Consider the following 221599-nt stretch of genomic DNA (forward strand, 5'->3'; position numbering starts at 1 on the left):
TGCTGCTATCAATTCATGTAAGGACGGTCTTTTGCCCGGAGTGTAGTAAGAACTGCGGGTGATGCAGTTCCTGAGGATTTCAACATGTACTCTCATTCTCTCAGCTGGTCAGGATCTAATTTGTTTCATGCTGCCCACATAGTGTTACACAATCATGTTGAAATGTATTACTGTATTATCTGTGTTAACGCAAATATATTCTAGAACTTGAATTTCAGTGTCCCTGCCTTATCAAAATGATTACCCTTATACCATATTATTCCAGTAATAGTTTTCTGTAATCTAATGTGCTGTATCATGAACCCAAACATATCCCACAGGATGTCTCATTTAGCTAATGTCCTGATGACTATTCTGTCTTTTAGGGTAAAGTTCAACCACAGTGATTTAAGTAGGCTACAGACAGTATTTATTAACCAGTGAAGGTATACAGACCAGCAGCACTTCAATAACAAATACTGTATCTAGGATACTGTATCAAACAAATACTGTATCAATTGTCTTGGACAATTGTGGCGTGCCTGGATTTGAACCTTTTATTTTAATTTTTTTCATCAAACTGTCCCCTTTTTTATTTTTCTGTCAGATGGTCTAGGACCATCCTCAGACCATTGCTTTAATTTTTGGTGGAATTCTCATTTCTTGATCTAATACAGGATAAAATCATGCTATGTCACATAATTGCGCACTAAACAGGGCCCCATCACCACAGAGCAATCCCAGGCTCGTGCCCTGTCTGAATGTTGTCATTCATCACTGGGAGATGGCCTTGACTCACAAGCACACGGTTTGTTTTCTCGGATCCTGCATGGTTTCCATGGAGAACTGTCAATAGTCTGTGACAGCATGGCTGAGTGTGATTTCTCGCCTCACACCGTGTGGATGTGTGTTGTGTGGCATGTCTGCTCCTCAAGATAATACTGCGGGACAATCGTGCATTATATTGTGAACATGGAAGATTTGTTGTGGCTATGGCTTGCCTTTTCTCTGTGTTCATCTGTCCCAGGCAGGAATGCTGCAGTGTAATCCGTGGTGCTGATTGTACTCTGGTGCCCTTGTGTTGGCCCAGAGTGGCTCAGCTATTTTTATATGTAAAAGGCCAGTGGTTACGCCATGCCACCTCCAGAGAATGGGAAGATAAGGGTGCTGGATAAAACTGTCTCCGTCTATAACTGGGATACTGATATGAGACACACTGACATGTTATGCTATTTTAACTCCATGAAGATGGTGGTTGTTTTGCTGATTCTTAAATTTGTGAGAATAAAAAATACAAAAAAGTTAAGGGAAGCACTCGTTTGCGCTTAGTTATTTTGCATTTCCATTTGGGTTGTATTCATGTGTATGTGTGTGTGTATATATATGTGTGTGTGTGTGTATGTATGTATGTGTGTGTGTGTGTGTGTGTGTGTATATATATATATATATATATATATATATATATATATATATATATATATATATATATATATATATATATATATATATATATATATATATATATATATATATATATATATATATATATATATATTGATATTGATGTGGTGTGTGTGTGTGTAATAAAACATTTTGTAATAATTTGCGAGACTGGACTGAAGAAGAGGGAGGCTTATTTACAGTGCCTTCAGAAAGTATTCACACCCCTTTACGTTTTCCACATTTCCTTGTGTTACAGCCTGAATTTATAGGTTAAATTGAGATGTCACTGGCCCACACACAATACCCTCAATGTCAGAGGAATTATGTTTTTAGAAATCTTTACAACTTAATAAAAAATGAAAAGTGGAAATGTCTTGAGTCAATAAGTATTCAACCCCTGTTCTGGCAAGCCTACATACACTTAGGTTGGAGTCATTAAAACTTGTTTTTCAACCACTCCACAAATTTCTTGTTAACAAACTATAGTTTTGGCAAGTCGGTTAGGACATCTACTTTGTGCATGACACAAGTAATTTTTCCAACAATTGTTTAGAGAGATTATTAAATGTATAATTCACTATCACAATTCCAGTGGGTCAGAAGTTTACATACACTATATTGACTGTGCCTTTAAACAGCTTGGAATATTTCTGAAAAAGATGTCATGGCTTTAAAATTTTCCGATAGGTTAATTGACATCATTTGAGTCAATTGGAGGTGTACCTGTGGATGTATTTCAAGGCCTACCTTCAAACTCAGTGCCTCTTTGCTTGACATCATGGGAAAATCTAAACAAATCAGCAAAAACCTCAGACAATAAATTGTAGACCTCCACAAGTCTGGTTCATCCTTGGGAGCAATTTCCAAACGCCTGAAGGTACCACGTTCATCTGTACAAACAATAGTACGCAAGTATAAACACCATGGGACCGTGCAGCCGTCATACGGTTTCTCCCATTATTCTCTGCAGATCCTCTCAAGCTTTGCCAGGTTGAATGGGGAGCATCGCTGCACAGTTATTTTCAGGTCTCTCTGAGATATTCGATTGGGTTCAAGTCCGGTCTCTGGCTGGGCCACTCAAGATCATTCAGACTTGTCCCGAAGCCACTCCTGCGTTGTTTTGACTATGTGCTTTGGGTGATTGTCTTGTTGGAAAGTGAACCTTCGCCCCAGTCAGGTCCTGAGCGCTCTGGAGCAGGTTTTCATGAAGGATCTCTCTGTACTTTTCTCCATTCATCTTTGCCTCAATCCTGACTAGTCTCCCAGTCCCTGCTGCTGAAAAACATCCCCACAGAATGATGCTGCCACCACCATGCTTCACTGTAGGGATGGTGCCAGGTTCCTCCAGATGTGACGCTTGGCATTCAAGCCAAAGAGTTCAATCTTGGTTTCATCAGACCAGAGAATCTTGTTTCTCATGGTCTGAGAGTCTTTATAGGTGCCTTTTGGCAAACTCCAAGCGGGCTGTCGTGCCTTTTTACTGAGTGGCTTCTGTCTGGCCACTACCATAAAGGCCTGATTGGAGTGCTGCAGAGATGGTTGTCCTTCTGGCACTTTCTCCCATCTCCACAGAGGAACTCTGGAGCTCTGTCAGAGTTATCAGGTTCTTGGTCACCTCCTTGACCAAGGCCATTCTCCCCCGATTTCTCTGTTTGGCCAGGCGGCCAGCTCTAGGCTGAGACTTGGGTGGTTACGAACTTCTTCCATTTAAGAATGATGGAGGCCACTGTGTTCTTGGGGACCTTCAGTGCTGCAGAAATGTTTTGGTGCCCTTCCCTAGATCTATGCCTGACACAATCCTGTCTCGGAGCTCAATGGACAATTCCATTGACCTCACGGCTTGGTTTTTGCTCTGACATACACTGTCAATTGTGGGACCTTTATATAGGTGTGTGTGTGTGTGTGTGTGTGTGTGTGTGTGTGTGTGTGTCAAATTATTTCTAATCAAAATAATTGACCCCAGGTGGACTCCAAGTTGAATAAACATCTCAAGGATGATCAATGGAAACAGGATGCACCTTAGCTCAATTTTGAGTTACATAGCAAAGGGTCTGAAAACTTATGTAAATAAGGTATTTCTGTTTTAATTGTTTTATGCATTTGAAAATATTTCTAAAAACCTGTTTTCGCTTTGTCATTATGAGGTAGTGTGTGTAGATTGGAAGAAAAAAAAGATGTAATCAATTTTAGAATAAGTCTAACGTAACAAAATGTGGAAAAAGTCAAGGTGTCTGAATACTTTCCAAATGCACTGTAACCCATGGTTTAAAGGATAGGTTGAAGCAATGTTCTTCCTTTCAGACTAAAATATGATCGGATGTTGTAGCGTACCAAGCAAAAGGCGGTAGCCGTAGTACATTTTAATGTGGACACATGTCTTTATAATTACAGTACCCCACTAGGGAAACACATGTGTATGTTGTCTAGTGAACAACATATGTGTTGTCATTTGGCTTTGCTTTTGAAGTAGGGCCTTTCCTATAAGGGTCTAACAATGACAGGGTCTTATAATGCACGCATGGGCGCAGATCGCCGAGCTTCCCCCATGACATCTCGGACACAAAAGCGTGTGAAGGAATGTCGCATTTTCCCGGTGGTTTGCCTCCAACGCGTGCGTGGTGCATGCGCTGAGGGAATATCCGTCTAGAGGGTGTGTGGTCTATATCAATATCTGTCGGATTGTAGCCAAGTGTAAAAAATCTAAACACATTCGGGGCAGCGGAGAGGGAGAACACTGATCTATGCTGGGCTGATTTTAAACTGTGAGGGTGAAATACGACATTTGATGCTCACGCCTCAACTCGGACGCACTGGAGAGCTGCAGGAGGAATTTACTTGGCAACATATTGGTCGTGGATAGATCATCTGAAAGCCTAAATCCTGGAATGACTGTGTTTTGTTTTAACCAAGACATCGATGTAGTTAGTGGGTTTTCTCTTATGATTTTTTTAATGGTATAACAAAGATCCATTTACTCGGAGATGATTTGTTCAAGTGATAGCCTATATAGCTAAAGGACATGTAATGAAGGACTTCTTCACATTTACGAAATTACCTCTATATATGAGGGAAAAGAGCTGTCTTGCATTTTTGAGGTTCTCCAATTTTCAGTATTGGGGCTACCTTACATAACTGGGCATTGTGTGTGTGTGTGTGACTGAAAACGGTCTGTTGAACTGCGCTGCTACTTCACCACAGACACAAAGACGTAAGTAGTAGGCTATACTATAATAACAATCATCATCATGCTATTTAGGTCAACATTTTTTTTAAATATATATATGAGTGGAGATGTATTTCCATCTTTGATGATACCTTAATAGTAAATTTAGCCTTGAATTATTTGCTTGCCTTACAATTATATTGCGCGCAAATTTGCCAATTTATATTTCTTCACGTTATGATGAACGAATATATATGAATCAATTTCTATAAGTGATTGTACTAGAATTTGGTTTCTATTACACAATTTGACGAAATGTGCGCGTGAACGGCTTTCCTCTCCCATCATATTCAGGATTTAGCAGTCAGCAGTGGCCACTGAGCATGCGCCCTGTGTGTCCGTCTCCCACGGGGTCGCGATTAACACAGATTAGAATGATCATCCAATAGGTAGGTCATGTGTGTTTAGCAGTGTATAGCAACAATAATTCACTTGTTATTCCATTCACTATATGTCTAATATCTTAATAATAGCACTTGAATTCATCTTTTTCTGCACAACACGTGCCAAATGTGCAATTAGACCCGCATAATAATATCTGTAGAATTTAATAATGTTGTGTTTTTCAATAGAGTTTAGTCAATTTTGAGAACATCAGTTACTCTATAAAACTCTGAAGATATGCCAAAGTTGGCTCCATGTGTTGCTTGTGGAGTAAGGGCGCCCCTCAGAGTTTAAGTAGCACTGGCAACAATTTAGGTTTTAGTTATTTGAAACATGCCATAGCAGGATGGATTTTCAATGACTTTTGATATATTTCTCTTCTCCCCTAACGTGTCAAATAGGTTCAAGGGACGAGACCTGCCAAGATCTGGAGAAGTGATTCTAGAAGATTCTGTTGGATTTTCCTCGCTATGATCACTGAGGATCTGAACTACCACTAGCTCTGATCAGACAGGATGAATGACAGACAGAGACCGGGAGGAGGAGTGCACACAGTGGAGGCAGATGTCATCTTCCACCATCCCGTCTGCTCGGACCTCCTCTCCTCCCCCTCGGATGAGGATGTCTGTCCCCTCCCACGGAAGCAGGAGGGGAACACCAATGCTCCAGACCTGGGATTCATACTGGACGACCAGGGATTCTGTCGACAGAGCACGCCAGTTACAAAGGAGTACTTGTTGGATGGTGGTACGGTGATTGGGAATCATCACTTTGACCAGCCACAGGGTGGTGGATCACACATCTCAAATAAAGATCAGCTTCACATTACTGATCTTTCTCATCTAGCAAATACATCTCACATACCCAAGCTTGATTCTGGTCGAGACCAAAACTGTACTCATGGCAGAAACGGTATCCGTGAGGATATGAATGGGGCGAGGGCCAAAGTGCCCTGCAGTGTGGGTCCCTCACTATACTTCAAGGGAGAGGCCAGAGAGGAAGCGGAAGGGTCTCTGTCCCTCTACAGAGAGAGCATAGTGGGGAGTCAGTGTCACATCACAAACGTCACCGCCTCCCCGGAGCAGGGGACCTCCGCACCTGACACTCATTGTATCACCGCGGACAACCAGCCAACCATACAAGAGCTGGAGCGCTTGTTCAGCCACAGCTCTGCCACAGAATATGACACATTGTATGGACAGTCGGGGCTTGAGTCGAGCCAAGGACACAGGGGCAGTAGTGGCCATGGTGGGGTCAGTAACACAACGCCTAAAGAGGAGCCGGATTTAGTGATTGAAGTCGGTGGCCAGAAAATCAGTGTTCATAAGTCTGTTCTGGCAGAGAAGAGTGACTATTTCAAGGCTCGTCAGTCAAGAGACATCCTGAAAGTGAAAGGGCTGAACTACAAGACCCTGACCATCCTGATAGACTATATCTACACCTCTCAGATGAATGTGCACAAGGACAATGTGGTAGAGGTGATCACAGGAGCAAAGATCTTACAGATCCCATGTGCCCTCCAGGCTGCTATGGATACCATCTCAGAGCAGGTCACAGCAGAGAACTGCTACGAGATTCTAACTATCGCCAAGAAGCAACGACTCAACGAACTGAAGGAGACGGCCTATCGCTTCATGAGTGACAATTTCCTCCAGATCCTGCGGGACCAAACGGTGTATGGACATCTGACTGGGTCGGAGAGGGATCTGGTCCTGAAGAAGAGAATGGAGGGGAAAAGATCCCTGATGGTCGCTGAGATCAACGATGTGTTCGACCGCGTCGGGAGCCGACCTCAGAGTCGCTGTAACAGTCGACCGCAGAGCCCTCTGTCCGCGGCATCCTTCGAGGAGAACCACATGATTTACAACTTCAACGAGGCAGCCAATGACTGGAGACCTCTGACTCTGATGCCGGAGGACATTAACACTAAGGGCTGTGGGATCTGCACCATGTACAACTACCTGTTTGTGGCCGGTGGGATAAAGGGATATGGAGATAAGGGCAAGGTCTCAGACAAGGTGTTCTGTTACAACCCCATCACTAACCGCTGGAGCGAGGTTCGGCCGCTCAACCAGGCGCGGTCGCAGCTCAAGCTAGTGTCTATGGAAGGTAACCTGTACGCCATAGGAGGGGAGTGTTTGTTCACAGTGGAAAAGTATGATCCTCGGACTGACAGATGGACCACAGTGGCTCCCTTACCCAAAGGGGTGTTCGCAGTGGCCCATGAAGCCACCACATGTAACGGAGAGCTCTACGTCTCTGGCGGGTCTCTGTTCTACCGTCTCCTAAAATACGACCCCAAGAGGGACGAGTGGCAGGAGTGCCCCTACAACAACAGCAGGAAGAAGTCAACCGACATGGTGGCCCTGAAAAGCTTCATCTACAGGTTTGACGTGAACCGCGACCAGGGGGTCAATGTGTTCAAGTACAACACTATAGTGAAAATGTGGCACGACTGTGTATCACAGCGACAGGGCACCCCTTTGCCGTTCCGGTGCGCCGTCATTGGGAATTGCATCTATTGTGTGAACAAGACTCAGATTCTGCAGTTCGTAGTGGAGGAGGACGGCTCTTACTTTGTAGAGGAACCTCTGAGGCCACCACTGGAAGCTAAGGGCCTACTGTTCCCTTTCATCCTCAGTCTGCCTGACAAGACTCATGTGATATGACCGTGTACCAACGACGCTACATTACAGAAGCCCGTCAATAGAATATAGTGGACCTTTTAAAATATAATGAACATTTTTCAATGTCAGCTTTATCCCCCCCCCCCCCCCCCCCCTGTCCAGTTTACCTGCTCGTAATGGAATGTGTTGTCTTTGCATGGTCAGTGACAGTATCTACAGGACAAGCCTTAACACGGATGACTTTTACATGTTAAATGAGTGCAACCAGAAATGCATCTGACTGTAAATAATGAGATAATGACACGTGCAGATGTTTTTTTGTGTGTATTTCCCTGCGTTCAGTTTGTATTGTGCATTTTTGTTATAGCAGATAGTTAGAATAGATATTGTTTTTAATTCTGTTGGCTGGCTGGTCGCTTTTAGACACTAATCTCACATCAGAGGTGGAATTGTCTGAGTGCAGGGGCAGCTAAAGTATGTTCTGACTGACATAGCTGGCAAGTCCTATCTAAACGAAACAAGCAAACACATAAGCAGCTTCATCTGGTACAGTACAAGGCCTGCTACTGTGGTGATGTATGCTCTGTAACATGGCTCTATGAAGAAACGGTGGGGACGGGAAATAACATTCACAGCACCAAGGCCTGATATCAGAACTGCCTTTGACATGACTTCACAAGGCCATTGAACAGGAGGAGGAAATTAGCCACATACTGTATATATTCTACAATAATGCTATTCTACCATTATAGATAATCGAGGAATAATGTTGAAGAGCACAATGCACTTATTAGTGAATTAGGTATCAAAACCAGTACCCACCTGTTCATTCAGAACCAATAACCAGCCGTGCAAGTTTCGTCAAAGACAACACTCTACATAGAGTTGAGTTTCAATACACTACAAACATTGTTTTGTGGTGTACATGAATCCAAAGGGGAATTCTTGCAGCACCAGAAGAGTGGTGTTTTTGACTGATCTTTGGGATCGTGTTAGGTTACTGGGTTTGATTTGAAACGGGTCTTAGGTGTGCAAAGATGTTTACAGAATACAGGATTGAGTCCGTATAGATATGAGGGACAATTCTTACTGCACACTGTTCACTGTTAGGGGCCTGGTCCTTGACTATCACGTTTGCCAAAGACAAAAGAAGTCTGGTATTGTCTCAAATAGTCTGATAATAACACATCAAACCCTTTCAGACATTTCAGTAAATAAATCTATAGTAAATATATTTGGGTGATTAATATCCTAAATCCCTAAGATGTATGTGACCTCTACAACACTAAGCAATAGTATTAGCAGAAATGTATCAATGTTGCCGTGATACAAGGGCACCACACTTGCTGCTACAATATTCTTTTAACATTCTTCAGAGAAGTGAGGAGTCATTTCTCCTATGCAGGACAGGAGAATTTGTCCTTGTCCTGCCGATAATGAAAACGCTATTATGTTGTCATCTCCCACAAGTATTTGATGAGCCAGCCAGAAAGACTGTGACTAGCATACATAGTGTGCATTTTTTGGATACTGCCTCACAAGTACTGGACTATTTCAGTATAATTTATGCTAGCCATGTGGCCTGTGAGTTTTATTCCATCCATTTATAATGCATAATCATCTCACCCACACAGTGTTCAGTAGTAGGAAGCACACTCTTCATCAACTTTAGCTCAATGTTCATCTGTTCTGCTAAGGTTATGCCAAATCCTTATTTCACTTTACTACAATACTGGAGCTGGTCAAATAGCCCTCCATCTCATAGAAATTAGACCTATTTGTTTAGTTTTTGCAATAACACATCAAATGGGAGTTTTGTTCATCTGTGGGATTTTATTCAGTGGAATTTATTTGGTGAGCAAAATGCAACTATCACATTTTAACAGTATCTCCGAGAGGCAGTTGTAACTGTTGTGACAGAGTGGATGTGGTTGGATTTATTAGTTTGGTATTTTACTGGCTGGCGTCAGTGTGTAGTGAAGCTCTTATGGCCTGTTGGCTTTGGACATAATATTGCAATGATGAGTGGCTTGAAAGTACAGTGTTGGTTGAAGGCTTTCTTGCTGTTAATGGCATATAATAAAGTAACAGCTAAAAAACAAACTGTTTTAATGATGTATTTCAGTCAAAACTAAGTGCTGCAAATTAAAATATTTTGTGTCTGAGAAAAGTGACAATGTCATTCTCTGTAGAATGTGTCTTGCAGTATGGATGGAGAGGTCCTTAATTATCACTGCTGACGAGCAGTGCTCTGACAGACTTTTATTTTCACTTGGTACAGAAGCGCCACCTACTGGACAATGACTAACAAGTCCTGCGCTTGTCATTTCTCTCTTAAATGAAAACAGATGAATTCACTATAAGAATACAAGACAACACTGTATCGATACATTTATTGTATTTGCTCCCCTAAGTGAAAAGATACATTTATTCTCTCCTGATGAGGCAGAAGGGGGGGTGATGCTTGGTGTTGTTGCTATAGCCGGGTGACTTCAGCAGGTCCTGCGGTTTCGGCATCATCTCCTCTGTACACCTCAGGTCTACTCTCAGTAATCTCTGGACTACGGAACGTAGTCGTAGAGAAGTAGTTCACATATTTGGACACTGGTGACTCCTCCTATTTCACAATTGAAATGTAAGTATTTTGAGTAAACATACATTTTATAATTAGGGCTAGTAGTTTTTCCTGACCATAACTTTTTTTCGGAACAAGCCACGTGGTCAGGAAAAACTTGCACCATCAATTATAATTGACAATGAAACAAAATATTTTGTTAGATTGCCAACCCTTAGTAAAAAGAAGAACAGTGTCATCTTCTGGTGAGTAGAGAGAGGTACCAGTTTATTACCTCAGCGATGGGAGGCAGGTTGTCGGCCCACTGCGTGATTTCCTGTGTGGAGCGGTCGATGGTGACGTTCATGATACTCTTGCATGTCTGTCTGGTTGATCTCTTGGCTATGGGGATCAAGGCCAAGACAAAACAGGCTGCCACGTTCAAAGCCCCGGCAACCACAAAGCCCAAGTTGTAGCTTCCTGTCATGTCATTCACCCAACCTGACCGGGACAACAACTCATGTATGACTGAGACTTCAAACAACAAAGGTATGATGACTATGACTTTTATCATCATAATACTTGTATGATGTTCCTTCATGCAAAGACAGTGATGCAAACTCTGCACATCTGCCCCAAAAACATTTTGAGCCGATTTGTCATTGTTTGGCTGTACTGACATGGCTTACACTCCTCCAACGTAAGAATAAGTACTGTTACAACAATAAGGTCAACTGCGGTCAACCTACCAGCAAAGGGCGGCCCCAAGCAGCTGACCGCGTTGACCGTGAGCATGAACCCCCAGGCCACGGGCATCTTCTCGGCCCCCATCAGGTCAAAGGTCAGGACAGGGAGCAGGATGTAGTTGCCAGCATCAGCGATCCCCAGGAACAGGCCGAAGGCCACCAGAGAGCCGTAGGAATGGAGCACTGGGATCAACATGTACAGCAGACCTGGCAACACAGGAGGAAAGACAGTAGGGGACGGGGGTTCGGTTGTGTACGGTCTTCAGAATTCACCTTGTACATTTGACTGTAGCACAGCCGTGATAATAATGGCCATAACATTCACTCTCTCGTGTCGTATTGCTTTACTAACGGTCACAATGACCGTGAGGAAGTACAGGCATAAGGCCAACCCACCCACACCGAAGACAGAGGCCTGGTTGATGTAGAGCCTGTTGATTCTCTCTGAATCACAGATCCTGCCGAAGATGATCCGGCTGATCATGCTAGTCAAGCCTAGGAACAGCATGATGTTAGTGGCACTGTGGACGGGGATGCCCAGCTGAACCGCATGCTTCACCTAGAGCAGGGCACACACACACACTTTTTGTACCTGAACTACATTCACTCATCTTTGAGATACAGGAGGTATTCAGACCCCTTGACTTTGTTCTTTAATTGATTAAATAGTCCCCCCCCCTGATCAATCGGCACACAATACCCCATAATGACAGCAAAAACAGGTTTTTAGAAATGTTAGTAAATGTATATTTAAAAAAAACGGAAGTATCACATTTACCTAAGTATTTAGACCCTTTACTCAGTACTATGTTGAAGCATGGAAGTGTTTACACAATTACAGAATGGTTCCAAACTATAATGTTGTACCGTTTCAACTGTGCCTTCAGATGTTTACACCAATATGTAACTTACCAAGTGGACATATGGAATGAAGAATCCAAATTTACACAGTCCATTGGCTGCAACCCATATCAGAAATATTTTGTCTTTCCACAGGCCAAGGTCCACAACAAACTTCTTCAAGGGAGAGTTCTTCAAATTATCCACCACACTTCTGGTGTAACCTTTCAAATACATATAAATCACTCAAACCTCATCGGTAACACAGTTTTTGATTAATATTACATTTCCGTTTGAAAGTGTACACAAAATCAGTTGAGGTAGTTGAATAAATTGTGCACTCAGTCATGATGATGTGATAGAAGGTCTCATCCCTGTATGCTCATCATTTAACATGGTAACCTGCAATGTACTAAAGAAATAAAAACCATTGTGGATCTGAACGTTCTGCAGTACCTTTGGGGTTGAGTGGCAGGTAGGTGAAACCGGTGATGACACAAATAATCATGAGACCTGAGAAGACTCGGAGACTCTGCCTCCAACCCAGGATGTCTATGAGGAACAGATGGAGCCGAGTCTGGACCAGGGCCCCTGCTGCTCCCCCTGACATCACTATCCCCGTGGCCAGGGAACGCTTGGTGGTGAAGTACTGGCTAACCATGATCATACCTGCCCCATGGGAGGAAGAGGAGGGAGATTGGAGATGGAGGTTAGAAAATGTGTTAGCTGTCCTGGTCTTGATACCACAATATGAAGGTTTTGCTGAATTCCTGAGAGGTTTTGCTTCAATAAAATAAAGAATGTAGAACTTGCAGGTCGCCTGTTGCCGACCCCTGCAGTAGTATAACTAAACATTAGTTAATTCCATCCCTCCCTTTTTATTTAAGCTTTTTTTTTTAACAGTTTTTGAACAAATTCTTATTTACGACGACGACCTAAACAGTTACTGTTCAGTTACTGGCCCAACGCTCTAACCACTAGGCTACCTGCCCATGTACCAACCTGGGGTGAAGGCAAAGCTGGAGCCCACTCCAGTGAGGAAGCCGTGTGTGAAGAACAGTGTTCCTAGATTGGGTGCGTAGGACGAGCACACTGTGGAGATCATGATGATGAGGGATCCTAGGATGGATATCTCTCTGGCTCCGTACCTGACTGTCAGCTTCCCAGACAGGGGCCCACAGACCATGATGAAACCATAGCTGATTGAGCCAACCCATGCTATAGGACAGCAGAGAGTAGGTCATAGGTTAGGTAGCTAGCAGATTTCAGTGTATCTATTCTATAGCATCTGTAAGCAATCTTCTGATTGATGTGATACAGTAGGTACAACAGCAGGTCATTCATGCAGTCGAAGGAAACAACTTGTTTATAACATGTTTATTAACGTTTAGACATCTCATTTCATGATCACAAAATCACTTTGCAGCTAATACAAAATAGTTGTTGAAATGTCTAGTTACAACAGTAGAGTTTACAGTGTTTACAGTGTGTAGCCTAATACTACAATACATTTCCCTATGATGTTGGGTTGAAGACGAAATGCTCTGAGACCAGGTTGGATAAAATGTGATTATGTGAAGTTTAGGGTAACTTGCCTGTTTTCGAACTTGTCTCCCCAAACTCTTTGAGGAGACTGATGAGGTACACTCCGAAAGAGTTGTGGTATCCCAGTACCAGGACATTATAGAGGAACGATGATAAGACAATCACCCATCCCCATCCTCCGTCCGGGGGAGGCTTGATAGGTGGGGGTCTGCGAAGCTCCCGAGAAATAAGCTCGGGTTCCTCGGAGTAAAACCTCCTGAAGGGAATGGCAGTCCAGAAGATGTGCATCTTGTTGCACAAAAAAACACGAACCTTGGGTGTTATCCACCTAGACCGGTTAGAGACTTCTGGCGCGCAAAATAAAGGTGGATAGAATCAAAGAGGAATGTTGCCATAGCGCCGACCATGATTAACCCAGATCTGTCTGACATCATAATTGCAATAAAGGTATCTCCCACGAAACTGGCGAGCTTTGGCCACCTTCTGCAGGCCTATTCTAGACTGGGTACCAGTCTGTTAATATTCACTTATTTTAGGCTTCTTCGCGTCATATGCCCAAGGTTTAGCATGGTGGGTTGGCAAGTAGTTGAATGATACCTACATACATTAAATTTAGACTGAGTTCTAACCTACATTTTGATCGTAACACAAATTAATTGTTGAATAATGTGTCAATAATTGCAACGAAATTGAGCCAACTCAAAAGTGTGTGTGTGCCCGCGCAACGTTACGCGCTTTGGAATTATTCCAAAGATTTTGAGCAAATTTTATTTGAGCTATTCTTTAGGCATTAGGGGCCCATTTTCTTTATTGGTTTACTAGCCTATACTTTAGAGAAAGCTTTTAAGATTGTATTTTATTCTATGGCCTTGTTTTTGAGAACTGTAATTTATTGTAGGCTACCTTTCTATAAGCCTATTGCTATATATGCTACAGATGTGTGTTTGGCAATTGATTTGGTCTCCAGTCTCTGTTTTTGGATACAGTGGCAGCAGCCTGTCACAGCACATAGCCTGGATCACATGGTTGCGCATAGTGCGTGTGTGACGTAGTAGGACATTGAATAGAAGATGGAGAGAAAATGCCTACTGCCTTCTGAATATAGCAGAAAATAAAAACATCGACCCAATTCGTTCTACATTCTTTGCAATCATTTAGCGGTATAGGTAACCGCTGTATGGTAGTGTTGCATAACGTGCCCAATGGCTGTGGCAAACGCGAAACAAACGGTCCTAAATCCGGTAAGAGGCTTGTTCACTAGCCTACCTCTACTACTCACAGCGAGACTCTCCCTTTCTCAATAATAAGAATAAAACAATTCTGACACATTGAATAGCCTATCCTGCATATTAGGCTACCGCAGGTATTTTTTTGTTATCAATAGGTAGCTTATATGTGCAGCTATATCGTCCATCGTTTTGCAGTCATTTCATTGTAGCCTACAATTGTCGGGCCGAAATCCTGTTTAACGATTTTATACGATCTTGTGTATCAGCAATGGGATAGAGGTTATTGCATGTATTGTTAACTTAATGGCGTAGGACACACACTAAATATGATTTGATTATGTTTGCCTATATGTGTTGCCTTTATTACGCCTCTCTTTACCTCTCCATTCAGGTGATTCCGTTCACTGGAGCCATACCTGGGGGCCTACACCCTGGGGAGATAGTCATTATCCAGGGCACTGTTCACAATGATGCTGACAGGTATGTGATGATGTTGTTTTCCCTAAACGTAATTTCATGTCCACATCCCAGTTCAACCTAACACTGATTTTGGTTACCCAGAAGAACCATTCTCTCACTAAAGTTTGTAATTTCATGTTTGACTTGTGGGTGGATCTAGTGGAAAGGGGCTACAGAGGGTAGTGCATATTGCTCAGGACCTCTATACCAGGAGGTGTGAGAGGAAGGCCCTAAAAATGGTCAGACTCCAGCCACCCAAATCAGACTGTTCTCTCTGCTACTGCATGGCAAGTGGTACTGATGCACCAAGTCTGGAACCAGCAGGACCCTGAACAAGACTACTAAATACTTAAGTAAATAGCTACCCGGTCTAACTGCATTAAATCTTTTTGCACTCTTTTGACTCATCACATTCGCTGCTGCTACTGTTTATTATCTATCCTGTTGCCTAGACATACATATGTACATACTGTATATACTTACCTCGTACCCCTGCACATCGACTCGGTACTGGTACCCCGTGTATATAGCTAACTTATCGTTACTCATTCTGTATTTATTTCTTGTGCTATTTTTCTCTCTGCATTGTTGGGAAGGGCCTTCAGCAAGCATTTCTTCAGGCTCAACTGAAAAATAATATGCTTACCCAACTCAAAAAAATACACAAAAATAATAAATTTACCTAGCAAAAAAACATGTTTACCCAACTCCGTTCAACCAAAAAAATGATACATTTAGTGACTGGAGTCCCTACCTTTGCTTTTAGAAATGTTGAAACTCTTAATACACACCAATGTGATAACTGCAGGTTCCAGATGGACCTGTCCTGTGGCAGCAGTACTAAACCTCGTGCAGACATCGCCTTCCACTTCAACCCCCGTTTTAAGGGCTCCCCGTGTGTGGTGTGTAACTCCCTGGTGCAGGAGAGTTGGGGCAGGGAGGAGACCCTTCAGCAGCTGCCCTACAGACAGGGAGTAGCTTTCGAGACGATCATCCTGGTCCATGATGAGGTCTTTAAGGCAAGTGGACCAATGTCTGGGAGTTAACTGATTTACCATACATAGACTTGTTTAAGGTGACTTAAGCTGCAAAAACTGAGTGCAAAGTCTTCTTCAATTAGGCCACGTACAATAAAAACTCCCTACCCTACATTTGCTTGTACATTCACTTCTGTTGAGTCACAAGAAGCTAGTAGTATTATGCAGAAGTCAAGCAAATGCAGTATAATGGATTTAGTATATGATGTTGTGTGAATGCTGTTTTCCTTTGTACCTGCAGGTGGCAGTAAATGGTTCTCATTTGTTAGAATACAAGCACAGAATCCCACTGGACAGGATTGACACGCTTTCTATAAGTGGGAAAGTTAAGGTGCACGCCCTTGGTTTCATACCAAACTCAGTAAGTACCCCCCCCCCCCATTACTCTACTATATGTCCATACTAGAATAATAAAACATTTTTCAGCTCACTCTGTAATGACTGTCTTTATTATGATTTTCTCCTATAGGCAATATATTCAATATCAGGCGAATCAGGTGACCTGGTGAGTTTTATTATTTATAGTTTATGGAAAATATAAAACATCTATGTAAGGCAACATGAACAGTTGCATCAATATGTTGAACAGTTTACAGACATGGCCTAAATCTTGTGTATTTCCAGAGTCTCCCTTACAAAGGCAGTCTACTGAAAGGGGTGAGTCCAGGACAGCACATCACAATCAAGGGACAGGTCAGCATGTACCCACACAGGTAAGCAATGGGACACAACTCAGTATTTATACCATGTTTCAAGAAAATGGACCGTGTACCTTTTGAGGTGGTGTGTAAGGTCAGGACTGCCCAGTGCCCACTATCCGTAACACACTGTAGAATATCCTGCATCGTTGTTGTCTGATGAACCTCCTATCTGGCAGCTTCACCGTGAACCTCCGCAACAGCAGCAGTGAGAACATCGCTCTGCACCTGAACCCCCGGATGAAGTCGGCCATGGTCATCAGGAACTCCTACCTGAGTGAGTCCTGGGGACCAGAGGAGAGGGAGCTTCCCCTCTTCCCATTCTCACCTGGGGAGTACTTTGAGGTATGCTGCCTCTTAACATACAGTAGACATCGTTTTTTGTATTTCATTTTTCTTACTTAAAAAAAAAGCTAATTTATCAGTTCTCACATCACATGCACTATACCTGTATTATTGGAACTCTCGCTTGTCTTTTTCACTACAAGTACCCTCTCTGCCCCAGATGCTTATCCTCTGCCAGCCCCACCAGTTCAAGCTGGCGGTGAACGGCTCTCACCTGCTGGACTACAGGCATCGGGTGCAGGACCTGAGCACCATCAACCAGCTGGAGATCATGGGAGACCTGGAGCTGATGGATGTCAAGCTGTGGTGACCCAGGACATAGACGCTAAGCCCCATTCTGGACAACAGGCCAGGTTACACCCCCCACCACCAGTGAATATTAAATGTATTTATTTTAGACACTTATTGATGCCGTAAATCAATGGTGCTACCTATCAGTGATTTAAAATGGTTTGACCGTCCAGATATGTTTACACTTGATTGATTTTCAGATACAAAGGGTGTCTGACTACCTCCGGAGGTGGTCAGGAAGATCGGATCACAATGCGTCTTTTAATTGGCTACACCTGTCAAAATTTGGACAAAATCAGGACAAAGGACACGTTAGCACTAGGTATTAAGAGGGCTATAAATGAACTTACTGGTGGAAGGCCGCTAAATTTCAATTTACATCTACAGGGACCGTGATTTGGGAGGGGTTAGCTAAAGTATTTCTGGGAGCTGAAATACTAATATCACTAACATATTCCATAAACATTCCCAGTCACCCATCTCAGGTGTTGAAACAAAGGATAGGGTGGTTACAGGTGATGCTTAGCAACCCTTGGAATATGAAAACCCTGACCATATTTAACGTTCCTGTACCTGAGGGAACGAACATGTGTGGCTATTTATGACCCATAGGCTTCGTTTAGAAAGGCAGCCCAATTCTGACCTTTTTCCATGAATTGGTCTTTTGACCCAATCTGATGTGATTGTTCAAAAGACCAATTAGTGAAACAAAGATCACAATTGGGCTGCCTGTCTAAACGTAGCCTTGAGTAATATGTGCTTCAATATTCATCCAATAGATACCTTAGAAAGGCAATGTGGCCTAAAAGGCTGCATTACAAGGTCAAATACTCTATCACAGAAATGCCAAATCTAGTTGTCTCAGCTCACCCACCATATGATCTAGTCTAGTGTACTTCAGTCAAAGCACACTACAGGGTCAAACCAAATACACTGGTTGATGAGGATTCCAAGGAAAATAATGTGTGTTAATCAATCCGTGTTTTGACTGTGTGGCCATTTTCCTTTCTTGCTTGGCCACAGTCACTCAACTAACCATTTGAGCTGGTCATTTCTGCCACCTCTATACACATGATCTTTCAGTCATGCATTTCACCCACTTTGTTTTTAACAGTAATGTCTTACTGTTACCCTGCTGAGATGTCATCTCAGTCCAGTGGTGCACCAAGTGTGACTGGTTATATCTGCAAAGCAAGAGACCTTGTAGATGCCTGCTGTACATAATATAAAGAATCTACTGTATGTAATGTATTATAAATAGTTCCAAGTGCTTTTAAATAAATGTATGATGATTGGAATATTCCTCTGGGGTCTTTTTTCCATCTGTCCACCAGATCCTCAATTATCTGTGATATCTACATTTATCCTCTTCAACCACCAGATGGAGGTACAAGTTAAGAGGTGCAGTCGACTGGCCATTTTTTTTCACACTCAAACCATGCAGAGGCAAAGGCTCTTCTATAAGGTGATGTTGTCCAATGGAGTTTGCTTCGTCACATTAAAAATAGCAAATCCACGTGGCTTAGGGAAATGCAGTTCCTTCTGAAGTAAAGCCTATAGTCACTTTCGTTTGACTTTGTGTGCACACAATGAGGTGAGTATGTCTGGTGACAGAGAGCCCTTGTTTTTCCCGGTCTCTATGATCCAGAGGCATCTGACCCCAGATTAATGGACCATTACATGAGACCAGCCTACAGCAGGACTCACCCTCAACACACCATGTACAATGATTTTATACTGTTGAATCGTCACAAGGCTACCTTTTTTAAGACCTACCAAAGGATGATAACACATGACTTTCAACTGGTCACCTTGGGGCTTGGCTTCAACAGAGAGAATCAAGTACCTTAAAAATATGTGATTTTATTAATATATCCACAGGAAGTATAATGTGAGAAAAGAAAAAAAAAACCTTAGTATGGCACAACACAATACCAAATCTTTAACATGTAATTTAAAAATAAGAAATGAATTCTGATATGCAACATGATAACCTAACGCAGCAGGCATAAAAGAAAATGCCTGAGCGGAGTTTCCACATCCGGTTTTCAGCGGAAAAGGAAGCTAGGGTGAATTAGCTTTATCCCTGAACACCGGACACATCCGGACGTTGGCAACTCCCCTAAGGCTAGCAACATGATGACACTAACTCTTGTTTACTGATTGCACTGTCGACTATCAACCGGAATCTCCTCAGAAAGGCTGACACTGTCCATTAGTGATCAACAAGTAGGCCACAGTCCGTTGTACAAAAAAAGAAAATGCCAGAATCGTGATTCATGACAGAAATAAAGCAGCTTTTCTTTAACATATTTAGGAACAGCTGTCACAACACTTTTTTAAACTTTAAAATAGCTGACAGACAGCCATACACCTACCACTTCTGTTTTCCTCCTCAAATCCTATCCTTCGTCTGTCCCCCTCCCAGGAGAGTAGACTATGCTTCAGTAGAAAACAGTACGTTTGACTGTTTATAATATGGCACAGTCCCCTGGGCCCTTCACCAGCAACAACCCTCATTATGATGAAGAGGTTTGGCAAGTTGTTGGCTGAGGAGGGAAGGTCCCAGTTCAGGTCAGTTCTGCTCCCAAATAGTACCACAGTCTTTTAGAGGCTCAAGTCCTGTGATTTTAGTGGACAGAGAGGATATTGGTTACAGACATTCAGGGTTGGGGCGACCCACTGTTTGGCACGGGTGTGGATGGAAGGGAGGAGCGTTTTGGGGGACAGAGGGATGTTTGAGTGAACCCCCTGTCAGACAGAGCTGAGTTTGACCAGGCCTCTGACAGAGTCCTCGTGTAGAGAGTCCTGGCTGGCTGGATTGTAGAAGCCCTGTATGGTGTGGCTGTGTCCCAGGGGACTGCCGCAGGGGAGCATGCCCGGTGGCGAGGGAGCTTCCTCGGGCGTGAGGAAGTGGTGGTGGCCCCCGTCCGTGTGGTGGTGTCGTAGCCCGTCGCTTTGCTCGTTCCGGAGAGGCAGCATGTCGTTGTCACAGCTGAGGTTGGGGGTGGAGGTAGGGGGTGTCGGATGACCCCCCAGCGGCAGGGCTCCAGAGCAGGGACCCCCTAATGATGTTCTGCCTGGTAGAAACGCCTCGTCTGTGAGGATGACTGGCTCACTCTGCAGCAGGGGTGTGGCAGCAGCCTGCAAAACGAATTTGGTGCTCTGAATGCACTGGGCTTGATCACACTGAGATTGGTGAGTAAAGGAACGAGTGCAGGGAGAGTAATGAGACATGTTAAGGGGGAGGGATTGGAGGGGAATGTGAGGGTGATAGAAGAAGAGGAAGGTAAACAGATGACAGAGAAAGGAGCAAGAGGTTAACATGACGAGTGTAGTGAATGAATTAAGAAGAGAACATGGGGTGTTAGTAACTGTTAGAGTAAACTAACACCAGAGAGAAAAAAAACATTGTTCAAAGTGACCCAAATGCATAGTGAATTCAATACATGAAGTTGAGACAGCGGGCCATTAAGTCAGCTATTGATGTCTCTGGAACCGAAATAGTTTAAATGTAAATCAAGCATCTACATGGAATGAGCCAGCAGTGCACTGTTTGAGCACTTCTATAGCCTATCTAATAATTATCAGATGTAGTGCAAAGTGCAAAACTGAAAGGCAGGCAGAGTGCCCACACACACGAATCAAATGGGAAACCTTTTGATGATCCACTATGCCAAACCTGGCATTAGTGCTTTGAAAGGTCTTCTTAGATCTCACGTTCACAGGAGACTAAAGTAATAGAAGATAATCTGTTCCTCAAATCACCTGTCTGGCCAAGCATAACCACACCAGGTTAAGTTAGTTTATAGGACTACTTAAGTTTCTCTTATCAATTTCATATCAGTTGATGTTCTTTTATAGTCACTCAGAGACAAACTCAACCACTGGACTCAAACTTAGCTGCTAGTAGTCTCACATTCGTCTCAAGTTGTATTGTCCAGTGCGTTCTGCACCTAGATGCCTGACATGAGAGGCTATTCTCACATCGCAGGCTCCTAGTCCCTCCTTTGAGACACCACTACTGAAGGGGCCTGCTCCAGCCAGTAGGTATCATCTCTACAGGAAGCAGAGATCTGAGAGCTCACTGACAGAGAACCCCGGCCTACTGTCTCCAATACAGTCTGTCTGCTGGTACCAGCCAGGCCTGGAGACAAATAAGCTTTTCAGAGAGCGTTATACACAGGGATCAGAACAGTCACAGTACAGGGCGCCGACCAGAAATACACTCCAGCCTGAGAGGGTTGGTTCATCAGAGTCAGACCTAGGGTTGCAATGGGTCGGAAACCTTCCGGAATGTTGTTGATGTTAAGCCTGGGAATTTTGCTTAAATTCATCAAAAAGGTTAGCTTATAAACAGTGAACCTTTTCTGTGGGACACACAAGGCAATTCTAGGTCTTGTGGCATATTTTGGTTAAACTATCCCCGATTCAATGGAATTGCAACCCTCTGCATGCAAAGTCCATCCTTCCATCACATGTGCAGTGCACTCTTCCATCACATGTGCAGCCGATTCAAGATTTTGCACACTAATGAGATGCTATTGAGCCCACACTACTACACTGTCTGAGCCAAGGACTACATGCTTTCTGGTTTTGATTACAATACTGGGTGGAGTGAATATATTTTATGACATACATCATTTTTTGTTAACTAGTAAATAGTAGCCTACAGCAAAGTGTGTTTAAATAATTTATAACTTGTTAATTTCAGCTAATGCGTTTTTTGCTACCATGTGGGTTTTAGCTTGCTTGAGCCTACTAACTGAGGCGTGTTAATATATTCCATATATGTTTCATTTTAAAACGTTTATCTTACAAAAGGAGTTGTTTAGTCTAACTGTTTAACTATTTATCTGTACATGGAATTGTATTTGTTTTTTTTGTTACTCATTTTTTTAATGCCACGGGCACTATCTGATGTGTCGAGACATTTCACTGCAGCTAAAGTAGAAGGAAAAGCTGTGTACATTTTCAAATACTGTGCCAAATCATATGTGAAGAACGCAACAAAGATGAAGAATCATCTGGCCAAGTGCATAAAGTTCCCTCAGCGCTCACAACAAGCAACCTCTGACAAAAGTCCCTCTACTTCTAGAAAATGATGAACCAGACACCTTATCGATAGCAACAGCCCATGGTCCTCCTGGAATCAGAAGTTTTTTTTTGACTCAATGGAGGAACGTAGTCAGAGAAATGCTGATGAGTGTCTTGCTCTAGCTGTGTATGCAACTGGTTCACCTCTGATGCTCACAGGCAATGTGTATTGGAAGAGATTTCTGAATGTTCTTCACCCAGCATACACCCCTCCAACCAGACATGTTGTATCTACTCATTTGCTGGATGCAGAGTTCAACAGACTTCAAGTGAAGGTCAAACAAATCATAGAGAAAGCAGACTGTATTGCAATTATCTCTGATGGGTGGTTGAATGTTGTGGGCAAGGAATAATTAACTACATCATCGCCACCCTTCAACCAGTATTTTACAAGAGCACAGACACAAGGGACAACAGACACACCGGTCTCTACATTGCAGATGAGCTGAAGGCAGTCATCAATGACCTTGGACCACAGAAGGTATTTGCACTGGTGACAGACAATGCTGCGAACATGAAGGCTGCTTGGTCTAAAGTGGAGGAGTCCTACCCTCACATCACACCCATTGGCTGTGCTGCTCGTGCATTGAATCTGCTCCTCAAGGACATCATGGCACTGAAAACAATGGATACACTCTACAAACGAGCCAAGGAAATGGTTAGGTATGTGAATGATCATCAAGTTATATCAGCAATCTACATCACCAAGCAAAGTGAGAAGAGTAAGAGCACCACATTGAAGCTGCCCAGCAACACCTGTTGGGGTGGTGTTGTCATCATGTTTGACTGTCTCCTGGAGGGGAAGGAGTCTCTCCAAGAAATGTCCATATCACAGTCTGCCGATATGGACAGCCCCATCAAGAGTATCCTCCTGGATGATTTATTTTGTCAAAGAGTGGTAAGCAGCCTGAAACTACTGAAACCTATAGCAGTAGCCATTGTACGGATTGAGGGAGATAATGCCATCCTGTGATGTTCAGACTCTGCTTGCAGATGTAAAATAAGAAATCCGTACTGCCCTGCCCACTTCACTGTTGCTCCAAGCAGAGGAAACTGCAGTTCTGAAACACATACAAAAAAGCGTGAAAACTTCTGCCTGAAATCCATACAAGCCGCAGCGTACATGTTGGACCCCAAGTATGCTGGCAAGAGCATCCTGTCTGGTGCAGAGATCAACAAGGCCTATGGTGTCATCACTATCGTGTCTCGTCACGTTGGCATGGATGAGGGCAAGGTTCTTGGCAGTCTGGCGAAGTACACTTCCAAGCAAGGGCTTTGGGATGGAGATGCAATATGGCAGGGATGCCAACATATCTCATCAGACACCTGGTGGAAGGGACTTTGTGGATCTGAGGCTCTTTCCCTTGTTGCCTCCATCCTCCAAATCCCACCAACATCAGCCGCCTCAAAGTGCAACTGGTCCTTGTTTGGGAACATACACACCAAAGCACGCAACAAGCTGACCAATACAAGAGTTGACAAATCGGTGGCCAGCCGGGCAAATTTAAGGCTTTTTGAGCCTGACAACGAGCTAGGTTGGAAAGTGACAGTGAAGATGAGGCCTCAGAATCTGATGTTCAAGGGGTGGACATTGAGGAGGTCCAGGGAGAAGACATGGAAGCCTGAGAGGAAGACAATCAAAGCTTTAGTTTCTAGACTAACATTTTTAGGAGATGCAATGGATCATTCAATATTCCCTTTCTTCTGTTGTTCAGTGAAATGCCCCCATGTGAAGAGTCAACTCATTTAATTAAAGTTCAATTCATAACTAAATAGCTTTTTTAAAATGTCTATTGTAAGGATTTAATCATTTGCAATTATGTCTACTTATGATAAGGTACAATGTTTGTTTGTCTCCATATGATATGGTAAATATATCCAATGCAAAAAACATCTATGGTATTAATATTAATTTGCATATATTCCCATTAATTCCCACATTAAGTTATCACCTCTGAATATTCCCCAAAATGTGCAACCCTAGTCAGACCCTACCAGAACAGACAGAAAGACGTTGGGAGAGAAGAGAAACGCTGGTAACTACATGGAGCTATTAAGAAAGCAACACACTGTATTTACATCAACCTATAGTAATGAAACAACTGGAGCGATCCTCTAACATGGGCAAACCTGCATCGTGATTAGTTTAGCTTTAGCCTGATCCCAATGTCAGCGAGTCGAAAGCTTCTCTTTGACAAATGCACATCCAAAAGCCCCACAATCTGATCACTGCTCCCAATCTAATCATTTACATTTTAGTCATTTAGCAGACGCAAGGGCACATACACATTTTTCACAGAGTCAGCTTGGGGATTCAAACTAGCAACCTTTCCGTTTGTGGCCCAACACTGCTCCCTGCTAGGCTACCTGCCGCCCCGGGGCCTGCTTTGGCAAAGCTGCACTCCAAAAGTGACTTTCTGAAAGCATTTCATGTGTCAGCTCCATACTGCCCTTTGGAAGAAGAAGCATGGTATTATTTACTAATGAGCTTAGACTATCTCCTTGGCTGAAATTACTTTAGAGGTTGAGTTGCTGGACAAGGTTGGGTCTGGGACTGCTGCCCAGGTGTGGGTGAAGGAACAGGGGGCAGATGAGACGCCTGTCATTACCCACATTGGCAGGCTTCACTGTGCTATGAGCCTGTGAGATAGTGAAGTTCAGCTCTGATAAGTTTAGCCCTGGTCGTAAACCTTTCATCAGCTCAGCAGGCTACAGGAAGAGCAGCTCTCACCTTGCCATGGAGAGAGGAAACCAACCAACCCTGACCTAGCCTGAACAAAACCCTGCACGTCTACTCTGTATCTTCATCACAGCTGACTTAGGCACGCGCTGATTGAATTTTCAGCGTTTATCTTAAGTGTTTCAGGCAATAAAACGATGACGGCTGTGTAAACATTGATTCATGTTAGGGCTGTTTAAGCTAGATGAGTTTGACACATAGGTGAGCAGTGTTGGCCATTCCGTCTAATGAATTAGCAATCACCAGTCAAGTAGACACTGCTGAGATACTGAAGAGAAAGGGAGTCTACAATGGAGTTCTGTGTGTCGTCATCCATTACTCAAGAAGAAGCTGGCAAGTTGAAACAGTCCAAAGTCAGAATCTATATCTGTAAAGCCTCTGTTGTGTAAAAATAGCTGCCAGCCACCACAGAAAAGGCGAGAGAAAAAAAATGAGATAAAGATGTGCTGGTAAGTATTACAGAGAACACGGACAGAGCGAGAGGAAGAACAAAGCAGATGCTATTTTAACTAGAGGTCATGGCCACTTCGAGATGTCACCTCGCTCGCACATACTGTTCTCTCGGTCACTTCCTGACTGGGGCCTGTGACGGATGGTGTGATATGGCATGATGTCACCGTTGCCATGGTGTCGAGGCTTCTGTTGTTCAGCCTACCATGTCTTTAGAGAACAAACGTAAAAATGTATGGAAATGTACTGGATTCTCTGCACTTGATGATTATTCCCCAATTTGCCTACGTACACTGACAGACTGCCTTTCACTATTTACATGACGACCAGGTATGAGTCAACGGCGCAATTCGCAATGTAAACTCTCTCTCTTGTCTTGTCAAATGCACACACCACATTCTCTAAGTTGGTGAGTAAAGATAGATGATGTTAGTGGCGACATTTCAATGGTTCCCCTGTGGGAAGTCAATTACTGCAGTATATTACTAATAATAACTGTTTAACAGATGGGCTCTATTTCTACACGTGATAAAGTTATGGAATGTCAAACCTGTCTCCCAGCCAAAACAACCAGCTCAAGCATTCCAGATGGCCATGACACATCTTTAGAACAATTCAATAAGACCAGAGTTAGCGGGACAGGAACACCGCTAACAAGGGCTTATTTTATGTGGTCCGTATTATTCTAAGAGCCCATTGGATTCAAGTTCAGAGGACTGTAGCGAGTAGTGACTGTTCATTAGAATGTACGAGGAGGGAAACGATGGCTTGTTCACTAAGGGGCCACCAGACTCCCAGACAGACTCTTTCTTCCATTCTCTGCCAGATTGTGGGGTGCGGTCAATAATGTATATAAAACCCTGGATTGCTGTTGCTATGTATTGGCCAATGAGAGGCTTTGAAGCCACCGGTCGGCCATATTGGCACTCCCCAAAAGAAGCAGTTTGCTATAGGAATGAATGGAATTCTACAAGTATTCCAATTAAAATGTTTCAAGGACAAAATAACATCTATTTGAGTATTTTTGTTGTGGTAGTGTGGATCAAAAAAATATACTTTAAGGATTTTTAAACATGTTTAACTCACATAATAATTAAGGTGTTTGTAATATAATAAATGTAGCAAAAACAAATGCCGACATTAATAAATGCATATCTATAGTTTCCAGAATATTTCTTACATTAGTGGGGGACTGCCAAGATGGAGGTGCGGTGGCTTCAAAACAGTGCCCCCTGTTCGTCATCTAGTGACATTTGTAGCTTCACGCCCTTTGATCTGATACTCCGACACCAATTACACTGTCAGCTGACAGGGCCTTGTTTAAGTAACTCTCTCCATGATTTTACTGTAGGATCCTTCTCTCTAAAAGAGCATGTATTCTCCCCATCTCTGTTTCTGTCTCTCTCTCCTATCATCCATTTCTTGCTTTCTATCCATCAGTCTCTTTCTGCCATGTCAAAGCCTCCGAGAACATGAGTTAGATTGTCAGCATGTCCAGTCAGTCTGCCTGATAGCTTGTAGGAATCAGAGGGGGAAAGGGAGTGCACTGCACATGAGCACAACATACGCAAACATTCCCAAATCTCCGACATGTCATTTTATTTGCGAGAGGGGGACAGGGACTGTTGACAGTGGGGAAAGCCAAGGAGTCATACACACCACAGTCCACAATGCATTGCTTGTCACAGTGCACACACAAGTCCCTCCTCCCCCTGCTGACCTATTTCCCAGCCATAATGCCAGATCACAGAGCATCATGGGTAAAATCTGTGAGTATAATAACATAAACAACCCCCTATTTGGAATCCCAAGAGTTGATTTGCTCCAATCTGTCGACCAGAGATGGAAATGAGATAGATTTGGATTGAGCGGGATAAAGATGAGAGATAAACAGCCTTGTTTGTGGGCTTTCTAGCGTGGGATGATGAGGGGAGGAACAATGTTTGTCTATCCTAACAGATCTTGCACAGCATCTTATCAGGAACACCTCTGGAGAGAGATGTAGAGAGAGAGAGAGAATTGGTATACAGAGGCAGAAAGAGAAAAGAGAGCGACGCTCTGACCCTACCCTGCCCTTGCCTAAACCAAGTACCAATGTTGATGATTGCAATAACACACCATGATACCGCTGGTCATCATAATAGATTGATTGGGATAGTTTATCCATCTAGTTTGCAAGGCTGACAGTTGAGCCGTTGTTTACAGATGAAATACGTTGCAGGATATAAGACGACAGCTGAAACCCCATGGCTACTATGAGTGGAGAGCTAGAGAGGCTGGCACTGCCAAGCAGGAGAGGCTGGCACTGCCAAGCAGGAGAGGCTGGCACTGCCAAGCACAGCTGCAATACCGTGTCCTGGGTTTCCCAGGGTGAGTCAGCCAAAGATGGGTCACTGTTCGGCCATCCTCTGTGGAGATGGGAGAACCTTCCAGAAGGACAACCATCTCTGCAGTACTTCACCGATCAGGCCTTTATGGTAGAGGCGCCAGGCGGAAGCCACTCATCAGTAAAAGGCACATGACAGCCCGCCTGGAGTTTGCCAAAAGGCAACTAAAGGACTCTCAGACCATGAGTAACAAGATTCTCTGATCTGATGAAAAGATTGAACTCTTTGGCCTGAATGCCAAGCGCCACATCTGGAGGAAACCAGGCACTATCCCTATGATGAAGCATTGTGGTGGGAGCATCATGCGGTGGGGATGTTTTTCAGCGGAAGGGACTGGGAGAATAATCAGGATCGAGAGAAAGATGAATGGAGCAAAGTACAAAAAGATCCTTGATGAAAACCTGCTCCAGAGCGCTAAGGACCTCAGACTGGACTGGAAGGTTCACCTTCCAACAGGGCAATGACCCAAAGCACACAGCCAAGACAACGCAGGAGTGGCTTCAGGACAAGTCTCTGAACATCCTTGAGTGGCCCAGTCAGAGCCCGGACTTGAACCCGATTGAACATCTCTGGAGACCTGAAAATAGCTGTGCAGCGACACTCCCCATCCAACCTGACAGAGCTTGAGAGGATCTGCAGAGAAGAATGGGAGAAACTACCCAAATACAGGTGTGCCAAGCTTGTAGCGTCATACCTTAGAAGACTCGTGGCTGTCATCGCTGCCAAAGGTGCTTCAACAAAGTACTGAGTAAAGAGTCTGAATACTTATGTAAATGTGATATTTCTAAAAAACAGTTTTTGCTTTGTCATCATGATGAATTGTGTGTAGGTTGAATGAGGAAATAAACAATTTAATCAATTTTAGAATAAGGCTGTAATGTAACAAAATGTGGAAAAAAGTCAAGGGGTCTGAATACTTTCCGAATGCACTATATACTCAGAACAAAAATATAAATGCAACAATTTCAATGATTTTACTGAGTTACAGTTCATGTAAGGAAATCAGACAATTGAAATAAATTAGGCCCTGATCTATGGATTTCACATGACTGGGAAGGGGTGCAGTCATTGGTGGGTCTGGGAGGGCATTGGCCCACCCACTGGGGAGCCAAGCTCAGCCAATCAGAATGGATTTTCCCCACAAAATGGCTTATTACAGACAGAAACCCTCCTCAGTTTCATCAGCTGTCTGGGTGGCTGGTCTCAGACAATCACCGCAGGTGAAGAAGCCAGATGTGGAGGTCCTGGGCTGGCATGGTTACACGTGGTCTGCGGTTGTGAGGCCAGTTGGATGTACAGCCAAATTCTCAAAAAATAAGTTGGGGGTGGCTTATGGTACAAAAATTAACATTCAGTTCTCTGGCAATGGCTCTGGTGGACATTCTTGCATTCAGCATGCCAATTGCACGCTCCCTCAAAACTTGAGACATCTGTGGCATTGTGTTTTGGGAAAAAAAATCACATTTTAGAGTGGCCTTTTATTGTCCCCAGCACAAGGTGCACCTGTGTAAATGATCATCCTGTTTAATCAGCTTCTTGATATGCCACACCTGTCAGGCGGATGGATTATCTTGGCAAAGGAGAAATGCTCACTAAATGGAAGTACACAAATTTGTACACAAACTTTGGAAGAAATAAGCTTTTCTTGCATCTGGAAAATGTCTGGGATCTTTTATTTCAGCTTATGAAACCAACATTTTACATTTCTGTTCGTATATGTGGTAATGAAGGCAATACATAAGCCATATTAAGATGACCAGGGTCTGAGTTTGAGGGTTTTCAATGACATGATGGCCATAAGTAGGTTTGGAAATGATTGAGTGGAGAATGGCTTACCATGTGGCTCTGTGATTGGGTGGATCCGTACATGGTGATGCCATTGGTTGGCGGGATGGGCTGCGGCGTGTCCGATTGGACAAAGCCTCTTCTGTCGATGAGACTGAAGAGAGAGAGAAATATCTGAGGAAACCATTCAATGATATTAATAATATTGTAGATCCCTTCCTTAACGCCTTATATAATATCTGTGTTTCGGAGAACGCAGATGCAATCAAGGAATCCAGACATTAAAACAGGATATTAAAATGTTTTATTGAACTTAGTAGAATCAAGAAAAAAATTCTAACTGATTTTACAGGGTCCTATCTCCTCGAAAAATGAATCAGGCATAGGTCCAAGTCTATTTCAATACTGTACTTTGAAGCAATGCTGAAACTGTATATTTATTTTGCAGTGATCCTGCCGAAACTACATTTATTTATATTTTATTTAACTAGGCAAGTCAGTTAAGAACAAATTCTTATTTACAATAACAGCCTGCCAAAAGGCAAAAGGACTCCTGCGGGGATGAGGGCTGGGTTTAAAAATAAAAATAAATTAAATTAAAATATAGGATTAAAACACACATGACGAGACAACACTACACAAAGAGAGACCTAAAGATGACAACAACATGGTAGCAACACAACATGACAACAACATGGTAGCAACACAACATGGCAGCAGAACAAAACAGGGTAAAAACATTATTGGGCACAGACAACAGCATAAATGTCAAGAAGGTAGAGACAACAATACATCATGCAAAGCAGCCACAACTGTCAGTAAGAGTGTCCAGGATTCTTATAAACACAGATTTTGTGAATGAAATGCTTTGATTTCCTTGAATACTTTCATTTCAAATCCTTGGCAGATATCCTTACACAATGTAACTCAACTTTAAGAGGATGCAGAATACACATGAAATTACTTTCGGAGAGTCAAATATTGTGAAAGAATAAGAGGGCCTAATCTACACAGCTGCCACAGACAGACACCAGGGAACCCCCGAATGGGAGACTTGTGCCCTGCCTAATGTCTCACTCTGTATGCAGGCGCTCCTCTTGGTAGTCAATCATTGAGGTCATGCAAAGATCAGTGGAGTGAATCATTATTTCTGTTCGATCACTACCGTTGCTAGGCTGAGACATGGCTGGTTAGGCAGGAACCTGCTGAGGTTAAGCAACCGGATTGTCATAGTGTGTGTGTGTGTGTCTGAGCGTGCGTGTGTGTGTTTGTATAAGGGTGTGTGTGTGTGTGGTTATGTGTAAGCACATAGAGAAGTCATGAGCTAGCCGTGTGTGATAACATCCAGGGGCCGTGTGATGATATGAAACAGTGACACAGATCAGCTCTAACGGAATACAAACAACTCTTCCAGTGGAAACACAGCTCTGAGGGAGGCCTGTGTGTGTGTGTGTGTGTGTGTGTGTGTGTGTGTGTGTAGGGTAATCAGTAACAGAGAGCCTGTTGACTCTGAGAAATTGAGTCTCTTACAGGAATTCAATGGAGGTGAACTGAAGAAGAGAAACAGACACACACACACACACACACTCCACCCCCCTTGCCCACCACCTGCCCATAGAGGATCTCCCCCTGCCAACCAGTAGAGTCCTTACCAGTGAGCAATGCTGTGGGCAGTGGAGGCTGGGTTGGGACTCTCACACAGAGAGCAGTAAAACACACTGACAACCCCTGGGCTAAAAGCCTCCTTAACCACTCTGGCCTGTTAATTCCATTTCTCCCTAGTCTGTACATGTGTTTTACCAAGGAGAGACTTTCTCGTCTCACTGTTAATGACCTGCTACTGACGCACTGTACCATGCCTTTATGCGTGTCCAAAATGGCACCCTAATTCCCTATATAGGGCCCTATTTTTGACCGGAACCCTATGCCTAAGCTCTGGTCAAAGTAGCGCACTACATAGGAAATAAGGTGCCTTTTGAAATGGAGCCTTAGAGTTAACCACACAGTCAAGCCACAGAGGAGCTGCTGCGTGTTGTGTTGTCTCATCAGAGAGGGGAAAACTGAACTGTAAAGGGGAGATAGAGCCTCCACCACAGAGAGAGAGTGTAGAACCAGAGCCTCCACCACAGAGAGAGTGTGTAGAACCAGAGCCTCCACCACAGAGAGAGTGTGTAGAACCAGAGCCTCCACCACAGAGAGAGTGTAGAACCAGAGCCTCCACCACAGAGAGAGTGTGTAGAACCAGAGCCTCCACCACAGAGAGAGTGTGTAGAACCAGAGCCTCCACCACAGAGAGTGTGTAGAACCAGAGCCTCTACCACAGAGAGAGTGTGTAGAACCAGAGCCTCCACCACAGAGAGAGTGTGTAGAACCAGAGCCTCCACCACAGAGAGAGTGTGTAGAACCAGAGCCTCCACCACAGAGTGTGTAGAACCAAAGCCTCCACCACAGAGAGAGTGTGTAGAACCAGAGCCTCCACCACAGAGAGAGTGTTTAGAACCAGAGCCTCCACCACAGAGAGAGTGTGTAGAACCAGAGCCTCCACCACAGAGAGAGTGTGTAGAACCAGAGCCTCCACCACAGAGAGTGTGTGTAGAACCAGAGCCTCCACCACAGAGAGTGTGTGTAGAATCAGAGCCTCCACCACAGAGAGTGTAGAACCAGAGCCTCCACCACAGAGAGAGTGTGTAGAAACAGAGTCTCCACCACAGAGAGTGTGTAGAACCAGAGCCTCCACCACAGAGAGTGTGTGTAGAATCAGAGCCTCCACCACAGAGAGAGTGTGTAGAACATGAGGAGAGGCACGTTGGGAGTGGGAAGCAGAGCCTCCACCACAGGGAGAGTGTGTAGAACCAGAGCCTCCACCACAGAGATTGTGTAGAACCAGAGCTTCCACCACAGAGAGAGTGTGTAGAACCAGAGCCTCCACCACAGAGAGAGTGTAGAACCAGAGCCTCCACCACAGAGAGAGTGTAGAACCAGAGCCTCCACCACAGAGAGAGTATAGAACATGAGGAGAGGCACGTTGGGAGTGGGAAGCAGAGCCTCCACCACAGGGAGAGTGTGTAGAACCAGAGCCTCCACCACAGAGATTGTGTAGAACCAGAGCTTCCACCACAGATAGTGTGTAGAACCAGAGCCTCCACCACAGAGAGAGTGTAGAACCAGAGCCTCCACCACAGAGAGTGTGTAGAACATGAGGAGAGCCACGTTGGGAGTGGGAAGCAGAGCCTCCACCACAGGGAGAGTGTGTAGAACCAGAGCCTCCACCACAGAGATTGTGTAGAACCAGAGCCTCCACCACAGAGAGAGTGTAGAACCAGAGCCTCCACCACAGAGAGAGTGTGTAGAACATGAGGAGAGGCACGTTGGGAGTGGGAAGCAGAGCCTCCACCACAGAGAGTGTGTAGAACATGAGGAGAGGCACGTTGGGGAGAGGAGAGGCACGCTGAAATGAGGAGAGGCACGCTGAAATCCTCGGTACTATCAGAAGTCTGAATGAATGAGAGAATGAGAGACGAATGAGAGATGATTTCACAGCAGGCTCTCTAGTCCCGCAAGATCAACTCTGTGACCGGCCTATTTTAGCTTTCTGACCATGCAGGAAATGACTTTTTTTTTTTTTCTCCACCCGAGTGAGTCTGACCACAAGACAGACCACTATAATGACACGCCGCATGAGTTTGATGGATCCTTTTAGTCTCCTTCTAATGCCTCTTCAAGGGGCAGTGCAGTTAAAAACATTACATTTCAACACCATGAGGTTCAAATAACACTCAAATTATGAAAGTGCCTTTTGTGTAAGAGCTGTTTGGAAAACAAAATGCCTGGAATTTCAGCCTGCTTAGGATGGAACTTTTGGCCCCCATCATGACATCACAATGACCAGAGCATAATAGACCATTGACTGTTCATCTGGGTAAGGGGGTGGGCTCTAGACCATCCTATAAGCCAATCACGGCTGTGAATGTAAACATCTTCAGACCACACGATCAGACAGGCTAAAGGCTCAGGGAAATAAACTATTTAAATACATATATTTTGGAGCTATTTTCATTAAATAAACACAGTGATCTATTAGACATACAGTGATGTAAGAATACAATTAAAAAGACTGCAAAGGTGCTTTAAAAGGAAAGTAATCGGATTACATTACCACGTTTGTGTAATCCACTGATTACAATTTTGGACCTGTACATAGTAACTAACTGATTCCATTTAGAAAGTAACCTACCAAACCCTGGCCATATGTTACATTTTTAGAAAGTAAAAAAAGAATGAGAGTTCCATAGACAAGCACACACACACACAGGCCCGTCCTTACCTGGGTGGCAGGGGTCCACACAGCGCTGCACAGCAGTTGGTGAATATGTTTCCGTGGCTGTAAGGGTTATAATTGTCTTTCCCTCTTTTAGACGACCACGACCCTTTGATCTGAAACAGAAACACAGCAGTCATAGAGAGCAGTGACAGCAGTGAGTGATGAGGCAAACTGCTTTGAAATAAATTAGGTCAAAGCTAAGAGATCTGGCTGTCTTCCCCGCAACCATCTATCCTCTAGAGAAAAACTCAACTTGCTGCCTGGGTCTAGTAGTGACTAGGTGTAATCTGGTAGCAGACAGGAGAAGGCTGGGGGTCTAGTAGTGTCTATGTGTAATCTGGTAGCAGACGGGAGAAGGCTGGGGGTCTAGTATTGTCTATGTGTAATCTGGTAGCAAACAGGAGAAGGCTGGGGGTCTAGTAGTGTCTGTGTGTAATCTGGTAGCAGACAGGAGAAGGTTGGGGGTCTAGTAGTGTCTATGTGTAATCTGGTAGCAGACAGGAGAAGGCTGGGGGTCTAGTAGTGTCTATGTGTAATCTGGTAGCAGACAGGAGAAGGCTGGGGGTCTAGTAGTGTCTATGTGTAATCTGGTAGCAGACAGGAGAAGGCTGGGGGTCTAGTATTGTCTATGTGTAATCTGGTAGCAGACAGGAGAAGACTGGGGGTCTAGTATTGTCTATGTGTAATCTGGTAGCAAACAGGAGAAGGCTGGGGGTCTAGTAGTGTCTGTGTAATCTGGTAGCAGACAGGAGAAGGCTGGGGGTCTAGTAGTGTCTATGTGTAATCTGGTAGCAGACAGGAGAAGGCTGGGGGTCTAGTAGTGTCTATGTGTAATCTGGTAGCAGACAGGAGAAGGCTGGGGGTCTAGTAGTGTCTATGTGTAATCTGGTAGCAGACAGGAGAAGGCTGGGGGTCTAGTCGTGTCTGTGTAATCTGGTAGCACACAGGAGAAGGCTGGGGGTCTAGTAGTGTCTATGTGTAATCTGGTAGCAGACAGGAGAAGGCTGGGGGTCTAGTAGTGTCTATGTGTAATCTGGTAGCAGACAGGAGAAGGCTGGGGGTCTAGTAGTGTCTATGTGTAATCTGGTAGCAGACAGGAGAAGGCTGGGGGTCTAGTAGTGTCAATGTGTAATCTGGTAGCAAACAGGAGAAGGCTGGGGGTCTAGTAGTGTCTATGTGTAATCTGGTAGCAGACAGGAGAAGGCTGGGGGTCTAGTAGTGTCTGTGTAATCTGGTAGCAGACAGGAGAAGGCTGGGGGTCTAGTAGTGTCTATGTGTAATCTGGTAGCAGACAGGAGAAGGCTGGGGGTCTAGTAGTGTCTGTGTAATCTGGTAGCACACAGGAGAAGGCTGGGGGTCTAGTAGTGTCTATGTGTAATCTGGTAGCAGACAGGAGAAGGCTGGGGGTCTAGTAGTGTCTATGTGTAATCTGGTAGCAGAAAGGAGAAGGCTGGGGGTCTAGTAGTGTCTATGTGTAATCTGGTAGCAGACAGGAGAAGGCTGGGGGTCTAGTAGTGTCTATGTGTAATCTGGTAGCAGACAGGAGAAGGCTGGGGGTCTAGTAGTGTCTATGTGTAATCTGGTAGGAGACAGGAGAAGGCTGGGGGTCTAGTAGTATCTATGTGTAATCTGGTAGCAGACAGGAGAAGGCTGGGGGTCTAGTAGTGTCTATGTGTAATCTGGTAGCAGACAGGAGACGGCTGGGGGTCTAGTAGTGTCTATGTGTAATCTGGTAGCAGACAGGAGAAGGCTGGGGGTCTAGTAGTGTCTATGTGTAATCTGGTAGCAGACAGGAGAAGGCTGGGGGTCTAGTAGTATCTATGTGTAATCTGGTAGCAGACAGGAGAAGGCTGGGGGTCTAGTAGTGTCTATGTGTAATCTGGTAGCAGACAGGAGAAGGCTGGGGGTCTAGTAGTGTCTATGTGTAATCTGGTAGCAGACAGGAGAAGGCTGGGGGTCTAGTAGTGTCTATGTGTAATCTGGTAGCAGACAGGAGAAGGCTGGGGGTCTAGTAGTGTCTATGTGTAATCTGGTAGCAGACAGGAGAAGGCTGGGGGTCTAGTAGTGTCTATGTGTAATCTGGTAGCAGACAGGAGAAGGCTGGGGGTCTAGTAGTGTCTATGTGTAATCTGGTAGCAGACAGGAGAAGGCTGGCGGTCTAGTAGTGTCTATGTGTAATCTGGTAGCAGACAGGAGAAGGCTGGGGGTCTAGTAGTGTCTATGTGTAATCTGGTAGCAGACAGGAGAAGGCTGGGGGTCTAGTAGTGTCTATGTGTAATCTGGTAGCAGACAGGAGAAGGCTGGGGGTCTAGTAGTGTCTATGTGTAATCTGGTAGCAGACAGGAGAAGGCTGGGGGTCTAGTAGTGTCTATGTGTAATCTGGTAGCAGACAGGAGAAGGCTGGGGGTCTAGTAGTGTCTATGTGTAATCTGGTAGCAGACAGGAGAAGGCTGGGGGTCTAGTAGTGTCTATGTGTAATCTGGTAGGAGACAGGAGAAGGCTGGGGGTCTAGTAGTATCTATGTGTAATCTGGTAGCAGACAGGAGAAGGCTGGGGGTCTAGTAGTGTCTATGTGTAATCTGGTAGCAGACAGGAGACGGCTGGGGGTCTAGTAGTGTCTATGTGTAATCTGGTAGCAGACAGGAGAAGGCTGGGGGTCTAGTAGTGTCTATGTGTAATCTGGTAGCAGACAGGAGAAGGCTGGGGGTCTAGTAGTATCTATGTGTAATCTGGTAGCAGACAGGAGAAGGCTGGGGGTCTAGTAGTGTCTATGTGTAATCTGGTAGCAGACAGGAGAAGGCTGGGGGTCTAGTAGTGTCTATGTGTAATCTGGTAGCAGACAGGAGAAGGCTGGGGGTCTAGTAGTGTCTATGTGTAATCTGGTAGCAGACAGGAGAAGGCTGGGGGTCTAGTAGTGTCTATGTGTAATCTGGTAGCAGACAGGAGAAGGCTGGGGGTCTAGTAGTGTCTATGTGTAATCTGGTAACAGACAGGAGAAGGCTGGGGGTCTAGTAGTGTCTATGTGTAATCTGGTAGCAGACAGGAGAAGGCTGGCGGTCTAGTAGTGTCTATGTGTAATCTGGTAGCAGACAGGAGAAGGCTGGGGGTCTAGTAGTGTCTATGTGTAATCTGGTAGCAGACAGGAGAAGGCTGGGGGTCTAGTAGTGTCTATGTGTAATCTGGTAGCAGACAGGAGAAGGCTGGGGGTCTAGTAGTGTCTATGTGTAATCTGGTAGCAGACAGGAGAAGGCTGGGGGTCTAGTAGTGTCTATGTGTAATCTGGTAGCAGACAGGAGAAGGCTGGGGGTCTAGTAGTGTCTATGTGTAATCTGGTAGCAGACAGGAGAAGGCTGGGGGTCTAGTAGTGTCTGTGTGTAATCTGGTAGCAGACAGAAGAAGGCTGGGGGTCTAGTAGTGTCTATGTGTAATCTGGTAGCAGACAGGAGAAGGCTGGGGGTCTAGTAGTGTCTATGTGTAATCTGGTAGCAGACAGGAGAAGGCTGGGGGTCTAGTAGTGTCTATGTGTAATCTGGTAGGAGACAGGAGAAGGCTGGGGGTCTAGTAGTGTCTATGTGTAATCTGGTAGCAGACAGGAGAAGGCTGGGGGTCTAGTAGTGTCTATGTGCAATCTGGTAGCAGACAGGAGAAGGCTGGGGGTCTAGTAGTGTCTATGTGTAATCTGGTAGCAGACAGGAGAAGGCTGGGGGTCTAGTAGTGTCTATGTGTAATCTGGTAGCAGAAAGGAGAAGGCTGGGGGTCTAGTAGTGTCTATGAGTAATCTGGTAGCAGACAGGAGAAGGCTGGGGGTCTAGTAGTGTCTATGAGTAATCTGGTAGCAGACAGGAGAAGGCTGGGGGTCTAGTAGTGTCTATGTGTAATCTGGTAGCAGACAGGAGAAGGCTGGGGGTCTAGTAGTGTCTATGTGTAATCTGGTAGCAGACAGGAGAAGGCTGGGGGTCTAGTAGTGTCTATGTGTAATCTGGTAGCAGACAGGAGAAGGCTGGGGGTCTAGTAGTGTCTATGTGTAATCTGGTAGCAGACAGGAGAAGGCTGGGGGTCTAGTAGTGTCTATGTGTAATCTGGTAGCAGACAGGAGAAGGCTGGGGGTCTAGTATTGTCTATGTGTAATCTGGTAGCAGACAGGAGAAGACTGGGGGTCTAGTATTGTCTATGTGTAATCTGGTAGCAAACAGGAGAAGGCTGGGGGTCTAGTAGTGTCTGTGTAATCTGGTAGCAGACAGGAGAAGGCTGGGGGTCTAGTAGTGTCTATGTGTAATCTGGTAGCAGACAGGAGAAGGCTGGGGGTCTAGTAGTGTCTATGTGTAATCTGGTAGCAGACAGGAGAAGGCTGGGGGTCTAGTAGTGTCTATGTGTAATCTGGTAGCAGACAGGAGAAGGCTGGGGGTCTAGTCGTGTCTGTGTAATCTGGTAGCACACAGGAGAAGGCTGGGGGTCTAGTAGTGTCTATGTGTAATCTGGTAGCAGACAGGAGAAGGCTGGGGGTCTAGTAGTGTCTATGTGTAATCTGGTAGCAGACAGGAGAAGGCTGGGGGTCTAGTAGTGTCTATGTGTAATCTGGTAGCAGACAGGAGAAGGCTGGGGGTCTAGTAGTGTCAATGTGTAATCTGGTAGCAAACAGGAGAAGGCTGGGGGTCTAGTAGTGTCTATGTGTAATCTGGTAGCAGACAGGAGAAGGCTGGGGGTCTAGTAGTGTCTGTGTAATCTGGTAGCACACAGGAGAAGGCTGGGGGTCTAGTAGTGTCTATGTGTAATCTGGTAGCAGACAGGAGAAGTCTGGGGGTCTAGTAGTGTCTATGTGTAATCTGGTAGCAGACAGGAGAAGGCTGGGGGTCTAGTAGTGTCTATGTGTAATCTGGTAGCAGACAGGAGAAGGCTGGGGGTCTAGTAGTGTCTATGTGTAATCTGGTAGCAGACAGGAGAAGGCTGGGGGTCTAGTAGTGTCTATGTGTAATCTGGTAGGAGACAGGAGAAGGCTGGGGGTCTAGTAGTGTCTATGTGTAATCTGGTAGCAGACAGGAGAAGGCTGGGGGTCTAGTAGTGTCTATGTGTAATCTGGTAGCAGACAGGAGATGGCTGGGGGTCTAGTAGTGTCTATGTGTAATCTGGTAGCAGACAGGAGAAGGCTGGGGGTCTAGTAGTGTCTATGTGTAATCTGGTAGCAGACAGGAGAAGGCTGGGGGTCTAGTAGTGTCTATGTGTAATCTGGTAGCAGACAGGAGAAGGCTGGGGGTCTAGTAGTGTCTATGTGTAATCTGGTAGCAGACAGGAGAAGGCTGGGGGTCTAGTAGTGTCTATGTGTAATCTGGTAGCAGACAGGAGAAGGCTGGGGGTCTAGTAGTGTCTATGTGTAATCTGGTAGCAGACAGGAGAAGGCTGGGGGTCTAGTAGTGTCTATGTGTAATCTGGTAGCAGACAGGAGAAGGCTGGGGGTCTAGTAGTGTCTATGTGTAATCTGGTAGCAGACAGGAGAAGGCTGGGGGTCTAGTAGTGTCTATGTGTAATCTGGTAGCAGACAGGAGAAGGCTGGGGGTCTAGTAGTGTCTATGTGTAATCTGGTAGCAGACAGGAGAAGGCTGGGGGTCTAGTAGTGTCTATGTGTAATCTGGTAGCAGACAGGAGAAGGCTGGGGGTCTAGTAGTATCTATGTGTAATCTGGTAGCAGACAGGAGAAGGCTGGGGGTCTAGTAGTGTCTATGTGTAATCTGGTAGCAGACAGGAGATGGCTGGGGGTCTAGTAGTGTCTATGTGTAATCTGGTAGCAGACAGGAGAAGGCTGGGGGTCTAGTAGTGTCTATGTGTAATCTGGTAGCAGACAGGAGAAGGCTGGGGGTCTAGTAGTGTCTATGTGTAATCTGGTAGCAGACAGGAGAAGGCTGGGGGTCTAGTAGTGTCTATGTGTAATCTGGTAGCAGACAGGAGAAGGCTGGGGGTCTAGTAGTGTCTATGTGTAATCTGGTAGCAGACAGGAGAAGGCTGGGGGTCTAGTAGTGTCTATGTGTAATCTGGTAGCAGACAGGAGAAGGCTGGGGGTCTAGTAGTGTCTATGTGTAATCTGGTAGCAGACAGGAGAAGGCTGGGGGTCTAGTAGTGTCTATGTGTAATCTGGTAGCAGACAGGAGAAGGCTGGGGGTCTAGTAGTGTCTATGTGTAATCTGGTAGCAGACAGGAGAAGGCTGGGGGTCTAGTAGTGTCTATGTGTAATCTGGTAGCAGACAGGAGAAGGCTGGCGGTCTAGTAGTGTCTATGTGTAATCTGGTAGCAGACAGGAGAAGGCTGCGGGTCTAGTAGTGTCTATGTGTAATCTGGTAGCAGACAGGAGAAGGCTGGGGGTCTAGTAGTGTCTATGTGTAATCTGGTAGCAGACAGGAGAAGGCTGGGGGTCTAGTAGTGTCTATGTGTAATCTGGTAGCAGACAGGAGAAGGCTGGGGGTCTAGTAGTGTCTATGTGTAATCTGGTAGCAGACAGGAGAAGGCTGGGGGTCTAGTAGTGTCTATGTGTAATCTGGTAGCAGACAGGAGAAGGCTGGGGGTCTAGTAGTATCTATGTGTAATCTGGTAGCAGACAGGAGAAGGCTGGGGGTCTAGTAGTGTCTATGTGTAATCTGGTAGCAGACAGGAGAAGGCTGGGGGTCTAGTAGTGTCTATGTGTAATCTGGTAGCAGACAGGAGAAGGCTGGGGGTCTAGTAGTGTCTATGTGTAATCTGGTAGCAGACAGGAGAAGGCTGGGGGTCTAGTATTGTCTATGTGTAATCTGGTAGCAGACAGGAGAAGACTGGGGGTCTAGTATTGTCTATGTGTAATCTGGTAGCAAACAGGAGAAGGCTGGGGGTCTAGTAGTGTCTGTGTAATCTGGTAGCAGACAGGAGAAGGCTGGGGGTCTAGTAGTGTCTATGTGTAATCTGGTAGCAGACAGGAGAAGGCTGGGGGTCTAGTAGTGTCTATGTGTAATCTGGTAGCAGACAGGAGAAGGCTGGGGGTCTAGTAGTGTCTATGTGTAATCTGGTAGCAGACAGGAGAAGGCTGGGGGTCTAGTCGTGTCTGTGTAATCTGGTAGCACACAGGAGAAGGCTGGGGGTCTAGTAGTGTCTATGTGTAATCTGGTAGCAGACAGGAGAAGGCTGGGGGTCTAGTAGTGTCTATGTGTAATCTGGTAGCAGACAGGAGAAGGCTGGGGGTCTAGTAGTGTCTATGTGTAATCTGGTAGCAGACAGGAGAAGGCTGGGGGTCTAGTAGTGTCAATGTGTAATCTGGTAGCAAACAGGAGAAGGCTGGGGGTCTAGTAGTGTCTATGTGTAATCTGGTAGCAGACAGGAGAAGGCTGGGGGTCTAGTAGTGTCTGTGTAATCTGGTAGCACACAGGAGAAGGCTGGGGGTCTAGTAGTGTCTATGTGTAATCTGGTAGCAGACAGGAGAAGGCTGGGGGTCTAGTAGTGTCTATGTGTAATCTGGTAGCAGACAGGAGAAGGCTGGGGGTCTAGTAGTGTCTATGAGTAATCTGGTAGCAGACAGGAGAAGGCTGGGGGTCTAGTAGTGTCTATGAGTAATCTGGTAGCAGACAGGAGAAGGCTGGGGGTCTAGTAGTGTCTATGTGTAATCTGGTAGCAGACAGGAGAAGGCTGGGGGTCTAGTAGTATCTATGTGTAATCTGGTAGCAGACAGGAGAAGGCTGGGGGTCTAGTAGTGTCTATGTGTAATCTGGTAGCAGACAGGAGAAGGCTGGGGGTCTAGTAGTGTCTATGTGTAATCTGGTAGCAGACAGGAGAAGGCTGGGGGTCTAGTAGTGTCTATGTGTAATCTGGTAGCAGACAGGAGAAGGCTGGGGGTCTAGTAGTGTCTATGTGTAATCTGGTAGCAGACAGGAGAAGGCTGGGGGTCTAGTAGTGTCTATGTGTAATCTGGTAGCAGACAGGAGAAGGCTGGGGGTCTAGTAGTGTCTATGTGTAATCTGGTAGCAGACAGGAGAAGGCTGGCGGTCTAGTAGTGTCTATGTGTAATCTGGTAGCAGACAGGAGAAGGCTGGGGGTCTAGTAGTGTCTATGTGTAATCTGGTAGCAGACAGGAGAAGGCTGGGGGTCTAGTAGTGTCTATGTGTAATCTGGTAGCAGACAGGAGAAGGCTGGGGGTCTAGTAGTGTCTATGTGTAATCTGGTAGCAGACAGGAGAAGGCTGGAGGTCTAGTAGTGTCTATGTGTAATCTGGTAGCAGACAGGAGAAGGCTGGGGTTCTAGTAGTGTCTATGTGTAATCTGGTAGCAGACAGGAGAAGGCTGGGGGTCTAGTAGTGTCTGTGTGTAATCTGGTAGCAGACAGAAGAAGGCTGGGGGTCTAGTAGTGTCTATGTGTAATCTGGTAGCAGACAGGAGAAGGCTGGGGGTCTAGTAGTGTCTATGTGTAATCTGGTAGCAGACAGGAGAAGGCTGGGGGTCTAGTAGTGTCTATGTGTAATCTGGTAGCAGACAGGAGAAGGCTGGGGGTCTAGTAGTGTCTATGTGTAATCTGGTAGCAGACAGGAGAAGGCTGGGGGTCTAGTAGTGTCTATGTGTAATCTGGTAGGAGACAGGAGAAGGCTGGGGGTCTAGTAGTGTCTATGTGTAATCTGGTAGCAGACAGGAGAAGGCTGGGGGTCTAGTAGTGTCTATGTGTAATCTGGTAGCAGACAGGAGAAGGCTGGGGGTCTAGTAGTGTCTATGTGTAATCTGGTAGCAGACAGGAGAAGGCTGGGGGTCTAGTAGTGTCTATGTGTAATCTGGTAGCAGACAGGAGAAGGCTGGGGGTCTAGTAGTGTCTATGTGTAATCTGGTAGCAGACAGGAGAAGGCTGGGGGTCTAGTAGTGTCTATGTGTAATCTGGTAGCAGACAGGAGAAGGCTGGGGGTCTAGTAGTGTCTATGTGTAATCTGGTAGCAGACAGGAGAAGGCTGGGGGTCTAGTAGTATCTATGTGTAATCTGGTAGCAGACAGGAGAAGGCTGGGGGTCTAGTAGTGTCTATGTGTAATCTGGTAGCAGACAGGAGAAGGCTGGGGGTCTAGTAGTGTCTATGTGTAATCTGGTAGCAGACAGGAGAAGGCTGGGGGTCTAGTAGTGTCTATGTGTAATCTGGTAGCAGACAGGAGAAGGCTGGGGGTCTAGTATTGTCTATGTGTAATCTGGTAGCAGACAGGAGAAGACTGGGGGTCTAGTATTGTCTATGTGTAATCTGGTAGCAAACAGGAGAAGGCTGGGGGTCTAGTAGTGTCTGTGTAATCTGGTAGCAGACAGGAGAAGGATGGGGGTCTAGTAGTGTCTATGTGTAATCTGGTAGCAGACAGGAGAAGGCTGGGGGTCTAGTAGTGTCTATGTGTAATCTGGTAGCAGACAGGAGAAGGCTGGGGGTCTAGTAGTGTCTATGTGTAATCTGGTAGCAGACAGGAGAAGGCTGGGGGTCTAGTCGTGTCTGTGTAATCTGGTAGCACACAGGAGAAGGCTGGGGGTCTAGTAGTGTCTATGTGTAATCTGGTAGCAGACAGGAGAAGGCTGGGGGTCTAGTAGTGTCTATGTGTAATCTGGTAGCAGACAGGAGAAGGCTGGGGGTCTAGTAGTGTCTATGTGTAATCTGGTAGCAGACAGGAGAAGGCTGGGGGTCTAGTAGTGTCAATGTGTAATCTGGTAGCAAACAGGAGAAGGCTGGGGGTCTAGTAGTGTCTATGTGTAATCTGGTAGCAGACAGGAGAAGGCTGGGGGTCTAGTAGTGTCTGTGTAATCTGGTAGCACACAGGAGAAGGCTGGGGGTCTAGTAGTGTCTTTGTGTAATCTGGTAGCAGACAGGAGAAGTCTGGGGGTCTAGTAGTGTCTATGTGTAATCTGGTAGCAGACAGGAGAAGGCTGGGGGTCTAGTAGTGTCTATGTGTAATCTGGTAGCAGACAGGAGAAGGCTGGGGGTCTAGTAGTGTCTATGTGTAATCTGGTAGCAGACAGGAGAAGGCTGGGGGTCTAGTAGTGTCTATGTGTAATCTGGTAGGAGACAGGAGAAGGCTGGGGGTCTAGTAGTATCTATGTGTAATCTGGTAGCAGACAGGAGAAGGCTGGGGGTCTAGTAGTGTCTATGTGTAATCTGGTAGCAGACAGGAGATGGCTGGGGGTCTAGTAGTGTCTATGTGTAATCTGGTAGCAGACAGGAGAAGGCTGGGGGTCTAGTAGTGTCTATGTGTAATCTGGTAGCAGACAGGAGAAGGCTGGGGGTCTAGTAGTATCTATGTGTAATCTGGTAGCAGACAGGAGAAGGCTGGGGGTCTAGTAGTGTCTATGTGTAATCTGGTAGCAGACAGGAGAAGGCTGGGGGTCTAGTAGTGTCTATGTGTAATCTGGTAGCAGACAGGAGAAGGCTGGGGGTCTAGTAGTGTCTATGTGTAATCTGGTAGCAGACAGGAGAAGGCTGGGGGTCTAGTAGTGTCTATGTGTAATCTGGTAGCAGACAGGAGAAGGCTGGGGGTCTAGTAGTGTCTATGTGTAATCTGGTAGCAGACAGGAGAAGGCTGGGGGTCTAGTAGTGTCTATGTGTAATCTGGTAGCAGACAGGAGAAGGCTGGGGGTCTAGTAGTGTCTATGTGTAATCTGGTAGCAGACAGGAGAAGGCTGGCGGTCTAGTAGTGTCTATGTGTAATCTGGTAGCAGACAGGAGAAGGCTGGGGGTCTAGTAGTGTCTATGTGTAATCTGGTAGCAGACAGGAGAAGGCTGGGGGTCTAGTAGTGTCTATGTGTAATCTGGTAGCAGACAGGAGAAGGCTGGGGGTCTAGTAGTGTCTATGTGTAATCTGGTAGCAGACAGGAGAAGGCTGGGGGTCTAGTAGTGTCTATGTGTAATCTGGTAGGAGACAGGAGAAGGCTGGGGGTCTAGTAGTGTCTATGTGTAATCTGGTAGCAGACAGGAGAAGGCTGGGGGTCTAGTAGTGTCTATGTGTAATCTGGTAGCAGACAGGAGAAGGCTGGGGGTCTAGTAGTGTCTATGTGTAATCTGGTAGCAGACAGGAGAAGGCTGGGGGTCTAGTAGTGTCTATGTGTAATCTGGTAGCAGACAGGAGAAGGCTGGGGGTCTAGTAGTGTCTATGAGTAATCTGGTAGCAGACAGGAGAAGGCTGGGGGTCTAGTAGTGTCTATGAGTAATCTGGTAGCAGACAGGAGAAGGCTGGGGGTCTAGTAGTGTCTATGTGTAATCTGGTAGCAGACAGGAGAAGGCTGGGGGTCTAGTAGTGTCTATGTGTAATCTGGTAGCAGACAGGAGAATACTGGGGGTCTAGTAGTGTCTATGTGTAATCTGGTAGCAGACAGGAGAAGGCTGGGGGTCTAGTAGTGTCTATGTGTAATCTGGTAGCAGACAGGAGAAGGCTGGCGGTCTAGTAGTGTCTATGTGTAATCTGTAGCAGACAGGAGAAGGTTGGGGGAATGGAGGAACCTTGTACGTACTGGATGTTTTACAGACAAGAACTTCAGCAAATTTAAGAGGAATCCACTTAAACACCTACTTAATTTGTGGTGTAGCGCGAAGTGTGTGTGTTGTGTACATGTACTCACATCTTCGTTTGTGGTCTGGTTGGAACTGATCAGGTACGTGTGGAATCCAGAGAGGCCCACTATGGACCAGACAGAGAAGAAACACACCACCACCTCCAGCACAGTGACCAAAGGGTTAAGGAACCAACACACACACACACTCAGTCAATATGCTACAGCTGAGAGAGTCAAAAACACATCCGCTCTCTCTCTCCCTGACAGACACACGTCAAACGCAGAGTAGAAGAAAGGACACAAGCCTACACACAGTGCCAACAGCTATGGATAGACCTGCTGCCAACGCCTGTCCTGGCCCTATGTCCATTTGACTGGAAACAGCAGTGGTGGCACAGCGAAACAGTAGCATCCAATAGCATGATCAGAATAAGGAGCAGTGGTATCTCAGGACGAGAGGAGTTATGTAACAGAGCTTCCCCTGGGCTGCCGATGTCATTCACATACAGCCAGTGGCTTTCTGACAACGGGCAAGACAGAGTTAATCAAATGACTGTCTACTCCAGGATAACTTTCTCACGCCACCTCCTCTCTCTCTCTCTCTCTGTCTCAAGGACAAGCAGAGAGGTCACCTTTCACATACGGGAGATTGGCGAGATGCTATCAGGCCTCATCTTGAAAGCTCTGTGCAGCCGTAGGAGACGAGGCTGCTGTGTTATCAGCCAAGCCCGCCACGCGGTTCCTCCCCAGCAGGCACGACGTGCTCCGTATCTCTCTGAGAGAGAGAGAGAGAGAGAGAGAGAGAGAGTAGCAGCACGCCCGCACAGACAAATGACGCCTTGCAGAAGGAGGGACAGACGCTTGCAAATCGAGCAGCCTGGCCGGCAGCTTATTGGCAACACTGAAATTAAGAATACCGTCTACAAGCGTCTGAGAGATAAGCGGCATGGGAGGGGTGACTATGACCTTGCGTTAACAGAGGTTACAGAAGAGTTGTAAGGACGGCACAATAGCGAGGCTTTCCATAAGACAATTCGTAACTAAAAAGCATTCTAAAAATACATCTATGTGACGTGACCAAATTGGTCCCAGTACTATTGTGCAGAGGCTACGCACCCGCTAGCTTCTGCAGCCTTTCGGACAGTAATGACAACAGGGTCAACCACAGGGTCAGCTAGAGTCACCCTCCTCGTCCTCTCCACCCCAGGCAGCTGTCAACCTCTGGGGAGGACACGACACGACCAATCCGGCTGTTTGGAACGCAGCAACGCTGAGGGAGGATGGAGGGAGACAAATACTGTACAGAGAGAGATATACTGTAGATGAAGAGGGAGGGAGGGAGAGAGAGAGAAAGCCAGGGAGACAGAGGCTATGTAAGCCTATCAGAGTAGGAGTCATCGGGGACAACTGTCATGCACAGCAGGGCTGAGGAACAGAACAGGTCACAGCATGGCAGAGACAGGGAGTGGAAGTTGGCACTTGCACTTAGCAACTGTAAAACGCAATTGCCAGGGAATGGCACAGGCCTGAGATCAAGGGTAACATGACACACACACACACACACACACACACACACACACACACACACACACACACACACACACACACACACACACACACACACACACACACACACACACACACACACACACACACACACACACACACACACACACACACACACACACACACACACACACACACACACACACACACACACACACACACACTTTGCATGTAGATCACTATTGCAAGAAAGGATATCTGGCAGGACTGTCTTTGAGTGTGTTGAGGAACCCATATCGATGGGATCCTGCAGAGAGAGACAAGAGGAGAGAGTTTAATGACAGTTCATCTTTCGAAAAAAAAAGATTTAAAACTCAAAAGGAACTTTAAAATCGTCTTTAATCCGATTCCTCGCATTCAAATCACTGGCAAATTAGATGGTGAATCACGGCTGGCAATTAGGTCAGCCACAGAGCTCGACTTTGAACGGAGTGAATCAGATGTACTTTAGGCTGGTAGGGGATAGGGCCTAACACCCTCAAAACTGACTACATACAACATACCAGTATGTCAAACCAACACTATCTGAATCTCGCACAATGCTAGGGAGTGAGAGCCTCTCTCAAAAAGAGACAACACCGTTAGTCTACAGTGAAGCGCTTTGACAGATAGGGTAGGTATATGGATGTGCAGAGAGCAGCGGATAGGAGGGCACCTGCCTGTATTGGCACCGAACAGAGTGATAAACCTACAGAGTGTGCTGTGTGTCTAGGTTTCCGTTGAACAGTGCAGGGTGGATTGGATATCATGCGCCATAAACACTCGGTAGCTTTTCTCTTCAAACCAAATGGGCGACATCAGCAAGTATGACGAGGCTGAGCAAGACAGATCACACCCACTTTAATTGCCATTCCATTTTAACTGCCATCTGGGGAAAGGGAGGCTAGAGAGGGGAGGAGAGGGAGCACAATCCAATATGGCCATCTAGCCAAATTCAGTCACCAGAGACATATTGATCCCCGTGTTTCTTGTCTCATCCATAACAGTGACAGGTGTTTCTAGCTGGGTGCCCTCCACAGCTCCTCTGAGAAGACGACGGTAAGTATATGGGCTGTACAGGAGAGAGGCTTGTTAACCTGGTTGTCGAGATGGGGGCTGACAATCTAATAGAGCAGACGTCTCTGAAGAAGGGAGAGTTTTATTTCTGTTTCACCCATGCCCACAAAGTCAATATTTCACAATCTAGAGAAGGATACAAAAGAGACATGAAGTGCAGAGAATATTCTCTGTTGATTAACGGTGTCTGTCTTTTCTTCTGTTCGTTTTCCCCAGCCCAGCACACATCCACCCACCCACTCTCCCACCCACACATCATCTCACACTTGGGGGAGATGGTAAGGAGCCAGAATAGTGCTGGGCTTCACAACGCCCACTTACAGCCTGCTGGTTGGCTGCTCCAACACAACCAGGACCGGATGAAGAGGAAGAGGTGTGTGCTCTTCATTGGTCACTACTTACGCAGGATGACGTGTGTGATGACAAAGGCGAAGATAAAGATTGTGAGGAAGGAGAGGGAGAGGATGAACATGTAGAAGAAACGGTAGTTCCTCTTCCCAACACAGTTCCCCACCCACGGACAGTGGTGGTCAAAACGCTCTGCGGGGAGAGACAGAAAGACGTGCATTAAAGACACATTAAGCAAGTGCAACAACAATTGGGAAAGAAATACACACACACACACGAGTTTACTAGAGCTTTGAGTCACTGCCAACCTGCCATTGAGAGGAAGCTGGCTGCAGGTACAAAGGCAGGTAATGTCAGGCCTCTGAAAACAGCAGTCCATTTCAAAGCACCGCAGACACACAGTTTAAACCATGCCCCACACACAGTTTACTGTTGCCACCTTGATGCCAAATTAAAAGGTTGTTATTTTGAGTTACAAGTACCTGTCACACACAGACAGCACCGTGCCTTCCTGACTCAACCAAACTCCTACCTAAACCTCCCAGGCAGAATGTGAACTGTGATTATAATGGAAGTGATCCACATTACATGTACATTTCAGGAAGTAAGCATTCCCTTTGAGCCCTGGCATGATTAGCTACTCTTTCAGACTGCTTCTGCTGCCTATTTAAACACAACCTATTACACAGAGGAGAGGGAGGGAGGGAGGCAATCCAAACTCTGCTGCTGAGTTGAGTTGGTCTGTGAATGAGTGATACTGTGGGCACATGGATAATAGCATCCTATGAGACCTCCATTAGGAACTTGAGTGACTGTGTGAGGACTTGGAGCTGACAAGATGGAGAGGACCATTATAATGGAGTCCAATGTGTCAGAGCTGTTACCAGGCTGACTGCTTCAGACACCACTCAGTAGTGTTACCAGGCTGACTGCTTCAGACACCACTCAGTAGTGTTACCAGGCTGACTGCTTCAGACACCACTCAGTAGTGTTACCAGGCCGACTGCTTCAGACACCACTCAGTAGTGTTACCAGGCTGACTGCTTCAGACACCACTCCTCACTGTTACCAGGCTGACTGCTTCAGACACCACTCAGTAGTGTTACCAGGCCGACTGCTTCAGACACCACTCCTCACTGTTACCAGGCTGATTGCTTCAGACACCACTCAGCACTGTTACCAGGCTGACTGCTTCAGACACCACTCAGTACTGTTACCAGGCTGACTGCTTCAGACACCACTCCTCACTGTTACCAGGCTGACTGCTTCAGACACCACTCAGTAGTGTTACCAGGCTGACTGCTTCAGACACCACTCAGTAGTGTTACCAGGCTGACTGCTTCAGACACCACTCAGTAGTGTTACCAGGCTGACTACTTCAGACACAACTCAGTAGTGTTACCAGGCTGTCTGCTTCAGACACCACTCAGTAGTGTTACCAGGCTGACTGCTTCAGACATCACTCAGTAGTGTTACCAGGCTGACTGCTTCAGACATCACTCAGTACTGTTACCAGGCTGACTGCTTCAGACACCACTCAGTACTCTTACCAGGCTGACTGCTTCAGACACCACTCAGTACTCTTACCAGGCTGACTGCTTCAGACACCACTCAGTACTCTTACCAGGCTGACTGCTTCAGACACCACTCAGTACTCTTACCAGGCTGACTGCTTCAGACACCACTCTGTACTGTTACCAGGCTGACTGCTTCAGACACCACTCAGTAGTGTTACCAGGCTGACTGCTTCAGACATCACTCAGTAGTGTTACCAGGCTGACTGTTCAGACACCACTCGGCACTGTTACCAGGCTGACTGCTTCAGACACCACTCAGTACTGTTACCAGGCTGACTGCTTCAGACACCACTCAGTACTCTTACCAGGCCGACTGTTCAGACACCACTCAGTAGTGTTACCAGGCTGACTGTTCAGACACCACTCAGTAGTGTTACCAGGCTGACTGTTCAGACACCACTCAGTAGTGTTACCAGGCTGACTGTTCAGACACCACTCAGTAGTGTTACCAGGCTGACTGTTCAGACACCACTCAGTAGTGTTACCAGGCTGACTGTTCAGACACCACTCAGTAGTGTTACCAGGCTGACTGTTCAGACACCACTCAGTAGTGTTACCAGGCTGACTGTTCAGACACCACTCAGTAGTGTTACCAGGCTGACTGTTCAGACACCACTCAGTAGTGTTACCAGGCTGACTGTTCAGACACCACTCAGTAGTGTTACCAGGCTGACTGTTCAGACACCACTCAGTAGTGTTACCAGGCTGACTGTTCAGACACCACTCAGTAGTGTTACCAGGCTGACTGTTCAGACACCATTCAGTAGTGTTACCAGGCTGACTGTTCAGACACCACTCAGTAGTGTTACCAGGCTGACTGTTCAGACACCACTCAGTAGTGTTACCAGGCTGACTGTTCAGACACCACTCAGTAGTGTTACCAGGCTGACTGTTCAGACACCACTCAGTAGTGTTACCAGGCTGACTGTTCAGACACCACTCAGTAGTGTTACCAGGCTGACTGTTCAGACACCACTCAGTAGTGTTACCAGGCTGACTGTTCAGACACCACTCAGTAGTGTTACCAGGCTGACTGTTCAGACACCACTCAGTAGTGTTACCAGGCTGACTGTTCAGACACCACTCAGTAGTGTTACCAGGCTGACTGTTCAGACACCACTCAGTAGTGTTACCAGGCTGACTGTTCAGAGCTTTAAACTGTTGTGTAAATACTCTATATTTGGAACACGAATCAAATACACATCTCTGCGATACCTGCAGTTTAAATCTCCATGCTACAAACTATGTCAAGATGATCGAGAATTTGCATGCTGTATCTGGGAACTGGGAGAGAAGCTTATGGAAGAGAGAAAAACAGAGAATGTTATGAGGAGGTAATAGTGGATGAAGGGAGCTGGGTAGAGTAGGAGAGGAAGACAGGAGTTGGCAGGGCCTCTCCTCACAGCCATGTGTTCTGTGTCGAGGAGGTTGAGAAGACCCCTAGGCAAGTCACGGAATCTCAGGCAGGCCAGACAGAAAGAGAAGAAGCCTAGAGAGAGCAGGCTCACTGCTTGTGTGGAAGAGAGAAGCAAATCCTCCTGCTTCTTCCTCCACTGCCTCGGGGAGTGGCCTGTTTTTTTCTGCCACAGTCAGAATGACAGACAGAGGGGATAGGAGAGACTGCACTGCAGGTGGGTGGAGAAGGATGGATAGAAGGAGCTAGAGAAGGAATCCGAGAAAGTTGTTGTTCAGTGGGTACATGCAGCTCCATCCTCCCCACAACAGAACACGCCACGGTGGGTGATTCACACAGTGAGTTATGAAACGTTCTGTTCTCATGTTCTATCATCTATCTTCCTCGGCTCTGCTAGGCGTTAATGAGCCCATAAATCCCTGGTCATATGGGAACCGTCTCTGGGTACAGGACAGGAGAACACAACAGGAGGGAGACAGTGGCTCTGTGGGGGCTGAGCAGTGATTACTGAGGCTCTGGCGGGCCTGGAGCGGAGGCTGAGAGGCCCATGGTTGATCGGTCGGAACACCCTAGCAGTAGATAGCTCTATTAAACATTCCTATGGAGGGATGTCCGTGTGACATGACACAGCTTTTAGCTACGTGTACATGCAGAGCACACAAACACAAAGGGACAATATGTATCCAAGATGGCGTAGCAGTGGGATGTTTGTTTTGATTGTCCCGTCCCGTGTATATACACTGCTCAAAAAAATAAAGGGAACACTAAAATAACACATCCTAGATCTGAATGAATGAAATATTCTTATTAAATACTTTTTTCTTAACATAGTTGAATGTGCTGACAACAAAATCACACAAAAATTATCAATGGAAATCAAATTTATCAACCCATGGAGGTCTGGATTTGGAGTCACTCAATATGAAAGTGGAAAACCACACTACAGGCTGATCCAACTTTGATGTAATGTCCTTAAAACAAGTCAAAATGAGGCTCAGTAGTGTGTGTGGCCTCCACGTGCCTGTATGACCTCCCTACAACGCCTGGGCATGCTTCTGATGAGGTGGCGGATGGTCTCCTGAGGGATCTCCTCCCAGACCTGGACTAAAGCATCCGCCAACTCCTGGACAGTCTGTGGTGCAACGTGGCGTTGGTAGATGGAGTGAGATATGATGTCCCAGATGTGCTCAATTGGATTCATGTCTGGGGAACTGGCGGGCCAGTCCATAGCATCAATGCCTTCCTCTTGCAGGAACTGCTGACACACTCCAGCCACATGAGGTCTAGCATTGTCTTGCATTAGGAGGAACCCAGGGCCAACCGCACCAGCATATGGTCTCACAAGGGGTCTGAGGATCTCATCTCGGTACCTAATGGCAGTCAGGCTACCTCTGGCGAGCACATGGAGGGCTGTACGGACCCCCAAAGAAATACCACCCCACACCATGACTGACCCACCGCCAAACCGGTCATGCTGGAGGATGTTGCAGGCAGCAGAACGTTCTCCACGGCATCTCCAGACTCTGTCACGTCTGTCACATGTGCTCAGTGTGAACCTGCTTTTATCTGTGAAGAGCACAGGGCGCCAGTGGCGAATTTGCCAATCTTGGTGTTCTCTGGCAAATGCCAAACTTCCTGCACGGTGTTGGGCTGTAAGCACAACCCCCACCTGTGGACGTCGGGCCCTCATACCACCCTCATGGAGTCTGTTTCTGACCGTTTGAGCAGACACATGCACATTTGTGGCTTGCTGGAGGTCATTTTGCAGAGCTCTGGCAGTGCTCCTCCTGCTCCTCCTTGCACAAAGGCGGAGGTAGCGGTCCTGCTGCTGGGTTGTTGCCCTCCTACGGCCTCCTCCACGTCTCCTGATGTACTGGCCTGTCTCCTGGTAGCGCCTCTATGCTCTGGACACTACGCTGACAGACACAGCAAACCTTCTTGCCACAGCTCGCATTGATGTGTCATCCTGGATGAGCTGCACTACCTGAGCCACTTGTTTGGGTTGTAGACTCCGTCTCATGCTACCACTAGAGTGAAAGCACCGCCAGCTTTCAAAAGTGACCAAAACATCAGCCAGGAAGCATAGGAACTGAGAAGTGGTCTGTGGTCACCACCTGCAGAACCACTCCTTTATTGGGGGTGTCTTGCTAATTGCCTATAATTTCCACCTGTTGTCTATTCCATTTGCACAACAGCATGTGAAATTTATTGTCAATCAGTGTTGCTTCCTAAGTGGACAGTTTGATTTCACAGAAGTGTGATTGACTTGGAGTTACATTGTGTTGTTTAAGTGTTCCCTTTATTTTTTTGAGCAGTGTATATAGTTTTTCTTCATATACATTTATTTATTACAATTTCCATCTACAGACTGAACATGCTCTCCTGCAACCCGCCTCAACTAATGTGGTACGGATCTGCTATTTTTATACTTTAGAACCAGAACCTCCTACTAGCTACTAGCTAGTAGTCAGTTAGCCACTGCTAGCGGTCATTACCGTTAACTCCGACATCTGCCAGCCTCAGCCCGGTCAATTCCTGCCAGTCTGCACAGCGCGATATCAACCCAGAGCATATTGGACTGCTTTTTCTCTACCACATCTCTGGATTCCTACTGCAAGATCTGAACCTTTACTCCGGATCATCGCAGCTAGCTAGCTGCTATCCGAGTGGCTACTCCTGGCTAACGTCTCTGTCCCAAAGCAAGCACCTGGAGCTAGCCTCGAGCTAGGCCCATCTCCCGGCCTGCTAGCTGTCTGAATCGCCGTGCCTCAAGCTCGCCTAGCTACTCACTGGACCCTATGAACACTCGGCTACACGTGCCTCACCCTAATGTCAATATGCCTCGTCTATTGCTGTTTTGGTTATTGATTTATTTCTTATTTAACTGTACAGCCTCCAGCCCTGCTCAATATGCCTTAGCTAGCCCTTTTGTTCCACCCCCCACACATGCGGTGACCTCACCTGGCTTAAATTGTGCCTCCAGAGACAAAACCTCTCTCATCGTCACGCAATGCCTAGGCTTTTCGGGGCGGCAGGGTAGCCTAGTGGTTACAGCATTGGACTAGTAACCGGAAGGTTGCAAGTTTAAACCCCCGAGCTGACAAGGTACAAATCTGTCGTTCTGCCCCTGAACAGGCAGTTAACCCACTGTTCCTAGGCCGTCATTGAAAATAAGAATTTGTTCTTAACTGACTTGCCTAGTTAAATAAAGGTAAAATTACCCCCACTGTTCTCACATCCTACCATACCCTTGTACATTATGCCTTGAATCTATTCTTCCGCGCCCAGAAATCTGCTCCTTTTACTCTCTGTTCCGAACGCATTGGACGACCAGTTCTTTTAACCTTTAGCTGTACTCTTATCCTACTCCTCCTCTGTTCCTCTGGTGATGTAGAGGTTAACCCAGGCCCTGCAGCCCCCAGCATCACTCCCATTCCCCAGGAGCTCTCGTTTGTTCTGTAACTGTAAAAGCATTGGTTTCATGCATGTTAACTTTAGAAGCATCCTCGCTAAGCTTGTTTTATTCACTGCTTAAGCACACTCCGCCAACCCTGATGTCCTAGCCGTGTCTGAATCCTGGCTTAGGAAGGCCACCAAAAATCCCTAACTATAACATTTTCCGACAAGATAGAACTGCCAAAGGGGGCGGAGTTGCAATCTACTGCAGAGAGAGTTCTGTCATACTATACAGGTCGGTGCCCAAACAACTCGAGCTTCTACTTTTAAAAATAAACCTTTCCAGAAATAAAGTCTCTCACCATTGCCGCTTGTTATAGACCCCCTTCAGCCCCCAGCTGTGCCCTAGACACCGTATGTGAATTGATCAACCCCCATCTATCTTCAGAGTTCGTACTGTTAGGTGACCTAAACTGGGACATGCTTAACACCCTGGAGGTCCTACAATCTAAGCTAGATGCCCTCAATCTCCCCCAAATGATCAAGGAACCTACCAGGCACAACAATAAATCCATAACCATGGGCAACCTCTAAGATATCATCCTGACAAAATTGCCCTCCTGTCTTCAACCAGGATCTCAGCGATCACTGCCTGCATGTGTAATGGGTTCGCGGTCAAACGACCCCCCCTCATCACTGTCAAACGCTCCCTGAAACACTTCAGCGAGCAGGCCTTTCTGATCGACCTGGCCCGGGTATCCTGGAAGGATATTGACCTCATCCCGTCAGTAGAGGATGCCTGGTTGTTCTTAAGTAGTGCATTCCTCTCCATCTTAAATAAGCATGCCCCATTCAAAAAATGTTGAACTAAGAACAGATATAGCCCTTGGTTCACTCCAGACTTGAACAGCACAAATCATCCTGTGGCATTCTGCATTAGCATCAAATAGGCCCCGCGATATGCAACTTTTCAGGGAAGTCAGGAACCAATACACACATTCAGAAAAGCTAAGGCTAGCTTTTTCAAACAGAAATGTGCATCCTGTGCACTAATTCCAAAAAGTTTTGGGACACTGTAAAGTCCATGGAGAATAAAAGCACCTCCTCCCAGCTGCCCACTGCACTGAGGATAGGAAGCTCTGTCACCATTGATAAATCTACGATAAATCGATCATTTCAAAAAGCATTTTTTCTACGGCTGGCCACGCTTTCCACCTGGCTACCCCTACCCCGGCCAACATCTGTTATAGACCTATATCCTTCCTGCCATGCCTTTTTTAAATCTTAGAAAGCCAAGATAATAAACAGATCACCGACCATTTTGAAACCCACCGTACCTTCTCCACTATGCAATCTGGTTTCCGAGATGATCATGGTTGCACCTCAGCCACGGTCAAGGTCCTAAACAATATCATAACCGCCATCGATAAAAGACAGTACTGTGCAACTGTCTTCATGGACCTGGCCAAGGCTTCCGACTCTGTCAATCACCACATTCTTATCAGCAGACTCAACAGCCTTGGCTTCTCAAATGACTGCCTCGCCTGGTTCACCAACTACTTCTCAGACAGAGTTCAGTGTGTCAAATCGGAGGGCCTGTTGTTCAGACTTCTGGCAGTCTATGGGGGTGCCACAGGGTTAAATTCTCAGGCCAACTCTTTTCCCTGTATACATCAATGATGTCGCTCTTGCTGCTGGTGATTCTCTGATCCACCTTTACGCAGACGACACCATTCTGTATACATCTGGCCCTTCTTTGGACACAGTGTTAACAAACCTCCAAACGAGCTTCAATGCCATACAACACTCCTTCCGTGGCCTCCAACTGCTCTTAAAGGCTAGTAAAAAAATATATATATATACAGTGCCTTGCGAAAGTATTCGGCCCCCTTGAACTTTGCGACCTTTTGCCACATTTCAGGCTTCAAACATAAAGATATAAAACTGTATTTTTTTGTGAAGAATCAACAACAAGTGGGACACAATCATGAAGTGGAACGACATTTATTGGACATTTCAAACTTTTTTAACAAATCAAAAACTGAAATATTGGGCGTGCAAAATTATTCAGCCCCTTTACTTTCAGTGCAGCAAACTCTCTCCAGAAGTTCAGTGAGGATCTCTGAATGATCCAATGTTGACCTAAATGACTAATGATGATAAATACAATCCACCTGTGTGTAATTAAGTCTCCGTATAAATGCACCTGCACTGTGATAGTCTCAGAGGTCCGTTAAAAGCGCAGAGAGCATCATGAAGAACAAGGAACACACCAGGCAGGTCCGAGATACTGTTGTGAAGAAGTTTAAAGCCGGATTTAGATACAAAAAGATTTCCCAAGCTTTAAACATCTCAAGGAGCACTGTGCAAGCGATAATATTGAAATGGAAGGAGTATCAGACCACTGCAAATCTACCAAGACCTGGCCGTCCCTCTAAACTTTCAGCTCATACAAGGAGAAGACTGATCAGAGATGCAGCCAAGAGGCCCATGATCACTCTGGATGAACTGCAGAGATCTACAGCTGAGGTGGGAGACTCTGTCCATAGGACAACGATCAGTTGTATTTTGCACAAATCTGGCCTTTATGGAAGAGTGGCAAGAAGAAAGCCATTTCTTAAAGATATCCATAAAAAGTGTGGTTTAAAGTTTGCCACAAGCCACCTGGGAGACACACCAAACATGTGGAAGAAGGTGCTCTGGTCAGATGAAACCAAAATTGAACTTTTTGGCAACAATGCAAAACGTTATGTTTGGCGTAAAAGCAACACAGCTCATCACTCTGAACACACCATCCCCACTGTCAAACATGGTGGTGGCAGCATCATGGTTTGGGCCTGCTTTTCTTCAGCAGGGACAGGGAAGATGGTTAAAATTGATGGGAAGATGGATGGAGCCAAATACAGGACCATTCTGGAAGAAAAGAGAGTCTGCAAAAGACCTGAGACTGGGACGGAGATTTGTCTTCCAGCAAGACAATGATCCAAAGCATAAAGCAAAATCTACAATGGAATGGTTCAAAAATAAGCATATCCAGGTGTTAGAATGGCCAAGTCAAAGTCCAGACCTGAATCCAATCGAGAATCTGTGGAAAGAACTGAAAACTGCTGTTCACAAATGCTCTCCATCCAACCTCACTGAGCTCGAGCTGTTTTGCAAGGAGGAATGGGAAAATTTTTCAGTCTCTCGATGTGCAAAACTGATAGAGACATACCCCAAACGACTTACAGCTGTAATCGCAGCAAAAGGTGGCGCTACAAAGTATTAACTTAAGGGGGCTGAATAATTTTGCACGCCCAATTTTTCAGTTTTTGATTTGTTAAAAAAGTTTGAAATATCCAATAAATGTCGTTCCACTTCATGATTGTGTCCCACTTGTTGTTGATTCTTCACAAAAAAATACAGTTTTAGATCTTTATGTTTGAAGCCTGAAATGTGGCAAAAGGTCGCAAAGTTCAAGGGGGCCGAATACTTTCGCAAGGCACTGTATATATATTAAATTTAGAATTGGCTTCCTATTTCGCAACAAAGCATCCTTCACTCATGCTGCCAAACATACCCTTGTAAAATGGACTATCCTACCGATCCTCGACTTCAGTGATGTAATTTACAAAATAGCCTCCAACACTCTACTCAGCAAACTGGATGTAGTCTATCACAGTGCCATCCGTTTTGTCACCAAAGCCCCATATACTACGCACCAATATGACCTGTATGCTCTCGTTGGCTGGACCTCACTACATATTTGTCGCCAAACCCACTGGCTCCAGGTCATCTATAAGTCTTTGCTAGGTAAAGCCCAGCCTGGTCTCAGCTCACTGGTCACCATAGCAACACCCACCCGTAGCGCACGCTCCAGCAGGTATATTGCACTGGTCATCCACAAAACCAACACTTCCTTTGGCCACCTTTCCTTCCAGTTCTCTGCTGCCAATGACTGGAACGAATTGCAAAAATCACTGAAGCTGGAGTCATATCTCCCTCTCTAACTTTAAGCATCAGCTGTTAGAGCAGCTTACCAATCACTGTACCTGTACACAGCCAATCTGTAAATAGCACATCCAACTACCTCATCCCCATATTATTACTTACCCTCATGCTCTTTTGCAACCCAGTATCTCTACTTGCACATCATCATCTGCACATCTATCACTCCAGTATTAATGCTAAATTGTCATTATTTCACCTCTATGGCCTATTTATTGCCTACCTCCCTACTCTTCTACATTTGCACACACAGTACATAGATTTTTCGATTTTTCTTTTCTATTGTGTTATTGACTGTACGTTTGTTTATGTGTAACTCTGTGTTTTTGTCGTTGCTTTGTCTTGGCCAGGTTGCAGTTGTAAATGAGAACTTGATCTCAACTGGCCTACCTGGTTAAATAAAGGTGAAAATAATATATATATATATATATGCACACATAAGCAAACACACCCACTTCTCCTTCAGTCCGCACACTGTCCCAGAATGTGTGCGGTCCTAACAAGATGACTCACCGACACAGTTGTCACAAAGGCTGCAGTGAGAGGCACGCGGTGGTCTGAAGATCTTACAGGTGAAGCAGTACTTGAGCTTGACCGTCTGCCCATTGATGACCACCTCTCTCGTCCTGGGGGGCGGCCGGTAACCCGAACTGGAACCGTTGGCTACGTCTGTCAGGGAGAAGAAGTGGGTATCATTAGCCTCAAATCACATGGTTATTCAATTTGGCAAACAATACGCTGCAATCCTAGCCTCATTCATTGTCATGCCAAATTATGCTTTTGAAGAGTTGGCTAGTTACACAGTATGGGAGGAGGGTAGTACTATCCAGCACAGAGCTGGCACTGTAGAGCGGTACAGGAACCAAAATGAAGTCAATTTGGAACTGTGACTGTCAAGTAGACCTATTGGTTCGTATAGTTCGTATAGTACTGGTCATGATAAAAGCAGAAGTGAAAAGCCTTTTCAAATATGTTGGTTCATTCATGTCTGGCTCTGGAAGCAGAAAGAGCCGCCAGAGAAGTCTAAATGCTCAGCACCTCTCATGACGTCACACGGACTGTTCTAACCTGCTCAGAGCAACATGCCCTTCTCTCTGCTCTCTGGTCGCAATGAATGTCTCAGTAAACTGGTTGTTTTCTCTGAAGAAACGCATGCTTTTCCCCTCAGAGTGGTGTCAAACAGCTTTCTAACAGAGAGGATGATTGACATGATGAGGGGAGATGTTGTTGGGCGGATGATTATGGTAATTTCAAAAGCATAAACGGTATAACCAATTCCCCATTACTCCCATGCTCGTTTCTATAGCTCTCTCTTGTGTGTGTGTGTGTGTGTGTGTGTGTGTGTGTGTGTGTGTGTGTGTGTGTGTGTGTGTGTGTGTGTAGATCATGGTGTGCCTCTGAGCCCAGTGGCAGAGCTGGAGTGGTGTGTATGTGTACACAACTCAACAGGAAAAGCACATCTCTTTTCAGCCCATGTTCAGTGCGATCAACGCAGCCTCATCATCCTCTCCTCCTCTCTATAGAAAGAGGGATAGAGTCAAACACAGAGTGAGTGAATGAGCAGAAGGAGAATTAGTATCTCAACATCCATCAAAGAGCCCTTCCAACAAAGAGAGTAGAAAGCCCAGAAGAAGTTGCTGAGCTGAACTGCATACCATTCATACGCCGTGTGGTACAATCACACACACTCAATAAAGCTCAATAAAGAGCTCAGTAAAGAGAGCCCGTTCATCATTATTCTATTGAAACACTGGCAGATAATATTCTAAAGAACTCCTGTCATTCTCCACTAGGGTTATTGTGTTGACGTCTATAAAATGATGCACACGCATCGGTGGCCAGAAGGCGTGCTTTATTAGGATTCTGAACGGCCAGATAGCTAGCAACAATGACAAGCTGCCATGTGGGGAATCATAGGTGGCTCGTTTCAGTTTGTATTTTATTATTGATACCATGTCTTTGTGTCATGTCTATGCTAATATGGCAAAAAATAACTAGCTAGCTAACCAAATCAAATGTTATTTGTCACATGCGCCGAATACAACAGTGAAATGCTTACTTACAAGCCCTTAACCAACAATGCAGTTAAGAAAAAAAAGGAGAAAAAAAAGAAGTACCAAACGATTAAAGAGCAGCAGTAAAATAACAATAGCGAGGCTATATACAGAAGGTACCAGTACAGAATCAATGTGCGGGGTACCGGTTAGTCGAGGTAATTGAAGTAATATGTACATGTAGGTAGAGTTATGAAAGTGTCTATACATAGATAATAAATGGAGAGTAGCAGCATAAAAGAGGGGGCAATGCTTTGAGAGGGAGGTTGTTGTCCTGGCACCAAACGGCCAGGTCTCTGACCTCCCTATAGGCTGTCTTGTCATTGTCAGTGATCAGGCCTACCGCTGTTGTGTCATCGGCAAACTTAATGATGGTCTTGGGAGTCGTGCCTGGCCATGCAGTGTGGTGTATGTGTTGTTACCTAACCTTACCACCTAGGGGCGACCCATCAGGAAGTCCAGGATCCAGTTGCAGAGGGAGGTGTTTAGTCCCAGGGTCCTAGGCTTAGTGATGAGCTTTGAGGGCAGTATGGTGTTGAACGCTGAGCTGTAGTCAATGAATAGCATTCTCACATAGGTGTTCCTTTTGTCCAGGTGTGAAAGGACAGTGTGGAGTGCAATAGAGATTGCATCATCTATGGATCTGTTGGGGTGGTATGCAAATTGGAGTGGGTCTAGGGTTTCTGGGATGATGGTGTTGATGTGAGCCATGACCAGCCTTTCAAAGCACTTCATGGCTACAGACGTGAGTGCTACGGGTCGGTAGTCATTTAGGCAGGTTACCTTAGTAACTATGGTGGTCTGCTTGAAACATGTTGGTATTACACTCAGACAGGGAGAGGTTGAAAATGTCAGTGAAGACACTTGCCAGTTGGTCACAGCACGCTCGGAGTACACGTCCTGGTAATCTGTCTGGCCCTGCGGCCTTGTGAATATTGACCTGTTTAAAGATCTTACTCACATCAGCTACGGAGAGCCGATCACAGTCGTCCGGAACAGCCGATGCCCTCATGCATGTTTCAGTGTTGCTTGCCTCAAAGCGAGCATAGAAGTAATTTAGCTCGTCTAGTAGGCTTGTGTCACTGGGCAGCTCGCAGCTGTGCTTCCCTTTGTAGTCGTAACAATTTGTTGTTTCATTCATGTAACATCCGACGAGCGTTAGAGCTGGTGTAGCACGATTCAATCTTAGTCCTGTATTGACACTTTTCCTGTTTGAAGGTTCTCCGGACAGCATAGCGGGATTTCTTATAAGCTTCCGGGTTAGAGTCCCGCTCCTTGAAAGTGGCAGATCTACCCTTTAGCTCAGTGCGGATGTTTCCTGTAATCCATGGCTTCTGGTATGTACGTACGGTCACTGTGGGGACAACGTCATCGATGCCCTTATTGATGAAGCCAGTAACTGATGTGGTGTACTCCTCAATGCCATCGGAAGAATCCCGGAACATATTCCAGTATGTGCTAGCTAAACAGTCCTGTAGCTTAGCATCTGCTTCATCTGACCACTTTCTTATTGACCGAGTCACTGGTGCTTCCTCCTTTAGGTTTTGCTTGTAAGCAGGAACCAGGAGGATAGAATTATGATCAGATTTGACAAATGGAGGGCAAGCTTTGTACGAGTCTCTGTGTGTGGAGTAAAGGTTTTCTAGATTTTTTTCCACTCTGGTTGCACATTGAACATGCTGATAGAAATGAGGTAAAACTGATTATTTTTCCTGCATTGAAGTCCCCGGACACTAGGAGAGCCACCTCTGGGTGAGAGTTTTCCTGTTTACTTATGGCCGTATACAGCTCATTGAGTGTGGTCTTTGTGCCAGCATCTGTTTGTAGTGGTATGTAGACAGCTACGAAAAATACAGATAAAAACTCGAAGTAAATAGTGTGGTCTACAGCTTATCATGAGATACTCTACCTCAGGTGAGCAAAACCGCGAGACTTCCTTAGATTTCGTGCACCAGTTGTTGTTTACAAATATACATAGACCGACACCCCTTGTCTTACCAGAGGCCGCTATTCTATCCTGACGAAAAAGCTTAAAACCCACCAGCTGTATGTTATTTATGTCGTCGTTCAGCCACGACTCGGTGAAGCATAAGATATTACAGTTTTTAATGTCCCGTTGGTAGGATATACGTGATCGTATAACCAACAACTGTAAAGTAATGATGTATTTGAGAGACAAGTGCTTATTGTGCAAATGTATTTATGTTTTAAATAAAGATTGAGACAAAAATATACACTGAGTGTACAAAACATTAAGAACACCTGCTCTTTCCATGACAGACTGACCAAGTCGATCCAGGTGAAAGCTATGATCACTTATTGATCCACTTCAATCAATGTAAATAAAGGGGAGTAGACAGGTTAAAACATTATTTTTAAGCCTTGAGACATGAATAGTGTGTGTGCCATTCAGAGGGTGAATGGGCAAGACAAAATATTTAAAGTGCCTTTGAACTGGGTATGGTAGTAGGTGCCAGGCGCAACGATTTGTGTCAAGAACTGCAAAGCTGCTGGGTTTTTCATTATCAAAAGTTTCCTGTGTGTATCAAGAACAGTCCACCACCCAAAGGACATCTAGCCAACTTGACACAACTGTGGGAAGAATGCTGGAATGCTTTAGACACCTTGTAGAGGCCATGTCCCAAAGAATTGAAGCTGATCTGAAGGGGGAGGGGGGGGTGCAACTCAATATTAGGAAAGTGTTCTTAATGTTTGGTATACTCAATGTAGTTTAAATGTTGTCAACAGTCTAAGCCAACCGCGTCCATTTGAGGCAATCAAGTCGCCTCTAAAATGAGAAAAACATTGCAGCATAATGATTATGAAAGTCACATCTAGCCTCACAAACATTAAAATCTCCCCACATCACCATCGTCTGTGAAGAACAACTAATGAAATGTTCATGGAATGACTGGGCAAGGAGCCCAGACAACTGCTACCAATTCTCACATGCATTACTCTTTCCTTTCAGTCAACTAGACCACCAGCATCAACTGGAAAACCACTGGCCAGCTACCACTGTATCAACATGTACTGTAAGAACCTACAAACGAACCTACAAACAAGGACAGCTAACAGTAAGTATAGCTGTGAGGTCAACCATGCGGTAGGATTTTAACAGTGAGGAGGCATACGAGGAAGATGTGGTTTATCTTGCCCAGGTTGAGGCTTTTACTAACAAACATGAAGATACTAAGCAGGCGACTGTACAAGTATTTACAAAAACAAATAAAACAGGACGATGAACAAAAGTAGGTCTAATCAACTCATAAGAAAACCCAGGCTCAACAATTGCCTGTTAACCCGTTACCTGTCTGAGGTGCTCCCTTCCGCTCCGCTCTCAGACACAACTTCTAGTTGACTGTATGTTCACACTACAGACTAGAGGTCGACCGATTAGGATTTTTCAACGCCGATATCGATTATTGGAGGTCCAAAAAAAGCAGATTTTAAAGCAGATATGCATACATACATACATACATAAAATGCCTTTTTTATCTGATATATATATATATATATATATATATATAAAACAATAAAACAATAAAGGGAACACTTAACACAATGTAACTCCAAGTCAATCACACTTCTGTGAAATCAAACTGTCCACTTAGGAAGCAACACTGATTGACAATACATTTCACATGCTGTTGTGCAAATGGAATAGACAACAGGTGGAAATTATAGGCAATTAGCAAGACACCCCCAATAAAGGAGTGGTTCTGCAGGTGGTGACCACAGACCACTTCTCAGTTCCTATGCTTCCTGGCTGATGTTTTGGTCACTTTTGAATGCTGGCGGTGCTTTCACTCTAGTGGTAGCATGAGACGGAGTCTACAACCCACACAAGTGGTTCAGGTAGTGCAGCTCATCCAGGATGGCACAGCAATGCGAGCTGTGGCAAGAAGGTTTGCTGTGTCTGTCAGCGTAGTGTCCAGAGCATGGAGGCGCTACCAGAAGACAGGCCAGTACATCAGGAGACGTGGAGGAGGCCGTAGGAGGGCAACAACCCAGCAGCAGGACCGCTACCTCCGCCTTTGTGCAAGGAGGAGCAGGAGGAGCACTGCCAGAGCCCTGCAAAATGACCTCCAGCAGGCCACAAATGTGCATGTGTCTGCTCAAACGGTCAGAAACAGACTCCACGAGGGTGGTAATGAGGGCCCGACGTCCACAGGTGGGGGTTGTCCTTACAGCCCAACACCGTAGTGTGGTTTTCCACTTTAATTTTGAGTGTGACTCCAAATCCAGACCTCCAATTTGATTTCCATTGATAATTTTAGTGTGATTTTGTTGTCAGCACATTCAACTATGTAAAGAAAAAAGTATTTAATAAGAATATTTCATTCATTCAGATCTAGGATGTGTTATTTTAGTGTTCCCTTTATTTTTTTGAGCAGTATATATATATATATATATATATATATATATATATATATATATATATATATATATATATATGTAACAATGACAATTACAACAATACTGAATGAACAATGAACACTTATTTCAACTTAATATAATACATAAAATCTATTTAGTCTCAAATAAATAATGAAACATTTGGTTTAAATAATGCAAAATCACGGTGTTGGAGAAGAAAGTAAAAATGCAATATGTGCCATGGAAAAAAAAAAGTTTAAAGTTGTAGTTATCATAGGAATTATGACACGAGACTATTTCTCTCTATACCATTTGTATTTCATACACCTTTGACTGTTGGATGTTCTTATAGGCATTTTAGTATTGCCAGCCTAATCTCGGGAGTTGATAGGCTTGAAGTCATAAACTGCACTGTGCTTCAAGCATTGCTAAGAGCTGCTGGCAAAACGCAGTAAAGTGCTGTTTGAATTAATGCTTATGAGCCTGCTGCTGCCTACTACAGCTCAGTCAGACTGCTCTATCAAATATCAAATCATGGACTTAATTATAATATAGTAAACACAGAAATACGAGCCTTAGGTCATTAATATGGTCAAATCCGGAAACTATCATTTCGAAAACAAAACAATTATTCTTTCAGTGAAATACAGAACTGCTCCGTATTTTATCGAACGGGTAGCATCCCTAAGTCTAAATATTGCTTTTACATTGCACAAACTTCAATGTTATGTCCTAATTATGTAAAAAAAAAATAAAAAAAAAATAGCACACAGTTCGCAACGAGCCAGGTGGCCCAAACTGTTGCATATACCCTGACTCTGCTTGCCCTCTACGCAAGATAAGTGACACAATTTCCCTAGTTAATATTGCCTGCTAACATTCATTTATTTTAACTAAATATGCAGGTTTAAAAAAATATATACTTCTGTGTATTGATTTTAAGAAAGGCATTGATGTTTAAGGTTAGGTACATTTTTCGAGAATGAGCTTCTTTAAAATCATCACCCGTTGGGCGAAGTTGAAGTAGGCTGTGATTTGATGATAAATTAACAGGCACCGCATTGATTATATGCAACGCAGGATTATATGCAACCTCTACTTCAGACGCCCCCAAGAAACATGCAGAATATTCCAGATTTCACATTTTGGATCTAGGCCAGTTTGGATCTAGGATGGGGGCTGAAAGGAGGACGGTAGTGATAAGAGGGGTTGATGAGGGCAGTGGTACAGCTAACCAGCACACAGAGAGGCATACAGTAGAAGAGACTCAAGGAGGATTCAATGTCGGCCAAAGCGTCTGCCAGGCACAGGTCCATCTCGACGGGGTATAAAGAGAATGTAATTGCTATCCTGCAGGGATAGGGAGGTGAAAGGTAGAGGATGAGAACAGGGCATGAGCAGATGGACCTTCACTCACTGACAACACAACAGAACACTTACCTCAGGCTTAATAAGACCATGACCTGAGACACCGGACTTAAGATTCTGGACTTTAAACGACACAAAGAGAAGGGTAGCCTACATACAAGTGCTTACTTCTGAAAGTCAAGTCAACTTCACAATAGGCTATTATTAGGTCCATTATTTTCACACCCCTGGGGAGCAAGCCAAACACTCCAGACCCCATCTCATCTTGACAGGCCATCCCTCCATATTTCAGACTGTGTGTGTGTGTGTGTGTGTGTGTGTGTCAGCCACACTCAGGTCAGACTGTTCTCTCTTCATGGGGCTCCAGGGCTTGGCACCACTCAGGCAACGGTCCCAACGAGCCCCCGTAAGACTGTCAATCTGGATAAGTTTGTCAGTCTGGAGTTGTGTGCCCTAAGCAGTTGGTGTCAACTTAAATCCTCAGGGAGACTGCTTTAAAAGGAGACCATCTATATGGTGGATGCCTTCTATGACTGTGCCTTTCACATCAGTGCAGATGAGAGACAAGGAGAAGACACCCTGCTATTTGTGACTATGTATGAGCATTCTCTGTACAGGACAGGAAGTCCCAGCAGCTGCTGTTGGTTCCTGTACGTCTGTCTGCATGATGAGAGGTAATGAGGCCGATGGGCCCCACAGGGAGACCAGGACAACACAGACAGACACTTTCCCTGAGTTAGCACTCTCTCTGCCTCTCAGACACATGCAGAGGCATACTGTACAGTGGTCCGTGTGTGTGTGTGTGTGTGTGTCCAGTATGCAGAGGCATACAGAAGGTAGGTGGCCATCAGTAACTGCAGAGGCCAACCCAGGCCACTAATTGCTCGACAAGTTATGCTTTTCTTTCTCTCTTTGTCTGGACCCATTTGGTAAAATTCAACTGGCTGCAATTACTGTCCCAGCAGCAGCAGCTCTATTCATGTGCCATGCGGCTCCATCTACAAGGCCTCATCACACAGCCCTTTATCTCCCCGTCAGGGGGACCAATCATAATCCTCCAGACAAGACAATAAAAGACCTGAGAGACCAGAAACCATCTCCCAGAGGAAACCAATGCTGGCTGGACAAAAAGGGATTGAAATTCATGGAGAAACATCAGGTAGGGTAGGTTTTGATAAAATGTTGTTTGAGTGTGTGTGTGTGTTGGGGGGGGGGGGGGGGGGGTACTGTCTGAGTATGTGTGTGCGTGCGTGCGTGCTGATTACATAACTCCTGTCCTGGATGTTGAGTCTTCCGCAGACAGATAAACTGTTATTTGTGGGGCACTTTCTCTTCAGTGGGTAACAAAAGTGGGCTTCCAAATGGTGATAACACTGAGCATCTGCTATGACACACACATATACTTCCTATTGCCCCAGGCTGCAGGCACACACCCTAGGCTAACAATCCAGGCCTTATTTCTAACCAAATGTTGCAATTGCGATTAGACTTGCGATTTAGAGCAACACTTGGGTTAGCTGTTGGAATCATGGAAATATAATTATTATTGTAATTCTATAGTTAGAATATAATATTGGCCACTTTGAATACAGTGTTGTTTGACAAGACATCAAATTAAAATGCTAGGGCCTCCCGGGTGGCACAGTGGTTAAGGGTGCTGTACTGCAGCGCCAACTGTGCCACCAGAGACTCTGGGTTCGCGCCCAGGCTCTTTCGTAAACGGCCACGACCGGGAGGTCCGTGGGGCGACGCACAATTGGCCTAGCGTCATCCGGGTTAGGGAGGGCTTGGCCGGTAGGGAAATCCTTGTCTCATCGCGCACCAGCTACTCCTGTGGCGGGCCGGGCGCAGTGCGCGCTAACCAAGGTTGCCAGGTGCACAGTGTTTCCTCCGACACATTGGTGCGGCTGGCTTCCGGGTTGGATGCGCGCTGTGTTAAAGAAGCATTGCGGCTTGGTTGGGTATCGGAGGACGCATGACTTTCAACCTTCGTCTCTCCCGAGCCCGTACGGGAGTTGTAGCGATGAGACAAGATAGTAGCTACTAAACAATTGGATACCATGAAATTGGGGAGAAAACGGGGTAAAAAAAAATAAACAATTCAAATGCCAGAGAGGAGTTGTTTGTGACAGGGTAGGAACCAAAGTGTTGATAAGTGTTTCCTATGGGACCCTATAATGGTTTTTCTTAGCTATTTCATGCAGGTAAAATATTCTTGCTTTGTGTATCGGAGGACGCATGACTTTCAACCTTCGTCTCTCCCGAGCCCGTACGGGAGTTGTAGCGATGAGACAAGATAGTAGCTACTAAACAATTGGATACCACGAAATTGATTTCGAAAATACTGTTGCACAAACATACCATCACTGGTATTATCATGCTGGATAGCTAATTATGTTTGTTCATTTATTTGCTAGCTAACTAGCGATTAGTATTAGCTGCTAACACAAGTTGCTAACAAAAGACAAACTAGCCGTTTGCAGATGTGAAACACAAACTAATATTGTAATTATAGAACGCTAGTGGATTTATATTAAGAAACAAAGTGAAACCCGCATCGTTGTCATCAACATTGTTGCATGTGCTGCATTAACCATGCAGACTGAATGCAAGTGTGTCGTGGTCGAGGAACAACAAATGCGCTCCTTGAGTGACAGCGGGCGGGGCTAGGTCTGTGTGGAACGCGGCATGGAGAGAGAGAGAGAGCGGAGAGGGATGACTCAAGTAGCGAACCCTAAAAAATGGACTTTACACACGGCGTATCACATTTAACAATCCAAACATTCAAATACCGTTACAGAAGGTCAAGTAAAAACCCAAACCGGTCCCTGCATCAATACTGGTATATCATGAAATACGGTATACCGCCCAGCCCTAGGGCACTGGGACACAGATTGCAGTGTGTGTGTGTCAACCTCACTCTTATATCCAACTGCCATTGTAAAATTAAATGGATAAAAAAAGGATTGGAGAGATTACAGTTCATGTTTTCCATGCAAAGATTACACAGGGAAAAGTGCTACAATTAAATGAGATGAACTTTCCTGAAGTGAAAACACAGCTCTGTAAAGTAGGTCTGAGTTACTGAGCAAAAGGCCTTTTCTCTGGACTGTTTTGAAATCGTTACTCAGCCCCAAGGGTTCACTGATCTCTCTGCTCCCGGCTGACTATGATGAACACATCCTGATATTCATTTCCACCCTCCCTAGCTTCGTTAGTTACTAGTGAAAAACTAAGGGAGGTTTCAGTTCAGTCCATTTCTGGGGAGCTGGCTTTGATGTGGCCATAACGCATAGCCAGAGACTGACATTAAAGTCTCGAAGGCACTTACCGATCGACCAAGACAGGAGTACTTTTTGGTTGCCTGAAGATTGTGAACACTTGTCCGAAAATGTAAATGAGCTATTTACACGCACAAGTGTCATATGTTTCCTGCCTTTCACCTACACATTATGGAGGAACCCGAAAGATCAGTACTGGAATTATTCGAATTTTGGTTAGCAGTAAAAAAAAAAAAAGATAAATTCACTTGCCCCAGGCAATAGGGCATCCGTGTCAATCCCTGCAGGCCTATACTCCTCCTTTCCCCCCATTTTGTCAACATTGCAGGCTTACAGCCTGACTAATCTCAAGTGATAGGACTGGTGGAAGCATTATGATAGAAACCTGCACAAGTCTGTCAGATCCAAGAAATCGTTAAGTAGGACTGACAGAAAGTGCAGTTAAAATATTCACATTGTGTGGTGTGTGAGTAATGAAGGTCTGTGTTGGGGCATTTCCATTGAAGATTTGCCCCAGTGTTTAACCCAAAAGGTTCAGACTCTCCACCCATCTACACGGGCCGGCATCCGTGACTCACTGAGCCATGGCTCCGGTGGACCTGCTCTGACTTGGAGCAAAGTTTTTTTTAGCTTTCATTTACATAACAATGGCTAACTGTGAACTTTACCACCTTCTCACAAAGCAACAGTCTTGAATGATGCAAAGGCTGTTGATTCTGCTCGCCACAAGTCTTCAGTGTCGCACTCCTGATGGAAGCACCATAACACCAGAGCTTTCATTAACATAAAACACCGGCGGCCCACTGGTGTAAGGGTAAGTCTCAATAGAAAAGCACCAAACTGTGGCCCAGAACTCTGGTGCAGATGGGGAAACAGTAGGGTCCCAACAGAGCCAGTGCCAGCTGACTGTAGTTAATTGGGTAATGGAGTGGGAATGTGGTCAGAGTTAATAGCCGTTATGTGAACCTTTCAGAAACATCCAGCGAGTCGAGTTCATCGACTAACAGAGAGAGGGGGGGGCATAGACCACAACAACCAAATCAATATGTGTTCAACAAATTAAAATGATTTACAAAACATAAGTAAAGGGTGTGTGTGTGAGCGAAAAATGCTAAAATAGTTACCATTGACTTGCAAATCTGCATTTTGATATGACACGCAAGCAGCCTGGATACCAACAGTAACACAAGGACGCAAAGAGTTCTGTCAATCAGCATCATGCACAGAACATGATCTCCTCCCATTTCAAGGACATCATGAACAAACTGTTTGATGTTAGCACATAGAGATGTGCAGGCAACATGTAAAGACATTAAGTGTGAAGCAACACAGTGTACACATGGTAACCCATGGCAACGGAACCCTGGAAAATTCTGACAGTGATAGAAGATATCTTTGTTGAATTCCTCTGAATCCACATTCCACCATGGGGGATGTCAGTCAGTGGATAATGTAATCCTACCTGCATAATGCAATGAGGCTGAGAGGAAAGAGGCGGTTGTGGATGACAGAGATCCTAGGATGACAGAGAGCTCCTATGAGTCCGATCTCCCCGAGTGCGCATCTCTCTCTCCCTCTCTCAGAGTGCCGTAGAGGTAGGGAGAGAGGAGCTACAATGGATTGATCGAGCGCGGGTGTAAAGAGCTCCACAAACTCACTTGCACTAACAGATCAGGGTCCGATTTCCTGAAAGCATCTTAAAGGCTAATTTCATCATTAGAACCTTCGTAGGGGCATAGTTTAAATATCTGAACCGTTTCCCAAAACCATCTAAAGTTGCACTTGAAAATGCTCAATATTTACCAACTGCCTCAGATCACTCTAACGACAGCTAAGTGATGCTTTTTTCCCCCTTTAATGTCACGTAATACACAGAAGATCTCAGCTAAACAGAGAATCAAGATGTTTATCTGTCTCTCTTTGACCGTCGATATCTTCAGAACGAAGTTTACTAAATACAATTTTTCAATGTCTTTGCAACTGTAATAAAAGAGCAAAGGTTTTAAAAAAAAAAGTATTCATGTGAGAACCGAGATGACTGAATTAAAAGTTAAATACAGTATAGGCTACATTTAAGAAATAAGGCACGAGGAGGTGTGGTATATGGCCAATATAATGCCTGGATACAGCCCGTAGCTGTGGTATATTTGCCATATACCACAAACCCCAGAGGTGCCTTATTGCCATTATAAACTGGCTACCAATGAAATTAGAGCAGTAAAAATAAATATTTTGTCATATCCGTGGTATACGGTCTGATATACCACGGCTGTCAGCCAATCAGCATTAGAAAGGTGTTCCTAATGTTTGGTATACTCAGTGTACAGGTAACTGCCAACATAAAATGTCTTAATAGTGAGTTGGGCCACCACGAGCCGCCAGAACAGTTTCAATGAGCCTTGGCATAGATTCTATAAGTGTCGAACTCTAATTGGTGGAACGCAACACCATTTTTCCACAAGAAATTACATTTTTGGTTTTGTTGATGGTGGTGGAAAATGCCGTCTCAGGTCCCACTCAGATCATCATTTATAATGGAACGTTTTTGGATTGTGTAAACAACCGTAATTAGCCTCCCGGGTGGCGCAGTGGTTAAGGGCGCTGTACTGCAGCGCCAGCTGTGCCATCAGAGTCCCTGGGTTCACGCCCAGGCTCTGTCGTAACCGGCCGTGACCGGGAGGTCCGTGGGGCGACGCACAATTGGCCTAGCGTCGTCCGGGTTAGGGAGGGCTTGGTCGGTAGGGATGTCCTTGTCTCATCGCGCACCAGCGACTCCTGTGGCGGGCCGGGCGCAGTGCGCGCTAACCAAGGTTGCCAGGTGCACGGTGTAGCCTCCGACACATTGGTGCGGCTGGCTTCCGGGTTGGATGCGGCTGGTTGGGTTGTGTATTGGAGGACGCATGACTTTCAACCTTCGTCTCTCCCGAGCCCGTACTGGAGTTGTAGCGATGAGACAAAGGGGTAAAAAAAATAAAAAATAAAAATAAAAAACGTAATTAGGTCATTTTTCACAATTTCCAGATTTCCAGATTAGTTGAAAGTCTGTACTCATCTATTTCATAATTATTATTATGCTTTTTATCAGATATTATGCATTTGACCACAATTTTCACAAAATTCACATTAATGCAACAAAGTAATAATAAACAAATCAATTTCTTCTTTTTTTTAAACATTGCTCCCAAAACGAAAAGGCCTGAGTTCAACATAACACTGAAAATAAAACTTTTACATTTAATTATAACGCCAGAAGCTTCTGATGGTTCAGTTTACCGTTTGAGAGTGGTCACCGAACCACCTGTTACACTTCACCCCCCTTTGACCTCCTCCTCCTCCTCCTCCTCCCATCCACGTCACCGGACCAATGCCTAGGCTTTACAGGCTAACAGTCTTAACTCAGTTTGTCACGTTAGCCTTATGACGACTACCCTTGTCAGAGACTTGAAACTACAACGTGTAGGGGTGGCGCAGTGGTTAAGGGCGCTGTACTGCAGCGCCAGCTGTGCGCCCAGGCTCTGTGCGCCCAGGCTCTGTCGTAACCGGTCGCGACCGGGAGGTCCGTGGGGCGACGCACAATTGGCCTAGCGTCGTCCGGGTTAGGGAGGGCTTGGCCGGTAGGGACGTCCTTGTCTCATTGCGCACCAGCGACTCCTGTGGGGGGCCGGGTCTCTCCCGAGCCCGTACGGGAGTTGTAGCGATGAGACAAGATAGTAGCTGCTAAAACAATTGGATACCCAATTTAAAATTAAAATTAAAATAAAAAAATTAAAACTACCACGTGTAACACAAACATGTCAAACTAACACATCTTCAGGTTGCTCATCACATAAGCATGGATCACCAAACCATGCTCCAATTGGTAGTTACAGTCTTGTTTCATCGCTGCAACTCCCGTACGGACTAGGGAGAGGCGAAGGTCGAGAGCCGTGCGTCCTCCCAAACACAACCCAACCATGCCACACTGTTTCTTGACACAATGCCCGCTTAACCCGGAAGGCAGCCGCACCAATGTGTCGGAGGAAACACCATACACCAGGCGACCGTGTCAGCGTGCACTGCACCCGGCCCGCCACAGGAGTCGCTTGTGCGCGATGGGACAAGGACACCCCTGCCGGCCAAACCCTCCCCTAACGAAGCTGGGCCAATTGTGCGCCGCCCCATGGGTCTTCCGGTTGCGGCCGGTTGCAACATAACCTAGAATCGAACCCAGAATCTCTAGTGTCACAGCTCAGGAGGCCTCAAACCACACTCTTCATGAGTAACCTTGCTGGATCTTGAAGACTTTTATTAGTGTAGCAGATAGGGATCCTCAGCCTGAAGTGGCGCTCCTTGCGTATATGAAGATGGCCTTTTTTTTAATAGCACGATGAGCTGGAATGCCTCAGGAGGGCGGTCAAGTGTGTTTGAGGCAGAAGTCTTGAGTCGAGTCTCTGTATGAGCTGAATCAGGGGGAAGTGGTACTCGCTAAGCAGGCAACATGAAGTAATTTACAATAGTGCCACTGTACAATTGTGCCAGATTTACAGTTGTGCTTAGCTTAACCACTGGGGTCGCTGTGGAGGGAGATTGTGGTGTGAATGTAGCAGATGGGGATCTGTGAAACTCACTCATTAGTCTGAACGGTCGCCTCTTGCGCAATTGAAGGCCTTTTTTACAGCGCGTTGGGTTGGAACGCTTCAGGAGGGCAATCACGTGTGACGGAAAGGCAGAGGTCCTGAGTTCGAGTCTCGTATGAGCCGAATCAGAGCGAAGCGGTACTCATTAAACAAGCAGTGCATCATCCTTTACATTCATTTCCTAAACTCATCCCTATAGGCTTCAGCTATAGGCTTCAGGTTGTGTTTGGGAGGACGCACAGCTTTCGACCTTCGCCTCTCCCGAGTCCGTACGGGAGTTGCATAGATGAGACAAGACTGTAATTAGGGCTGATTTCAAGTTTTCATAACAATCGGTAATCTGCTTTTTTGGACGCCGATTATGGCCGATTACATTGCAATCCATGAGGAGACTGTGTGGCAGGCTGACACCCTGTTACGCGAGTGCAGCATCAAAAGGACCTTGTGGCTGCAAGGAGACAAGATAAGGTGCTAGCTAGCATTACATTTATAATATAAAAAACAAATCAACCTTCACATAATTACTAGTTAACTACACATGGTTGATAATATTACTAGGTCAACTAGCTTGTTCCGCGTTGCATATAATCAATGCCTGTTAACCTCTGGGGGCAGTATTTCATTTTTGGATGAAAAACGTTCCCGTTTTAAACAAGATATTTTGTCACGGAAAAATGCTCGACTATGCATATAATTGACAGAAGAAAACACTCTGACGTTTCCAAAACTGCAAAGATATTGTCTGTGAGTGCCACAGAACTAATGCTACAGGCGAAACCAATATGAAATTTCATACAGGAAGTGAGCCAGATTTCGAATGCGCTGTGTTCCAATGTCTCCTTATTTGGCTGTGAATGCGCAAGGAATGAGCCTACACTTTCTGTCGTTTCCCCAAGGTGTTTGCAGCATTGTGACGTATTTGTAGGCATATCATTGGAAAATTTACCATAAGAGACTACATTTACCAGGTGTCCGCTCGGTGTCCGACGTCGAAACTATTGCGAAAAAAAAACTGCCACGAGTGATTTATCATCGAATAGATATGTGAAAAACACCTTGAGGATTGATTCTAAACAACGTTTGCCATGTTTCTGTCGATATTATGGAGTTAATTTGGAAAAAAGTTTGCGTTGTAATGACTGAATTTTCTGGGTTTTTTCTTAGCCAAACGTGATGAACAAAATGGAGCGATTTCTCCTACACAAATAATATTTTTGGAAAAACTGAACATTTGCTATCTAACTGAGAGTCTCCTCATTGAAAACATCCAAAGTTCTTCAAAGGTAAATTATTTTATTTGAATGCTTTTCTTGTTTTTGTGAAAATGTTGCCTGCTGAATGCTAGGCTTAATGCTATGCTAGCTATCAATACTCTTACACAAATGCTTGTGTAGCTATGGTTGAAAAGCATTTTTTGAAAATCTGAGATGACAGTGTTGTTAAGAAAAGGCTAAGCTTGTGAGCCAATATATTTATTTCATTTCATTTGCGATTTTCATGAATAGTTAACGTTGCGTTATGGTAATGAGCTTGAGGCTATAATTACGCCCCCGGATACGGGATTGCTCATCGCAACAGGTTAATTTATCATCGAATCACAGCCTACTTCAACTTGATTTAACAAAAGAGCATTCGAGAAAAAAGCACAATCGTTGCAATAATGTACCTAACCATAAACATCAATGCCTTTCTTAAAATCAAAACACAAGTATATTTTTTAAAACCTTCATATGTAGTTAAAAGAAAGATTCATGTTAGCAGGCAATATTAACTAGAGAAATTGTGTCACTTCTCAGAGTATATGCAGCAGTTTGGGCCGCCTGGCTCGTTGCGAACTGTTGAAAGGCCATTTATTCCTAACAAAGAACGTCACTAATTTGCCAGAATTTTACATAATTATGACCTAACATTGAAGGTTGTGCAATGTAACAGTAAAATGTTGACTTAGGGTTGCCACCCGTTCGATAAAATAAGGAACGTTTCCCTATTTCACTGAAAATTATAGTTTCCGTCTTTGACATTATTAATATTATAATTAAGTCTATGATTTGATATTTGATAGAGCAGTCTGACTGGGGCGGTGGTAGGCAGCAGCAGGCTCGTAAGCGTTCATTCAAACAGCAACTCTTTGCAATGCTGGGATTCACATTGACTTCAAGCCTATTAACTCCCGAGATTAAGCTGACAATACTAGTGCCTATAAGAACATCCAACAGTCAAAGGTGTATGAAATACAAATGATATAGAGAAATAGTCCTATAATTCCCATAATTACTACAACCTAAAACATGTTAAAAGGAACCACCAGCTTTCATATGTTCTCATATTCTGAGCAAGGAACTTAAACGTTAGCTTTTTTACATGGCACATATTGCACTTTTACTTTCTTCTCCAACACTGTGTTTATGCATTATTTAAACCAAATTGAACATGTTTCATTATTTATTTGAGACTAAATAGATTTTATTTATGTATTAAGTTAAAATAAGTGTTCATTGTTCATTCAGTATTGTTACAATTAGCATTTATTACAAATGTATTTTATTATTTTAAATTATAATAATTATATATATTTTAAAAAATTGTTGGTATCGGCTTTTTTTGGTCCTCCAATAATTGGTATCAGTATTGAAAAATCATAATCGCCGACCCGATCAGTCACAAGTGCAAGATGAAATTGGTAGTGGAAAGGCTGTCCTTAGAAGGGCTTTGACAAGGTTATTGCACTATATTATTATGTGTACCAAATTGCGTTTTTTGTGACACTCCCACAGTAACATGACCCGTGTGGCCTGGGATCATTATAGAGAGGACAGAAGGCACGTCCATGTTCCAGAGTCTAAGCTTTCAGGAATGGGGTCATAATAGCTTCTAGCCAAAACAGTTCAAACGCCAGAGACAAATTAATGAGTGAACATAAATTCAACGTGCCACATTGGCTTCAGAAACCACCAGAATCTAATGTTTACCACAGAGAGCATTTGATTCCGTCTGTCCTCCTCTACCTCACATGGCTGGCCAAGTACAAGGATATTGTCTCTAGTTTTGAATTTAAATTTAGAGAACTGAATATGAATGCATCCGAGAAGTTGAATATATGAAACTGATAAACTTTAAATGAAAACGTTTTTGAACTTCATACACAGGAAATTAATGCATTATCTACTATTTAAGTATTTAAGTATTTAAATATTCAATTAGAATACACAATTACTTTGAAATATATATTTTTATTTGTATTTCAAATCGTGAAAAGTTCAAATAATTAATTATATGATCAAATTTGTGCATTACAAATTCAAAAATATCAAATTCAAAATCCCAACACAAATTCAAATTTATGGAATACAAATACAATTTTTGTTGGCACTGAAATCGCTCCATAAAACCAGGCCCAGTGGAGAGCTTTAGAACCCACTATATGTAGTATGGAAGTAGTATGGTGCAATATAGTAACGTAGAGGCTTGCTGATCAGATGTTTTAACCAATGCTAATGAGATTACCACTCGTTCTGTAAAGTCTCTCTGTTAAGAAAGTATGTGTTGAGTCAGTGTGTGTGAGAAAAGTGCCTGAAGGCAGGCCAGAGACATTAGGACTAACAGCTATTTCCAGGGTTATGAGAGTTTACAGCAGTTCTTCTCACCTTGCTTCAGGGTGGTTTAAACCCCAATATTTTTTTAAGAATATTGAGTTATTTTTGCCCTCAGAACAGCCTCAATTCGTCGGGGCATGGACTTTACAAGGTGTTGAAAGCGTTCCACAGGGATGCTGGCCAATTGCTGGCCAATGTTGAATCCAATGCTTCCCACAGTTGTGACGAGTTGGCTGGATGTCCTTTGGATGGTGGACCATTCTTAATACACACGGAAAATGTGCAGTTCTTGACATAAACCGGTGCGCCTGGCACCTACCTACATACCTTGTTCAAAGTAGATTATGATTTTTCAACGCGGGAACCAATTATTGCCGGACCAAAAAAGCCTATACCGATTAAATCTGCCGATTTTTATATATATATTTGTAATAATGACAATTACAACAATACTGAATGAATAATAACATCAATAAAATCTATTTAGTCTCAAATAAATAATGAAACATGTTCAATTTGGTTTAAATAATGCAAAAACAAAGTGTTGTAGAAGAAAGTAAAAGTGCAATATGTGCCATGTAAAAAAAGCTAACGTTTAAGTTCCTTGCTCAGAACATGAGAACATATGAAAGCTGGTGGTTCCTTTTAACATGAGTCTTCAATATTCCCAGGTAAGAAGTTTTAGGTTGTAGTTATTATAGGACTATTTCTCTCTATACCATTTGTATTTCATATACCTTTGACTATTGGATGTTCTAATAGGTACTTTAGTATTGCCAGCCTAATCTCGGGAGTTGATAGTCTTGAAGTCATAAACAGCGCAATGATTGAAGCATTGCGAAGAGCTGCTGGCAAACGCAGGAAAGTGCTGTTCGAATGAATGTTTAAGAGCCTGCTGCTGCCTACCACCGCTCAGTCAGACTGCTCTATCAAATCATAGACTTAATTATAATATAATAACACACAGAAATACGAGCCTTAGGTCATTAATATGGTCAAATCCAGAAACTATCATTTCGAAAACAAAACAATTATTATTTTAGGGAAATACGGAACAGTTCTGTATTTTATTTAATGGGTGGCATCCCTAAGTCTAAATATTGCTGTTACATTGCACAACCTTCAATGTCATAATTATGTAAAATTCTGGCAAATTAGTTTGCAACGAGCCAGGCTGCCCAAACGGTTGCATATACCCTGACTCTGCGTGCAATGAACGCAAGAGAAGTGACACAATTTGCCTAGTTAATATTGCCTGCTAACATGAATTTCTTTAGGCCTCCCGGGTGGGGCAGTGGTCTGCTGCAGATTCTGGGTTCGAGCCCAGGCTCAGGAGGTGACCGGGAGGTCCATGGGGCGACACACAATTGGCCTAGCGTCGTCCGAGTTAGGGAGAGTTTGGCCGGCAGTGATATCCTTGTCTTATCGTGCACAAGGGACTCCTGTTGGGAACCGGGTGCAGTGTACACTGACCAGGTCGCCAGGTGTACGGTGTTTCCTCCGACACATTGGTGCGGCTGGCTTCCGGGTTGGATGTGCGTTGTGTTGGGTTGTTGGGCTAGGTTGGGTTGTGTTTCGGAGGGCGCATGGCTCTCGACCTTCGCCTCTCCCGAGTCCGTACTGGAGTTGCAGCGATGAGACAAAACTGTAACTACTACCAATTGGATACCACGAAATTGGGGATAAAAAAACACAAATATATATTTTAACAGGTTTAAAAATATATACTTCTGTGTATTGATTTTAAGAAAGGAATTGATGTTTATGGTAAGGTACATTCGTGCAACGATTGTGCTTTTTTCGCAAATGCGCTTTTGTTAAATCATCCCTCTTTTGGCGAAGTTGGCTGTCTTTGTTAGGAAGAAATGGTCTTCGCAAAGAGCCAGGCGGCCCAAACTGCTGCATATACCCTGAATCTGTTGCACAGAACGCAAGAGAAGTGACACAATTTCCCTAGTTAAAAGAAATTCATGTTAGCAGGCAATATTAACTACATTTGCAGGTTAAAAATATATACTTGTGTATTGATTTTAAGAAAGGCGTTGATGTTTAGGTACACATTGGTGCAACGACAGTGCTTTTTTCGCGAATGCGCTTGTTAAATCACCCGTTTGGCGAAGTAGGCTGTGATTCAATGATAAATTAACAGGCACCGCATCGATTATATGCAACGCAGAACAAGCTAGATAAACTAGTAATATCATCAACCATGTGTAGTTAACTAGTGATTATGTTAAGATTTATTGTTTTTTTACAAGATACAGTGCCTTGCGAAAGTATTCGGCCCCCTTGAACTTTGCGACCTTTTGCCACATTTCAGGCTTCAAACATAAAGATATAAAACTCTATTTTTTTTGTGAAGAATCAACAACAAGTGGGACACAATCATGAAGTGGAACGACATTTATTGGATATTTCAAACTTTTTTAACAAATCAAAAACTAAAAAATTGGGCGTGCAAAATTATTCAGCCCCTTTACTTTCAGTGCAGCAAACTCTCTCCAGAAGTTCAGTGAGGATCTCTGAATGATCCAATGTTGACCAAAATGACTAATGATGATAAATACAATCCACCTGTGTGTAATCAAGTCTCCGTATAAATGCACCTGCACTGTGATAGTCTCAGAGGTCCGTTAAAAGCGCAGAGAGCATCATGAAGAACAAGGAACACACCAGGCAGGCCCGAGATACTGTTGTGAAGAAGTTTAAAGCCGGATTTGGATACAAAAAGATTTCCCAAGCTTTAAACATCCCAAGGAGCACTGTGCAAGTGATAATATTGAAATGGAAGGAGTATCAGACCACTGCAAATCTACCAAGACCTGGCCATCACTCTAAACTTTCAGCTCATACAAGGAGAAGACTGATCAGAGATGCAGCCAAGAGGCCCATGATCACTCTGGATGAACTGCAGAGATCTACAGCTGAGGTGGGAGACTCTGTCCATAGGACAACAATCAGTCGTATTTTGCACAAATCTGGCCTTTATGGAAGAGTGGCAAGAAGAAAGCCATTTCTTAAAGATATCCATAAAAAGTGTCGTTTAAAGTTTGCCACAAGCCACCTGGGAGACACACCAAACATGTGGAAGAAGGTGCTCTGGTCAGATGAAACCAAAATTGAACTTTTTGGCAACAATGCAAAACATTATGTTTGGCGTAAAAGCAACACAGCTGAACACACCATCTCCACTGTCAAACATGGTGGTGGCAGCATCATGGTTTGGGCCTGCTTTTCTTCAGCAGGGACAGGGAAGATGGTTAAAATTGATGGGAAGATGAATGGAGCCAAATACAGGACCATTCTGGAAGAAAACCTGATGGAGTCTGCAAAAGACCTGAGACTGGGACAGAGATTTGTCTTCCAACAAGACAATGATCCAAAACATAAAGCAAAATCTACAATGGAATGGTTCAAAAATAAACATATCCAGGTGTTAGAATGGCCAAGTCAAAGTCCAGACCTGAATCCAATCGAGAATCTGTGGAAAGAACTGAAAACTGCTGTTCACAAATGCTCTCCATCCAACCTCACTGAGCTCGAGCTGTTTTGCAAGGAGGAATGGGAAAAAATGTCAGTCTCTCAATGTGCAAAACTGATAGAGACATACCCCAAGCGACTTACAGCTGTAATTGCAGCAAAAGGTGGCACTACAAAGTATTAACTTAAGGGGGCTGAATAATTTTGCACGCCCAATTTTTCAGTTTTTGATTTGTTAAAAAAGTTTGAAATATCCAATAAATGTCGTTCCACTTCATGATTGTGTCCCACTTGTTGTTGATTCTTCACAAAAAAATACAGTTTTATATCTTTATGTTTGAAGCCTGAAATGTGGCAAAAGGTCGCAAAGTTCAAAGGGGCCGAATACTTTCGCAAGGCACTGTAACTGGTAAGATAACTGGTGATCAGCCTGCCATGCAGTCTCCTCGTGGAGTGCAATGTAATCGGCCATAATCGGTGTCCAAAAATGCTGATTACCGATTGTTATGAAAACTTGAAAACGTCCCTAGTTCAAAGGCACTTAAACCGTCTGTCTTGCCAATTCACCCTCTGAACGGCACACACACAATCCATTTCACAATTGTCTCAAGGCTTAAAAATCATTATTTAACCTGTCATCTCCCCTTTATCTACACTGATTTAACAAGTGGCATCAATAAGGGATCAAAGCTTTCAACTGGATTCACCTGGATTCATGTTTTGTACACTCAGTGTACATTCTCACTCTGTTACTGAGGCAGTGTTGGCGTTTTCTAAACTCTCTCTCCTCTCTGTGGTAATACTACCAGAGCAGCCATCAGTCAGTCAGGTCTGGTGGTGGGTGGCACGCTGCTCAGACTCATCCGTGCTTGATGTATTCTCTCCCTGTCCTGGCATCTCGCAGGAATAACACTTCATACTTCTTACAGTGAGTGGGCAGATAATATGTATGCCAGGGTACTGGCTCTTCCATGGCTTGTTCTATAAACCCAGAGAAGACATCAAACACAGAAATACTCAACTCAAAATGTTGCCAATATTATGCAGGAGTAAGAGGTTCATCATCCAGGGTGTTCTATTGGGTTGCCACCACCATCTGTATTCCATATTCTAGCAGAACGTGTATCTTGATAGAGACCGGGTGGCAGTCAAACACAAAGAGCACTGTAGAAATCAATCTATTTTGGGGATGTTCTTTAAGACAGTCATGCATACCCAGCCAGTCACACTGTGTGACCCTGAGGAGAAAACTGTTTGGAGCACATCCTCCGAGGACCAAAGACATGCATGACAGGCAGACAGAGAGCAGCATTGAGACTATAACCCTGGTTCCACTGCTCTGTCTCTCTTCTCCTCCCCCTGTAACAAGACCTTCTGTCTGCCGGCGTGGGCAGCGGGAGAAGAGGGATAGAGGAAGGAGAAGAAAGGGAGGACAGAAGGGTAGAAGATGGATGAAAGAGCTGTGAAATATAAGGAGGGCCCTGCTGCTGATGCATTTCTCGGACCACACACAGCATGCACTCACACAAACACTTGAATTGTTCCAACTTCTCAGGAGTCTTGTGGGAAACCTTAATAATCATATAGGGTCTGGCTGCGTCCAACAAACCCTAAATGTCAGTGCATCCTCCTCAGCCGATCGCTCACCATCACACACACCACCTATTTCCTCTGCAGGGAGAGGAGCAGGAGTTTAGCATGGCCACAGGCTTTAGAAACATCCCCTGACCTTTACTGGCTCGTCGACACTCGGTCTCTGGCACGCACAGCAGAAGAGACCAGGAAGAGGAAGAGACATCTCCACCGTCGTTCTGGTAATGTCTTTCTGAGAGCTTTTGGAGTTGGCATGCACCCACCTGGATGATGCCAGATTCTCAGTCTCTACGGTGATGCCACTTCTGCCCAGGGCTTGCATTGCTAAACATGGCAGACAGGCAGACAAACAGGATACCTGGAAAGAGGAGCTGCACTAACAACAGTGGAGATTGATCTACTATGCTGACTGTGCTGGAGAGTTCCCCTACTATCATATCCAGTACACACATACACTATATACACAAAAGTATGTGGACACCCATTCAAATTAGTGGATACGGCTATTTCAGCCACGACCGTAGCATAAACATTGAGCACACAGCCATGCAATCTCCATAGACAAACATTGTCAGTAGAATGGCCTTACTGAAGAGCTCAGTGACTTTCAACGTGGCACCATCATAGGATGCAAGTAATTCCGTTAAATGTCTGCCCTGCTAGAGCTGCCCCGTTCAACTATAAGTGCTGTTATTGTGAAGTGAAAACGTCTAGGAGCAACAACGACTCAGCCGCGAAGTGGTAGGCCACACAAGCTCACAGAACGGGACTGCTGAGTGCTGAAGCGTGTAAAAATCGTCGGCCCTCGGTTGCAACACTCACTACAGAGTTCCAAACTGCCTCTGGAAGCAACGTCAGCACAAGAACTGTTCGTCGGGAGCTTCATGGAATGGGTTTCCATGGCAGAGTAGCCACACATGCCTAAGATCACCATGCGCAATGCTAAGCATCGGCTGGAGTGGTGCAAAGCTCGCTGCCATTGGACTCTGGAGCAGTGGAAACGTGTTCTCTGGAGTGATGAATCACACTTCACCATCTGGCATTCTGACGGACACATCTGTGTTTAGCGGTTGCCAGGGGAACGCTACATTCCCGAATGCATAGTGCCAACTGTAAAGTTTGGTGGAGGAGGAATAATGGTCTGGGGGTATTTTTCATGGTTACGGCTAAACCCCTTAGTTCCAGTGAATGGAAATCTTAACGCTACAGCATACAATGACATTCTAGACGATTCTGTGCTTCCAACTTTGTGGCTAAAGTTTGCGGAAGGCCCTTTCCTGTTTCAGCATGACAATGCCCAAGTGCACAAAGCGAGGTCCATTCAGAAATGGTTTGTATAGATCGATGTGGAAGAACATGACTGGCCTGCACAGAGCCCTGACCTCAACCCCATCGAACACCTTTGGGATGAATTGTAACGCTGACTCCGAGCCAGGCCTAATCGCCCAACATCAGTGCCGACCTCACTAACGCTCGTGGCTGAATGGAAGCAAGTCCCAGCAGCAATGTTCCAACATCTAGTGGAAAGCCTTCCCAGGAGAGTGGAGGCTGTTGTAGCAGAAAAGGGGGGACCAACTCCATATTAATGCCCCTGATTTTGGAATGAGATGTTCGACAAGCAGGTGTTTACATAGTTTTGGTAATGTAGTGTAGCAGGGACAGGACAGGAGTCAGGACAGGGGCCCATTGATTTACACAGCAGGCTTTAGCCACTGAGCCCGATGGAGATGGGAGTGAGATGGAGAGTAGGTGAGGTGGAGAGTTATTGCAGGAGAGAAAGAGTGAGTGAGTGAGTGAGTGAAAGTGGGAGTGAGAAAGTTGCTGCTCTCAGCAAACCACAGTTCCCCTCTGTGGTTCCCCTAACGATAGACAGATGTGTCCATCCAGCAAACATCTACAACAACACAGGACACAACACTGCACTTCCTGTTACAGGACACACATTGTATCCCAGACATAGGGCACCGATGAATAGGCACCTTGTTCCGTCCCATTCTGTCTGTAGTTTCACAACAGATCAATACCAGAGGTGAACTGAGGCCCTTTACCACTTTGAACGGAAGACAAGAGCATGAATTATTCAGAAGGCTGCTGGGAATTAAGGAAGAACCAGTTCAAGTTGAGGTCAAACATTACTTCACTCTGTGATCTATTCTAACTTAGCCTGACTGACTGACGGTGTCACCGTTCCAAGGAGTTAGGGAGAGCTCACACCACACTGTCATAACACTACAAGCTAGGCAACATAACAAGCACTTAGGCCAGAGACAAATTGGACAGGGTGCACGTCATGTCACGCCAAGCATCAGCAGGTCTCATTTTAAGGACCACTAATACACTCTGACAGTGTTTCTTACTGCAAAATGCGACTGACCACAGCAGGCAGAAACTATCTAAATCCCTTGCTTCCCTCACACTGTGAAGGCCGCTGAAGCAGGGAGATTCTCTCTCTGCCTCGCCCTCTCTCTCCAGGAACCAGTCCCATGAGTTAATATGCCTATATTTAGTCATTCTCTCACAGCAACACCAGCTCTGGTCCTTGGAACCCACTGCTCGTTACCTTCAGCAACACTACCAGGAAAATGGATTCAAACCGACAACTAAACCGTGACTTTTATTGTATTTTATTGTCACATACATCGGATAGGTGAGATACTGTGTTTTATCGTTGTCCATCATAGGCCAGGTAGTATATTTCAAAAATCAACACTACTAGGCTAGTACAAATAAAAACACACATCAATCTGAGTTGTCTGTATGAGCCTTTTTACAGACTGACTGCCAGACTTTGGTATTTTCCCACAATATCAACCCAGGCAGGGAGGGAGTTGATGACATGAGCCGAGTTGCCAGAGAGTCTCTCGTCTGTCTGCACAGTTACAACCCTGTAAAACACTGGCAGTAAAAAAGGCTTTGTAATAACAGCGTGCGTCGTAAAGGAAGCACCTAACACCAGTAGCAGAGCGGGCTGTAGAATAAGCATTCATCCAGTGAAAGAGAGAATACATAACATACCATGCTATGACAACACCGCATACTCACGTCTCCTAACGCTGTGAAGCACAGCGAGAGGGAGAGCTTCAGCTCCACTAATGAGAGCCCCCTCTGAAGACGAGGCGTCGTCTTCTCAGAGACGTGCAGCCAGTGTGTGTGTGTGTGTGTGTGTGTGTGTGTGTGTGTGTGTGTGTGTGTGTGTGTGTGTGTGTGTTCGTGCGCTTGTGTGTGTCAAGTCATAAGGTTGCGCTGCTGGAAAAGAGCATGGCTGTCTAGGCTGAGGACGGACGGGAGCAGCCAGCCACTTACACACCCGGCCCAAGAAATACAGCCTGTAAACGTGAGGAATGAGCCCTGGCGTGGGTGTGCGAGTGTGTGTGTGTGTGTGTGTGTGTGTGTGTGTGTGTGTGTGTGTGACAGAGAGAGATGGAAAGGGAGATGGTAGAGATGGTGAAAGAGCCCAGAAAGATTCATGTGAGATAAGTCACAGAGAGGAAGATGAGCGAGGGGGGGGGTCAAGGACTATAAAGGTGAAGGCAGAGATAAAACAAAAAGAGTGAGTCTGAAGCAGAGTAAGATGCCTACTCAGATCTGCTTTAATGTGTCTGCATGTCATCCAGCCACGGCATGACTGGAGTATTGGGCAACAGTGGGAACCAGAGCGAGAGCGGGAATGAGGGAGAGGTGAAAGGAGTGGAGGGAATAAGGGAGTGAGAGAGAGAAAGAACCTGACAGTCAGAGTATGCAATCCACATGACATTTAACTCTCTCTCCTCACTATGGGAAAAGCCAGTGACCTTTCTCTCAGTGGGTTAAATCTGGCATTTCTGACAAAGGACCTCTAGTCAGTATTCTAGCCAGGTTAATGTATGGGCAGCATCAATCAGAACCGTAGATTTCATAAACTGGAGGGGTGCTCAGTCTGTGCTTGGGGGTGGAAGGGTAGTGAGCCCTAACATGGTCCTAAAATCACCATTGTGGGATAGCTGGATTCAGAGGTTTATATTAAGAACAGATAAATAGAAAGATCTGTCGATGTAGACAGCAGCGAATCACTGCTTGGCTCACCACTACAGATACACCCTTGGATCTGGGCAAGAGGCAGTTTTTGTTTGGATGCTGCCAATGACAGACATGGGCATGGTAGGTGATCCTGGCATGAACTACAGAGTTGATAGAGGGACGGTGCTGTAGGATCATGGGAAATGGGAGATGTAGTTTTGAAGATGTGATGGGCTCACAAGTTCCCACAGCCTTCAGTTTGTTTATTCTCTAAAAACAATCATTTTATAATTTGCCCAAATGAGGAGTGTTGTTGTTCAAAGCCGGTGCATCTTTCCCTCGATCCTGAATAGTCTCCCAGTCCCTGACGCTGAAAAACATCTCCACAGCATGATGCTGCCACCACCATGCTTCACTGTAGGGATGGTGCAAGGTTTCCTTCAGACGTGACGCTTGGCATTCAGGCCAAAGCGTTCAATCTTGGTTTCATCAGACCAGAGAATCTAGTTTGGTCAGAGTTTCTAGGTGCCTTTTGGCAAACTCCAAGCGGGCTATCATGTGCCTTTTACTGAGTGGCGACTTCTGGCCTGCAGAGAGCCCTAACCTCAACCCTCTACCATAAAGGCCTGATTAGTGGAGTGCTGCAGAGATGGTTGTCCTTCTGGAAGGATATCCCAACTCCACAGAGGAAACGCTGGAGCTCTGTCAGAGTGACTTTCAGGTTCTTGGTTACCTCCCTGACCAAGGCCCTTCTCCCCCTGATTGCTCAGTTTGGCCGTCTTGGTGGTTCCAAACTTCTTCCATTTAAGAATGATGGAGGCCACTGTGTTCTTGGGGACCTTCAATGCTGCAGACATTTTTTGGTATACTTCCCAGACCTGTGCCTCGACACAATCCTGTCTCGGAGCTCTACGGATAATTCCTTCAACCTCACGGCTGGGTTGTTGCTCTGACATGCACTGTCAACTGTGGGACCTTATATAGACAGGTGTGTGCATTTCCAAATCATGTCCAATCAATTGAATTCTACAGCTAATCAAGCTGTAAAAACACTAAGGATGATCAATGGAAACAGGATGCACCTGAGCTCAATTTCGAGTCTCACAGCGAAGAGTCTGAACATCATGTAAATAAGGTATTTGTTTTTTATTTGTAATACATTTGCAACAAAAAAAATGTAAACCTGTTGTCGCTTTTTCATTATGGGGTATTGTTTGTAGATTGATGAGGAAAAACATTTATTTAATCGATTTTAGAATAAGGCTGTAACGTAACAAAATGTGGAAAAAGTCAAAAGTCTAAATAGTTTCCGGATGCACTGTATGTGACCTGCCAGGGGAAAAATGGAACACAGCTACCCCTGAGGGAGAGGCATCAGTCAGACAACAAGACCACTGGTCTTGGCCTAGCAGGTGGAGGTCAAGGTGAGAGGGAGGGGTGGATGTACAGAGGAGGGAACATGAAAGAAGGAAGGAGGGAGGGAGGAAAAGGAGGAGGGCGTGTGAGACGTGTGGGAGGGAGTGTGTGAGAGGGAGGATTAAGAAGAAGGGAGAAAGAGGAAATATGACAAAGAGCGAATAGAGAGAGGTCTCCTTACCGATCTGTCTCTCCAGGTCAGCAGCTTCATCAGGCGTTGCTCGGGGCAGGACCCCTGGGTCACTGAAGCTGGTCCTGAAGAGAGTCCCCAGCACAAAGACAAACAGCACCCCCCCTATCACTGGGATGGCTGGGGTGATCTGCATCGACAGGAACGGACAGCTAGGGTAGAACACGAGAGAGAAAGGGCCAGAGTCAGACTCATACAAATCTTCAGTATACTGTAGTATTCAGAGCAGGCTGCACCAAGCCAAACACATGACCATCACTAGAAACAGCGGCGTATGTTCACAGGACAGGAAAAAGTGTTGGGTCGGAAGTGGGTAGAATTATCCTCCACACCAAGCTCAATTTCAAAGCAGAGCGTAGATATTAGATACGGAGACTCATCACCTCTTATCTAAAAACGTTATTTTTCATCTTATAGCCTAACTAGACGATTGGCTATAAAAGGCCTGGGGAAAGTTGTGTAATTTAAATAAAACCAGAGAGGAAGAGGTAAACTTGAGGCTACTCTGGGGAATTTGCATGCAAGACAGCATAACAAGACACAAGCGCACCACAGTTTTTTTTACGCCCGACACCTCTCTCCCCCTAGTGCTGGCTCGCCTCAGGTGTATTCATTACTCCGATAACTTTGCAAAACATTTGTTAAAGACGAAAGCAAACGGAACGAAGCATCTGAATTTGTCCAATAGCCCAACTTGACTCATCACGCTCTATCCACTCCTTGAGCGGGCCGGGTGCCTGCAGGCTGACCACGGTCACCAGTTGAATGGTGTTTCCTCCTACAGCATTGGTGCGGCTTTTCCGGGTTAAGCTGGCTGGTGTTAAGGAGCGCGGTTAGGCGTGTCATGTTTCGGAGGACGCATGACTCCACCTTCGCTTCTCCCGAGGCCGTTGGGGAGGTGCAGCAACGAGACAAGATCGAATTTGGGGAGACAAATGGGGGTAAATATAAAAAGAAAATACTGAAAGGCAAAGGAGAGCAAGTCTTGTATGACAATACTTTGAGAAGTACATTTTTTGTATTATTATTTTGAATCAGGGAGTCATACTGACACCAAGGTATCTTTTACAGATGAGCCCTGAATTACAGAAATGACAGAAAACACAGACATCAAAATATAAATACCAAATGCAAGCAGAAAGGAAAACACTGTCATAAATCACAAAGACATTCATAAGTAATAAGGTCCGCAATCAGTTTTCTGAATTGCCATAGAGGCAATGCTTGGGATGAGTTGGACCATAGAGTGAAGGACAAACAAGCCAACAAGTGCTCAGTATATCTCAGATCTCCTTCAAGACTGTTGGAAAAGTATTCCAGGTGAAACTTGAGAGAAATGCCAAGAGTGTGCAAAGCTGTCATAGAAAATAGTACAAATAAAGAAAAACCCTTGAATGAGTAGGTGTACAAATGTTTGACTGGTACTGTATATACAGTGCATTCAGAAACTATTCAGACCCCTTGACTTTTTCCACATTTTGTTACATTACAGCCTCAGTCTAAAATGTATTCAATTATTTTCCCCCCTCATAAATCTCCATATAATACTCCCTAATGACAAGGCAAAACAGGTTTTTACAAATGTTTACAAAAAAAAAAACTATTACTATAAAAACTGTTGTTTCTCATGGTCTGAGTTCTTTTGGCAAACTCCAGGCTGGCTGTCATGTGCCTTTTTACTGGGGAGTGGCTTCCATAAAGGCCTGATTGGTGGAGTGCTGCAGAGATGGTTGTCCTTCTGGAAGGTTCTTCCATCTCCACAGTGGAACTCTGGAGCTCTGTCAGAGTGACCATCGGGTTCTTGGTCCAAGGCCTTTCTCCTGATTGCTCAGTTTGGCTAGGCGGCCAGCTCTAGGAAGATTCTGGGTGGTTACAAACTTCCCCCATTTAAGAATGATGGAGGCCACTGTGTTCTTGCTGCAGAAATTGTTTGGTACCATTCCACAGATCTGTGCCTTGACACAATCCTGTCTCGGAGCACTACGGACATTTCCTTCAACCTCATTGCATGTCAGAACAAAAACCAAGCCATGTCAACTGTTGGATCTTATATAGACAGGTGTGTGCCTTTCCAAATCATGTCCAATCATATAATTTACCACAGGTGGACTCCAATGAAGTTGTAGAAACATCTCAAGGATGATCAATGGAAACAGGATGCACCTGAGCTCAATTTGGAGGCTCATAGCAAAGGGTTTGAATACTTACGTACATTCGGTTTATTAGGTTTTATTTTTTATACATTTGCAAAATAAAAAACAGTTTTTGCTTTGTCATTACGGGGTAGTGTGTGTAGACTGATGAAGGAAAATAGTAACGTAACAAAATGTAGAAAAAGTCAAGGGGTCCGAGTACTTCCCGAATGCACTGTATATACAGTATCAAACACGGGGCCATTCTTACTAATCTGCTAGAGAATCCGTTCGGATTTAAGTCTAGTTTTTGTATGAATAAAGCCTTTAGTGAGAGGGCCAATGCTTTAATATTGAATCATTTCTGCCCTCAGAATTCATATTGATTATATAAATAGGCCCATTTAATTTTGTCTGGCTTGCCGTTCCAAATAAATAATATTTGCTTATATAATCATTTTAAAATTCATTTTTTTAGTAGGTAGGGCCATAAGTGAATAGGGATAAGACAAAATAATTAAATCAGGGGGATTTTTCCACAAATAGACAAGTGTGGGACACTTTTTGTTATGTCCAGAAAACCCGATTTAACACCATCAGTATATAACACATTGAGTTCTATCTGTCATGTCATTTTGAAAACTGTTGAATACGGGAAGGTCTAGGTCAATTGAGGAAAGCTTCTGAATTAGCAGTGAGTGATCAACAGTATTGAAGGCCTTTGACAGATCAATGAAGCGGGCAGCACAATGTTACCTTTTATCCATAAAGTTAACCACATATTTTAGAACCAGGGATGTAGCAGAGATATTGCTATGATCACTGAGGGATGTAAGGAGGAAGGACTTCACCTGATCAGACTTGTAAAAACGGTTAATGAGTCACACGCGTCAACAAATGCCATTCACAAATAACAAATCACTTAACATTGAACTGTGCCCAAATTGTTCCATTCACAACACAGAAGGAGAAGTGATCCTAAACCTCCATTATTGTCTCTCAGAAAGGATTAATTGTTGTGAGGGGGCTAGATGACATGCGATAGGGTCCAGCGAGGCGAGAGGGCTCCATTATTCCATTAGTATGATATTCAACAGCAGGAGGGGGAAATGCCTGCGACGAGAGGACAAGCATTACTGCCGTTCAGAGCACTTAAGCTACTCTCATTCATTGATTGTTGTATGAAAATCAATTCCAAGCAAAAACACACTTGATCATAAAGACCTGGCTAGGGCCTCTAAAAGGCAGTGATAGTGATAGGTTGATGAGAGTGACAAGTGGGAGAGAGGTGACATACATCCTTTCGCGTATGTGGATTTAGAGATGTGATAAGAGAGGTGAGAGCAGGCTATCTTTAGTCATGTTTGCCATCTGTTAGTTACGGCACTATGTGAGAACCAGGAAACATAGCATACTAGGCAAAGATACTGTGAAGCAGGGAGCTGTGGTGGTTGACTATCCAGCAGAGTTATGGCAGAGGCCTGTTACTTCCAAGCGGATATAAGTCATCCTGAATGTATCACCATCACCTCCCTCCAGATGGCAACACCTTGGAAGCCTGGCCATACCCGCTGTGCAGAGCCAGTGCCAGGACTGGAGCCAGCACTCCCACCAACCTGGCCACACTATTAATAAGTATGTCATTCTGGGCTTTGGTGCTTAAGTGGAGGATGGGAGTCCAAAGCTGAAGCCCAGTAGAGCTAAGGATCCATCAATGTTCTAACTGGCTGGCTGGTAAAAATGTAACCATCTCAGGTTTCAGATTATGTTTCGTCGACTAGCCAAAATGAATGCAGCCAAAACTAAAGGAACCTTGGCCAGGAGGTGAGAGGAGTGTATTGACGACCAAATTGCGGGTGTGACAGTCTTCCGATCCACGGTCTTTTCCGGTTCTGTGTATCAGGTGTCTGCGTGCCGGGACTGCTGGCCTGCCCCTAAGGTACACCCTGGTCCTTGCCAATCCCATTCCAACGCTCCCATCCCTCGGTGGGGCTGCTGCCAGGGTCCACTACATTATGAAGGCTTTATTAATACCACAACTGCCTGCAGCTGGCTAACATGCCAAACCTGGACCTACTATAGAAAGTGACCAAGTAATAGAGACAAGGTGAGAGTAGCTCCCGTTTCACTAAGTTCCCAGAACTGCAGCGAAAAATGAGCTCTCACAGAAAGCGAGGGTAAAAGAAGAGGTGTGTGGATGAAACCGCGTGGTCGTGATTTTTGATGACTTGAAACTCAACTGATAGTTATTTTATTTTCTAAGACTTGACTGATGACTTGAAATGATCTGACCAGGTTGTGTGGCACAGAGTCTCTGTGGATTACTCTCCACGCAGTCAGAGACAGTATCGCACAGAGTCTCTGTGTAATACTCTCCACGCAGTCAGAGACAGTATAGCACTTGCAAAAAAACAGATTGGCTAGTGAAATGTACACTCAACCCTCTGACTGGACTAGCAAACTATCAATCAACACAGGTCGGGTAAGCTAGAGCAGTAAGAAGGTTCTGGGAGGTTGCAAGTGTAAAACTGAAATCAAGAAAAATGTATTCATTGCATAGATATTTACAACCATTTGTATTTTATATTTCTACCTTTGCTTATTCGATCTGGTCACTAACATAGGCCTATGGCATTAACACAAAATTCTTGTTTAAAAAAAAACATCTAATCTGTGCTTCAGAACCAAAAAGTTGCTATTCTGGACTGTTGACCAGTCATCAGCGTTGGTGCACAAAGGAAACGCACACTCAAATTAGTGACCAGAAAGCGTTTGTTAAAAAACAAACAAATTAAAAACAGAATAGCCTATACCTACCTACTGTAAGTTATCCATATAAAGTAGCATTTAGCAATTGGCTACAGACGCACCTTTGCCACAACAATAGTCTGGCTACCTGATGACTTCATTGATCATTTTCCATATTTCCAATAGGCCTTGTTTGGGTGGGTTATAATTAATATTCCTCAGTGATGGAATTGGCTATATGTCTAAAGATATCGTCGCACTACCTTCAATACTTATGGGAAGAAGATGTCATTTATTTGCCAGAATATGTTACAATATTTCGGAGGAAAAAGTCCACAGACAGATCATGCTTTCCATCCGATCCTGCAGCCACGGTTTGATCCTTCTTGGTCTGGACTCCAGAGAAGTGACAATGTGACATGATATCCCTTGTTTCTATTAACTAAGCCCAAAATGCACGTTTATTTCTGGATCTTGCATCTTGTGCGCGTGTGTTCATCCTGTGCATGTGCCGGGGTCGCATGCTTTGAACCACTCCTTTTTGGGGGTCGCAGGTCAAAAAGTTTGAAAACCACCGAGCTTGTGAACAGATTGGTGATTTGTTGTACAGCTATAGGATCGGGTGCAGATCAATCGTAAGGAGAGAGGATTGCCATAAATGAACATGCACCAAAAAAAATATGTGATCAAGAATATGAACTGTTTACCTTGCAAGCTCACCAGAGAGCTTTTGGTATGTCAACATTGCTTGAAATGTATAATTGACTTATGAAGCTTGCATTTGGAATTTGTTGTAGACAAAATAATGAAAAGGGCTGTCTGTTAGCCTCAATAAATATACAAAAATGTGTAGCTGAACAAGTCATTGCCTGTATAGATTTTACTTTACTTCAGACTTAACTTTGGGGACTTGCTCTTAGAATGCACGACTTTGCACTTGACTCGAGTCTCGACCCAATCTACTGGGGACTTGACTTGAGACTTGGACCTTGTGAGTTGAGACTAAGGCTGTTAAAGTGACCGTATTACCGCCATGCCGGCGGTCACGAGTCATGACGGCAGTCAAATTCCACATGATCGATTAGTCATGGTAATTAGGCTCCTCTAAGCTCTGATGCTGCTGATGGTAATTAGTAGCCTACCACACTTGATAACTGCCTGGTACTCAGCACTCTATTGTCCCTCCAAATCACTCTGACAACGCAAATGTAATCAAAAATCGAATCAAACACTTAATGAGTGCCCATGAGTTGCACAACATTTCTATAGGCTATGCAATTGCGTGAGAAATCACAGTTTTTATGGGATCTTCCTCTTTTTAATATAGCCATCAGCTTTCTAAAGGATAGGCCTACTATATTTATTTATCAACTTTCCTAATATTAAGCACATTGCTTCACTTTACAACAGGAGTATAGCCTACCTGGCTGGCATGAAAATGAACTATAGGAAAAGCGTCCTCCATTCGCTATTTAAGTGCCCCTGTTCCGAGATAACGGTCAATTCTAAATCAAAACTAATTTCACACATGTATTATTTAGTATATGTAAAGACAACATTAAATTAAGAATAGTCTGATGGGTGACAATATTAGCCTATCACTTGTGAATTATGTATTATCACTTGTGAATGATGCCCAGCTTGTGCATTAAGGCAAGAAACCGCACTTTTGGTTTGATAAGGTTTGTATCACAACTAAAGTGGCCAAATAACTTCTTAAAATTAAGCACATTAATCTGCTTCATAACTGGTGTAGAGCCTAATTGGCATACATAGGCTGTGCTTATAATGTGAAAAAAATGACCTTTATACTTTATCAACATTTTAAGCCAAACGATCAGCCTCATTGCTTTAAAAAAACGTTTAATGCGAGTGGTTGTATTAATTTGGGATCTATCACATTCCACAACTTTCCCAGAGTATTTTTGGAATATTTATTTCTCGAATAGGTCAACTTTTGTACTATGGGGGACAGTATATTGACATAGGCCTACTCATCTTATTGGCTGAAGAAAAGTAAACGTGGACAGTTCTAACATCTTCAATATGCACCTCGGAATTCGATAAGAGGAACATGGGCAGTTGCATCCCCGATGTGTCCGTCTTCATTCACTTGTAGCCTACTTCTTAGCTGAAATGCATGGGAGAGGGACCCGATCACGTGACGGGCATATCCGAGAGAGCCATGTGAATGAGAAGTGCTTTGGAGCACAGCAGCCGGGAGAAAGGAATTATAATTAGCATATTATATTTAGCCCAAAGGCACAATGGCAACTTTGGCCACAAAAGGCAAGGATTTTTTAGGGGGCATTACAGCCACACAAGGGGGATTCCGCCGGGAAATTCGAGGACTGATGAGAATATTATCAAGTGCTTGTCAAATTGTGAATGAGAGAATGATGAAGTGTGTGTAGCTTGCAACTTTTTTCAGATCATCATTAGTCCCATCATGCAGCCTTAAAATGTATTAAAAATCAAAACATATGGCCCAACGTTTATACCACAACTCAAGTTACATAAGTAACTCTAAATGAAGCATAGAGGACCAGTTTCTTTGTCAACCGCTCAACACAGAATAGCCGCATGTGCGCACTTCCTTTGAAATCTGAGAAAATATCCTTTCAATGTTATTCAGCCATGTTCAATTGTATGCTTTATACTATAACATAATAAAACATAATGCCACAGAATTCTAAGCAAATCTTGTCTGCTAAATAAACTAGTGTGACTCACAGCCATATGGCATAGCACAGGGCCTAACATAAGGATAATGCAGAGTATGCTATTCTGTTCTTCTGAAATAAACATTTTCTTCATATCATGTTTCTTTAGACCTGTCTAAAATAAATAATGGATTTATCTTTTAAATGTAGATGTTCCAAAGGTCTGCATCAGTAGCTTGTAGCCTATGGGTGGAAGACATAGCTAATTAACGGTCAATTACATTGAGACCGGCAGTTATTTGGTTGACAATCGCTGGCTAACAAAATTTCATGACCGCCACAGCCCTACTTGAGACTTGCTTGTGACTCAAATAATAGTGACTTGGTCCAACCTGTCAGCAGGGGTCTACTCTAGACGCATACTGATGGGATAACAGCAGGGCTGGCTGGTCTAATATCCTGCAGTTCATGTTCTACCAGAGATGGACTAAATTGAACGTGCTCTGCTGTGTGCCTGGAAAACCTCTGTGTGTCTGAGCACTCTCTCTTCCTCAGCCATGTGTTGGAAGAGCAGGGTAGATCAGAAGGTAGAGCAGGGTAGATCAGGTAGAGCAGGGTAGATCAGAAGACATTCATAGTCAGTGGGAGAATCTCAATTGCATACACCTCACAACCTCTCTCTTTGCATCCTTCTCAAAACCCTCCGTTCTGACCTTCTCCTCTAATGGGTTTTGAGGAGGAGGTGAGGAGAGAGGGCTTAAGGAGTATGCAATTGAGATTCTCCCACTGACTATGAATGCCACCCTCAGCGGTTTGGAATCAACCAGATGCATCTGGTTTTCAGGGGAAATGGAAAGAGCCTGTGACGAGACTTCCGCTTTTGGACGTTAACAAGGAGACACTCCATCTTAACTCCTCCTCCACATTTACAGGATTGGTTGAAGAGTGCAGAAGAGATCCTCCACCGACAGTAGTTTAGTGACCAGAAATGCCACCACTGTGTTTATTTTACGCCTGCTACGTTAGGTTAATGAATGCAGACAACCCATCACATAATGAATCTCTCGCCCCAATGAATTAGTACAGACCCAGTGGATCCCGCTCCACCACTGTGTGTCTGAAGAGAGATCATGTTAGTTTTGAACATAACTGTCCCTGTGGGGAGAGATTACAGGAAGGGAGATGTATTCCAGAGGCTTGCTCCCGCCTGACGGTCTAATCCATTACCAGGCCAAATCCCCCAGAGTCATGCTGGGACTTTACATCTATAGCCCATCACCACCACCATGATCCTGACCCTGCAGTATAGCAGGCCAGAGTGGAACGAAGGGACATTCACTCTGACCATAGTAGTCCGTCAATAGTGTTTCTATCAATCCAGTGTCGCCTGCTTTTAATGATGCAAACCACCTAACAAGTTGGAATGAAACTACAGTTTGAATGTCTCTCTGCTGTTATCATATGGACGGTAGAGTACCTGTGCTCCCTCTGTGGGAGGGTTAACCCAGGCTAGGATGAGTAGAGTGAGTGTTCCTTTCTGCTCTGGATGCATCCAGGGCTTGTTAAACAGTATAGATCTCTGCACTATCAGAGAGCTAAGGTCCACAGCCCAAATGATCCACCCTGCGAGGCTCTGGGAGGGAAACACAAAAGGGCAAGTTGCTGTTGTTTTGTCATGGTGGAGCTCCGAAAAGGAAACATAATGTATTGTTTATAAGCGGCTTGTTTGGCTTTATTGCCAGAGGGCAAGCAACAAGAGACCAAACAGATACAGCCCACTTATTCAGTGGCCAACAGACAAAACACTGACCATACAAAACACTGAAAGACTCCAATCATTTCAACAACTATCGCAAGGCACTCCGCTTTTCACATAGCTGAACAGATAAGTGCATCAAACAAACTAAGTCGATAAAAACTAAAAACTTTAGTTCTCAAGAGCATAAAGAAAAAAACTGAACAGGAAACCAGAGGCTGCTAAGCTTATGCTGTGGGATAGGCTACAATCACCAGTAGTACACCAGTGAGTAAGAAGAGGTGGGACAATTAATACAGCTCACAGATGACCTGAATCTGTGGTTCCCACCGCTCCTATTTCACGTTGCTCTGGAGAGCTCACACACTAATGGAGAGTAATTAAGCATTCTGAGCCCTAAGCCAAGTGTGTTTAGCCCTGTCAATGCAGGCCAAGTGCAAGGCTTGGTTGCTTCAACTTACCCCCCCCCCCCCCTCGGTAGTTTGAGCAGCAAGCTGGACAAGACTAATCCCCGCCTGTTTCGCTCCAGCTAACGTAAAGGGAACCCCACAGGAGCTGCTGTGACATCTCCCTGACATGAAATCCATTCAAGGTGAGCTGGTCTCATCTGTAGGGAATGGTCAAGGTTTAACGGTTCAACGCCTTAGAAAGAGACAGGTGCCTGAAAATGTAAGACATGAGTTAAGGGAATCACGGCGAGGAGTTAAACCAGGTAGGCCTAATTTATTTAAAAGCTCTACATAGACCAAAGTGTTTTGACACAGAACCACCCCCCCCCAATCCAAATGTGGGAAGGATTTAAGGCCAGTCACTCAAGCCGTGCTCTGCGGGTCCGTTTAACCAGAATAAGCAGACTGAAAGTACAAATCTCTAGGAAAACAAAAATCAATGTCCAATGTCGTTAAGGGAGCTCTTTTTATCTACCCATTCAATCTGACTTCCATTCAGTCTGATTGGTCATACATACCACATTGATGAATCCAGCAATTACCAGAGCTAATGAGAAATCGCTAGAGATGTGAAGCGTTTTACAAGGCTCATGTGAGGAAATCTCTCCCACGGCCCATTGCTGCAAGCAAGGTGGGCGTAGCTTTCAGGTAGTACATGTCTCATCCTAAGACTTTCCTGGGAATTTGAAAGCATTTCTACTCTGCTTTTCATGTCAAAGGTGTTCAAAGTTTTCTGACCAAAAGGACAGCCAGAGGGTATTTGTCAAGCTTTTACAGACGGTAGGCTATGTTGGCCAAACTACCACAAACAACCAACCTTGGACAGTTTGTTCTTTCTTTGACTTTTATTGAATTCCAACCACTTAAAAGGCCAAGTATCGCAAAATATAATTAATATGAAAGCATGGTTAAGGGAGGAAGGCAAGCCTGCCTCAACTCGAGTGCTTAGCATGTCGAGGTAAGAATTGATGCCAAATGCTTGACGAGAAATGTCTCTTCTTTAGCCTAGCCTATACACTGGTTAGGTGTTTTAATCATTTCTGGGTAGATTGATCCAACATGGACGTTTCTGAAAGTAATTTCAGGATCCACTTAGGCCTAGATAAGATCAAAATATTGACTTTTCATAATCTAGGAGGCTGCGTAATACAATTTGTATGCAAGATTAGTTGTAACAAAAAAAACACACCATCTCAAACCATGAACTCTGTCCTGACTATTAAGATTAAATGTATGGACACACCGGTAGTTTGCCGGCCGAGAGTACTTAGCCGGCAGTCATTTGCAAACCAAGTGTAAACCGATTCTAGTCCTTTAAAGGGGCAGTGCAGTTTAAAATGTGAGTCTCCTGCTTAAAAAAATATATATTTCCACAATGAGTTTCAAATAACACTAACATTTTGAAAATGATGATACCGTGTTTGTGTAAGAGTGGTTTGAAAAAGAAATCCTGGAATTTCAGTCTGGTCAGGTGGGATGGAACTTTTTGCCCACATCACAGTGTGATCTGATTATAATAGACCAATGACTGTTCATCTGGGTAAGGGGTTTGGCTCTAGAACATCCTATCAGCCAATCAGGTCTGTGTATGTAAATATCTTCAAATTTGCTTCCAAAAAGCCCATTTATGCTTTCTCCGGATTGGGATCTGGAGACTGTTAGGAGTGTGTGATGCAATTGCAGCGCCTCCGGAGGCTTGCGGAGGCCAAATCGAGCTCTGTACCGCATCACTGAGCGCCTCCAAAATTTTGCAACAATGGAGAGGGCTCCGTATAGTTCCACATTGAGAATGGTTGGTTAATGGTAGGTGGGGTGGGAGGTCCTGTATAAACACAAGCTCACTTCCTTGACAACTTCCTTCACAACAGCTCTGCTCTGCGCAAGTAGTATAAATGCCCTGATATTTCTACAGAGGCCGTATCACAGTAAATGCTGTACGGCCACTGCAGATGACAGATTTAAAGGTTCTACATGGCCAATGCCCAAAAGGAGGCCTTCTTTTCACACAGTGATTTACACAGTGATTTATTAGACATACAGTGATTATTTAAAAATACAATTATAAAGATGTTATAGGGGGCTTTAAACACACGGCACAGTCAGCAAGGGAATGAACGAACGGCAGAGCGTAATTCAGTGCAATGTGTTTTCTCCTTAAATGCAGAGTTTACTGACAGCCAGTGAAGCAATGTGCATCCCTAACGCATCTAATACATTCTGGCGCTGGGTGACAAGCCAAATATAATGGAGAAACAGTTAGGTGTGTTAAGAGGTGATGAGGTCATGGAGACGGACAGAGGTTCCAAACTGAGGCCATTAAGGAGGGCAGAACATTCTACATCAGGCCTTCACTTTACCCACAGACATAGATCGGTGGAGCTATGTCTAGGCTACTGCAGGTCTGTTAAAACCTCTTGAAACTAGGGAGCACTATTTATATTTTTGGAAAAATAACGTTCCCAAAGTGAACCGCCTATTTCTCAGGACCAGATGCTAGAATATGCATATAAATTGACAGCTTAGGATAGAAAACTCTAAAGTTTCCAAAACTGTCAAAATATTGTCTGTGATTATAACAGAACTGATATTGCAGGCGAAACCATGAGGAAAATCCAATCAGGAAGTGCCCCTTATTTTGAAACCGTTGTGTTCCTATGCACCCCTACTTTTTTCTACCTATTCCCAAAGGTGTCTACAGCATTTTGACGTAGTTTCACGCATTTATGTTGAAGAAAGAGCGTAAACGACAACATTGTGTAAGTGGCCAGCTGAGGGCTCTCAGAGTGATTCTTGCGTAAATGACAGAGGTAGTCATTTTTCCTCTCGCTCCTACTGAAAAGCCAATTGTCCCAGTTGATATATTATCGAATGGATATTTGAAAAACACCTTGAGGATTGATTATAAAAATAAAAAAATTTCGGCGTTGTCGTGACCGCTATTTCCGGGGGATTTCTCAACATAACGTGACCAACAAACTGAGGTATTTTGGGTATAAAAATAATCTTTATGGAACAAAAGGAACATTTGCTGTCTAACATTTGCTGTTCTGCACCATTCCTCACCTATCAGTTCAGTGCCAAACTCTGAATAGAGCTTGTAGTACTAAAACCCGGAAATGAGTTACCTCTGGTTCGTTCAGCCATCCCTATGGGGAAAGAATAGGGTTTTGAAATAAGGTTCGAGGTTAAAACAGGTTTAGGATATTTTATACTGTATCAGTAAACTAACATTACCTTTATGAATTAAGAAGCCTTTGTACTTTTTGATTACAAAAATACTTATCACAAAAAGTGAAGTTAGCCGATGAAGATTATCCCGTAGAGCATCTGTTTACCATAGACCTTATTTTCTGCATTTATACAAAACCCCCATTCATTTCCCCATAGGCTATGTCCAAAGAACCATGGCAGAGTTAGTGCCTACAAAAAGACGCCATTACTGTTTCTCTCTATTAAACCAGGACTTAGGTTTAGCATATTGTTGCCATGGAGACTGACAATATCCAGTGGGGAAGTGGTTACCGTGGAAACAACCACACGATTGAAGTGAACTGACAGCAACGTCAAAGAAGAAAAGGATGGGTGAAAAGCCGTACGATGGAGAATGTACGATGAAATTCATTCAAATCCTTTTCATTCCAACAAACCATCCTGTTGAAGGGGCAGAGTCCTTGAATTCAGGTTTAGCTTTTATGTTGAATTTGTGGCAGCAAACAATATGGAAGTCATTACAGCGTAGGGAGAGAATTTGGCTTGCGGTTTGAGTGGGGGATGTCTTTTTATTAATTCTATTATATCTTGGCATATATCTTTACCCTTTCCAGCTAAAAAATATCCAAGACATGCTTTTTTTATGTGGGTTAACACAAAGGGAATTGAGTTACTGTTTCCCTGTCATGTCATTAAACAGTACACAGAAATCTGGTAAACATCACTGCAGTCTGACGACCGACAGTTGTTTTGTGCTTTACTTACTATATGACGTAGCCTAAGGGTGATATGCCAGCACCCCCACCCAGCTTACGTCCCTTACAGTGATATGCTACGGGGGTGGCAGGTAGCCTAGTAGTTAGAGGGATGGGCCAGTAACCGAAAGGTTGCTGGATCGAATCCCCGAGCCGACAAGGTAAAAATCTGTCATTCTGCACGTGAGCAAGGCAGTTAAAACCCACTGTTCCCCAGGCAACGAAGATGTGCATGTCGATTTAAGGCAGCCCCCCCCACCTCCCTGATTTAGTGGGGTTGGGTTAAATGCGGAAGATACATTTCAGTTGAATGCAATCAGTTGTACAATTAACTAGGTATCCCCTTTCCCTTCTAAACATAACTCATTGAGCTGCTTCTAATATTGGTTCTAGGTCTGCAGTGGTCTAGGATTTCTCAAACCCAAGAACAACAATGATCACCATAAAGGTCCACTGTCTCATGCAGACTGGGCCTACTGAATTTGTTTTCCTATACCAAGAAACCAGAAAATAATGTCCAATTAGCCCAAGGTTCCTGTATTTCTTTACATGAGCGTTCTGCCCTGCATGAAGTTATGACTGATAGATCCAAACAGAGAATACAGAAATAAACCTGGTCATGTATCAAATTCTGTGCAGGAAAAGGGTTAACCTGTTTCTTGGCCGAGGTCAGCGATAGTAAAGACTTACTGAAGCAGTTTGGTCCATTTTGACCAGAGCAACAAAGCTCTTTCCTCTTGCAGGGCTCGGGTGTTCACACCACATCCCAGCAGTGTGAACTCTTCAATAGGAGCCTACTATAGGCTAAGACAGGGGTGGGTGACACAACAGCTGTCCAGCTGGGATGAAAGATGGCAGGGTAGACATTGGCAGGGCAAGAACAGACCATGTTTCCTAGGGACAAGCGCCCATTCCAGCGGAGAGACTGGGTCCAGGACACTCACTAGTCGTGTACAGTATGTAGTAGCCTACATGCAACTGTGCATGTGTGATAACAGTCCCCTTTGACATGTTTGTGTAAGCACTTTGACATATTATTCAAACTTTTATGATTTTTTTTACAGCACGATTATTGATGAATTGACAGTCGTGACAGGACACACAATATCACTGAATGGAGCATTATGGAACTTTAGTCAATTGGAGAATGGCAACGTTGTTGAGGTAACAGCCCCTTATTACAGACAGTAGTGATCAGCACGGGGGGAGGGTGGGTCAGACAAATAAGCTGGTCATAAACATGCTGAGGTCACAAAGAGACGATGGCCCACTGGCATCTGCGGACACAATGACTGTCTTGACATGTCAGTCTCAGTCTTGTTACTGCATTGTGTAGTGGTGTCCACCCCCTCACCAGCATGTCTCCAATTAGAACACATCTATGGTACAATAGCATTGCGTCTGCAACTATGGTGACTCAGAAGATTAGTCCATCTTCGCATTTTCTACCAACATGCCGAGGACCCAGTCCAGCACTGCAGTTGTACAAACCAAATTCAAGGAATTGCCACATACTGTAGCTAGGCCACCCCATCACCCAAAAGAGTCCAGTCCAAACCAGAAATCACATTGCCCAGAGTAGCTCAAGGCAGTGTCACTGAATCCTTTGCCAACCCTTTCAAGTGCTTAAGAGAGACCTCACAAAAGCGAATAAAACAATGATTTCAGGCATCATTAAATCTGGTGTCATGAGATCTGATGGCAAACTGTGTCAGGGTCAGACATGGTGCTTCCTGACAGTCTGAACGAGTTATTAACTGGAATACAGTTCCGGGGTGTTATTCCACATCTCCCGCCAAGCATGAGGCACCAAGCCTCAACTATGTATCGGGAATTTCCCCTGGCACTGCCATGGTAGCTCTTTTTTCATTGTTTTATTACTGGCTTCCACTGCTCTTGGCTTTAGGGTCAAGCTGCTTTCTCTCTCTCACACACACACACACACACACACACACACACACACCTGGGTATTATTGCACTGACCTACAGTGCCTTGCGAAAGTATTCGGCCCCCTTGAACTTTGCGACCTTTTGCCACATTTCAGGCTTCAAACATAAAGATATAAAACTGTATTTTTTTGTGAAGAATCAACAACAAGTGGGACACAATCATGAAGTGGAACGACATTTATTGGATATTTCAAACTTTTTTAACAAATCAAAAACTGAAAAATTGGGCGTGCAAAATTATTCAGCCCCTTTACTTTCAGTGCAGCAAACTCTCTCCAGAAGTTCAGTGAGGATCTCTGAATGATCCAATGTTGACCTAAATGACTAATGATGATAAATACAATCCACCTGTGTGTAATCAAGTCTCCATTTAAATGCACCTGCACTGTGATAGTCTCAGAGGTCCGTTAAAAGCGCAGAGAGCATCATGAAGAACAAGGAACACACCAGGCAGGTCCGAGATACTGTTGTGAAGAAGTTTAAAGCCGGATTTGGATACAAAAAGATTTCCCAAGCTTTAAACATCCCAAGGAGCACAGTGCAAGCGATAATATTGAAATGGAAGGAGTATCAGACCACTGCAAATCTACCAAGACCTGGCCGTCCCTCTAAACTTTCAGCTCATACAAGGAGAAGACTGATCAGAGATGCAGCCAAGAGGCCCATGATCACTCTGGATGAACTGCAGAGATCTACAGTTGAGGTGGGAGACTCTGTCCATAGGACAACAATCAGTCGTATATTGCACAAATCTAGCCTTTATGGAAGAGTGGCAAGAAGAAAGCCATTTCTTAAAGATATCCATAAAAAGTGTTGTTTAAAGTTTGCTACAAGCCACCTGGGAGACACACCAAACATGTGGAAGAAGGTGCTCTGGTCAGATGAAACCAAAATTGAACTTTTTGGCAACAATGCAAAACGTTATGTTTGGCGTAAAAGCAACACAGCTGAACACACCATCCTCACTGTCAAACATGGTGGTGGTAGCATCATGGCTTGGGCCTGCTTTTCTTCAGCAGGGACAGGGAAGATGGTTAAAATTGATGGGAAGATGGATGGAGCCAAATACAGGACCATTCTGGAAGAAAACCTGATGGAGTCTGCAAAAGACCTGAGACTGGGACGGAGATTTGTCTTCCAACAAGACAATGATCCAAAACATAAAGCAAAATCTACAATGGAATGGTTCAAAAATAAACATATCCAGGTGTTAGAATGGCCAAGTCAAAGTCCAGACCTGAATCCAATCGAGAATCTGTGGAAAGAACTGAAAACTGCTGTTCACAAATGCTCTCCATCCAACCTCACTGAGCTCGAGCTGTTTTGCAAGGAGGAATGGGAAAAAATGTCAGTCTCTCGATGTGCAAAACTGATAGAGACATACCCCAAGCGACTTACAGCTATAATCGCAGCAAAAGGTGGCGCTACAAAGTATTAACTTAAGGGGGCTGAATAATTTTGCACGCCCAATTTTTCAGTTTTTGATTTGTTAAAAAAGTTTGAAATATCCAATAAATGTCTTTCCACTTCATGATTGTGTCCCACTTGTTGTTGATTCTTCACAAAAAAATACAGTTTTATATCTTTATGTTTGAAGCCTGAAATGTGGCAAAAGGTCGCAAAGTTCAAGGGGGCCGAATACTTTCGCAAGGCACTGTACTTTATAGGGAGGGAAATATTCCATCTGTAAAAATGGTTTTTGTTGGTCTCAAATGAACAGCGTAGCAGAAGAAAAGGGACACCCACAGAGCCCTCTCAGCTTGCACATTCTCCAGCTCTTTCTCACAGCCCACTGAAAGGGCTGGTAATTGGTGAGGCGAACCAATACTCAATCTGGAGGTTTAGCCAAATTGTTATGGAGGTTTTTCCTTTCTCTTTTAAATGCCGGAAAGCCGACTACCATGGGGTTAATCCACATCATTCTGAGATAGACAACCAAAGAAGCTAACCAGAATAAACTAGTTAGTGCAGAGGATTTGGGCTTCAAGTTCTCTGAGACTGTGGCTTGACTAATAGCTGTAGGCTGTCAAATTAGTAAAAAGCAGTAGGTTGTAACAGGCTAAGATTAGTGTGGTAATACACTGGCTTTTGAGGAATTTGTAATCCATGACAAACAATAACATTTAAAGCTGTATATGTATCACAAAGCAACTGAGGGGTCCCAAAAATCACAATTTCGCCTTCCCTTTGTACAGAGGAAATTGGCCAGTTCATAGTCCCTGGTTATGAATATCAAAGACAGAGAATAGAGAAAGGAGAAGATTTGAAGTTCATGAACCTGCCTGACTATTGAATATTAACCACTACACAGAATCTCTTTATTTCAGAAGATTCAGTCCCATAAGGGTGAAGAACTAAGACATAACATTTCAGGGCATAGCCTAGCTTCTGACTCTGGGTCAACTTACCCTTTGTTCAGGGGAAGCGAAGGCATAAGTGGTGAGAAGTAGCTGTCAGTACATTTCTACTGGCGTAGTTGTCAACAAGTGGAACCAACCACCAACCAATCAGAGAGTGACCTAAGGAATTCCAAGTCTTGACAGTTCTGCTTCTTCTTCACTGTAGGAATACAGGAAGGGACCACATCTTTTTCACATTTTCAAAGGCTTGACATGTGACTAACATGATAGATGACAAATTACAACAACAAAAAAGTCTATGCAACTACATTATCTGACCATAAAAGCTCAAAATAGCTGTAATAGAACTTCACTGGCAGACTTGATTAAATCTTTTTATTATCGTCCCCAAAAAATGTTAGTCCTAATTAAAGATAATTGAACTTCAGGGTAATCAATTTCTCCCAAACTAATGAGCTGAAACTCAAAATACTCTATATTAATTAGACACCTCTGCCCATAAGGATGGCAATTAGCCTAAGAATATTACACTGATGCATTAGTGAGAAAGATAAATATGTGCAGTCTTAAAGTGAACTGTACAAAACCATGTTACACTATAGCCTAATTAATGCAAGTTAGCCCATTAGCTCATTAAATCGCACAGCTCCACAGTTGAGCAGAGCTCACAAGCTTGAACGGGATGGAGGATGATGCGATTTAGGATCGTCCACTGCTGCGTACCATATGGGGAGAGAGTTTATTTGAGTTTTGCAGCTTGAATTGCTTCTCCCAGACGTAAACAGTTCCATGTTTGGCACCATCGTTTGTTTACCGCGAGCAGACTGGTGAAAGGTGGGAAACCTCCATGTCTGGTGCCATCATGTTGAAGCCCTTCATCAGCACTGACATCAGCCCATGAGTCAAAAACCCAGACACTGCTTTAGACCAGCCTATGCCCTAGAAAACAGTTCAACACTCCTTGTCTAGGCTAATGGTTGTCTCAACTCAATCTTCCAGTTTTAAACTGACTGTCAACATAACACAGATCATGCTATAGGGACCATAGACATTAAAACCAGTAGATGTCGCTGACGTCATTCATGTATTCTTATGGAAAACTACATATGAATGTTTTTATTTAACTAGCCAAATCCTAACCCGGGCCAATTGTGCGCCGCCCGATGGGGCTCCCAATCATGGCCGGTTGTGATACAGCCTGGAATCGAACCAAGGTCTGTAGTTACGCCTCTAGCACTGAGATGCAGCCTTAGACCGCTGCGCCACTCGGGAGCCCCCTAAAATTTGAAAATAAGGATCATGATGAAAGTGGCCGTAACTAGCAAAGGATCATGGTCGACGTAGTCATTTTCATCCTGTCTGAAAGAGCCTCCTCGTAGCATGCCGGCCCGTGATTGGTCTGTGTCAGCACGTGGTCCTGTGTGACGACAAATGTAGTAGTCAGAATGGATCACTATTTGATATCTCGATTTGTAGCAAACTTTGTTTTTTAAAGAATTCACTGTGGGGATCGAACTGTGTCATAATAAAGGAATTAATTTTGTTCTCATTACTAAAACAGCCGAATTGAACACAGTGCTTTGAGCTTGGCTGTTTAAGCCAAGAGGTCTAAGGCCAACAAAACACCAAAGACGCTTAAAGCTGAGCCAGGTCCACTTCTCTTCCTCCAACCTGCACTACAGTCTACGGACATTAAACATTCATCTATGCAGTTTTCAGTAGGAAGCAATACTGTTCTGAAACAGGAAGAGGAGGAAGCCAATTACCAGTTTATCAGGGTTCTGTTACAGCACCGTCTCTTGGAAATACTCTGAACTTGAGTCAGGAGTGTCAGATCAACTATGGACTAAATTTCCTGTGGATCCAGGTTCAACAGCAATAGAGCCGGGAGAGTAAGTTCATTATCACTGCAGGCCAGGGCATATCACATAATATATTCTACCTCAATAGATCTTACCCCTCATTTCAGCTCCCATAGAGAGAATAAAAAAATACAAAAGATTGCACTAATAACACAACCCAGGTTACGGTCATCAGGTCCTTCCCACACACCCCCTTCCCAATATCTACCACTTTCTCACCGCTCAAAATGGAAGGCTCCCATTTTACCTGTGTACCTTCATTGTCCAGCAGAATAATGACAATTACAGTCTATGCTCACAGGACTGCATCCCTGTGACGGTGCCTAAGGCCCATACAGAGCAATGTAAAAAAAAAAAAACGTTGCAGTGCTCTGCGCCCACTACATGGAACAAGATACAAAAGGACTTGAAACTACAGGAGATCGTCACAAATGATTTTAAAGCTAGGGTAAAATCTATGGTGGAAAATTACTTAGAGACCTGTCAATCTTTTGACCCCTAGTCAGGCACATGCACAGACTGGGCTCCAAGTTGCCCTTACAGACTATTACATACTTATTTAACTTTTTCAATCCTGTTATTTTAACAGTAAGGAAATCCAATGAAACTAGCTAATTTCTTATTTTTGAATCTTGGAATATTACCCCTCCCCCACTCCTTTGAAGGTCCCCAAGAACACAATGGCCTCTATCATTATTAAATGGAAGACATTTGGAACCACCAAGACTCTTCTTAGAGCTGGCTGCCCGGCCAAACTGAGCAATCGGGGGAGAAGGGCCTTGGTCAGGAGGTGACCAAGAACCTGATGGTCACTCTGACAGAGCTCCAGAGTTCCTCTGTGGAGACGGGGGAACCTTCCAGAAGGACAACCATCTCTGCAGCAATCCAGAATATCAGGCCTTTACGGTAGTGTGGCAGATGGAAGCCACTCAGTAAAAAAGGTACATGACAGCCCGATTGGAGATTGCCAAAAGGCACCTAGAGACTCTCAGACCATGAGAAACAAGACTCTCTGTTCTGATGGAACCAAGATTGAATTCTTTGGACTGAATGCCAAGTGTCACGTCTAGAGGAAATCTAGCAGCGTCCCAACAGTGAAGCAAGGTGGTGGCAGCATCATGCTGTGGGGGTATTTTCCAGAAGCAGAAAATGGGAGACTAGTCAGGATCAAGGAAAAGATGAACAGAGCAAAGTACAGAGAGATCCTTGATGAAAACCTGCTCCAGTGCTCTCAGGACCTCAGACTGGGGCGAAGGTTCACCTTCCAACAGGACAACGACCCTAAGCAAATAGCCAAGACAACGCAGGAGTGGCTTCTGGACAAGTCTCAATGTCCTTTTGTGGCCCAGCCAGAGCCCGGACCTGAACCCGATCGAACGTCTCTGGAGAGACCTGAAAATAGCTGTGAAGCAATGCTCCCTATTTAACCTGACAAAGCTTGAGAGGATCTGCAGAGGAGAATGGGAGAAACTCGCCAAACACAGGTTCGCCAAGCTCGTAGAGTCATACCCAAGAAGACTCGAGGCTGTAATTGCTGCCAAAAGTGCTTCAACAAAGTACCGGGTCTGAATACTTATGTAAATGTCATAAGCGTTTGTCTTAAAACTTTGCACCAACTGAAAAAAAACAACTGTCTTTGCTTTGTCATTATGGGGTATTGTGTGTAGGTTGATGAGGGAAAAAACGATTTAATACATTTTAGAAAATAAGGCTGTAACCTAACACAACGAGGAAAAAGTCAATGGGTCTGAATACTTTACGAAAACACTGTACATACAGCTGAAGTCGGAAGTTTACATACACCTTAGCCAAATACATTTCAACTCAGTTTTTCACAATTCCTGACATTTAATCCTAGTAAAAATTCCCCGTCTTAGGTCAGTTAGGATCACCACTTTATTTTAAGAATGTGAAATGTCAGAATAATAGTAGAGAGAATACTTTATTTCAGCTTTTATTTCTTTCATCAAATTCCCAGTGGGTCAGAAGTTTACATACACTATATTAGTATTTGGTAGTATGGCCTTTAAATTATTTAACATGGGTCAAACGTGTCGGGTAGCCTTCCACAAGCTTCCCAAAATAAGTTGGGTGAATTTTGGCCCATTCCTCCTGACAGAGCTGGTGTAACTGAGTCAGGTTTGTAGACCTCCTTGCAGACCTCCTTGCTCGCACACGCTTTATCCGTTTTCTATAGGAGTGAGGTCAGGGCTTTGTAATGGCCACTCCAATACCTAGACTTTGTCAAGCCATTTTGCCACAACTTTGGAAGTATGCTTGGGTTCATTGTCCATTTGGAAGATCATTTGCGGCCAAGCTTTAACTTCCTGACTGATGTCTTGAGATGTTGCTTCAATATAGTTCTGGGACACTGTAAAGTCCATGGAGAATAAGAGCACCTCTTCCCAGCTGCCCACTGTCACCACCGATAAATCCATGATAATTGAGAATTTTAATAAGCATTTTTCTACGGCTGGCCATGCTTTCCACCTGGCTACCCCTGCCAACAACCCTGCACCCCTCAGAGCCACCCCCACCCATTTGTCCTTCACCCAAATCCTGACAGCTGATGTTCTGAAAGAGTTGTAAAATCTGGACCCTACAAATCAGCTGGGCTAGACAATCTAGACGCTCTCTAAAATTATCCGCCGCAATTGTTGCAACCCTTATTACTAGTCTGTTCAACCTCTCTTTCGTATCGTCTGAGATCCCCAAAGATTGGAAACCTGCTGCGGTCATCCCCCTCATCAGAAGGGGGAGACACTGTAGACCCAAATTGTTACAGACCTGGATCTATCCTACCCTGCCTTTCTAAGGTCTTCGAAAGCCAAGTTAACAAACAGATCACCGACCATTTCAAATCCCACCGTACCTTCTCCGCTATGCAATCTGGTTTCCGAGCTGGTCATGGGTGCACCTCAGCCACGCTCAAGGTCCTAAACGATATAATAACCGCCATTGATAAAAGACAATACTGTGCAGCCGTATTCATCGACATGGCCAAGGCTTTTGACTTTGTCAATCACCTCATTCTTCTCGGCAGCCTCAACAGCCTTAGATTCTCAAATGACTGCCTTGCCTGGTTCACAAACTACTTCTCATATAGAGTTCAGTGTGTCAAATCAGAGGGCCTGTTGTCTGGACCTCTGGCAGTCACTACGGGGGTGCCACAGGGTCCAATTCTCGGGTCAACTCTTTTCTCTGTATACATTAATGATGTCGCTCTTGCTGCTGGTGATTCTCTGATCCATCTCTACGAAGACGACACCATTCTATATACTTCTGGCCCTTCTTTGGACACTGTGTTAACTTTCCTCCAGATGAACTTCAATGTCATACAACTCTCCTTCCGTGGCCTCCAACTGCTCTTAAATGCAAGTAAAACTAATCCCTAATCTTACCTCATTTACATTTGTTTATTCCATTTGTAACTCTGATGTTGTTTGTGTCCCACTGCTCTGCTATATCTTGGCCAGGTCGCAGTTGTAAATGAGAACTTGTTCTCAACTGGACTACCTGGTTAAATAAAGGTGAAATAAAAAAATATCCACAATTTTCCTTCCTTATGAAGCCATCTATTTTGTGAAGTGCACCAGTCCCTCCTGCAGCAAAGCACCCCCACAACATGATGCTGCCACCCCCGTGCTTCATTGTTGGGGTGGTGTTCTTCGGCTTGAAAGCCTCCCCATTTTTCCTCCAAACATAACGATGGTCATTATGGCCAAACAGTTCCATTTTTGTTTCATCAGACCAGAGGACATTTCTCCAAAAAGTACGATCTTCATACCCATGTGCAGTTGCAAACCATAGTCTGGCTTTTATACGCCAGTTTTGGAGCAGTGGCTTCTTCCTTGCTGAGCGGCTTTTCAAGTTTTGTTGACATAGGACTCTTTTTACTGTAGATATAGATAATGGTGTACCTGTTTCCTCCAGCATCTTCACAGGGTCCTTTCCTGTTGTTCTGGGATTGATTTGCACTTTTTGCACCGAAGTACGTTCTTCTCTAGGAGACAGAACGCTTCTCCTTCCTGAGCGGTATGACGGCTAAGTGGTCCCATGGTGATTATACTTGCATACTATTGTTTGTACAGATGAACGTGGTACCTTCAGGCGTTTGGAAATTGCTCCAAGGATGAACCAGACTTGTGGAGGTCCACATTTTTATTTCTGAGATCTTGGCTGATTTCTTTTGATTTTCCCATGATGTCAAGCAAAGAGGCACTGAGTTTGAAGGTAGGCCTTGAAATACATCCACAGGTACACCTTCAATTGACTCAAATTATTTCAATTAGCCTATCAGAAGCTTCTAAAGCATGACATTATTTTCTGGAATATTCCAAACTGTCTAAAGGCACAGTCAACTTAGTTTATGTAAACTTCTGACCCACCAGGATTGTGATAGAATATTTATCTTATATTTCACTCTGTCTGTAAACAAATGTTGGAAAAATTACTTGTGTCATGCACAAAGTAGATGTCCTAACCGACTTGTCAAAACTATAGTTTGTTGACAATACATTTTTCGGAGTGGTTGAAAAACTAGTTTTAATGACTCCAACCTAAGTGTATGTAAACATCCAACTTCAATTGTACAGTCGTGGCCAGGTTTTGAGAATGACAAATATTAATTTCCAAAGTTTGCTGCTTTTAGATATTTTTGCGGATGTTACTATGGAATACTGAAGTATAATTACAAGCATTTCATAAGTGTCAAAGGCTTTTATTGACAACTACATGAAGTTGATGCAAAGAGTCAATATTTGCAGTGACCCTTCTTTTTCACGAACTCCGCAATCCGCCCTGGCATGCTGTCAATTCACTTCTGGGCCACATCCTTACTGATTGCAGCCCATTCTTGCATAATCAATGCTTGGAGTTTGTCAGAATTTGTTTGTCCACCTGCCTCTTGAGGATTGACCACAAATTCTCAATGGGATTAAGGTCTGGGGAGTTTCCTGGCGATGGACCCAAAATATCAATGTTTTGTTCCTCGAGCCACTTAGTTATCACTTTTGCCTTATGGAAAGGTGCTCCATTGTGCTGGAAAAGGCATTGTTAGTCACCAAACTGTTCCTGGATGGTTGGGAGAAGTTGCTCTCGGAGGATGTGTTGGTACCATTCTTTATTCATGGCTGTGTTCTTAGGCAAAATTGTGAGTAAGCCCACTGCCTTGGCTGAGAAGAAACACCACACATGAACGGTCTCAGGATGCTTTACTGTTGGCATGACACAGGACTGATGGTAGCGCTCACCTTGTTTTCTCCGGACAAGCTTTTCTCCGTATGCCCCAAACAATCGGAAAGGGGATTCAGAGAAAATGACTTTACCCCAGTCCTCAGCAGTCCAATCCCTGTACCTTTTGCAGAATATCAGTCTGTCCCTGATGTTTTTCCTGGAGAGAAGTGGCTTCCTTGCTGCCCTTCTTGACACCAGGCCATCCTCCAAAAGTCTTCGCCTCACTGTGCATGCAGATGCACTCACACCTGCCTGCTGCCATTCCTGAGCAAGCTCTGTACTGGTGGTACCCCGATCCCGCAGCTGAATCAACTTTAGGAGAACGTCTGGCGCTTGCTGGACTTTCTTGGGCGCCCTGAAGCCTTCTTCACAACAATTGAACCGCTCTCCTTGAAGTTCTTGATGATCCGATAAATGGTTGATTTCGGGTCAATCTTACTGGCAGCAATATCCTTGCCTGTGAAGCCCTTTTTGTGCAAAGCAATGATTACGGCACGTGTTTCCTTGCAGGTAACCAAGGCTGACAGAGGAAGAACAATGATTCCAAGCACCACCCACCTTTTGAAGCTTCCAGTATGTTATTCGAACTCAATCAGCATGACAGAGTGATCTCCAGCCTGGTCCTCGTCAACACTCACACCTGTGTTAATGAGAGAATCACTGACATGATGTCAGCTGGTCCTTTTGTGGCAGGGCTGAAATGCAGTGTTAATGTTTTGGGGGGGGGAGGGGGGGGGGCAGTTCATTTGCATGGCAAAGAGGGACTTGGCAATTCATTGCAATTCATCTGATCACTCTCAATAACATTCTGGAGTATATGCAAATTGCCACCATACAAACTGAGGCAGCAGACTTTGTGAAAATTAATATTTGTTTCAATCTCAAAATTTGGCCACGACGGTACATACATCACTTTAAACAAAAAGTTAGGCATAAGCAAATGCTTTGATTTCTGTTCAAACAGAAAAGCATTCTTAGAAAACATCCATAAAAAAAAAGTCTGAAGGTATTAGAAATACATCGATGTTAAAGGTCCCTGCCAACTCATAACACATATTTACAGTAGCTTTCTTATACATTTCCGCCTTCTGTCAGTTTATGAAACATGCCTTGTGCCTTGACATTAGGTTACCAAAAACCCAAATATCTTTTAAGAGGGAGAGTAATGAAAGTTCTTAAAAGTAACAAGTAAAAGGTAGACCTATCAATCTGTTTGTGTTTCTGATCATTCATGAGCAAAAAAAGTGATTAAAACTCAAATTTCCGTTACCAAATCTGTAACGCAATTTCTGCAATTAAATTGACTACAATGGGAAATCATAGTAGTCACAAACCACAGTTGGGTTCACAAGTTTGGACAGCACAGTACAGCACAGAAGAGTAAGAGTATAGTTAATCACAGTACAGTAGAGTTCAGTACAGTACACAGTAGAGCACAGAGTTGACTACACAACAATCTACTGCTTTGTGCTGTACTCTATTGTACTCTACTGCGCTGTACAAACTTGTTAAACATAGACATCTTTGATTCTTTCAGATATGGTCCGGTCCAAACAAATTTAGTCTTGTTTGGAGACAGAGCTCATTAAAATAATAGCCAGTGTGTAGATTAATACCCAAATATGCAAAGGAGGATATTGCATATTTATACCTTTGAGTACCTATTCAGGATACACCACCATGAAAAGAATGACATTCATATCCATAATTATGCAGTTACAGATCAGGGACCCATGAGAACATTCCGTTACCAGGTGTAAATCCACTTCACTTACTGTAGTTCAATAATCAAATTAGATTTTTCAAAGTAAACATGACATGTCATAGCTGACACCCCATTCTTTCTGCAGACATCGTTGAATCTTAATTTGGAGCTTTTGGAAAACGTGGACAAATAAACGGAGGGAAATTTTACAGAAATTCTGTTACCAAACTTGCATCTGCATAGTTCATCCAGTAAATGTGTTTATGTAAATTGTTAAAAATTAGTCCTTGTGCAGAGAGTTGAATGGTTTGTTTGAAATCATGGTTTTTGTTTGGCAGACAATTTAAGTGAAAAATCTTAAGTCTCAGAGCATTTCCGTTACCATGGAATTGCCCAGCTGAAATGTAAAAGAAAGCACTGAACGCTGCATTTGCAGAACACAATGAAAATGATTCAGCAGGCTAGTTAGCCAATAAGCAAATTATTATCAAACATTAATTAATTACTTTCATGTCATTTCCATGAATTACTCTGCGCTTAGCCCATTAAAGCAGCAGCCTTCGTGACCTTAAGCAGAAGATATTAATTACTTTTTAAACTATAGCCTATAGATTCAGAGCTTTGTCAACATTATGTTTGATCGCATTCTCATTGCACTTAATTGCACAAAAGGCTTGAACTTACCGTGACTGATATAGTTTGTCTGTTAAACACAGTGAAAGCTGTTATGTATTTGTTGTCATGTTCTCAAGTTGTTTCTCACATTATTTGGGCAAGATGTGCTCCCAGTGGAACAAAATCAAAGCCTTGCAGTGCATTTGTGCACGTGGGCGTGAAATCCTTCAAAATGTGTTAGTAGTAATAATCCGCCGACACATGCAACACACTCAATTACCCCCATCCAAGTGAATAGACACGGTAGCATGAGAAGGTCAGCGACCGACTGGGGGTGTTGGGGATGAGAGGGAAGAACAGACAAAGAGAGAGTGAACACAACTTGATTCCTGCCTGGTTGGACTGAGCCAGGCTGACAGATTTTATTTTATTTTATTTTATTTCATCTTTATTTAACTAGGCAAGTCAGTTAAGAAAAAAATTCTTATTTACAATGACAGCCTACCAAAAGGCCTCCTGCGGGGAAGGGGCCAGGGATAAAAAATACAAACAAAATATACAGTGCCTTGCGAAAGTATTCGGCCCCCTTGAACTTTGCGACCTTTTGCCACATTTCAGGCTTCAAACATAAAGATATAAAACTGTATTTTTTTGTGAAGAATCAACAACAAGTGGGACACAATCATGAAGTGGAACAACATTTATTGGATATTTCAAACTTTAACAAATCAAAAACTGAAAAATTGGGCGTGCAAAATTATTCCGCCATAAAAAAGCCAGACTACGGTTCGCAACTGCACATGGGGGCAAAAATCGTACTTTCGAGAAATGTCCTCCGGTCTGATGAAACAAAAATGGAACTGTTTGGCCATAATGACCATCGTTATGTTTGGAGGAAAAAGGAGGAGGATTGCAAACCGAAGAACACCATCCCAACCGTGAAGCATGGGGGTGGCAGCATCATGTTGTGGGGGTGCTTTGCTGTAGGAGGCACTGGTGCACTTCACAAAATAGATGGCATCATGAGATAGGAAAATTGCGTGGACATATTGAAGCAACATCTCCAGACATCAGTCAGGAAGTTAAAGCTTGGTCGCAAATGGGTCTTCCAAATGGACAATGACCGCAAGCATACTTCCAAAGTTGTGGCAAAATGGCTTAAGGACAACAAAGTCAAGGTATTAGAGTGGCCATCACAAAGCCTTGACCTCAATCCCATAGAAAATTTGTGGGCAGAACTGAAAAGGCATGTGCGAGCAAGGAGGCCTACAAACCTGACTCAGTTACACCAGCTCTGTCAGGAGGAATGCCAAAATTAACCCAACTTATTGTGGGAAGCTTGTGGAAGGCTACCCGAAACGTTTGACCCAAGTTTAAATGGTTTAAGGCAATGCTACCAAATACTAATTGAGTGTACAGTGGGGCAAAAAAGTACTTAGTCAGCCACCAATTGTGCAAGTTCTCCCACTTAAAAAGATGAGGCCTGTAATTTTCATCATAGGTACACTTCAACTATGACAGACAAAATGAGAAAAAATATCCAGAAAATCACATTGTAGGATTTTTTGATTCATTTATTTGCAAATTATGGTGGAAAATAAGTATTTGGTCAATAACAAAAGTTTCTCAATACTTTGTTATATACCCTTTGTTGGCAATGACAGAGGTCAAACGTTTTCTGTAAGTCTTCACAAGGTTTTCACACACTGTTGCTGGTATTTTGGCCCATTCCTCCATGCAGATCTCCTCTAGAGCAGTGATGTTTTGGGGCTGTTGCTGGGCAACACGGATTTTCAACTCCCACCAAAGATTTTCTATGGGGTTGAGATCTGGAGACTGGCTAGGCCACTCCAAGACTTTGAAATGCTTTGTACGAAGCCACTCCTTCGTTGCCCGGGCCTGTGTGTTTGGGATCATTGTCATGCTGAAAGACCCAGCCACGTTTCATCTTCAATGCCCTTGCTGATGGAAGGAGGTTTTCACTCAAAATCTCATGATACATGGCCCCATTCATTCTTTCCTTTACACGGATCAGTCGTCCTGGTCCCTTTGCAGGAAAACAGCCCCAAAGCATGATGTTTCCACCCCCATGCTTCACAGTAGGTATGGTGTTCTTTGGATGCAACTCAGCATTCTTTGTCCTCCAAACACGACGAGTTGAGTTTTTACCAAAAAGTTATATTTTGGTTTCATCTGACCATATGACATTCTCCCAATCTTCTTCTGGATCATCCAAATGCTCTCTAGCAAACTTCAGACGGGCCTGGACATGTACTGGCTTAAGCAGGGGGACACGTCTGGCACTGCAGGATTTGAGTCCCTGGCGGCGTAGTGTGTTACTGATGGTAGGCTTTGTTACTTTGGTCCCAGCTCTCTGCAGGTCATTCACTAGGTCCCTCCGTGTGATTCTGGGATTTTTGCTCACCGTTCTTGTGATCATTTTGACCCCACGGGGTGAGATCTTGCGTGGAGCCCCAGATTGAGGGAGATTATCAGTGGTTTTGTATGTCTTCCATTTCCTAATAATTGCTCCCACAGTTGATTTCTTCAAATCAAGCTGCTTACCTATTGCAGATTCAGTCTTCCCAGCCTGGTGCAGGTCTACAATTTTGTTTCTGGTGTCCTTTGACAGCTCTTTGGTCTTGGCCATAGTGGAGTTTGGAGTGTGACTGTTTGAGGTTGTGGACAGGTGTCTTTAATACTGATAACAAGTTCAAACAGGTGCCATTAATACAGGTAACGAGTGGAGGACAGAGGAGCCTCTTAAAGAAGAAGTTACAGGTCTGTGAGAGCCAGAAATCTTGCTTGTTTGTAGGTGACCAAATACTTATTTTCCACCATAATTTGCAAATAAATTCATTAAAAATCCCACAGTGATTTTCTGGATTTTTTTTCTCATTTTGTCTGTCTGTTGAAGTGTACCTATGATGAAAATTACAGGCCTCTCTCATCTTTTTAAGTGGGACAACTTGCACAATTGGTGGCTGACTAAATACTTTTTTGCCCCACTGTATGTAAAGTTCTGACCCACTAGGAATGTGATGAAAGAAATAAAAGCTATAATAAATCATTCACTAATATTATTCTGACATTTCACATTCTTAAAATAAAGTGGTGATCCTAACTGACCAAAGACAACACATTTTTATTTGTATTAAATGTCAGGAATTGTGAAAAAACTGAGTTAATGTATTTGGCTAATGTGTATGTAAACTTCTGACTTCAACTGTATGTTGTTGATGTAAATTGAGAAGAGCGCCGGGCCTAGGATCGCACCTTGGAATACTCCCTTGGTAACAGGCAGTGGCTGAGACAGCAGATTTTCTGACTTTATACACTGCACTCTGAGGTAGTTAGAAAACCAGGCCAAAGACCCCTCAGAGACCCCAATACTCCTTAGTTGACCAACAAGAATGGAATTGTCTACCGGTAAACATTTTGGCCAAGTCAATACAAATAGCAGCACAATATTGTTCAGAATCAAGGGCAATGGTGACGTCATTGAGGACCTTTAAGGTTGCAGTGACACATCCATAACCTGAGCGGAAACCATATTGCATTCCAGAGAATACTACAGAAATCAAGAAAGCCAGTCAGTTGATTATTTTTCCAACACTTTTGATAAACAGGGCAAAATAGAAATAGGCCTTTCACAGTTTAAATAAAGGACAAATTGTGGCTGCCTTCCAAGCAATGGGAACCTCTTCAGAAAGGAGACAGGTTAAAAAGGTTGGAGATAGGCTTGCCGATGATCGGGGCAGCAACCTTAATGGGTCTAAACCATCTGACCCAGATTATTAGCCTCTCTCGGCTTCGCAGGAAAGAGAGAAACAGGAAAGTACATGACAAGAAGTGACCCGTTAGGAACGACTTGTCCAAACAGGGAAATGTTTGCTAAACACACAGATGAGGCTGGATGACCTTTAGCATAGTTTAGTATTCTACCTCACTTAGTCATTGTTCACTGACCAGTTATGCAACGCAAGTGGTAAGTGTGTCAATTAAATCCAGTTTATGAAATGTAGAGTATTGAAAAGCAGTTTGAACTCTATGGTTGGGATGCTGTGAAAGACAGGTTAAGTTCCATCAGGATGTTTTTCAAAAGGGCAGGTGACACTTGTAAGTGGTTTCTTGCTGACTCATTGAGAGACTTTATGTAGGCATAGAACAAACTCCCCCTCTCAGGAAAGCGTGTGCTTTATTCTCAGGAAACTGTGTGTGTTGCGGGTGTGGCTGTGCCAAAAAGTTGCCTTCAGAAGCATACTGAACTCTTTCACAATAGCCTGCATTTGGCTGCCCCTGGAGGGATTGACTTACCAGTTTCAGGAGTTCTGCCTTTGCATAGTCCTCCAAAACATATTACCTTAGTTCTGCCCCGTGTTCCGAGAGAAGCGACATAATGCACCTTTGTAATAAAAAAACAACTATTCCCAACATCCTTGTCTGAGGGATTTTTTACCTGCTGTATTCTCTGATGGACGCAGTTACAATAATTTGCTATTAATGCTTTGCCTGGGGTGTTCAATAAGGCCTAGTCTCATCTTGGGAACATACATCCCGAGACTATTTTTATTTACTTTACCTTTCTTTAACTAGGCAAGTCAGTTAAGAAGAAATTCTTATTTTCAACATTTTTAACTGCCTGTTCAGGGGCAGAATGACCTTGTCAACTCGGAGATTTGAACTTGCAACCTTTCGGTTCCTAGTCAAACACTCTAACCACTAGGCTACCCTGCCGCCCCAGTGTCTGTAACCAAAAGGCATCCTGACATTATTCTACAAACAATCTCTGAAAAAGGAGATGGACAATGAGATGTTACAGAAATGCAGCAAACGTTGTCAAACTCAATAACTCTTAGGCTATAACAAATGAAAGTCGAGTTTAATCCTATTCCATACCCCACTGAGTAACCAAGCCATCCTGTCAGAATAACCAAGCCATCCTGTCAGAGTAACCAAGCCATCCTGTCAGAGTAACCAAGCCCTCCTGTCAGAGTAACCAAGCCATCCTGTCAGAGTAACCAAGCCATCCTGTCAGAGTAACCAAGCCATCCTGTCAGAGTAACCAAGCCATCCTGTCAGAGTAACCAAGCCATCCTGTCAGAGTAACCAAGCCATCCTGTCAGAGTAACCAAGCCATCTTGTCAGAGTAACCAAGCCATCCTGTCAGAGTAACCAAGCCATCCTGTCAGAGTAACCAAGCCATCCTGTCAGAGTAACCAAGCCATCCTGTCAGAGTAACCAAGCCATCATGTCAGAGTAACCAAGCCATCCTGTCAGAGCTACCTGGCTGCTGCCTGCTCAGTCACAGCCATGCCCTGAAAATGAGAGGGTATGATTCACCACTGGGTTGGATAGCTGCAGCCGATGCTCTACGGGATCATTTAAATAATGACAGAGCACTTCAGCACGACGAGCAAACAGAACATAAACAAAATAGCATACACTGGCATTAATCCTGATGTGGGGATGGAGAGTAGCGTTATGATTAGCAGCTCCACTGGCATTAATCCTGATGTGGGGATGGAGAGTAGCGTTATGATTAGCAGCTCCACTGGTATTAATCCTGATGTGGGGATGGAGAGTAGCGTTATGATTAGCAGCTCCACTGGCATTAATCCTGATGTGGGGATGGAGAGTAGCGTTATGATTAGCAGCTCCACTGGCATTAATCCTGATGTGGGGATGGAGAGTAGCGTTATGATTAGCAGCTCCACTGGCATTAATCCTGATGTGGGGATGGAGAGTAGCGTTATGATTAGCAGCTCCACTGGCATTAATCCTGATGTGGGGATGGAGAGTAGCGTTATGATTAGCAGCTCCACTGGCATTAATCCTGATGTGGGGATGGAGAGTAGCGTTATGATTAGCAGCTCCACTGGTATTGTGATCATATAGACATTCTTTGTGCTGGTTTCTGATGCCCTGCTTTGATGGGGACTGATCTAGACCCACCTGTACTGTACAGCTCTGAGCTCAGTTATGGTTAGTTGTAGATGTGGTACAAGAAGATAAAGCTCACTCAATAGTTGATGGCAACTTAAACCACACTCCTAGTGGCACTGCCTGTCATTGAAATAGGAAGCTATGATGAAGAGGGGTTGACATTAAGGGACAATTCACTCAAATTACAAAAAAAAATACAAATCTTTACCCTGTAAGCAGTCTATGGACAAGTTAAGACAGCAAATCAATGCTTTGGTTTAGTTTCACTGGCACTGTTTCCACATGCCCTGGTTGCACAAATCCCATTCAAGTCATGGGACCGATATTAGCAATTTCCTTGTATGATGTTTAAATCAGTAACTTTGTTGAGCTTCACAATACTTTTGAGATACTTTTGAATGATTAGGACATGGTGTGAAAAATGCTAATAAAATCCCATGCTAAAAACGTTCTTTGGAAACAGTGCCAAGGAAATAAAACCAACGCATGGATTGCTGTCATACCTTGTCCATAGACTGCTTACAGGGTAAGAAAACCAATATTTCACTTTATAAATTTGGGAATATATAAAGGGAATTTGAAATATCCCTTTAAAAAGTTTGAAAGGCACTTGCAGATCAGGCAAGTCAGGGTAGTTTCAGGAGTACTTTTTGGTTGCCCGAAGATTATGATCACTTGCCCGAAAAGGTACATTTGCTATTTACACAGAGTAGAGCCTGCTTTTCACCTATGGGAGGGATCAGGAAGGTCAGTACCTGAATTCTTTGCATTTTAGTTATCAGTAAAAACAGTTCTCAGAGCAGACAACTTGTCCAACTGCCATAAATGACAAGTTGAGCCTGCTCTGAGAACTGTTTTAACTGATAGCTAAAATACAAAGAAAATAATTAGCATATTATCACAAACAAAGTACCAGGGATGTGAATTGATGTTAGCTTCAACTGTAAGCTAGCAAGGAAATTAGCCTACAAAGCTGGAAGCTACCGGTATCTTCTTGCATTGTAAAGTGTTCTAGCCTCTATGGACATTGTTTTGTGAACAGTAATTAACACTACAGTTTCAACATGCCGTGTTGAATTATTCAAGTGTGTTAACTTCTGTGCAGCATGAGTGGGAAGCGAACATGATGCAGACCAGATTCCCAGTGCAGTGGTAGCTCTAGCAACAAGTACGTTGAGCAGGCAAGAGGCATGCACAGAGGCGCTCGTGTGGGGACAACGGCTGCGCTGATAGACATACTTGATCCTCTCAGTTTACGACGGAAGACACATTTGACAAAAGTACCGAAAGTGTCCAATTCTAGTACCAAACAGTTTGTTCTACAGAAAAAAAACATGTTTGCTATACCGTGCACCAGTCAGTCAAATTTCATAGTTAGTTTTCCAAAAATAAATTTAACGTTTTCAGTTCTAAAACAGACAATTGTTTATTTTTTATTAAAAGTACTGTTGCATGTATGCATGTGCTTACTGTGACTGTCGCCCTGATATGGATGGGAGACCAGATGCTGCTGGAAGTGGTGTTGGAGGGCCAGTAGAAGGCACTCTTTCCTCTGGCCTAAAAAAAAATATGGGCAGTGATTGGGGACACTGCCCTGTGTAGGGTGCCGTCTTTCGGATGGGACGTTAAACGGGTGTGCTGACACTGAGGTCATTAAAGATCCCATGGCACTTATCGTAAGAGTGTTAACCCCGGTGTCCTGGCTAAATTCCCAATCTGGCCCTCAAACCATCACGGTAACCTAATAATCCCCAGTTTATCCCCCAAATGAGAATGTGTTCTCAGTCAACTTACCTGGTAAAATAACGGATAAATAAAAAATAAAATAAAAATATTGTCCATTAGGTAACCACTATCAGAGTGACAGTAGGGCTTGGCAAGCGGGAACAAAGGGCACTGTGTCCCGGTGTTATTGCCATTCATGCCCCTCCCCATTGAGTAGTAGACTGTACATGTATCAAGGTGACGTCTAGACGGTTATCAATATTAGTTATTTCTTCCATAGGCTGCTATCCTAGTTCAAATCAAACCATGGGAGGGAGGGGGAAAAAGTGCCATGTTAGGTAACGCCGGCGGCGACACCGTGATACAGTTTCCCAGTAGGAAGCACCTCAGTTCGGCAGGCACGTCGATACAACACCGGCGCACTAGTCATTCGCACCGGATTATCGACTCGTCGTGCAACTAGCCACGGTCGAGTGGCAATAAATCTGCCCAATTAGCCGATTCGCTTTCCATGCATCCACTCCTTTTGAAACACTACTTTGCCCCTACTCCCCGGTTGCCATATAGATTACATACATGCTGTATGTGTTTGTTTTTTTTAAAGGGCCAAAGAGTTATCTGCTCCGTGTTTTCACTTTTGCCATGGAAGAAATATTGCGTGTCCGTATGTGTGTCCGTCGGCCCAAGTGCTCGTGTTTCATAGTGAGTGAGTCACGCACAAGACAAGTCGTGGGTGAACAATGCTTGTGAATGATTCAGAATGTTGGAATATTGATAAGTGGCAGTTGGGACATCGAGTGTGCATCGTCTCAATGCTAATTTTGGCCAAAACACTTGAAGACTCGAGTGATCACTATCGAACATAAAAGCAAGTGTTGAGTTAAAAGGGCTTAGGGGCCAAGTGTTGAGTTTGATATTCAGCCGGACTGTGGTAGAAAAAAATGTAATTACCCCTTAGCATAGGAACACCATACACAATAGGACCATATTCTCCATTGTTCACATAATTCAATAATTCACACAGAATTATCACTTCCTATATTTTTTATTTTTTTATGGATTTGTTTTAGATTTTTTACGGTCAGTTTAAATGTTAAGAACATTTTTCCATTTGTCACATCCCTTGTGTGTGTGTGTGTGTGTAAAACAAGATCCTGCTTGCCAACACCCACTCAAAAACCACACTAAACATACTCACCATAACATTACTGGTTAAACATTTCCATTACCCTTACATTTCGCCAAATGCAAAGTCATCATGTGTTAGTTGAAATTAGCGTTAGGTCACTACATCATCATGCGATCCCTGGCAGTAGCCTAACTGTTGCGTTGTGTGTTTTTGCTGCTGTGTGGCAGGAAGGAACTGGCATTTCTTATTATTGAAGTAAAACATTCAGAATGTCACACAGAGAGATGACATTCAGAATGAGGTCACACAGTGGGCAACCATAACACACATACCCACGCAACCACACATGAGAATCACGCGAATGTACACTCACCTACCCACCCGATTATACAAGTCAGAGGGTGCAGAAATGCCCCTTAAATTCAATAAACAATTCCATCCCTGCACACACAGAGACTTGCACGCCACATGTGGTAGATGTATATTTTACTCTCGAGACAATGTGGCAAACAAACAAAGGGGGATCTGCAGCTCTCAGTCTTGCACAAATTTCAGAGAGCGAGACAAAGCAGCGAGTCTAATAGCAACCATAGTTGTCTGAACTAAGCATCAACAGAGAGCGAGGAGAGAGGGCACGAGTGAGAGAGGGCGGGAGCTGGCGTGCGAGCGAGGGCAAGAGCAAGCTTGAGAGAGAGAGGGTCACTGGATCTTGCGTGTCATCTATTATGTTTTGCTGCATGTCACACACACACACACACACACACCTCATATGTGCAGTGTCACAAGCTAGCTGCTTTAAATAACTAAGCCTATGTTCAGTCCAGAATATAGTTTTTCATAGACAAACAAGAGTTCAGAGAGTTTCCTTGGACAACGGGAAGTACTGTGGAACAAGGCCTACAGTACTTTCTAAAGGACATGAACTACAGTGCCTCAAAATAACTACTTCAAACATTTGTCTGGGTAAAACTCTTACAGGGGGAAAGGGGGAACACGTGCAAGTTGCAACAGAGCACATGGGCGTCTGGGCGGGAGCAACAGAACAGAATAATAAACAGACCAGAGTCTGGCTTTCACTAAGAGGGCTTACCATACATAAATAGCCGAGTATCTCTTTCTGAGATGGGGGACAATAAGAGGGATGAAGACCACATCTGCTTTTCCTGCTGCCTCCCAAGCTTTACTGCTTCATACATCTCCGCTTTCTCTCCACCAACTGGACGGAAGTCTGGAGAACGCAGAGGAACAATGGATGACCTCACCAGACTGGACCTCTGATGTGAGTTTAAGGCTAGTGACAGGCAGACAACCAAGCCTCTGCCATTTGGCTACAACACACCTTCAACCTTGTTCATGATATGCATCTGAAGGAGAATGAGGGTTTAGCATTATGGCATCAGGCAGGCACCAATAGGGATTAGGCTAGACGTTCACGACAATGCCCTGGGCTGGACTAGCACCGGCGTGTGAAAGGTAGGAAATACACAGCAAATCTAGACACATTAAAGTCGAGGACAGCAAACCACAGTGAGCAGGTTCAATGTCCTGACTAGCAAGCACCCTGTCCGATAGATAGCTGGCTCCTCTCAGCTGAACAGGGGTGGACAGAGAGGATAGTCAGGAGGACTCGGGTGGCCTACAGGTCTGGAGAGAGGAGATGCGACATTACTGAGCCTACGGTACTGAGCTCTCCGTCGTCCTCTGCTGTTCCTGTGAACGGAACACTGTAGTGATAACAAACAGAGGCAGCAGGCGACACCGAGAGAGAGTGGTGGTTCAACTGGGCAGGGCAGGTAGGCAGGAAATTAAGCCCTAAGGGGTGTTTCACTAGGAAGCAGCTAGTATTCTCCAGGTGTGTGGATGGAGGTCCCTGTGTGAGGATTGAATGGTTAATATACAGACAGCTCTGCACTGGCCAAAATATAACTTGTAGCCTATTTTTTACAGTGATGAATGCTCACAACCAGAGTTGTTCTTGGCGACTGGGGTTATGACAGTGATGGCACTGAGGTGGGTTTACACAAGTCTAGCTGATAAAGTTGGTGGAAGGCAGGAGGTCAACTTCTCTCACATAATGCAGAGCACTACTAACGGAATGGAACCGGCAGCAGGTCAGGATTAGCAGAAATGACAACATGGAAAAGGTTTTTACATTGATATGACAAAGAATATACCCAGGTCTTGATCATGCATACGGAACCCCTAGTGAGAAAAGCTGCCTGTCCTGAATCAGCAACAACATCCAAGCCAAGGTAGGAAAAGAAGCAGATTGTGACAAGGAATGATTCGTCAGGAGGACTAGCAGGGAGAGAGTGGATGACTGGTCCAGCATAGAGCTGCAGCAGGCAGCTGTTATGAAGCCATAGAGAGGAGAAGTGGGGACTCAGCTCTCTGGCTTTACAGGCTCCACACTTCACCACATGAAGTAAACAATGTGTCACAACAAATCAAATCAAAGTTTATTGGTCACATACACAGATTTGCAGATGTTATGGCAGGTGCAGTAGAATGCTTGTAAAACAAGCAAGTCTGACAGATCTGTAGAAGTTTCCTAAAAACAGGGTAAACCAGTTGCTGGGGAAATCTGGTACTTCAGAGAAGTCATATACTTTTGTTTCTCACTGCTGTGTTTAGAATGGATGGGGTTTGGATTACATGTGTGTTGCTGTGTGTGTACGCAAGAGAGAAAGAATGAGGGAAGAGGAGTTGTCTAGAACAAAAATGCTAATGAAACTGAAATTAATTTATTTGGAAAGGACTGACCATTTAAGGCTTATGCAGCAAAGTGGTCAGTTGTACAACTGAAATGCCTTAAATCAACATCTACGTCATCAGCGCACGGAGAACAGTGGGTTAATAACTACCTTGGTCAGGGGCAGAATGACAGATTTTTCCTTGTTAGCTCGGGGATTCGATCCAGCAACCTTTCAGTTACTGGCCCAACGCTCTAACCACTAGGCTACCTGCCGCCCCAATCTACATGCATGGACAAGTATCGTATAGTGCAGTCACTCAAACAAAGAGGCGGTGACTATGACAGACAAACTAGAGCAGCCACACCTTTTCAAAAGAAACTAGACAAGTGTTACCATGATTACTAACCCGAGAGGCACATGGACATCAAGTTAGGCTGTCCTGGCTGTCAGTAAGAGTGATGAATGAGAGTTAAGACAAGTAGCCTACCTACGCTACAGTATCTACCCTCTAATTAATTGCCATGACACTTCCAGAAAAATGTCTAAGATTAAACATTAGAGCTGAGCTAACGGAATGAAAAGGCTTTAAACCCTCTGCCAACTCCAAGACGCTGCTCAATACGACAGCTCAGGGTGAAAGAGCACCTTGAGGAACAGTGAGTGAGAGAGCCAGTCTCATCCACATGCAGGCCACCCCTGGCTAATACACAGTGACAGGTTGGGCCATAAACCCTGGCTCTTTGTTAGCTACAGCACACCAAAACTCCAGACAGCCCCAATGCCCAGTTCATAGGCAAAGGGAGCATGGCCAAAGAAACGATGGCAAAATCAAAGGGCAAAACCTTTAGCTACTTACTCAAAAGCGAAGAAGAGTCCGCTTGTGACGAGAATTAGGACAAGGGTAAGGTAGAAGACCCCTGTCTGCCTGGCCATCATGATCCTCCCATTGCAGAAAAATTTATTCCGCCCTGGGAAGGCTTGCCACTTCCTCCTCTTTGGGGTCCTCTTCTTGTATGGAGTCTCCATCGGGGTCGAGCTGCGAGTGCTGATCTGGCTGTACTCGCACTCTCGCATAGGCTCAGCAACCCTGAGATGCAGCATCAATGGTCACTCAGTGAGATCCCCCAACAGTTGAAGCAGTCCAGGGCCAGGGGGTACAAGCGCCGCTGTAATGAAAGCAACTATTATGTTACTGGAAAGAAAGTGGTCTGATTATAGCCTGGTCCCAGATATGTGGGTGGTGTATACAGCCCTAGCCAACTCCTATGGTTGCTGTCATGCCAAAAAGACAATGAACAGCAGTTGGCAAAACAACACAAACAGATCTGGGATCAGTCTGACTTTAGGATCACTTTTCATTTTCATTTTATTATGGCTGATGAGGTTGTATGGATTTTTAAGATTAGCTAGCTACCATTTAAGAAGTCATGTTTAATCAGACAGCTAATGTTTTATGAGTTCATGTAGCTAAATCTCAGCACACACATTTCTCTAGCATGACAACCAGACCTACTTGGCTACCCATTTTACCACTAAGATAACTAGCTAGCTACAATTGACAGTTTCTCACATGCTTGAAACTTTTCACTAGCTAGCTGGCTAGCAACTAGCAAAGAATTGTTTAATTTCCTTGGCCCTAGCCACACATTGTTATGGCGGTGAAAGGTGAATGCTTCCATACCCTAGCTGCTTTTAGCAACGCTAGTATTTACACACCAGCGCGGTGCGGACAGCCTAGTGGTTCGGACAGCTCCCTGCCATTCAGGATCGCTATATCAGGCGGTGTGAAAGAAAGGCCCGGAAAATCGTTAAAGACTCCAACAACCAAAGCCATAGACTGTTCTCTCTGCTTCCACACGGCAGGCGGTACCGGTGCATCAAGTCTGACACCAACAGGCTCACGAACAGCTTCTATCCCTTTGCCATAATACTGCTAAATAGCTAACAAAATGGCTGCACGGACTATTTTATTATTTTTGCACTTTCTCTATGCATACTCAGAGCCCTACACTACACACACTGATTCTCCAACACAAACACTCACTCCATCATTTGCTCACACACACATAACATGCACATACATTTATACTGACTACACACACCCACTCACATATGCTGCTGCTACTCTGTTTATCATATATCCTGAGGCCTATTCACCTTACCCCTATACATATCTACCTCTATTGATCCAGTATCACTGCACATTGTAAATATAGTATTGGAACTGACCCTGTATATAGTATGCTTACTTACTTTATTGTGTTCTTCTTATATCTTGTGTTTTTGTTATACCTTATTATTTGTAGTATGACATTGTTATTGATTACTGCATTGTTGGGGTTAGAGCTTGAAAGAAAGGCATTTCACTGTACTTAAGCAAGTGCCATTAAAACTAGCGTTGCTTGGAATTATCTTACAAAAAAAATAAAAAAAATAGTCCACAGGAAGCCAAAAGTTAAATAAAATTCCATTTCAGCTTACTCTGCTGCACATGCACCACACTTGCACAAAAAGCAGAACTGACCTTACTGAGGAACTGCATGGGTCTACAACAGACCCACCTGTGTAAATTCTGTTGAATTATGTCCCATCGTGTTTTTTTTATCAAATTCCTCCCTGCATAAGGACCAAGGCTACAGACAATCGACACAGTAAGTTTAAATAGTTTTCGGCGGACTATTCCTTTTTATTGCAAGCTAATTCCCAGCAACCCTAGTGTAAATATTAGAGTTGCTAAAAGCAGCTAACAATCCACCCAAAACCACTTATTCCTTTAATTTACAGTGATAAATGAGCACAATATTTTTTGTGAACAAATGTTTAATTTTTGTGTTATACGCCATCATAAGAAGATTGGTAGCACCATTGAAAATCTTTGTGGAAATCTGTTGCAGCTCAAGTCGACTACAAAATCCGCAATACAATGGACTGGCTGGCTGGCTAGCAAACGTAGCTAAACACAGCAATACCAAAGACAATATCAGCATGTAACGTAGCTAGTTAGCTGTAAAAATCGCCTAAACAAATTGCACTATCCATGTTGGAGTCTACAATCTCACCATGTTCAACCTGCTGATCGATCTCCCTCACCCATTATTTTTATTTCTACTTTGCACATTCTTCCACTGCAAATCTACCATTCCAGTGTTTTACTTGCTATTTTGGATTTACTTTGCCACCATGGCCTTTTTTTTGCCTTTACCTCCCTTATCTCACCTCATTTGCTCACATTGTATATAGACTTGTTTATACTGTATTATTGACTGTATGTTTGTTTTACTCCATGTGTAACTCTGTGTCGTATGTGTCGAACTGCTTTGCTTTATCTTGGCCAGGTCACAATTGTAAATGAGAACTTGTTCTCAACTTGCCTACCTGGTTAAATAAAGGTGAAATAAAAATAAATAAATAAACAGAGTGGAGTCTAACATTCGCAACGGCGGATATACTTTTAAGGAGATGGTGCTTTCTATAATATCTGTGGCAACAGCACCAAGCAATACACCCTAGGCCCTCCATTAAATAACACATTTCTCGAGGTAGGAAACTCGCAAAAATATTATCAATGGCTCATTTGAGAGAAGACCTTCTCCCGAGTTATGACATCGGACAGTATTGAAATCTGACATGTATGATAGACGTTTTTGCGATCTAAAATTTGTATTCATATTAACTTCCAGAGCAGTGAGAGCGGTTTTATCACCGTTCTACGTCATACCTGCCGGATTTATGCCTGCTTGAACGCCAATAACTCAGAAACGCATGAAAACATTTAAATGATCCAGGGAATCGTTAGAACATCACTCAGAGATGCACAAAAACAATATAACATTCAAAATGGGTGAACCTTTCCTTTAGACCTTTATACGTTAGCTAGTGTAAAGCATAGCAGGCACATTTAACTAACCTCTTCTTGGCGATACTTTAATTCTCTCGATTCGGGCAAAAAGTTATTATACATGTCGTGCCCAGTTGCAGGTGGTTCTCCAAAAAACAGAGAATATTCAGAAATATATTAAATCCACGTTTGGCACCGAGTGAGGAGTTCCCATGCCATTTTAGTTGCCAGAGATCTTGCATTTCCCAGCATCTTTGCAGGAACTAGTCGCGGCCACGTGCGGAACTAAATGACAGCGCGACCAAAACAAAGATCTACACACATGCAAGAGGCATTTCTAACTCTTCAAAACGTGGATTTGATACTTTTCTGAATATTATCTGTTTTTTGGAGAACCACCTGCAACTGGACACGGATATGTATAAGATATAATTCTCGCGAATTGAGAACTTAAAGTATCGCCAAGAATAGGTTATTTGAACGTTTGTCTGCTATGTTTTACACTAGTTAGTTAATGTAACGGGATGTACAGAAGCGTTCATATCACCGGTGTAACAATGTGTAGTTAGCTAACGGAACTAACACTACCAAATAATCAAACGTTAACTAATGTTACGTGAAAATCATCCGGCAAATGTACTTTACGGCTAGGTATAGACAGCTAACGTTAGCTAGTAGCAAACTACCAACACAAAAGAAAATGCAGCTAGCTAAGCTAACGACATTGTAACATACTTGTATTGAGACTCGGGGGGGGGGGGGCTTCTGAGTGTTCTGTCGTTTCCTGTAAACCAATACCGGTTTTCATTCAGCAAACATTACGGTCACATCAGCAGCGGCATACCATCACAGAAACCTAATCCCTCTAACCGTTAGTGTTTCGACCCCTCTGACAGCTCACCAAAGTAAGTCGACACTGCTTGTGGTACGGCACTTTTTTCCGCTCTTGTATCCGGGTTTGTTGCGAACTGCAGTCGAAACCAATATCATCCTTTCTCTCTGAATTACAAAACGTTTATGCCTGGTCTGAAAACACCAAACGCTTCATTCATAGAAAGTCAGCGTATAGAACGGTCATCGGTCCCACACCACTTCAACCGCAGCAGATAGCGCGAGGGATGTTTAGAAGATATGCTCCATCCTGGCTCTCTTGGGTAGTCGTTGCGTGCAGTACGAAAGATCGCTTCTTCCAGCTAGCTACAGACATCCCAAATCTGAGGATATTCCGATCATTGTGCCACGTACTCCTTCGCTTGCGCGATACACTATTCCCAGACAGGCTGCTGAAACATCGATATCACACACTGTGTTTGCTATATTGTTGGGAAAGTATTCCCACTGCTGCCACCCTCACGTTGCGCTGCTCATTGCAACAAGAAAACGTTACCACATACGTTGCACACAGCTCCTCCTCTTTTTTTTTGGTCAGTGGATAGCTGTGCAACAGGAATTATGGGGAATGTAGCTAGTGAACCATTATATAATTGATTGCACATCTGGATAGAAAATGAAAACAAATGTCCAATGCTTGAATGATACAAAAAAATAGCATTAATGTCTTCAATAATATAACAATATGATCAATAGATGATGAAAATTAGACCCTGTTAGATCCTGAATTCTAGTCTACTACTATGTTGGCGCCAGCAGGGGAATGAATACTTATCATGTAGAAAGATGGGGGACTGTGGTGCCCAAAAGCCCGTTTTAGCATGGGCAGTGCGATTGAGGACTTTCACCATTTTGAAGTAGTCAACTGGGTGGGACTTCATATGGGTTAATGCAGAGATACTGTATATACTGACGAGATGTTCTTGTCTCCGCCCTAACAATGGGAGTCATTCTCCCAAAGGAGGGAAGGCAGGCTGTCTATTTATTGGTCTGCTTATCGCTGTATTCCGCCTTGGACAGATTTTGACTGGAGTGGACCCTCCCGCTTCGCCTCTTCCTCTGGTTAAGGAAGTATCACATTATTCCATCCAGGTCACCAGGAGGGGTCAGCCAATTAATTATACTTGTGAGCAAACATTCCATAACTGTAAATCGCCAACATTGTCTTTATACCTGTTCAAATAACACATGCCAGGTGGCAGTATGCACCTTTGTTTGTTTGCCAACTCATAGAAGGGGTAGAAGAAGAAAATTGACTACTTCAAAATGGAGAGGGCCTCAATGACGCTGCCTGTTCTCTCACAGATGCCATAATGGGACAGATGAAATTATACGATGTGTATATTATACGAATTATACAGTGCCCTCAAAGTAGTGATACCCCTTGACTTACTCAACGTTTGTTTTGTGTTAAAACCTGAATTCTACATAAATAAATACAATTCTCACCCACGTACACACACTACCCTATAATGACAGAGTGGAAAAACATGTTTTTAGAAATGTTTGCGAATTTATTGAAAATGAAACACAAAAATATAATATTCACACCCCTGAGTCACCTTTGGCAGCGATTACAGCTGTGAGTCTCTAAGTGCTTTGCACATCTGGATTGTACAATATTTGCATTTTTTATTTTTTATTCTTCAAGTTCTGTCCAGTTGGTGTTGATCATTGCTAGGCAGCCATTTTAAAGTCTTGCCATAGATTGACAAGACGATTTAAGTCAAAACTGTAACTAGGCCACTCAGGAACATTCCATGTCATCTTGGTAAGCAACGCCAGTGTATATTTGGCCTTGTGTTTGAGGCTATTGATGAAGCCACCACCATGCTTGAAAATATGGAGAGTGGTACTCAGTGATATGTTGTGTTGGATTTGCCCCAAACATAACACTTTGTATTCAGGACATAAAGTTAATTTATTTTTACTTTTGTGCATTATTGCAAACAGGATGCATGTTTTGGAATATTTGTATTCTGTACAGGCTTCCTTTTTTTCACTTTGTCATTTAGGTTAGTGTTGTGGAGTAACTACCATGTTGTTGATTCATCCTCACTTCTCTCCTATCACAGCCTTTAAACTCTGTAACTGTTGGCCTCATGGTGATATCCCTGAGCGGTTTCCTTCCTCTCCGACAACTGAGTTAGGAAGGATGCCTGTATCTTTTCAGTGACTGGGTGTATTGATACCATCCAAAGTGTAATTAATAACTTCACCATGCTCGAAGGCATATTCAATATCTGGTAGTTGTTTTTTTTTCCTATCTACCAATAGTTGCACTTCTTTACAAGGCATTGAAAAACATCCCTGGTCTTTGTGGTTGAATCTGTGTTTGAAATTCACTGCTCAAATAAGGAACGTTACAGATAATTGTGTGTGTGGGGTACAGAGATGAGGTAATCATTCAAAAATCATGTTAAAGACTTACTGCACACAGAGTCCATGCAACTTATTATGTGACTTGTTCAGCAAATTTGTACTCCTTAACTTATTTAGGCTTGCCATAGCAAAGGGGTTGGATACTTATTGACTCAAGACATTTCAGCTTTTCATTTTTTATTAATTTGTAAACATTTCCAAAAATATAATTCCACTTTCACATTATGGGGTATTGTGTGTGGGCCAGTGACACAACATCTCAATTTAATCAAGTTTAAATTCAGGTTGTAACACAACAAAATGTGGAAAAAGTCAAGGGGTGTGAATACATTCTGAAGGCACTGTATATGCCATTTAACAAATGCTTTTATCCAAAGCGACTTACAGTCATCCATACATGCATTTTACAAATGGGTGGTCCTGGGAATTGAATCCACTGCCCTGGCGTTACAAGCGCAATGCTATACCAACTCAGCTATCTTAAGTCTATGATATGCACACAGAGTGAGACATGTCCCCTAATGCTAGCCTCGTCACTTGATGATGCAAGATCCTGAGGTACTGCTTTGGTCATGGTGATGTAATTTTCCTGGGATCTTCACTCGCTATTGACCGGAGGTGGGACCAAGTCATTGTTTTACAAGTCACAAGTAAGTCTCAAGTCTTAGCTCTCAAGTCCCAAGTCAAGACAGGCAAGTCCGAGTCAAGTCTCAAGTCAAGAACGTCAAGTCTCAAGTCAAGAACGTCAAGTATCAAGTTCTAAACTTTGAGTTTCCAGTCCTAAACAAGTCAAAATGTGCTCTTCACCAAATGTAATACCGTTTCATATTTTTAACAATAGTGATCAACTATCGAGGATCGCTATGGGGCGCAATCGGACGATGTAGGCTTGTATACAATGGCCCAACCTTAACACACTCTCTCTCTGTGTGGTTACAGTAGGCTAACGTATGTCAATGGTTTTAGGAACAGCAGTAACATCAGGGAGGATTTAGGCTACCAATCTTGGGTGCAATGATCACGTTCCCGCACTGACTAACTGTGTGGAGGTTCATCGATTTAACGTCATGTTAGCCTACATGATACACCAGTAAAGTAAAAAAATATATAGCTGTTGGCTAAATTAGCCACGACTTAACGTTCTTTGTGTAGCTTCAAATGTCGAACAAAGTTGGAAATTGATTGGCTGCTGTACGATTCAAGCTGTAATCTGTTAAATGAAGAGTTGATGTGCTGCACACTTTTTTTAATAGCATCATTTGTAATATTTGGGCTTGGGGAGGGTATATAGTCAGGTCGAGTCATAAGACTCAAGTCCAAGTCAAGTCACGAGTCATTGGTGTTAAAGTCAAAGTCGAATTGCAAGTCATCATATTTGTGACTCGAGTCCAAGTCATGTGACTCGAGTCCACACCTCTGCTATTGACTCCCTTGTACCACCTACACACCACTGCCTTCCTCCACATCTCCTAGTCTAAACAATGCCTGGGTTCAGGCTTGATTCACTCAATCATTCCCACAGTCCTACAATCAGAACTCTCTATCTGAGTCATTGGACATACAGTACATAGGTACAGTGCACTCGGAAAGTATTCAGACCCCTTGAATTAAAAAAAAAATTGTAACATTACAGCCTTATTCTAAAATTGATTAAATAAAAACAAATCCTCATCAATCTGCACACAATACCCCATAATGACAAAGCGAAAACAGAAATACCTTAATTACATAAGTATTCAGACCCTTTGCTATGAGACTCAAAATTGAGCTCTTGTGCATCCTGTTTCCATTGATCATCCTTGAGAGGTTTCTACAACTTGATTGGAGTCCACCTGTGGTAAATTCAATTGACTGGACATGATTTGGAAAGACACACACCTGTCTATATAAGGTCCCACAAATGACGGTGCAGGACACAGAGCAGAAACCAAGCCATGAGGTTGATGGAATTGTCCGTTGACCTCTGAGACAGGATTGTGTCGAGACACAGATCTGTAGAAGGGTACCAAAAAATGTATTCAGCATTGAAAGGTCCCCAAGAACACAGTGGCCTCCATTATTCCTAAATGGAGGAAGTTTGGAACCACCAAGACTCTTCCTAGTGCTGGCCGCCCAGCCAAACTGAGCAATCGGGGGAGATGGGCTACGGAGGTGACCAAGAACCCGATGGTCACTCTGACAGAGCTCCAGAGATCCTCTGTGGAGATGGGAGAACCTTCCAGAAGGACAACCATCTTTCCAGCACTCCACCAATCAGGCCTCATGATAGAGTGGCCAGATGGAAGCCACTCCTCAGTAAAAGGCACCTGACAGCCCGCTGGAGTTTGACAAAAAGCACCTAAAGGAGTCTCAGACCATGAGAAACAAGATTCTCTGGACTGATGAAACCAAGATTGAACTCTTTGGCCTAAATGCCAAGTGTCACGTCTGGAGGAAACCTGGCGCCATCCCTACAGTGAAGCATGGTGGTGGCAGCGTCATGCTAGGGGGATGTTTTTCAGTGGAAAAGATGAACGGAGCAAAGTATAGAGAGATCCTTGATGAAAACCTGCTCCAGAGAGCTCAGGACCTTAGACTGGGGGCGACCGGACAACAACCCTAAGCACACATTCAAGACAACACAGGAGTGGTTTCGGGACAAGGCTCTGAATATCCTTGAGTGGCCGTGGCCCAGCCAGAACCCGGATTTGAACCCCATCGAACATCTATTGCGAGACCTGAAAATAGCTGTGCAGCGACACTCCCCATCCAACATGACAGAGCTTGAGAGGATCTGCAGAGAGGAATGTGAGAAACTCCCCAAATACAGGTGTGCCAAGCTTGTAGCGTCATACCCAAGAAGACTCGAGGCTGTGATCGGTCTGAATACTTGTAAATGTTATATTTCAGTTTATAATTTTTTCTAAATTTGCAGACATTTACAGTACCTTGCAAAAGTATTCACCGCCTTGGCATTTTTACTATTTTGTTGCATTACAACCTGTAATTTAAATAGATTTTTATTCATGTAATGGACATACACAAAATAGTCCAAATCGGTGAAGTGAATTGAAAAAAATTACTTGTTTCAAAAAATTCTAAAAAATGGAAAAGTGGTATGTGCATATATATTCACCCCCTTTGCTATGAAGCCCCTAAATAAGATCTGGTGCAACCAATTACCTTCAGAAGTCACATAATTAGTTAAATAAAGTCCACCTGTGTGCACCTAAATAAAGTCCACCTGTGTGCAATCTATGTCACATGATCTCAGTATATATACACCTGTTCTGAAAGGCCCCAGAGTCTGCAACACCACTAAGCAATGGACACCACCAAGCAAGCGACACTATGGAGACCAAGGAGCTCTCCGAACAGGTCAGGGACAAAGTTGTGGAGAAGTACAGATCAGGGTTGGGTTATAAAAAAACATCAAAAACTTTGAACATCCCACGTAGCACCATTAAATCCATTATTAAAAAATGGAAAGAATATGGCACCACAACAAACCTGCCAAGAGAGGGCCGCCCACCAACACTCACAGACCAGGCAAGGAGGGCATTAATCAGAGAGGCAACAAAGAGACCAAAGATAACCCTGAAGGAGCTGCAAAGCTCCACAGCGGAGATTGGAGTATCTGTCCATAGGACCACTTTAAGCCGTACACTCCACAGAGCTGGGCTTTACGGAAGTGGCCAGAAAAAAGTAAGCAAACACATTTGGTGTTCCCCAAACATATGGAAGAAGGTACTCTGGTCAGATGAGACTAAAATGTAGCTTTATGGACATCAAGGAAAATGCTATGTCTGGCACAAACCCAACACCTCTCAACACCCCGAAAACACCATGTTTTTCATTGGCAGGGACTGGGAAACTGGTCAGAATTGGAGGAATGATGGATGGCGCTAAATTCAGGGAAATTCTTGAGGGAAACCTGTTTCAGTCTTCCAGAGATTTGAGACTGGGATGGAGGTTCACCTTCCAGCAGGACAATGACCCTAAGCATACTGCTCAAGCAACACTCGAGTGGTTTAAGTGGAAACATTTACATTGTTTGGAATGGCCTAGTCAAAACCCAGACCTCAATCCAATTGAGAATCTGTGGTATGACTTAAAGATTGCTGTACACAAGCAGAGCCCATCCAACTTGAAGGAGCTGGAGCAGTTTTGCCTTGAAGAATGGGCAAAAATCCCAGTGGCTAGATGGCCAATCCCAGTGGCTAGGTGGCCAAGTTTATAGAAGCATACCCCCAGGAGACTTGCAGCTATAATTGCTGCAAAAGGTGGTTCTACAAAGTATTGACTTTGGGATGGTGAATAATTATGCACGCTCAAGTTTTCTGTTTTTTGTCTTATTTCATGTTTGTTTCACAATTACAAATATTTTGCATCTTCAAAGTGGTAGGCATGATGTGTCAATCAAATGATAGAAATCTGAAATGGATGATGTTGAGAGACAGATGGGAGGGGTTGAATGGAGCTGAAGGGTGGGACTAATAACAGGATAAACAATGTAAAGCATACGGGATCTGTAAAATGTATATAGGTTCGGAACTTTTGTGAAATAGCATAGTTACAAATAGAAATCAAACTGGATGGACATCAGAACTAGAGGAAGGACTAAGAACAAACAAGAGAGAACTATTGTAAAGTAGACTGTGTCTGTAGAATGTGTATAAGATGTACTGTATGGATTGAAGGTAGAAGCAGAAGTGTTTATTAGTTTACTTCAATTGGGGGATCGGCGGTAGGTTTTGCGGGGAATAATAATAAAGGTATATTTTTAAATATAGGTATGTGTATATATATGCATGTGTGTATGGATATATACACTGCTCAAAAAAATAAAGGGAACACTAAAATAACACATCCTAGATCTGAATGAATGAAATATTCTTATTAAATACTTTTTTCTTTACATAGTTGAATGTACTGACAACAAAATCACACAAAAATCAAATCAAATCAATGGAAATCAAATTTATCAACCCATGGAGGTCTGGATTTGGAGTCACACTCAAAATTAAAGTGGAAAACCACACTACGGGCTGATCCAACTTTGATGTAATGTCCTTAAAACAAGTCAAAATGAGGCTCAGTAGTGTGTGTGGCCTCCACGTGCCTGTATGACCTCCCTACAACGCCTGGGCATGCTCCTGATGAGGTGGCGGATGGTCTCCTGAGGGATCTCCTCCCAGACCTGGACTAAAGCATCCGCCAACTCCTGGACAGTCTGTGGTGCAACGTGGCATTGGTGGATGGAGCGAGACATGATGTCCCAGATGTGCTCAATTGGATTCAGGTCTGGGGAACGGGCGGGCCAGTCCATAGCATCAATGCCTTCCTCTTGCAGGAACTGCTGACACACTCCAGCCACATGAGGTCTAGCATTGTCTTGCATTAGAAGGAACCCAGGGCCAACCGCACCAGCATATGGTCTCACAAGGGGTCTGAGGATCTCATCTCGGTACCTAATGGCAGTCAGGCTACCTCTGGCGAGCACATGGAGGGCTGTGCGGCCCCCCAAAGAAATGTCACCCCACACCATGACTGACCCACCGCCAAACCGGTCATGCTGGAGGATGTTGCAGGCAGCAGAACGTTCTCCACGGCGTCTCCAGACTCTGTCACGTCTGTCACATGTGCTCAGTGTGAACCTGCTTTCATCTGTGAAGAGCACAGGGCGCCAGTGGCGAATTTGCCAATCTTGGTGTTCTCTGGCAAATGCCAAAAGTTCTGCACTGTGTTGGGCTGTAAGCACAACCCCTACCTGTGGATGTCGGGCCCTCATACCACCTTCATGGAGTCTGTTTCTGACCGTTTGAGCAGACACATGCACATTTGTGGCCTGCTGGAGGTCATTTTGCAGGGCTCTGGCAGTGCTCCTCCTGCTCCTCCTTGCACAAAGGCGGAGTTAGCGGTCCTGCTGTTGGGTTGTTGCCCTCCTACGGCCTCCTCCACGTCTCCTGATGTACTGGCCTGTCTCCTGGTAGCGCCTCCATGCTCTGGACACTACGCTGACAGACACAGTAAACCTTCTTGCCACAGCTCGCATTGATGTGTCATCCTGGATGAGCTGCACTACCTGAGCCACTTGTGTGGGTTGTAGACTCCGTCTCATGCTACCACTAGAGTGAAAGCACCTCCAGCATTCAAAAGTGACCAAAACATCAGCCAGGAAGCATAGGAACTGAGAAGTGGTCTGTGGTTATCACCTGCAGAACCACTCCTTTATTGGGGGTGTCTTGTTAATTGCCTATAATTTCCACCTGTTGTCTATTCCATTTGCACAACAGCATGTGAAATGTATTGTCAATCAGTGTTGCTTCCTAAGTGGACAGCTTGATTTCACAGAAGTGTGATTGACTTGGAGTTACATTGTGTTGTTTAAGTGTTCCCTTAATTTTTTTGAGCAGTGTATATTTACCCAAAAATTATGGGGGATTGGAAATGATGCAGACAATTACATTGGAAGCAACATTCTTTCCGCAATATTAAGCTGATATCACCCTCTAAAAAGCTGATCCACCCTCCCCAAAAATTAATTTTAATTCCAGGTTGTAAGGCAACAAAATAAGAAAAATGCCAAGGGGGTGAATACTTTTACAAGCCACTGTATAAAAATATTTGTATGCTTTTTTCATTATGGGGTATTGTGTGTAGATTGATGAGGGAAAAATAAGAAACATTTTTTTAGAAGAAGGCTGTAAGGTAACAAAATAAGAAACATTTTTTTTAGAAGAAGGCTGTAAGGTAACAAAATAAGAAACATTTTTTTTAGAAGAAGGCTGTAAGGTAACAAAATAAGAAACATTTTTTTTAGAAGAAGGCTGTAAGGTAACAAAATGTAAAATACTTTCAAATGCACTGTATATTATCAACAGGTCTATTAGTGGTGAGGATTTATTTTATTTTGCCTTTGTTTAACCAGGCAAGTCAGTTAAGAACAAACTCTCATTTACAATGATGACCTAGAAACAGTGGGTTAACTGCCGTTCAGGGGCAGAACGACAGATTTATACCTTGTGAGGTCGGGGAGTCGATCTTGCAACATTTCAGTTTTTTGCCCAACGCCCTAACCACTAGGCAATGAGAAATTTCTTCAATGAGAAATAGACTCAGAGAGAGCACAGGAACCAGTTTCTCAGGAACCTGCTTATCGTGACAATCTTTGTGTGCGAAAGAGTGACTTTTAAAAGCATTTTAAAGGGGTTCTGAGAACAGAAAAGTTCAATCGACTCTCAGTGTTACACATAGCCAATGTATCATTCTGTATGCCTCAGATCTTCAAAAAGTTCAACAGCTGCACCATTGACAGGCTGCATTACAGCTTGGTATGGCAACTGCTCGGCATCCAACCGCAAGGCCCAACAGAGGGTAGTGCGTACAGCCCCATACATTACTGGGGCCGAACTCCCCGCCATCCAGGACCTCTATAACAGGCAGTGTCAGAGGAAAACGCAAAAAATTGTTAAAGACTCCAGTCACCCAAGTCATAGACTGTTCTCTGTGCTACCGCACAGCAACCAAAAGGGTCCTGAACAGCTTATACTCCCAAGCCATAAGACCGTTAATCAATTTGCTACCCAGACTATTTACATTGACCCCATTTATTAGATATTTGTTTATCTTTTTTTTGCACTGACTCTCTTGCACTGGATTTCTGCACAGTCTCTAGACTCTACCCACACATACCACACTGACACTCCAACACACTACTGTGTTAATTATATATCCTTATTTTTTAATTTTTTTTACCTGACTATTGAAGTCAGTTAAGAACAAATTCTTATTTACAATGACGGCCTGCCCCGGCCAAACCCTCCCCAGACCCTGATGACGTTGGGCCAATTGTGCACTGCCCCATGGGACTCCCAATCACAGCTGGTTGTGATACAGCCCTGGATCGAACCAGGGTCTGTAGTGACACCTCTAGCACAGTGAGGCAGTGGCTTAGACCGCTGCGCCACTCGGGATCTGCGCTACTCCTGTGAGCAAAGCAAATCACAGTTCTTGTCCCTAGTTGCATGGTCTGGATTGCCTAGTCACTTCTACTTCAACCCCTACCTACAGAGCTCCCAAGTGGCGCAGCTGTCTAAGGTACTGAATCTCAGTGCTAGAGGCTTCACTACAGACACCCTGGTTTGAATCCAGGTTGTATCACAACCGGCCATGATTGGGAGTCCCATAGGGCGGCCCACAATTGTCCCAGCGTCGTCCTGGTTTGGCCGGTGTAGGCCATCATTGTAAATAAGAATTTGTTCTTAACTGACTTGCCTAGTTAAATAAAGGTTACATTTTAAAAAATGTCAGTGGAGGCTGCTGAGTGGAGGATGGCTCATAATAATGGCTGGAACGGAGCAAATGGGTTGGCATCAAACCAGTTCACCCATTCTGCTTCAGCCATTACCACAAGCTCATCCTCCCCAATTAAGGTAACACCAACCTCCTGTGCTACATGTACGTACTGTATTACCTCAACTACCTCGTACCCCTGCAAATTGACTCGATACTGGTGTTCCTTGTATATGGTCTTGTTATTTTGTTGTGTTGCTATTTCCTTTTTATTTAGAAAATATTTGTCCTACTTTTTAACTGTTCATTGTTGGGAAAGGGCTCGTAAATAAGCATTTCACGGTAAAGTCTACACCTATTGTATTCGCTGCATGTGACCAATACAATTTGATTTGATTTAAAGATATCGAGACAGGTTTCCCATTCACAACACATTGGAATTATAATTTTATGTTCATAGTGAAATGTGGCTACATACACTTGTATCATTTACATGCAGTATACACTGTGTGTACAAAACATTAGGAACACCTGCCCTTTCCATGACATTGACTGACCAGGTGAATCCAGGTGAAAGCTATGATCCCTTCTTCTTTGAGATTGGGTTGGAGGATCACATCCAACTTTTAGTTGCATGCACCACCACCTACTGTACTGAAGTGTGAGGCCAGTCACGGTCTGCGAGGACAGAACACTACCACTTAACGATCCCCTGCAAATCTTCTGCAGTAAAACCTCACAAGCCCAAGTACTTCTCTGCAGCTGCCACCACAACCTCTATTTTCTGTGACTTACATTCCATTTCTGCAGTACAGTTGACAACCATGGCTATGAATGCTAAGAAACCCAATTTACTGAAGCACGTATTATTCCCATCCCTCTCTATTGGTCTCTGACTACTCACAGGAATCCTCTCAGGATCCCTCACCCTGGACCCATCTTCCTCTTACACTCTCTTCACTGCTTCAGCATACAACACTTTCTGTACTACTCTTACCCTGGTAACCTCAACCTGCCTCTCTCTCACCGCACACCTCAGTTCTCCAGCCTCATGGGCACCCTCACAGCTTACACATACAACATTCTCCACCGATACTACTCATTCCTTCGTCTCATGTCCTCCTGTACACTGCACACATCTAGGATTCTCCCTCCTACCTACGGCTCCAACACGACCATAAGCTTGGAACCTATAACACTGTAGTATTTTCGGATCAAAAGCGCTCACGGGATAACTAACACATCCTAACTTCAAAATCAAATCAAATCAAAATGTGACCTTGTTGGGCAGAGACTCTGCATCAACAACTCAGCAGGACAGACAATGTCTTCTCTGTTTCACCATGCTCTCCATCGGGCCTGTATCTAACCAATCGGTGGGCGTCACAGACACCAGAAAACTTTTATTTCAGCTGACAATATCACTCTTTTCAACGGCGCCCTGCTCCGGCAAGCAAAGCAAATCACAGTTCTTGTCCCGAGTTGCATGGTCCGGAGCGCCCGCTCTCTCTGGGTGGAAGAAACAATAAATCATCACAAGTCCACTTTGTGTTACTTTCACCGACTCAACGGTCCCCAACATGACAATACATACGGATCAGCAAGAACACAAGGATCTATTCTCTCCACAAATCTCACTCCCACTGGGCCAGAATCATCCTTGTCATCATCGACCAGGCTATTGAGCAGCAGTCTCAGGAGGTATTGCCATAAAACATATTTCCAATCTAACAGCATATGGATGCTGTAATCCAAAATGCTTTCATAGTAGTGGATTACATCATATTAATTGTATATGATGAGACTGACGTAGTGGATAAAGCTGTTGCATGCAGTTTCACACTTAACCTAATCTGTGCCGAATGATGGTTGTTTTCAATGCTTTCTATTGACCCTTAATCCAAGAGTTCAGACTTTAAATCCTGGAGTCACAGCAAGTCTTGGCATGTGGATGAAGCTTGATTTGTCTTCGAAAATGACTCAATATGATATCTCTTTCTTACGGTCTAAGAACAAAATGGGGCTGATTCAGAATGTAGCTGGGCCTTTGTCCAGGGACATTTTCTGTTACACATTACTAAGGGCAGGATAACCCAGCAAACATGACCTCATTGGCCCCACGTGGGTATTCGGTGGGCACGGGCTATCCCATACCAAGCCCACACTAGCCTAAAATGGGCTAGCCCAGCACAGGCTAACTTACACTAATCGCACATCAACCCAACACTGGGCAAACACACACCAGCCCAGGCCTGCCCACACCAATCCCACATCAGCCTAACACGGGCTAGCTTAAACTAGCCCAACACAGGCTAGCCCACACCAAACCCAGCTAGAGGCAGGGACATTTTAATATATGGGGGCATGGTTTGTACACAGTTATTTTGTGTGCAACCATTACTCAGTGTCAGTCCAGTTCAAGGGTTCTGTTTTGTGAAGCCCAATTTTTTAAAATCTTGTACACTATCAATGATGAAGTCTTTAAAAACACTTAAATAAGTGCATGTGACATATGACAAACAGTCTCTCTTTTAAAATATATATGTATGATTGTAAAAACGTGGTTGTCTTTCTGATACAATGTATCACGTTCCCTAAATACCTTTTAAGGCTTGAAAATTATGCAATTCATGCATTGAATTCAACATTTCATAAATAAGGCGCATCGGCAGCCTACATGGAGCCAATATTTTAGACTGCATTGGGCCCACATCGTGCCAATATGGACATCTTCTCAGGGAATATTGTCTTTACAAGAGGATGGTCGGTGACACAACCAAGTCCATTCAGTATCAGAGTTGTGAAACATAATCAATAGGGGAGGATGTGATGATAGAGTGATCATTGCATGAACTGGGGCTCGGACACACATTCAGTCAACTAAATATACAAAGAATCTATATTTCATAGACTGATTATCCCCACAAGCTATTCAACAGCCACACACATGCAAATGTTCACACACACGTGCACACAGACACGTTGTGTTATGTTGAAAGTGTCAGACACTCCTTTCACCCAACACTCATTCACCCGTCTCCAGTATTTGTAAGAGGTGGGAGGGAGCCCGCCAGACCAGCAGCAACTCTGGCACCACTTCTAGCCTGGCTGTCAGAGCTGTGACTAAGCCACTCAGAAGCAGTATGTGGGAGGCCTGCTGCTGTGGTGGGCCCTGAGTGAAAGAAAACCGCTAAAATAAAATACATTTACAGAACAGCTACCCATGTTCTGACATCTTTGTAACCCTGCTCTACATTCTGAACTAAGGTATCCTAAATGGGGCTTTGAATCATAGTGTTTCATTCAAATACGACTATCTGCACACTATCAATCAACACAGACTGCCAAAGGACAGGTAGTTAGAGAATTGGAAGGACGTTTGAGGTACACGAAGTACCTCACAGGCACTACTATACAGCGAATATACCGTGGGTGCTTATCTGCTTCTCGAGTTTCGCTCGCCGAAGAATCCTTGTAACAATCCCCTTTGAAATCAAACCTAAAATGAGACGAAGACTGTGTCTTGCCGTCCGTGTCAGTCTAAAGACCGGACGTGGAAGGCTGTTATTAAGGCAGTTTAAAATAGATTGTATCTGTCAGAGGAAGACAGAAGATCATCAAACATCATCCAGAGGGCAAATTCTGAATTCTGAAAAAGATCTAGGTGCTTTATTTGAGCAACAAATTTGAGCTCGAAAAACAGATTTTCTCTGTCCAATTCGGACTTGTCTGCACGGTAAACTGGAGTGAATAGATCCAATATGTAGTAAGGGATGCTATCAGATTGAACAAGTCCAAAGTACAGGCTGTTTTGCTTACCTGATCCCTACACACATCAGTGATGTTGTCCACAAGGAATGATGGAGGTGAAGTCAGGAGCCTTGTCCTCAGTCACAATATTCCTGAGTTAGAGGAGGCATACTGGATATACGGAGAACGTGGCCTGAAACACGTAGAGCAGTCCTACCTCTATAACCCTTCACTTCATTTCATCCCATTTCTCGTGGCTGTGATTGTGGCTGGGGAGTGTGTAGACCATTCAAATGATGAGGTTAGGCCAGATTGCAGTGTTGCTTTACAGGTGGACTTCAGAAGAACAGCAGTGATTGTAATATTTCTCTCTGTGTTTTCAATTTGAGAAACTCTAATGGTAAGTTGTTGATGTTTGTTTTATTATCCTGAGATTGTCTGAACACAATTGCAACTCTCCCGGCGCTTAGCAGTAGTCAGCGTACCTTTTATTCATAACGCGTGGGAACACAGAGTATAGAGATGTATTATTAGTCATTGAGTAAGAAGGGGGAAAAAAAGGGTTGTCAGACCTTGTGTGTGTTGTGGGTTCTTTTCTGAGTTTTATTTTTGAACTACATTGGCTTAAAAAGATGTCAATTTCCATGAATGAAGGACAGAAAAGAAATATGTTCACAAGTCTTCTGTAACCTCGGCGAGTTATCCCTGACCCTGGCACTTCCACATTTCATTACCAAACATTGTTTTGATCAGCTTGAAGCTATATTACAATGCGTAGAACAGGAACTTTATACATACAGAGACCGACACAACCTCTGTTCAAATATTTGACCCCAATAACAAAATATGTATAACGACAATAACACATCTTACCAATAACAAAAGTAGTTGTTGTAATAGTCAGAGACTTCCATCACTTTGTAATAACACTATTTTGGATAGTGAATGTAGAGAATCAACCAAAACTGAAAAAAAGAGTGAAGTAGTGTCCAATGTATATAAGTCTGTGTGTGTGTGTGTGTGTGTGTGTGTATATATATATATATATGTGTTATGTGTGTGTATGTGTATATATATATATATATATATATATATATATATATATACATACACATACATAGCGCCAACATGGGTTAAAAAGGAAATCAAACAAATGTAAGTGCTTAAGATACTGTTCCTCTGTCAAAATTGACTCCCGGATCTAGTAGTAATGATTGACAACAATGAAGCAAGTCAAACGTTTGACAGTTAAAATTAGGACAATATTTTAAATGTTTTTGATTGGCTGATGCAACACTGCCTACCCATGGTCAAAATCACATATTGCAAGTGTTTAAAAAAAGATTCACATCTTTTAGTTGCCCTCAACAGACAACTTGCACTAGTCCTATTGCACAATTTCTCCAGCGATGGAAACATTGACATGTTTGTGTAAAATCAATGTTCCTTTTTTGTGTGGCAAGAAAAGTTCTATGTGCAATATCTCTCACAATTTAAATAAATCTGTGCTTCGTTAACAAAACAAACCATATATGATACATACAGATTTAAACATTTAGAAAATTCCAAAACTTTTAAAAGAGAAAAATTAAATGAAAGAATCCTCTCCAAAATCTGGCACCAGCTTTGATTAAACAAAACAAAAGTACAAACAAAAGTCTTCAAACAATATACAACATTTAAACAACAGCAGGTATTAAATATTTGTATTAAAATCATCTTTCAAATCCCAAAACCAAAGTGTTAATTGGGGCAGAGGAGCTATATATATATATATATTTTTTTTTTATTAAATGGAAGAAAGTTTATATATATATATATATATAATATATATATATATATATATATATAATATATATAATATATATATATAATATATATATATAATATATAATATATATATATATATATATAATATATATATATATATATATATATATATATATATATAGAAACTTTCTTCCATTTAATTTAAATAAAACTATAAAACCACAGAATAACGTTTTCATCTCATCGTCTCTCTGTCCATCTCTTGGCTCCGGGCCTGTCTATCCTCCTGTCATAATTTTTTTACAAACTGAAAGAGTACTTCACATACAATGCTGGCTACCCCCGGGTTGAGCACAGAGGAGATGGAGATGTCCAGGAGTCTGCCCTCATACAAGACAAACTCTGGCCTGTTCTCCTCTACCTTGGCCATAGCCAGCAGAGCCTTTGCAGCCCGACACATCATGTTAACACTGGGGGGCTCCATGGGGGGGTGGTGGGCCATGTGCAGCAGGCTGTGGGGGTTCTGTTGGTACTGGGCCATGCTCACCCCATCCTCCAGGAAGCCCATCAGGTTAGCCACGCTGCTTTTCTGTACTGCGATGGCGCGTGCCGACGTGGAGTCCCCCTGTGCCAGGTTGGAGAGGGTGGCCACAGCCATTTCGCGATAAACCTGGTTCTTACGCTGACCCACGTAGCGCACCAAGGTGGCATACAGCTTCTCCTGGCGGCTGAACGGTGGCGTGGCCAGCAGCAAGTCCACGTTGTTGTCCTGGATGCTCAGCTTGCACAGGCACTCCAGCACCAGTCTCTGGGGGGTTAGGGGGGAGTGGGGGGCGGCCGAGGGGAAGGGGTCCTGGGCCTCGGCAGAGGGACACACCATCCAGTGGAGTAGGCCATCCAGGATGGGCAGGCAGATGGTCTCTGGGTAGAGGGAAAGGTCCAGCTGGCCAGAGATGTTAGCCAGGGTGACCAAGGTGTCCTCCCTGAGTACAGTGAGACAGTCCCACCACCACTCATCCTTACTGCAGGCCAGGCCCCGCTCCTGCACCTCCTCTCTCTGGTAGCTAGGGGACGTCCTCTTCCTCTCTGGGTGCTGGTGGTGGAGCAGCAGCAGTCTGCCCAGGATCAGTACCAGGCCTGGGTGACGGGACATGTCTGAGTCGTTCCCAGGGATGAAGGAGAGGCTGCGGAGGATGTTGGACACACAGAGGCAGCGCTTGGCCAGGGAGTCCTGCCAAGGAGAAGCTGCTGAGAGGGGAGCCTCGTTCAAACAGCGGGGCTCGTCCTCCAGCAGGGTGATGTGCTTGTGGCCCCCACCCTGGTGCAGCCTGAATGGGTAGGTGGGGGCAGAGTGGGTGGGGTGGCCCTCTGACAGAGCTTCGAGCCGGGCACACAGTATGTCATCGATGGTGGCGGTGATACGATTCCCTTTCTCCTCTGTCCTCGAGTCAGTCTCCTGTTCTTTATTCAGAATAGCACATTCGTCTCTCTCTCCCTCCGTCCTGTCAGGCTGCTCTCCCCTGCCCTCAAAGTGGGTCTGGATGTGGGCCGTGGAATCCCCCCCGCCTACCTGCCAGTGGAGCAGTCCACTAGTGAACTCTGTCACGTGAGCCAGCTCCGTCATGTCCTCAATCAGGTCCTCTTTGTGCAGGATCTTAATGGGAAACTTGTCGTACTTGCTGGCCTGTTGTGGCCTTGGCTCTGACTGATTAGGATAGTCTTCCTTACTTTCAGCTGGGACTTTCTTACTCTCTGTGGGCTTTTCTCCTTCTTCTTTCCCTTTCTCTCCCTCCTGTTCTTTCTCCCCCTCTTCCTTCTTTACCTTCACTTCGGCTTCAGATTCCTCCTTCGTTCCCTCAGGGGCTGGTACCGTTGCATTGGGGGGTGACATCAGTTCCACTGTAATTTTCTCTGTGATGTCAGCAGGTTTGTCCTCCCCATTTTCTACTTCCCCCTTCTCTACCTCCCCCCTCTCCACCTCCTGTTCAGACTCAGGCTCTGGTTGGCTGGCCTCACAGTCCATCTCAGGTTCAGAGGTCAGCTCATCTCTATGGTTACAGGCTTCAGGCCCCAGGAGGGTCTTCTGGCCGATGGTCCCTATCTCATACTCCTCCAGGATGCCAAAGATCTCCATCACACAGCGTCTGAAGTACTCCACTATCAGCTCCAGGAAGCCAGGCAACTGCAGACACAACAAAATAACAAATTACATTAGGGCTTTGGTTTTAAAGCACTTTAGCATCCCTTAATATTTACAGTGTAATCTGATAAAGATGTGTTGGTTTGTTTTGGGGTGGAGAACTGTCAAGCATTACTAAACGTAAATCCTTTCAGACTGTCTTCAAGGCTCAGTCCTGGATTGATTGAGAACAACAATAAGAGAAGAGTAAAGAGTGTCTCCAGTTACCTGTGCGAGGGTGAAGGAGGCCACAGTGCTGTCATCATACAGCAGGATGTTGACGGTGTCCAGGGCCCACGTACTCTCACCCAGCAGACCTGACTTCAGAGACATCATCACTCGCCACGCCTCTGGGGTTCCTGTGGAGAGGACAGGGGTTAGAGGAGACAGGATTGTAATACCTGTCACAGATATCAAGATAATAACAGTGCTGGTTTGACAATGACAGCAAATAAAAGGACTTGGTCATCTCTTACCAGTGTCCTTTGAGGTCATTTTGCGGCGGGGCTTGAGAAGGGGCATGGTGGCCTCTACAGATCCTAGAGGGTAGTTGAGGTCTCTCCGCAGGTTAGGTGGGACCTGGCCTGGGTGCCCACTACCCTGCCCTGGCATGGGCATGCCCGGTTTGCATGGCATCTTCATGGAGCCCATATAGGCAGCTTTGTTGGGGGACATCCGTGCCTCCATGGAGCGCTGGAAGGAGCCGGGGCTGGGTGCTCGGGGCAGGTGGTTGGCCATGGAGGGGGAGGTCTGGTAGGCAGAAGGGGGTTGGCGAGAGGACATAGGTGTCATACCACCTGACATGTAGGAGGACTGGCGATGGCCTCCGTGCCCGAGCCACTGACCATCTTGGATGGGTCGGCCCTCCATATCCTCTCCTCTCCCCAAAGGACCGTATGACGGTACCTGGGAGGGTGCCCCCTGTCTGTTAGAGTAGGGATAACCCATGTCTGTCCTGGAGGGCCACATGTTGGGCCCCTGGGGTCCTTCTACTCCGTTGTTGGAGGGTGGCCCCCCGGCCATCATCTGGGGACCCATGGGTTGCTGGGGGTGCTGACCCTGGCCAGAAGCCTGCATGCGCTCTCGGCTGTAGGGGGAGGGGTAAGGGAACTGGCCCTGCATGGGCCTCCTCTCAGGACCAGAATAACCAGTGCTGTACTGGTTGTACATGTCAGGCTGCTGGCTGCCGTACTGCATGGCATACATCTCCCCCTCATGCCTCTTGCCTGGGGGGCCGTACATCTCCCCCTCGTGCCTCTTGCCTGGGGGGCCGTACATCTCCCCCTCGTGCCTCTTGCCTGGGGGGCCGTACATCTCCCCCTCGTGCCTCTTGCCTGGGGGGCCGTACATGCCCTCCATGGGGCGCTTGTAACCCTGTGGAGAAGCAGAAGATATCAAGGTGATGCTTTTATTCAATACTAAACCAATTATTCAACTATACTCTGCTACACCTGCATCATGAGGCCAGATCAATGAGCTCCTTAGTGTCTGTCTCTCACCTGTTGTTGTGGGTACATCCCTGAGGGGTGCATTCCATATGACATGCCAGGGTACTGCTGCCCGTAACCCTCATGTCTATAGGAAATAACAGAAGGAAGTGATCATTCAATTATAAAAAGAGAGGGAACTTCCCTCCCTTCCCAAATATAATTTATTCAGTTCCATTTTGAAGACGTGCTCCTCACCTAAGCTGGGAGGGGTATCTGTTGGGAGAGTATATGCTGCCCTCGCTGTTGGAAGGTCCCATGTTGCTCTGGCTCCCGGGGGTGCCCATGCTCCCCTCCATCCCTATCACATGGTCTGGTCTGAAAGACAGACAGACAAGCCGTCAGTTTGCATGAAAACATAAACCAGGCAACATTGGTTTCTAATCTATGGCTGATCAGTTCAGGTGTCTAGTGCCCCTATGATTACCTCCTGTCGTAGCCTGGTCCGTATGGGTACTGGGAACGCTGGCCCATGCCTGATGGAGGCCTGCCATACATCTCCTGCATGCCACCGCTGGGCATCTGGCCTGGCATGTAGGAATCCCCTCCTGCCACTGTGGAGAGAGACCAGATGAACACAGTATGAATGGTTAGAATGCTGGAAACACAGTGTATAGTGTTGCTGGTGTAATGGATCATCCACTAGGTGGCACTAGTCTCCTACTAATAATCATCAGCACGATCAGGAGACCCCCAATGTGCTGTGATGCTAACCAAGCTTTGTCATTCACTCACAACTTTTTTTCAGATGCCAGCTTTCAAACTCTAACCATCCCCGGGTCTCAAAGGTGAGAGACCAGATAATGAGTAGGTAAAAACGGGTGTTGCTCGGAAAGACGGGTGGAAATGTAGGGGGGAAAAAAACAAAGATGAAGTTGGGACAAGAGACACTCTAAGACAACAGAGGGACTCATAAATGCCATAAAGGCAAATCTCATGTGAAAAACAGCCTTTATATTCCAGTCACAGGACAACGCTCTGCATCTGCCATGTTTGTACATCTCATCAGCGTATTGCTGTGTACGGCACGGTGGTAAGTCTGTGCCAGTGCCTGGGTCTACTCACCCTTCCTCATGCCAGCAAAGGGGTCCTTCTCGTACTGCATCCTCATCATCACGTCAGGGGGCATGTTGACCCCCTGCTGGTACGGTCCCCCAGGGCCCCCCGGAGGGAGGGAGTTACGCTTCTGGAAGACCGGGTCGCTCACCTCAGAGAATGGGTCCTGCACACTGACCACACTGTTTCTGGAGACAGAGGGACAGGAAGTAAAAAGTTAAGGACCTAGACAATTTCACATACGTACTGAGATACTGAGGTACAGTATGTATACTCACTTCACTCCCAACCGTCACTACAAATAGGGGTTAAGTTGCTAACATGATATGAAGCAGTGAGAGTGCCTGAATGATGGGTCATGGCATACCTGCTGGCTGGGATGGGGGTGACCTGGCCCTGGGGGGTTGAGGCTGGGGTGGGGGGTTTCAGGTCACCTGACATCTCTGCCATGGAGCTGCTGCCTGACGACTGGGGGGTCTGGGGGCCCTGCAGGGACCCTGAGTTAGCTGTTAGATAGAGAGGGAGAGAGAGATGGTTATAAATGAATAGGGAATCTCCTGTGGAGTGCATTGAAACAATATTGAGTGAGTAGCACTGCTTCACACTGCCAGCCTATGGCAACTCGCCAAGCCTCTTTAATCCTCATTGAGACCAGGCAGATTTAGAGAGAGGGCCGAGGAACAGGTGGGGGCGGGGGAAATGAGGGGGTTCTGAGGGAGTTCCGAGGCCAAAACCTCTCTAAATGAAGTCGGTTCAGATGGCCTGGAAAGATGGCCTCTCCTATTTCCCCCATGTTAACCTGTAGCAGGCGGGGTGGCCCTCTGACAGAACGCCAGGCCACAGCACAGCCATTGACAGGGGTGATATATATGTGATGCCAGGCAGGGGGGCCAGCTCCCCCAAATCCTCTTAGCCTATCAGAGGGCCCGCTGGGGCCTATCTCACTAACAACCACAAACTCCCATCACGGGGGCAGCAATAACACTAGCCTATCCCCAGCGCCTGCCTGCCAAGAGTAGAGGGGGAACGCAGGGACTGCTACGAAGGGGCCGAAGAGGAGGAGGAGAAGAAGAAGGGGATGAGGAGGAGGAGAAGAAGAAGAAGGGGATGAGGAGGAGGAAGAAGACAGGGAAACAGGAGGAAGCGAAGCCCTCTCTGTGGGAATTGCTCATTGGAGAGAATGGTGCGGAACTCGCAGCAGTCGCTGTGGAGAGCTTTATTTGGCAGCTTTCTGAAGATTGTTTTTCATTTTTGGCAGGGTGAACTCGGTGAGGGGTTCATTAGGAGGGTACGCCTGGGAGCACAGCCGTAGTTAACATATAAGGGGGGTGTCTGTAGGGGCCAGGCTCACCGTATTGTGCACTCCCTACGGTATATCAGAGAGAGATTACCGTACCAGTGGCACTACCATACTGCACTTCACTCCAAATAGGGGTTAAGTTGCTAACATGATATGAAGCTAGTATCATACCATATGATGCATAAATCATATGAAGCCATGCTATGAATTTTTCAGTGCATGGGAATATGAAATTATTGAAGGTCTGTAACAACACAAGAAACTATGTAATGCCATGCCACATTACACATGAAAACCCTACAAAGCTAAAGTAGTGAAAGGCGTACAAGTAGGAATGAAGGAAAACATGATGGCTAGTTTTAGTAGATAAGAGAGGCTGGTTCTGTGAATCCTAATGAGCGTTTAGTAAAACCGCTCCTCTGAAACAGGCCTCCATGGCCTTTCTCTGCACTGCACGCCTCCAACAGGAATAAAGAATGGCTTTAAAAATTCATACTACTTCTGAATTATTCAACAATACCCCCTGCCGCCACATCAGATTAGAGAGAGAGCGGAAAGGAGGGGGAGTTAGACGGATGGTTGAGCCGAGGGCTTTGCTTGCAGTGGGGCTGGGAGAGAAGGAGCGAGGGATGGAGGAACAGAGAGGGAGAAAGGGAGAGAGTGCATAGAAGGGGAGCGTCTTTGGGATTTTCTTCTTCCCAGAATATCCCCTCTGCTCCATAGACAGGGGCCAAACACACACGTGGAGAAACTCAGAACGTAAACACTGGAACCAGGGGTTACTGGCGGGTAGCCCTTTCCTGCACTCAAGTGACCTAGTGGCCTTATGGGATGTTATTCATATTCTTCATCATTTCATAAGTCATTTCATAATTAATTGGTGTTCCTATGTCAAATGGTTTTGTTATATTTCAGTCTTCTGTGATATAAAAGTGCACTATTGGGATACAAACTCAAACTTGTTTAAGACTACCAAGCAACACTATGTGTGACACTGATTTAGCCCACTGCAGGTAAAGGTTTTAGCAGCATTCCCATCCCAGCTGGTAGACAGGCAGACAGACAGGCTGGCAGACAGAAAAACACTGGGAGGCAGGCAGAAAGACAGGCAGGGCAACACTAGGAGGGAGAGTGGGCGGGAGGGGACATTTACAGAGCGTGAACTCAAGTGCCCTCTACTCTACATTTAGAGGGAGAGATGTGTGTTAGTGTGTAGGTGTGTAGAGGTGGATGACATAAGACAGAAAGCGCTGGCTCATAGGCTTCGTGTGAGTGTGAATAGAGGTTGACTGGAGGTCAGCGTTGTTTATATCCATGACTCCACCCTCATTAATCATTCTCAGGGGAAATCCCCCCCCCCCTCCCATCTTGGCTGCTCAACAGCTCTCCCTACTCTGGAACATCATCACCTAGCCGTCAGCTATATATAGCGTGAGTCAGTGAAGCAGCCAGCCAAGCAGGCACCTGGGAGCAGCAGAGTGGATGAGTGGATAGATAGAGGGAGAGTGGGTGTCAAGAGACAGACAGACAGATATACAGATAGGGCAATATGAGGTCTCTCCTGTGTTAGAGCAAAGTATGGAGACTATTCTCTGTCCACTTCAACCAATCATAATCATTGAACTATCTAAACCGCTGTGAAATATATTTATCATAACCAAAATATTGTATTTTCAGCTGTTTAAAGTAACAAAAAAAAAAGCTGGGACCAAGAGACTGAAAAATAGCCGGCTACCACCCGGTTACTCAACTCTGCATCTTAGAGGCTGCTGCCCCATATACATATACGTAGACATGGAATCACTGGCCACTTTAGTAATGGAACACTAGTCACTTTAATTATGTTTACATACTGTTTTACTCATTTCATATGAACAGTTGAAGCCGGAAGTTTACAAATACTTAGGTTGGAGTCAATAAAACTCATTTTCTACCCCTCAACAAATGTCTTGTTAACAAACTATACTTTTGGCAAGTCTGTTAGGATATCTACTTTGTGCATGACACAAGTCATTTCCCCAACAATTGTTTACAGACAGATTATTTCACTTATAATTCACTGTTTCACAATTCCAGTGAGTCAGAAGTTTACATGCACTAAGTTGACTGTGCCTTTAAACAGCTTGGAAAATTCCAGAAAATTATGTCATGGCTTTAGAAGCTTCTGATAGGCTAATTGACATAATTTGAGTCAATTGGATGGAAGTGTACCTGTGGATGTATTTCAAAGCCTATCTTCAAACTCAGTGCCTCTTTGCTTGACATCATGGGAAAATCAAAAGAAATCAGCCAAGGCCTTAGAAAATAAATTGTAGACCTGGTTAGGGTTAGTCTGGTTCATCCGTGGGAGCAATTTCCAAACGCCTGAAGGTGCCACGTTCATCTGTACAAACAATAGTACGCAAGTATAAACACCATGGTGCCAAGCAGCCATCATACTGCTCAGGAAGGAGACGCGTTCTGTCTCCTAGAGATTAATGTACGTTGGTGCGAAAAGTGCAAATCAATCCCAGAACAACAGCAAATAACCTTGTGAAGATGCTGGAGGAAACAGGCACAAAAGTATCTATATCCACAGTAAAACGAGACCTTTATCAACATAACCTGAAAGGCCGCTTAGCAAGGAAGAAGCCACTGCTCCAAAACCGCCATAAAAAGCCAGACTGCGGTTTGCAACTGCACATGGGGACAAAGATCATACCTTTTGGAGAAATGTCCTCTGGTCTGATGAAACAAAAATAGAACTGTTTGGCCATAATGACCATCATTATGTTTGGAGGAAAAAGGGGAAGGCTTATAAAGCCGAAGAACACCATCCCAACTGTGAAGCACAGGGGTGGCAGCATCATGATGTGGGGGTGCTTTGCTGCAGGAGGGACTGGTGCACTTCACAAAATAGATTGCATCATGAGGCAGGAAAATGATGTGGATATATTGAAGCAACATCTCAAGGCATCAGTCAGGAAGTTAAAGCTTGGTCGCAAATGGGTCTTCCAAATGGACAATGACCCCAAGCATACTTCCAAAGTTGTGGCAAAATGGCTGAAAGACAAAAAAAGTCAAGGTATTGGAGTGGCCATCACAAAGCCTTGACCTCAATCTATAGAAAATGTGTGGGCAGAACTGAAAAGGCATGTGTGAGCAAGGAGGCCTACAAACCTGACTCAGTTATACCAGCTCTGTCAGGAGGAATGGGCCAAAATTCACCCAACTTATTGTGGGAAGCTTGTGGAAGGCTATCCCCAATGTTTGACCCAAGTTAAACAATTTAAAGGCAATGCTACCAAATACTAATTGAGTGTAAGTAAACTTCTGACCCACTGGGAATGTGATGAAAGAAATAAAAGCTGAAATAATAATTCTCTAATATTATTCAGACATGTCATATTCTTAAAATAAAGTGGTGATCCTAACTGACCTAAGACAGGGAATTTTTACTCATATTAAATGTCAGGAATTGTGAAAAACTGAGTTTAAATGTATTTGGCTAAGGTGTATGTAAACTTCCGACTTCAACTGTATAAACTGTATTCTACTGTGTTTTAGTCAATGCCACTCAGACATTGCTCGCCCTAATATTTATATATTTCTTAGTTCCATTCTTTTACTTTTAGATGTGTGTATTGTTGTGAATTGTTAGATACTACTGTACTGGAGCTAGGAAACACAAGCATTCCGCTACACCCGCAATAACATCTGCTAAATATGTGTATGTGACCAATAAAATGTGATCATATCCATAATAATCTCATCATGTAGACTAGTCTACCCGCACTGTATCTGCTAGCTGTTGGCTAAAGTACACATACCAGGACCAGAGTCCATTTAACAGTTTGTGACAGAACTATCCGTAGAGTTCAAAATACAATAGAAGCGCAATGAACTTTAGATTTTTATGCGGTACATGAAAACTTAAGCGAAAAAGTACATTTTGTGTGCTCTACTTCATCTCGCAAAGCCTTTTAACCGCATCAAGTCAATTTGAAGGTAACACATCTCAGCTGGGATAATGCGTATATTGTTTTTCTGCAGATTTTAGAATATTGGCATGAAAATGTGTCAACAATAGGATGGAAACCAACTAGCTTCAGACGTGCATACATTTCAACAAACCAGTGGTGTAAAGTACTTAAGCAGTTTTTTGGGGCATCTTTACTTTACTATTTATATATACTACTTTTACTTTTACTCCACTACATTCTTAAAGAAAATAATGAACTTTTTACACCTTACATTTTCCCTGACACACAAAAGTACTAGTTACATTTTGATTGCTTAGCAGGACAGGAAAATGTGTCTAATTCGCGCACTTGTCAAGAGAACATCCATGGTCATCCCTACTGCCTCCAATCTGGCAGACTCACTAAACACAAAAGTCTTTGTTTGTAAATTATGTCTGAGTGTTGAACTGTGACCCTGGCTATCCAAAAAACAAGAAAATTGTGTCTTCTGGTTTGGTTAATATAAGAAATTTTAAATTATTTATACTTTTACTTTTGATACTTAAGTACATTTAAAACCAAATACTTTTAGACTTTTACTCAAGTAGTATTTTACTGGGTTACTTTTACTGAGTCATTTTCTTGTAAGGTGTCTTTACTTTAACTCAAGTATGAAAATGAGGTACTTTTTTCCATCACTGCAACAAACATTAATGGCGTCATACTTGTTCAGACCAGACGTACCTATCTTGTTTGTCTAATAATAAAAAATAACAACACATTTTTCATCCTTTGGATATCTCTAGCGCTTGTAATACTTTATGCCATATGGCTTTAAATTGTGCTATTTTGTTTCTCTCTGAAGCCCTCATTTTTTCAACATTTTTTAAAATGAGTCCAACCCATTGGTATCTCACCACTTTTGGACGTTATAGCACTCCCAGAATGCATTCATTAGTGAATAAATAATACATTCAGTACATTAGTTTATACTGGATTAAGTTAACTTTAATTAACTGTAATTTTGTTAGTTATGTTCCAACGCTCCATCTTGTGACAATATCAGTTATTTTTAAGTCTTGGTTTCAATTTATCATTTTCTGACTCAAATAGGATTCCCTCAACATTGCTCTGTCCAAAAGATTTCAGATTCAAAATTGTGTGATATAAAACTGATAAATATTTTATTCAATTTCAGTGTATGTTCTACTTCCATTAAATATGCTGAGCAAAAATATAAATGTAACACTTAAAGTTTTGGTACCATGTTTTATGAACTGAAATGAAAGATCCTAGAAATCATTCATATGCACAAAAAACATATTTCTCTCAAATGATTTGCACAAATGTTAGTGAGCGTTTCTCCTTTGACAAGATAATCCATCCACCTGACAGGTGTGGCATATCATGAAGCTGATTAAACAACATGATAATATCACAGGTGCACCTTGTGCTGGGCACAATAAAAGGCCACTCTAAAATGTGTAGTTTTGTCACACAAAGCAATGCCACAGATGTCTCAAGTTTTGGGGGAGTGTGCAATTGGCATGCTGACGGCAAGAATGTCCACCGGAGCTGTTGCCAGATAATTGAATGTTCTTTTCTCTACCATAAGCCGCATCCAACATCGTTTTGGAGAATTTGGTAGTACGTCCAACCGGCCTCACAACCGCATATCACGTCTAACCACACCAGCCCAGGACCTCCACATCCGGCTTCTTCATCTGCAGGATTGTCTGAGACCAGCCACCCAGACAGCTAAGGAAATTTTGGGATTACACAACTGAATAATTTCTGCACAAACTGTAAGAAACCGTCTCAGGGAAGCTCATCTGCGTGCTCGTCGTCCTCACCAGGGTCTTGACCTGACTGCAGTTACGCGTCGTAACTGACTTCAATGGGAAAATGTTCAGCTTCGATGGCCACTGGGACGCTGGAAAAATACGCTCTTCATGGATGAATCCCGGTTTCAACAGTACCAGGCAGATGGCAGACAGCGTGTATGGCGTTGTGTGGGCGAACGGTTTACTGATGTCAATGTTGTGTACATACAGCCCCATGGTGGCAGTGGGGTTATGGTATGGGCAGGCATAAGCTGCGGACAACAAACACAATTGCATTTTATTGATGGCAATTTGAATGCACAGATATACCGTGACGAGATCCTGAAGCCCATTGTCGTGCCATTTCATGTTGCACAGCCCCATGTCGCAAGGATCTGTACAAAATTCCAGGAAGCTGAAAATATCCCAGTTCTTCTATGTTCTGCATACTCACCAGACATGTCACCCATTGAGCATGTTTGGGATGCTCCGTATTGACGTGTATGACAGTGTGTTCCAGTTCCCACAAATATACAGCAACTTCACACAGCCAATGAGTGCGACAACATTCCACAGGCCACAATCAACAGCCTGATCAACCCGCAGCAAGGTTCCAACATCTAGTGGAAAGCATTCGCAGAAGAGTGGAGCCTGTTATAGCAGCAAAGGAGGGACCAACTCCATATTAATGCCCATGATTTTGGAATGAGATGCTCGACGAGCAGGTGTCCACATACTATTGGTCATGTAGTGCATCTGTAACCAACAGATCTGTATTCCCAGTCATGTGAAATCCATAGATTAGGGCCTAATACATTTATTTCAATCCTTATATGAACTGTAACTCAGTAAAGCTTAGAAATTGTTTCATGTTGTGTTTCTATTTTGGTTCAGTGTAGACGCACTGACCTGGCTCAAAATGAAGGTAAATATTCATCAGAAAGTTATGTCTCCATCAAGTGGCTAAGAGGCTGGGATGCAGACATATGCAAGAGTAGGTGTGTGTCTGTGTAACACATGGGGATGTGTGAAACTTACACCTCAGCCTGAAGAGTCCCCACTTGCGCCACCGTATAGCTAGCTTTTCACGTGGCGGGACTGGAAAGACACTTTGGGAGGGTGGTCATGTGTGCTAGAAAAAGACAAGGTCCTGGGTTTGAGCCTCAGGGTTGGCCGAATCAGAATGAAGTGGCACTCACTAAGCAAGCAGTGTAATGTCCTTTACATCTGCGTGGGTGTGGTGTGCTTGTGTGGTGACGGCAGGTGCTCTTCTCCACCCTCTTAGCAAAAGCAATCTGGTGTGACTCACGCGGGTGAGGCGCTGGTGTTCTATTTAAAAGTCAGGGTCCCTTTTCTCATCAACGCTCTGAATTAGAGGCGCAACCTTTACGCTCCAGCTCTCTCTCCTTAGCTGAGCGCAGTAATTGTGCTTAGAAACACAGTGTCAGGGACAACATGCAAAACAAATACTTTGTCTTATAAATAGCATAGTAGCATTACCCATTACCTATTACTTAACCTTTCTTATGCTGTAATCAAATCCTGCCATATATCTAGAGGTATTATAACTGGTGATAATATCAGGGGGACCTCAGGAAACCTTGTTTTTATTTATCAGTCCACGAAAAGGCACACAAACTTTTACATGATGTCCGTAAACACTGCTTGCATGAAAAGTCTCAATCTTCCAAATACATGCCAAATACACCCCCACCACCACCGTCATCATCATCATCATAAGTACCGGTCATTACCAGGAGCGGGCGGCTGCAACTTGGCCTGCTTCCTGTTGTCCCCCCCAGTCCCAGTGTTGCTGTCGGCCGGCTGGTCCTCTCCCCGCTCCACCTTACACTCATAGGCAAACAGGTACTGGATGTACTGCTTCTTCAGAGAGCTGGCGGAGCTACTGGAGGTACCAACACTCAGACTAGTGGACAGCTCTCGCCACTTCTTGTTCTTGTTCACCTGGAGGGGAGAGGATGGTAGGGAGGAGAGGGTGGGTGGGGAGACAAGAGACAGGAGACAGAGCATTAATACAATGGCATGTTAGTCCGCTGTATGTACCCTGGCTTGTCACTGCTAACCAGTTGCTTTGTCCCACCTCAAAGCGACTACCAGATAAGTGATGTTGACGAGTCTAATCAAACACATCAAAAGTGTATAGCGCAACATTATTTCTGTCCTGCAATACATGAGAAAAACACTTCGCAGTGTCTATCGGTCCTGTAAGACACAATGAAATGAACTCAGTGGTTGTCTCTCACCATGGCCAGGCCCCCTATCTCCTTGACCACCATGTACAGTCTGTAGAGGTCCAGGGGCTTCTTGCCCACGGCAGGGAGGTGGGGAACAGGTGTACCCCTCTCCTCCATAAAGGACAGGTAGCGGTCCACCCAGCCACGCCTCTCCGGCTCCCCACCCATATCATACAGACGTGTGATTTGCTCGTTAGTCATGGTGGACGAGTTGGGCTTCTGAGTTCGGAAGAGATGGAGAGATATGTGGAATTAGCTCCAACCTTGCAAACTGGCACAACTACTCACATCAGTCATCATACTGAAGATAAAAAACAACAACAAATAAAACATTGGAAGATATTGGTTGGAATGTAAGGAAGAGTGTCACATACAGGGCTGGAGGGAGTCTTTGGCCAGACGGGGCTGCTGATGCTGTCACTGTCATCCCCATGGTAGGAGGACAGGCTGGCTGGGCTGGGGGACAGGGGAGAGGGGACAGGCATGGCACCAGGGGTGGTGGGCTGGGAGACACACTGGGATCCACTGTAGCCATCCTGTAACATACACAGAGAGAGGGAGAGAGCCCTGTGGTGAGTGTTAGTGGTGGAGACAGAGTGGATTGGATTCTGTTTTTCATATTGCTCTGTTCTTTCCTCACCCATTCCTTCACCTCAAACACTACCGTGTGTGAACAAAAAGTGAGTATGTTCTAAAAGGCCCCCTTGCGATTAGCTGCATGCATCAAAAACACTCAGCAAACCAGAAAGAGAGACACAGCAAGAAAGACCACTCAGAATGCAGAGAACAAGTGCTCTGTGTACAGGTATGTGTTTGAGCGTTTCAGTGACAGATTGCATATGTCAGCAGAACCATCTCTCTCTCGTAGAAAGCCTCTGGTTCCCCTGGTCTCTCTCTCTCTCTCTCTCTCTCTCTCTCTCTCTCGTCTGCCAGGGCAGGGAGACTAAGGCCTTGTCTTGTTACTACAGAGTACAGACACATCATCTCTTAAGGGAGCTCTGGGGGTCTTCACACAGCTCAGACTGCCTTCAATAATTCAACACCCACCACTACTATCAACAAAGACTGAGCTTTTCACAGAAATGATGGGGGCAAAACCAAAAGGCAGGAATGGAAAGAGCCAAAGTGCAAAGCTGTTGCTGAGCTGAGCTTCATTTGGGAGAAGTGAGCAGTCAGCATTATAGTGGGTTGGGCTGTGGCGGGGAGTGAAAGCACAGTGTGTGTGGATGTGTGCAGGATTCTAAACAACCTCTTTGCAGTTATAGCTGCCAACACATCAAAAGGAACAGAGATGATGACAAAAACAAATCAAGAGGACATTATGAACTGTAAGTGTTGAACAAATTATTAAACATGGCAAGAAAACATATGCTGATCAGATGCCTTTGGTTCATTAGTGAGTGAGTGAGAGCGAGAGAGAGGTTGTACCTTGGGTCTGGGAGGTTCATTGGTGGGCATGCTCTCCTCCTTGCCATCCATTTTCTGCTTCCCAACAGGAGTCACCATCCCATCCCCAGCCATCCCCATGGGCCCTACACAGAAGAAAATGGAGGGAAGAATCAATTAAAGATTTTCACACATTTTAAAGTAAATTTCCAGTGTTTACAGATTTCTATGAAATATGACCTGTTATTACTTACAGTACGAGTGAAAGTTTCCTTCCAAAATGTTTTATTTAAGTATGTTAAAAAGCTGCTTTTCTGTGTTGAAATGGAGTGGGCGTACCACAACAACAGAATGGTGTGGGCGTATACCGGTCATAAAAAATATAGATCGCTGATTGGCCAGCTCATCCTCCTCTAGACCGCTGATGGCCAGCTCATCCTCCACAGGAGTATGACATCATACTCTATGAGGAAATAGCAAAAAATAAAAATAAACGGTCTGTTTGAGATACAAGTTTGAGGTGTTTTTTGGTGTTTTTTTCTCCAATTTATGCTTTGACCACAAATACGCGAGTATAGAACGAGTCAACAACATTATTTGGGCATAAGTTAACAGAACATTCCCTTTTAAAAGTCAGATTTGCAGTGGACAGTTCATTTAAAAGGCATTGGTGCATCATGAGTGAATTGCCCCTCTGGGATAATAAGGACTCTACTCTGCTCTGGCATTGGTGCATCATGAGTGCACCAGACAAACTTTTGAATGAAACATATGAGTGCATAATGAATGGATGTTCACACCTGGGGGTACTTGGTCTATCCACAGGGGGTACTTGAGAAGACTGATGAGACCATAGGTCTACTGGTTAAATGTACATGAGTGGGTACTTCAGGGCTACTCCGGGCAGAGCTAAATTCAGTTTGTGCGACAGTAACTGAAGAAGTTTGGGAACCACTGGCCTAGTGTATGAGGAGCAATCTTCACATAGCATGTACATAAGGAGTCGATGGGGGTATTAGTCATTGTAGCCATTGTGCTACATCTTGTCTCTGAAATATGCGCACACAGAGCCAAATGATGAGCTGTTCTGAAGCCAAAGAACAGTTCTGGATAATGGAGAAAGTATTATCAAAATGTCTGTCTCTCTGGGGAGATGGAACACGTCCTTTCTATCTCCAAGGTCCTCTTCCAGGGATTCTTCTCAAAAGGAATAAAGGCAAAATAAACGAATAAAAATGAAGAAGGCATTGCTTGAGATTAAAAAAGCCTTTAAATGAAAAGCCATTGCACTCTCTCGGCCTTGCTGACTATATATCTTACGCTTTTGTCTAACATTGAATAGGTATTTCAGCACCACAAATATAAATTCTGCTCTCGCAATGTTTATGAACTGGTAGACGTAAAGATGATATTAACATTTTTGATATCTTAGGTAACATCTTTCAAAAGTTCTTGGTAGAAATGAATAATATCTTGAAGACTACTTTCCGAGTGCGGACTGAATAAGCATTTTCCTATTGAGAAGAAAGTGTCCCTACATGCCAAGAGTCCCAAGGTTTGTCCCTTTATTTCTCAGCTCGGCGCTCAGCACTATGTGAAACTAATAGCTTTTTACCAACCCCAGGGGCAGCTGAGATGAGTTTTTAAGAACCTTGGCACTCTAATTCATTTGAAGTCTTCCAAATGTCATGCAGCCTGATATTTAGTTTTGTAAGGCTGAGCAGAAAGCTCTTTTCATATAGAGCCTTGCATTCTCCGAGGTGTGTTTAGCACAATGTGGAGGGGTGAAGGGCAAGAGAGAGCAAGAGAAAGGGGCACACTGCATTAATCTGTTCTCAGGAGGGCCAACAGAACAAGAAAAATAACAGAACAGAGCTGTCTGCAGGAAATAAAACATCTTCAGAACAGTAACCATCTCTGTATACAAAATAAAAATACAGAAATATTACATTTACACAAGTATTCAGACCCTTTACTCAGTACTTTGTTAAAGCACCTTTGGCAGCGATGACAGCCTCGAGTCTTCTTGGGTATGACGCAACAAGCTTGGCACACCTGTATTTGGGGAGTTACTCACATTCTTCTCTGCAGATCCTCTCAAGCTCTGTCAGGTTGGATGGGGAGCATCGCTGCACAGCTATTTTGAGGTCTCTCCAGAGATGCTCGATCGGGTTTAAGTCCGGGCTTTGGCCAGGCCACTCAAGTTCATTCAGAGACCTGTCCTGAAGCCACTCCTGAGTTGTCTTGGCTGTGTGCTTAGGGTAGTGGTCCTGTTGGAAGAACCTTCGCCCCCAGTCTGACGTCCTGATCTCTCTGGAGCAGGTTTTCATCAAGGACCTCTCTGTACTTTGCTCCGTTCATCTTCCCCTCGATCCTGACTAGTCTCCCAGTCCCTGCCGTTGCATTCAGGCCAAAGAGTTCAATCTTTTCATCAGATCAGAGAATCTTGCTTCTCATGGTCTGAGAGTCTTTAGGTTCCCTTTGGCAAACTCCAAGAGGGCTGTCAAGTGCCTTTTACTGAGGAGTGGCTTCGGTTTGGCCACTCTACCATAAAGGCCTGATTGGTGGAGTGCTGCAGAGATGGTTGTCATTCTGGAAGGTTCTTCCATCTCCACAGAGGAACTCTATAGCTCTGTCAGAGTGACCATCCGGTTCTTGTTTACCTCCCTGACCAAGGCCCTTCTCCTCCAATTGCTCAGTTTGGCCAGGCGACCAGCTCTAGGAAGTCTCTAGGAGTCTTGGTGGTTCCAAACTTCTTCCATTTAAGAATGATGGAGGCCACTGTGTTGTTGGGGACCTTCAATACTGCAGAATGTTTTTGGTACCCTTCCCCAGATCTGTGCCTCGACCCAACCCTGTCTTGGAGCTCTAAGGATAATTCCTTTGACCTCGTGGCTTGGTTTTTGCTCTGACAACTGTGGGACCTTATATAGACAGATGTGTGCCTTTCCAAATTATGTCCAATCAATTACATTTACCACAGGTGGACTCCAATGAAGTTGTAGAAACATCTCAAGGATGATCAATGGAAACAGGATACACCTGAGCTCAACTTCGTGTCTTATAGCAATGGGTCTGAATACTTATGTAAATAAGGTATGTGTTTTTTATTTTTAAAACATTTGCAAAATGTCTAAAAACCTGTTTCCGTTGTGTCATTATGGGGTATTGTGTGTAGATTGCTGTGTTTTTTTCCAATCCATTATAGAAAATATGGCTGTAATGTAACAAAAAATGGAAAAAGTCCAGGGGTCTCAATACTTTCCGAAGGCACAGTATATATGTTTTATTTAACCTTTATTTAACTAGGCAAGTCAGTTAAGAACAAATTCTCATTTACAATGACGACCTACCCTGGCCAAACCCTCCCCGAACCCAGACAACGCCCGCCCTATGGGACTCCGATCACGACCGGTATGTGACACCGCCCGGTATTGAACCAGGGTCTGTATTGATGCCTCTAGCACTGCGATGCAGTGCCTTAGACCGCTGCAACACCCGGGAGACACTCCATCACTCTCCTTCTTGGTCAAATAGCCCTTACTCAGCCTGGAGGTATGGGTCATTGTCCTGTTGAAAAACAAATGATAAGCGCAAACCAGATGGGATGGCATATCGCTGCAGAATGCTGTGGTAGCCATGCTGGTTAAGTGTGCCTTGAATTCTAAATAAATCACTGACAGTGTCACCAGCAAAGTACCCCCAAACCATCACACCTCCTCCTCCATGCTTCATGGTGGGAACATCACATGCGGAGATCATCCGTTCACCTACTCTGCAGCTCACAAAGACACGGCGGTTGGAACAAAAAGACTCACATTTTTACTTGCTGGTCTAATGTCCATTGCACGCATTTCTTGGCACAAGTAAGTCTCTTCTTATTGGTGTCCTTTAGTAGTGGTTTCTTTTCAGCAATTCAACCATGAAGGCCTGATTCACGCAGTCTCCTCTGAACAGTTGATGTTGAGATGTGTCTGTTACTTAAACTCTGTGAAGCATTTATTTGGGCTGCAATTTCTGAGGCTGGTAACTCTAATGAACTTATCCTCTGCAGCAGAGGTAACTCTGGGTCTTCCTTTCCTGTGGCGGTCCTCATGAGAGCCAGTTTCATCATAGCGCTTGATGGTTTTTGCGACTGCACTTAAAGAAACGTTCAAAGTTATTGAAATGTTCCTCATTGACTGACCTTCATGTCTTAAAGTAATGACAGACTGTTGTTTTTTTCTTATTATTTGAGCTGTTCTTGCCATAATATACCACCCCCACCTCATCACAACACAACTGATTGGCTCAAACGCATTAAGGAAAGAAATTCCACAATTAACTTTTAACAAGGCACACCTGTTAATTGAAATGCATTCAAGGTGACCACATCATGAAGCTGGTTGAGAGAATGCTAAGAGAATGCCAAGAGTGTGCAAAGCTGTCATCAAGGGTGGCTACTTTGAAGAATCTAAAATCTATTTTGATTTGTTTAAACACTTTTTGGTTAATACATGATGTCATGTGTGTTATTTTGTAGTTTTGATGTTCACTATTATTCTTCACTATGACCCTTGAATGAGTAGATTTGTCCAAACTTTTGACTGGTACTGTATATATTTATTTTTTATTCTTTTTACTTTTCATCATTGGAAAAAGGTTTGTCAGCAAGCCTTTAACTGTAAAGTCTACACCAGTTGTATTCGACGCATGTGATACATAACATTCAATTTGATTTGTTGTTGGAAGTCTGTCAAACTGAAGGCTATAGAAGACTCAACTTAATCTCACAACCATTTTAGACAATTGTTCACTACTTTGGTTGCTGTTGGGTACCTTGTTGGCCTGTCCAGGTCTTACCTGAGGGTGGCATATTGTAGGGGGGACCCTGTGGCATGCCAATGCCTGAGTTGTTGCCCTGTGACTGGTTGATGGGGGGCACAATCTGGTTTATGCTAGGGCCTGGGTAGCTGCCCTGTCTGGGACACAGAGAGAGAGAGACAAGAGCTGGTTAGAGAGGAAAGACCCAGCTACATGGTGTGGAGAGCAATTAGTTGGCTTTTGACATGGTAGTAGAAAAGACTCCGTAATAGATTAGACTTTCTGCCTCTATTGCAAAGCTATAAGGCCATGCCAGGTAGAGGATATACCCATACGTTTCAGTAAACCATCATCCTGAAAATGTATGGGCGCATTTCGTAGAAAAAAACAGAATCTCTCTTTAAAAGCAAGTGTGTGTGAGTCACAGCCGAATAGAAAGCTGTTTCATCCTCCTATCCTTCCTCTCATCCCTTGCAAATCCCTCACCCCTCCTCTCCTCAGCCCTCTTCCCTCCTTCCCTCCTCTCCCCATGAAGTCATAATTTAACTAATTAAGGTGTGCTTCTGGAAAGGATCATGTTATTTGTTGCTATGGCGACGGCTGAAATCAATCCCGTTCTTTTCTCCTTGCCTCGTCGCATCACGGCGTGTTGGGAGGACATCAGAGGGCTTATCAGCAACCTGCTGAACCAGCGTCACACACAGCAGACAGACGGTCACTGTCACCGCTCCATACCCTGTGCCCTGTACAATGCTAGCTCTGTACCAGCCCTGTACCAACTCAACAGACATCGCACCAGGATGGATAGCAGTTGGACCATCTCTACTTCCTGCTGGTCCAAATAATCCCTTGGATAACGAGAGAACAGGAAAAGGAGAGTGAGAGAAGTGGCAGAGGGGGGGGGGTGAGAGAGAGAGGGGTAGGAGTACAGAAGATCCCCTCATCTGTTGTGGATCATTTCCTTGAAGTGGCGAGAGAGTAGAGCAGACTAGAAAGGGTATTTAAGGAGCATGGCGTAAAGGGTTGACAGTAATAGTAGCAGTAGCAGTAGTGGGGGTAGCGTTGTGTTAAAATGCCACACTGACAAGGTCATAGTAATTGCCTTTCTGTCTGGAGGGCAATCCTACATCCTACATTCATCTCAACACTGTGATCACAAGGACAAAAAAACAAAGCAAACACTCAATCCGGATTTGTGTCAGTCAGTCAAAAGAGCTGAACTTCCCCAAGCAGAGGAGGACAACAATGTATTGGATGTGTGACAGTGACTAACCAGGCAGAAGGAGGGATGGGTTTGAGATTATTGGGAGGTTTATCCTCTCACAGATGTAATTAGTCATAGAGCATGTGTGATGATACATATGTAATCCCTCTATGGGCCTGGGCTCACAGGAAAAAACATGGCTCACAGACAACAACATACACTGATATCCATCAAATCCTGCCTGTTATAGACTGTTTTCTTGGCAGCACTTTGTTTGACAGTACTGTTTTACGATGGGATTTGCTGGGTATTTCCAAGGAAATAATGTGGTATCATTGGGTACTGTCTGTTACTTCAAAGAATTCAACACAATCGGTAGCTAACATGGTGACATTGCCACCTCGTGTCAGAGTATATCGCTTCAGTTCCGTAAAGTGCTATTTCTCCCTACTGCATCCACACCCTACATCGCCCCACATACAACAAAAATCCCAGCGCCAGTGCTGACGAGAATAATGTAGTAAAAAACATCAACAACAACAAGAAAGTGGAGTTCGACTGTGGGGCTAGTCCATTATTACAAATTCATGTAATAAAAAAAGCCCATTAGGAAACACTTGATGGAGGGAACGCAGGCCGTTTAATCACACTTAATGTATGCATGTGCTGCTATCAAAAAAGGCACAGCACATTTATCTTGCTCTCGGGCACCTTCGCTGGGGGAAAAAAAACCTGTTGCCGCAGAGAACGATGGGAAAGCAGAAAGGGAGGGAGAGGCGGAAGGATGGAGAGGGAAAGAGAGGCGAAACGCAGCAAGAGGGGAGTGGGAGAAAGCGAAAAGGAGAAAAACAAGAGGGAGAGGATAAATAGAGAGATGAGAGAGCAGAGAGAGGAAAAGATAGTGAAGAGAGAGGGAGTGTGTCCCGGGTGAGACTGTGGGGGGCGTATTTCCAGCTCACAGCGCAGGCTGTACCATCCAGTCATCATTGTAGCGTAATCATTGTATCGTGAGCTGAGCTAGGGGACGGTTGAGGGGAATCTGAGCTCCTCTAATTGAGAAGGATAAAACCCAGCCCCACCCTCTATTGTTTTTTCTCTCTCTCTCTCTCTCTCTCTCTCTCTCTCTCTCTCTCTCTCTCTCTCTCTCTCTCTCTCTCTCTCTCTCTCTCTCTCTCTCTCTCTCTCTCTCTCTCTCTCTCTCTCTCTCTCTCTCTCTCTCTCTCTCTCTCTCTCTCTCTCTCTCTCTCTCTCTCTCTCTCTCTCTCTCTCTCTCTCTCTCTCTCTCTCTCTCTCTCTCTCTCTCTCTCTCTCTCTCGTGTGGGAGAACACAGCTGTTTTGTTGTGCTCTGTTCTCAAAAAGATACTGCTGATTTGACACTGCTTTCAATTGAATCTGTGAGCCAGCAAGTTGTAACATGAATATGGCCAGATGAAATCAGGAAAAACGAATAAAATAAACCATAAAATGTGGATTTAGTTTTAGCCCAGAAACAAGATAGGCAGAAAACATTACTACCAGCGCAAACCATTATGAGTAATGCTCTCATGGGGTGTTAGCCACATTTAGAGCCTCTTGAAATATTCTGAGGGAAATAATATGTGCTTTGAATCACTTCAGCAGATAAATAGATTAGTAATCACTGTTCTATTTAAATGACTAGCCCTGTAGTCAGTCCCAGTCCCAGTCTTGTCGCCCTCCCTGCCTGCCTGTCTCTCTGTCTCCCCTCATCCCCCTGCATGGAACTCTGCTGTCTGTCCTTAGTATTCTGTCCACATGTGTGAAGGACATCTGAGGAGGCCTGTCTCTGAGCACGGCTGGGGAGAGAAAGGGAGAGAGGGCCGTTGCCAAGGGCTGCCATGGTTACCGGGTGCCAGACAGCCAGCTGCAGTCACACACACAGCTCCATGCCAGACCAGCACTACAGCACAAAGTCCCCTTCCTGCCTGTCCACTGCAAACACTCACTGCTACAACAGGGAGTGAATTCTGTGTGGCAGGAGAAAATAGGGGTACTAAGGTACTGCCACCATCCAGACCCTATCATTACCCAGCCCCACCACCCTCCAACAACCCTGCCTGGTGAGAGAGAGAGAGAGAGAGAGAGAGAGAGAGAGAGAGAGAGAGAGAGGGAGAGAAAAAGAGAGAGAGAGAGAGAGAGAGAGAGAGAGAGAGAGAGAGAGAGAGAGAGAGAGAGAGAGAGAGAGAGAGAGAGAGAGAGAGAGAGAGAGAGAGAGAGAGAGAGAGAGAGAGAGAGAGAGAGAGAGGGGGAGAGAGAGCGGGAGAGGGGGAGAGAGAGAGGGAGAGAGAGAGAGAAAGAGAGAGAAAGAGAGAGAAAGAGAGAGAAAGAGAGAGAGGGAGAGAGAGGGAGAGAGAAAAGGAGAGAGAGAGAGAAAAAAAGAGAGAGAGAGGGAGAGAGAAAGAGAGAGAGGGGGGGGGGGGTCTGCATGGTGTAGTCAGTGGGAGGGTATGAACAATATGAATTATATATGGGCACAATCTGCTCTCAAGGAAGCTCCCTCTCAGCCACAGCTCCATTCCAAGCAGCCAGCTCAGCTAGCGCCTGCCTACCTGACTCAACCCAAACAGAATCAAAAATAAACAATGAATGAAAGGACAGCCTTTTAACACATTCAATCCTGAGAAAAGCCCCCCTCCCCCTTACATCAAACAGTTCTGAAGGGAGAGAAGCCATTTATTAAAGCCTAGCTGGAACTGATGCCAAGGCTGCCTGTGAGCCACAACGCTGGCGGCAACAGCAATGCATTCTTGACATTCAAGCAGCTCTTATTTATTTAGTAAATTTACTTACTAAGGAGGTCAGAAATGAATTATTTGGCGAGGATTTACCCCTAAGCGCTCTTCTCTGTCGCTTTCTCTCTTTCCATTTCTTTAATTTATTTTTCTTTTAAACATGCTTTTCTCTAAGTGCTTATTTTCTACAAGCCGTGTTTCTGTAGCTCCAGGGACAGCTACCAAAGTCATTTGAAAAAATACTTTCTGTCTTCAGCCAACAGAGCCAGGAGAACACCTAGCTTCCTAATACTTACTCTCTGGTTCTGTTCTCCAATTCCCAACACCAGTGTTCACTCAAGAGACTTTACTCCTATTTCCAATCATTGATCCAAACCAAGTCACAAGTCGTGCAAAGGTATCATCTCAACTTAAAACCTCAACATAACCCGATTCAAACCCAAGTGCCTTTGATAGACTTACATTACTGACAGCAAGTTTACAGTCTTTAATATACAAACATAATATTATTCTAAATGTCAGCCAATCAGACCAAGTATGGGTGTTTTGGTGATTTGATCATGAAAATGGGAAATCATGTATAATTCAAATCACTTAAGGGAACATCTCTGAGGACTGGGGAAAGCACTAGCTAGCATCCCCATCACACTTATCTAGATGTAATCATAGATCCTCTCCAGCCACAGGATATCATAGTGGCCTTGCTCTGCTCGTTCGGCATTCTTTTCACTCTGCGTAATGAATCTGGAGTAGTCGAGCCCAGGGACAAGGTTCAGGCTGTTGGCCGCTTGTTTTCAGACAGACAACAAGAGGTTTAAATGTTTCACAATGCTGCTCTCCGATCAGAATCAGGACTATAAAAGAGTAAACACTAAACACAGTGATTCAGAGCCTTCAGCTCGCTCCAATTTCCCCTTAATCTTCCTCAGCTGTTCAGAGGACGAGAACAAAACAGAACAAGGGTTGAGAAACAGAGATAAACAATAGGAGATGTGGGGGGGAGGTCCACAATCCTCCTAAATCGGTCCCCCTGCCTTCCCTTCCTGTTTTCTCCATGGCAACACCATGCACGTGCAGCCGCAGAGCAGGGGGCTGTCAGCTCTCTGCCTCCTCAAAGTCAGCTGGAAGAGTCAGTAGAGCTGCCCTCTAACACACAGACACACATAGACACACACACACTCTCTCCTTCCCTCTCTGTTTCCATCAGACAGCACTAATTGCATTCTCAGCCAGCCTCAGACCATTTTGGTTTTTGTATACCTTTATTTAATTAGGCAAGTCAGTTAATAACACATTCTTATTTTCAATGACAGCCTAGGAACAGTGGGTTAACTGCCTTGTTCAGGGGCAGAATGACAGATTTGTACCTTGTCGGCCTGGGGATTCGATCTTGCAACCTTTCAGTTACTAGGCCAACGCTCTAACCACTAGGCTACTTGCCGACCATCTCCACATCTAGGGACAAACTGAGAGGCACAAAGTATTTTCATACAGTGCTTTTCTATGTAGGGGGACCTAGTATTCACAGCATGTATGTAAGTACAGTTGAAGTCGGAAGTTTACATACAGATTAGCCAAGTACATTTAAACTCAGTTTTTCACAATTCCTGACATTAATACGAGTAAAAATGTCCTGTCTTAGGTCAGTTAGGATCAGCACTTTATTTTAAGAATGTGAAATGTCAGAATAATAGTAGAGAGAATGATTTATTTCAGCTTTATATTTATCAAAATTCACCCAACTTATTGTGGGAAGCTTGTGGAAGTCTACCTGAAACGTTTGACCCAAGTTAAACAATTTAAAGGCAATGCTACCAAATACTAATTGAGTGTATGTAAACTTCTGACCCACTGGAATTGTGAAATAATCTGTCTGTAAACAATTGTTGGAAAAATTACTTGTGTCGTGCACAAAGTAGATGTCCGAACCGACTTGCCAAAACTATAGTTTGTTAACAAGAAATCTGTGGAGTGTATGTAACTTCAGACTTCAACTGTGTGTATGCTATAATATGGACTAGGAGAGCAACTGGAAGAGACCATTTCTGAAGGCCTGGATGAGTGGTGATGAGAAAGAAAGAGGACAGGGCTGAGGGAGGGAGGGAGGGAGGGAGGGAGGGAGGGAGGGAGGGAGGGAGGGAGTAACTGTGCTGAAAGAGGGGACAGGTGAGGATGACAGAAAAACTGTGGTGGAGTGGTTAAGAGAGTCAGTTAGGCAAAGACAATGCCTCCCACCCTCCCGCCCTCTCCTGCCAGCCTCTCTCACCGTGGGCCTATGTCTGGGTGTCTGGTAGAATGGCAGTGGAGATTGACAGGCTTTGTGATGTGCCCCAGCAGTATGCATCATGTTGTGCCACTTCTTATTGACAGTGAAGATGTCTGTTAATGGCTCCTTCAGCATTTACATAGTCTGTCTGCAGCGCTCTCCTGACCATTAATCACAGTGTCAACCAATGCAGACAAAGACAGGATTCTCCAAATGCCAACCGGCCCCATGATGCATCACCGTCGACCATGGTGGGCGCTCTCGCCACAGAGAAATGCATGTTAACCAATTCAACATGGAGAGGGATTCATTTGTCATTATTAACACACTTGGGGATGATGCTGACTCTCTGTTTCACTCTCAAAAGAAAGCCACGTAAGGGAACTCTTTGTTTGTTTGTTTGTGATATTACTTATGAGCGATGTCGAGATTCAACTGAAACTGGCAGGCCGTTGTCTATAGTTCTATTTAGAGTTCTGATATCCCACCATGAGATGAATGGAGCACTGTGGTGGTCATCAAAAAGTTATGGCTGGCCTCTGAACAAACTAAACCTAATGAATCTCAAGAGGGTTGAAACCTCCAGATTTGCTCAAAACAACATATTGCTTGGGGGTTGAAAGGGAGTTAAGAAAGCGATGCAAATTTAGCAAGAGTTGGCAACAGAAAGCTAAATACAGGTTAGCAGTTATTCAACCAGTGAAATCCCTCATGAGCAATTTCAGCCAGTGATGCTATCTTTGGCCAGATTAGTTTAGGTGTCAGGTAGGTGCAATATCACCCATAATGAGCATCAAATGAGCACATTTTCAGGATGAACAGTGACAGGTTAGGGTTAGTGGTTTGGAGATGGTGCTTGGTTGACCTACCCGTGTTGCTGAGAATGAGGGGTGTTGTAGTTGGGGTGGGGAGGTTGGAGAGGAGGAGGAGGAGGAGGAGGGGTGGGTGTGGTGGGGAGAGGGGGCAGGGGACTGGGTCCAGAAGAGGTGTGGAGGGCTGTGGACCTCACATAGGGAGGTCTACTGCAGAGGGAAACAAGAGTTTGAGGGAAAGTGCTAAACAAATGGCATTCATTCAACCCAAGGAACACTGCAGTGAGGTGTGGTCAGTGCCTACCCTGTGAAAATGAATAAACAATTATTTTTTATATATATATATTATCAATAATCATTTTGTCATCATGTTTTTTCTCCATAATAAAATCAATTTCTGAACTAGTTCTTACTACCCACATCTGCAGTAATCTGGTACAGTACACAATGAGGCCAGGGGAAAGGCAGCCTCGCTGTGTGTCTTTCTCCAGCCCTTTAAACTCCAAACTCAATGCAAGGCATGACTTGCGCATGCGTGTTTCTACCACATACTGCCAGCTAACGGACCCCAAAAGGCAGGCAGAGAGCTTCGCTGTCTTTCATGTGGCAATATGTCCCATTCATTATTGCACTCAAATGATACAGGTGAATGCGTATTGGAGTGAAAAAAGTAATGGGACAGGCAGGAGGACAAGCCGGACTCGCTCCTGCCTGTGGACGTCATACGTCATCAGCCGCCTTTTGGCTATTACGTTCATTTTACTACTAGTTAAAGTAAGCTGATCAGAATGGCATATTGCATCGGAAACAGTTTTTAAAGTTGATTTTCTAGCTTAACCGGGGGTGATAAGGAATAGAAGACCAACACCTGAGCTTAGGGACCGACATCAAAGGAAGGGACAGAAAATAACCCGGTCATTTCAATCTGATTGTTATCAACGGAAAGACTGGCTCTGTGGCTGCGCTGCTAGCAGCCAACTCTACCGCTTCCCGTCTGCTGTTCTCCACCAGCGACAGCGTGCGGACAAGAGACAGCTACTGCCTATAGCACTCAACAAGCATGTGAAATCGGTGTCTCACATCCAAAGCCAGATAGCTCTTAAGACATTTGGCAGCTCACGGATAGATCTGGCATTGAATGAACAACGGAGATTGAACATCAGCATGCACAAGGCCAAGGTAAAAGAGAACCGTGATTTTGAAAGCCCTAGCTAATTCATTCTACACATTCTACCTATTGTAGGGATTTTCAATTACACTGACGTGCACTTCCATGTTCTGCAGAACAAAGTGATGGATATGAGTTTCTGCAGCGACAAGACTTTGATAGTTTCTATGAGTGATTCGAGCAGAAATGCAATGAACTGGGCCTGGCAGAAAGCGAAACTCGTAGTAAACGGGGTGAATTTACTACAAAATACTGGACAATAACAATTTTCAGATGAGAGCCAGGTTTGAGCACTTTGGTGAACTTAATTTCCTTAGTGACCTGGAATAAAATCTAAACAATGTCACAAAAGTTTGACACCGGCAAACGAGAACCTGTCCAAATATGCCAAGTATTCGTTAGACTTAAGGCTGATCTTGTTGGATTGTACAGTTCACAAATGGTACGAGACAAATCCCAGAGGTGACAAAGTTAATGCAGCTGGTCCTCACTATACCAGCCACAACAGCATCCGGTCAAAAAGGACAACTTTCATCCCTTGCCATCATCTCCATCGCATCGAGACCGAGATACTTATTATTATTTATTTTTTGTAACTTTTTATTGGTATTTACTTTCACAGTTACAGTAAACAATGTTTGAAATACATTACATTAAACTTGTTGTTTTATACATTCAATATACCATAGGAACATGCTTCTTGAATGAGGTAGAAATGTATACGCCCACATGAATATATAAAATACTTAAGTAATACTTTCAAAACAAAACATACATTAAAAACAAAAAAGTGCACAAAAAAAATAAAACATGGCTAGTCTTCAAAACGAAAAGAAGAATTATAATAATAACACAGGCTAATATTAAACACTCACAAAAGTAGATCAATTAAATACAAAGCTTAGGTAGGCAGTTTACTGTAGAGTAGAGGGAAATTGCAGTGTCTCTACATAGGTAAAGAAAGGTTGCCACATTCGGTAGAATTGGCAGAAAAACCCCCGTAGGGTATATTTTATCTTCTCCAATTTACTAAAGTGTAAGACATCTTTAATCCACACATGAGAGTGAGGAGAGGGCAACTTCCACAGAAGTAAAATCAACCTACTTGCCAACAAACTCACAAAGGCTACAAAGTCAGATGTGTATTTTGGTAGTGTTATAGTATTTGTTATATATATATATATATTTTATTTCACCTTTATTTAACCAGGTAGGCCAGTTGAGAACAAGTTCTCATTTACAACTGCGACCTGGCCAAGATAAAGCAAAGCAGTGCGACAAAAACAACAACACAGAGTTACACATGGGATAAACAAACGTACAGTCAATAACACAACAGAAAAATCTATATACAGTGTGTGCAAATGTAGTACGATTAGGGAGGTAAGGCAACAAATAGGCCACAGTGGCGAAATAATAACAAATTAGCTATTAACACTGGAGTGATAGATGTGAAGATGATGATGTGCAAGTAGAGATACTGGAGTGCAAAAGAGCAAAAATAAATAACGATATGGGGATGAGGTAGTTGGATGGGCTATTTACAGATGGGCTGTGTACAGGTACAGTGATCGGTAAGCTGCTCTGACAGATGATGCTTAAAGTTAGTGAGGGAGATATAAGTCTCCAGCTTCAGTGATTTTTGCAATTTGTTCCAGTCATTGATGGTTGAAATGGTTTGAGATGTGGTTTGAATTTGGCGCCCTCTATTTTCACTGGTAGTTGTCATATCGATCCCGGTATCGGGATTGCAGCCATAACAGGTTAAAGCGTGGTCGCAAATGGGTCTTCCAAATGGACAATGACCCCAAGCGTACTTCCAAAGTTGTGGCAAATTGGCTTAAGGAAAGCAAAGTCAAGGCATTGGAGTGGCCATCACAAAGCCCTGACCTCAATCCTACAGAAAATGTGTAGGCAGAACTGAAAAAGCGTGTGTGAGCAAGGAGGCCTACAAACCTGACTCAGTTACACCAGCTCTGTCAGGAGGAATGGGCCAAAATTCCCCCAGCTTATTGTGGGAAGCTTGTGGAAGGCTACCTGAAATGTTTGACCCAAGTTAAACAATTTAAAGGCAATGCTACCAATTACTAATTGAGTGTATGTAAACTTCCGACTTCAACTTCTGATTTCAACTTCTGACTTCCTAGTAAACATTTCCTTGGCCCAGGCTACTGTTGATTGCGAAGATGGAGGCCTTTTTAATTGAAGTAAAACAAAAGTTAGAGTATGCCTATGGTGAAAAGCCTACTAGGCAGGGCTCCAGACTGCGAGCATTTAGTCACATTTGGCAACCCTTTGACTTGGCTGTGCAGGAAAAACATGTATTGGTTGCATCGGTGTGGGCTGCACATTCATTCACCTAACTAAAAACGTGCTATTTTTTAGAAGGCTAAAACCATGATTTGGCCAAACATTAAAGTACGTTATCTTCATGAATCCTGTAATAAAAGTGTCTGCTTGCCTGCCCCTGTGCCTGTTAGGCTGGAGCCTGCTGCTGTGTCGAGCGAGCTACTCTTTCTTTCCCGGTGGAAAAAATGCTTAGGGAGAAAGAAAAGTGTTCTGATTGTATAACATTTTTAAATCCAATTGCTGGGAAAACACAGCTATCCTGTTGTCACAGATGGGGATAGGATGTTCTCATCTTTCTGTAGGTATACTTGTTATTGCTCAACTCTCAATTATGAGCTCAATAGCAACTACAAAGATATTTGATATGGCTTTGAGATACGAAACGCGAAATGGCCATTGTGATTGCATATGGATCGGGGGGGGGCAGAGTGGACAGTAAACAGCATATCTTGATGACCTGAATAATGGCCAAGTCTACCTTGTTCCCTGCTTGTCTGAATCGCTTGGAAGTAACAAACACAATTCCTCCAACACCTATCGGAAACTGCTAAGCTACACTACATAACCAAAAGTATGTGGACTGGACACCTGTTCCTCGAGCATCTCATTTCAAAATCATGGAGTTGATCCCCCCTTTGCTGCTATAACAGCATCCACTATCTTGGGAATGCTTTCAACTAGATGATGGAACATTGCTGAGGGGACGTGCTTCCATTCAGCCACAAGAGCATTAGTGAGGTCGGGCACTGATGTTGGGCGGTTAGGCCTGGCTCGCAGTCAGCGTTCCAATTCATCCCAAAAGTGTTTGACGGGGTTAAGGTCAGGGCTCTGTGCAGACCAGTCAAGTTCTTCCACACCGATCTCGACAAACCATTTCTGTATGGACATCACTTTGTGCACTGGGGCACTGTCATGCTGAAACAGGAAAGGGCCTTTCCCAAACTGTTGCCACAAAGTTGGAAGCACAGACTCATCTAGAATGTAATTGTCTGCTATAGCGTTAAGATTTCCCTTCATTGGAACTAAGGGGCCTAGCCTGAATCACAAAAAACAGCTCCAGACCATTATTACTCATCCACCAAACTTTACAGTTGGAACTATGCATTTGGGCAGGTAGCGTTCTCCTGGCATCTGCCAATCCCAGATTTGTTCATCGGACTTCCAGATGGTGAAGTGTGATTCATCACTCCAGAGAACGCGTTTCCACTGCTTCAGACTATTCTCAATTGAATCTTGTCTTTACCAATATGTAAAATTAGTTTCAATTTAGAATGGCCCGTTATCAAATGGGCAGGAACAGGGGCAGGGGGAAAAAGACATCCGTATGAATAGCAAATAGAGGCCGCTTTCCCGCCGGTTTGTTTCTTTAATCATGCCTGGTAGGCTATTCTCCGGTTATTTCACTCCAAGCATCAACCACTGTTTGAGGAGCATGCCTGACTCTCGCTCTGCGATAGGTGATATTCCGTCCAAACTCTGTATGCCATGGGCTCTCCAACCCTGTTCCTGCAGCTACCCAGTGCTTAATTTTGGAAACCAAGTAACATGTTTTTACAACCAAACAAATTAAACTATTGACAGCCCCTGTCTGCGCGCTCGAGAAAGGAATGAAGGAGAAAGAAGAGGAGATGAAGACACACAGTGTTGAGATTTTGCAACTAAAGGTAATGAGTCAGCCTATTAATTATGAAAATATAAAAATGCCCTTTTACTAGGCTATTCAAAATAAAATACAAATTCACTATGATTGTAGGCTAACCATAAGCCACCCTGCACAATCAATGAACCAATAACATTGCCTAGGCCTATATATTCTCGCCTGGACTTATTAGTAGAAAGATTGGAGCATAGCATAAGGTAAACACTCCACCCAGTATGCATAACAATACAGTACACACTCAAAGACAATTACTAGAATTTGCTTAATTTTGGAGCATAGGCTAGACCAATTGTGTACTAAAGACAAATTGATCACCACAGTGAGGTGAGTTTTAAAAGTAAGATAGGCCTACTGTATTGATGAGAAGTGTTTGATGTGATTTTAGATTTAATTTGTATTTAAGTGGTCAGAGTGGTCAGAAGAACAATAGAGCCCTGAATGCCAGACCATCAGAACCTGATGGAGGAACAATAGAGCCCTGAGTACCAGACCATCAGAACCTTATGGAGGAACAATAGAGCCCTGAGTACCAGACCATCAGAACCTGATGGAGGGACAATAGAGCCCTGAATACCAGACCATCAGAAACTGATGGAGGAACAACAGAGCCCTGAGTACCAGACCATCAGAACCTGATGGAGGAACATTAGAGCCCTGAGTACCAGACCATCAGAACCTGATGGAGGGACAATAGAGCCCTGAGTACCAGACCATCAGAACCTGATGGAGGGACAATAGAGCCCTGAATACCAGACCATCAGAACCTGATGGAGGAACAACAGAGCCCTGAGTACCAGACCATCAGAACCTGATGGAGGAACAATAGAGCCCTGAGTACCAGACCATCAGAACCTGATGGAGGGACAATAGAGCCCTGAGTACCAGACCATCAGAACCTGATGGAGGGACAATAGAGCCCTGAATACCAGACCATCAGAACCTGATGGAGGAACAACAGAGCCCTGAGTACCAGACCATCAGAACCTGATGGAGGAACAATAGAGCCCTGAGGTTCTATTGAGGTTTAACCTCTCTACTGAACAGGTTTAACTTCTCTACTGAACAGGTTTAACCTCTCTACTGAACAGGTTTAACCTCTCTACTGAACAGGTTTAACCTCTCTACTGAACAGGTTTAACTTCTCTACTGAACAGGTTTAACCTCTCTACTGAACAGGTTTAACTTCTCTACTGAACAGGTTTAACCTCTCTACTGAACAGGTTTAACCTCTCTACTGAACAGGTTTAACTTCTCTACTGAACAGGTTTAACCTCTCTACTGAACAGGTTTAACCTCTCTACTGAACAGGTTTAACTTCTCTACTGAACAGGTTTAACCTCTCTACTGAACAGGTTTCACTTCTCTACTGAACAGGTTTAACCTCTCTACTGTTAGGAAACCGGATCAGCTCAGGATACCTAAGGCTGAATTAAATTATTTGAATACGCAATTAAGGGAATTAACTGGAATGGTCTTCTGTCCTATACAAATGTGGAAGCTGACAGTCAGATGTTTCTATCCACAATCCAGACTACAATAAATGCCTTCCTAAAGAAAACCAAATCCAAACCTGGCGAAAAGAGCATTCCTCCTTGGCTAAATAGAGAAATCTGGAAACTGATGAAAGAACGAGACCATGACCTAAAAATAGCGTGGAAGTCCAAATTAGAGCATGACAGACATAGGTTTTTACCATGTTGAAAAATAATGTGATGAAAGAAATCAGACAGGCCAAGGCCAACTTTTTTATCAACATAATTAGTGAAGCTAAGGGAAATTCAGACCATAGTAACACTGCAAAAAGACTACAAATCAATGTGAATGGCAGTTTAACACAGGATGCAGGCAAAATAGCAAAATAGCAACAACTCATACTTTGTTGACTCTGTCAAGGTACTGACACAGAACCACTCCACTGTTTTCTTGGTCAGTGACAGTGTATGACACTCACCATAAGGGAGGTTTCTGAGTCAGAGGTGAACAAGGTGATTAGCTCACTAAAGAACTCTAAAGCCAAAGATGTGTTTGGGCTGGACTCTACCTTTAACAACTACAAAGAGTCACTCACTGGCCCCATTACTAAGGTCACCAACACATCTATTGGTCAGAGGGTGTTTCCAAGGGTCTGGAAGTCGGCCATAATAACACCCATCTTTAAATCAGGTGACCCTGCTGACGTGAGTAACTACAGGCCCATTAGTATAATACCTGTTGTGTCGAAGGTTACTGAAAAGTGTGTAGGAGAGTAAACGATGGTCCACCTCAGCAACAGCCCCTTCACAACCCACGCAGTTTGGCTTCAGAGCAAACCACTCCACAGAAACGGACAAAGGGGATGTTGTTGGGGCAGTGTTTATAGACCTAAGGAAAGACTTTGATACTGTTGACCATGAGGGTCTCATCACTAAAACTGTCCAAGTTCAACTTTTCCCCGGATGCCGTGAGATGGATGAAATCATACCTCGGAGGCAGAACTCAGTATGTCAGAGTGAGCAATGACGCTACTGAGGCAGCTATCTATGTATCAGAGGACAAGCTCCAGGTGGTATCCAATTTTTTAAGTACCTTGGCATCATATTTTATTCCAACCTCTCTTTTAAAAAGCAGGTTAAAAAGGTAACTCAAATAACCAAATTCAACCTAGCTAATTTCCGTTACATATGAAATTGTTTGACTATAAAGGCAGCAAAGCTGTAATTCAATGCTATGATACTCCCTCACTTAACATACTGCTTGACTAGTTGGGAACAAGCTTGCCGTACAACATTAAAACCAATTCACTCTGTCTACTGTAAAAACAGGCTCTCAACGTCCTTGATAGAAAGCCCAATAAACATCATCACTGTTACATCCTCAGAAAGCATAAGCTCATTGTCTTGTCCTGCACTGTTGGTTAAGGGCTTGTAAGTAAGCATTTCACGGTAAGGTCTGCACGTGTTGTATTCAGCGCATGTGACAAATAAAGTTTGATTTGATTTGTCTTCAGGATCCTAAATGGCCTAACTCCGCCCCACCTAGTACTTTTGTTAAACAGAAAAGGCAAACCCACGGCAACAGATCCAGGTCTGCCGTAAGAGGTGACTGCCGTGAGAGGTGACTGTACCCTCAAGGAAAAGCACTTTCAGATAATCTGCTTTCTCTGTGAGAGCTTCCCATGTCTGGAACACACTGCCACCAGACACGCGTAACTGCACCACCTATCACACCTTCACACAAAAAACATAAAGACATGGCTAAAGGCCAATCAAACTTGTGAACATAATCCCTAGCTGTGTATTGCCACTTTCCATGTTATCTGTTGTACTGTTTGTACGTATCTTGTGAGGTGTGTAAACACTGTCTGTTGCTTTTATGTATTTTGTTTTGTTGTTTTTTGTGCTATTGTCTGTCTGCCTGCTACGTGTGCTTGTCCTATGTTGTCTGTATTGTTATTGTAATAGTTTTTAATAACCTGCCCAGGGACTGCGGTTGGCACTTTTACTGAAACATTGATGAATGTGCACTGTACCTGTAGAATTAACCTCAATAAAGTATTGTATTGGACGGTAGGCTTTTTGATATTTTTTTTACATGAAATGTACATGACTACTATGAGTGGGTATTATCTTTAGAGTTCGTGATCTAGCTAATGTGTTTTGAGTTTCCACTTCCTCAGGTGGTGAATTAGCCCCAAATATATCAGCCTGTGACCTTAGAACACATAAAGATGCAGTCAAATTCATCTCTATTGACATTTTTTTTAAATAAAAATTCGGCCCTATTTTAACAGTCAAATTTCAAAACAATATTGTAAGTGTCTATCAAAAATGCATGATAATCTCTAGGTTGCACATTAAAATGTGTAATCACATCACAAGATGACAAAACAACACATTTCAATTCAATCTCAGTAGTCTATAACACTTTTAATAAAGCACTGTACATGACTTTAGAAGATGATAGGCCCTGAAAATAAATTGGTGCGACCAAATCATGGGCTGGTGCCACTAACTGAAAAGGAAAATGTTCGTCTAGAGCCCTGCTACAAGGGGAAAGATGAGAAGAATGTTGGCACGGCCAAATGCAGGCTACGGTGCGACTCGCTATTCAGGTAGGATGCACTTATTTCCCCCTTTGTTTCTTTTCTCGTGTTTTATAATCATTTGTTTTTTATCATTGTTATTATTGTAGGCCTATTAATTCATCCAAATGAGTTCTTTAAATATGAAACGTGTTTTGTTTCATTCTCTTTATCCAACATGCTATTGTGCCTACCCATAACCACAGCCACACTCTAGATGGACCTGGTTATTACCAAGGGCTTTCTCTATTGACATATCCTCCACTGTTGACGTTGCTTTATCTGATCACCATTATCTGGTCCATTATGCTATTCTGAGAGAGCAACTTGGCATATATAACAAGACAATTAGAAATGCCAGACGGGCACATTTTTCCAACTTGATCAGTAATAATCTGAATAATTAGAGAGTGCTCTTCTCCACCACCGGTGGCCTGACAAATCCTACTCCCGCAAACCTATGTGAACTTTCCTCCACATCTAAATGTGATGGATGAGTTTGCGGCATGTTTCAGAGATAAGATAACCAACATTAGGCTGAGTATTAGTCAGCCTAACACGCAAAGGCAATCTGGATGTATTTTCCCTGGTTGACACAGACGTGCTCAGGAAAGTGATATCACAAGCCTTCTACCTGCCTTCTCGATCCTATCCCCACCATCTTCTTCAAAACAGTTTTTAATTGCATATCTGAAGAAGTGAAGGCTATTGTTAATCACTGCCTGTTCACAGGCACTTTCCCCACTACACTAAAAACTGTTATGGCGAAACCCCTTCTGAAAAGTAATCTATATTCTTCAGCTCCAAGCAATTTTCTGCCAATCTCCAACCTTCCATTCTTAAGCAAAATTCTGGAGAAATTGGTTTTCAAACAGCTAAATGTTTTTTTAAGTGCCAACTGTATTTAAAAAAATTCCATTCTGGTTTTCATGCCCACCACAGCACAGAGACAGCCTTAGTTGAAGTGCTAAATGATCTTAGAGCGAACACAGATGCCAAACAGCTTTCTGTTCATGTACTCTTGGGTTTAAGTGTTGCATTCGACACTGTTGACCATGATGTCGTTCTGGACAGACTGGAGAGGTGGGTTGGCCTCTCCGGTCCAGTTCTAAATTGGTTTCGGACCTATTTAACCGGTCAAGAGTTGTCGTCACCCTAGGTGAACATAACTCAGAGAAAATAGATATCACAAGTGGCGTTCCACAAGGTTTCGAATTTGGGTCCGGTGACGTTCAGTTTATATATGTTACCCCTTGGCAGTGTTATCAGAAAGCACAACATTGATTTTCACTGCTACGCAGATGATACACAACTTTACATTTCTGTGTCACCAGAGGATTTTAGCTCCAGAGATAAATTATTAGATTGTATAAGTCATTTAAATAGTTGGATGGCTCACAACTTCCTCCAGCTAAATCAAGACAAGTCCAAGGTACTTTTTGTAGCAAAAGCTCAGTGAAAGAATCTGGCCGCACATTTGAATTCACATAAAGATAAAATACCATGTAAAAAAAACCTAGGTGTCATTTTGGATTCTGAACTTAATTTTGAATCACACAGTAGGAATGTGACCAAAATAGCTTTTTACTGCTTGAGGAACATTGCCAAGGTGCGGCCGTTTCTCAGGCTGATACAGAGAGACTCATACATGCTTTTATTACAAGAAGGCTTGACTACTGTAATGCTCTCCTGTCTGGTCTAGCCAAAAAAGCCATTGGTCAACTGCAAAATACACAGAATTCTTCAGCATAGGTACTGACCAAGACCAGACGGAGAGCACATATTACACTGGTTTAAAGTCTACATTGGCTGTCTGTGAGTTTTAGAATACATTTTAAGATTCTTCTATTGGTTTTTAAATCAAGCCACGATTTTGAACCCCAATACATGTCAGACATGCTTTTAAGTTATGTACCCAGTAGGTCCCTCAGGTCCTCTGGCATTGGCCTTTTAACTATCCCAAAGCCTAGAACCAAGAGGCATGGAGAGACAGCCTTTAGTTACTATGCTCCCAGCCTCTGGAATAGACTGCCAGAGAACCTGGGGGAGGCCGAAACTCATTTCAATTAATGATATTCTGTACATAAATAGGGATACACATTCACAAGGCCACTTCAGCAGAAGCATTGGTGATTGGCCTCCGCCTGTCTGCATTGCTTCAGAAGGCGAAGCCCCAAGCTGCTCAGTATGACCACTTTTGTTCCTCCTACCATTTTAAAGACTGGTCCATCTTTACAAATACTCCCAAGACAGGGTTCAGCCAGAGTTTACTGCCCACACACAATCCCACCCCTTCCTCCTCACATATCTGCCCTGCTCTGGGAAGCACTCACTCATTAAACAGTCAAGCACACTAGCTAAATAACACCCATCTACCCATTCCCCATTCCATTTAGCATAAATACTGTAAGTACATAAATAAGTAGGGCCGGGACGATACCAGTATTGCGATACTCGTGAGTATCGTAGCAAGGAAACAAAACACAAAGCGGATTTAACTTAGGAAAACAGCCCTAATGTTGGAAACAAACATTATATTGTCCTCCAGAGTCACATTTATTTTCAAAGCTATAGCTGTAATGAATACTCGGGGAGAAAAAGGTGTAGATTCACGCGCAGAGCGCGGCAGGTGTTAATTTTCGCAGAAGGCAGGAATCGGTCACACACAGGTAGGCAAATAGGCAGGTGAATCAAAACTAGGACTGAAGGCTATAACTGGTTCTCACAAACGAGCTAAGAAAAGGCTTAGTAGAGTCAAAACGAACAATACCTCACAAAGGCACAAACAGAATGAACTGGACTAAATAAAGAGCTGATAAGACTAGGTGAGTAACTAACACAGGTGAAATCTATGAACAAAAATGAAAGACAGGGCTACGTTCAAGAACACAATGAAACAGAACACAAGGTTGACAAAGAAAATAAATACAGAACCTTACAATAGCACACAGCATTTTATACAGCACGTTTTTAAAGGACCAAAGAGTGAGGTCTGCTTCGTGTTTTCATTTTTGCCATGGAAAAAATATTGCGGTACTGGTATTGTCCCGGCCCTATAAATATGTACTGCTTTATATGTGTCAAGGTTCTTCACAACGCTGCTTTTTTATGTTGAGTTTCCTAAGTAGCTCAGTGTTGTGTTGTACATGTGAAGGACATGTTTTGAGCACTTGAAATCTTGTTAAGTGTTTTCCAAGGCAACACAGTGCATCGTTGTTCATTGTAACGACTCTCTGTTTTTTCTACTGCTACTCAGTCTCTAACACAATATTCCACTGGACATAATTTCACCAGAGAGGTTGTGCTTCAAATGCCTACATCAGGGATCATCAACTAGATTCAGCCGCCGGGCGATTTCTTCTTAAGCGGATGGACGGGGGACCGGAACATAATTACAAAACGTTTGTTGACTGCAAAATGACTGCAAGAAGCCCAAACAGATACAATATTTGACTAAAACATAATCATTTCAAATCTTGCTTACATTTGTATACGATCACATCTGTCTATGTGTGGGATTACCTGGGAACAGATTTCCTAAATTAAAATCACTTGTAGCTGATTTCCTGGTGTTTTTAAGTCCAATATTAAAAAATAAATAAAAATGATATATAAATATACAGTATATATATATATATATATATACACATACATACAGTGGGGCAAAAAAGTATTTAGTCAGCCACCAATTGTGCAAGTTCTCCCCCTTAAAAATATGAGAGAGGCCTGTAATATTCATCATAGGTACACTTCAACTATGACAGACAAAATCAGAAAAAAATCCAGAAAATCACATTGTAGGATTTTTTAAGAATTTATTTGCAAATTATGGTGGAAAATAAGTTATATACCCTTTGTTGGCAATGACAGAGGTCAAATGTTTTCTGTAAGTCTTCACAAGGTTTTCACACACTGTTGCTGGTATTTTGGCCCATTCCTCCATGCAGATCTCCTCTAGAGCAGTGATGTTTTGGGGCTGTTGCTGGGCAACACAGACTCTCAACTCCCTCCAAAGATTTTCTATGGGGTTGAGATCTGGAGACTGGCTAGGCCACTCCAGGACCTTGAAATGCTTCTTACGAAGCCACTCCTTCGTTGCCCGGGCGGTGTGTTTGGGATCATTGTCATGCTGAAAGACCCAGCCACGTTTCATCTTCAATGCCCTTGCTGATGGAAGGAGGTTTTCACTCAAAATCTCATGATACATGGCCCCATTCATTCTTTCCTTTACACGGATCAGTCGTCCTGGTCCCTTTTCAGAAAAACAGCCCCAATGCATGTTTCCACCCCCATGCTTCACAGTAGGTATGGTGTTCTTTGGATGCAACTCAGCATTCTTTGTCCTCCAAACACGACGAGTTGAGTTGTTACCAAAAAGTTATATTTTGTTTTCATCTGACCCTATGACATTCTCCCAATCTTCTTCTGGATCATCCAAATGCTCTCTAGCAAACTTCAGACGGGCCTGGACATGTACTGGCTTAAGCAGGGGGACACGTCTGGCACTGCAGGATTTGAGTTCCTAGCGGCATAGTGTGTTACTGATGGTAGGCTTTGTTACTTTGGTCCCAGCTCTTTGCAGGTCAATCACTAGGTCCACCCGTGTGGTTCTGGGATTTTTGCCCACAGTTCTTGTGATCATTTTGACCCCACGGGGTCAGGGGAGATTATCAGTGGTCTTGTATGTCTTCCATTTCCTAATAATTGCTCCCAAAGTTGATTTCTTCAAACCAAGCTGCTTACCTATTGCAGATGCAGTCTTCCTAGCCTGGTGCAGGTCTACAATTTTGTTTCTGGTGTCCTTTGACAGCTCTTTGGTCTTGGCCATAGTGGAGTTTGGAGTGTGACTGTTTGAGGTTGTGGACAGGTGTCTTTTATACTGATAACAAGTTCAAACAGGTGCCATTAATACAGGTAACAAGTGGAGGACAGAGGAGCCTCTTAAAGAAGAAGTTACAGGTCTGTGAGAGCCAGAATTCTTGCTTGTTTGTAGGTGACCAAATACTTATTTTCCACCATAATTTGCAAATACATTTAATTTAAAATCCTACAATGTGATTTTCTGGATTTTTTTCTTCTCATTTTGTCTGTCATAGTTGAAGTGTACCTATGATGAAAATTACATGCCTCTCTCATCTTTTTAAGTGGGAGAACTTGCACAATTGGTGGCTGACTAAATACTTTTTTGCCCCACTGTAGATATTTTGCTCAGAAAACTTGGAGGGTCAAAAAAACTACCCGGGGGACAAATTCAGCCAGTTGGGGAACTCTGTCCTAAATTAATCTCTTACTGTACTCTAGTATTAAACAAGAAGAGATTTAATTGAAGGAGTTCCATGGCACAAAATACTGCTCTATATCTCTCCACAGTTTGAGCATAGAGAACTACGCACTGAAACTTTAGTCTGAAGAGCGTAAAGCCCCAAAGTCTATGTAGTGACATAAGTGAGTGATACCCTGTGCTCACACATTTTAGCAGACTATTTCAGGGGGTAGTAAAAATAGTCTCTTCTCCAAATAGAGTATTATTACTGGAACATTGCAGTAATGTGATCAGCCTTCTGCCCAATTCTTCTCCTCTTCTCTCTCTGTCTATCAATGTCACTCTCATACACAGATCACACTCGCACACACGCACACACACGCAAATTACACATCATCAGAGAGACCACTGGTGAAAAAAATGAACATGTCATCTCACCTGCTCTGTACAGAGTTGACTGCGGCCTGCATAACGGAAGCGGCTGCCTCCTGGGCCTTGCGGTTGACGTTGCCCAGTGAAGGAGGGCCCATCCCTGGGCCTGCCGGCTGGGGCATACTGGGGGAGCTGGGGGCCATGTTGGGGTAGGGTCGGCTGCCCGCGCCAAGACTGCGGCCCATGGGCATGGGCTGCCCGGGACCCTGGCCGTGCATGGGGCTGCTGGCATTCATACCCAGGCTGTTGGTCATGCCAGGGCCGGGACCGCTGTAGTTGGCACTGGGGGTCCCACCGTAGTTGGGTGGACGTGGGTAGTTACCTGAGGACAGAGGAGAAATAGAACATCTGGGAGTTAGCAGAGGCCAGTTTAACAATAACAGTACGTTTATCCCTCAGCATAAATAAAGTGACAGTTATCTATCTTATGCTAGTTCCATGTAGTAATTTTCTCTCATTCACTCTGCATCCATCGCAGAGGAGAACCTAGAGGCTTGGCACACAAGGATACTCTTCTATACATGCTTTACGAGTCAACTGTAAGTTGTTTTAGATAAAAGCGCATGCTAAATGACCATAGTATTACAGTATGCAGCTACGGCGTCACAGCACAAGGATTATATTGTGATAGAAAATCAACATCATATGTGAAATAGAAGCAAATGTCAGATGAAACAGCTTAACTGACACATACATCATTACACTTTTGTCTCAATAGCCTCTGTAGGGTGTATCTATGCAATTGTGAATACAGTTGTTTGTTTTACTGAAGCCATTGATATATTGGCTGCAGATTTGACATCTATGGGAGGGGAGGGATGCTGAATCACCATGTGAACAATTGCAAAGCTTGAGTTTGAGAAACACTTGAGAGCCACTGTAATCTGCAGTAAAGGCTTTCTTCCTGCCCCAGCAGCCATAATGGCACCAGCCTTCCTAACACACATTTAAACCCCTGCATTTAGGCTTAACACACTCCAGAACCAGCTGGAAAAGGAGTCACAAACACAAACATTCAAGAAAACACACACACATGGATGCATGTGCGCACACACCACACACACACGGAAAATGTGGAGTCCCTTTTGTGAAGGGGGCTATTTATTTTGATTTGATTAAGAGTGCTTTAGTCGGGGCTCAAAGCCTAATCCTCTGAGAATATGTCTGGAAAAGGGGATCAAGTCCCTTTAAACCTGAATGAGGAAAGTTCAATGACAATACTCCGCGCATGGAACAGACTCCAAAAATGGAAATAGCTCTTGGTGTCCTCGAGCTGCTTCAGAGGAAAGACATTCCTTATGACGTAAGCCTGCGAGTCCAACAGAAAAAAAAGCTCCCCCGGAGACGGGATTTATATTGAATCAAAACAAGTCTTTCCCATGAAACTCTGCTGCTCCAGTTGAATTTGCCCAGAAAGTGTGATGAAATGTAGTGTAGCAGGAAATGTAGAGTGCCAGATATGTATCTGGGGAGTCTGGCTGATTTGGAACACAGTTGACACCTGTCAAGGGTTTTGGGGCCTCATTGCCAACTTTCCAAAAAAGGAACCGTTAAAAGAAAAAGGTGGTTGGAGGACAAGCACAGGAGGATGTATTAAAACATGGATAGGGTGTGTGTGTGCATGTGTGTATATGCAGTAAGGCACAGTACCATTCCACTCTCTTTTCAGCAGTGACATTTTTGAGAACCCTGGGAATCATCTGTCTTGTGGTATCCTCCATCTCCTCCTCATTGTACAGTACGTGCTGCATCTGAAACGCCTGAGTCAGCGGCCCACACCGCCCAGCTGCTGAACCCCAACACTGGTTGGGCTCTGGCTCTGCTCCATTGCTTCTCAGTGCTCTTTTTGTGTGTGTGTTGTTGTGTGAGGCCCATTTGTGTGAGGCCCATCACTGAGGCCCATTGGATATTCCAACGGGGTTTTTCCATCTTTAGCATCCAGGCTGCCAATCAGAAAAGAGCAAGAGACAGAGCCTGTGAAGTTTCCATAAAGGCTAGGGTTTCCTAATCTGCTGTGGTTTACACTTCTACAAACGTTACCGTGAGAGTCGTATGGACGAAGAAGGATCACACAGAAGTGGACATGTGTTCTGCACAGAGTTCAACAATCATACTGTTTTGACATTTAAGAGACTATCTTCAGTTTAAGAGCTGTGTTTAGGGTGACCAGATATACACTTCAAGCAGCTATTTGAGAGAAAAATCTTGTTTGTATTCTAATTTTTGGGGCTTTTTTCAGGCAGACAAGAAGGATTTACATTCAGCTGTCCTGTGAGGTGTTCTTCTTCAGCGTGATAATAGTTCATTTCCAAGATGGCTGGTAATGCAGCTGGTGCCATGCCAGGGTGCTACTTCAGGGGGGAGTAGTGGTGCCGCTCCCTGCTCCGCTCTGTTCTCTACAGCCACTGAGGGGCTCATCTCTTACCCAGAATACCACTACATGATCCAGGGCTGCTCTGCGGGGCCTCTCGTCCTCATTCAGACTTTTACACAGAACTCATAGAACTCATCAGCTTTATCTGCTCCCTTTGCTGTTCAGGCACATTTACAAGCAAAACAGAGAGAAAAAGCGGCAGAGAGATATCATTTCTCCTCCATACCTTACTATTCTCCTGACCCAGCCCTCCCTGCCGTCTCAGGCTGCGGTTGCCTTTGGGAGGTGTGGTATTTATAACCGACAGAGGCAGAGAGAGGACTGCGGTGTGATACCAATTACATGGAAATTCCAGGCATGGTCATGCATTCTGAGGCGCTGTTGCCAAGCTGTATTTAATCTCTACACTCCTGCGGGAAAAGGAGGACTGTGACCGAACAGATTACAGACACTGCTTCCTCAGCAGACTGGATGCAGCGTTGCTAACAACCGGCTCACCCATCCCTGGCTTTGGCAGGAATCTATGGACTCCATCACTGAGGAACGTAACGCAGATTACACAGCAGTAGTCTACAGCTGCAGGACATAGAGAATGGCCAGAGTTGCTTAGCTAACATTAAAAACAAACGGTATAGTATGTTGCTGAACACAAACAAATGGGGGGCATGACAGCGTTCATTTGGAGAGAAGAATTATGGGTAAAAGTGATTTTTTTTCCTTTTCGATTCCTCAGAAATTCTCTCAAATTCTCCCTCCCTCCCTCTCACCTGCCTGCCTTTCTCGCTCTCTTCGCCCTCCCTCCCTCTCTTCTGGCCCGAGGCCCCAGGTAGATCCTCTCAGAGCCACCTCAGCATCTCTCTCAGCAGGGCGTCTATGGTGCAGCAGGTATGGAGCACCTCAGGGCTCCGTACTTGGTCCAACCCATTTCCCAAATCCTTCACTGCCCCTGCGGCTCTCTGGGATTGAGCTCTCCTTTTACCAAATAAGGTAGAAGGGCTCAGCAAAGCATCCAGGCTCACAAACTGCTGTCGAAAGCATGGCTATTACCAGTGGGGTACTTAACCTTGGAGCGGTGGGGTTGAGAGTGGGATGTTAGCTGTGGGAGAGGCACAGCAGGCTTTTCCTCTTTTCACTGACTCCGTCTTACAACACTCCACATAGCTCAGGTCTGTATCTACTGTAGTGTACATGGCTTATAGAGCACGTCTGCAGAGCAGCTGCGGGAACAACTGGAGGCACATTAACAGAGCCTGGTATCAACAAACTGTACAAGATCATGCTGAAGAACTTGGGCCTCTTGTGTTTGAAAGGGGGTTCAAAGGGCGGTCAACATATTTTGTAGTTAAACATTGTAAGTGGTCAACCCAGATGCTGTACCTCATTGCGTTAGTAGAGAGGAGGTAGCTGCATTTCCTTGTGCTGACCTGAAGGTTGTAGTATCCTTTCCCTTGATAAAAGACAAATGCTGTCGCATTTAAGTTACACAATGAAACAAGAGACAGTTTTCATGTTCTTAGCCAGTGTACAAGCTCAGCGTGTCAGTGATGAGAGAGATAGAGAGAGAGAGACAGGGAGAGCTAGAGTGTAGAAAGAGAGTGTGTATTGGTGATACACACACACTGATGTGTGTTCAGTTGTTCACAGCCTGAGGCTTGGATCTTCTAGCAGTGCCAAGACTGGCCAAGAAAAACAGAGTGCAGGGATCAGGAACTTGGAGTGTGTTTCCATGTTGGTTTAATGGGTTAGTAATTTTGTGGCACGGGAAAGACTGGAAGCAGATGGAGCCGTCATTAAGGACAATGAGCAGCAGCTGCCTGGCCTGTTCACCTCAGCTCAAGCCCCAGCCAACACAGGCCAGCCTGAACAGACCAGCCTGAACACACCAGTCTGAACACACCAGTCTGAACAAACCCTTTCATAATCAGGGCCCAGAGCCCACCCCGCACCCCCACTACCAGGGCACTGCAACCGCCTCGGGGATCCATGGACCCACTCCAACACACATGTTCCTCAGGGGGGGGTCTGTGTGCTTGTGTGGTGTTGAGAGAGAGAAAATGAAAAGAGAGAGATAGAAGAGCGTGTGTATGTGTGTGTACTCTGTCTTTAGAGTGTATGGGGGTGGAGGGGTTGGCTTGTCACTGGCGAGAACATCCCTACTGTCAGCTGTGCAGCGTTTCGCGCTCATCCGACTCCAGACTTTTTATATTTCAGTTTTGTTCTGCCTCAGCCACTGGCTGTCATCCCAGCTAAGTCACATTAGCACATAAGAGGGGGAGGAGAGAGGCCAAATACCACATGCATTAGAGCTATTAATCAACATGGAACTAACGTCAGGGTCTCAGCGATATTAGAAAAACACACACATGGACGGTGCCTTCATCACAGTGATATGAGAGTGACTGCTGCTTTCTACAGCCGCATAGAGAACACTCAACTCGAAAAGACACTTTAATTGCAGAGAGTTATTCAAAGAATTTTTCCCACCAAGTGCTGAAATGGACTGGTGTGTTTTGGAAGACTTTTGACTGGCAAAACAAGAGCCAGCATATCTGACAGCTTACTGGTTTAAAATCGACTTCATTCACATTATAACTTATAATACACAGTGTTTGGTCAAATTGAGTGACCACAGACCATAGCTGTGTTTGAATACCCATACTAACATAATGTATACTAAATACTTAATGAGTACAGTGCCAGTCAAAGGTTTGGACACACACACTCATTCAAGGGTTTTTCTTAATTTTTACTATTTTATACATTGTAGAATAATAGTGAAGACATCAAAACTATGAAATAATATATATATGGAATCATGTAGTTACCAAAAAGTGTTATTTATAAATATATTTTAGATTCTTCAAAGTAGCCACCCTTTGCCTTGATTAAAGCTTTGCACACTCTTGGCATTCTCTCAACCAGTTTTGTGCGGAATGCTTTTCCAACAGTCTTGAAGGAGTTCCCACATATGCTGAGCACTTGTTGGCTGCTTTTCACTCTGCGGTCCAACTCATCCCAAACCATCTCAATTGGGTTGAGGTCGGGGGATTGTGGAGGCCAAGTCATCTGATGCAGCACTCCATCACTCTCATTATTGGTCAAATAGCCCTTACACTGCCTGGAGGTGTGTTGGGTTATTGTCCTGTTGAAAAACAAATGATAGTCCCGCTAAGCGCAAACCAGATGGGACGGCATATCGCTGCAGAATGCTGTGGTAGCCATGCTGGTTAAGTGTGCCTTGAATTCTAAATAAATCACTGACAGTGTCACCAGCAAAGCACCCCCACACCATCAAACCTCCTTCTCCAGGCTTCACGGTGGGAACCACACATGCGGAGATCATCTGTTCACCTACTCTGCATCTCATAAAGACACGGAGGTTGGGAACAAAAATCTCAAATTTGGATTTCCACTGTTCTAATGTCCATTGCTTGTGTTTCTTGGCCCAAGCAAGTCTCTTCTTATTATTGGTGTCCTTTTACTAGTTGTTTTTTTTTGCAGAAATTCAACCATGAAGACCTGATTCACGCAGTCTCCTCTGAACTGTTGTGTCTGTTACTTGAACTCTGTGAAGCAATTTATTTGGGCTGCAATCTGAGGTGCAGTTAACTCTAATGCACTTATCCTCTGCAGCAGAGGTAACTCCAGGTCTTCCTGTCCTGTGGCGGTCCTCATGAGAGCCAGTTTTGTCATAGAGCTTGATGGTTTCTGCAACTGCACTTGAAGAAACTTTTAAAGTTCTTGACATTTTCTGTATTGACTGACCTTCATGTCTTAAAGTAATGATGGACTGTTGTTTCTCTTTGCTTATTTGAGCTGTTCATGCCATGCTATCTTCCCACCCCCACCTTGTCACAACACAAATGATTGGCTCAAAGGCATTAAGAAGGAAAGAAATTCCACAAGTGAACTTTAACAAGGCACACCTGTTAATTGAAATGCATTCCAAGTGACTACCTTATGAAGCTGGTTGAGAGAATGCCAAGAGTGTGCAAAGCTGTTATGAAGGCAAAAGAGCAGAAAAGTAAATAAATATAAACAGTATCCCCATACCGATAGACTATGTACAGCTGCAGCGATCGGTTAGCTGCTCAGATAGCAGCTGTTTGAAGTTGGTGAGGGAGATAAAAGTCTCCAACTTCAGCGATTTTTGCAATTCGTTCCAGTCACAGGCAGCAGAGAACTGGAACGAAAAGCAGCCAAATGAGGTGTTGGCTTTAGGGATGATCAGTGAGATACATACAGTACCAGTCAAAAGTTTGGACACACCTACTCATTCCAGGGTTTTTATTTATTTTTTACTATTTTCTGCATTGTAGAATAATAGTAAAAATAAATCATGCCTTTTGCACACAATGTATATAGTCTCTCTTTAATTTTTTTTTTCCTACTGTGTTATTGACTTGTTAATTGTTTACTCCATGTGTAACTCTGTGTTGTCTGTTCACACTGCTATGCTTTATCTTGGCCAGGTCGCAGTTGTAAATGAGAACTTGTTCTCAACTAGCCTACCTGGTTAAATAAAGGTGAAATTATAACTTTGGGTGTGTTCGTGACCTCACAACTGCAGTCAAGCACCCAAGCTAATTGGCTAACGTTGGTTAGCTTGCTAGCTAGTACCAGACACAAATGAGAGAACACCTCACTCTGACCATTTTACTCGCACTAGCAGAGCTGGTTAGGCTGTTTTCATGTTATCCAGAGTGTCGGTGACTGTAACTATGCTGCTGGCAACAATTGAATTACGCTTTTTTGCCAATGTTGACTGACACCGGCCATATTCAACAGGTGTTGTGAGTGTTCGTAAATTCATCAGTTATTCTGTGCTCTGGCACACTCAAATGAGAGTAGCCAGAACAAATTTACAAACACACCCGAATTCACAATGTCAATTGAGAACGCACAACGACTATACCACTTAGCTAAACTAATAATTACGTGTATAATCAAGTCAATAAATGTTGGCTAGTTAGTTAGATCGCATATAGTTAATATACTGGCAAGTTCGATGTATTAGTAGCCAACTCGGTAGGTAGCTAGCTAACATACCGGTACATACTGCTGTAATGATATGCAATGCGGTTCCAAAGGACAGCGTAGCTCACAAATTGTCAGCCAACATAACGTGTAACGTAACTTGTTTGAAAAGTCATTACTTTATCACATTGCTCAACATTTTCTTAACATTTTGCCATAATTAGTTAAAGCAATGAATTTGTATCTGCTCTCGTCGGACTTCGGCAGCACATTTTCCGCCATTTTCTTTCAATCTGAAAATGTTGTGAAGCAACGCACATTTTTGGAAGAATTGTATTATGGGGACTGAAAGCACGGAAATAGTGTCCATTGCGTGTATACTTCGTATTTTGGCGAATGTAGTACAACATCTGGGAACATTTGGCATACTAACTACAGTGTATCCATACTATGAGCAATAAGCACACTATATACTCAATTTATGTCACAAATAGTACGGTTAGTGGGGTTAGTATGAGTATTCCAACACAGCTTATGACTCCTTTTTCAAACCATTCTGTAATTTTATTTGACCACGGGGGAAAGACTATGGTACGAATACTGCAATGTGGGTCTGATTCAGACTAGAAGTATCCTCTCTACTGTTTCCCACAAGTCTACCACAGGTCAAAGGATGACAACATCCTCATTGGCTTTAATGACGTTGGTGGGCAGTTAAAACACTAACCCATTTCTGTGGGCAACTTAAAAATACTGACCCCAGTAATGGCATTGAACAACATCACTGAGCTCAGAAAACACGTTTTATCAGCCGGGCCTGCCACGTCAATCTGTCTTTAATCCAATAATGATATAGGCATGGGTAGCGTCTAGAGTTCAAGTGCTTCATGAATATTCTGACGAATGGCTTAATCCCATAGTGAGGGGGGGTGGGGGGTGGAGAGTTGACATTTATGTCAAGGTCCACAACATTTTCTCTCAAATACAAGAGAATAAAATGTCTTCAGTGGCTGCCAAGTAGTGCTGGTTGAATATGGAAATACTAATGCCATTCCTCAGTAAGTGGATCCATTTAGAGGGATTCTTACTCATGAGCCATGACCCGTTCATACTCTTACTGTAAACCAGAGTTACTAACTGTTCTGTTATATACACTACATGACCAAAAGTATGTGGACACCTGCTCGTCAAACATCTCATTCCAAAATCATAGCAATTAATATGGAGTTGGCCCATCCCTGCTATAACAGCCTTCACTCTTCTGGGAAGGCTTTCCACTAGATATTGTAACTTTGCTGTGGGGATTTGCTTCCATTCAGCCACAAGAGCATTAGTGAAGTTGGGCGATTAGGCCTGGCTCGCAGTCAGCGTTCCAATTCATCCCAAAGGTGTTCGACGGGTTGAGGTCAGTGCTCTGTGCAGGCCACACTGATCTTGACAAACCATTTCTGTATGGGCCTCGCTTTGTTCACGGGGGCATTGTCATGCTGAAACAGGAAAAGGCCTTTCCCAAACTGTTGCCACAAATGTAGTGTTAAGATTTCCCTTCACTAGAACTAAGGAGCCTCGCCCAAACCATGAAAAACATCCCCAGACTATTATACCTCTTCCAACAAACTTTACAGTTTGCACTATGCATTTGGGCAGGTAGCGTTCTTCTGGCATCTGCCAAACACGGATTCGGCCGTAGGGTTGCCAAATGGTGAAGCATGATTCAGTCCAATGGCGGTGAGCGTTACACCACTTCAGCCATCACTTGGCATTGCGCATGGTGATCTTAGGCTTGTGTGTGGCTGCTCGTTCATGGAAACCCACTTATGAAGCTCCCGACGAACAGTTCTTGTGCTGATGTTGCTTCCAGAGGCAGTTTGGAACTCGTTAGTGCGTGTTGCAACCGAGGACAGACGGTTTTACACGCTTCACGCTTCAGCACTTGGCAGTCGCGTTCTGTGAGCTTGTGTGGCCTACAACTTTGCAGCTGAGCCGTTGTTGCTCCTAGACGTTTCCACTTCACAATTACAGCACTTAGTTGACCCGGGCAGCTCTAGCAGGGCAGACATTTGATGAAATTACTTGTTGGAAAGGTGGCATCCTATGACGGTGCCATGTTAAAAGTCACTGAGCTCTTCAGTAAGGCCATTCTACTGCCAGTGTTTGTCTATGGAGGTTGCATGGCTGTGTGCTCGATTTTATACACCTGTCACAAACAGGTGTGACTGAAATAGCCGAATCCACTGCATACATAGTGTAAAGGTAGATAAGTATAATGAAACAACAGCTGTAGTGCTCCTACCTTGGGGTCCATACTGGTTTGCCTGGGATCCCTGGGGTCCGTAGGGGCCACTGGAGCCACCCTGGAGGTAGGGCCTGGGCCCCATCCCTGGGTACATTTGTCCTCCAGGACCAGGACCAGGAGAGGGGTGAGGGGACATGGAAGGCCCCGACTGAGGTGGTGGTGTTGCAAACTGGGAGCCACACTGGTTTCTCTGCATGTTGGACATAAAGCCTGGAACCCACAGAGAGACAGCACTGACAACGGACTGTGCTTAAGAGTATTGCAGCCTATGTAGACACACATAAAGACACACAAACAAACAAACCTCCTTTCTGTAAGGAGTTAAAGGTCTACTCTTTATGCAGGGTGAAACAGGTGACTTGACGCATCTGTTCTCTCCTAACCTCCCTCTAAAGCTTGATTGGGTGTAGAGGGGTGATCCTGACAATACTATAATCCTCTATAATGTCTTTAGGTTTTGTTACTCAAAGATAGTCATCAGATTGTTCGTATGGCAAGCTGGCAGTACATTGTGTGTAAGGCCGTATATACTGATACACTGTACATCGATAGGACTGGGTGACATGGAAGCCAGGGGAACAACCGATACACACACACACACGCACAAAATCAACTGGGCTTTCTGCTTTTGTGTGTGTGTGTGTGTATGTGTGTGTGTGTGTGTGTCATTATAATAATCACAATAATATTGGTCCTGTTTCACACATGTACACGTGTGTATTATACTGTAAGCATGTGTGAAATGGGAAGGTGTTTTTTGTATACTCCAACTCAGAGAATGGGGTCAACGGCGACCCTGGAGCAATTAGGTTAAGTGCCTTGCTCAAGGGCACATCAAAAGATGTTTCACCTTGCCGGCTGAAAAAACGGTGTGTGTGTGTGTGTGTGTGTGCGTGTGCAGAAATTGCACTTGGGGAATAAGACAGCGATTTAACCATGACTGCTGTGTAATTCTAAGCTGTTCCAGGACCCGTGAGTTCTCAATTCATGGAAAAGGCTCTCAGCTCAGCTTCCCTCCACCATTCAAATTGACATTTGAAGTGATCCTCACAGGGATTCACTATTATCACTGAAAGCCATTTCATTACAATCTAAACCTGAGAGCGAAGCCACAGAAAAGGTCTCCAATCTGCCTCGAATGGTAAAGGTCGCTGGCGCTGCAGCCAATCAGAAGAGATAGAGGCCTTCTCTAATATCCTGGATCAGCTTTAAATGGATCGGCTGCGCTTGGCTCACGCACACACACACGCACAGATCCACTACACTGAGAGGCTATACAGCTCTATAGTCCAGCTCTTTACTGAGTAGGGTTGTTAAAAGCAGGCCAGAGATGGCAAGAGTATTTGTCGTCCTCCATATCGGCCTATTCTGCTGAGAGAGCGAGACAGCATGTGATGAGACTGTGAGAGAGAGGGAGGGAGGAAGAGAGAGCGAGAGGGGAGGCCTGAAAGTGCTTAGACTGCGAGCATGGGTTTAAGGGGGACATTATTCTAATGTTTTGCTTCCATTATCGTAATGGATTCTGAAAAACACTGTGTAAATTGTTTGGAAAAGGAATGGAGAGAGGAACATTGTGCAGACAGTTGCTAAAAGAATATAACGCATTCAAGGATCCCCCCCCCCCCCCCCCCCCCCCCCTCCCCAGCCAGCCAGGCAGGCAAAGAGAGTAGAGCTTAGCTGGACAACAACAACAGCAACGGGAGAGAAAAAGTACATTCAACAGTATTCATGGAAATGAGAGCGGCTCCTAGGAGCAGCCACTTGGACCATGGGATTTACTCACATATTCTAAAAAGCAATACAGTATGTTAACCACTGTGCCTGCCTCTCTCTCTCTCTCTCTCTCTCTCTCTCTCTCTCTCTCTCTCTCTCTCTCTCTCTCTCTCTCTCTCTCTCTCTCTCTCTCTCTCTCTCTCTCTCTCTCTCTCTCTCTCTCTCTCTCTCTCTCTCTCTCTCTCTCTCTCTCTCTCTCTCTCTCTCTCTCTCTCTCTCTCTCTCTCTCTCTCTCTCATGTTAACTGGTTCTTGGTGAGCTGTAGAGGAGCATAATACTCCATGTTAATGCTAGTCATCCTACCTCCTTTACACAAACCAACAGGGACAATGTTGTTTTACACGGGGCTAGTTCTATAGTTGTAATCACTATTATTGAGTGTCATTTGCCTCATTCAAGAGATTACCTTTTCCCCTGAACGCAATACATTATTGGCCGTTGTAGAATGTTTAGAGGAAGCCTCAGTCAGGGACCATTCATTGTATGTAATTCACAGTATGTAGTCAGCCTCTGTTATCATGGCCTTGCATATGAGAATCAACTCAGCATGTCGGAAGTGGATACACTTCAAAAAACTCCCTAACTCCCAGAACATAAGGTTTAGTGATTTCCAGACAGTAACAGTTAAGGTTTAACCAAGAATGGTTCCCATGACCTGAGCTGACCTCTCATCCAGTAATACATCACCTCTCCACCAGCCCTGTTCTGTACCCACTGAGCCATCAGTCTATTATACATCATTCACTGGATCAGAACATGCATCGCGGTAACATCATTACGTTTGACCCCCTCTAAGGTGTGCGTGTGTGTGTGTGTGCATGTGTCTGTGTACACCTTCCAGTACACAATCCCAACCCCTGTACCTGCTAACAGCCCAGCTATAGAACATCCTGTACCTCTGACCATGATGTCACGTCCTGCCTTTGTCTGCCAGTTCCCAGAGAGTGTTGGGGAACAATGCCAGTGTCACTGAGAGGGAGGCTAATGCCTTCTCACTACCATAGCCAGGGTTGTAAGAGGCTTAACTCTCTGTCCTCAGACCCCTCCGCTCCTGCTCCACTCAGCCCAGATCCACAGCTCTACTCAACACACAGGTGGGCACTAACCTAGAGCTAATCTGCAATTACCGCACACACAATACACTAGAACACACAAACATGCAAGCAAGCACACACACACACACACACAAACACACACATATGCATGTACACACACGCACACACTTTGTGACAGACTTACCCCTCTCCTGAGGCATGGGGGACTGCGTCAAGGGGGAGTGAGGGACATCCGACATGTTGACGGGGATCTGGGGGGCCATCTGGGACCCTGTAAAGAAACACAGGAGGACAGAATGCAGTGAGACACATATTATCAGCACAAAAAGAGAGGGGACATGTTTTAGGGTAACACCACTCAGTAAACTGACGGGAAAGCATTGGCCGAGCTGCTGTACTGTATCATCTGTGACAGTTACCTTCACTTTAATCTAACAACAACGAAACGCTTTGGCTGAAATGGATTCCTCATCCTTTCCCAAAGCCCAAGGTGAGATGAGTCAAAAACAAATAATTATTCTCAAAACATCGGTTTTTGCCCTGAAATGACATATTCTACTATAGAAGGACACACAGGTAAAGGATTCGGTCTCTGTCTAATTCTATTCTCCTCTATCCACATTTCATCCTCCTCCGAGGTTAGTCAATTAAAAAGGCTTTGTCCCGGGTTTATAAAAAGACCATAGACAGGCCCACATAACATAGCAAAGGAGCATGTGTGCCTATGGAAATGTCTCTTAGCACAGTGCAACATAGAACCAGTCATCACTGTGTGGATCTCTTATGGAAGCAGTGTAATTAGGGCAATCCTAATATAAACAAAGCCATCAAGGTGTATTGATCCCTGATGCTCCTCTTGTACATTAGAAACCCATTACAGACCAGTGGGGCTGATTAGGGGAATGGAAGATGGACGTTTGTGGATTGATTTAACCCAGAGGAAGGTAAAACAGGTACACCTCCCTCACCTCCCTCTGCTACTGAAGGCTTGAACCAATGGAGAAAAAATGAAATAATTCACGACAACAACATTTTGTTCCAAAATATGGGGAATGTGTGGCTAATGCTCTCCTTTTCCTAGACACCGTGCTTCTACACCTGCATTGGTGGCTGTTTGGGGTTGTAGGCTGGGTTTCTGAACAGCACTTTGAGATATCAGCTGATGTACGAAGGGCTATATAAATACATTTGATTTGATTTTGACTTTAAACAGAACCAGAAAATGAACAGCAAATTTAAAGTATATTTACACTGAACAAAATTATAAACACAACATGCAACAACTTATTTCAAAGATGTTACTAAGGTACAGCTCATATAAGGAAATCAGTCAATTGAAAGACATTCATAAGGCCCTAATCTATGGATTTCACATGACTGGGAATATTTTTTTTTAAAGGTAGGAGCGTGGATCAGAAAACTAGTCCGTATCTGGTGTGACCTCTATTTGTTTAATGCAGTGCAACACATCTCCTTCACATAGAGTTGATCAGGCTGTTGATTGTGGCCCGTGGAATGTTGTCCCACTCCTCTTCAATGGCTGTGTGAAGTTGCTGGATATTGGCGGGAACTGTAACACGTTGTCGAACATGTTGATCCACATCATCCCAAACCAGCTCAATGAGTGACATGCCTGGTGAGTATACAGGCCATGGAAGAATTGGGACATTTTCAAGATTGCAGGAATTGTTTACAGATCCTTGAGACATGGAGATGAATGGCACGACGATGGATTTTTTGTGTGTATGGAACATTTCTGTGACCTGGAAAAATGGCACCAGCCCTTTACATTCTCATTTTTATATTTGAATATAAAATGTGTTTGTATTTTTGTTCAGTGTACGGCCCTATGTGGAGCCTGCACTGTTCTCTGTGCTGTACGTGTGAAGAGAGAGAGAGAGAGGGCGATACATAGAGCACAGATGAGATGGTCACTGTGTACAGTGGTAAATACATGACTGGAGGTGGCACACACTCCACGTAAACAAACCCAATTAAGTCAACGTAATTACTTTGCATAAACTGCATAAACAACATTTCCATCCACCCGCCTGCCCACACATACACACATTAACACTTACATACACAGAGATACAGAAACCCCCACACACACACACACACACACAAACACCACCACAAGTTGCTCCAGCAGCAACTCTTGGCAGAGAAAATGTTCGATTAGCGAGTGTGTCACCCTGTTCCGGGGAGGGTAAACCTCGATGCAGCACTAACACTACAATAACAAAAGGACATCACTCTCTTCAGCCTCCACCACACCAGCGGCTGGGAGCCTCAGAACACACACCAGCCAGCCAGAGGAAGACGTGGGGTAAACTAAGAGGAGGGGCATGAAGAGTCATGTCCCCGGTCCTCAGAGGGCTAGGGGAATATGGGGAAAAGCAGAGTGGACAGGCTCAGCCCTTGTGTAGCTAATCACAATCAGCACATATTTTCGGAGGGTGGATTTTCGGTTGTCGCATCGGGGGGACATTAGAGAAGTTTACAGTCCCAGTGACAACACCCCCTCTGCAAGGTCACCTTTACCCTTGTGCCCATCTCCTCTCTCAGCTTGGCAGGCTTGCTGCAGTTGGTGAGGGGGCTACAATGGGCTACAGTTGTCACATCATGTTTGAGCGGGTGGGAGGGTGGTGTGTGTATCTGTGGGGGTGAGGGCATGCATAGTGAGTAGCACCCTCTATCCTCCACTGCACTCTCTTCATCTCTATGTAAATACAGAGAGAGAGAGAGAGAGAGAGAGAGAGAGAGAGAGAGAGAGAGAGAGAGAGAGAGAGAGAGAGAGAGAGAGAGAGAGAGAGAGAGAGAGAGAGAGAGAGAGAGAGAGAGAGAGAGAGAGAGAGAGGAGGGGCGAGACATTAGCCTATGGAGGGGAGGAAAAAGATAAGAGGTGAGAGGAAAGAGGGAGGAGGAGGGGAGAGTACAGTAGGGAGATAAGTAGAAGATCTGAGGAAAAGGATAGAAAGTAGAAGAGGGACGAATGGAATTCAGTACCAGAAATCACTTCCTCTCCTTTCCTCTCTTCTCCTCTCATTTCCTCTCCTTTCTTCTCCTCTCCTCTCCTTTTATCTCTTCTCCTCTCCTTTCCTCTCCTTTCCTCTCCTCTCCTTTCCTCTCCTTTCTTCTCCTCTCCTTTCTTCTCCTCTCCTTTTATCTCTTCTCTCCTTTTATCTCTTCTCCTCTCCTTTTATCTCTTCTCCTTTCTTTCCTCTCCTCTCCTCTCCTCTCCTCTCCTCTCCTCTCCTCTCCTCCACCTTCATTTTTAATGAGATCCATTGAATAATCATCTGAGAATAAAACAAACAGACAGTCCAGAAGGCCTGGCAGCACGTGTAAGACAGAGTCTGATTAATAATTCAACGATCAGGAGGCTTTTCTCCTCAGCCTCCTGCCTCAGCGCTGCCTCCGTTGCAGAGAGAAGCAGGTTTAAATGTCAGCAGGCTTTACCTTAATCCCCCAACCCTCTGCCTCTCCAACACAGCATCTTTATTACCAATGACTGGCAACATTAGGGTGTTTGTTCACATGTCTGCTTGTGCTAACCGAAAGTGACTATAGCATGTGGAGGGTAGCTTGAAAGACGTGACTGTTGGAGGCTTTTTTCCACAACAGGAGTGATTCTGTATTGTTACTGGCACAAGGAAAGGGAATGTGTTGGGGGGGGGTGCTCTTCGGGTCCACAGGTGCTCCAGAACACAATTAAAAGTTCTGTCAATCAGGCGGAGCACAATGGCTGGCTTGCTATCCTTCTCCCTCTCCTTCTCCCCTTCTCTCTCAAACAGCATCAGGAGCAATTTACACCTCACTATCGCTCTCACCTAGGACCTAGCTGTTACTCACAGGTCAGGAGCATCCACGGGAACACACACGTATACACACGCACATGTACACGCACGCACATGTACACACACAGTGTAAATTTAAAGCGTAACCAAGTTTGTGGATGAACTAAGAGTATATGGGTACAGTATGCTGCATTAACTCACTACAGAAGTAACTGCGTGTTTGAAAACCCACCACTACTTGTGAAGAGGAAGGAGAATAAGATATCTACAAATGAGAGCCAAGTGTCTTTGAAGTGGTTCAGGAGTAAAATAAAACATTATTGTCATTTCCATTTTGAAATGTTTAACAAGGACAACTTTTCCCACGATAGAAAGTGAAAGGCCAAAAGCAATGGAGTTCATGCATTTTTAGATAATGCTACCACTAAAACCCAATAAACTTTCAAATATTCCTCGGCAAGGATTGTTAGGGCAATGCAAGACCCTTTGAAGAGGGGTTTCTTCTTTGAAGCTTTTTTTTTTAAGAGTTTCAAACGTAAGTGCCACTGAACTGAGTTCAAAGACACACATGGGTACTTGTGGCCATATTCCTCTCTGTTTTTCAGGGTTACCAATATTAAGCCTCTGAGTGCGTGGTGCATCCCATGCAGATTCACCGTCAGCTCAGACCCACTGAGCACTGTATTTGATGATGAAAGGGAGGTGCGCACAAACACACAAAGTTGGATGAACAGAAGCCGTTCTGAGTAAGTTCATTAATAGCACTGAGTGCTACTGGACTGACAGGAGAATGAGGGAGAAGGGCTTGTTCAGTAGCCCCCCAGGTTGGTAGAATACACCGTGCAGGCACACACACACACACACACACACACACACACACACACACACACACACACACACACACACACAGGCAAGGTAATGCTAGTGTGTCTTTGGGGTCTGTAAGCCGTAAACAGCGGGTGGCAATAATTGTGGTTTAGGTCTCAATGAGCATAAGTCAATGATTTTCCAACCTGGGGCTACCGTCAAATGTGAGTTACCGCTCCCTGTAGGAGGCGGGGGAAAGTGCTGGGGCGGGAAAACGCTCTCCCATGGACCCCATTACTAAGCTAGCGCTGAGCTGGGCTGGGGGAGGTACGGCAAGGAGGAGGAAAAGTGCAGCTTAAGGTAAAAGCGAGACAGAGAGAAGGGGGGGGGGGCAGTGCCAGAACAGCCAGCCAGTGTACCATGCTGCCTACTGCAGGAAAATAATTGTGCACACTGCTCCAGGTTCCACTCAGCCAGCCAGCCCAGCGCAGAACGGGATTTCTCTAAAAGGCCGATACAGCAAGCTAGCATTTTGATTCTCCTTTTAACAGGCAGGCTATCCTAGAGCAGTTTCACTTTGTACTGTACCAACCATCAGGAGGCCAAGCTCCTGACCAGAGGGGTGTGGAGAAATGGAGAGAGAGAGGAAAGGAGGGAGGGAGAAAAAAGAAGGCATAGGACAGGAAGAGGGGGATTCAGTGGGAAGTATGCTCCAGTGCTGTGCTGGCTCAGGAGGGGACAGAGGGACGGCCAGAGGCAGTGTTCCACACACACAGGCACTGAGGGACTGGCCATTGGAACTACCACTGGATGTACATTCACTAACGCTGCGCCACACCCCAACTAAAACGAAGGGATCTGGGATAACTTTCACATCTAATAGCCGTAGCATATGTCTAGAGCAATGTTTTTGCGTCTGCATTTTTTGGTTTGTTCCTTGTACTGTATCACAATAGGACTACGCCTCGGCTATGAGTGATTAAGCCAACATAGATGCTCAGTTGCATCTCCCATTGGTTCAATGGTTTATTTTTGATCTTTCCAGACCTCACAGAACCCAGTCTATCAGCTGTGTTTGCTGCAACATCTTAATTACCATAGATACAGCCCCTACCCTAAGTCTACATGCGTTATGATTAAAACTAATGTGGCTGGCTAGTGGAGCACTGGAGGAAGACTGAGAGGAGGAGAAAGGGGCAGTGTGTGTGTGTGTGTGTGTGACGGGGGGTGGGGGGGTACCCACGACTGACCTGACATGTCTGTACCCTTCCTCCTCCCTCACCCTCCATCCGAAGATGCTCTCTCTCACGCCGTGATTCGCCCTTACCTTTCGGAAGCTCCTCTAGCCCTGGAAGCACTTTAAGCGGGCACAGATAAACAGCTTACTCTCCAAAGCAAGCGCTCGTCAGGAAGCTTCAATCACATCTTTAGAAGAAAATGAGGCAGTGGAGGAGGGCTGGGGAGAGGACGAGGGCTGGGGAGAGGACGAGGGCTGGGGAGAGGACGAGGGCTGGGGAGGGGACGAGGGCTGGGGAGAGGACGAGGGCTGGGGAGAGGACGAGGGCTGGGGAGAGGACGAGGGCTGGGGAGAGGACGAGGGCTGGGGAGAGGAGGAGGGCTGGGGAGAGGACGAGGGCTGGGGAGAGGACGAGGGCTGGGGAGAGGACGAGGGCTGGGGAGGGGACGAGGGCTGGGCAGGGGACGAGGGCTGGGGAGAGGACGAGGGCTGGGGAGAGGACGAGGGCTGGGGAGAGGACGAGGGCTGGGGAGAGGAGTAAGGCTGGGGAGGGGACGAGGGCTGCGGAGAGGAGGAGGGCTGGGTAGAGGAGTAGGGCTGGGTAGAGGAGTAGGGCTGGGGAGAGGAGGAGGGCTGGGGAGAGGAGGAGGGCTGGGGGGGGGGGGGGGCTGGGGGAGGAGAGGGATTGAGTGGGGCTGTGGCTATGCTAGATGGACCTTGATGGACCTTGGAGGAGAATAAGAGAAAGGCGTTTGATTTTCTACGGCGGGCAGCTCAAGGAGTGAGGATGTCGTCTGAGTCCATTAGTAGTAGTACAACAGTGTTTTCCAGGGAATCCCCTATTAATGCTGACAAACTGCGGAACTATAGTCTGATAGAGTCCAAATGCCAGGAAACCCAAGATCATTTTACAGTCTTCTGCAGCTTTCATATACAACCACACACTTACTAAGGTGGCAGAAAGCCTCGCGGTTTGAGCATTGGGCCGGTAATCAAAAGGTCACAGGTTTGAATCACCGAGCCGACAAGGTGAAAGAATCTGTCGGTGTGTCCTTGAACAAGGCACTTAACCAGCATTTGCTCCAGGGGCGACGTACTACTATGGCTGACCCTGTATCTGGCGTATGTGACAAAAACACAAAAACAGGAGAAAGGGGCAGTGTGTGTGTGTGTGTGTGTGACGGGGGGTGGGGGGGTACCCACGACTGACCTGACATGTCTGTACCCTTCCTCCTCCCTCACCCTCCATCCGAAGATGCTCTCTCTCACGCCGTGATTCGCCCTTACCTTTCGGAAGCTCCTCTAGCCCTGGAAGCACTTTAAGCGGGCACAGATAAACAGCTTACTCTCCAAAGCAAGCGCTCGTCAGGAAGCTTCAATCACATCTTTAGAAGAAAATGAGGCAGTGGAGGAGGGCTGGGGAGAGGACGAGGGCTGGGGAGAGGACGAGGGCTGGGGAGAGGACGAGGGCTGGGGAGGGGACGAGGGCTGGGGAGAGGACGAGGGCTGGGGAGAGGACGAGGGCTGGGGAGAGGACGAGGGCTGGGGAGAGGACGAGGGCTGGGGAGAGGAGGAGGGCTGGGGAGAGGACGAGGGCTGGGGAGAGGACGAGGGCTGGGGAGAGGACGAGGGCTGGGGAGGGGACGAGGGCTGGGCAGGGGACGAGGGCTGGGGAGAGGACGAGGGCTGGGGAGAGGACGAGGGCTGGGGAGAGGACGAGGGCTGGGGAGAGGAGTAAGGCTGGGGAGGGGACGAGGGCTGCGGAGAGGAGGAGGGCTGGGTAGAGGAGTAGGGCTGGGTAGAGGAGTAGGGCTGGGGAGAGGAGGAGGGCTGGGGAGAGGAGGAGGGCTGGGCAGAGGACGAGGGCTGGGGAGAGGACGAGGGCTGGGGAGAGGACGAGGGCTGGGGAGGGGACGAGGGCTGGGCAGGGGACGAGGGCTGGGGAGAGGACGAGGGCTGGGGAGAGGACGAGGGCTGGGGAGAGGACGAGGGCTGGGGAGAGGAGTAAGGCTGGGGAGGGGACGAGGGCTGCGGAGAGGAGGAGGGCTGGGTAGAGGAGTAGGGCTGGGTAGAGGAGTAGGGCTGGGGAGAGGAGGAGGGCTGGGGAGAGGAGAGGGATTGAGTGGGGCTGTGGCTATGCTAGATGGACCTTGATGGACCTTGGAGGAGAATAAGAGAAAGGCGTTTGATTTTCTACGGCGGGCAGCTCAAGGAGTGAGGATGTCGTCTGAGTCCATTAGTAGTAGTACAACAGTGTTTTCCAGGGAATCCCCTATTAATGCTGACAAACTGCGGAACTATAGTCTGATAGAGTCCAAATGCCAGGAAACCCAAGATCATTTTACAGTCTTCTGCAGCTTTCATATACAACCACACACTTACTAAGGTGGCAGAAAGCCTCGCGGTTTGAGCATTGGGCCGGTAATCAAAAGGTCACAGGTTTGAATCACCGAGCCGACAAGGTGAAAGAATCTGTCGGTGTGTCCTTGAACAAGGCACTTAACCAGCATTTGCTCCAGGGGCGACGTACTACTATGGCTGACCCTGTATCTGGCGTATGTGACAAAAACACGATCACACACACACACACACACAAATATCCCTAAAAGAATGTCACTCTCCTACTACAGATGAAGTTTGTTAATTTGAGCTAGTTTGCGATAGCAGGAAAATAGTGGACATTTTGTAGGGGTTGATACATTTTTCGGAAGGGAAAATCAAGTCTAAATTTCAAAGTGGAAATTACAAACATACGATGCCTTTTTCAAATCCAAGTTAAAGATTTCCTGCATTGCACAGTACAGTCTTAGAGGTCAAAGGGCAGTCTCATCAGTTGGTCCCTGAGGCCCGTACACACACAGGGTTACATCACCATGGCGATCAGAGAGACAACAAGGAGAAAGGCTGTGTCGCCCTAAGACTGTCTGTCAATGGGGTGGACACACTGTCTGTCAACACCCCTGAACAACAGAACATACAAGCATCAAAGTGAACAGAATCATAGAGAGAGGGGATGAGGGATCACTAGTTACATCCCTACTGCGATGTTGGACTAGAGACTGTGAGAGAGAGAGGCTTTGATAACCAGCAGTGGACAGAGATGCAGAGATATCGTTCAGTGACGAGACGCTGGGTGTCTCGCAAAGCCCCAAAGTCTCTCCTTCTCCTCATCCTTCACAGCGTACTGAGTGCGCTCAGAGCGACTGATGGATTTCCTCAACGCGCATCCCATTCCGCCTGGCATACAGATGAGAGTAATGCCGTTTGCGTCCCCTGAAGCCGAAAAATGCGGGGTGCTCCGAATTGGTTTAGAGACATTGGTGCTGAGCAATGTGATTTCTGCTATGACTGTCACAAATCTAGCGCAACAGGAAAATCAATTTGCTGTGTGTGCCTCCTCCTGGCTCGAGGAGAATCCAAATGCCAGGAAACCCAAGATCATTTTACAGTCTATTCTATTTTGCTTCACGGAGACTGAGAAACTGCAGGGGGGGTGGGGGAGAGAGAGAGAGAGAGAGAGAGAGAGAGGAAATGAAAAGCGAGACGCCAGGGGAACCAGAGGCTTTCTACGACTCCAAGATCAATATGTCCTTCTGTAGGCGTGATTGTCTCTAAGGCGGCGTACACACCATTCTCTCTGTCTGTACTGTCTATCACTGAGATGATAGTGTGTGTGTCCGTGCGAAATGAATGTGCAGCGTCTGTGTGCATGCATATTGCCTGTGTAAGTGTGTTTGTGGGAGCATGTGCATTTATTTGGTGTGCGCTGCATGTGCACTGTCAGTCAGTGTGTGTGTTAATGAGTGTCTGTGAAGGTGTATATATAGTGTGTGTGACAGACAGATGAAAGGCTGACACTGTGAAATTGCTCTCCTCTCTGACCATTGTCAGGGGTGACAAGTGTCCCGTGAGCGCTCGGCCGTGTGACATGTGCATTGTCCCGGTAACCGAGGCAGACCTGACAGCCGCCGTCTGAGGGCGATAAACCACAGCCCCGGTCACATCACGGTCAAAGCGCAGTGGCGTGCAGTAGAGCCGACCTGACCAGTGACAATTCCACAGACTGGACCATGCTACTCTGCGCCCCCAGGTCACTGATATGGAAGAGTGACCCTTAAACTCGAGGGCTAGGGACAGCCAGTCAGCCACATTCTGCACAGAGGCAGATGTCTTTTATTGGTATGTTTAGAAAGGAGGCAGGTTGCAGGTAAGATAAATCACACAACTAGGACCTGCTAGGAAGGAGAAAGTCATAAATTCTTCATATCACAACAACATTAGTACTCAGTGTTTCTCCCTCGCATACACAGTATTATGCCTGGTGCTGGTATTTCTCATTAGAAGTGATAGTATAAACCACAAGAGGTTGGTGAGACCTTAATTGGGGAGAACAGGCTTGTGGTAATGACTGGAGCGGAATCAGTGGTATCAGACACATGGTTTCCAGGTGTTTGATAGCATTCCATTTGCTCCGTTCCGGCCATTATTATGAGCTACAATAGGTAAACCCTAGCAGCTGTTAGCAGACTAAGATCCTGTCTCTATGAGGATGTGTTTTCGCATGATGGGAGAATATTTATTGATACTATATTAATCACACCTGTCCCTCCGATGAGATCCACCTCCCGTCTCGCCATCTCACTCCGGATTTCTCAGCATTTCCTGCCGTCCGCCTCGGGAGCGGCTGTCCTGCTTTTTCATTAGTGTCAATCACTCCTGCACAAGCTCAGTCCGCCCTGAACAACCCGCCTGCCTCAGGAGCTCACGTATTTGTCCCGCCTCGTCAGCGTGATTGACAGGCCTGAGAGCCGCAGACGTGCCGGTCAGGCCTCAATCAGGAAGAGCAGCGGAGGCTGTGGTTAGACGAGGAGGGGTGGGGAGGGCAGGCAGACAGGGTCACGTCCACATCTCATAGCCTTGTGTCACTCTGGCCTGTCCAAGGCATGTCCAACACACTCCCATTCTTTACCTCACCGTTTATCTAAACTAAAGCTCTGCTATTCCTCTAGGGGGACACAGCCATCTGCTATTGTCTTATTTTGGAGGCCTGTTTTGAAAGGAAGAACACAGAGGCCAACAGCAACCATCTGTATCTGTGCATCTAAAATGTTTTTCAAAATGAAGATAAATGACAAATGATTTACAATAGAAAAGGGACCAAGGAAACTACATTGATCAGCTAAATGGGTCAGCTTGAAATGGCCACTTCTAAAGAACATCATTATTCTGATCAATTTCCTGCAGGGTGTCATCATACCTGAACAGGATATTTGAACAGACGGTATGATGTTCAGGGATGCTTTTTGTGAAATGATTTGCCTTAGTAACCCTGTAGGCTTACCTTGTGCTGTGGTTGGGCCGCTAACTGGGGAGATTGGGCCAGAGCCGGAGCGTGATTGGTTGGAGCCCACGGGGGAGCCAACAGGAGAGGGCGATGGGCCGCTGCCTCGGCCAGACAGGTGGGGTGATGCGTGGGGTGAGAAGGGTGACTGGGACGGATTACTCTGCTCCCCCTGGCTACTGGTGGAGCCTGTAGCACTGACGGCTGAACTGTGACCAGCGTCCGTCCCTGTAGGGAGGTCGTCTATGGCACCAGACAGGTCCTGGAACAGAGGAGATGGTAGGTGAGTACAATGACGAGCAAATCTTATTCAATGTGATGTATTTTGTCCAAACCCTGTATATGATATACACTGAGTGTACAAAACATTAAAGACACCTGCTTCTTTCCATGACACAGACTGACCAGGTGAATCCAGGTGAAAGCTATGACCCATTCTTGATGTCACCTGTTAAATCCACTTCAATCAGTGTAGATGAAGGGGAGACAGGTTAAAGGAGGATTTTTGAGACAATTGAGGCATGGATTGTGTATGTGTGCCATTCAGAGGGAGACAAAAGATGTAAGTTCCTTTGAACGGGGTATGGTAGTAGGTGCCAGGCGCACCGGTTTGTTGCCAAGTTGGGACAGCATCCCCGTGGAATGCTTGTAGAGCCCATGCCCCGACGAGGCTGTTCTGATGGCGGGGGTGAAACTCAATATCAGGAAGGTGTTCCTGATGTTTGGTATACTCTGTGTATTTGAACAAGCACGACATTGTGAAACAGAGCAGTAGTGCCTTGATGGTGTAGGTCAGACAGTCTGTTCTATGTGATGTGTATGATGGGCCAGTATTCAGGGTGAGTTCATGTTACACACATCCCCTGTGGGGAGAGAAAGAAGAGGGAGGGAGGGTACTGACTGGCTGAGGGTATTCCCTCATCTGAATCTTTTCCAGGAAATCCCCTATTAATGCTGACAAACTGCATTGGAGGGTGAAGGGAGAGAGAGTGGGAGGGAGGTAGATGGTGTGTGTGTGTCCCACGACCTTTTACCTAGACTTACTACAGCCACCTCTCACGTGTCTCCTAAAATGGCCAAGTGAAAATACTGTTTTAATGGTAACAGCTGAAGATGAACCAAACTACTGTGGTCCTTTCACAAGTATGGTATGTATTTTGTGATCAATTGTTTACTAAAGCAGAACATGGTGATTGAAGGATTTGTTTACTAAAGCATTACGGCATATTGTCAGTATGTATAACATTGCTTCTAAAATGAGCACCATTAAGCAGATTTCCTGGTGACAAACAGGTCTCTCTCTCTCTCTCTCTCTCTCTCTCTCTCTCTCTCTCTCTCTCTCTCTCTCTCTCTCTCTCTCTCTCTCTCTCTCTCTCTCTCTCTCTCTCTCTCTCTCTCTCTCTCTCTCTCTCTCTCTCTCTCTCTCTCTCTCTCTCTCTCTCTCTCTCTCTCTCTCTCTCTCTCTCTCTCTCTCTCTCTCTCTCTCTCTCTCTCTCTCTCTCTCTCTCTCCCTCCTGTGGAGGCAGTCACAGGTCACAACAGATGTGTGCCATTTGACACAGTGGGGTCCTGCAAACAGGGAAACCATGGCGACAGCTTTCCAAACAGGTGAATCCAGTGTGACATCCAACATATTGTTAACCTAAGAGCCAATTAAAAACGGGGAAAGCACTGTGAATAATTACATTACCTGCCAGTCGCCAGTTCTCCAATAATCGTTGGGCACCAAAGCATATAATTAATTTGGACGATTTGAGGACAGACCAGTTTGGATTAGACTCATGGTTGACCACATCTAAACAGTGTTCTGACTGAGAGAGCCCATAAGACCAGCTTCTTCCACAGATGAACAGTGAAGAAGCCCCAGATGCTGCTTCCTCCTCCACTCTCTCCACAGTGATATTTACAGCAGCGAACAGCCAGCCCAGCCAGCACCCGTCCAAATACCCAACAAGCTAGCTGGGGCCCATTCCAAAGTGGCCCAAATCCAATTTATTGCCTCTCTGCTACAAATTGCTCTGTGCATTGAGTCTCCAAATAGCTGTCAACTACTCCCAGTTGGCATCTTGTATTACTTAATGTGCTTCTGAAGCATGTAATTGTAATAATAAGAAAATATTGAAGTGATAATAACCACTTATTTTGAGATGGCCAGACCCCCACGTAATGACCTATCTAGATGTTTCACACTACGTTAGAGAGGCAGTATTTTGTGACCCTTCACCTCTGGGATGTTGGCATCTCTCTCTCCCTCTCTGAGGCTGTCAGCCTGTCAGACTCAGACAGGCAGGGGCACTGAGGGGACAGCCGAGCCAACACACACAGTACAAACACGCACATACCACCAGACTAACATGCTTTGACTGAGTGGGAGAAATCCCCCTGTCATTCAGTAAGTAGTGGGACTTGGTGGATGTCCCCCCTGATTGGGCAGAGATGTGTATTAGTGATTGCTGCTGGGAAGGGAAGGAACAGGCAGATTGGGCCAGCCGGGCAAGCCAGGTTTCTCTGGTCACACTGTCTAGACAGGGAGGAGTCAGGTAACACACCAGAGCTTCCTGTCTGTGGACCAGAGGAAGAGAGCGAGAGCCCTGACCCTCAAACTTCCTCACACACAATACTGCAAGGCACACATTCAAACTGCTTTCTCAAGCCTAAAGCAGGGTGAACCAGCATGACTGTATTGGGCAGGGGAGGCTTTCTCACAAGCACTAACAAAAGTGGTAGGGTAGTGCTGGGACTGGTAGTAGGGCAGAGGATGGGACTGTAGTTGCTGCTAGGGCGAGGTCAGAGACTGCAGCTAGCTGGGACCGGAGCTGAGTGCTGGGGCCATGCAGGGCTGGTGTTGTCAACTCTGGTTAGAGGCTCTTGGGGCAGTGCTGTCCAGCGTGTCACCTTGCTGTTGGACACACCAGCCACCCCCTGCCACTACAGCTGCCACCCCCAGTGTCCCCCTGCCACCCTCCTGCCAACACCCTGCCACCAGGCCAGACAGGCTTGCTGACTCAGCCCAGTCACAGAGCCATAGCAGCGGGGAAGACAGGGAGACTGGTGGGCTAGGAGGGTGTGGGATGGTGGAGGGTTTGTGTGTGGATGGGGAGGGTTCTCTCTCACTCTTTCCTGTTGGTGAGACACCCTAACACAGGGCGTGAGAAGGATCAATGCTGATATTCAAAGTGCCTGCAGTGACATAAGAGGGGAAACTCTAATGGAGGGGAAAAGTTGCATTTAAAATGCAAAGATCCCAATGTTAATTACCCATGATGTTGCTGATTAAAACTGATTTAGTGGACTCGTACAGTACAGAAGGCTTATTCCTCTCTTTCTCTGAGTAAATAGAATGATGACAGCTGTAATTAGGGTTAATGGCTGTCTGTTGTGAGCCCACTGGGGACTCCCTCACTCTCACACATGGACCCACAGTCGTTACTGCCTTCGGACTGCTGCCTCTTTCTACAGAGCTATGGAATTTAAGTGGAAATGTTTTTTCATCCCCAAACCCTGAGTTGAAATGCCATGCAAATTATCTTCTGAACGGTTGTGTGTCAGGGAGGGAGTGGGGGAGTGGAGGGTAATGGGATGCCCCATGTAGAGAGCTCACTGTAATACCCTTCTCAAGGTGCTATTAAATACCACATACAGAGACGGAGAGAGACTAACGAAATGATAACACTCCCAGCTACACAGTACAGGTCTGGCATAGGCTGTTTACACATGTGTTTGCATGGGATGGAAACAAGCTGAGCAAGTGAGAGAGAGCGATGATAATGGTGATGATGCTGATGGTTGTGGTGATGATGGTGATGATGATGGTGATTGTGGTGGTGGTTGTGGTGATGACTATGATGATGGTGATGGTGGTTGTGGTGATGATGATGGTGATGATGATGGTGGTGGTTGTGGTGCTGATGATGGTGCTGGTGGATGTGGTGATGGTGATGATGATGATGGTGGTGGATGTGGTGGTGATGATGATGATGATGATGATGATGATGGTAGTGGTTGTGGTGATGATGATGATGGTGGTGGTTGTGGTGATGATGCTGATGATGGTGGTGGTGGATGTGGTGATGATGATAATGCTGATGGTGGTGGATGTGATGATGATGATGATGATGGATGATGATGGTGATGATGATGATGATGATGGATGATGATGATGATGATGGTGGTGGTGGTTGTGGTGATGACGATGATGCTGATGATGGTGTGGTTGTGGTGATGACAATGATGCTGATGATGGTGGTGGTGGTGGATGTGGTGATGGTGATGATGGTGGTGGTGGTGGATGTGGTGATGGTGATGATGGTGGTGGATGTGGTGGTGAAGATGATGATGATGGATGATGGTGATGATGATGATGGTGGTGGTTGTGGTGATGATGATGATGATGGTAGTGGTTGTGGTGATGATGATGATGATGGTGGTGGATGTGGTGATAATGATGATGATGATGCTGATGGTGGTGGTTGTGGTGATGATGATGCTGATGATGCTGATGATGGTGATGGTGGTTGTGGTGATGATGGTGATGATACTGGTGATTGTGGTAGAAATGATGATGATTCATTTCAATGATCTAAGGGTCTTGCCTGGTATGCCACAGGCTCCAAACCACCTACTGCTGATTGACAGAATTCTTTGCTCAGACAACTCTCTGATCATTATGGGCCAGACAACAGTAATTTCACTGTCCTCACACCTCAATGTCTCAGCGCCTGTTGTCTATTGTGTCGTGGCCTTGAGGTTGGCATTGATGGGAAGTCATAATCTATCACACATCTCCATAGCGGGCTGGGTGCTATGACGACCCAAGCCCAAGCCCTCTTCTGTCATTATGGAACATCTCAGAGACGTGTTTGTGCAATAACACCAGCGATTAAACCAAGTCGACCAAGAGCAGAACTCAGAATTCACTAGTATTCTAGTCATGAACTCCTATCCCTGTCTATATCTCCAGATCAGGCAACATATTAGGAACTAGGATCTGAGGGACATGGCTGTGTTTCACAGACGGTAGTTTTGCCAACCACATCAGGACTATTGGAGCCAATCTGAGGGACATTACTATGTTTCAAATCCCATTTATTTTATGTTCAAGCAAGTGTTTTTTCTCTTTGTTGTCTCAAACAAAAGCAGAGAGAGAACAATCTTGTCGGGGCCTCTAAAGTTGCAGCAGAGACACAGTGTGAGAAAGCAATATGTGCTTTTTTATTCAACTACATTGGCTGCACAAAGCACAGACACGATAATACTACCGCTACTACTACTACCATTACAACAAAAACAACTGTCTAGATCAGTGGTACCCCTTCAAACATTCAACCTCCAGCTGCGTACCCCCTCTAGCACCAGGGTCAGCGCACTCTCAAATGTTGTTTTTTGCCATCATTGTAAGCCTGCCACACACACACTATACGATACATTTATTAAACATAATAATGAGTGTGAGTTTTTGTTGAGTTGCATTGGAGAGAGTCTCAGACTTAAATGATTTTCTACACTCAGTCTGTGCCTGTATTTAGTTTTCATGCTAGTGAGGGCCGAGAATCCACTCTCACATAGGTACGTGGTTGCAAATGTGTCTTAACAGCGCAATTTGCCAAGGCAAGAAACTCTGAGCGCAGCTCTATCCAGAAATCTGGCAGTGGCTTCTGATTAAATAACATTTTCACAGAACTGCTTTCACAGAACCGCTTTCGATGAGGCTCTCTTGTTCAGATATCGGTAAGTGGACTGGAGGCAGGGCATGAAAGGGATAACGAATCCAGTTGTTTGTGTCGTCCGTTTCGGGAAAGTACCTGCGTGATTGCGCCCCCAAATCACTCTGGTGCTTCGCTACATCACATTTGACATTGTCCGTAAGCTTGAGTTCATTTGCACACAATCATACAATGACGGAAAGACCTGCATGTTGTCCTTGTTAACTTCTTAATCATAGCCTCAATTTTGTCCCTCACATTGAATATAGTTGCGGAGAGTTCCTGTAATCCTAGATTCAGATCATTCAGGTGAGAAAAAATATCATTCAGATAGGCCAGTTGTGTGAGAAACTCGTCATCATGCAAGCGGTCAGACAAGTGAACATTATGGTCAGTAAAGAAAACTTTAAGCTCGTCTCTCAATTTTAAAAAAAACGTGTCAATACTTTGCCCCTTGATAACCAGCTCACTTCTGTATGTTGTAAAGTGTTACATGGTCACTGCCCATATCATTGCATAATGCAGAAAATACACAAGAGTTCAGGGGCCTTGCGGGAGCAACTGCTTGCATGTGCGTTACCACTCCACTATGTCTCCCTGGCATGGCTTTTGCGCCATCAGTACAGATACCAACACATACTATCACAAAGCTGTCCAGTACTTTAAAAATATCCTCTCATGTTGTCCTGGTTTGAAGTGGTTTGCAGAAGAGGGTGTCTTCCTTAATTGACCCCCCATAAATGTAACAGACATATACCAGGAGCTGTGCCAGGCCCGCCACGTCTGACTCATCCAGCTGTAACACATAGAATTCACTGGCTTGTAAGCGAAGCAGTAATTGTTTCAAAACATCTCCTGCCATGTCACTGATGCGTCGTGAAACAGTGTTGTTTGATGAAGACATTGTCTGTCTAGTTTTTTTTGGCCTTTCCCCCCAGCATTGTCCCAGCCATATCCACTGCAGCAGGAAGAATGAAGTCCTCCACAATAGTATGGGGCTTCCCTGTCCTAGCCACTCGGTAGCTCACCCGTTGCTTTTATACATGTCTTACTACTCAAAAAACTCCTGTGGCTTATTTTTCAAATTGTAATGTTTCGTTTGGTGCTATACACAAATGTATAGCAGCATTGGAAAATATAAATGTACAGTTTGAAAATGTGAAAAAAAGAAAAAAAAATGTGAATCACATTTTTATTTGGCGTACCCC

General features: G+C 44.5%; 5 protein-coding genes across 7 annotated transcripts in view; 2 read left to right on the forward strand and 3 right to left on the reverse strand.

The window, feature by feature from the left end:
- The first annotated feature begins 3979 nt into the window (after positions 1-3979).
- Positions 3980-9826, forward strand: LOC139384030 (kelch repeat and BTB domain-containing protein 11-like). Of its 2 annotated transcripts, XM_071128660.1 has the most exons (3): positions 3980-4630; positions 4940-5034; positions 5431-9826. In XM_071128660.1, the coding sequence occupies exon 3, from the start codon at positions 5545-5547 to the stop codon at positions 7696-7698; it is 2154 nt and encodes a 717-aa protein (XP_070984761.1). In that variant the 5' UTR covers positions 3980-4630; positions 4940-5034; positions 5431-5544; the 3' UTR covers positions 7699-9826. The 2 variants fall into 2 exon arrangements, with proteins under 2 accessions (XP_070984761.1, XP_070984762.1); XM_071128661.1 differs by lacking the exon at positions 4940-5034 and having other exon boundaries at positions 4561-4630.
- A 306-nt stretch (positions 9827-10132) lies between these two features.
- On the reverse strand, positions 10133-12982 carry LOC139383402 (monocarboxylate transporter 10-like). Its single transcript, XM_071127942.1, has 7 exons — positions 12799-12982; positions 12253-12465; positions 11869-12020; positions 11353-11515; positions 10960-11163; positions 10506-10711; positions 10133-10273 (listed from the first exon to the last, which is right to left on the reverse strand). Exons 1-7 carry the CDS (start codon positions 12980-12982, stop codon positions 10133-10135), a joined length of 1263 nt encoding a protein of 420 aa, XP_070984043.1.
- A 1395-nt stretch (positions 12983-14377) lies between these two features.
- Positions 14378-18698, forward strand: LOC139383403 (galectin-8-like). Its single transcript, XM_071127943.1, has 8 exons — positions 14378-14582; positions 14962-15050; positions 15838-16048; positions 16308-16427; positions 16536-16571; positions 16691-16779; positions 16944-17109; positions 17270-18698. The coding sequence occupies exons 1-8, from the start codon at positions 14544-14546 to the stop codon at positions 17417-17419; spliced, it is 900 nt and encodes a 299-aa protein (XP_070984044.1). The 5' UTR covers positions 14378-14543; the 3' UTR covers positions 17420-18698.
- A 545-nt stretch (positions 18699-19243) lies between these two features.
- Positions 19244-133159, reverse strand: LOC139383469 (palmitoyltransferase ZDHHC14-like). 2 transcript variants are annotated; one of them, XM_071128018.1, is made up of 10 exons: positions 132669-133159; positions 128786-129095; positions 88985-89145; positions 59540-59695; positions 48707-48844; positions 47447-47495; positions 45749-45851; positions 34184-34293; positions 29911-30013; positions 19244-20544 (listed from the first exon to the last, which is right to left on the reverse strand). In XM_071128018.1, the coding sequence occupies exons 2-10, from the start codon at positions 129028-129030 to the stop codon at positions 20155-20157; spliced, it is 1455 nt and encodes a 484-aa protein (XP_070984119.1). In that variant the 5' UTR covers positions 129031-129095; positions 132669-133159; the 3' UTR covers positions 19244-20154. The 2 variants fall into 2 exon arrangements, with proteins under 2 accessions (XP_070984119.1, XP_070984118.1); XM_071128017.1 differs by having other exon boundaries at positions 19244-20589.
- A 15900-nt stretch (positions 133160-149059) lies between these two features.
- Positions 149060-221599, reverse strand: part of LOC139383828 (AT-rich interactive domain-containing protein 1B-like) — a 225264-nt gene continuing 152724 nt past the window's right edge. The window contains exons 5-21 of the mRNA XM_071128404.1: positions 214690-214951; positions 203689-203775; positions 200674-200886; positions 191036-191351; positions 169104-169222; positions 164304-164407; positions 163250-163411; positions 162885-163094; positions 162375-162585; positions 153924-154062; positions 153566-153744; positions 152928-153054; positions 152699-152818; positions 152513-152588; positions 151490-152387; positions 151242-151372; positions 149060-151016 (exon numbers count right to left, since the gene is read on the reverse strand). Of these exons, the coding sequence (XP_070984505.1) occupies positions 149124-151016; positions 151242-151372; positions 151490-152387; positions 152513-152588; positions 152699-152818; positions 152928-153054; positions 153566-153744; positions 153924-154062; positions 162375-162585; positions 162885-163094; positions 163250-163411; positions 164304-164407; positions 169104-169222; positions 191036-191351; positions 200674-200886; positions 203689-203775; positions 214690-214951 (5247 nt within the window). The 3' untranslated portion in view covers positions 149060-149123. The remainder of the gene's footprint in view (positions 151017-151241; positions 151373-151489; positions 152388-152512; positions 152589-152698; positions 152819-152927; positions 153055-153565; positions 153745-153923; positions 154063-162374; positions 162586-162884; positions 163095-163249; positions 163412-164303; positions 164408-169103; positions 169223-191035; positions 191352-200673; positions 200887-203688; positions 203776-214689; positions 214952-221599) is intronic.

The sequence above is a fragment of the Oncorhynchus clarkii genome, chromosome 25, assembly GCF_045791955.1.
Source record: "Oncorhynchus clarkii lewisi isolate Uvic-CL-2024 chromosome 25, UVic_Ocla_1.0, whole genome shotgun sequence".
Classification (NCBI taxonomy): domain Eukaryota; kingdom Metazoa; phylum Chordata; class Actinopteri; order Salmoniformes; family Salmonidae; genus Oncorhynchus; species Oncorhynchus clarkii.

What these genes read in the sequence shown, in the direction of transcription:
- LOC139384030 (XM_071128660.1), top strand. Translation starts at nt 5,545, where the DNA reads ATGAATGACAGACAGAGACCGGGAGGAGGAGTGCACACAGTGGAGGCA.
- LOC139383402 (XM_071127942.1), bottom strand. Translation starts at nt 12,982, where the DNA reads ATGGTCTGTGGGCCCCTGTCTGGGAAGCTGACAGTCAGGTACGGAGCC. An exon ending in TCATTCCATATGTCCACTTG is followed by an intron (nt 11,516 to 11,868) that starts GTAAGTTACATA and finishes GCCCTGCTCTAG; the next exon opens with GTGAAGCATGCGGTTCAGCT. An exon ending in ACCTGCCTCCCATCGCTGAG is followed by an intron (nt 10,274 to 10,505) that starts GTAATAAACTGG and finishes ATTGTGAAATAG; the next exon opens with GAGGAGTCACCAGTGTCCAA.
- LOC139383403 (XM_071127943.1), top strand. Translation starts at nt 14,544, where the DNA reads ATGGCTGTGGCAAACGCGAAACAAACGGTCCTAAATCCG. An exon ending in AACAAACGGTCCTAAATCCG is followed by an intron (nt 14,583 to 14,961) that starts GTAAGAGGCTTG and finishes CTCTCCATTCAG; the next exon opens with GTGATTCCGTTCACTGGAGC. An exon ending in GTTCACAATGATGCTGACAG is followed by an intron (nt 15,051 to 15,837) that starts GTATGTGATGAT and finishes TGATAACTGCAG; the next exon opens with GTTCCAGATGGACCTGTCCT.
- LOC139383469 (XM_071128017.1), bottom strand. Translation starts at nt 129,030, where the DNA reads ATGCTGCATCTCAGGGTTGCTGAGCCTATGCGAGAGTGCGAGTACAGC. An exon ending in GGACTCTTCTTCGCTTTTGA is followed by an intron (nt 89,146 to 128,785) that starts GTAAGTAGCTAA and finishes GTTCTACCCTAG; the next exon opens with CTGTCCGTTCCTGTCGATGC. An exon ending in TGTGGACCCCTGCCACCCAG is followed by an intron (nt 30,014 to 34,183) that starts GTAAGGACGGGC and finishes CTCTCTCTTCAG; the next exon opens with TCTCATCGACAGAAGAGGCT.